This window comes from Choloepus didactylus, chromosome 6, assembly GCF_015220235.1.
Source record: "Choloepus didactylus isolate mChoDid1 chromosome 6, mChoDid1.pri, whole genome shotgun sequence".
Lineage (NCBI taxonomy): Eukaryota > Metazoa > Chordata > Mammalia > Pilosa > Megalonychidae > Choloepus > Choloepus didactylus.
In genome coordinates this window covers 135,471,542-135,759,899 of record NC_051312.1, presented here as the reverse complement: position 1 = coordinate 135,759,899, position 288,358 = coordinate 135,471,542, and positions in this window count along the sequence as shown.

The following is a 288,358-nucleotide window of genomic DNA, read 5'->3' as shown; positions in this document are numbered from 1 at the left end:
AGGACTCTGCTTTCCTCAGCCAGGACACTGTCTGCTTTGCCAGGCACCTTTCCTTCCATCTGCTGATGAATTGAGAGCACTGCATGTGGAGCCAGGATTGCCTCTAACCACCTTTGGGACTTGAGCAACTTGCTTAAGCTACTGGAACTCAGCTTTCATCTGCCCTATCTACTGTTGAGGATATCAAATAAAATAATGCATGCTGTAAACTTAGAAACCCTGAACAAATGCAAGATATTATATAGCACTCTCCCCTATACACCTTTCATGGTTCCCTATGATGATATTTTTTTGTTAGAAAGCCGCTTCCTTGGTTAAAACCCTCAGGAGAAGCCAGATGTCCACCCTGGGGGGCACCCACTCCCTCCTGCCTCGTCTCCTCACAGCTGCATCTGATACAGAGATTTCTCTCCATACCAAATTCTCCCAGCCTTCTCCAAAGCCAGTCCTGGAACAAGCACAGACTTGACAAGGCAGAGCAGAGCTGCACAGCTACAGAAATGAAGGATTAGGGATTCTCTTTCTATTCCTTTCTTGGTTTCCTATTCTGAGATGGGCAATGCAGCCTGATTTATTTTTGACTGGTGTATCTGCATTATGAATTATATTGCGGATGGAATTGTTACATTAAATCAAAGTTAATTTTCGACTTCTGTTTAGGGCGCCATAAATAATCAACTCTGGGGTAAGGTTATGGACTGAAGTCACCCAAATTATGCTAATGAGGATGATTAAACTTTCGAATCTGAAGTTTCTGTAAGAATAACAATCAGTTAGCATTTACATTTCTGCCATGCCCTCGGATCTGCAGCTTTTTCTGAAGCGGCTATTAAATATAAATAACAATACCATTTTTTTAAAGCCCCATTGGGCCCTTTGGGGCATATTCTATTCTCTTTCCTGGTGCTCAGTTCCTGCAGATGCAAGTAGGGGTTTAGGCTGCTCAACCAGAGATGGGTGGAGGGGCCGGGAGTAGAGGGGGGAGGGGGCAGAGCGCCAGAGAAACTCAACATTTGCACTTGCCTTAGAATTGCAGAGGAATTTTTCAAGTTCTAACAGAGACAATATTGAAATTTTGCCTCGGTCCATTTGGTGAGGAATTCTGGAAAGCCCTGTCGTATTATAGAAGTGCTACCCTCAGCGGGCAGTGATTGCCAAGGGATTTTGAACTTAGGACCAGGTACCATGTCTTAGCCTTGTCTGCTGACCCACTCTGTGTGCTCAGGTCCGTTAGCTTTCTGGGCTTTGCTGTCCCTTCGCAGGCTCTGGGGACCTTTCACAGTGTGCCACTCGATTCCCTAGTTTTGCACAAGAAGGAGCACAAAGACCCAGCTGCTTTCCAGCCTTGTGTTTGAGCCACCTGTGATCAAAGCCTGCCCTGGATGCTGCTGCCTTCCCGAGCCCAGGCGGCTGCTACCGTAATGACAGGTCAGTTCGGAGGTGAGGACGCTGCCTGAGCGGCTATTGTTTATCCCTGGTTCAATTTCATCGTCATGACAACCCACACAAGTCATTGTCGAGGACTGGCTGGCTCCTCCTTCTCCGGCTCTCTGCCCAAAGGGATGAGGGCCCCTCTCGGCATCTCTGCTCGTGGCGGCTGCTCCTTTCTTTCCTCCAAGTGTTAAGGGTGATCTTATTTTCTCCACCACTTACCCCGAAATTGTTTTTGAGAAGTGTCTCATTTCAACTGAATTTGGCTCAGAGTGATTGGAAACATTGCCCGTCTGGGATGGCTTCTTCTGCCAGTCTCCCTCCCTGGCATTCTCACAGGCTTTCTTTACTGCCTTGGGTTTCCAGAACCACTGTGACCCCTGGCTGAGGGGACAGCGGGGCTGGGTGGGAAACCCACCGGTGGAACACTCATCGCTTTGGAGAGAAGTCCTTGCGAAAGTCCTGCTCCCCACCAGTTGGTGTATCTCAAATGCAAAACCTGCTTGAATGTGTCTTCCAAGCTAGGGGGTGCACCCCCTTCTTGGGAATTTCAAGAAACAGAGAGATGGCTGGCGTTTCCACTTTGCTCTATTGCTCTGAGAAACCCTTGCGTCTGTGTGGGGCCGTTTAGACACCAGCTCTGGATGTTAACTTTGGTAAGCCTTGAAAGAACTGCCTTGGAAGAATGGGCATATGTCTATTGAATTTCTCTTCCCAGATTCTGAAAGCATGCATTCCTTTGATTTAGGGACTTTGCTCTAAAATGGACTCTTCTTTCTGGCACAGTGATGAGTCTGTAGGGAGGAGGACTTGGGTTAAGTCTGCTCATCGCTGAGAGTTAGGAGGCTGCCCCGGATGGCCAAGGGATAGTGCCATAGAGGCAAGGCTTCTGGGAGATTGGCTTCCCTCCTGCCTACTGGATTACCCGTTTTGGCTAAACAGATGGTTTATTTTCCTGGAAACAATAGTATAGGATTTTAAAAAAAGATATTTGTATTGCTTTGTCTGAAAGAGAGAGGCTCTGGGGGGGACACATTAAAGTCGATCAAAGAAGGCTCTCCTGGAGACAGGTGGATCCACTGCTGTTGGAAATATCAAGGTGGGGCCCATGAGTCTTGGTCCCCTGTGGCCGCAGGGGTGGGGTAAGTTGAGGCAGGCGAGGGAGGCAGAAGTGCAAAAGGCAGGTCCGGATGTCGGCAGCCAGGACAGCTGAGCCATGCAAACCTGGGCAGAGAGAGCCCTGTTGAGGGTGGTCTGGCTTCGCCCACAGAGCTGGTCAAGCTAGGGGCCAGCAGTCTTCACCCACTTGGCCTCCATTCATTCAACGACCCTCGTTGGAGTATTCACCATGTGCCAGGCTCTGTCCTAGGTCCTCAAGTGTCAGTGGTGAGCGAAACAGACAACGATCCCAACCCTAATAGATCTTTACATTCCACTGGGGGAAGCAGATAAACAAATCCTTCAAATATTTGGTATGTCAGATGGTAATAAGTTCTGTGGAGGAAAACACAATGTGGGGAGGGATAGGGATGTGTGTGCTGAATTTTAAATAGGGTGGCTGGGGCCAGCCTCACTGAAAAAGGATGCCTCAGTGATGAACTAAAGGAGGTAGGGAAGAGAGACGTGTGGATCCCTGGGAGAAGATTCCAGGCACAGGGAACAGGGAGCACAAAGCCCACATGCCTGGTGGGCTGGAGGAAAAGGGGAGGGTCTGCGAGGCTGGAATGAAGAGGGAAGGGGAAGACAGCAGGGGAAAGGAACAGGGAGCTGGGGTTTGTGCCCACCGTAAGGGCTATCAAGGCACGATGGGAAGCCACGGGGAGGTAAACAGAGGAGAGCTCTAGTCTTGAGATCACTCTGGCTGCTATATTGAAAAGATAATTGCATTTTAGACATCATCTGCTTCGATTAGATTTTCACTCTGGCCTCATCACTGGATTGGAACATGATTACCAGATTATCTAAGCTCTCCTAGGATTAGAACATTTCTAGGAAAGCAGCAAATGGAATGTGTCACCAAACTTGAGCCCACAAGCAAAGTTTCAGAGAGGCAGACTTGGCCCCATCTGAGCATACCCCAGCCTAGCCTGCCCACACTGGCTTTGGTGGCACCAATTGTGCCAGCTCTGACACCCAGGCTCCCACCCTGTCTAATTCTTCCCACCAGCCCCCACTGCTCCTCTCTGTGCTCTGGTGGCCTCACCTCTCAGTTGCTCCCTCCATCTCCTGTCACGGGCTGTGCCTGCCTCCACTCTGCCACGTGGGGCCTCATTTGGGGATGGCCACCCTCACCACAGCCGTTTTGCTCCTGCTTCTGCAGCCTCCAGTACCCCTGGTGCCCTTCCTCTGCTGAGAGGTGGGGGCAGGAGGGAGGGCTCAGACTGTTGCCAGGATTCCCATCTTTCTAGTTTACAGCACCCCCTCCTGAGCTGGGGGAAGCTGAGCAGGACCACCCTGTGTCTAACTCAGATCTGTTAAAGCTCCGGGGACTCCAGCTCTCTGACTGTAAACTGAATTCCATTTTCCTGCCTGCTGCAAGCTGCCCATTCCCAGAGGTTAGCTGTAGCTATTGTCTCCCCGTTTTCTTGGGAGTTTTATCCTGAGAGTCCCAGAACCTACCCATGAGACTTAAGAATGCTTCTTCGTGCTTCTTCCATGATCCAAAGACCCAGCAATGTTGGTGGCTTGCCCCAGATTCCTGCTCTCTCTGGAGGGAGGGCTGCTGTCTGCCGTGTGGGGTGGGTCTCAGTCACCAGTGGTGGTCCTGCAGAGGCTGACCAGCCCCGTGGGTCTCCATGCTGTGGGAGGGGGCTGGGCCCATCTGACCTCCAGGGTCCTTTCCCCTCTAACGTGCAAGGAATCTGCATGATGTCCCCTGTTGGTGTAAACGAATGGGGACTTACTGTCCTCCTTTGTAGGGATGGATCTGGAGATGTGTTTAGGGACACGCCTAACTGAATTTCTGCCCTACCACTGACAACAAGGCTTTGTGAGTTACGAACTGAGGACAAATCTGAGCTGGCAGAATCAAAAGAAGCAGGTTTAGGAAAGGATCCAAATTGCACTGAGGAAGATCCCACTGCTGTTCCAAGCAGTCACATACCCCCTTTTGATTGAATAGGCTTGTTATTAAAATTGCATTTAAAAAAATGAAATCGAAAGCAAATCCCTTCAAATAAGATTTCAGCCTGTCTCAAATCCAGGGGTTTATTTGGAAGTGCCGTCTTCTCACACACTGCACAAATCCGTGCTGGAGAGTTCAGAGCTCCCAGTCCCCTGAGCATGTGGAACAGGAAGGTGGATGCCAATCAGGTTTCCTGAGTGTATGATACCCCTTCCTTAGTTATTTTTGAGGCTCCTTTCATGGGGGAGGTGGTTGCCACTTCACAAAAATGATTTCCCTTAAGAGGTGAATTGCTATGGAATCTGTAAGTCGGAGGCAGTTTCCTGCTAGCCCCTCCCCCCACTTCTACTCCTCCCTCCACTCCATTGCTCTCCTCCTGTCGGCCACCGGGCTTGCCTCCCCTCTAGACCACTTTCAGTGTGAAGTTCTTCCTTATGGCATTAGGGGAAAATGCCAAGCTGCTTGTCTGCAGCCTGTACTCTCCCCTCAATCCTCTACCCCTTGGAAGAAAGGGAAGGAGCCAGAGAGGTATGTCAGCCAGGACAGTATTAACTTTAATCCAACTTAATTCCAATGTCATGATGAAAAGCTCACTTGGAGACTTGATTGAGGTGAGTGTAGGTCAAATAAGGAGGTTTCATTCAGCCACACATTCATTTATTTGTCAAATATTCATAGAGCCAGGCACAGAGCTTCCCAGAGGGACAATACTTGGTCCCTGCCCTTTGGGGAGACAAAAAGAAACAAATGAGAAATAATCACATTATCTGCAATCAGTTCTGGAATTAATGCACGTGCCAGTGCTGGGGAGAATTGAGGGACAGCTGTAACTCTGGGGGTGGGAACTTGAGAGCTGCCAAAGAAATGAAATTTTTGGTTGGTTGTTCAAAGGTTGAGTAATAAACTCATGGGAATACAATTATGGAACTCATTACCTCTTAGAGAGAGTACCAGCCATGAATTCCAACAGGATTTGGAGGATGTATGTGAGTATTTTTAGCAGGAAGCCTAGACTTGCTAAGTCAAGAGGTGAGGGCCCAAGCCCCATTTGCTGGGTGAGCCCTGACAAGTTACTCAACATTTTTGTGCCTCAACTTTCTCCTCTATAAAATGGGAACTGTAATGGCAATGCCTGGCCTGCTATTGCAGTTTGCTAATGCTGCCATTTTGCAAAACACCAGAAGTGGATTGGCTTTTATAAAGGGGGTTTATTTGGTTACAAAGTTATAGTCTGAAGGCCATAAAGTATCCAAGGTAAAAGGCCACAATAATAGGGTACCTTCACTGAAGGATGGCCACTGGCATCTGGAAAACCTCTGTTAGCTGGGAAGGCACATGGCTGGCATCTGCTTGCTCCCAGGTTGCATTTCAAAATGGCATTCTCCAAAATGTCAGTGTCAGCTTTCAACGGCCATCTTCAAAATGTGTCCCTCAGCTGCAGCTAGCTGTGAGCTCCTTCTTCTGAGCTTTTATAGGGCTCCAGTGAACTAATCAAGGCCCATGCTGAATGGGCAGGGCCACACCTCTATGGAAACATTCAATCAAAAGTCATACCTTAACCGAAGGTGTTACTCACAGTTGGGTGGGTCACATCTCCATGGAAACAACCTAATCCAAAGGTTCCAACCTAATCAACACTAATACGTTTGCCCTCACAAGATTGCATCAAAGAACATGGCATTTGGGGGACATAATACATCCAAACCGGCACACCTGCCTACCTCACGGCATTGCTGGGACAATCAAAAACTACCAATGCAGATGAACATGCCAGAAAATGCAAATGCAAGACAAATATAAAGGCATTTTGAAACTTTTGATTTGGAAATAATTACAAACTTCCAAAAAGTTGCAAAATTACAGAGTACAAGGAATAGTCTTCTACACTTTACCCAGATTTACCTATTGTTTATAGTTTCTGCATTTATGTCATACTTAACTCTTTCTTTCTCTGTCTCTATGCATGTATGTATGTATATAAAATGTTTCTTATATGTATATGTCTATACATAGTTTTTAACTATTTGAAGGTAAGTTATAGACACCATGGCTTTTTCTTTATCCCTAATATTTCAGTGTGAATTTCCTAAGAATAAGGATATTTTCTTACATAACCACAGTATAGTAATCGACTTTATAGATATACATTGATGCAATACTGTGCCAGTTTGAATGTATTGTGTCCCCCAGAAAAAGCCATATTCTTTGATGCAATCTTGTGGGGCAGACATATTGGTGGGGATTAAGTTACAATGTTTGGATTAGGTTGTTTGCATGGAGAAGTGCCCCACCCAACCGTAGGTGATAACTGATGAGATATTTCCATGGAGGCGTGGCCCCACCCATTCAGGGTGGGCCTTGATCAGTGGAGCCATATAAATGAGCTGACAAACAGAAGGAACTCAGTGCAGCCGTGAGTGACATTTTGAAGAGGAGCTACAGCCAAGAGGGACACTTTCAAGAAAGCACAGAAACTGCAGATGAGAGACAGTTTGAAGACAGCTGTTGAAGGCAGACTCTCGCTCTGGAGAAGCTAAGAGAGGACAAACACCCCAAAAGCAACTAAAAGCAACATTTTTGAGGAACTGCAGCCTAGAGAGGAACGTCCTGGGAGAAATCCGTTTTGAAACCAGAACTTTGGAGCAGACGCCAGCCACGGCCTTCCCAGCTAACAGAGGTTTTCCGGACACCATTGGCTGTCCTCTAGTGAAGGTACCCGATTGCTGATGTGTTACCTTGGACACTTTATGGCCTTAAGACTATAATTGTGTAACCAAATAAACCCCTTTTATAAAAGCCAGTCCATCTCTGGTGTTTTGCATTGTGGCAGCATTAGCAAACTGCAACACATACTTTTGTGTAATCACCACCCATATTCCAGTTTTTCAGTTGATCTAACAATGGCCTTTGTAGCATCTCCTGCACCACTACAAGATCCCATCTAGGGTCAGGTATTGCATTTGTTTTTCAAATCTCTTCAGCCTCTTTTAATCTGAAACATTGCCAGAGTATTTATCTTGTACAATGCTGATATTTTTGAAGAATACAGTCCCCCTAATATTCAATACAATATTTCTCATTTTGTGTTGTGTCTTCCTGATCAGATTGGGATTATGCATTCTCAGTAACAATACAGCATGGTGATGCTATACTTCTTGGGTTACTACCTCTGGAGGCAAATGAGTCCATCTGTCCCTCATAGGTGATCTTAATTTTGATCATCTGGTCAAGGTGTTGATGATTTTTCTGCTGTGAATTACTGTTTCTTTGCACCTGCAAGCCCCCACCACTTCAGCGTGGTTATGATACTCATTTGAGATACAATTAGGTTCATTTTTTAAGTCTTTGCCATTCATCCTTCTTGTTAGTTTATTTTTTTTTTAATTTGTAGGCTATTAATATGTTTTCAAAAATCAAAATAGTTTTTAAAGCGTATGCTCAAGAAGGGTTACTTCATCCAGCCTTTTCCATTCCATTCCTTCAGCTCCTCAGAGGCACCGACTTCCTTGTTTTTTGGCTTGCCCTTCTGTGTTTCTTTTTGTTATGATAAGCAAACACATGTATATTTTATTTTCCTTTCTGTCTTACACAAAAGGGAGCATGCCACCTTTTGCACTTTGCTTTTTTTCACTTGATAACATCTGGAAAGCACTCCATAACCATTCAGAGTGATTTCTAACACTTATTAACAGCTGTGTAATACTCCACTGCATGTAATGTACCAGAGTGTATTCAACCAAACTCCTTATAAAGGCATTTTATTTTTCAAGATGCTGATATTCTCTGCAGAAATCTTGGTCTTCCTAGACCCATCGCTTCATGCATTTGACACGGAATACTAGCCACCATGGTAGCTAAATGCACATTTTGAGGATCTTGGCTGGGCATAAGCTGAGACTCAGTCCTTACCCCACCCCCCACCCCCCTTACCGCCACGTTGGGGTTTGGGTGTTTATGACAATTGGAGATGTAGGGCAGCACCTCTCTCCACATGAATCCATGATTTACATAAGGACCAGGGAGCTCCCTGGGAGAAAGACTTAAAACTGGCCTCCAGTGGGGGTGTGGACCCACATATGTCTGAGGGATGGAGGGGGAGGGGGAGGCGGAAGGATGGAGCCCAAAGGAAGCCAAATAACAATGGAGAATAATAGGGGCACTAAAAGGGCGCTCACCTTAGTGAGAAAGATGTTTGGGAGAGTGAGCCCCAGTCACTGACCCTGCCCCTCACAGGGCAGTGTGGATATTTCATGTCTTTCTGGCTTGGCCTCTTGTTGACATGTCTGTGGTTAGAGATACAGGGGCTATGCTGCCCGTGATCTGAAAAGTCTGTAACATGCTGCCGCTCAGAAATCCTGGATGCCGACACCCTTGGCCACTGGTGCAAAGGCAATGGGAATGGGTTTCTGGCCTCACTAAGGATAGGGGCCATGTTGGTGACACTACCCCAATCAATCCAGGGGAGCTGGAGGCTTGATTGGAGTGGACCCTCTTGGAGTCCCAGCTTGGCAAACAACAGACGGGTGTGGAAGAGCGCAGAACTAACTGGGTAACTTTTTTTTCTTTTTAAATGCAATTTTAATGAGATATGTTCACACACCATACAATCCATCTGAAATATACAATCAGTGGCTCACAGTATCATCGCACAGTTGTGCATTCACCACCACAATCAATTTTAGAACATGTTCATTACTCCAAGGAAAAAAAAAGAGAAAAACCCAAAATTGGGTAACATTTTGAGGACCAATCCCAATGCTCTGTGCTGTGAGCATTTTTATCTCTCCCTTTTGAGGGTGACAGGGCCAAGTTTCAGCTTTCCCAGTGGTAGCAAAGTCTTGGCACCATTTCCACCCACTGACTTTGGGCTTCCTTCCAGGGGGCATGGGCTTGGCGGTGGCAGGAAGCTGGAGGCTGTTGAGCCGGGGATGGTGGTGCTGGGGGTAGACAGGCTGGGACAGGTCTGTGCTCACAAGCGACTGCCCTGAAGAGTCCCGGAGCATCCAGGAGCAATGACCCCTACAAAACTGGGCTTTCTGCCACCAGACAGGTAGGGGCTTGGAGCAGCGAGATTTAGGCACTGAAGTTAACGAGACGGCCTTTTGACTTCCCAGCTGGGGAAGCCTGTGACATTCAGGCTGTGCTTGTAGGTGGGATCACCACAGAGGCCATGTATGTTGCCCTTCCAGAAAGCAGCGGTCCCCTTGCAGCCTCCCTGACAGATGGCCTGTTTGCCTCCTGTTAATTGGCATTGGCTCCTCTGCTTCTGGCTACGTGCCTTTTACCCTTTCTTATGCACTTGTCCCACCTCCCTGAGGGCAGTGGTTGTCTCTTTCCTTCGCCTCTGAATTTGGGAGACCATCAGGCAGAAGGGTTAGCAGGCACACCCTTTTGCTTATCACTCCTCATTACCCACCTTCAGATCAACACTGGGCCGGGGCCTGCGGTCTTGGACTCCAGGTGTCCTGGACACCCTGAGCCAGGGAGGGGGGAAATGGGGTATTGGCTCCTACATCTCCCCCTCACAGAGACGTTTCCTGACCCCCATCTAAACAGCAGCCCTGTAGCCCTCAGTCTCCCTACCCTACCTTTGTAGGCCTTCCCGCTCCTTGGCCTCCCCCATACTTAACTGTTCATTTATTGTCTGTCTCTCTCTCCCGTTAGAATTGAGTTCTATGAGGGCAGAGACCAGTCTGTTTAGCTCAGTGCTAATTGTCCAGTGCCCAGAGCAGGGCGGGGCACACAGTAGGTCCTCAACAGAGACTCTGAGTGAACAGAGCACTTCTGCTGCCTTCGATGGTGATGATGATGCTGTGCAGTAAGGAATTTGACTTCCAAAACAGTTCTGGCTTTTGTCCAGCTGTTGGGGTGTGGGATGAGGTAAACTCTAAACCCTGGGAATTTCTCATGTGATAGGAGTATCTCTGATATTCCTGGAGAGCCCCCAGACCACAACTGATCATTTATGCTAATAGGGTGACTTGGTGGGGAGCATCACACTGGTATTTTTTGGGGGTGGGGGGCTGGCCATGCCTGAAGGACCCAGCATGTGATTCGAGGGTTGGGGCACTGAGCTCCATCACATCAGCCCAACCTCCAGGGAGGGGAGGGGGCTGGAGAGGGAGTTCAGCTACCTGCGCACTGATTCTATCCGTCATGCTTACGGAAAAGAACCACAATAAGAACTCTGGACGTGGACGCTGGATAGGGTTCCCTGATTAGTAACACACATCGCCATGCTGGGGGGTGACATGTCCTGATCCACAGGGACACAGAAACTTGTGGTTGGGGCCTTTGCAAACCCTGCCCTGTGCACCTCTGCGTGTGGCTACTCCTCACCTGTACTCTTTTGCTATAATAGAGCTGCAGTTGTGATGCAAGCATAGCATTTTCTTGAGTTCTGTGAGTTATTCTGGAAAGTCATCAAACCCAAGGGAGTGGTAGGAGGCCCTGAATTTATAGCCAGTTGGTCAAAGTGAGGGTTGCCCTGGGAACCCCTGAACTTGTAGGGGGTTGTCTAAGTGAGGGTGGTCTCGTGGGGGGCCGTGTCCTCACCTGTGGAGTCCGACCTAACTCAGGGTAGTTAGTGTCAGAAGTAGTTGCAGATGCCAATGGTCAAAAATTCCATTTAGGCACCCTTAGCCAGAAACAAAGAAAGCCAGGCATTTGGCCTTCTTAATCTTTAAAAAGTCTACTCAAAGGCATGCTATTATTTGAAATTTACTTAGAAGATGAATTTCTGCATCAACTCCAAACTCCTGGAGGAGGGGTTTCTTGGGAGGCCACGTGTGTGCCAGACCTGGAACCTCACCCCGGCTCTGGCAGGGGTTCCAGAGCTCTCATGAGTGTTCTTATTTTTTGGTTGTTGCTGTTATCTTTAATTTTTTTCATGAGCATCCTTGAGAGGAGAGGCTCAGAGCATCCATTAGACTGGAGCCGGGTCTCATGTCCCCGCATCCCTCTTCTGCCCCTCTCTGTTCGGGGAGGGCTCTGCTCCCTCTCCCAGTCTAATCCTGGCTCCAGGTGGAGGGAATTCATGTTCCCATCTCCATGCTCAGGGACTCTGTTTTGAGGTGTGTTTGCTGGTCCTGAGGCCCTGACCTTGTGCCCCAATTCTGAGAAGTGGCATCTGTGCAAATGCCATGCTTGGTGCAGCCTCCTGGGGGCTGGTTGTGTCTGCCTCACTCTTCCCGTTACCCTGCTCCCAGCTGCCCAGGACCTGGAGGTCTGCATCTCAGTCCCAGCCTCCTGGCTGGGCCCTTGCCAGCTACAGAATAGTGCAGCAGCTAGGGTAGGAGGCCACGTGGAGAAGGGGCAAGGCCATGGGTTCAAATCCTACCTTCCTAGTCAAGAGACCTTGGGCAGGTTACTGGGGGGGGGGGGGGGGAGTTGGGAAGTTGTTGGGAAGATCGTGTCCCTCTCAGCTTCCAGCCCTTCTGTGCCACCCACCCCCCACCCACACAACCACCCCCCACTCCCAAGCCTGGAGTCAAAGCCCTTGTCCACCTGAGGCTCTTTTGGTTTCCCATAAAACTCACTCAAGCTTCTGCAAGAGCTGCAGTGTGTGCATTAATTTCTAAATTATGTCACTGTGCTTATGTCACCTTGGTTAGTGAGGTCAGGCAATGAGCTGTCAGTCCATTCCTAAAATGCAAGTGCTAGGATTTAAAGCAAAGCAAAAATAGCATGTGTTTTGGCAGGCAAGACCTAAACAGGGCCAGTTTGGGTCTGAGTGTGCCTAAACTTTGTCTTCCTAAGGAAGATCAAGCAGCCAAAGCCCAGAACAATTAGGTTCCCACCTCTAATGAGGGGACTTGGGAGTGAAAGCCTTACAATCCATCGGGTGGTGGGAGCGGGCCCCTATTCAGGCAGCAGAGAATTCAGAAACAACAACACGGACTAAAAGCCAGTCTGCTTTTTATTATTACCATGCGCTGGGAATTCTAATCAGTGATAAATACTCCTTCCCAAAAAGCCGTTTGTTGGCCTAAGTACTAAATAACGTCAACCTTTACAATAGAGTGTTAATAGTATATGTATAATTTCCAAATTAGCACATTTTTATTGCTTCTTCTTAAACAAACATCATATGCTGCATGGAAGTCAATTCAGAGAATTTCCAAATTCTCTGTTCCATCAGCCCTCAGTGCATGTGGACTCAGTTACACGCGTTTGTTGTAGATGTTTGTAATTATTCAGAATTGAGCTTGTTTCTGGTGTTGTTTGTTTCTCCCACTCCTGCGGGACTACAAACAGGCAAACCTCATTTTATTGTGCTCCGCGGATACTGCGCTTTTTACAAATTGGAGATTTATGGCCACTCTGTGTCAAGCAAGTCCATCGGCGAAGTTTTTCCAATAGCATGTGCTCACATCGTGTCTCTGTAACATTTTTTAAATTAAATTCAGTTTTATTGAGATATATTCACATACCATACAATCATCCATGGTGTACAATCAACTGTTCACAGTACAATCATATAGTTGTGCATTCATCACCCCAATCTATTTCTGAACATTTTCCTTACATCAGAAAGAATCAGAATAAGAATAAAAAATAAAAGTAAAAAAGAACACCCAAACCATCCCCCCCATCCCACCCTATTTTTCATTTAGTTTTTGTCCCCATTTTTCTACTCATCCATCCATACACTAGATAAAGGGAGTGTGATCCACAAGGCTTTTACAATCACATTGTCACCCCTTGTAATCTACATTATTATATAATCATCTTCAGGAGTCCAGACTACTGGGTTGGAGTTTGGTGGTTTCAGGTATTTACTTCTAGCTATTCCAATACATTAAAACCTAAGAGGTGTTATCTATATTGCACATAAGAATGTCCACCAGAGTGACCTCTCGACTCCATTTGGAATCTCTCAGCCACTGAAACTATTTCGTCTCATTTTGCATCCCCCTTTTGGTCAAGAAGATGTTCTCAATCCCACGATGCTGGGCCCAGATTCATCCCCGGGAGTCATATCCTGCGTTGCCAGGGAGATTTACACCCCTGGGAGTCGGGTCCCACGTAGGGGGGAGGGCAGCGAGTTCACCTGTAGAGGTGGCTCAGTTAGACAGAGAGAGGGCCACATCTGAGCAACAAAGAGGTACTCAGGGGAAGACTCTTAGGCACAATTATATGCAAGTTTAGCCTCTCCTTTGCAGTAAAGAGTTTCATTAGGGCAAGTCCCACAATAGAGGGCTCAGCACATCAAGCCACCAGTCCCAATGTTTGTGACAACATCAACACCAGTCCAGGTGAGGAAGTCCAACACTTCTGCACCTTCCCCCAGCTCCTCAGGGTGGGACTGTAAATATATTTTTTATTCTCTGCCCACTCTGGGATGTGTTGCTATTTCACTCTAACCTATACTGACTTACCATAGCTCACTTCCTATTCAAAGTTCTATGTAATGGTGGTGTTTGAACAAACTGACTGTAGAGTTACACTGTTTAGAAAATATAGATCCTGCACCAAATAGACATCTCTTCCCTTGGTCTCACATGGAAGTTGAAGTTTTAAAACATAGTCAGTTTCAACCTTTACCCTTTGGCCCAGTTTGCCCTAGTCTTAACCAGATCGGCTTCATTCATATCACTAATTGAAGTCTGGGCTCTTTTTCAGCTTTTTTTTTTAACAGTTGCTGTATGCACTAATACTGACATTCATATCTGCTGAGCTCTAGCTCTGAGTTTCAGGCATCTCAGAGATATGCACTGTTTCAGAGACCAATCAGGTTATACACTAAGGGATTAGCATCTCAAAGTTTAGAGATGGGAATTACAATTCAGGAATAGATTTGACTGCTGTAAGAGCTTATAGTCTAGGGACCATTACAATAATCATTTCCATGTTAGGCTATGTTCTAAGATTCAATTCTGAGTTTACACATTGTTGTTAGTCCATATGGGTGAGGCATTATAGTGTTTGCCTTTATTTCTGGCGTACTTCACTCAAATACTGTGTACAGGATCCACTCACCTCATTGTGTGTCTCACAGCTTCACTCCTTCTCGTAGTTGCTCAATATTCCCTTGTATGCACACACCACAGCTCACCATTCTGTTCCTCAGTCAGTGTACCCTTAGGTCACCTCCACCCACTGCAAATCATGATTACTGTCTCCAAGAACAACAGTGTGCGAATGTCCATTCATGTCTCTGCTCTCAGATCTTCATATGACATACCCCATAATGAGGTTGCAGGACCTTATGGTCCCCACATACTTAGCTTTTTGTGGAACCACCACACTGACCTTCAGAAAGGCTATCTGTGTCACATTTTAATTAAGGTATGTAAACTATTTTCTAGACATATGCTATTGCACACTGAGTAGACTACAGTATAGTGTACACATAACCTTTACGTGCACTGGGAAACCAAAAAATTCGTGTGACTCACTTTATTGTGGTGGTCTGGAACAAAACCCATAGTATCTCCAAGGTATGTCTATTCCTGCATTTAAACAGCAATCAACAGGGACAGTAGAGCGATTTTAAAGAAGAAATGAATCTTGAGTTACTTCAATTCTGTCGTTCCCTGTGACCACTTGGAATTTTGATTTGTGTTAAAATTTTAAAGCAGTGAAACAAAGTACAAACTGTGAAAGGGAATGTTTTTGTCTAGTAAGCATAAATTTTAAGTAAGTTCATGCATGGAAATTTTACTTAGTTGGAGAACTATCTTTAAAATGAAAATTTATTATTCTTTTAAAAGTAATGTTAATTTCTCATCTCAAAACTAAAAAGGGAACTCAAAAGATAAAATACAGCATCATTGGTACAATTTAGTATTTGCCTGAATTGTGCTATTTGCAAATGGTTTGGTCTTATTAAAATTCACTTGTTAATTACTGGACAATTATTTACCTAAAATATTATTTTTTATTTTAATTCTTTTATTGGAATGATTATATATATGAGGTTCAGTAAAAGAAAATTTTCGCAGTTTGTGTTTCTTTTCTGGCCTTTATTATTATTTGTTTCATTTTGTGATTATTACTGAAAATAATTTTGTCAAATAGAGGAAAGGGTTTTAAAAAATAACCCGCTCTGAATGTAAAATATGCTAGGATGCCACTGAATATGTCAGTGGGAAGCAAACCTTGCTTCTGATGTCCCCCCACTTCCAGGACAAGGATGGGTGGGGGCAGGTCCTGCTCTGATGGACAAGAGGGACGCGGGGCAGCTCCTGGAGGGGTTGGGCCTTGCCAGGAGGTGGTAGGTGGTGAACTGCACAAAGACCTGTAGTCAAGATATGGGTTCAACTGCAGTGGCGCTGTAACAAAATCCAAAATAATATTGGCATCTATTCTTTGTTTCTCTTTCCTCCGTGGAGCTGGAGTGGCAGAGCCGTGGTGTCAGGAACCCAGGCCTCCTCCACACGGTGGCTGTGGCCGCCCCTTTCCGCATGGTCCAGAACAGCTCACCACCAGTGGGAAGGGAAGAGAGGGGGAGAGGGGAGGACACACACCTCTTCCATAAGCCCTCACCCTCAGCCTTCTCTTCCCACGTCTCCTCGCTTCTGCTTTATTCTGCTCTTTTTTTCCTACCAACGGAGAGGGCTGGCTTGGTTGAGCCGGTGGCTGCTGTCCTTGCAGCTCTGCTCGGCCTGTGAATTGGCTGCCCTTGGCCCAGGCGCCCCCCACCACCCCCGTGTCCAACCAGGTCCTGCACATCCTGCAGGAGATAGCCAGGCTCCAGGCCCCGATCTGCCTAGGACCACTTCTGTCCATCCCCAGAGACGGCATGATGACGTGTGGCAAAAAGACACCCTCCCACTCAGGAGGCTGCAAACAAGCCACAGCGTGGAGGCAACTGGGCTATGGTCTCGGAGCCCCCCAGGCCCTGCTTCGCTGGGTTCTCAACACCAGCCTACGGTGTGAATGTCGAGATCTGCACAGCAGAGGTGAAAGAGTTAATAAAACAAAAGGGGCTAGTATTTGCAGGTCCTTTTGCTGCACTTAGGAAGTGTGCATTATTGAGTCTCCCTGGCTTTTGAGGAGGAGATCTGAGGATCAGTCGAGGGGAGAGCAAACAGGAGAAATTTTTCAGCATCGTGGCACCCCATCTCCTGCCCAGGGATGGGGGCAGCAGATCCCTTCTTCCCCATCTGGTGGCAGAGGCTCTGGGTTGCAAGCCAGGGCCTGCCCGGCTCCCAGAATCCAGGGCTGATGCTAGGTTGACAAGTGGCAGCCCCATTCTCTCCCCAGGCCAGCGGGGCTCTCTGTCCTTCCCAGCGCATTAACCCAGTGCCCGCTGAGTGAGGTTAATGGAATTGAGATGGAGCTGGCAGGGGAGCAGAACCCTGGGGGGAGCCTGCAGCCCACCTGCCCAGGTCCCAGCCCACTCACTCTCCCCTGCCTGGCCTGGGGCGCACCCAAGGAATGTGTCCATCTGGACACCTCCGCCTCCAAGCCACGGTGGGGAGGAAGGCAGGGAGTACTCAAAGGAGGAGCGCCATCAGCCTCCCACACTCCACCTTCAGGACCCCGAGAAGGACAGCCGTCAGCTCAGTTAAGGGAGTCATTAGGAGAGAAAATCAGGTTTTTATGCCGGCAGACAGGGTTGCGTGATTGCATTGTGGGTGAGGACAGAGGCAGGCTGAGGAGCTCAGTGAGCGGGAGCCTCTGTGTTTGCTCGGCAAGGTCTTGAAAGGGCAAGGGAGAAGGAGAGGCACCCATACGGGGTGAGCCGAGCTTCCATCGCCCAGCTCCCTGGAACCATCATTTATTCCTAAGTGGAAGGAAACGGCTCTGAGAGCTGCAGATGGGTTTCAGGTCTGCCGGCACATCAGATGCAGATTAAATTGGAGGTGGGAGGTGAAACAGTCCCCCATCTTCAGGGAGGATATGAGGTCAGTGGGTGCACATTTCACGGACTACAATGACACACTTCATAGCCTGTGTTCTGGGTGGATTTTCACACCCACTGATTTGAAAAACAGTCAGTGCTGCTGAGGCTGCTTTCTCTCTGATGAGGAGAGGGGAGAGACCCTCCTGCAGTCAAACTTCACTCTGTAACTTTTTGGGCAATGGCAGGAATACATTGCTTAGAGCTATGTGAGGCCAAGGCCTCAGAGGGGAGAACCTTCCAGAATCCTGCCAGAGCTCCCCTCACTGCACTCATATCCCTGCATGAGGCATGCATTGAGAGTACGTGCACACAAAACAATTAGAACAAACCAATCATCACAGGGGACATAAATGGACTCAGGTCCATGCACAACATATAACACAGAGTTATTTCAGAAGCAATTTAGGTTGGATTCCAGGAAGGACTTCCCAAACAGGTATGAGATGATGGTAGCTGGTACTGGGGGAAGCTGCACAATCTCTTGTCCTGAAAATGTTTATAAATAAGAGTGTTACACTATTCAAAATAGGCATCCCTAATCTCTAGCCTTTCCCTGGCAGTTTGCAGAGCATTGTCACACCCATTTCATTTGTTCCTGTGAGGCAGTCAGATTCTATTACACTCATTTTACAGATAAGGAAAATGAAGCTCAGAAGGTGACTCGGTCAAGGTCACACAGCCAGTAACTGGGCAGCTGGGGCCACTGCTGAGCTCTTTGGACACCTGTTTTGGTGCTCCCTCCGTGCACCTGCTGCTGCCTCCCTCTGGCATTGGGTGGCAAAAGGCTGCTCTAGATACCATCTGGAAGGTCCCGCCCAGCAGAGGGCATGGGAAACCAATGACCCATCGCAGAGCGCGCCTGTCCTCCTTGTCAGCCCAGGGCCCTCCCACCCAAACCAAAATTAAACCCAGACCTGAGATGCAGATCTGATCCTTCTGAAATTCTTCTTGGTGCGGGGCCATGTGGGTCAAGAGGGAGGACGCAAGGGGCAGCTACTTCAAGGTGCCTATTGCCTCCTTCCTTCCAGTTCTTACAAATTCTTCTGACTCCCTCCTCGGTCGTTTCCCAGCAGATGCTAAATAGAGAAGATGGAGCAAGTGTCCCCAAGTGTTGATTCACAGGAATTCTCCAGCTGTCAGGACTTGGACAGGTATTGAATTTGAAACTAGTGGGGGGTATGTGTATGTGCCTCTGTGTATGTGTGTGGTTTGGGAACAGGCAACTTCCGCTTCCTAACAAAAAAAAAATAAAAGCTTGAAAAGGATTTGTTAAATCAACTACAAGGGGCCTCTGGGATGTAAATCTCTCTTATGCACAAACTCTTTTTCAGTGTGTAAATGAATCTGGAACACATGGATCCAATTTTACCCAGACACTGCTTTGCCTTCTAAAATCCAGAGAGGAAAATCAAAGAGGGCCAAGTTGTTTTCATCTCTGTCCACATGCTCCCAGAAGCTTGTTCTAGCCTCTCCAGCCTCTGGGGAGGTGGCATGTTTTCATGCTTGAGCCAGAGGAGAGGACAAGAGAAGTCCCCATCAGGAACCTAGCAAGTCCAGGCCACATGAGCTCCTGGAAAAAGTGGGACTAGATACTTTATGTACCAAAAGAGGGGCTGAGTCCTGCTCGCCAAATGCAAAGATCCAGCCTGGAAAATGAAGGGGAGACGGATGCTGTATCCTCTACAAGGACTCAAAAGAAATAGGAAGGCAACTTTGTCCTCCTTTCTGTCTCTCGAGGTCTTCCTCTTGCTCTGCTCAGGTGGCCCACCCTCCTGGTGGGCACTGGGGGGACCCTTCAGGTGAGAACCCTAAGCTCAGCCTACCCAGCCCTACCCTCTAAGGACCTATGGGTCAACACTGCAAATTGTTAATGCCCTGGCCCTCTCAGATCTGTGCACAGAGACAGAACTAGAACAGGATCATGTTTATAGAGGGTGACTGGGTGGCTGGGAGGACACTTCAGAAAGAAAGGGTGGACAGGCAGAGCTCTTCACAGGTGGTGACATTTGAATGGAAATCTGAGTGTTGAGAAGAAACTATTCACACGTAGAGTCAGGATGGGAGGGTTCCAGGTCCTGGGAGCAGCGAGGGCAAAGGCTCTGAGGAGAAAATAGGGTTAGCATGTTCAAGGAGTACTCTCATGAAAGGCCAGAGTATTTGGGTGACAGGGAGAAGGCACGGGATGCTGTTGACGAGGTGGCGGGTCATGGCGAGGAGTTTAGGAGGGCTGGAGTAGACACTGGGAGACCATCAACAGGTCCTTGCAGATGTCCAGGACTGCAGCTATTGAAGGGTGATCTGAGGAGAAAAGGATTGGGGGATCATTTGAGAGGTGAAACTGTTAGGACTTCCTGAAGGACTAGAGATGAAGGCTAAGGAGGATGACACTGATATTTCAGACCCCATGGTACATTTGGGGTCTGTTCTGGTTTGCTAATGCTGCTGGAATGCAAAACACCAGAAATGGATTGGCTTCTTAAAAAGTGGGTTTATTTGGTTACACAGTTAAGTCTTAAGGCTATAAAGTGTCAAAAGTAATGCATCAACATTTGGGTACCTTCACTGGAGGTTGGCCAATGGCATCCAGAAAACCTCTGTTACCTGGGAAGGCATGTGCTGGCATCTGCTTGCTCCCAGATTGCATTTCAAAATGGCGTTCTCCAAAATGTCTACATCAGCTTCCAACGGCCATCTTCAAAATGTCTCAGCTGCAGCTAGCTGTGAGCTCCTTCTGTCTGAGCTTTTATAGAGTTTCAGTGAACCAATCAAGGCCCACGCTGAATGGGCGGGGCCACGCCTCCATGGAAATTATCCAATCAGAGTTATCACCTACAGTTGGGTGGGTCACATCTCCATGGAAATACTGAACCAATAGGTTCCAACCTAATCCACACTAATATGTCTGCCCCCACAAGCTTGCGTTAAAGAATATGGCTTTTTCTGGGGGGCATAATATACACAAACCAGCACAGGGTCTCAGAGAGGTTGGAAGAAACCAAGGCTCAGAGAGGTTAACTTGCCACAGTCATAACCCAACTGTGGGAGGCAGAACGATATCCCTCCAAAGACGTCTGCAGCCTAATTCCAAGACCTGTGAACATGACAGGTCACATGGCAAGGGGGTGTTATGGTTCCAGATGGAATTAGGTTTGCTGATCAGCTGACCTTGAGATGGGGAGAGTATCCTGGGTTATCCAGGGGCTCCCAACATAATCACAAGGGTCCTTATAAGTGAACAAGTGTTAGGGTCAGGGTCAGAGACAGATGTGAAGATGCCACACTACCGGCTTTGAAGACGGTGTAAGGCCATAAGCCAAAGAAAGCAGGCAGCTTCTAGAAGCTGGAAAAGGCAAGGAAACAGATTCTCTCCTGATGCCTCTAGAAGGAATGCAGTCCTGTTCACAGCCTGATTTTAGCCCAGCGAGGCCCATTTTGGACCTCTGACCTCCAGGACTGTAAGAGAATAAATTTGTGTTGTTTAAAGCCATCAAGTTGATAGTAATTTGTTACAGCAGCAAAAGGAAATTAATACACTCATTCATTCCAAGATATCATTTGAGAAGTATTTCTTGAGGGTACTGGTTGCCTCATTTTCTCAATCAGACTCCTTGAAAGGCAGGGCCAATATCTTACCTTCTTCCTCATTTCCCATAGTACCTAGTACACGAGTGGGTACATAGCAGGAACTCAATTCACTCTTATTGATTAAATTGTGAAAGCAGAAACAGTGAAGTTTTTTATTTGTGGACCCTGAGCAAGTTACCTCTTGAAAGCAGAAACAGTGAAGTTTTTTAGTTGTGGACCCTGAGCAAGTTGCCTCTTGTCTTGTGTCTCAGTTTCCTCATCTGTAAAATGGGGATAATAATAGTACCTGTGTCTTAGGGTTGTTGTGAGAATTAAATGTGTTAACTAATACTTGCAAAATGCTTAGAGCAGTGCCTGGTTCACAATAAGTTCCGAACAAGTGTCAACTTCTGTTATTCCTTCCTCTTTCTCACCCAAAGTGCTCAGGACAAGCTGCTGGGAAGCAAGGGCTCTCTCCTTGGTGTTATTTCTATTGACCAGTGGGTGGAGGTGGGGAGAGTGCAGAGGGAGCTGGTGTACTGGGCCTTGGGTCTGTCTGGCCTTTTCTTGGTTTGTGGTGACTGCAAGGGGCAGGGTTAGTTCATTCCACATGGCAACAGGGGGGAAAATAAGCATCCTCTCTGCTCAGCAACCAGGTGTCCAGACCAGACTAAACCTTGGCCACCCACACATGCTCTCAGCCACATCTTCTGACTGGGGGAAGAGAAGGCTTAGTCCCTGTTTCTCAAGCCCTATTCTAAGAGGAGAAGTGAAGCCCAGACTAGTCATACTGCTTGCCCAAGCTCACACAGCCGGGAATGGAATGCATGACTCTCATTTCCTGGAAAAATCTAGGAGAGCATGGGGTGTCCTGACCCCAAGACTGCCCCTCCCCTCCCTGGCTGCTTCTTTATTCCATGATGGGCTTGGTGCCTGGGTCTTATGAACTTTGCAAGGGCCTCCAGAAATGTTTGATACTTAAAAAAAAAAAAAAAATCTATGGGCTCCAAGATGCAAAAAGGAAACTGCAAAATCAAAATTAATAGATGTTTGATTACATGTCTACAAAACATGTCAAGTAGTCGACTGCCACTTAACTCCTAGTTATATCTAAATTATAATTAATGTGGAATGTGTATGCAGTTTAAGATGATTGATACATTGTGCAGCCTCCAAATAACAGATTGAATAGAATCTACGGAGGTGGTAAAGTGACCTGTCTCTCCCCATCTCTCCCTCTGAATTAGAAGGTTCAAGAAGGAGAGGAGAGACAAGTTGCTCCTGGGGACGGGGCCCAGCTCTGCTCCTGGGTCCTGGACCAAGGAAAAGTCTAGCCTACATCCCTCTCCATCAACCTTGAAACAACTCTCCATTCTCTCTTCCAGGATGACAGAGCTATGGCTAATTCAAAGCTGTGGCTTTGACGTCATTGGGGTTAGACGCCATTGGGCTCAGCCTATGTCCACTGCGGCAGAGTTTAATCCATATCAATTAAACGACATTCAACAAATGTTTATGCCAGGCCCCCCTTCCTCAAGATTCGTGTCTGATAGATAATAATTCACCTGTAAGTTTTTCTTAGACCTTATCTCATCTGATTCTCACAAAACCCCTGGGAGCAGCCAGGACAAGCTTTTGTTTGGTTCATCCTCTTTTTTTAGTTGAGAGAGGACTCAAACCTCCATGTCCTGCTTCCGAAGGCCTCGATCCTTCCCTAATGCCACAAAGCCTCTGCATGATGGCAGATGAGGGCTTTACAGCCTGCTAAGAAGTGTCTGGGCCGCTGTCTATGGCCTCTGGTTTTCCGAGAACCCTTGGACTGAGCCCCGTGGTGCCCTCCACCTCAGCCGGGGTGTCACTCCCTCCCCACACGGGGAAAGTGGCTGTGCCCAGAAGGCGGGCAGGGACCACTGCCCTCTTGCCCAGCTCAGCGTGCTCTCCCGCGAGCTTCTGATGCTATCTGGAACTAATTAGCTATTTATTTCGGCCAATTCATTATGTTCTCTTTGAACCAGCTTCCCTTTTCTGGAGAAAAGCTGCCCTGGAATTTGAATGTTGCAGGCGAAATGTGCTGGCGGGCTGCATTCCGGAGCCAGCGAGCTCTTCTCCCCTCGGCTGCCCCCTCCTGCCCGGGCTTCTCCATCATTGCTGCTTTTGGTGAGGGATGGATGGGCACGGCCCGGAGCTCTGTCCCTGAAGCACAGCTCTTGCCTGTCCTATCTTCCAAGGTCCTAAATCACTCCCCGCCACCCTCTCCACCCTCCCACCCCCGGAGCCACCACAGCAGCTATCACCTGCATCAAAGCGTCCCCTGTGCTCCATCAGGGCTTGCGGCTCTGCAGCAAATCCTTGGTTTCCCATCTCAATCCCTCCCGAGCTGCCATTCAATCATCCCCCAGCACCCAGCTTAGTGCTGCTCAAGCCCTCCCTGTTGGCTCTGTCACCCATGTCGTCCTGCCCCGATCCTGTCATCTGCTCCATCAGACCCCTGCCCCTCCCCCAGCCACCCTAGATGAAAACCTACTTCCTGCTGTCACCCCAGCTCCTTATCCACATTGGATTTTTACCACCCAGTGTGCTAGGCTGGTTCTATACCAGTCACTTCCTACTCTGGAGGAAGATAGGAGGTAAGGGTGGTGGGCAGATGGAAGGAATGGCAGGGGATGCCCTCCTCCTCCCAGCCTTGACTCTGCTCAGGCCCTGGCCAAGGTGGGATGGGTGTCCTCTCCAAAGCAAGCTGGAGGAACCCCAGAAACCTCAGGCCACCTTCCCTGTGGCTTTTCCCAACTTCTCTCTACACCAAAGAAGTGCAGCTTTGCCATAGGACACCCTCTCCTTCTAACTTCAGTTGCCCCAACTTGGGACTACACCATCAGGTCTTGGAAGAAACGAAGCAATCTTAAAAGCACATGTCACCAGCAGCACCCCAAGATGGCAGCTGGGGCCCACAGGCCCAGCCTTATGGGGACTCCAGTTGCCATGGCAATGGGAAGGCATCATCCACAGATGCAAGGGGTAGGGGGCTGGAGAGTGCAGAGGGGCGTGGCATTTGGTCCCTATGGTTCTCTGTGTGGTGTCTCTGTCTGGGGACTGGAAGCCTTTGTGCCCTCCTTCCCCATCTCAAGGGAGGTGGCTCTTCTAGTTCACAGGTGGGTGGGCAGGTGTCCTGTGGCAGGGAGGGAGGCTGCACAGGGCTTCTTTCTGGCAGAAATGGTAAGGGAGCAGGAGAGACCGCATCCTTGCAAATTCAACCTACCACTCCAGGAGACTTGGGGATGCCGTGGGATGTGGAATCCAGAAATAGGAAGATTATCCCCTAAGTCCGAAGCCGTGATCCATCTCTGGGCACAGTCTGGCTGTGACAGAGTTACCAAGACCATGTTATGGGAAAGGCTTCACCCTGGGAGCTGTCAATCTCAGAGTTAGACTCGTGTCCCAACATCTGCCATTTCCTAGCAGCCCGTTTAGAGCTATCATTCATGAGCTTCCTAAACCCTTTCGTAACCTATTTATATTTTCAGACTGTGACACCTCTTAGGGAAATGAGCTCCCTGAATTTATTACCAGGTGCAGAGAGGAACATTTCCCTCTGCTCTGCCCCAAAACCATCTCACACCAGCTTTAAAGGAATCCCCCAGCTGCAGTATTTTGGGATTCAGTGAGCCAAACTTTCTTCACCCTACTGTTCCAACCCTCATGATATCGTACAATTTAATTTAAAAGACGAATTTTTTGGAGTGCCTACTGTGTGCCAGCTGATTTTTAAATATTACTTCATTTATTCTGCACAACTCTGGGAAGTAGTAATTATAAGCCTTATCTCAAAGGTGAGGAAACAAACCTAGAGAGGGGAAGTAACTCATCTGTCATCCACCACACCGTGTGCCGAGCAGGGTTGGGATTCGAACCCGGATCTGAAGACGAGGTCGGTGCTTTCTCCATGGTAACCCAGCTACTTCTGAGCCTATTGGTCCCCTCCCCTTGGCTTTCTAACCATAGTTTCCCAGTCTTTTGCATCTGTCCTTCTCACTCCTAACTCCTCCAAGACGCCACACTCACCTTTATCTCTGGGTTTCCCATTAAGCCTGTCTGGGGTGTTCACAGAAGTCAGACCAGGGCCAAGGGTGACCCCTTCCCGCCTTCTTTGGTAACCACTGGGCCACCCCAACCTCTTAAAGGACCTTCCAACAGCTGCGGCCTTAGCTCACAGAACTCCCAATTTTGGGAATCTTGAGAGGCCAGTAGAGGAAATACATGGAGATGTCTCTTGGGTCTTCAAAAACCTTCAAAGTCTGGGAGAGAAAGTCACAACTTAGCCATGCACAGACCCTACAGGCTGACTCGTGCCCATCCTTCCAGCTCTTCCAACTTATCTCCCTACTGTCCACTCAGTGATGTATTCACTTAACTTGCCTTTGCTCACTTCATTTCCTCCAGCCCATTCCAATTTTTCCTCACTCTCCACCTAGACAAGGTCTATCTATTCATCAAGGCCCAGCCCAAATGCCGCCTCCTCCTGGAAGTCTTCCGGGTAGGACTCGCCCTAGCACCTAGCACCTCCAGTCCGTACCATGCTGTGCACAGCTGGCTGTTTGTCTGCTCATTGTCCCTCCCACTTCCCGTCTGTGACATGTCCTCTGTAATATACAGTTCCGTGAGGACGTGACGTGACCCATCTCCTTTAGTTCCACACACACCCACTGCACCAAGCACAGGCCCTTATCTGGCCACTTTTAATTAACTTTAAGGGGTGCCCAGCCTTGGGGACCATGGTAGGTCCTTACCAGCTCAGGTCCTGGGCTTGATGGGCCAGGGTTTCCTGAAAGGGAAAAACTAAGAGATTCTGTTTCTTCCTCCTGTGCAGTTGGAGGGTCACTGACCCTTTCTCGGCTAATCGGTGGGTAGAAATGTAGCCATCCCAACTGGGCCACCCAGCACACAGAGCTTCTTGCTCCCCTTCTAGCTCTGGAGTAATAAACAGAGTCGTTACCAGGTGCCTTTTGCAGCTTCCCGTGCTGGAAGGTTATTTATATGCAAATGTGCCTGTCTGTGGTTGTGGAGGCTCATAAACACGATAACAGAAGCTTCTGTAGGGGCTGAGACGTGATGGAGGGCGGAGAGAGGCCCTCTAGCTTCTGCAGGGAGAGTTAATATGGGATTAACCACAACCAATTAGATGGTATCAAACCCAAAGGGATCCAATAGCTTAGCTGAGCTGAAGATCGGGCTGAGGGAGGGGAGCTGCGGACATCAGGGGGGCCTGTGGCAGGGGTATGGCCGTCCCCCAGGAAGCCAGGCTTTGGGACAGAGTGGGTGGCTTAGGCTCTGAAAGGGGCCAGGGGAAGGAGGGCATCACCCTGACCTCCTCCCCAGCTCTGGCATCAATGGATGCTGGCAGGAAGCTTCCCTGAACAGGAGGGGCAAGTGCCCGTGTTGCCGGAGCCCGGAGGGCACCCAGGGTGAGCTCCAGTGCAGTCTTGTTTTCTTGTCTAAAGAAAGAATTCAGGGACAAGAAGAATAATAGCAAGCAGTAAAGTTTATTTGGAAAAACCTGCACACACAGGGAAATAGCAAAGGTTGGTAACAAGGAATACACACTGGAGAGGTCAGCGCGGGCGGGCCCCAAGAGAGGGGCAGCACCTGGTTGAGTTATGTCCGGGTTTTATATGTTAGCCTGTTGCTAGGCTTGAGGCTGGGGTTGGCGGTGGAAAGTCTCATTCGCCCCCACACTGGCTCAACCCCTCCTTTTCTTCCATCTGGCTATCTCAGCTGATTGTGGGAATTAGGGGTCTCCTTTCAGCCAGACCCTTCTTTCTCCCTCCACCTATCTATCTCAGCTGGCAGGGTTTTGTCCTCCCTTGGCTCAGCCCCTCCTTGCTCTCCATCTAGCTATCTATGGCTTGATGCTGACTCTCCATCTGAACTGGCCAACATCCCTGGCCTGCCAGAGAGCCCTATTCAAGCTTGCCTCACCTGTACATACCCGACCCCATGGCCAGCATGCCCTTCCATCCCCTTCTCTGCCTGGCACACTGAAACTACCAGGATGTCACCTGCCTGCCTGGGAAAGCCTTGTCTAGCCTGTCCCTGCTCTGGGGTCCCGTGGGGCTTTGTCCTCACCTCCAGCGTGCCACTTGTCACACTATTTGTTTCTGTGCCTGTCTTATGTCTTGACTACAAGGCTTGAAGGCCGCCATGCCTTTGTCTTTGAATCTCCAGTGTGTGGTCCAGCCTTCAGTGCAAAGTAAATGGCCAATAAACATTCCTTGAAAGAGTAGAAGGGAAACACAAAGAAAGCCAAGGAGAGTTGGCTTCATGACTCGCACTGCCTTTGTGATCTTGGGCCTGTTAACTGACTCTTTGAGACTCAGTTTCCTCATTTGTAAAATGAGGATAACACACCTCACATGATTATCCTCTGCATGGCGTTGTAAACCCATTACTCAATAAAGTTGGTTACATTTCTTTCGCCATTAGCAGTTTCCCTTCCCACCCCTCCAGGGCATCAGGTCCTGGTCAGATATTCTCTGCACTCTCAGCCGAGGCCATCCCTGGGGGAGGTAATCAGGAAAGATGGATTTGGCAATCAGGAAAGCAGGGACTTGTGCATGAAAGAGGGGAGGCAGGGAGGGAGATTTGGCTGCAGAGAGGGGATGGAGAATAAGCCACCATCTCTAAAGCTTCTTTGTATCTTAGGGGAGCCCTGAAAGGTAGTTTGCAGGAGGCCACGTTGCATAGCTGTAGAGAAAGAGCTGTGAGCTCGTGGCTGTAGTGTGGGTCTGCCTTCTTGGCCAGACAAGTAGGTATCAGGTGCTGCGTGAGCGCCTGCACCAGGCAGGCAACTGTCCTCCACCCAGCAGAGCAAATGCAGGTGAGGCTGTGCAGAGACCCAGGGCCTCTGGGAGCCCTTCTCAGATCCCCTCCTGTCTCCCGTTGGGGCCTGGCCACTTCTGCATGCTGCCCTGTGTGCCTGTGGTCTGTGCCGTGACAGCACTTTCTGCTCCACCTGGCACTCGAGCGCGTCCGCACAGGCTCATGGAACGCGCAGGCTGGAAGGAGCCGTGCGGAACATCAGGTCCAAAGCACTCGCTTTTCCAATGAGGACAACAAGGCCCGGGAGCCACATGATGGGCTGGATCTCACATCATATTGTGTGACTTGGCCAGGTCTGACTCTCTCAGAGCTCGGCTGTCTACTTTCCGTCAGTGCCAAGAGCGGTCAGCTCCCTTCAGCAGCATCCCTGGAGAAGCCCAGGCAGGAGAGAACAGCAGGGGTGCAGGGCTGCGGGGGCCACACGGCTTCCTCCATCCCTCTGACCCGTTACCAGGGGTTGTCGAGATGTCACTTCCCAGTTGAGGTGGGAGTCTGGGCTCTCTCTGCTCACAGATGCCCAGATCTATGGGAACTTGCTCTTCTTGGGAACTAAACGCATCCACTCCTCTATTCACCGAATAGCCCCACCATCCATCTTTCCACCAGCCCTGCCGGAAACCTGGGAGACGTTCCCTACTCCTTCCTCTCCTTCCCTGGCCCCCAACTTCTGGTGACCTCGACTTCTCTTGAAGGCCCCACACATCCCATAACCTCTCCGAGTCTTGTATTTCCCTCCTCAGCCGTCTTGCTGGACCCAGGCCTTTTAAAACAAAGAGGCAGACCAGCCTGGCAACTTCTTTCTTTTTTGCCTTAAAACACACAAGCACATTGTCAGTTCTTCCCCCTGGGTGAGGAAAGCCCAGACCTCAAAGATGTAAAGGCTTGGCCCCCCTTCCTAAGGAGGGAGTGGAGGGGATGGGGGAAAAAGTGGGAATACCTTTCATTTTTTACTGAGGAGCCTACAATGGAGAAAGCAAGACTCAGCTAGTCTCTCAAAAGGTTATTCTGCCACATTACATTCTTCATAAAAACCCCGCTACAGTTCTGAAATGGATCTCATCATGTCTTGCCCCAGCTTTAAATTTTTCAATGACTCCCCATTGCCCTCTGGATAAAATTCAAGTTCCCTACCACAGAAAAGACACCATGATCTGGTTAGAGCTTACTTCTCCAGCCCTGGAATTGCCTACTCCTCCCCGCGATGGCTAGATTGATTGAGACTTCACCCATGTGTTTAACCTACTGACATGCAATGCTTTCTTTTGCTTGGCTCATTGGACGTGCCATTCCCTCAGCCTGGAGCACCTCTTCCACCCTTTCCTCTACCTTCTTTTATCCTTCAAAGCTCCAGGCAGCCACCATCTCCTCGAGGAGACTTCCCTCCCGCTGGCACCTGGGCACTCGTCACTCCGTCTAGTAATTGCCTGTTGTCTTGTTGCCCTCAGTGGACAGGGAGCTCCACGAGGCTGGGGCCAGGTCTGCTCGTCTCTGTAGCCTCAGCCTGAGTGCAGGGCAGGCCTGGTGCACGGGGGATGCCCGGCAAGGGTGAAGTGAATTCCAGCCTCTGAGATGCCCACGAAACTCAGGGTCAGCTCTGCAACTTTATCCAGGGCACCACATGGCTGCTTTATCCTTGAAGTTTTTAGTATTGTTTAGCATAGATACCAGGACTTGCTCAGCCCTTTTTATGAGGTTCATCACTTCCTTTTTTATCTTTAAAAGCATTTTATGGAGGACAGTGCCAATTCAGAGGCAGCCGGGCCAGTAGCCTTTGAGGAGGTGGGTGACCTTCCCCTGTTAGTGTCCCCACCGAGAACCGTCAGGGGTCTTTCTTGATCACGCTGAAGTTTCTGGCCCAGGAGAGCTACCAGAGCAGTGTTCATGCCTTCTGGTGCCCAGACTCATCCAGGCTGTCCAAGAAGTGAAAATAGCAAGGAATTTCCTGAATTCCTCTCATCATGCTCATCCTACAACCCAGCCCCATCGAACCCATGAGGGGCCCGAGAAAGAAGCAGCCAGGGCACATCTCCAGGGAGGGCTCTGAGAGGCACTTGCTTCATCGTAGCCAATAAACCAAGTGCACCAGCATCCTACGGAGAGGACCTCTGGGGTAGAGCCCAGTGAGGGCCATTCCTTAGGGACTGACACTGTTGCTATTGAGAATAGCAGCCTCCTTCCTCAAGAGCTTACAGACTTTCAGTCCATTCTCTTTTCTGTGACCCACTTCTCCATCAGCCTGAACAACGGGAGGGAGGCAAGAGAGGAAGGCCACAGCCATGGCTGTGAATGATTCTGACACGTGCTGACCCTCTGCCCCACCTCTTAGAGCTGTGCAAGGGTTTGCCATGGAGATGAGCTGCACCGTGGCCCTGACATGTCCTCTGCAAGGCCAGCGGGCAGGGCCCATGATGCAGGCCCCATCAGGGAGCCTGACCCAGCACAAGGAGGAACAGCTCTCATGCCCTCCATGATGTAGCCCCCTGTCGTCCCCAGGTAGTTGGGCAGGCCAGAGGGTCTTTCAGACACAGTCCACTTACGAAGACATCCTCGGCACTATGGGGAGTGGGGAACTCTGGACCTGAGAGTTTGTATAGCCTAAGTGTGTGGCTGGGAGGAGCCCAGGACAAGACCAGGCTCTTTGGGATGGCATCTTCTCCAGGAAGCATTCCTGGATTACTCCACCCAACAGACATTGCCCGTGAGACCCTCACAGAACAGTGGTCTCTATGACACTTCCATTCTTTCCACTTCCAGGGCTCAAAACTTTCTTCTCCACCAGGCTCCATATGGAGTTGGCCACTGGGCCATTTCCATTCCCCCTGGGCAATGTCTTCCGCTTGAGGCCATCCTCACTCTGGCCTCCAACATCAGGCTCTGGACTCTCCAATCCACTTTTTGTACAAATACCCAAGCAAAGCTTCCTTAAATTCCACTATCATCACGTGACTCCGCCACTCAAATCCTTCGGTGGTCCCCTCTTTCCTGCTACGTTACTCTTTATGGTTTCCAAGATCCTCCACCATCTCATCCTTTCTTACCCATGTGCCTACATGCTCATCTCTTCTCTCTGGTTACCAAAGACGTTTGTGTTGGCAAATCCCATGGCCCCTTTTCAGTCCTCGCTGTAAATGACTCCATGAAACTCTCTTCTCCCAGGTTTCCTTGGGACCACTTTCTCCCATCTCCCCTCCTAACTCGCTGATTTCCCCTGCTTCTTCTCCTCTGCCCTTCTCTTAAATACTGATATTTCCAATTTCCCATCTTGGTACTTTCTTCTCACTCTCTCGAGCTCTCCTTGGGTGATCTTATCCAACAACAGAGCTTCAGCCGGCCTATCTGCTGGTGATTTATAAATCTATGTTGCTGTCTAGACTAGAGGTCTCCAAGGGGGTATGTGCTAGATGATCTCTTGAGGTCTAAGAAGAAAATACTAGATGATTTTATCTAAAGAGTAAGAAATAAAATAAACTTTATAAATACTAAATATACATTTGGTGTACATATTCATTATGAACAAATACACGTATATTGGAGGGTAAGTGCTCAAAAATGTTTTCTTGAAAGGGGTGTCTGGCAGAGATTCTTAGCCATCCCATAATATGCATTCCCCTCTTCTTCTGTAGTAGTAGAAATAAACTGTGCCCATGGCTGCTGGGATTATGACCACATTTTCCAGCCTTTCTTTCAGCTAACTGTGCCCTTGTGACCCATGTCTGTGACGTGAGCAGAAGTGATGGATGCATTTCTCAGGGCCCCACTCCTTCCCACCATACTCTGGAATGCAGATGGTAGCGAGCCGTCTTGGGCATGCATGTGCACAGGACAGGAGAGAACTGTCCTTTACAGTGGCCACATTAGCCCGGATTGCTTACGTCTATGAGGGGGAAGCGAATGTGATTTTGTTAAAGCCATTGTTACTTTTGGGTTTTTGTGACAGCAATTGGAGCTGTATCTTCTCAAATGTAAGTCATGTGGAGTACCTGGTCTAGATTTCTCTTCTGAGGTCCAAACCTGTGTATGCAACTGGCCTGTAGAAACCTCCATCAGGGCACCATCAGCCCGGGATGTCTGAGCCAGAACTCATGGTACCCTCCTTCCTGCTGCAGTCAGCACCTCTCTTACCCCTGTTTGGGTTCACTGCATCACGCTCACCTGTAGCAGGGCTCCCAGACATCTCCTGGCTGAGATGGAGAACCCAGACGCTTGAATGCTCAGAGGTTGGGACCCTTCAGGAATTAACCTTCACGAAGTGATATCCTTTTTATTGCTAAGCTCATAGAAGAGGAAAGAAGTCCTTTTTTTGTGAGTCACCACAGGAGGCCAAGGGGATGTGAGTCAAAGGATGGCTCCGAAACTCTGCCACATAGCTCTGTCAGTAAAACATTTTGGAGCACTTAACACCCAGTGTATGTGTAATTGTTCATAATTAATATGCATCAGTATGTATATTAAATATTTGTAAAGCTTATTTTATTTCTTGCTTTTTTAGGACAATGAAAGGAATAGGATGACTTGGCACTCTAATGGGGGCAGAGTGTGGAGGCCTGACGCTGAAGGAGCCATGTCCATGGGCATGTGCTGAGACTTTGGATACAACTGAGCTGCCCCAGGCCTGGGAAATAGAGTGCAGGACAGAGCTGGATGCTTCTCCCTGCTTTTTTTTCAGAAGCTGGCCCTGCTCTGGTACCTTGAGGATAGGAGGTGGATAGCATCAGGAGATACCGGTGTGGAGGCTGAGGTTTTCATGATGGGCATCACTGGCAGGGACAACTAGGAGGGCTCTTTACAGCAGAAATAGATGTTCTATGGGTGCCCAGGAAGACAGCCTTTCTTACCTCCTCATGCCTAGGTGAGACCACATCGCTAAGTATGGCCATAGGAGTATGGCAGAAATGATGTGCTCCACTTCCAGGCCTCACCCTGCTCATGCCTGCTCTGTTTCCACACTCTCTCTTTCCTCTGTCTGCTGGCTGAAAAATGCTGGGGCAACCTTGAGGCCACAATGTGGTGGCAGCAGAGGTGTCCAGCACTGCTAAGAGGGGACCCTCCCAGGAGAGTTACCCAGTCTGGGACACCCAAACAAGTCTGTGTGTGAGCAGAAGTGAACGTTTAGTATGTGAAGCCACTGAGATTCCGGGATTGTTTGTTATAGCAGCTAGCATTGATTTTCCTAACTAATAGAGCTCTTAGTGGCTTTGTAAGTGCAGGACAATGACCATGGGAGATGAAGCAGAACAGAAAGGGGGAGCAGGAGATGAGGTGTATTAACTGAAAAAGGAAAAACTGGCAGTGTATGTGTGAGGTCTGCTTCAGGGACATCTGGGATATCAGATCTTATCTACCCCTAAGTTCAATAATCTTTTCCCATAACAGTTTTTTACTTTCCCTCCATAGGGCTTCCAAAGAGTTTTTTTTTTTTTTTTTTTTTTTTTTAATTTATAGAGAAGTTGTAGTTTTATAGAAAAATCATGCAGAAAATACACAGTTCCCGTATGCATCCCCTATTATTAATGCCTTGCATTAGCATCTCCCAAAGAGTCTTGTCCAAACATGCATTTCTCTCTCTCATATGTGTATGTATATATAAACAATTTATACTTTTTAATTAAAAAAGCAAACAAAAAACTAATTGAATCTCTTGGAAGCTTGGACTATAAAATTTTAAACTGTACAGGTTTTTTAAAAATTAAACTTTTTGAGATAATTATAGATTCACATGCAGCTGTAAGACAACAGAGAGAGATTCCATGTGCCCTTTACTCCGTTCCCCCAAGGATAACATCTTGTAAAACTATAGTGCACTATTACAACCGTGACCTTGACATCCACACGGTCAATACACAGCACCAGCTCCACAAAAATCCCTTGAGAAGCCACACCCACTTCCCTCCTGTCCCACCCCCTCTGTAACCCCCGGCAACCACTCATCTGTTCTCTGTTGTCTATAATTCAGTCATTTCAAGAATATTATATAAATGCAATTACACAGTATATAACCTTTGGGGACTGACTTTTTTCACTCAGTGTAATTCTCTGCGGTTGTTGTGGGTACTCATTGAGTAATATCTTTTTGCTACTTTTTATTACTGGGTAGTTTTCCACAGCATAGATGTACCACACTTTTTTTTTAACTATTCACCTGTTGAAGGACTTCTGGGTTGGTTCCAGTTTGGGACTACAGAATTTGCTCCAGTTTGTTACAGCTGCCAAAATGCAATATACCAGAAATGGATTGGCTTTTACAATGGGGGTTTATTAGTTCACAAATTTACAGTTCTAAGGCCATGAAAATGTCAAAATTAAGGCATTAAGGGGTAGATGCCTTATCTGAGGAAAGGCTGAGGGCATCTAGGGTTCCTCTGTCACATGGGAAGGCACATGGCTGGCTCTGCTGGTTCTCTCCCGAGTTTAGCTTCTGGTTTCAGTGGCTTTCTTCAAAATGTCCCTGGGCATCTGTCTCAGTGTCTGTGAGTCCTTGCTTGCTTCTCCTGGGGGCAAACTCTGGACTACACATCTTAGCTTCTCTCCAAAATGTGCCTCTCATCTTCTCTTAGCTTCTCTGCTTGTTTCTCCTGGGGCATTTCTGTCCAAGTGTCTCTCCATGCTGGGTTTGTGTTGGCTCTGAGCTGTCTCTCTATCCCTGAGCTCTCTTAAGGACTCCAGTAAACTGACCAAAACCCACCTTGAATGGACTGGGTCACATCTCCCTGGAAACAATCTAATCAAAAGGTCCCACCCACATTAGGTAGGTCACATCTCCTTGGAAATAATCTAATCAAAACATCCCACCCACATTAACTCTGCACGCACAAGACTGGATTAAAAGAACAGTCTTTTATGGGTACATAACAGATTCAAACCAGCACAGCATTCATGTACATATTTTTGTGTGAGCATAGTTTTCATTTTTCTGGAATAAATTCCCAGGAGTGTAATTGCTAGGTCATTCATTTTATTTTTTAAATGAAATTGCCAAACTGCTTTCCACATAGTGACTGCATAATTTTCATTCCCATGAGCAAAGCATGAGTGATCCAGTGTCTCTGCATCCTGGGCAGAATTTGGTGTTCTTCCTGTTTTTTAATGTAGCCATTTTAGTAAGTGTGTGGTGATATCTCAATGTGGTTTTAATTTGCATTTCCCTAATGGCTAATGATGTTGAACATCTTTTCATCTGCTTATTTGCCATCTGTATATCTTCTTCAGTGAAATGTCTCTTCATGTCTTTTGCCCATGTTCTAATTGGTTATTTTGCATTCTTTACTGTTGAGTTTTGAGAATTTTTTATATATTCTAGCTACTAGTCCTTTGTCAGGTATGTGGTTTGCAAATATTTTCTCCTATTCTGCAGCTTGTCCTTTCATCCTCTTAGCAGAGTCCTTCATGGAGCAAAAGATTTTAGTTCTGATGAAGTTCAAGTTATCAGTGTTTTCTTTCATGGATTGTGCTTTTGGTGTCAAGTCTAAGAACTCTGCTTAGCCCTAGATCCTGAAGATTTTCTTCTATTATTTTTTTCTAGAAGTTGTATATTTTTGCATTTTGCATTTAACTATGTGATACATTTTGAACTAGCTTCTGTATAAGGTATGGACTTAAGTCAAGTGCCTATGGATGTCCGGTTGCTCCATCACTTTTGCATTTTTTGTCAAAAAACGTTTGGAGATATTTGTGTGGGTCTACTCTGTGTCCACTATCTTGTTCCATTGATTGATATTCCTATCCTTCTGCGAGTACTACACAGTCTTCATTATTATAGTTACTTAGTAAATCTTGAAATTGGGTAGACTTATTCCTCCCACTTTATTCTTTTTCAAAATTGTTTTAGCTATTGCAGTTCCTTTTGTCTTTCCTTATGCATTTTAGAATAATCTTGCCTATATTTACAAAAAATCTTGCTGGGATTTTGATTGGAATTGTGTTAGCCCTATAGACCAGTTTGAGAAGAATTGGCATATTTACTATGCTGAGTCTTCCAATCCATAAACACAGTATGTCTTTCCATTTATTCAGATCTTTGATTTCTTTCATCAAGTATTGTGCAGTTCTCAGCATACAAGTCCCGTACATGTTTTGTTAGATTTACACCTAAATCTTTCTTTCTTTTCTTTTTTTAAAGTAATTGTAAATGTCGGTGTCTGCACATGTTCATTGCTAGTATATACTGTAGATTTTTTATGTTTATCTTGTATCCTGGAGCCTGCTAAACTCATTTATTCATTCTTGTTTTATTATAGATTCTTTGGAATTCTCTACACCTGCCAATAGAGACAGTGTTGTTTCTTCCTTTCTGATCTTATGGATTTTATTGCTTTTCTTTCCTTATTGCACTGGCTAGAACTTCTAGTACTATGCTGAATAAGAGTGGTGAGAGTGGGCATCCTTGCCTAGTTCTCAATTTTAGGGGTAGAGCATTCAGTCTTTCATGATTTAAGTATAATGTTAGCTGCAGGTTTCTGCAGATGCTCTTTATCAAGTTGAGGAAATTCTCCTCTATTCCTATTTTTCTGAGAGTTTTTTTTCCCACCATAAATGGGTGTGTAATTTTTGTTAAATGTTTTTCCTTCTTCTATTGATATGATCATATGATCTTCTTTAGCCTGTTAGTATGGTGAATTACATTGATTTTCAAATATTTAACCAGCTTTGCCTCTCTGGAATGAAACCCCAACTGGCCTTAGTATATATGTCTTTTTATATATTGATGAATTCTGTTTGATAATATTTTTGTTAAAGATTTTTACATCTATATTCACAGATATTGCTCCTTAGCTTTCTTTTATTGTTCTGTCTGTCTACTTTTGGTATCAAGATATTATTCGCTTCATAAAATGAATTGGACACCCTCTTCTACTTTCTGTGTAGAATTGGTGTTAAGTTATCTTTAAACATTTGGTAGAATTCTTCAGTGAAGACACCTGGGCCTGGAGATTGCCTTTTGGGAGTGTTTAAGTTACAAATTTAATTTCCTTAGGAGTTATAGGCTATTCGATTTTTATATCTATATTCACAGATATCTATATTCACGCTTTGGGTGAAATAGTGGTAGTTTGTGTTTTTTAAGGAGTTCATTCATTTTGTCTACATTGTCAAATTTATGCATGGGGAGTTGTTTGTATTATTCCCTTATTAACTTTTAGATATTTGTGAAGTCTATATTAATATTTCCTGTTTCATGTCTGACACTGATAATTTGTGTTTTGTCTTTTTCATTTTGCTAAAGGTTTGATAATTTTATTGATCTTTTCAAAATACCAGCTCTTTATTTCATTGATTTTCACTACTTTTTTCCATTTCAATATCACTGATTTCTGTATCAGTTCCTATCTGCACTATTTTCTTCCTTCTTCTTGTTTTGAGTTTATTTTGCCTTTCTTTTTCTAAGTACTTGAGGTGTGAGTTTAGATTATTGAGTTGAGATTTTACTGCTTTTCTAATGTGTGTATCTAGTGCTATAAATTTTCCTCTCAAGACTGCTTTAGCTGTGTCCCACAAATTTTAATTTGTTGTGTGTTCATTTTTATTCTGTTCAATGCATTTTTTGTAAATTTCCCTTGCAATTTCCTCTTTGATCCATGGATTATTGAGAAGATCACTGTTTAATTTTCAGGTGTTTGGAGATTTTCTTGTTATTTTTTGTTACTGATTAATATTTTGATTCTATTGTGGTCCAAAAACACTCTGTCTGATGTCAATTCTTTAAAATTCTGTTCTTTTCAATTCTGTCAACTTTGTTTTATGTCCTTGGATATAGTTTATATTGGTACATGTTCTTTCGACACTTGAAAAAAAATATGCATTCTGGTTAAGTGGAGTGCTCTATAAATGTAGATTAGATACTGTTGGTTGATGGTGTTGTTGAGTTCTTCTTTACTGGTTTTTGTTGTTGTTGTTGTTGTTTACTTGTTCTATTATCTGTTGTTGTTGCTGTTGTTTAAATGCTCTATTATCTGTTGAAGTCCCCGACTATAATTGCAGATTTTTCTATTTCTTCTTTCAGTTCTATCAATTTTTGCTACAAATAATTTGCAACTCTTGTTTGGTGCATACACATTTAGGATTGCTTTGTCTTCTTGGTGGATTGACCCTTTTTATCATTGTATAATGTCCCTTTATGTCTCTGGTAATTTTCTTTACCATGAATTATATACTATCTGCAATTAGTATAGCCACTCCTGCTTTCCTTTGATTAATGTTTGAAATATATATATATAAAATTTCCATCTTTTTATTTGTAACCTGACCATATCATTACATTTTTGAAATGAACTTCTTATAGATAACATATAATTGGGCCATGTTTTTTAATCCACTCTGTTAATCTGTTTTTTATTTAGTATATTTGATAATTTACACTTTATGTTATTATTGATATACTAGGGCTTAAGCCTGCCATTTTGTTTTTTATTTCCTATTTGTTTTCTTTGTTTCTGTTTTCTTTTCCCTGCCTTCCTTTGAATTAGCTGAACATTATTCAGCATTCCATGGTGATTTATCTATAGTATTCTTGAGTCTATCTCTTTGAATAGCTATTTTAGTGGTTGCTCTGGGTATTACATTATGTATACATAACTTATTATCATCTACTCATGTCATCATTTTACCAGTTTTAGTGAAGTATAGAAATGTTACCTCTCCATCTAGATATCACTTTCCCCTCTCCAGTTATAATATAATTGTCTTGAATATTTTCTCTACATACATTAAGAACCACATAAAACAGTATTTTATCTTTTGCCTCAACCATCAAACATTACTTAGAACTCAATAGAAGAAGGAAAACCTATTGTATTTACCCATATTTTTGCTCACCGTGTTCTTTCTTCCTTCCTGATGTTCTAAGGTTCTTTTCTTATCATTTCCTTTCTCTTTAGAAAAATCCTTTAGCCATTCTTTTAGGACAGGTCTGTTGGTGTCAAATTCTCATAGTTTTCCTCCATCTGAGAAGGTCTTGATTTCCCCTTCACTCCTGGATATAGGATTCTGGGTTCACGGTTCTTTTCTTTTGGCTCCTGAAAATTATTGTGACTCTTCCCTCTGGCATCTGTGGTTTCTGATGAGAAATCCAATGTCATTCAAATTGTTTTACACCATAAAGTGCTGGGTTTGTGTGTGTGTGTGTGTGTGTGTGTGTGTGTGTGTGTGTGTGTGTGTCTGTGTTTGTGTGTCTGCTTTCAACCTTTGTTTATTTGGTTTTGTTTTTTTTGTTAGGATTCAGAAATTTGATTATGATTATCTTGGCTTGGATTTCTTTGGGTTTATCATGTTTGGGGTTCACTCACCTTTTTGAATCTGTAGTTTTATGTCTTTTGCTGAATTTGGAAAGTTTTTAGCCATTCTTTCTTTGAGTACTTTTTCAGCCCCACCCTCTTTCTCCTCTTCTTCGTGGACTTCAATAATGAGTGTTAGATTTTTTGTTATAGCCCCACAGATCCCTGAGATAGTGTTCAGTTTTTCACTCTGTTTTCTCTATGTTGTTCATATTGGATAATTTCTGTTGTCCTATCTTCCAATTCTCTGATTATTCCCCCGTCTGTTCTATTCTGCTATTGAGCCCATCCATTGAGCTTTTTATTTTGTTTATTGTATTTTTCAGTACTGAAGTTTCCATTTGCTTCTTCTTCCTTATAGCTTCTGTTTCTTTGCCAAAGAATCTCTATTGTTTTCATTTGTTTCAAATGTGTTTGTAATTGCTCACTGAGGCATTTTTATCATCACGAATTCAAAATCTTTGCCAGATAATTCTAATATCTCTGTCATCTCTGTGTTAGCATCAGTTGATTATATTTTTTCATTCAGTTTGAGACTGTAGTGGGTTCAATGGTGGCACCCAAAATCATGTCCACATACTAATCCCCAGAACCTGTAAATGCTACCTTATTTGGAAAAAGGGTCTTTGCAGATGTAATCAAGTTAAGGATCTTGAGAAGAAGATATCATCCTGGATCATTCATGTGTGTCCTAAGGCCTATCCTAAGTGTCCTTATAAGAGTGAGGTGGAGGAGATTTGATAAGACATAAGAGGGGGAGACAAATGTGACCACAGAGGTAGAGCCAAGGCAGCTACAAGCCAAGAAATCCTGGAAATCACCAGAAGCTGGAGGAGGCAAAGAACAGATTCTCCTCTAGAGCCTTCAGAGGGAGTGGGAAATCAACACCTTGGTTTCCTACCTTTAGTCTCCAGAACTATTATCTTAAAGTTTTCTGTCTTGCTAGAGAGAGCAGGCTTCCTTTGGGATGTTTTGTTATCTGTGCCCACTGGAGTTTCTGGATTGCTGACTTCTTCAACTCCAAGTCTGGGATATATGAGCAAAAAGGAAATTGAGAGAGCTCACCACTGTGTCATTCCTCAGGCCCTGAGGTCCCCCACAGACCTGCCTTCTCTCCACTTTTCAGAGTCTTATGTTTGTTTTATATATAATGTCCAGGGTTTTCAGTTATACATAGTGAGAATGATAGGGAAAAGTATGTCTACTCCAGCTTCCAAAAAGATGAAAGTCTCCCTAATATATTTTAACAGCTTAACTGATATATAATCCACATACCATACATGTGTGCTTTCATTTTTCTTGTGTGTTTACCTAAGAGCCGAATTGCTGGATCATATGGATCACTCTATTTTTAACCATTTGAGGACTTGCCAGACTGTTTTTCAAAGTGGCTGCATCATTTTACACTTCTGCTAGCAGCATATGAGGGTTCCAATTTCTCCACATCCTCACCAACACTTGTTATTATCTGTCTTTTTATTATAGCCATCTTAGTGGGTGTGAAGTAGTGGCTCATTGTGGTTTTGATTTGCATTTCCCTATTGGCTAATGATGTTGAGTATCTTTTTATGTGCTTGATGGCCATTTGTATATCTTTTTGTGAGAAATGCCTATTCAGATTCTTTGTCCAATTTTTAATTGGGTTGTTTTTCTTTTTACTATTGAGTTGTAATAGTTTTTGTTAATCATATTTTAGGTACAAGTACTTTATCAAATATATGATTTGCAAAACTTTTCTCCCATTCTGTGGTTTGTTTTTTTTCACTTTCTTAGTGGTACCCTTTGGAGCACAAGTTTTTCCTTTTAATGATGTCCAATTTATCCAATTTTTCTTTTGTTGTTTATGCTTTAAATATCATAGTTAAGAAACCATTACCTAATCCAAGGTCATGAATATTTGTGTCTATATTTTCTTGTAAGAGTTTTATGGTTTTAGCCCTTACATTTAGGTCTTTGATCCATTTTGAGTTAATTTTTGTATATGGGGGTGGTAGGGGTCCAACTTCATTCTTTGCATGTGGATATTCAACTATCCCAGAACCATTTCTTGAAAAGACTATTCTTTGCCCGTTGAATTGCCTTGACATCTTTGTTGAAAATCAATTGACTGCAAATGTGAATGTTTATTTCTGGACTCTCAATTCTATTCCATTGATCAATATGTTCCCTATTATATTTAAGCTCCTTAGGGAAAGGGCCTTGCCTTATTCATCTTCATATCCCCAGCACCCTCTGGGATCTCTGTAAATGTCTGTTGAGCTGAATAGAAGGAGGAAGTGCTTGCTTGGCAACTGGTGAGGGTTGCCTGGCCAGGTGTGAGAGGGCAGTGCCAGGCTATTTTCTTCCTTTGTGAATGGTGGCTGAAAGAGGGAGAAACAGATGCAAGGGGGTTCACTTCTGCAAGAGGATGGGAGAGAGGTGTGCATGCCGTGTGTACTCAGATAGTGTGGGTGGGAAATATTCTCTCTGATACCTGAGAGAGCCAGAAGGGGACTGGGTGATGATATATTTTTTGCAGTGATTTCTGCCAAACAATTACTTTGAACACTCATGGGGCAGACACACAGGCCAAACCTTGGCTTTCCACACACAGGGCTCCCCCCACAGAAGTGGGGCCCTTTTGTGGCGAGGAGCTGATAGTGTAAAGATCCCTGGAGTCTTCAGTACATTCCTAGCATTCTCTTAGGCTTTCATATATTGTCCATTCTCAGCTCTGCTGTGGGCCTGAGGCAGTGGGGCTCTGGGAAAGTGCCTTCCTGAGATACAGCTTTACCATCTTTATAAAAGACACATGAAATGTTTGCCCCCAACTTTTTAAACCTGTGGGATTTTAGAGAACCTTGACATCCAGTCTCAATGGGGAGATCAAAGGTGATGCAGGTGGGGGGTAGCTGGGGGAGGCGAGCTGAGCCTGAGCAGAAGGAAAAGAATGGGAGCAACCATGTGTAAGGAGCCTCCAACGCCTCCCAGATGAGGGCCAAGTTCATGTTATTATTCCCGGTGGACGCCCAGGCGGCATTCTTGCAAGGCAAAATCATCGGAAGGCTCAGGAGTGAGCAACCTTAATGGTTTTCATTGATAAGGACTTTAAGCCCTTCATGAAATTCAAGTCGGGGATGGGGGCAGAGTCGCACTGGAGGACGAGGAGGGCTGGGGAAGTGGGCTCAGGCTGCAGCTCTGTGCAGCCCCTCCCAATGCAGGGTGGGCGTGACCTGGGGCCTGGGGACTGTGTGGACATCAAAGCAAGTTTTCCCTCTGCGCAACTCAGAGGCACTGGTTAATTTCACCCCTCTGGGCTGTACAGATGAGCTGCAGATCTGGAGTTCAGGAAGCTGGAATGGATCAGATCTCTTGCCTCCTTGAGGGAGATTGGCAACTTTCTCAAGCTGATTTCTTCCTCCTTTCTTTGCTGCAAATGCCTTTACAAATTCTCCCAGTTAGCAACCCTCATCTGTGAGGAAGACATTTCAGGCCTGTGGATCCTTCTGCCCCATGTCCTTGTCCACCTCTTGGAACCTGGTTTCTGGGGCACAGGCCCTAGGGATGCCATCTTACACATCTGCAGTGCTTTCTGCCTCTCACTGACCTGCTCATAGCCTCTCCTCCAGTCCTCAATGCAAACCTGCCCACCAAGGCACAGAGAGGCCACGTACTGGTCTAATGACACAGAGCAAATGGATAAGGCTGCCAGGACCAGAACTCAGGCTATGGACACCCGGTTTTCACTTTCCCCATACACCCATTCCCTAGTTGGAATAAATGCTCGAGTAACCCTTACCCATTTTTCTCATTCTTCTTTCCCTTCACCTCCCCGCTCTCCTCCATGGTGCCTGGCAGGGGTGTCTATGAATGGTGGGTGGACCACTCCCTTTGCAAACCTTTCCTTAGGGGCCTGGGGTTTTAAGTAGGCCCGTTTGGAGGGGCTCCCCCTGGGCTATGGATTGGATCATGTCCTCCCAATGGACATGTTCAAGTTCTAACCACCAGTTCTGTGAATGTGAATCCATTTGGAAACAGGATATTTGAAGATGCGATTAGTTAAGCTGAGGCCAAACTGGATTAGGGTGGGCCCTGACCCAATACAACAGTGCCCTTTTAAGGAGAGGACATTGGACACAGACACAGGGAGGGCAGTCACGTGATGGAGGCAGAGCAGACCACAGACTTCTGATAAGCCACTACCAGAACCCTAAAGACTTCAGAGGAAGCACGAACTTGACAACACCTTGATTTAGATTTTTAGCCTTCAGACCCGTGGAACAATAAATTCCTGTGTTTTTAAGCCACACAGTTTGTAGTTCTTTGTTACGATAGCCATAGGACACTAAGACACCCTGGCAAAATTTTGGACAATGTGAGCGTTGAAAGAATAAATAATGAGTCCAATTGATTGCAAAACCTTGAACAAATAAATATCCATCAGACCACAGTGATATATAAATAAGTAAATAAATAATCAACAAGTTGAGAAAGAAACAGAAACTCATTTACCACCATTGAAGGTGACTATTGAACCAACTCTTTATTCAAGAAATTAGTAATTATAAAGAAAGTATTAAGCATTTCCCCTGCCTTTTTAGAAGGAGTTGTAGTTAATTCCTGGTTGATGGAAGAAAGCATTTCTTTGTGAGGAACACTAGCCAATAAATATAGGAGGGATAATAGAATTAGAAATTCATCATTTTGCAATATCCAAAGACATAACTGATGGAGGCAAAGATCACCAATAAATGCTAAAACCATCAGGTGAAAGTTGTGAGAGAACAAGATATTCTAGGGACTCATGAAGCATTGCCCAGCAGAGCACTTGCTGATCTCAACGGGGAATATGGACCTTTACAATAGCGAGAACTGGCAATCCCACTTTACCCAAGTGATCAAAATCGGTGTCTTCTGTTGTGATAAAATTTGATGTTTATAGCCGGTAAGTATTAGTCATCTATTGCTGCATAACCAAACACCCTAAAATTTAATGGCTTAAAACAACAAATATTTATTATTACACAGTTAGTAATAATGGGTTCCTCTGGCTCAAGTTCTCACGTGATGTTGCAGTAAAGCTGTGATTGGGGCTGGGGTCTGCTTCTGAGGTCACACACGTTGTTGCCTCGTGGAACTCGCCACAGGGCTGTACATGGCAGGGGGAGAGAACGTGCCTGAGGGGCATCCCACCACTTCTGCTACATTCTAGTCATCAGAAGCAAGTCATGAATTCCAGCCCAGCTCCAAGGAGAGGATTACAAGGGCACAAGCACCAGGGAGCTAGAGACTATTGGAAGCCATCTTAGAGGCTGCCTATAACAGAAGAATTCTTGCGAAAAAATCTTTAACTTGAATCTCATCAAGCTAAAGATCTAACTTTCAGTTTTCAGGAAATACAGGGAACAAGGGACAAGTTAAACAACACTATAAGGAAATAAGCAGAGAAGCCCAGAAAGTAGGATATGTCACAAGACAGCCAACTGATCTCTTAAAAAAAGTCAAGGTTGTGTCAAAAAGAAAAAAGGGGTGGTGGTGGTGGTGGTGGATATTTTAGACAGAAGAGACAAAACAGGCATAACAACCAAATGCAATGCATGACCTTGAATTGGAGTCTTGGTGTTAAAAAACACCCTAAGACATTTCCACAATTATGGAAATTTGAATATAGACTAGATAGTATATGATATTTGGATATTATTGTTAGTTTTTCTTAGCTATGATAATGGTATTTTGGTTGTGTAAGAAAATGTCCTTATTTCTAAGAGAGACAGGCTGAATGAAGTATTTAGGGGTGAACTCCCTCTATATCTGCAACTTACACTTAAAATGATCCAGTAAAACACATAGATACAGCAAATTTGATACAATGTTAATAGTAGAATGTAGATAGTGGGTATGTAGGTTATTATTGTATTGTTCTTTGAATGTTCCTGTATGTATGAAGATTTTTGTAGTTAAAAGTTGGGAGAATGACACCAACAAAAGAAAAATAGATAAATTGTACTTCATCAAAATTAAAAACTTTTGTGCATGAAAGGATATTATACAGAAAGTGAAAGAACAGTGTACAGAATGGGAGAATGTAATTGCAAATAATATACCTGATAAGGGTTTAATGACCAGAGTATATAAGAACTCCTACAACACAACAACAAACAACCCAATTAAAAAATGGGCAAAGGACTCGAGTAGACAGTTCTCCAAAGAAGATATACAAATGGCCAAAGTACACATTGAAAAGATGCTCAACATCATTAGTTATTCGGGAAATGCAAATCAAAACCACAGTGAGATACTACTTCACACCACTAGGATGGCTATTATTAAAAAACAGAAAGTAATGTGTGTAGGAGAGGTTGTGGAAAAATTGGATCCTTTGTGCATTGTTGGTAGGAAGGTAAAATAGTGCAGCCTCTGTGGAAAACAGCTTGGCAGTTCCTCCAAAAGTTAAACATAGAATTACTATATGACCAAGTAATGTCACTAGGCCATATACACCAAATAATTGAAAACAGGGACTTGAACTTGAACACAGGTATTCATAATAGCATTATTCACAAGAACCATAAGGTGGCAACAACCCAAGTGTCCATCAACAGATAAATGATAAACAAATGTAGTCGGTACACACAATGGAATATTATTCAGCCATAAAATGGAATGACGTTCTAATACCTGTTACAGCATGGATGAACATGGAAGTCATTATGTTGAGTGAAATAAGCCAAACACAAAAGGCCAAATATGGTATGATTCCACTAATATGCAAGTATCGAGAATAGGCAAATTCAGAGTAAGAGAGTAGATTAGAGGTTACCAGGGGCTGGATGGGGAGGGGATGAGGACTCAGTGCTTATGGGTGTGAGGTTTCTGTCTGAGGTGATGAAAAATTTTAGTATTGGAAGCTGGTGCTAATAACACAATGTGGTAAAAGTAATTAATGCTACTGAATTTTATACTTAAAAAATGGTTAAAATGGCAAAATTTATTTTATATATATATATATATATATATATATATATATATATATATATATTATATGTATAATACATGTATGTATATATAACCACAACAAAAGTTTTAGAAAAGAAAGCTGGGAGGGGAAAAACTTCAGACTTCTGCCCAGAACCATTTACTCCTCAGGGATGAACCCCACTCAGTTCTCAGGCCTCGGGAAGAATATCCCCATTTTCCTCAGCTGGATGCTTCATGCTGGCTTCTTTTTCCCTCGTTCTCCATCCTGTTCTACAAAGGATTTAAGGTGACTTCTTCCCCCTTCCCTCCCTTGCTCCTGCGGCATCAGGCACTGATAGAGGAAGAGGATGGAATGTCCATCTCTGGTCACTCGGAGGCCGCCGATGGGGTGAAAATGCAGACAGACCCGGAGTGCATTCCTGGCTCTGCCACTCGCATCGACCTTGGGCAAGTTTATGCACTGCTGGGAGCCTGGGCTGCCTCAGTTGTCAAAGAGGCCAATAACCTGCTGTGGTGGGGGGAGGAGAGAAGGACCAGGTTGCCAAGCTCTGAGCTTCACGCAGGATCTTGGGGAACACCTCCAGCTGGACTTGCCATGACAAGCCAGGAACGAGGTCTCTGGGTCCTGGAAACTCAAAGCTCTTGGTGGAGTGGAGCAGAGGAGGGAACCCCAAAGCTCTCAATGGAGAAGAGCCTCTTAGGGACCCCCAGGGTGCCGGAATGGGTGTACTCAATGAGCAGGTGCCCTGGGGGCTTTGGACTTGCCCCCTGCAAAGTGTGTGACTCACCGGCAGAACACTGGCTCAGGAAATTGCCTTTCTTTTTTCCTTTCTCACCAGCACTTTCCCTTGGAATCAACCACTTGGAAAACATTGCCGTGGCTTTATCTACCCGATGCACCATGGGAGCACAGCAGACGCCCTCTCCCCTCTGCCTCCCTCTCTATCTCTTTCCTGCTCAGCTTCTGCAAGGAGGCGGCTTGGCCGGGTGACAGATCACTCAAAGGCTTGCAATGCCAGCCGCTGCCCGCCACTGTCTCTGAGAACAAAGCCGCTTTCTTGTGACAGGAAGTCCGATGGCCTGCAAGATTATAGGCAGAAGGAAGGGGCCCGCGAGATGCACCCATGGGCTCATGGGTGCAAAACCCCAAGAAGGGAATTTGCTTCTTTCTGCCCCAGGAAGTCTCCTTGAGCCCCCAGCCAGGGGCGGCCACTGGCCTGGCAAAGGCCCCGAAGAGGCTGCTCAGAGAGACTGGCAGATGCCCCAGCTTCACCCGTAATCTAGAAATCCATAAACTGCGGAATCACAATTGAATGGAGCCTGGGCTTTGCGTTCAGTCGTCAGGAGGAGGGATGGGCCACTGAGCAAAGGTCTGCAGTCTCCCGGGTCAAGGAGAGTCACCTGGAATCAGGAGAAGGCAGCAAAGGGGCCTGGCGACCTCTCAGGGGGAAGTAGGATGGCGTGGTCAAGAGAGGGGCCTAGGAGAAGCCCCTCTTGAAGCATGCAGACCCCTAACCACTGATGCCTGAGAACTGTCAGGAAGTGTCAGGAACCCCACCATTAACATGTCACACCTTTGGGTTCAGTGTTGCTCTAAAATGACAAATATCCCTAAAGAGTAAGACATGAAGTCACCACCTGGCCTCTCAATAGGATATATCAGCAAGTGCTCACTGAGCTACTACCACTTGCTGGCACAGTCCTGGGCTCTGGGGGACACAAAGGATAAGATCTGGCCCCTTCCTTCTAGTATTTCATAACCTGGGGTAAGCCGGGCTGGTAAACAAGCAATTACACTGCCCCATGATAAAGGCTGCTGGACAGCTGGGAAGGAGCCTTCTGCTCTGCAACAGCCCAGGGTGAGGGGTGGGGTTGGGGGTGCTCCCTAGGAAGGGGCGAAGGTGGCAGGCTGCAGAGGGAAGAGAGAAGCCCAGGCCCCAGCTGTGCCATCTTCCCTCTCCACCAAGGGCCAAGCTGGAGCAAGCAGGGGTGGAGGGGACACAGGGAACCTCTGCTGAGCCACCCGGGAGGAGCTGAGGATGCACCGGGCAAGAAGCCAGGACCAGCCCCTGAGCCGACCTCCTTCACCGTGCCACCTGGGCATGTCACTTCTCTCTGGTCCTTGGGTCCTCATCTGTTAAATGAGGGGGTGGGACGAAGAGGCCAGTATGGTGGTTTTTGCAGACCCTGCTCTAACACAGGTTCTCAACCTTTGGGATGTGTCAGAACCGCCTGGGGGTGCCTGGCCAACCCTGGTCCCAACCCCTGTATATAGGGGTGAGCATCTCATTACCAAAGCACTCCCCAGGTGATTCTGCCATACAATCAGGGTCCAGAGACATGACAGCTGCCCAGGGAAGCAGCAGGGCTGGGAAGAGTTCTGGGAAGTGAGGGGGGAAAGCTGGGGGCAGACAGAAACTTTCTTCAAACCTCCAAAATGCCAGGGCTTCCTTTGTGAACCTGTTTGGAGGCCAAAGTGGTGACCTGAGGGAATTTAGACCCTCTTACCGATGGATTAAATGGTATGAAGCCACCATGCTTGGAGCATTTCCTTTGAGCTCAATAGGTGTAAATGTTCACCGTTTCCACGCCCCTGAGTCCCCAGTTGAGTGGCGAGAGCAGAAAGTCTGGGAACCGAGACCTATGGCCAAACACCATAAAATATCTTCCAAGAAGGAAATGAGGGGGAAGTGGTAGAGTTTGCAAAAATCCCTTTGAGGTTTCCAGGCTTTTTTTTCTCTTTCAGGCCAGTGACAAAATTGGTTTGGCTGACCTGGAGGGAGAGCTATCAAATTCTGGAGAATGACTCTGGAGGTCTTGGGAGGAGCACGGGCCAACCAGAGGACAGCAGAACCCCCAGCTTCCCCTGAGCTCAGCAGGATGAGGTAAAGAGGCAATTTCCCAGCAAGGTTCCAGGCAAAGGCCGCCCTGCTGCTGTCTAGATAAGGACAGCAGATCAATCCCCCAGCCCGGCTCTGGCGATTAGAGCTCAGGCTCCATCGGAAAATCTCCCAGCATCAGTCCTGACGTGGACCAGTTTGAGCCATCCTGGGCTTTCAATAAATCCTAAGCTGGGGATCCAGGCAGCAGCATCAGGGAGGATTTTAGGGGAGGAGTGGGGGAGAAGGGAGCCAGTGGCAGAAGGAAGAGAGGTGGAGGGTGGGGGTGGGGTCAGGGATCAGGGCTTAAGGGAGGACAGGCCTTTCTTCTGCCCTCCCCACACGCTCCTCCCTTCTCACCTGGGTGGGGGCCTCGCAGTTGCCTGGACTCCCACCTCATCCCTCCCCAAACTGCTCTCACCTCTCTGCCTTCCTCCATACTGGTCCCTTGGACTCTCTTCCCCTTTCAGTGTTATCTGCTCAAATCCTTTCCCTCTTCCAGCTCCACATTCTCATTGGTGATTTCCAGACAGCCTCTGTCCTTTCTCAGTCAATTGTTCATTTGACAAAGTTTCTAGAGTCGCCAGGGAACAGAGTATAGAAATGAATAGCCAAGATCCTTGCTTTCAAGGAACTCTACCTCAAGGGCGTGAGTGATATGTAAATACACAACAAAATTAACACACAAAGTTGGGGTGGGTAGGGGTGTGAAGAATTCAGTGGCTGGCAAGGGGCTAGAAAAAGCTTCCTACGAAAGGGACTTGGCACTTGAGCAGTCATGGGAGATCAGGGGGCTTCTCAAAGGATACCTGGTCATTTAGGGAGACAATGCTTGGAAGGTGCTCCCTGTGGGAGGGAAAAATTAAGGGGCTGTGGGGACTGCAAGCTGGCTGGATCGGAGGGAAGCGATGGGCAGGGATGGGGGAGCTGCCCTGGATTCCCCCTGTGGGTCCTGGCAGCTCCCAGGGTGCCTGCCGCACTAGGGAACGCTAAAGTCCATGCTACCTTGGGTTGATCACTGCTAATTCCAGTGCTTGACCAACTCTGCCCTGGCATCTAGACCCCAAGGGCTGGAGTGGTCCTTTACCCCCACCCGCTTCCCTGCAATGCCTGACCCACTGGTAACCCAGACTGGTCTGAGCACACAGATGCAACTTGACAAATGATTGTTGGTGGATTTCTTCCTGATCCCTTTTCCAATCCTATGTTGATCATAGCTAAAGCCTTGAGACAGAGTGAATGAGTCTTCCCCGTTGTGCAAGATGCGTTGATCACCATACCGCCAGACTCAGGAGCTGCTTCTAAGACAAACTGCCCCCTCCCAATTCACGCCACAGCCCCTGCTGCAGGGGCAGCCCCAGTTGGCAGGGATTTACAACTCTGCAGGGGCCTGTGAGGGGCTGGCTTAAGGGTTCTACTCCAGCTGGGTGGACTGGACCCACCAGCTTCTTGTTCTCAAGAAGTTGAGCTGGGAAGTCCAGAAAGCATCCGACAGTGAGTCTGCAAGTGGCCTTGATGTAGGATCTGGGTCATGATGGACCAGAAGCCGCCATTATGGATGAGAAAGAGAAGCTGGGTGGGGTGGGGGTGGGGGGTGACAGAGGGCCCAGCAGAGAGGGAGGACATGAGCAGGAGGCAAGAGGAGAAGCAGACAGACAGATGCCCATGCTGGGAAGACCAGAGGGAAGAACCAACAGCCAAGCTGGACCTTTACCTGTGTTGACTCATTTACTCCTCATGGCTAACCCAGGGTAGGTGCTATTCTCCCATTTTTCAAATGAGAAAACTGAGGCACAGAGGGGTTTAATGGCTTTCCCAAGCTTACACAGCCAGTTGTGGCAGGGCCAGGATTGGAACCTGGCAACGAAGCTGTGCTGAGTCCAGGGGCCCCATCTCATCTCCCCAGCAGCCCTTAAGTTCTCCTAGCTGGGATGCTGGGCCCCGCTGTCAGGACTTCCCGGGGAGCTGCCTCCCCTCTTTATTACTCTATATGTCTCCCTATTCTACACACCCTCGTCTGAAGGAGTCTCCATTCCTTGTGTAACTGACTTATCATTCAGGCTTAATTCAGTTGGGCATAAACATGAAATACTTTATTTTTAAAAATTTACCTCAAGTCACTGTTTTCAACTGTACTCTGCTGAACGTCACTTTCCTGCCTCTTGACAACACCTTGGGCAGACTGTAAGTTCCTTTGGTATTAAATAAATCAAGTTTATAACTCCAATCTCACCTGCGACTGAAGGCTGACCCTTTCCTCACCACTGGACAGGCCTAGGGTTGTCTGCTCCTTTACTCCTCCTTCCCTGCTCCCCAGAAGTAAAGAGTGGGGGTGCCATCTCCCTTCTGGCACATTCACTCTCCCTCCCTCCAGGAGGCTCCTCCTTGTGGTGGTGGGAAGAGGGACGGGACGGGATAAGTGTCCTCTACTGACCAGGGCCATAGAAGTTCTCTCTGTTGGGCCCTGCTGCCTCTCTGGCTAATGCCAATTCACCACCAATGAGTCTTCCAAAGTGGGAGATCTGTTCCAGTTCAACTTCTTCCAACCCCTCCATGCTCTTGGCCTCTTCTTACTGAGGTTCCCCTTGACTGTCAGGCTGTCTGTCCTCTTGGGTGGGGCACCAGCAAGGTGGCTCAGATGGCTACTGTGCCAGTTTGAATGTATTATGTCCCCCAAAATGCCATTATCTTTGATGCACTCTTGTGTGGGCAGATGTATTAGTGTTGATTAGATTGTAATTTTTTGAGTGTTTCCATGGAGATGTGACTCACCCAACTGTAGGTGATAACTCTGATTAGATCATTTCCATGGAGATGTGGCCATTCAGCATGGGCCTTGATTAGTTTGCTAGAGCACTATATAAGCTCAGACAGAAGGAGGGAGCTTGCTACAGCCAAGAGGGACACTTTGAAGAGCACACAGGAGCTGAGAGAGGAGCTGCAGCTTAAAGAGACATTTTGGAGATGGCCTTTGAAAGCAGACTTTTTCTCCAGAGAAGCAAAGAGAGGACAAACACTGCAAAAGCAACTAAGAGTGACATTTTGATGAGCTGAACCTAGAGAGGAACATCCTGGGAGAAAACTATTTTGAAACCAGAACTTGGAGCAGATGCTGGCCACATGCCTTCCCAGCTAACAGAGGTTTTCCGGACGCCATTGGCCATCCACCAGTGAAGGTACCCAATTGCTGATGTGTTACCTTGGACACTTTATGGCCTTAAGACTGCAAATGGGTAACCAAATAAAACCCCTTTTATAAAAGCCAATTCATCTCTGGTATTTTGCATTCCAGCAGCATTAGCAAACTGGAACAGCTACTTTCTGCAGTGTTCTCCATCCCACTGCTTGCTGTCCCTCACCGCACCTGCTGTCTCTGTTGCCCTTTCCGCTGCACAGGTAGCATGTCAGCGAGATTGGGGTGCTGGAATCCCCTGCTTATAGACTCTCCCAATTGCTCAGAGAGAGAGCTGCACCCTCAACTCCAAACTTGATATCTGTTGAGTGAAGCATCACCCGGCCCCATTCACCTTTTCTGACAGGAGAGGGGCAGCCACTGGCTCCTCCCCAGGCCCATGGTTCACAAGTCTGAGGAGAAAGCAAGGAGTCCTGGGAGGGGTGGGCTGGCAGGGCAGCCTCTCAGAAGGCCTGAGGTGTGGTCTGAACCCCTGTTTTGGGATGCGGGGCTCTCTACACTCCTTGCTCTCAGACTTGGGTCCCAGCGGCCCTCTCTGAGGTAGCTGGAAAAGTCCCACTCAACACTGTGTAGACACACAGCCCAAATATCCAACACCACGGGGACCAGTGGGTCCTTCACAGCACAGGGCTGGCCCTGGCCCACCCTCTGACTGATTTCCCACCTCCTGAGAAGAGCAGCAAGGCCCAGGAGATGCGGGATTTCTGTGCAGGTGGGGGTGCTGCAGAGGTGGTCAGTGTGCTCACCCATGCTGCCCTTGGCCAAGGTTCTCCTCCTCTGCCCTGCTCCAGACCTTATGCTTCTCTTCTAGAACCTTCTGTGACTTCCTTTGCTAGGGCCAGCCTTTGTCTTGGCCTCCCAAGACCTTCCTCCCATGCTTTAATGTGTGCACTCATTACTTTCCAGAGGTCCCCATTCCCTGCCATCAGTGCCCTGGGCTTCCCTTCTTCCCATTGGTTATGGGTTGAACTGTGTCCCCACAAAAGAATTTTTGAAGTCCTAACTGCCAGCATGGAGAATGTGATCTTTGGAAATAGAATAATTTCAGATGGAATTAGTTTGGTTAAAATGAGGCCACACTGGAGCTGGGTGAGCCCCTGTTCAACATGACTGGTATCCTTATAAGAAGTGAAAAAGAGACCCAGACCCAGGGGAGACTGTCGGGTGATGACTGAGGCAGAGACTGCAGTGCTGCAAGCCCAGGTGAGACAAGAATTGCCAGCGTCCAGAAGCCAGGGGAGCGGCATGGAGCAGAGTCTTCTCTACAGACTTCCAGGGGAGCTGGGCCCACTTGACACCTTGGTTTCAGACTTCTGGTTTCCAGAACCATAAGACAATACATTTCTGCTGTTTTAAGTCTCCCAGTTTGTGGTTGCTTATGACATCCTTTGGACAGGCTGGGCTGCTCCACTCCAGGAAAGCTCCTGAGAACCTGGACCTGATCAGGCAGTTTCCATTCCAGAGGCTCCAGCCTGAGGGACCCACAGTGGGGTGGGAAAGGCTGCTTTGGGGGCCTGCAGCTGCTCACGTGGAGCCAGGCTTAGCCCTATGGGGGCGACAGGGCCTCTGCTTAGTTCTACGGGAGATGTGCCCAGCCTAGCTGCTCCTGCACACCCAGGCTCACTCTCTCGCTCTTTCACACACACACATACACACACACACACGCAGGAGGCAGCAAGTAGGGATGTTGTAGACAGGGAGAAATTATAAGGTTCATTTAGAAAGCAGTAAAGAGGGGATTTCCATTTCCTTTGACAATCACAACACAATTTTTCTTCCATGGAGGCTTCTGCTGGAGATGTACAATTGTGTTCTTTTCTGTTTTGGACGCAGGGTACCTGGAGTGGGGAGAGGCTGTCAGGAGGGGTTGTGGGGAGGGGGGCCTTGATCCATGCAGAGAAGTGGTATTTGGAGTGAGGGGTGGAGGGATCTGTGGGGGAGGGTCAGGGAGAAAGTGGAGCCAAGGCACCTGTCAGGAAGGACTTGAGGGATGGCAAGCTGATGGGGCACAGTCTTGCACACTGCTTGTGTGTGTGTGTGTCCTGTGTATACTGTGTGTATGTACTGTATGCACTATGTGCATGCTTTGTGTTTACTGTGTGGACTGTGTAGGTACTGTGTGTGTACACATAATGGCCTGGACAAGAGTGAGGCAAGTGAGGAAACTAGGGCCCCAAATTTAAGGAGGTGCTCACCCCCAGGTTTGTGCAAGTGAATCCTAATTTGCACAGGATGCTGGCTGGGTTCTGTGTGAAGGGGGTGCCATGGACTTAGGCCCCAGCTCACAATCCTCAAATCTGTATCAAGACTCATGATACAGACAAAAGATGGGGTGGGATGTGCAGAGAACAGACAGCTGCATGCGGCAGGTGTGCTTAGGGAAATCTGGCAGTGCCCTATCCAGGAAGGGTGAGATTGAGGAGCAGATGGCTCTCCACTCTCCATCCAGGAAGTCTTCCTGGAGGAGGATGGGAGGATGAATTGGGGAGTTATCTGAATTACAGCAGATGGAGGAAGAGTGGGCATGTGTGTGCATCTATGTACATGTGTGCTTATGTACACGTGTGCATGTGTGTGTGTGTGTGACAGCCTGACCTCTGCCTGCAGGACCATAATTGCTGAACAGCCCAGAAGGTCAAACTGAGGCTGAGGGATCATCTCCAGGGGTTGGTTCCAGGTGGACTTGTAGCAATATTTTGAGGCACGCTCTTGCTGCAGGCTCTCGCTCAATAAATATGTTTGTTGACTGAATGAATGAACTTTCCACTGGAAAAGGAATATTAAACAAAGGACTGAATAAGGACCTCTGTTGCCACCTCGCCATGTGACCTTAGGCAATCTTAACCTCTCTGGGCTTCAGCTTCTTCCTCTTGCGACAGCGGCTTACATTTATACAGCTCTTTAGGTGACAGGCAGTCTCTCTTTTACTTCTCAGGAAATTCCAAAAGGCAGCCATTGATATTCCCATTTTATAGATGAAGACCCTGAGGTACAGAGAAGTTGTTGTGCTTATTTTCTTCTTGTGTCAAGTGAGAAGCTGGGGCTAGGTAATCTCTAAGGATTCCTTTCAGCACTCACATTTCATGATTCTGCAGAAATATGCCACCTGAGTGGAGTCTGAAGTGCCTAGATATCCAGAAGCAAATGTTCCTTGTTTTAGCTCAAGTCTTAGCTTCCTATGGCTGCTGCAGCAAATTCCCACACACCGAATAGCTTAAAACACCAATGTATTATCTTGCAGTTCTGGAAGTCGGATGTCCCAGATTGGTTTCCCTGGGCTTTGAAGTCAAGTTGCCCCAGGCCTGGTTCCTTCTGGGGGCCCCAGGGGAGAATCCATTTACTGCTTTCCCAGCTCCTGGAGGCCGCATTCCTTGGCTTGTGGCTGCTTCCTCAATCCTCGAAGCCATCAGCACAGCATCTCCCAGTCTCTCTCTGCATGGCCCCTGCTTCTGCCATCCCATCTCCTGCTCTGCCTCCCACGCTCCTTCCTCTCTCTTAGAAGGACCCTTGTGATCACATCAGGCCCACCTGGGTAATGTTCACCTCCAGGTCCTTAACTTCATCACATGTGCGTGGTCCTTTTTGCCATGAAAGGGAACATAGTCACAGGTTCTGGAGAATAGGCCATGGACAGCTGTAGAGGGCTGTTATTCTGCCTACTAAACCTTACAATCCTTTCCTCTCCTCTCCTTTTCTCTCCCCTCCCCTCCTCTCCTCTTCCTTCTCCCCCAGGATGTGCTAAAAACAAACATTAAGAGTGTATCTGGAAAAGGAAAGGCAGTGGGTTGAGCAAACATCTGTCCACTGGTAAATGAAGGTGGAGGAGAGAATGGGAAGTGGGTTTCAGTTACAAATAGAGTATTAATTTAGATGCCAGAAAGCACTTATATTGAGGACTGTTTAACAGGCTTATAGAGGAAAATCCTCAGCTGAAAGACAAAGACAGTAGCTTGGAGGTCAAAGGTAGTGATGGTAGAACCAGACAGCCCTGGGTTTCAAACCCAGCCCCTGCTCCGTTTTTGCTGTGTGACCTCAGGCAAGGCACTAGGCCCCTCTGGGCTTCATCTCTAAAATGCCAATGGGAAATAATGAACTGCGTGAGATTATTGTGAGAATTAAGGAGATAATGCTAGAAAGCGCTGAGATGCTGATATCAGAACATGTGGCCGTGTCCCAAGGCAGGGGTGGGATGAACTTGAACTAACCTGTGAACTCCTTGAAGGTGGGTCCTAGTCTACACCACGTGGGAACCTGAGATAGACTCAACACATTTCTGCTACGGGATGAATCCAGAGGTGGCTGTCATTTGGAAGGCCCTTCTACCTCTGGCTTCTTAAGATCAGCTGAGCAGAGCTGTGGCCTGTGGAAGGGCCCCACTGAGGACGCAGCTAACCCACCCTGCTCTCCATGCCACCCCATGGACCTAAGGAGCAGTGTGGGGCCACCAGCCTTGGGCCCCTGGAGTGGGGTGGCTCCTGACAACTAAGGACAAGGCAGTGGCACCTTCCCACTCAACAGTGGAAAAACATCCAGCCCCTTTGCAAGTGCACAGGCTGGCTCTACTCTATGTCAATATGCTTAATGATTTGTGACGTGATTGATATAGAAAGCCAACTTGCTGTAATCCATCTGTTGAGAAGGAGACAGTGGCAGAGCAGCACATTGAAGGGAAAATGAGGACGTGGTGCCATCCTCATCACTGGGGCTCTGGGCTGTGGTGGGGGAGTGGGAGGGCAGATGCCAGCGAGGTTCCCCACTGCCCCCATCTTGGAGGTTACACAAAGAAAGAAGTGAGGTTGAGGAAGCTGGAGGGAAATTAGGAACCTAGGAGACCAGTAGCCCTGGTGCCCTCTGTGTTTGTTCCTGTGGGGCCTGGGGCAGTTGACTCACCACCTCTGTGCCTTTGCACCTGTAGTGGACTGTGTCGGCACCCTGCCCAGATCCCCGACTCTCCCTCTCTCTGGTTCTGCGTGCCCGTCTCCCAGCCTCTGCATGCTCTGCCACCCACAGTTTGCACCTGCAGCCTTCTTCAGAGGATTGCCCCTGGGCCCCTGGAGCCACTGCCTCTGGATGTGCCTGGGAGTTCACAGACCCCTCACCCTCTCCCATCACTACTGATGCAGGGGTACAAAAGCCAGTGCCTTTGCTTCAAGGTGTGGAAAATCTCTGCAGTGCAATTTTCACTTGAGAGCTTCCTATGGGATCAGGCTGAGGCTGGGACTTCACCTGAAATCACACCCCCTCTTGGCTTCTTCCCCTTCCCTGTTCTAATTCCCCCACTTACTGGATCATTTTTCCAGGGAGCAGCCTCCCTTAGATAACTTGTACATGCATCCTCTTCTCAGGATCTACTTTTAGGGAATCCAACCTAAGACAGTCCTTAAGCAAATTTGAAAGATGGTCCTAGATAGCAGCAGTTTATCCTGCTTCAGTTGTGTCAGGCTATAGACGGTGACTGCTAGGGCTGTCACATCCCAAGTGTCCATGCCAATGGCTGCAGTCAGCAAGGCAGAAGTGTGTGCGTGGTCTGGCTCTGGGAGAACGCTCTGATCTCCCACCTCAGCCCCATTCCCTATCTCATCCTGCCCAAAAAGTAGACTTGCTTCCCTATGTTGGGAATGTCTGCTTTGCTGGCACAAACATTGACGTGAGCTCATATTTCCTGAACACGCACCCAGTCTCTGATGGCAGAGTATGGGTCAAAGCTTATTGAATGACCGGCGTTTCATCAAAAGTAATTTAGTTTGGTCTCCTGGGTTCTGCTTGAAACCCTGTAGTACCAGGGGCCCCCTGCCTGGAGTTAAACACTTGACCTGGCTAACCTAGAGAGAATCCGCCATGCACTGGTCATTGAGAATTCACTGTATATGTAAACTGGGCCTCAGGACACAGCAGTCTTTGCAGGCTCAGACTTCCTTGAACAAGGAAGAAAAAAAGATAAGTCTTACTTCTCTCCAGAATACTTTCCCACTCATGCTCCGGGAACCATTCACTCATTTGTTCATTCTCGCGATAAATATTTATTGGGGATTAACTGCATGGGCTTCTGGTGTTTGGGTTGCCCAGCCCCCTGTCCGTGAAACTGTACTCCACTTTCCTCTGAAGAACTCTCTTTCCTCCTGCCATCTTCTTTATTCAGCATTGGCTCCACCTCCCCCAGACATAGCCATGACCAAGCCTGGCCAATTGCAGCACTGTATCTCCAAGGAATATAATTAGTTCAAGGATGGGTGCCGGACAGATTTGGACCAGCGAGTGTGGACTTGAGATTTTTATTAGATTATTGAAGGAAAGCTCAATCTTGGACCTGCTGGACGTTAATCTGTGAGGATATGTGTCTGAAACTGCAAGCAACCATGCTGCTAACCACAGAGAACCTGAGGATGAAAACAAAACACGGCAGAGAGCAGACCCATGATACAAAGGACTGAGCCCATGAAAACAGCTGTACTGGATCCAAACGCTGGATGCTTCAGATGGATGAGGCAGGACATTTCCTTTTGCTTGGGATAATTTGTTGTTGTTGTTGTTGTTGTTACTTTTAAATTAAACCTATACAGATATTAGTTCCAGGAGTGAAGATGTGGAAACGACAGACCACGGATGCAGACATGGTGGAGTCGAGGGCAGTGAGGACACACGTATCCGGGTGGCAAGGCTGGAGAGCCTTGTTAAGCAGGAGTGACAGTGGCGAGTTCAGGTTGAAAGTGACCTTCTTGAAAGCAGAGGGCATCTGCATTTGGCTTAACTGAGAGAGTCATTTCCTGTTTTGACCTGGAATCTAAACTAGCTGAGAATCCAGAAATCAAGACTCCAATCCCTGCAGGGTTTGAAAGTAAATGATCTTTTCCAAGTTAAAACTGGTGTATCTATAAAATGGAGATCATAGTAATGTATATGTACACTTTAGGTTGTCTCTCTTTGGCTGCCATCTTGTACCACATGGATGCTGAGATGGAAGTCCACGTGCAGAGGTAAGTAGAACTGGGAGGCGAGTGAGACAGGTATGGTGGACATTGTGTGAACCCGATTCAGTCATGCCTGGAGCCAGCCTTACACCTTCTTGGTCACTTATATGGAGAACAAATTTCCTTTGTATTTAAGCTAGTCTGGTGGAGTTTTCATTACTTGCGGTCCACAAAGCCTACTGTGTATAATCACTGGGAATACAATCACCACTCTCAAGAGCTCTCAGCCTGGTGGGGTCAAGCAGATAAGTAATGCACCCTGGTACATGGTGAGATAAAGAAAGCAGAGGGGGTCAAGGAAGCAAACATATGGAATACCCAATCTAGGTAGGGCGATCAGGGGGGCTTCCTGGAGGAAGCAACATCTTGGCTGCATCCCAAAGGAATGACCAGAGCCAGAAGGATTGGTCAATCTTTCAGTAGCTGGAGGTTTTAAGGATGGGCTGGAAAAGAACTTGCTGGGAATGTTGAATAGAGACTTTACACCTTGATTGGGAGGTCAGACCAAGTCTTTTCAGTCAACACACATAAATTTTTAGGATGCCTACTACAGCCATGGTCCCTGCCCCAAGGGGATGTCAGGTTCTGGGGCAGAGTCACCACATTGGCCTGAGCATGTGTTTTGTTTGACCCCTGCCACGTTTCAATTTATTTGAATTTGTTGTCAAGATTTACTATTGAGACAGTTCACATGAAAGTCTGAGTTTGGGGCTTATTTTGAAAAAAATCAGAAGGCTGACAACACTGGTCCCACATGGCCACATGTCGACAATGGGCTGGCTCTGAATGATGGCTCCCCCAGTCCCCATCACTCCTTCTGGACTCACAGTGGGTCCACTCTGCCTATTTATTTACCTTACTGGTTTATAGTAAGGAAATGCTGGACCTCAATTAAGCCACAGGTGCCAGTGGGTAATGCCTTAGGGAGTGCCACAAACCTATGTGGTGAAGCCCAACTCTAACTCCTTTTCCTTGTGCAAGGAAGAGTCTGAGACCTGGGTTTGGGTCCCAGGAGCAGAAGGAGGGGGACTTACTTGATTTCAGACCTGGCCTACCCCATGGCATCTCCTGTATGGTCCAGTCTAGAGTGGCATTTGGGAACAAATCCATGGCAGATAAAAAAGTATTTCTTTGTGAACATGTCCACTTCTTTATGGAATCTCCTTTGGGGCAGCTTTCAGGTATTCCTGGTCCCCAGAATAGATTCTATCATAATAGCATCTGTGTGTGTGTGCGTGCGTGTTCTTACGTGACCATTTATCCTAAATATGGGCTAAATTTAAATATCGTTAACTTAAAGCTGTCAATTTAAATCCAAACATAAAATTACTCATGATAATCTTATACATGGCATTTTCCTAGCTTTATTGAGGTATAATTTACAGACCTATTTTAAGTATACAGTTTCAGTGAGTGTCTTAGTTTGTTAGGCTGCTGAAATGCAATATACCAGAAATAGGCTGGCTTTTAAAAATGGGAATTTATTAGTTTCCAAGTTTACAGTTCCAAGGCCTTGAAAATGTCCAAATCTAGGCATCATCAAGATGACACCTTCTTCCTTTAAGACCGGCTGCCGGTGATCCTGGGCTCCTCTGTCACATGGCAATGCACATGGTGGCGTCTGCTGCTCTCTCCCTTCTCTTCTGGGATTCATTGCTTTCAGCTTCTGGCTTCCATGGTTCTCTTTCTCAGCTTCTATGGCTTTCTCTCTGTTTCTGTGGCTTTTACTTTCTTTGTCTGAATTTCATTGTCTTATAAAGGACTCCAGTAAGAGGATTAAGACCCACCCTGAATGAGGTGGGTCACATCTTAACTTAAGATCCTATTCATCCAAAGATCCTTTTTACAATGGGTCCACACCCACAGGAATGGATTAGCTTTAAGAACATAATTTTAGGGGGGAGCATTCAGCTTCAGACTACCACAGTGAGTTTGGACAAACATACAATCTCATGTAACCACTACCACAATCAAGACATAAAGCATTTCTACCACCCAGAGGGGCCCCTGGTGCTCCTTCCTAGTCAATTTCCTCAGGACTCCTGGTCCCAGCAATCATTGATTTGCTTTCTTGTCACTATAGATTAGGTTGGTCTTTTAGAGTCATGCAGATGGTATCATACATACTATTTTGTGTCTGTCTTGTTGTGGCATTAATCAGTAGTTCATTCCTTTTTTTCCCTGAGTAGTATTCCACTGATTTGTATATCCAGTCACCTCTTGATGGACAGCTGGATTGTTTCCAGTTTGGGGTGTTATAAATAAAGCTGTTATGAATTTACACAGACAGGTCTTTGTGGAGACACATGTCTTCCTTTCTCTCAGGTAAATACCTAGGAGTGGAATTGTTGGAGATTATGGTAAGCATATGTTTAACTTTTTAAGAAACAGTCCATTTTCCAAAGTGGTGGCTGTACCATTTTACATTCCTGCCAGTCACACAGAAGCTCCCACTTGCTGGGGGATATGCAGCACACGTGCATTTACTCCATATTCTTGCCAACCCTTAGGATTTCACTCTTTTAAAATGTAGCGCTTCTAATGGGTGTGTAGTTGTATCTAATTGTGGTTTTAATTTGCATTTCCCTGATGATTAATGATGCCTTGAATCTTTTCATGTACTTATTGGCCATTCCCTTTCCATAATAGCATCTTATACCAACTCTCTCAACCTCTAATAGAGACGATAGAAGATGTATACAGAAAATTAACACACGGTGCAGCGAATCAGTTCTGCGAGAAAGCACTGATAAAGAGCTGTGGGTGTCAGAGTGAGGAGAGCGCACATCTGGCCTCTGAGCTGGAACTGCAATCCTGGGATTCTGTCTTTTTCCTGTAACTAAGCTGCTGGGGCAGGCAACAGGCAGGTTTCTCGGACCCCTTCCTGTGACGGCAATGGTTCATAGCTTGGTCTGTGGCTACCTTTCTGTTGTGCTCCCCTGCTGGGCAGTTACCTGGGGAGTGCAAGGTTGATGGCTAGAGTGGTGACTCAGAGGCTTACCTTCTACTGTTAGGCTTGCTTGTTCCTGGGCTTAAGCTCTGAGCCTGCATGGACTTTGCAAGTCCACTGAAACTGATGGCAGCAGGAACACTGTAGCACAAGCCCTGACCCTGTCTCCACCGTGATGGACAGCAGGGTCAAGGTAGCAACAAGGCCAGTCCTCTCTGCTGGTCACGGCCTCGTGAGCTGGGCAGTATGGGCCTGGTCCCACACACCGACAGCTGGGCTGAGTTCTGAGGTGTCTGCAGACATCACTCATCCTGTGTGCATAAGGCTTTTAACTCAGCCTGGATGAACTGTTTCACCTAAACTGACTGGGTCCATTAACTGACCAGTCTGTTCAGTCTGAAAACCACTTTGATTGATTTTTTTTTCCCCAGTAACTCTGATTGCTGCCTGGCTGTGTCAGTTAAAATGAAATCCGGCTTCAGGAAGACTCAGCTTAAATATGGAACATTTTGTTCTCTTTGTCATTTTGGCTTATCTGCTATTCCAAGAGCTCATGGTTTTGTCAAATGCCTCAAAGCGCTCTAGTCTTCTGCCAGTAATTGGCTGTGTTATAAACGTGACACAAAGTAAAAGGCATTGGTTTTGGAAGGTACTGGAACCTGGGTTTAGTCACAGCTCTGTCATGTATAATCAGTGTGACCGTGGGTAAGTCACTCTTAATACCCCGTTTCCTCTGTAATGTGGGTGTTGTGGCTTCAAGTGCATCCCCCAAAAAGTTATCGTTAGGTCCTGACTCTCGGTCCCTGTGAATGTGTCCTCATTTGGAAGCAGGGTCTTTGCAGATGTCATTAGCCAGGCTCATATGGGATTAGAGTGAGCACTGATCCAAACGGCCAAAGTCCTTAGGAGAAGAGGGAACTTTGGACATAGAGACAGACAGTCATGGCAGAAAGATGGCCAGGGGAAGATAGAGGATGGAGGATGGGAGAGGTGAGGAAGGACCCCTCCTGGAGACCTTGGAGGGAGCACCAGAACCTCCAGCTTCCAGAACCCTGAGAGAATAAATTCCTGCTGTCTCCAGCCACCCAGTCAGTGGTAATTTGTTAGGTTGCTACAGGAAATGAATACAATGTTGATAGCAACATTTACCTCACAGTGTTGTTTTGATAATTAAATTTGACGATGGACATGACTTGTAGTATTTTGGTCCTGGGCTTCAACATTTGCCTCTGAAAACCAAGTGAGCTGGACCAAGGGACCTCCCACATCCCAGCTCGCCCCGAGGTGTGACTCTGGGAAAAAGAGCGATGCTCAGGTCACGTCCCCAAGTGGCTTTTCTTCACAGCTTGTTAATAAGCCTCGAGAGGGGAGGACACAGGATGATGCACAACTGAAAAATCTAGAATTCTGTAAAGAAGAGGAACCTTTAAATTTAATGACAGACAACACCTACAAAGTACCACCCCAGGGCTAAACTACTTCCTTCTTCCTTCACTTCTCCAGCACCATCCAGTGGCCCCACCTGCCTGGGCAAGTCCTCAGTGAAGACAAAGCCAAGTCCTGGATGCACTGGTCGCCCATATTGCAGATTTTGAGGAAGCACCTCATGGTGCCTCAGTTTCCCTTTCATTACAGGAGTTCTCCAAGCCTCGCTCAGTTCCTCCTGGGTGGCAAAGCTGTGAGTTTTCATCTTGAATGCCCTCTGAGGTCGACCAGTGGGAGTCGGTGGGATGAGAAGCAAGAATTATTATTAATTAGTGAAAATATGTATGATCATGTCACTGGAGCGAATAATTGATGCTTCACTTCTGCAGGCAGGAATGTAGAGATGCACAAATGAAAGCAAGGGGGAAGGAGGTTGCCATCCCTCCCAACCGTTGTAAAAGGATGAGAAGCACAGAGCGTTTAAACTCCCAGTGCCCTGCAAAACATGGATTGAATAAAGGTTGTATGCCAGGGAGCTCAGCAGCACAAAGAGGCAGTAGACGAAGGAGCCGTTAGTATTAGAAGCCAACATAAATAGAGCTGCTTCCCCCCGGACATCATTTTATGCCCACATTTTGAGCCTGCTGTGTATTTTCTTTTTGCAGCAGTGTCAGATTTCTAATGAAAGAACCCAGCCAGCCTCAGCAGTAGGCAAGGAAGAGATATAATCTCACATGTAGCCCTGTTCCTGGGCTGTCCCTTGGAATCTTGTATCTTTAAGTCCTTGATGCTCTGACAACAGCCAAGCAGCGCCCCGCCCTCCCTCTGATCCCAAGGGTCTGGGTTATTATTAATGAGTCGTGACGTCTGGGATCTGTTTGTTTCAGGGCTCATTTGTTGGAAGAGGTGGAATAAGGTAGCAACTGAAAAGTCTCTTCTTGGTATATTGCTCTCAAATTTTTCTCTACTTGTTTGAGGTTGTGGAAGGAGGTGTGTGTTTGGCAGGGAGCTGGGACAGGAGTGGAAAAAGAAAGAGGTGTTGGTGAGTCTTGGAAGGGGGATAAAATAATAATAATAATAATAATAATGGCATCATATGTTGAATGTTTCCAATGTGTCAGACTATGTGCATTAGCTCATGTAATTGTCACTCGCCCTTATGACAAGGCTCCTGTAATGGTCCTTATTTCATAGTAAAGGAAACAGAAGCCAAAAGAAGAGAAGCCACTTGCCCAAGGTCACCCAGCCGCTAAGCAATGGAACCAGAACCCCAATCCAGGTCCGACTCCAAAGCCCACGATCTGTAACCACCTGCTCCGCCCCTCCTGGCACATTTCATGTTCTGCCACCGCTGTACCACCTCCACCTGCATTTCTACTACACAAGGGACCCCCCACCAACCTCACAGGCTTGTTGTCAGGATCAAACGTGCTGATGCTTATTAAGTACTTAGAACAACGGTCGGTCCTTTGTAAGCATGCAATCGTTAGTAGTTATTATTATTATTTTTGAATGCTGTGATTATTTCTCCATGCCAGCCACGCAGCTGGGAGCTACAGGATTACAGAGGTGAAACAGACATAGCCCCTCCCCGCCTGAAACCCGACAATTTAGCTGGGAGATGGGACAGACACCCAATCAGATATCATATAAGGTGACGTCTAAATGCCAAATGCATGGCTCACAGAGCGAAGGCAATTGACGTCCAGATTTAGTAGAGACTGCTCGGGATGAAGAGGGGAGGCTTCATGCAGGAACAGAGGTATAAGCTAAGGCTGAAGGAAGGGCTGGGTGTTAAAAGGTGAAGATGGAGTATATGAGGCCAGAGGTGGAAATTTCCAGGTAAAAATAATGACACCACAACATTAGCTCCACCCCCACCCCACCCCAAAGAACAAGGGCAGGGGGTTTTGTTTTGTCACCTGTTGTATCCCAGAAATCTAGAATAGTGGCTGGTGCAGAGTAGATTCTCAAAATATATATGTTGCAAGAATGAGAAATGGAAACAAGACATTATTTGGTGTGATTGGATGAGAGCAGCAGGCTGCCTTGGCCAGAGTAGAGAAGGGACGGTGGGGCTTGGAGGAGAGAAGACTGGAGGCAGCATTAAATGGATCTTGAAGAATGTCAGATTTTGATAGATGGAGAGAAACGAAGGAGCTGCAACAGGGCTTGGTGAGGCTCCTGATGAATGCCTAGGAGAACAAGTGAAAACATTTACAATATACAAATCTGACATTTTCCCCCTACCCTTGACACTGGGAACAGAGGAGGTGAGACCCGGGGGCAGGGCACCTGCCTCGGAGCAGAACGTGGAGCACAGAAATAACAAATGCAGCACGTGGACACCTGGTTCCTGTCAGCACACATGTCCTCGTCACAATTTGCAGTCTACGGTAGTCATCTGCTTTGGTGTAAGGCAGCTTCTCCACTCTGCCAAAAGCTGGTCTCAGCTGACCCCTTAAACTGACTGCTTGGCATCTTTAGTCTAAGCAACTGTTTAGTGGATTCGTTGTTCCTACTTTCCAACAGCCTACTTAGGGAGGGTGCAAGAATGCTCTGTGCGCTTCGCAGTAAGTGTTAGAACTGCTCATGTGTATATTCAGCTCCCAGGTAAGAGGGACACTTTTTGGAGGAGGGGGATGTGTTTTCTATTCTCTCTGCTTCCAGGTACCTACGTCTCTGTGGTAGACCAGAAATTAGTGACACAGAGCAACTTATTGAAATTTGTAAAAGTGATCCTGTGATCACAGTGGACCCAAGCTAATGCTTTCTAAACTAATGCTTTTCCAAAACTAATTATTTAGGGGAAAATAATCCACTACTTTCCATCTCCACTGAGGAATGAAACCTAACTGACATACTGAGCCTCTGTTCCCTCATCTGTAAAATGGGGTACACCTATCTCATTAGTTGCTGTGAAAAGTAAATGTAATGGGGGTAGGGAAGCCATTGGTTCCAGTCTTCTCTCCTCCAAGCCCCACCGTCCCTTCTCTACTCTGGCCAAGGCAGCCTGCTGCTCTCACCCAATCACACCAAATAATGTCTTGTTTCCAATTCTCATTCTTGCAACATATATATTTTGAGAATCTACTCTGCACCAGCCACTATTCTAGATTTCTGGGATACAACAGGTGACAAAACAAAACCCCCTGCCCTTGTTCTTGGGGTGGGGTGGGGGGTGAGCATGGGTAGACTTGGTAAGTGTGTGTAGATTTAGTGAGTGTGGGGAGCAAGGTAATACATTAGTTGATTAGTTGATCCCCGTGACACAAAGAGGGGATTAAATGATGGGATAAGAAGTGATAAAAACAGAAAGCATAATGACATTCTCCCATTATTTTCCCAGATAGGACTCTGTTTTAGGCGATCATATGAGGTTAGTAGAAAGAAAATTCTTTGACGTTTGGCAAATCTGAATTTAGTTTGTCTTATTTACAAGTTCAGTGATTTTGCCTCCCAGAGGCTGTTTGGTAATGTCTGGAGATGTTTTTAGCTGTCACAATTTGGGGGAGAAGTGGGGTTGTGGTTTGCTACTGGCATCCAGTGGGCAGAGCCAAGATGCTGTGAAACATTCTACAGTGCACAGGACAGCCCCCCACAACAAAGGATTATTTGGCCCAAAATGTCAAGAGCACCAAGGTTGAAAAACCTAACTGACATACTGAGCCTCTGTTCCCTCATCTGTAAAATGGGGTACACCTATCTCATTAGTTGCTGTGAAAAGTAAATGTAATGGGGGGAGGGGAGCCATTGGTTCCAAGCACATAGTAGGTTCTCAATTCAGTTCCTTCCTTTCTCCTCTCAAGTACCTTCTTTGTTCTGGGTGTGGAGAAGGTGGAGAGAATTCAGAAGTGCTGTCAAGATAATTACAGAGCAGATAGTAACGTCCAAAAGGAACATGAAAAGGACTGGGATTACATAGCCTAAAGAAGAAAGTTTGGCTCGAAGGGGATTTAATAATAGTCTTAAAGCCCAAGAAGGGTTATTATTTAGGGGAAAATAATCCACTACTTTCCATCTCCACTGAGGAATGAAAATGAACCCTACACAGGACGGGAATTAGGCTAGATGTGAGGCAGAACTTTCCTGTCTACAAAGCTCTCCTGTAAAAGGAGACTTCTTTGTGTGTGTGTGTGTGTGTGTGTGTGTGTGTCTGTATAAATAGTTTAATTAACTAATCAATTAATTTATTATTGTTACAAATAAACACTACCCCCTTCCCTCCCTTCCCCCAGGAATCTCAAATTGGCTGTACCTCTGTGAATTTGCTATTTCTAGTCATTTTGTTATGCAATTTTTGTCCTTATGTGTCTTGCTTATGAGAAAGAGATGTCCACAGCATCATAAAACTACGGAGCATTTCATATCTGAATCCAATTCAACCAACATTTCTTAACAACCTCTTATGTGTCAGTGGAGGTGTGAGAATGGAGGAAGAGGCAGGGTGGGCCCAGGGGAAGCACAAGGAAGACAGCATAATCTCTGCCCTCGAGGAACATATACGTTAGTTCAGGGTGTGTGCTGGGAGCAGAGCAATGCCATGAGCAAGCACCAGGCAAAGGGCTCCAGCAGGTCAAAGAAAGGGGGCATGTTTAGGGGATAAGAGAAGGAAGAAGAGGGGTATCTTGAAGATGAGTCAGATTGGGGCAGATGAAGAACTGAACCGGGGACCTAGGTTGGGCAGGGGTGGTGGGCACGAGCTGTCAACATGTGGGGTGTGCTGGAAGAGCAGGAGAGAACCCTCCAGGAGGGCTGGAGCCGCACAGGTGAGGGAATAAGGCTGGGCCACCCCAGGGAAGCCTGGGAATACCAAGCCAAGGGGTTTGCCCACAATCCAGGAGGCACAGGGTATCCCAGGGGATCTCCCAGTGAGGGGAGTTCGCCTAGGAAAGTAAAGGCACAATGGAGTGCAGTTTTGGTTGGAGACAGCCTGGGAGCCCAGGAGGCTGGTTGAGGAGTGTTACCTGAGAGCAGGTGAGAGGTAATGAGGGGGCGGCAGCTGGGTAGGGCATGAAAAGCCTCCCCTACTCCCTGGGTGGGCCCCTAGTCTCTCCATCAGGATGGATGGGTTGGCCCCAAGCTGGACCACTTCCTGATCTCGGGATTCCCTCTGGAGCATCGGATCCTTTCTCCTCCGCTCTGGAAACCTGGAGCATGGCTGGATGCTCTGGCTGCCAGCAGCACTGCCCCCACCACCAGCTCTGTCTGCAGAGTCGCCTCAGGCTGACCTGGGCACCTGCTTCCCTGATGTGGTTTTCTCTGTGCCTCCTATTACTTCCTGTCCAGTCCCGTGGCTTGTTGGCTGCTCTCCAGGTGAGGCTGGTGGAAAGGGGGTGCTCAGGGTCAGGCAAAGACGGGAGCCTGAGGGGTGGGGCAGGGGTGTAGAACCATCCAGGCCTACGTGGGCTGCTGACAAAGACCCCGTCATTGCCTGCAGATCAGCTGTCTCTGAGTCTGCGCAGAGTCCTAGGGGCCGTGCCAGGCCCTCCCTGGGCAGCTCCTGGAGGCTGCAGCACCACGCAAATAGACTGCTCCGAGGGGCTGCTGCTGCTCCCCCTGTCGCTCCTGAGTCCCCCTGCAGCAGCAGCACAGCTTGGCAGCCTGTACAGCCCCAGGCAGGAAGCTCCTGCAAGGAGTCTCCATGGAGGCTGGGGGAGAGGGGAGGGGCTTGCAATATAAGGCCTCGGATTAGGGTGGACGCCGCTGAGCAGTGAGGTGCTGCAGGGTGCCGTGGAGGGAGGCTGATCGGGTGTGGAGGTCTCACCTCCAGGTGGTGTGCCAGAAAAACCTGCGGAGCTTGATCTACAGAAACCCCCGTGCCCCAAGCCAGACCAGCTGAGTTGAGATTTGGGGGCCTGGGACAGAGCACAACCTGCCCCCTTCACATCCAGAACGCTGAGCCCTTCTGTCCTGACACAAAGCCTCACCAAGCTTCCCTTCCGAGGTGCTCTGATCTGATCAGCACAGGGCTGCTGGGGACAGGGTGGTGCAGGGCACAGAGCAGGGACTTCACAATCCAGCAGATCTGGGTTTGCTCTCTGGCTCTCTAACAGTTCTGGGACAATTTCTTCATGCTTATTATGGGGGTGTTAGCACCTATTTTATAGGGTTGCTTTGAGGATAGAGGAAATAATGTAGTACCTGTGCTGGGGTGGTTCTCCACCATTCACAGCTCTTTCCTTTTCCATGTCCTGGGGCTAGGACTGGCACCCAGGCATTTTTCAGGTGTTTTAAGGAGGTGTTCATTCTCAGGAGCCTTCTTCGTTGCTTACTGCCCTGCCCTTTAGCAATTTGTAATCTTGTCTCACCCAATACTGAAGATCACCCTCAAGGATCTCATGATCTACTGAGAGAGGTGGAAAAGAAAGCAGACAGACTACTCAGCGTGATAACCAAGAGGATAGAGGTGATCCTGGGTGAGAAGGAGCCCAGAGGGGCTCATTTAACCCTGACGAGCAGGGGTGGGGGTGCAGATAGAGAAGGTGACAGTGGGGTAGTTTGCAGAATGGGCCAGCAGGAGTTAACCACAACCACAGTCTCTCCTGTCCTGGGCCCCCAGCCCCATTAACCTTTTTCTGACCATCAGGAGAATAAATTGGCCCATGCCCACTCTGAGATGCTCTGGCTGTGCCCACAAGACACCAAACACCTGTGCCCATGGTGAGAAGCCATCAGGTACTTCGAAGATCCCAGGGATTGGTGTCCCAGAGGTGCTGGCCCAAGTTAGCCGTTACACGGCAGCCCCCATGGAGCCCAGAACTATCCGGCGCTGAGAGGCAAATCTCACCAGCTCCCTTACAGAAAGCTGCTCCAGAAACCAAGGCACTCTGATCATGAGTCGTGCCGCTCCCCAATTATTTTGAAAGGAAGCTCCCGTAATGAAGGAGGAGAATTAGAGAGGAGTTCCAGCGTAGGGGAAACATGCCCAGCTCCCCTCCACAGCTGTCATTTCCCGCTTGCCTCCTTTTCTCTTTGCTGGAGGTACGTTTGACATGAGCTTCCAAACAGCTTAAGCGCAGGGAACTCTGTAAGAGTGTGTGTTTTTCGGAGTGGCTGTTATCTCTCCGTAGGTTCAAGCTGTCTGCAAACCCCTCCCTCGTCAGCAGCTGGCAAGGCAGCTCAACAATGGAATGAGGCTTGTTTCAGCGCCTCCAACCCAGCCTCCAACCCAGCCGGGCTCCCTCGCCAATCTCTCTCCCTCCGACCCAGGGAGTGCATCTGCACTTTTTTATCGATTCCGTGGTAGATAGTGAGGTCCTCAGCAAGGTCTCCTCAGCTTCATGCCCAGCCTGGAAATCTCCTCTCCTCCCCAACCACCATCACACCCCAGCTGCAGCTCTGTGGAAAGTCCAGCCAGCTCCAGTGGAAACTCCTGGGCTGGTGGTGAATGCATACTGGGCAGGGAGATGATGGAAAATGACCTCTGGAGTTCTCTCCAGGTTTTCTGATGCCATGATTAGGACGATCGTTCCTAGAGGCCCCTGGATTCCCTTGCTGTTCTAAGCCTTTATCTTCTGTAGGAATGCTGAGATCTCCAGGTCCTTGGGGTCACTCCTGGATCCCTCCTGTTCACCACCGCCCCAACCCTACTCAACACTTCCATCTCCTCGCCAAGCTGGTCTCCACTCCACTGATCCCTCCTGGGAACAGGGAGCTCAGGGTGTCTAAGGCTCGGGGCCCCCTGCATTGTTACACAGCATCTCTTCTACTGAGCTGAAATCCGTCCACATTGAGATTACACTCAGTGGCTCTCATGAAGCCATGAATATGGAGTCTAATCTCTCTTCCCCAGGAAAGTCTGACTCACACTGGAAGGGGGCTCTCATCTAAAACCCAGCTCCCCTCCTTGAACCGCTCCCCCCAGGCACAGTTTTAAATCCCTTTGGCAGCGCTCTGACTGGAAATGAACAGTTGTAATCCGTCTCACTTCCGACTCCCTCCTTCTGGGGGCTCTGACAGGTAACACAGACATCACCAAGCCCAGTGTGTGGGTCCATAAAGGTGGCATCACAGTGCTGCCCTCAGAGTTAGCCCTGGAAACCTTCTCCGGCTGGTGTCAGCCAGTCAGCGAGGAGGCACGCACTCTGCTCGGAAAGCTGGGCCTCGGGAGAGGTTCAGAGGAAGGAGGAGGCCCGAGCTCAGCTCCTGTGAGGCTCTCAGATGAAGGAAGGCTTGAAGAAACATGAGGGAAAAAAAAGACTTAATGGCCTTTACGAGAAGCCCAGAGGAGTGAAATGAAAGTGCAAATGACAGGGAAAGCACCCAGGAGAGCTGTGCAGAGACTTCTGGAAGAGGCAGGGTCACCACAGAGGACAAAGCCAAGGACAAGATGAAGGAGGCCCTTCCTAATGGCTAGAGGAAGAAGTCAGAGATCCAGTCATGCGAGCGGCTGGAAACCCAGAGGGAGCGGAAGGGCTCTGCTGGAGAGGAGGGTAATAGAAGTTAGAGGGTTGAGTTAGAGTCAGAGAACCTCATAACCTGTGACAGCAAGGGCCCTGTAAGGAGGGCTTTGGGAGAAGAGGAGGCATGCACCTATGAACACACTGTTTTGGCAAAATGCTCCTTTACTTTTCCAAATGGAGCCCTTGCTGAGATCCCAGAGGACTCCCAAAGGACAGCGAATCATGTAGATGTGGAACTCAGCGGAGCCCACTCCTGTACTCTGGCTTCTTTGTCCATTATGCACAGATGGGTTGGATCAACAGCACTTTCATTCAAGTCAAGATAAGGAATGTCTTCAAGGGTATCCAGATAGCCCTCTACCTTACCAGGAAACCCCCATTTGCAAGGGAATTAACCAGCCTCTTTAGGGGACCTGGTCTGCTCAATTGACTTTCACGCAGCCCATCAAGGAGACGTCCAGGCCAGGAGATGCCTCAGCTCGGGCCACCCCTTTCCTGATGCAGAGCCACACAGCGGCTACTCTTAATGTCGTGGAGATGCAATTCAGACCAGCTGGATCTCAGGTCCCCTCCAGAAAGACCAGCTCTTTGGGGAGTTGTCTCCCCGCTTGAAAGCATTCCAATTCCTTCCATCTACCTTCTGCGCCTGATTTTCAATTTGTTGGTGTTTTCCATTTCATTTCCTTCCCACTCACCTTTCCTCCCTGTGGGATCATTTGGGGCTTTGATTTCCTTTGTCGGAATGAGTGTTTCCTTCATCTCACAACCATTCCTTCCTCTTCCCAACCCCATGACATTGTTTAATTCAGCTGCTTCCTGCACCTGGCTTTGCCTCACACCAACGGGGAGGGAAGGCTTGCAGCCAGCAGCCCGTGCTTACCTCCTCCATGTAAGACTGGGCCTCTCTTGTTATGCTCGCCTCTGCCAATGTCAGGAAGGAATGAGCTTTAATTACTGACGCTGCTGTGCCTGGAATGGGGTTTAGAGAAGCTCTGCACCATCCCTGGTGGGCTGCCCAGTTTCCTGGCAACCAAGAGCTAGGATATTCCCATGACCCTCTGGCAGTTGGAGATCTCAGCCTCTTTCCCCTTGCCTCCATAACCACTGTACAATGATTGAGGAGGGGTTGTTGTGAGAGAAGTTGTAGCATTTTTAAAGAACTGCAGTAAAGGAAATTCTATTATCTGTCTTCCATGCTCACCAGTTATGGGGTCTTCTAGTGGGAAAGGATTGCTCTTGAAAGTATAGCCTAAATCCTGCTCACTGTGGTTTCAAATGAGTTTACTTATAGAAGCAACTAACCTGGCTATGTTATCTCTCACTCCACCGATCTCCAGGGTTGGTCTGGCTGGTTGGGGGTGGGGGTGAGGCTAGAGCTCCTTCATGACTTTACACGTCTCATTCAGGTCTTGGTTTAGGCTCCACCAATGCCTATGGTTTCTTGTTAGCGTCTTTTCATTACACACAATTCTCATTGGTGACAGAATTGAGACAGCTTGTCAGAGAAATCACAGCTTTGTCGGGTAATTGCTTATTGGATGTTGAGACCATCCTACCGATTTAGCTAAGTCAAGATCCCCATCAAGGCAATATTCTCAAAAATGTAACCCACTGCGATGGAGATTTTCAAAGTAAGGAAGGACCTTGGTCTGTTTAAGTAGCCATTCATCCATTCATTGAATTATTCATTCAACAAACATTTTCTGACTTTCTATCCTCAGCCAGTCACTGTGCAAAGCACAGGGGAGACTGAGATAAAGAAAATGTGGCCTTTCCTCGGAAGGCACTCACAATCTTGGGGAAGGCACATGCATACATCTAGATGTCATGAGTGTTAAGTGCCTACATGTGATAAGTGTCCTACATGCAATAGAGACCCAGGGGAGGCGTCACATAAGAGAACACAAGAACTGACTTTTGAACCAGGCATTTGAAGGAAACGCAGGAGTTCTACAGGCAGTCAAGAAGGGAAAAGGGAAATTTGGTGTTAAATAGTTTAGACCAGCAAGTGACTCTCTATCTCCTTCCATGGTGTTTGCCTCAATGCAAAAAGGGCATTGTAAGGACTTGTCGAGATTATGAAATTATGAAATATACCATTAATTCTTTCAGTGGGGATAATGAGAATCTTCGGTGTGCCCAGCCCCGTGCTCTGGGGAGCCTTGCATATGGGATTAGCTGCTATTCATAAAAGACGGGGCCACCGGGCCACCCAAGAAGCCCAAGTAGTGCAGTCTCAGACGCAGGTCAAGCCTACCACCCCTTGCTGAGGCTGATGCAGAAATCTTCCAGGAAAAATGTAGGAGTTTCTGCTTATTGTCTGAGACTCGAGTTCTGAGGCGTGCCAAGTGTTCTAACTCAAGATTTAGAGACAGAGAGAAGGTAAATCCATCCAACTACAGGGCCAGGGGACGTCTGATTTGGGAGTCTGCTCTTTAATCAATAGCATTAGGCTTCTAGATTGAAGGGTCTTAATTTGATAGTCTCCCAGAGGAGTCATTGGTTCTGACGTGGACAGCTTGCATGGCTTCCTGACAACCAGGGAGACAGAGCTGGCTTCCCAAAGGAGTGGGGATGCTGCTCTCTTTATGTTCTCCTCGAATCGAGAGCCAGAAAGGAGCTTGGTTTTCATCACAGCTTCAAAGGTTTGAGCTGGAATAGATCCTGGTGAGTTCATACTTCTGCCCCTTGGAGAGACCACACGCGACCTCTCGGAATCACCCCAGCCAGGTGAGAAATAGATCTACTGCCAAAAAGAACCCATGATTTTCTCATCAGAGGAGTCTGAAACGATCACCCTTAGGTTAAGTTTAGATAATTCCAACTGCAGTTTGCACATTTCGTCACTTGTTTTTCTGGTTTCCTCCATACTCCTGATCTGGTGAACTCATCATCGGGGAGTTTGAAAGAGACCTCGTGGCTGTGCAGGGGGTTCTGGGTGGGCTGGTGGTTGGCGACTGGTGGCAGCACTGAGGAGCCGAGGAGTCAGTGTGCTCGAGCTGCAGCTGGAGATTTCCCTGCGACACCAAGAAGCACGGCCTGGTGCTCATCCAGCTCTCGACCTTGACGTCCTTTCCCCAGAGAAGCCAACCTTGAAAATGGTACCCAAAGTGCCCACTGATCCTATTGGCCTGTTTTATGTTCTTCATAGCACTGCTAGCTAACATCATCTTATCTGTTATACATTTCTCCAGCTGCAGTGCAAGCTCCATCATCTTTATTGCTGTATCCCCTGGAATATAATAGGTGCTCAATTAATGTGTGAATGAATAGTTGATAAAAGAAGAATATGAAAAATTTTTGCCTGGACTCTGAAATATGAACTGGTTACATATTTTCCTGGACTCACAGTTAAAAGACCAAGGCACAACCATTTCTGACATTTTTGTCACAGAATCTTTAATTTCACCAACCTTGTTTCCTTATCTGTGAAATGCAACTCTACCTCACAGGGTTATTGTGAAGATTACACAAGATGATATATGTGAAACCCTTTTCTGAATGTTAAAACACTGTGTAGACACAAAGTGTAGTAGATATCCGACATTTACCTATTCATCATCCCTTGCTTTGGTGATGCCTATTCATCATCCCTTGCTTTGGTGATGCCTGAATACCCCATGGTTCTAATTGGCCAGGCCACAGGGACAGACATGGGATCCAGGGTGGGACAGTCGCCGCCCCCCAAAGACCAGTGATTGGTCCAAGAATTGAGCACATGATCCAAAAAGGGCCAATCAGAGTTCTTCCCTGAAACTTATATATCTGTACTAAGAAAAAAAAGTTACAAATCAGGGCAGTTGAAGGCCATCTTTCTGCAAAAATAGGTAAGTGTTTCTGCAGGTGAAATCAAGTAGAGACAAACAGAAATGAGATAGGGATGGTGAGAGGTTTCTGACAGTGTTGAGTCCTGGTTCCAGCACATGATTGTGGGTATTTGGAGCTCTTCATTCTTTTCAAATGATTATAGTTATTTTCCCTATTATGTGAGCTGACATTTTGATTTGTTAGAGTTGGTTTCCAGTCATATACAACTGAAGAATTCTTCCTGATCATTCGTTTATCCGTGTATTCATTCATTAATTAATTTAGACACTAAAATAGTTAACAATGATTTCTTGAACATAAAACACCATAGTATAAGATCCAGCCTTCTGAATCTTAGGTATTTATTTACCCAAGAGAAAAGGAAATCTAAGGCCATACAAAGACTTGTATGCAAATGGTCATAGCAGCTTTATTGGCAATAGTCCAAAACTGGAAACAGCCCAATTGCCCATCAATAGGTGACTAGATAAAAAAAGTTGCAGTATATCTATTCAATGGAATACTACTCAGTAATAAAAAGGAATGGGTTAGTGATACATGCAACAATATGGATGGATGTCAAAATAATTATGCTGAATGAAAGAAGCCTGAGACAAAAGATCACATAATCTCTGGTTCCATTTATATATAACTCTTGAAGACACAAACAAATCTATAGGGGCAGAGAACAGGTCAGTGGTTGCTTAGGGAGGAGAGGTGGGAAGGGGCAGGAATGGTGGGAGGGAATGATTATAATGGGGGGGCGCTTCAACTGATTGGAGTATCGGGGGTCCTATCCTTTACTTAAAGTCAACAGATTGCAGATGCTAATCCCATCTACAAAATACCTTCAGAGCAACACCTAGATTAGTGTTTGTTATAATCGGGTTCTATAGCGTAGTTGACACAAGAGACTAACCATCCCATGCGGTAAGAACAAAGTTAACAAAGGAGAAGGCACAAGAACATCTATGGATGTGAATATGGAGATCAGAGCAGTCCAGTTTACCTGGAGTGTAAAGAACAAAAAGAGTAGTGAGAAAGACGACTGGAAATGCACTGAAGCCAGAGTTTTGGAAAGTTTTAAATATTTAATCATTTGCAGGTTAAGGGGAGCCACTGAGGGCTTTTGATCAAGTGATGTCTTCATCAGCTATGCTGCTGCTGCTTTTTCTTCTTTTTTCTTTTCCTTCCTCCCTCCCTGCTTCCCTGCCTCCCTTCCTTCCATTCTTCTCTCTCCCTCCCTCCTTCCTTCCTTCCTTCCTTGGTGGGAGTAATCATGATAGCAACGGAGCATAACGTGTATCTGAAGCAAACAGAGAATGGAGCTGTACATCCATTACTTGGGCTAATGTCCAGGAACTTGGTTGTTTGTCTTGAAAATAATGGAGCAGGGTCAGATGTGAGAGACGTGGTAAAAACAGCTTTCGTAGGCCTGATTACGTGAGAGGATGAGGAAAAGAGAACACTCAAAGATGAATCGGGGTTTTAACCCTGGTTTACCTATGTTATCACCAAAGGGTTGGTTTCGTGGGAAGTTGGGACCAAGTCAGAGGGGAGAGAGAGAACTTGGAATGAATTTGACCTTTATAGCCAGGTGAATGCAATTCCTGGCATTCTTTGGTCAGGAAATTCCACAGGCTTCTTCCCTGCCGTGCTTAGTCCTCTGGGAGCCTCTGCCAGTCAAGCGGATGGGAGATCCGTCTCACTAAGGGATTTTTTTTTCCTTAATAAATAACAATATTAAATTGCAAGTGTGTGTGGGAGTATCAGGACAGCACTCCTCAATCCTGCTATTGTGTTCGAGCTCTGGGTAATTAGTGTCTGATGGTTTTAAACAGATGGGTCTCTCTGGCAGCAGGGATTACAGCTTGAAATCAATCCTGAACAAATATTATATTAATTTCTCAACTCCCTCTCTCTGTGGACAACACCCGTTCTTTCCCTCTGAACACTGTAATGATGAGAACATTAATATTAGATCACTTAGAGATGAAACGGAAGTGGTAGAGGAGAACTAAGAGATGGGACTGAACAGTAGCAGAGACGGAGGCAGATGCTAAAAGTTTTATGGGGCTAGATGCAGACTGGAAGCTGGGAAAGAGAGTTCTGAGCACAGACAGGGGGGTTGTGTAGGGTTCTAGCACTCCCAAAATGTTCTGCTTTAGCTTGAGGTTGGCACCTGCTTTGACAACCCGAAGGGTTTCGGCAGGCACCGGGTTGTCTCTGATGTTTATTTCACCAGAGAGAGACCTGTTCCCTATAAACAGGTCTGCAGGGAGCCTGGCTAGACTTCTGACTTCCCAATCAAACTGGGCAATCTACAATTCAAAAGCAAACCAGGCCGCCCAGGGTGAGCATGCAGCCTCTTCCCCTTCTCCCTCCCACCACCCATGAACCACAGGCCCTTCTGGGCTGTTTAAAAGGGAAGAGCTACCACCAGCCACACTGCTGTTTGAGGGCACGTGGTCAAAGTCTGTGCTCTTGTTCCCAAGTATTGGGTAAGAGCTGGGCCTGGAAATGTTTAAACGTACAGGCAGTCAGCATTCGATTATTAATGCTAATGTAATTCCCAAACCACTTCTCTTTGCAGGACTTTTTTCTTTTTTTAACTGTCATCAGGCCTTAGCTACCTAATCATGCTTGGCTCAGGTTGGCATTAAAACATGAAAATGAGAGACAGCTGTGGTGTTGTGTAAAGAGCACTGGATTTGGAGTTGATCCTGCCCTGCTAATAAAGTCACAATATCTGAGCAGCTCAGTTCTATCCATAGAATGGGGACTGACCCACAGCCCCTGCTCGCAGCATTGTTGTAAAGATCAAATACAGCGATGTATGCAAAAGTACCTACAAGTATCTACAAGAAATCAAGTGCAAGTGCGGTGCAAATGCAATGACACATCTGCCCCTGAGCACTGGATTCCTAGGGATGGGAAGTCTAGAGAGAAAACCCACCTGCAGACAAACACGGGGACTGGATGCAGATAATACTGCAGCAAAGCCCTGTGGAGGAGTCTGTTGCAGCTGGATATTCCAGAGTGTGAATTGGAGGCGGGGCTGATGCAGTTTCATGTTTAGGGAGAAGGCTGCCAGGAGAGGCCACTGAAGGAGGCAGAGGGTGTGTAATAGGATAAGGAAGGGTGTCAGGAACTGTTTTCTGGCTCTTGCTTGCTCATCTCTCAATAGTTCTCCCATGAGTTGCTGGGCTCTATCCACACAGAATTCATCCATTCATCAAAAGTGCCAAGTCTTATGTCATCTATGCTTTTCACTGTGTTCTAGTTTGCTAATGCTGCTTTTATGCAAAACACCAGAAATGGATTGGCTTTTACAAAGGGGGTTTATTTGGTTACAAAGTTACAGTCTTAAGGCCATAAAGTGTCCGAGGGTACCTTCACTGAAGGATGGCCAATGGTGTCCAGAAAACGCGTCCACTTGCTCCCAGGTTTTGTTTCAAAATGGTGTTCTCCAAAATGTTGCTTTTGGGGCGTTTTGCCGTCTCTAAGCTGCAGCTCTTCCAAAATGTCACTTTTAGTTGCTCTCAGCTCTCTGTGTGTTCTTCAAGGTATCCCTTGTGGCTGCAGCAGCATCTGGACCTGTGTGGCTCTTTTTAAAGTACTCCAGTAAATCAATTAAGACCCACCCTGAATGGGCGGGGCCACACCTCCATGGAAACTATCCAATCACAGTTATCACCTACAGTTGGGTGGGGCACATCTCCATGGAAACACTCAATCAACAGTTCCCAACACAATCAACACTAACATGTCTGCCCCCACAAGATTACATCAAAGACATGTCATTTTAGGGGACATAATACCCCCAAACCAGCACACCATGGATGATTGTTCTTCCTCTTTCCTGGAACATCATGCAGTCCCCTGGATGTCTCAGAGATAATTCCCACTTATCCTTTAGGTGTCTGCGTAGTAGTCATCTCCTCCAGGAAGTTTTCCTGGCCTACCCCAAGAATGGGTAAGGCCTCCTCATTTAGTGTGCCCAAAACTCCCTCCCTTCCCCCAACATAGCACTGACTCCACTGAACTGAAATTGCCCATCTAAAGTCTGTCTTTACTTGGACACTCCATGTGAGGAGGGGCTGTGTTGGTCTTGACACTCCTGTATCCTCAGCCCTGGCAGAGAGTAGTCACTCAATCGGTATTTGTTGAAGAATGGGTTATTTCATTTAATTCCAGGTAAGTTTGGCCAGTGGCCATGAAGGATGCTCCATGGGGGGCTAAGGGGCCAGCCAGGAATTCAGAACCCTCTGCTCAGAGGCTTGATCTCCTGAGAACATTCCAACAAAGTTCAAAGAAGCTTGACTCATCCTTTCTGTTACAACTCAAAGGATTATATTGGGGAAAGAGCCAAGTCCTTCATCTCCCATCCTATCCACTTTGGAGACAAGCTTCCAAGCTGCCAAGGCCTGCATTGGGCACAGGTCATCCAGTGCAGATCCCAGGGGCTGAGGTCAGTGATTCTGCCTGCAGGAGACATTAGCTGGATTCTAGGAAAGGGCTGGGAGGAGGGAAGGGAGGGGTAGAGAATTACTTTTGCTTAACTCTTAGTATGACTCAGCTACTCTGCACATACCATCTCACTGAATTTTTACCCAACAACCTTATATGCCATTTATTAATTTCTCCATCCTATTAATGAGTAGAACTGAAGTGCAGACAGGCTAAGAGCATCTTCAAGGTCACAGAGCTGCTAAATGGCAAAGCCAAGATTCAAGACCAGATCTGTTCAACTCTGTGTTATGACAACTCCTCCTCTCCCCTCTCTCTTAGGGAATGCATTTTATGACATGTCATTACCAGAAGCCAAAGGGTTTTGCTGTCTTGGCTCCCCATCATTTAATGGCAGAGCTGGAAGTCCCATAGATCTGGAAGCCTCAAGACAAGCACTATTTTACACAGGATAGAGCCCCAGACTCAGATAAGTGCTTGGTGGTGCTAGCTAGGTCATGGCCTCACTCTCCTTGTGTCCTTGCTTGTAAAACAGGAGGGGTGGTTGGTCTATGTGACTTGCAAGGCCCCTGCCAGATCAGACTTGGCCCCAGACTCCAGTGGGCTGCTTCCAGCCCTTCTCTAATACCTTGCAAATCCTGATGCCCAGCACACCAAGGTCAGGTTCACCATGCAAAGTGGGAAGGAAGGGGTGGAATTCTTAATCTTTCATCACCAGTTGTCCCTCAAGTCCCCCACTTCAGGTCTAACTTAAGATGAAGGATCTTGAAAAACATGGAAGCCCTTTACCCCCAGCCTCCACATGCTTATTAGTAGGTCCAGCCAATTAGAGCAGTGGTTTCAACCTTGGCTGCACATTGGAATTGTCTGGGGAGTTTTAAAAAAATGCTGATGCCTGGTTCTAACCCCTGTGATTCTGATTTAATTGGTCTGAGTTGTGGCATGGGCATTGGGAGCTTTACAAGCTTCCTGGGTAATTCAAATGTGTGGGTTGAGAACCACCAAATTAGAACAAGACTGGCATCACCCCACCTCCTCCCACGTCAATTTTTTGAGAAACTAATGTCCTATCCTTTTGATTGAAATAGCTCCACTGTCATGATTTACCCAAGGGGAGCTGCAGTATTGCCGTGTGCTCTTGGCTACTCCACTTTAAACCTTGTATGCTGTGTTTTGGTTTGAAGACCCTGGAATTCTCCTTTTGGTCTTTCCACTTCCCCAAATTCATTTTCTGGCTACAGGGTAGCATCCACAAAAGACAGTGGCATGAGGGAGGGTGATGTTCAGGCAGGCAACAATGTCTGTGGGTGCATATGCCCCTCCACCCACCAGGCCCAGGGAGGGTCCTGTGAGGTCCTGGGTGCTCTCCCTAAGGAAATGCTCTACCCTGGACCCGGTAGTCACTGGGGCAGCTGGTGGGCTGGGCAGGGCCAGGATCCCTTCATTCAATCATTCAAGCGCTGATCCCCGCACTTAGCCGTGCAAGTTGGTGGCAGGCTGGCGGTGGCAGTGAGGCCAGAGAAGCACAGCCCCTTTGGGGCTGCCTGAGCTCTAGGCTCCGCACTCCAGCTATGGCTCATTGGCCACTTGGATCCATGCAACAGGGACACAAAGGATTTAAAATCTGAGGCCACAGCTGCCCAAAGTGTGTTGGTGGGAGAAGACAAACTAAATCCCTGTTTTCATTCCTTCCCCCAAATGGAGCTCACATAAAGCCTTTAAACCATCGGCTTTTATCTGTTTTTAGTGTTCAATTTAGGGCTTTGCAGGGGCTCCCTCCGGGGCTTTCTCGATAGATTTATATCACAGCCAGATAGCGTCTTCTAAAGCTCTTCTGGGCTGGAGAACAGAGAAATATCCTTCCCCATTGTCAAGTGACAAGTGACGGCACCCAGCAGCCTGCTAGAGAGCACAGCAGACCCACTCTGGACACCGTGCCTGGGACGGGCCCTGTGTGGAGGGAACGGCAGCCAGAGGAGGAAACAGTCCCAGGAGGGGTCTGAATTGCCTGCCTTTCAGGGTGCAGAGAAGCCAAGTCTGAGAGTGTTTCCACAAAGCACTGACTGTCCTCTCTGCCTGTCACCTGCAGGCATGGAGATGTCAGCTCCCTGGCCCACTACCATGAGCCATTCGCAGATGTGTGTACATGTGTGCGTGGGGGAGGCGAGGGCAGGAGGGGTCTGTTCTGGCTTGCCTGGTGAGAAGCAACAGCTCTCTTCTTTGTTGCTAAGCTGACTTCTCCCAGCTTCCACCAGGGGCTGCATCAACTCCCTCCTCTCTGCCTAGTTCCCTCTCCTAGGTGGGACATTCATCTGTTTTTAGAGCTCTATCCACTTTATTGAGCATCTACTATATGCCACGCAGTGTAGGTCCTGGGGCTTCCCATGCTCAAGTTGCTTGTAGCGTGTGTGGGAGGAAGAGGGGCAAAGAGCTGATGACAGGGCAGAGAGAAGAGAGAAGGGCACACTGGGTGCTGGGATGGTTCGACAGGGAGTGGAGGAGCTGACCTGGTGGTACAGGAGTCTTCCCAGAGCAGAGAACCAATACACTGAAGTCACCCCTGGCAGGGAAGAGGGGGCAGAAGGCTTCTTTAATCTAAGAGATCATGTTGATGGGTGAGACTGGGCAGGACTTAGCCATAAGAACTCCTGGGACCCCCAAAAACAATCCCCTGAGGGGCCCCAATGAGTATTGGTAGGTTTCCCAGGAACTTCCTGGTTTACAATTGTCCTGGCAACCCTTTCATTCTAAAAATGTCTCAGTCTGGATGACAAACAGGCATAAATCGGAACCGCTCCTGAAAACTTATGAATCCTATGCACATGTCACCCAGGGTTGACATTTAATTCCGTGGTGCAGTTTCCATGTGCCTGTGTGTCTCTGTGTGTGTGTGAAGGGGTGCTGGATCCAGGAGACACCAGGAATTTTTAAAAGTGACTTGGGGTTGGGGATGGTGGTCATACATGCAGTAGAACCATTTTAGTTCACCTTGTTTACAGTTGGGAAGCTTATGTCCAGAAAGGGAAAGGAGAGGTGCAAAGGGGAAAGACCTCAGTGTCTGGAGGGTGGGGGTTGTCTGCTCTGAGCCCACACCTTCCTGCACCCTCCGATGTGGGCGATCGTTTGTGCTCACAATGGATCTGGGAGGTAGCTATGGCATGCCCATTTTTCAGATGCAGCAACTGAGGCTTGGGGAGATCCCATGACTTGCCCCCTCTGTGACATCATGTCTCCTGGGACAAGGACTTGAGTAGCCCCAACCGAGGCTGAGGTGGCCCCAGCTGGCTCCTCCTGTGTCGTGCCCACCACCAGTCCCCGGGGTTCTCCCATTCCTGAGTCACATTCCTTGGAATACCTGGCATGGAGTCCGTCTTACCCCCAGCCCCTCAGCTGACACAGTGGATCAGCCCTTCCTGGGATGCCATCTCTAGACCGTGAGAGATAGACAGGAAGAGGGAGCCCTAGAGGGGAGGAGGCAGAGGCATCCTGGGCTCCCCTGGGTCCACCCTGTCCCTGCCAGCCGTGTGCTTTGGGCACACTCCCTGCTCTGGTCCATGAAATGAGGGCTGTGGAATGAATAAGTAAAGATCCTTCCAGCTTTGACGTGATCTTGATTCCAGGGCTGACGTCCCCACTTCTGTCATGGGCCCTTCCTGATCCTGGCGGTTCAACAAGGAGAACACAGCATCTTCCAAAACCCTTCTGCCTTCTCACTGCAGGTTGGAAAAGCAGATTCTGGGCTGTGAGCTGTACACCTAGGGTCCTAGCAACACAGAGATGAAGCTGAAGATTGTCAGAGTGGGGAGGCCACAGAGGCTGCTTCTGCCACTGTGGGAACAACTGACATGTGTGTGCTGCACAGAGCTGCTGCTCCCTGGCCGTTGCTTGGCCCTGGGCCCCAGGTCCCTAGAAAGGGCGGAGAATTGGCTGGAACCCCAAGGGTCAAAGCTGGGGAGGAGGCTGGGGCTGCTTGTTACAGGCTGTTGAGCAGATAGCCCTGCTGAGACTTGCCTCCCTCCACGAAGTCCCAAGCTTTGGCCCGAACCCCTTGGCTGGCATCCCTTCCTGACGTCAGCACCCTGCCCTGCCCCCTCTGAGAACAGTTCTCTGGCTCCAGACCCCAGAACAATTGCCCCTTCCCACCCTCACCCCCACCCCCACCCCCCAATGGGAGGGCAGTGGTTCCTGCCTATGATCAAGGGGCCTCACTGCAGGCTGGGAGTGGGGAAAAATAAAGGAAGATCATTTGCGTATGTAGACTTGTTCAGGCAGCACTGTCAGGGAGCCAGAACGCTGAGCGCTCACCTGGCCTCTCCCAGCTGTGAGAAAGGGCCAGGTGGGGCCCAGCTAGGTGTTCTGGCTGGGATTGGGGCCCAGTTTGAGGATACCCACAGACTATAAGAAATCGGCTCCCTAAAAAGGGACAAAGGGACCCTGCTGTCTAATGAGCACAAGGGTCAAATTTCCTCCCAACCTCGTTACCCCCATGAGGGCCAAGGCCACTGAACACATTACCAGCTCCCCTTGCAGTCTTTACAGCCCACCCCTGCTGTCCTGTCACCAGCCTCCAACCAAGGTTCAGGGTGTCTGCAAATCCAGGGGGCTTGATGGGTAGCACCCAACCATCTGTTTTTCCAAGCTGGGCCCTCAAACTCCACCCTCAGTGATGGGGAAGGCTGTGGAGCAAGTCCACGGACTTCTCTGGTGCTTGTGATGTTTCTTTCTGTGGCTTTGCCCTGTCCCAGCCCTGCCTTTGCTCTGGCCGGTAGATGCTCTCAGGGTCAGTCGGTGACACCCCAAGAGCATCCAGGGGCATTCTAGACCCGGGGGAAGAAATCCTGTGTAGTGTGATATGAATATGGAGGCATGCCAAGTGGAAACACATGAAATGAGTAACGCATATATAACTAGCACCTTATGCTGTCTTTGAGTTGTCTGTTTTGAGTATATTGCTCATGTGAGTGCTCTAATGAATCCTGTGAGTTGCTCAGGGCAGGTATTATCACCCCAGACTCTGCAGGTGAGGAAACCAGGACCTGGGAGGTGAACCGACTTGCCCAAGGTCAGATGGCAACTAAGGCTTCGGCATGGGGCAGGCTCTTCGGGTCTAAATCCATGGAGAGCCTGTGCCTTGCTGGCCTCCAAGGGGCCTGGAGCAGCCCTGCAACCTGATGGCTCTGAGTTAGGGGGTGGGGGCGTCCAGGCAGGCAGGGATGCCCCCAGCTCAGCAGACAGGCAGCTGCTTGGGTATAAAGTGGAGACAGGGAGCTATTTGCCAGCCCCCTCACCACCGTGAGTGGCACAGTGACGGGGACAGGAAGACCCCAAGGGAGATGGGAACACAGCTGCTGCAAAACAGAGCCAGTTGATGCTGATGTCAATACTGACTGAGCCCGTCCCCTGGTCCTGCCGTGGGTGAGGGGACATTTGACAGGGACATAATACATCAGTCAAGTGTGGGAGGGTGAGTGAGAGAGGGCTACTTGGCCTCACTCCCTTCTGCCAGGACACTGCTCTGGCAGTGTTTGACCCCAACAGGCCCCCTGCTCTGCTGCAATTCCATCAGCTTCCACCTCCGCATCCTGTGGTGGCCACACTGTCTTGCTTACCTGCTTCTGCATGCAGCTTCCTGCTCCCATCCCTGGGCTACCAAAGGACTGTGTCCACCCTGCAGCTCCTCCTCGTCTTGCTGACACCCAGCTTTGCTCCTGTCTTCCTCCTTCCTTCTTCTTCTCTCTCTTCCCCAGCACACTTTAAACTGTGCTAGGTGCACTGACCTAAGCACTCCTTTCTAGCATTTTCTGTGCCTTCTTAGGCTTGCCATTCTGACCTCTGACCCTGACCCCATCCTGGCCTGGGAGCTCCCTGGGGGCTCCACTCAGCTTCCGGCTGAAAGCCAGGAGACAGTAGGGAGGCTGTCACATGGTCATGAGGCCTGTCCCAAAGCTACACGTCACAACCCACATTTTCTCCATTAATGGTATCGATTTTCTCAGCTGATCTGCTGGGATCAAAGGCAGCCTTGCCAGTCTCGGCGACTGGGCAGTTCATTAAGTCTGGGCAGTCCCAGGGGACCGGCCGGCAGATGAACTTGAGAAGAGGTTTGGCCAGGGCCATGCGGCCAGCATGCTACAGGTGGTCCAACAGGCAGAGCCAAGCCCCTGAGGGTTGGGACTGGAGAGGGCAGCGGGGAGGGGAGGCCTTGACAGGCCACACTGGAGTCCCTTCCCCTGGGCTGGGGCTGCAGTGAGGAGCTGGGAACCCCTGTCTGGGATTCAGCCCCTGGTTCCCACCCACCTCTCCCTGCCTTGCCCCTTGGTCCTCCCTTTTTGAACTGGGCCCAGGAGCTGCAGTGCTTCCCAAGCTCCGTCCCTGCCCTTGGGGAGCTCCCACTGCAGTGAGGAAGACAGACCTGCCAAACCAGGTGATGACTAGGCCGCGTGCTGGGAGACAGCCAGTGGAGAATTATTCCCAATTGAGAGATTGTCTGCTCAAGGTGGGGGTGTTTCTGCTAAGGTGGTTCCCTACTTTTTGTTCTAGCTTTTCAAAGTAACTCGGTCATCAGAGTCATTTTGGATGATACAGACCCTGAAGCACAAAACAAAAAGTGAAATTTGCACTAGTCAGGACTTGTTGATTTTTCCCAACTTCCGTTGCCTTTACTTGGTTGGGAGGCAGAGCAGGAGAGCAGAAGGCTCCAGGAGGGGGGTTGGCTGTGTCCTCAGGGCCGACAGTTTCCCCAGCACTGAGGTGACATAAGGTGGTGTGGGGAAGGCCACCTGGGTGCTCGGAAGCAGGGACAGCTGACTTCCGGGCCCCCATGCCCTTTCCCCACTTTTTCCCTGAGCTCCAACCTGCCTTCACAGTCATTTCTTTTTCTCTCAATAGCCCGGTGTGCATTCACTGCCAGCGCCTATGTGAAAGGACCTTGTAAAGAAGTAAAGGGCTGGAGGTCCCTCCCTTCCTTCACCCCTCTTCCTGAGGAGTGGGGGAAGGGAGAGGCCAACTCTCCAGGGGCATTGTTATGGGGTGAATCATGTCCCCCAAAAAGACATGCTCAAGTCCTAAGCCCTGGTCCAGTGAAGGGGACCTTCCTTGTAACTAGGATCTTTACATGTTTAGATGTGATTGGTTAAGATGAGACCAAACTGCATTAGGGTGACCCTTGATCCAATATGACTGGTGTCCCGGTAAACAGACGAAATGTGGACAGTCAGTAAGAGAGAGACGGAGAGAGAGAGGACAGCCACGAGACAGATGCAGAACGCCTGGGGTGGCCAGCTGTCCCCCAGAAACCAGGGGAGAGCCCCAGGATGGCTTCCTCCCTTCAGAGGACGCCTTGACTTGGGACTCCTGGATTCCAGAACCAGAGAGAACAAATCTATTGTGCGAGCCACCCAGTTTGTGGTGACTTGTTACAGCGGCCCTGGCAAACTAAGCCAGGGACCACGAGAGCCCCAGGGGCCCGCAGACAGCAGGGCTCGGCCAGGAGCTCCGTCCAGGCCACAAGCCACGAGTGCAGGGTGCCCAGCACATTAGGTGGAGGTGGGCAGGGAGGTTAGTGGACAGGGAGTGGGAGACCTGCTCTCTGAACATGTGGGGCCCACGGCCTCACTGCAGAGAGAGGATGAACCCAGAGGAAACAGCCCGAAACTGGGCAGGTTGGCCTGTGCTCATTTAGGAGTGTCCCCAAAGCCAGGGACTTGGACAGACCAGGGTCGGGGAAGCTGCTGGAGAGGGGCATTTTGCAAAGTTCTTAAATGCAAAGGAAGAGTCTCTTACCAAAGCATCATCTTCGTTGCTGCCGTTAGAGTTTGCGTTCATGCCGATACCCCCATCTTCCTCTACTGGTCTCGGGGTCCGATGGAGTCATTCATCCACTAGATCACTCAATTGGCATCTACGTACCAGGAGCCTTCCACACATCTGACCCTGGGATACAGTGGTGAGCCAAAATGACACAGCCCCTTCCCTCCTGGAGCTGACAGCTCAGAGGACTCTGCGTTCCATTTGTCAGCCTGAAACTGCACCGGAGTTACCAGGATGGGACAGGCAGGTCCAGAGAAGAAACTGAAGTTTGTATCAAGACTGTGAACCCCTGCTCTTAAATCAAACACATTTCTTGCTGTCTGCCCTCAGCCCCCAAACACCCTTTCCCAAAGGTGGAATACAGGGAAGGACTGTGGGGATAGGAATTAGCCTTTATCCAGTTCCTAAAGTGCCAGGTCCCGGGGTGAGTGTTCCACAGCCCTTATCTTAATCCTCACCCAAACCCTAAGAAGAGATAAACATCATAATCTGATTTACAGATCAGCAAACTGAGGTTCAAGGGTGCGTGAATTCTCTCATGCACAGTTCTCATGGGTACTGTGAGAGCAGATCTGGCTTGAGAGCCCATGCTTTTTCCATGTCTCTGGGAAGCAAGCAAAACGTCCATCCCCCTGCCTCTGAGCACTGCAAATGGATGAACACCTTGACCCCCTGGAAAATCTCTCCTACTCCAGGCTTTGGAGAAAATTATAAGGCAAGTGCCAGAGTGAACTATTCCTTCCCTTCCTTAACTTATGTTCCCACACCCCCAGAATGCATCTTCCTGGTTCCGGCACCCCCCACTTACCCCCAACCCCCACAGACATACACACCCCCCACCCCAGTAACCCTGAGAAGGCTTCATGGCCTCTATTTAAATCCCCACTCTCGGCAACTCAGAACTGGTTCTGCTCTCCTGGCTGTGCTCTGGGTCTCCACCTGGTTTGGAGGCTACTTTGATCCGCTGGATGCAGATTAGCTGCTGTGGTCCGTGGCTGAGCTGCTGGAGAGACGCCTTTATCTACAGAAGGACAACTTAAAAACTAACTCACAGCAAAGAACAAATAAATAAATTCCTCTTTCTGTTTGCAGCACTCTGAATCCTGTTTCTACAGGTAATGGCTGATTTTTTTTCCTTTCAAACAGGCGGCTCTTGTTTGCATTAAATATGGGGTGCTGTGAAGTGGACCGAGGACTGGCTGCAAGTGCCAGGAAAGGGAGATGGCGGCTCCAGCGGGGTCAGGACAGGGCATCTCTTGACCCAGGGATGCAGGCAGGTAGTGAGAGCTGGCTGGTGCCTTTCTCAGTTCAGGTATCAAGTCTTCATTCATTTGCTCTAATGTCAGTGTTCTTGGGTTGGGAATCAGCTTTCTCATCTCTGATTGTTGAGGATGGGACCTTCAGCCCTCCCCGAGCCTGAGCCCCAAGAAGGGACAGGATTAATTATGTTGTAAATGCCCTGATGTTTCAGGAGCTCATGATGCCTGAAAATACGGGCTTCTGCATCACCCAGGTGGGTGGGGATGAGGATGTACTGGCTTAGAAGGCAGAAAGGGGGCTAAGAGGTGAGGAGAGAAGCCTCCAGAAAGCTGCGGGTTCAAAAGAGGAGGACAGGAATAACAGGAGCCCAGGTAGCTGCAAACTCCATCTCATTTACTCCTCAGGGTAACACTTTGAGGAGACTTCACTCTCCATTTATAGATGAAGTGACTCTGAGGGATGAGGTCCAAGTTCACCTGGCAATGCAGAAACAGAATTCAAACACGTCTCCTGTGAGATGTTCAGGTGGTGCCATGGCTGCCTCTAGAAAAGTTTCAAGGAGCTGGTAATGGTCTAGATGAAAAGAAAGGGGACTGAGAAAAGGATTGGAGAGGGGATGTTCTTTGTCTTTTCCCTTCTCCTTCCCTCCCTCCCACAGCCCCTCACTCTGATTCCAATTGGGGCAGCTACCCTCTTGTTTCTGGGCTGCACGTGTGGTCATGGAGATGTTCCCCTCCTGTCAGTGACCTGGGGCTCAGGAAGATGAAGTGATCGCCCAAAAGCAAAAGTGCCTCAGAAGGGCCCTTCCAGGCTGGGTGTGGGCCAATGTAAGCAAGAAGGGGAACATCCTATTCCTAGACCCCAGGGGTGGGCAGGAGGAACCCCAAACCTTTGGCCTAGGCTGGCCCTATGCTGACACATGGCCTTGCTCCTCAGACCCAAGTGATTGACAGAGGCCCCTTATGTGGTATGACCTTCCTTTTCCTACAGGGGCAGGGGCAGATCACTCCTTTTTCTAGAGGAGGCTACAAGGCTCAACGACGTTAAGCCCACATGGAGTCATACACGTAGCAAGATCAAGATCCAGGTCTGTCCCATTCCAAAACTGAAATTTCCACTAGAATAAGTAATATTAACAACCACGAGGAATGTTTCGGGTGTGCCCTGCTGAGCACTTTGCACACTCCATCTCACTTAATCCTCACAGGACCTCTATTTGCAGAAAAGGAAATGGACGGTTAATCCTTTGCCAGAATGCAGACCCAGAACCTGAACTTGTAACCACCGGGCAATGTACCACTCACCAATGGACACCCAAAGAGACAAGGCTGAGTGCAAACATTTTATGCAGGGCAGGTGTGGGTGCTGTCTGGGTTGAAGGACAAGAGGAGGGAATTGTGGAGGGAATGTCTGTTGAATCCCCCCACTTCCTGCCCTGGGCTCCCCCTATTAGAATTATCCATCGGTGCAGTGTGGCATATGACTGTTTGTGTCTGCTACCCCAGGGCTGGAATGGGAGCTCCGTGAGGGCAGGGCTGTGTCATAGTTCCTTAGATTTTGTAGTACCCAGCTAAGCTTTAAGGAGTGTTAGAGATGAGGAAATGAGGCCCAAATAGTCTAACTAGGCTCTAACCCAGAACTCTAAGTTACCGGTGGCAGCAGATGGTAGCATGGGTTCGCGTGGTTCTGCTTTGATGGACAAAATACAATCTCCAATCCCCACACAGTCCTCTGATTTTGATTCCTCTCCATAAACAGCTCTTCCCCTGCCCCTGCAGGAAAAGAAACTCATACCACAGTGAACCCCAGGTTGTGCCTTATGCTTCATGACACCCATTCTGCAGGTGTCAAAACTGAGGTTCATAGAGGACAAGATTCTCAGATGATAAGACCGAAAAGAGAACTCCACCCTTCAAGTTCCACCAGCTGCCATTAGCCATCAGGGTCCCATTTGAGGAGAGGAGGGGCTGACCGGGAGATGACAGAGGCCACACCCCTGAAGATGTAGGGGATGCATTTTGATGGTAATGATTTTTATGCTCACCTTCGATTTGTGATGTGGGATATGGCTTCCCGTATACAGTAGTGGTGTAAAATACAGTTTTCCAAAACTTTTGAGTAATACAGTGAGTCAGTTTAAAGACAGGTATGAAATAAGGTGATCAGTCATTTAAGGGATTCTGAAAGGATGCTCCCTGTCCTGAAACATCTCCCCCAACAAGACTCTGGTGGTTTGTGAAATTAGGGCGAGGTGTTGCCCATTCCAGGAAGTCTCTGAGCAAGTCACGACTCACAGGCTGCCAGAACTAGAAGGCATCCCAGGGACCGCCGGCCCAACCCTTCCCTTCCTTTCGGGAGAGGAAATCAAAGCCAGAGATGAGGTCATAGGAGGGGAGTCAGCACATACCTCTTCTGAAGGAGCTTTATTCTGCATTTACACTTACCTTCAGATCCAGGAACACAGGGCTGGGCCAACACCAGGCCCCATCCAGAGCAGACCCAGATCTGTGTCCCCAGCAACAAAGAGAGGAAGCACTGGATCACATTTTTAAGCACAGTAGGCTTCAAAATTACTGAAGGAGCTTTGAAAAAATTTGGATATTTGGGCCCCTCCCAAGAGAGATTCTGACTAGATGGTTTGATCTGGGGTGGGATTCAGGGAAGCTATTCATTAAAAATCTGCCCAGGTGATTCTGACAACTGCCCACCTTAGACTGGAGACCAAAAACCCACCTTAAGATGCTTTGGCCGTACAGTACTGGTGTTCAAGCATCTTCTAATACCTAATCCAGAGAGAGGGACAGGAGCGACGAGGAGGAAGGGGAGATGGAGAGAGAGGAGGGAGACAGCTGGACAGCAATCAAGCAAACTTGGACTGTGGAGTCAAGCAGATCAGGCTTAGAGTTGGGGCAGCACTAATATTTACATGATGAGTTACCCAGAGCATGTTTCTTAAACTGTTTGAGACCCAAGCACCTCAGTGGTAAAATGATGATAATATTAATTTCTATCTCAATAAATTGTAGTGAGGTTTTAAAATGAGATAATCTATGGAAGGGGCTTAGCACAGTGCCTGGCACATGCCGAGCTCTTGATTAATGCTGATTTTCAGCATCACCTTCATCATGACGACCAGAAGTTGAAATCATCCTGTCATGATGAGATGTCTGAGACTGGGTTGGAAGATTCTTTGGGTGTAGAGGAAGAGTTCATTCCACAACTCAGAATTAAGATGGGCAGGAGCTAAGGAAAAGTGAGACTTAATTCGCTCGCATACCCAGGGGAAGGGATCTCTTTTGGAAGAGATTTGCATTGGCTTTAGTTGATTGCAATTACACTGTCCTTCACCGTGCTGAAAATAAAATGAAACCCTAACAAAGTTCCAGGTTTAATTGAAATTTCCTGAGATCTGCTATTACAGCACTGTGATTGTTCTGTGCCACTAATGAGCCTGCGCTGGCTGATTATCCAAGTGTCTCTCCAGTCACTATTCCATTATTGCATTATTAATGATCAGATATGATTGTCACAGCTGACGGCTTGAACATCAAACAAGCAAGAGACAAGTCGGGGAGACTGGCAGATGGACAGATGGCCGGGCCGGGGGGCAGGCAGCAGGTGGGTTGTGCTAGTGGGCAATGTGGTACCCAGTAGGAGGGGTGAGGGGTGTGCACGCCTAAAATGCGATGAGGAATCGAACTGAGGGGCAAGGGCCATGCTGAGGAGAAGACGGGCTAGGCGTCATGATGGCTGAGAGTCAGAGCCTAGAGAAAGTGACGAGCAGAACTGTCCCCTACCAGCTGGTGTATGTGAAGAGTCCATAGCGCTGACTTCTCTCTGCTTACCTGGAGAAATTGCCAATGACTCATGACAAGCATAATCTAACACAAACTAACATTTCTAGGTTAACTAAGTATTAAGGACCTGGGAAATGGGAAACGACAAACGTAAAGGGCAAGATGGGGAGAAGACTGAAAGGGCTGTGGCATTCAATTTAAGGACCCCTCAGCCAAGAGGCAAGACCTCAAAAGAAGGGGGCTCTTAGTGCAGCCAGAGAGACTCGGCAAGACCCTGTAGAAGGCGCTGGATCAGGGAACATGGCAGAGGCCTCTCCTTCCTAGTGGCAGCCATTTGTCCTGGTGCAACTGGTCAGGAGCAGGAGCTGCATCGGATGATCTGGTTCAGTTTCTAACCAGCCACCTCCCCACACCCCAGAAGGACAGAAGGGCAGGAAGGGAACCCGCATGTTGGTGTGAGAGAAGTCTGGAGTTTTCCGGAATGGAAACTGCCCACACTGGCTGTGCTAATGGTCTTCCTTACGGATGGTAATGAACTGGCTCCAGGGGTTGGGGTGAGGAGAAGGGCTGCATGCCCCACGCCTCCACTCCTGGGTGGGAGGTCCGTTTAAAATCTAGAGCCACAGGCGCCAAGGGCTTGGTTTTGTGCCCCCCACCCCACCCCTGCACACCTCCCCTGTCTTTCTCAGGAGGTGTCCTTTCCCGAAAAACACCAGGCAGGATGAGGTCATGCAAGGCGCTACTCAGTTGCTTCCAAATTTCTTTCTTCAAAGGTCAAACACGAAATGCAAGCCAGGAGCAGGAGAGAGGAGGGGGCGGATCGTCGAAACAGAGGGGAAAGCAGCCCACAGGCAGGAGAGGAGGAATTGACATTTGAACATGGTTACCTAATCGGAAAATTGATCCCAAGGCTGACCCCCGCCCCCCGTTGACAGGCCGCGGCGGCCGCTGGGGTTTCCGTGGCGCCCATGGTGGGGGCCACCTGTTCCGTTACCCTGGCCGCCTCCATCTCGCCGTCTCCATGGCGAGGAGGCGAGTGGCTGGGGGCTCCTGCAGCCATGGTTTCCCTGGCAACCCTCTAGTGGCAGCCCACCCCAGCTCCCGCCGACCGGTGGGTCCCCATCACTGCTGCAGAGCTATTTCGGAACCACGGTGGCTTCTGCCTGTCCAGCCACCCACAGACCCATGGGGAGGCACACAGGTGTCCCCTCGGGGCACCCCCTGCCTGGGCAAGTGGGCTCCTGGCTGTCTGTCCACCAGCCACACCCTCCCTGAGCCCATCAGGGGGCCTTTGCTGCCCGGCCAATCACAGAGAGATGCTTGAGAAATGTGGGGTGCAGGGAGCCCGAGGCTAGGCAGGGCCTGGACACCGCCTCCTCCAGCCCTGGGGGAGACTGAAGAAATGAGGGGCGAGAGCTCTAAGAAGGAGGCTGCCTTCCCCACCCCTGCACGCCCTCCAACCGTGGCCCCCAGGCAGTCAGCAATGAGAAGGGTCATGATGCACATCATCAGCCTTGTCCCAGCAGGCCACTCTTCCCTTCTTATTAAGCACAATGGTTGTTATTATCATCTCCAATTTGTAGAAAAGGAAGCTGAGCCCCAGAGAGGTTAAGTGACCTACTCCAGGCCACACAGCAGGAAGTGGCAGGCTCCAGCCCAGTGTGCAGTAGGTGTCTGGGAAAATATTTGCCCCCATTGTGTTGGTCTGGCCATGTGTATGGCAGAGTGGGAGTCACGGGCAGGGAGCAGAGAGAAATCGCAGCCCTGCTCTCGGGAAGCTTTTGGGAGGGTAGAGGACACATGCGGCTGTGTGCTCCACATGCATGATCACACGTGGCCAGGGGAAGGAGTGGGGTTCCCTTGCAAGGGGACTGTCTGACACGGAGGTCTGGAGAGGTGAAAACAGCCATCTCCTGGGAATGGGTTTCAAATTGCTCCCAAGAACCCTCCCAGTAGTACAGGGATCTACAGTTCCCCCCACAGTGCAGGAGCCCGGGGACTCCTCCGCCGGGGGTTCCTTATATACAGGAGGGAGCTGAGCTGACTGAGAGACCACAGGGTGTGCCCTGGGCTGGAGGGTCCAGATGCTGGAATAAGAAAGGAGAAGTGTTTGGCACCATTGTCTGGAGCAGGCTTGGAGCAAAGGACAAGGGGAGTCCAGCTGAGCTGAGAGGGGTTCCATCCACTTTAGCTACTGGAAAACTGAGGCTTGGACACTTTGAATCAATCAATTCTTCATAGGTACCAATTTGCAAAGGTCAGAGCTGGGATATGAACCCAGCTCCTTTGAGTTCAAGCCCAGTGTCCTCAGCTTCGTAACCGCTCCTGGCCACCAGCCACCTCTCCAGCTACCACCCTGGGTTGCTGACGAGCCAGAAGTCCAATTCAGGGACCTCGTTCCACTCCACCCCTGCCCCTCCAGCCCACCCCTGGGCCAACTGCTCAGCTCAGAATAAAGGATAATCTGGAAGTTTCCTTAGCCCTTGTCACCCTGCCTGTCCCCACCTCTTCTTCTCTGGACTGGAAATGTTGGGTTGATTATATTCTGTGCTCAATCACCAGAAGTAGTCAGTCTGTAATTAGGAGCACACACAGCCCCCCTGTCCTTTTCAAGCATTCCTCAGTTCTCCCCACTCCTTCCAGCCCCCCCCGCTGCCACCCCCTCACCTCCTCCTCCCACCTGCCTTTCCAGCATGGAACTGTTTTAATGAGATTTCCCAGTTACAAATGGCCAGTTTGTAATAATTATATTTTGCTCAGCAATTGTGGTTTAAAAATGACTGAAAGCAGGGAAGACTCCAGTTTGTTAGGCATCAGATTTTCCGTGGTGAACTTTTAACTGGAAGCCACTGCTCCGACATGGAGGAGGCCATCTCCACCACCCAGGGCTGAGCACTAGTCCTGAAATATTGATGGCTTGTGGATGGAAATGTAGCTAAGGAGATTTAACTTTTATTAAAATGAATGAAACTTGGGACAACAACTTGACTGTCCTGCATGGTTTCCCACTCCCTGAAGCTGAGAGGATGGTGAGTGGGGGGGCAGAGGGTGAGTGACCGCCCCCCGGAACGATGTGAGGGAGGAAGGTTGTATGCTTTGGGACTCACTGCTTGAAACATTTTCCACACAAGACTTGGCATTCTGAGGAGAATCACCAATATGTACCTCTGAAGGCCCCCTTCTAGTTCTGTAAAGAGCTTTGGTGAGAGTGGGGCTGGGTGGAATTGGAGCCATCTGACTGGAATCAACAGGCTCAAATGTGGAGCTTGCTACTTTTCACTTGTGCAACTCTGGACAGTTAGTTCACCTTTCCAAGCTACAGTGGAGAATTCCCTGAGATAACACATGCAAAGCCTCTTGTACTGAGCTAGGTATGCAGTAAGCACTCAATAGGTGAAAGGTAGTACAGTTATTTTTACTTTGCACTTAACCTGTGAGGTCTGCACAATCTTGGGTGGCCCTCATAGTAGGTGGCTTTGTCCCCGTGAAGAAATGAAGGCCTGGGCAGGTGAAGCACTGCCTGATGGTCACACTCAAGTTGGTGGAGCCCCAGCCCTGGCACCCTTCCCTTGGTATTACACATTCTCCTTCCACCCTAAGTTGGAGTTCCCTGGACGGCTGGGTTTCTCACTGCAAATGAAACTAGCAGTGTATTATTTCCAAACACAGCTGGAAACGTTCAGGTCTGATATCCAGGAAGGCCATCTTGGTACAAAGGGTATTAGAAGAAAAGAGGGGAGTGAAGTTGAATGAACCCCTTCCCACAAGACCTTTCAGAATTTAGAGACGTGCATGTGTCCCACTATAGCCTGTCGGGGTGTGTGCTGGCATCCCAGGGTCAGCCTGGTATGGGGTTGCTTATGTTTGCTAGGTCTCTCCCTGGATCATGAGCTCATGAGGGAATGGCTTGATCTTATGCTGGGGTCTCCCCTAGTGCCCAGTGCCAAGAATAGCACTTAGTAGGTGTTCAACAAACTAAACGGCAAGTTTCATAAGAGTAGAGACCAGGTCTGCTTTGTGTGTTCCTAGAGGCTAACCCAATGCCTGGAACATGGTAGGTGCTTAATATGATGTTAAATGAATGAGTGAGTGAAGGAATGAGTGAATGAACAAGCATTTGCTGCATCAGCTAGAATGCTGTCTCTCCATCTGACCTCACTCTTTAGAGTCGGTAGTGGTGCCCATCCTGTCTGACTGAGGGGCAGTGTCCCTGGGGATGTCTATAAGGAAATGAGCTCATCCTTTCTGACTTCTCAGAAGTGCAGGGCCCCTGGCTCCTAGACCAGAAATGTAAAGAGTTACAAAGCTCCTCACCCACTGGGCTCTGCCATCTCAGGAATCGTTGGGGTAGTGAGGGAGAGAGGGCAGAGCTGCTGGTCTGTGGCCCAGTGGGGGTAGGTTGGGAGGAGCGGGGAGGAGGACAGAGGGGAGAAGCCAGAGCGAGGGCCCCCATGCTGTCTGACAGCTCAGTCCTCCCCCCTTCCCTCCCGGGCCACTTTCTGGGCCCAGGGAGGATGAAGGGGCATTTGCTGGTTCACCCCTAGTTGTATGAAAAGGAGGCTTGCTACAAGGTGGAGACACAGAGTCTTCTCTTGTGAGATTTGCCTCCATTGTGGCAAGCAGGAGCATGGAGGAGGGGCCGGCGGGGCCCCAGGGTCTCTCCCTTTCCCTGCTGTCTCCCGGGAATGAGTTTCAAACTGTACTGGGGATCATTACCAAGGAAACCCGGGACCTCCTGAGGGGCAGGCAGACTCCAGAGAGCGGCTGGGAGGTAAAAATCCTCTACAGAAAGACTCGAGGAGGAAATGCAGTGTTTGCACCATCGAATGAGTTTTGAATTTGAATTCATACAAGCTTTTGTCCCCACCGTAAGTGCATCCGACCAGGGGTCCAGTCGTCCAGGGTCCCACATCGTCACCTTCTCCCTCCTCATGTGGGTGCCTTTTCACTGAATTTCCAACCGTTCTGTGATACCAGGGGAAGTTTTGTCGGCTCAAATGTGCTCTTTAGGAGTCTCCTCCAGGAACATGGAATGATGCGATGAAAGCCTTGTCATATTGATCAGCAAAACAGGGAGTTTCTAGCTGTGGCTTAGCCACAAACTGGACGTGTGGTCCTGGACTAGTCACCAGCTCCGAGACTCAGTCTTTTCTGCAAACGGGCACAGTAACTATAATAGTCGCCCCATCTGCATTCCTGGCCTGGGAGTGCCTTGTGAGCAGGGGCCGAGGTGTTTCCTCTTTGCTTTCCCAGCACCTGGCAGAGAGCCTGGGCCAGGGTTAGTGCTGAATGAATGAAGGATTATTGGGAGAGGAAAAGAGGCTGACCCATGGGAGTTTGCAAGTGCCTCCGTGCTCAGTACTGTACAAACACAAGGACGCATTCTTGCCTTGGTCTGCACTCTCCTTTCAATAGTCCTCCATCTTTCCTAGACACTCCTGGGTCGGGCAAACCTTCTGCCTTTCCCGCTTTGCCCATTCCCCATCCCCACCCAGCCCCCTCCACCTGCTTCCTCCTCTCCGCCATCCAACAGCTGGCAGCCACCTGCTCTCTCTTATCAAGCTGTGCCTCCACACCTCTGTGAGAGACCCGTCTCATCAGACCCACACCCGGATCCCTGGGCTCCTCTGGGCTGGCCCCTCGCCCCCGGGGAGGGCAGCACACTCCTTCCCACCCCCCCCAACTGCCCCATTGGCTCTCCCCGGAACTTCCACATCAGCCTCCCACACCCAAACCCCGGTCCCTGTCTCCTGCCATGCAGAGGGAGCTTTCCAAATTGAAAGCCTGCCCATGTGACTTCTTGGCTTGGAATCCTTTTGTTCAACAGCCATAAATATTTACCAAGACCCTCCCGTGTGCCAGGCAGCGTGGATGAAGCCCCAGCTCCTGGAAGACACACAGGTCCTTCCCAAGCTGGCCCTGAGTCCCCAGGCACTGCTGGGGCACCTTTTGCAGGCCCCCTCCCAGCACAGCACGTTGCCCTCCAGTCTCCCCTCTCCTCCAGCAGCGCCGGGAGGGCAGCGCCACATCTTGGTCCCCATTATGTTCCAAATGCCCTGTGCATAGTAGGCTCTCAGAAAAGGGACTTGCAAATGAACAACTATATTGATTGGCTCCTCATTAGCCTTTTCTTTAATTCTTAAGTTTCTTTTTAACTTGTATGCCTTGCGGCAGGGGCAGGCCTGCTGAATAATGACGACAGCTATAATTTATTTAGCACTTACTCTCTGCCAAGCATCTGCTAAACTCTTAACATTGGTTACCTTATTCAACCCTTTACATGAGGTAGGTACTATTATGTATCATTATATCCATTGCACAGATAAGGAAACTGAGGCTCAGAGAGGTTACCTGCCTTGCCCAAAGTCAAATAGTTAATAACAGTGGAGCTTGCACTTGGTCTCCAACACTGGCTACACTGTCACCATCCACCCCTTGGATTAGCCTACCCTGGCCTGGTCCTCTTGGGGAGCCAGCTTGGGGTGGGGGGAGGCTCAGGTCCCCTGGACCCCCTGGCAGAGGCTCGGCTTCTGCAGTGTCATATGCCATGTGGTTGCTGTCCCTTGTGCCAGGCATCCCTGCACCAGACGCTGAGGGAAGCCTTGTCATCCCCAGTCCTGGTGGCTTCTTGGCTTCTTTCTGGGAGCAGCTCAGCCTGGGCCCGGGAGGAGGTGGCGTTCTCAGCGTGCAGGGAGGACAGCTGCAACGGCTCTCTCGGCTGAATGACAGTGAGCCAGAGAGTTTGGGTGGGTGGATCGCTTTGGGAACCCGCAGGAGACTCCGTTAATTTTGGCTCCAAGTCAGTGGCAGAGCTAAATGACTGGAAATCTCCCGTGAGGGAGGCGCTCGTGGCCACGGCAGCTGCAGCTCGGCCAGCGTTGCCCCAGGTGCGCCGGCCAGAGTGGCTTCCTTAGCCAAGCAAGCAAGCGGGGCCTGTGCAGCCAATCACCCGCCCATGGGGGGCCGGCAGCATTAAATGGGGAGCCTTGCTGGGGCCCAGGAACTCACACAACCTTCTCAATGGGGAAACCCATCTAGGAAGGCGAGTCCCCCAACTAATGAGGCAGGATTTCTTCTGCCTTTTTTGGGGGCGGGTCCTGGGATGGGGCGGGGTGTGGCTGGTGGGGAGCGCCCCCCCCCCCCCCCCCCCCCCCGTCCAAGCATGTCCTGCAGAGCAGCCCAGCTGGGCCTCTGGCTTCCCACCTGCCTGAGGACTAGCCATGGAGAGTAGGATTTGGAGTCCAGGAAACAGGAACCAGAGTTTCTCAGAAACCTCTCCAGGGGGAGAGTTTGCTCCCAGAGGTAATTAGACTGTGATATTAGAACACCTTCTATTTGTGTTTACATCTGCGTACTTAGGAAAAAAAAATCAACATGTTGGAGAGCCTGGGATCTTGCAAAAATTCAGGTTCTGATTCAGTAGGTCTGCGATAGGACCTGAGATTTTGCATTTTTTACAAGCTCCCAGGAGATGCTGATGCTGCAAGTGCAGAATAGCAAAGCTTCGTTCTTTACTGGCTGAGACCCGGGGCATGTTATTTAATATCTCCTTCCCTCCTCAGTAATGGGGGATGACAAAAGCTGCCATACAGGGCTGCCAAGAGGGTTAGTAAGTGGGTAAAACAGGTATGGTAAAGCCACCGGCCCATGGTAAGTGTTCAATGAATATGTCTTCCCTTCCCTTGTTCAGAATGGCTTTGCCCTCTTTATCTCATCTGCACCCATGGAGTAAGCAGAGCAGATGTTGTCTGTCTCTATTTGCAGACAAGGAATCGCTCACAGAAAGAGTTAGGGGCCAAGGTGGACTAGAACCTGGGCTTCCAGCTCCAAGTCCTGTTCTCTTCCATCACGACAAATTCCTTCCTGTTTGGACTGGGCATTTATGTGTCCACCAGATGAGGAGCAAGTTGATAGCCAAGATGAAAATCCTAACCGTGCTGCAGAGATCTGTGTGGGGCTCTTGCTGGGCAGGCAGCCACGCTCGGCCTTCTGGAGCCCTGGAGAGAGCGTGGAACTTGGAAGACAATGTTCCCATTACATGGCTCCCCTCTGGGCCCGCCCGCATGTCGATCTCAAACAGTCATTTCAGGAAAGAACAAATGCTTGGACCATCTTTCCCTCATGGGGAGAAAAGCTACTGGATCAGAGATAAAAGGTGGCATTTCTGCTTTCTCCTTGGTGACTCAGGGTCTGTCTCCTTCCCCTGACTCCAGCTCTCAGAGCCATCTCTATGGGCAAGGCTCAGAGGACAGAGCAGAAGGGGTGACCCTCGGCCAGGCCCCACATCTGGCTGCTCCAGCTCTGAGACTGTAACTGTCCAACAATTCTTCCCTTCCCCGCCAACCCACCCAGCCCATGGCGGCCTCTCCAGCTGCCCTCCTCCTCTGCTCTGGAGAGGTTCGGGAGAAGCTGGCTGCAGCCCCTGGAATCTCAAACCCATCATTTCATTTACCATCCAGGGTGTTCCCACCAGTCAGATGCTAGTCCCACTGGCCAGAATAGTAAACGAAGGCCCAGGAGACAGCAGAGGGCTCCCCAGATTTCTAGTGGGGGGCTCTGGCCTTCCGGACTGACTTGGGATTGGGCCCAGGTTCCAGCCAAGACATCTGATTTCCATTTGGATTTGGGTCCCTTGTCGTAAGGGAATTCCAGGTGGCATTCCTGGATTTAACATTTCCATTTCAGCCATTTGTGAGTGCCCCCAAAGGTCCTCTGCATGTAGCAATCTGTCATTTTGCTGAGGCAAGAAATTGAATCCCGTGTGCTCTGAAGCTGGGAAGCGGCAGTGAGCTTCTCAGCAGAGGCCCTGCGTTGCCTCAGTCTGGCTTGGCCTTTCTTTTTTTTTTTTTTTTTAATTCAGTTTTATTGAGATATATTCACATACCATACAATCATCCATGGTATACAATCAACTGTTCACAGTATGATCATATAGTTATGCATTCATCACAATCTATTTCTGAACATTTTCCTTACATCAGAAAGAATCAGAAAAAGAGTAAAAAAAGAACACCCAAACCATTCTCCCCATCCCACCCTATTTGTCATTTAGTTTTTATCCCCATTTTTCTACTCATCAATCCATACACTAGATAAAGGGAATGTGATCTACAAGGTTTTCACAATCACACTGTCGCCCCTTGTAATCTACATTATTATATAATTGTCTTCAGGAGTCCAGACTGCTGGGTTGGAGTTTGGTAGTTTCAGGTATTTACTTCTAGCTATTCCAATACATTAAAACCTAAGAGGTGTTATCTATATAGTGCATAAGAATGTCCACCAGAGTGACCTCTCGACTCCATTTGAAATCTCTCAGCCACTGAAACTATTTCGTCTCATTTTGCATCCCCCTTTTGGTCAAGAAGATACTCTCAATCCCATGATGTCAGGTCCAGATTCATCCCTGGGAGTCATATCTTGCATTTTACACCCCTGGGAGTCAGGTCCCATGTAGTGGGGAGGGCAGCGAGTTCACCTGTTGAGATGGCTCAGTTAGAGAGAGAGAGAGAAGGCCACATCTGAGTAACAAAGAGGTACTCAGGGGGAGACTCTTAAGCACAATGATATGCAGGTTTAGCTTCTCCTTTGCAGTAACGAGCTTCATAAGGTCAAGTCCCGCGATCGAGGGCTCGGCACATCAAACCGCCAGTCCCAATGTTTGTGACAACATCAGCACCAGTCCAGGTGAGGAAGTAGGCTTGGCCTTTCTTGATGAATTTTCACAGCCACCCTGAGAGGTTGATGGAAATGGAAACATTGCATGTCATTGCACAACTGAACATTTGGAAAGGCAAGAAGGCTTTAGGGTTTGTAGTCCTCAAGAATATCCAGGGTCCTTGGACGTCCCAATGAGGTAGAGTAAGTGTTACTATTCCCAATTTACAGTTGAGAAAACTGGGGAGCAGAGAGGTTAGGCATTCCACCACGGGTCACAAAGCACAAGAAAGTACGGACTCCAACTGAGATCTTCCTAATTTGCCTGACATCTGCAGTTTCTCTTAATGGCCACCCCATATAGTCCCACAATACTTGGCAAAATGCAAGACGCTTTCATGGACATGTTTTCATTTTAATCTCATAACATTATCCCCATTTTACAGGGGGACTCTGATGTGCTCAACCTGGGCCCAGATGGTTCTGTTGGCGGAAGCAGGGTTGGGTGTTAGACGGTCAGGAAACGCAGGGGAGGCAAAAGCTGTGTATCTAGCCAGACCTGGGTATTCGATTCGAACATCCTTGCTATAGCCATCTCACCACTGTCAGAGAAGGCTGTTAATTAAATTAATTGTCCTTGCTAAATAATCTTCGGGGGGTTCCCTGGGGCAGCACAAAGAGCTAGGAGGGAGAAACTAGCTTCTAGAAAATTGCAACACCCTCGAGTCCCCTCCTCAGCACAGGTGCCTACTCACAGTTTGAATGTCTTCTCTTGCCCACCTGGAGACAATGAATGAGTCTGGGCATTGTCCGCAACCTGGTGGGGATGGGGGTCTTGTGTGGTGTGGGAAAGCCTGGATTGGGCATACTGTGGGCTTTATGTGTCTCTGTGCATATAAATGAAGGTGGCCATCAGGCTCCCTGGGTGCTGAACACTGCCATGCGTGTGCACGTTCCTGCATGTGTGGCCACGTGTGAACCTGTGACCAAAGGACCCAGACCCCTCTGGGGCCCATGCTCAGAAAGCACACAGCTGTCTCCGGCAGCCACTGGCCTGTCTTATCCCTCGGCCTGCTGTTTTGGAGAGTTGTCAAGAGCAAACATAACCACTCCACAGCCTCTGCTTTATAGGGAGGCCAGGACAGGCAGATAATTTATCAAACATTACTTAAAATAGTCCCTCAGCCTCTGACTCCTTCTCTCTCATTGCTGTCTGATTCTTGATTGTTTCTTCTCCTTTCTGTCCCTTGTTTTTCTGCCTGGAGATTGACAGCCCCCTGCTAATACAGCCTCAGAGATGCCAGGTGCTGGTGGAGCTGATACCTCACTCTGCCTCAGCTTCCATCCCAGAACTAACTGCTCCGTGACTGACTCAGCCATCGCTGTGGCTGCTCCTGTCTCCGTGCTAGCGCAGCGGGGCTGATGGATGAGGCTGCAGCCCCCGCACTGCAGAATGTTCCGGAACCAGGGGGCACATCCACCACGATCTGCTGAGTTGTGGACTGGCTAATGAGGTTCCTCCTGGCACCAGCAAGCCCTTGACTGCCCTAATTGTGCCCTGTTCCCAATTCTCCAGCATTTCAAACAGGCCTACGTGGAGACCGTGGGTACCAGCCTGCTGTCCTCCAAGAGATTTGAAGACAATGAGATGAATTAGCATTCTCTGTCATCTCCAATGCAAAGATGAAGCAAGCTGAGGAACAGGCCAGCCAAGGAAGAGACTTATATTATTGGGAAATAACACTGTTTAAGTATCTACTGTGTGTAAGTACTGTGCTAGGTGCTCGAAACTTTATTGTCACATTTAATCCTGGGCAATAAATATTATTTTCTCCATTTTATAGAAGACAAAACTGAGACTCAGAGAAGTTAAATAGCCTGCCCCAGGGTGGTATATCAGTCAGGGTTAATGACTGCAAGCAACAATAACTGACTCTAGCTAAATTAGACAGAGAAGGAATTTTGAGGAAAGGTATTGATAGCTCACAGAATGTATGGGAAGCTTAGAAAATACACGTGGGCCAAGATGACTTGAGTCAAGGCCACGACCACACCAGGAGACTGCCTCTGTAGTGGGAGACTGTCACCACTGCCACTGGACAACGGATGCCATTTTGGCCACTGCCAGAAGACATTTCAAATGCCTCCTGCACCCTTACATCCCTATCTTAAAACCCAAATTCCCAAGTGAGACCATCTGACTGGCTGGGTAAGCCATGTGCCCATACCCTTTCTGCCAGGGACACACCATCTTTAGTGGACCCTGGCTCTGACGAAGAGTCATTTGATGGGTTTCCCAAATTCAGAAAGGGAGTTCCAAGGCTGAGCAGCAGACACTCAAAAAACACAAAAACGAGACCAATGTTCCCAGCCATCACACGGAAACAGAGCAAGCACAAAGCCAGGTCTCCTGGCTCAATCTACCTGTCCATGGTGCTGTTCAAGGTTCCACAACAGGAGGGTGGTCCAAAGCATTTACAACTGGTAGGGCCCTGGCTCTGATCAGATGCCACCAGAAATAGTGGGTGCAGCAATGGCAGTGCCCACCAGCTGATTACCCGTCCTACATACAAGCAAAGCAGAATTAGAACCCAGAGCTCCTGGCTCACCAGGCCAGAGACCCTTGCTATTTAGGAACATGCTTCCCAAACTTTTTGATAGAAAATAATAATAGTTGATGGCACACTGGGGTAAAGCTGAGGAGACTAAGATATACATAGATAGATGATGATGATGAAGATAGATGGATAAATAGATAAATAGAGACAAAATAGACAGATGGTATAGATAAGTAGGTAGATGATAGGTGATAGATGATAGATAGATGGATTATTAGATAGACTAGATTAGATAGATTTTTACATGATACAGATAGCTAGGTGCTTGATAGATGATAGATGGCTAGACAGATAATAAATACATGATTAGATATAGGTAGAGAAGTATGATTAGATAGATGATTAGAAAGATAGCTAAAAAGATAGCTATAGATAGGTGATTAGACTGTTAGAGATATATAAATAGATGGCTTGGGAGGAAAAGCTCATTCCTTTTTTTTTTACAGTATATTATTATGACAAAACTAAAATAAAATTCCCTTGAACCCCAACTGCCTATTTGACATCTCCACTTAGATGTATAACAGATATCTCAAAAACAGCATACCTAATCTGGACACCTGACCTCTTCCCCCTACCCCACACTGGCCAAATGTTCTATCTGCAATCTCCTCCAACACAGTTAATGTCTTTTTCATCCTTGCAGTTGCTCAGGCCAAAACCTTCGGAATCATCTCGGATTCTTCTTTTTCTCATACATCCCACATCCATCAGAAAATCCCCTGGCCTCTACCTTTAGAGTATATTCACAATCTGACCACCTGCATGGCTACCAAGCAATCGTCACCTCTTCCTTGGATTGTCATGACAGCCTCCTACCTAGTCCTCCTCCTTGAACTTCTGTCCCTTCAGGCTTTTCTCAACCTAAGTCAGATCATGTCACACCTCTGCTCCAAACCCCATAATGGCTTCCCAATTGATTCAGAGTTGACCAATACTCTTAAAATGTCCAGCAAGAAACCCAATAATCTGGCCTCCATTACCTTTCTGACCTCATCTTCTACTACTCTTCCATGCTCATACTTCTCCAGTTACAAAGGCCTTTTCACTCTTCTTTGAACACATGGAGCTTGCTCTCTGCCCCTGGGCCCTTGCACCGGTCCTTTCCTCTGCCTGAAACACTTTTGCTGCAAATGTCTGCATGGCTTGCTTCCCCACCTCCTCCAAATCTTTGCTCAATTGTTGCCTTCTCAATAAGGCCTATCTTGACCATCTTATTTTAAGTTGTACTTAAAATAAAATTGCATTTAAAATAAATTCAGCACTCTCAAATTATTTTACTCTGTTCACTTTTATTCCATAGTTCTTATCATCTAACATGCTATATTTATTACATTATTATTTCTTTGTTACTTCCATGCACTAGAATATCAACTACGTAAGGACAGGGGTTTTTTGTCTTTTCGGTGATATATTCCCATGGGCTAGAATATTGCCTGGCTCTCAAATCATATTTTTTGTACAAGTGAATAAAAATACAAGGTATTTTAGGGATGGTATTAAAATTTATATTTGCATAGAATTTAGAAGCTTAGAAAATATTTCCTAGTTTTTAAATAACAGTATTGCTTCTATGAATATCAATTTTTATATTGGTTTTATGTTTGAAGTGGCTCCATGTAATTCTCGTTCCAGGTTTTCAATATTGATATCTCCAAATTCTTGATAATCTACATTGACAAGAAACTATGTACAAAAGTCAGCAGCACATTCAAAAATTTACAGCAGATAAAATTATATTTGAAATTGTATTTAAAGACTCTCAGAGCTCTTCCTTTCCTTTCACTGACAAATGCAATGTTGAAATATCTTGTGATGATGCTAATAGATTTGAATCCTATCAAACTTTTTCATATCAAGTAATTCAAAGTAATGCTGAAGCTCTAATTTGTAGCCGGTGTGTACACTGTTAGAGTAGCTGTCCTGCAGCTAGCTTAGATGCCACAAATAGGGCACAGAGCTGTCAATATTTAGAAGTATCAATATCTGTGAAGATAGAGAGTTGGGCCACTACCTGAAGCTGCATTTACCAGAAAGCCTTTCTCCCCAACCCCTGTCTGGCTGTACCTTGGGGTCCATGCCATGCCACTTGGGTACATGGAACCAAAAGTTCCCCATCATCTCCTTGGGTCCCTTGCCCTAAAGAGCAGTGACCTGCTCTGAGCTGGCAATTCAAGTAGAAATCTAGATGGAAGAGCATCTCCTAGGCAGTATGGTGGGTGTTGCTCAGGATATTGCCTGTGGAGACCATAGGACACACCCCATACCCTGTCTGTTGGCCTCCAAGGAACCCTGGCAAGGGAACTCCCCCAGCCCATCCCCACCTGTCTGATGGAGAGCTTTGAGACCCGATAGTGGCCATCAGTGTACCATGGAACCCCATTTGGGAAGCTCTAGCTTGGGATAGACTCCTACTTCTCCACTCGCCTTAGGTGGGTCCCCTCACTTCTCTGTACTTGGGTTTCATCATTTGTAAATGGGGAATTTGAATGAAAATGATGCTTGTAAAGTACTTGTCATCCAATCACTAAGATTCTGGGAAGTGCCTCAGGGCACAACTTGGAATGAGGTAGGAATAGGAAAGTTCCAAAAGGGAAAGACCCTTCCCTGCCATCTCCTTCAACCAGAGCACCTCCAATCTCATCAGTTTTATATGTTGATATCCCATAGAAAATTTTGGTGAAAAGAGGTTTCTGACCCTAAAATAAAAGTTTGAAAAGCAGTGTATTTAGATTATGTCTCTCTTCTGCCTCCCCCCCCCACCTCCTACTGAACCTTTGTTCAAGGAGAAATGCATTCTGAATGAACTTAAAACACATTTTATTACTGTAAAGAAATTTCATCTTTCTTTAATAAAAATAAGACCAAGAACCTCCAAAGAGGCTATTGCAAGAGAATTTCCTTGATATAGTGGGGTGAATGGTATTGTGTCTTGTCTCTATCTCTAAAAATAATCTTCCCTTTGGGATCTTCCCATAGGACTGCTGCTAACACCAGGCTGCTTCCCCTTCACAGCCAGCCTCGGGGGAGGGATAGAATGCTCCTCTTTCTTCCCCATGGCACAAGGAAGACAAAGTTAGAGCTTGGTTCAAATAATACTTTACAAGAAGCAAGAGGATGGCAAGGGAGAAAAACAGAATAGGATATGATATAGTTGGGCCATCTGGTTTACCAGCTGTGTCAGGCATGCCAGGGATTGAAGTTTCTATCCCATCCCCATTGGTCCCAAGAGTTCCATAGCTCTGGATTTTCCTCCATGGGACAGATACAATTTTCTTGTCCATCACCTAGCAGAGCCTACGTAAATCATTTACAGTCCTCAATATTCAGGCTCAACTCACATGTCCCTTGCAATCGCAGGTTACTTGTGGGAAGACCCTACTTTTCTTTGATAGCACACTACCCGCTCCCTTCTGGTGGGATCCTATCTTCTCATAGGCATGTGGTCCAACCACAGGTTAACTTTATCAGATGGCAGCACAAATAGCCCCCAACAAAAGATTGATCCAATCATTAACAAGGGAATGTTTTCTTTACAAATGCAAAGGGGTACAGCAATTTTTCTAATATTCCACAGCTTTATAGGGCAAAGAGGGGAGTTGAAGATGGGACACTGCAAAGAACACCAGGGCTTTTGGTCTATCTAGCCAAGGGCCCTTCACAAAGCACTGAAGAAGGGAAAAGCAGAATTGATGGTTCCCAGAACTCTTACCTGATCCCTGAGACAATAAGAGGTTGGAGTGCAGACAGGGGGTGGGGTTGAATACCCCACCAGCACTCCCAACATCTCTGTTCAGAATTCAGACCCCACAGGGATGGCTTTGTTCTGGAAAAAGAAGGCCTGGCTCTTCTGGCATCTGCAGCCCAAGTCCCCTCAGTGGACAATTGCAGCTTCTAAAAGCTTTGGGACAAAAAATTTAGAGAATGTCAGAGCCTAAGGCTCCCTTTCCTAAGAGTCTGAAATTTGCATGAACACTTTTGTTTGCTTATTTATCCTGTTGCCTCAAATTAGAAGTGAAAACCAGAACAAAGAAATAAGAGACATTCCTCAGAATGGAATTACCTATGTAGCCCTGGGGTTTGATCTTGCCAAGACAATTTGGAGTCTGTTACACACTGTTGCAACACATCAAATATCCTAAGGTTTCCCTTTCATCTGCTGGCTTCTAGGGCTGTGTAAAGTCCAATTCAGGAGGAAGGGGGAGCCAGCCCATTCTGGGTTTCTGGGTCACTGCAAGCCTTCCAGGCTTCCACAGCAGATTTTCATGCACAGGAAATCCTTCCCCATTCTTCAACCCATGGGGGATGTGGCTGGCAAACTGGAGAAGGAGGGTGTTGGGGGAAAGGTTGCTGACCTGGGCTGGGGTCCATCTCCCAAGGTCATGAGGCAGCCTCTGTTAAGTCCCACCTTCCCAGATGTGGACTGGAGGAGTGCAAAGAAAAGCCCAGGTCATGTTGTCTGAAGACAGAATTCTGCTTATTGTTCTGCTCTTGGGCAGGGCATTTACATTTTCTGAGCCTCTGTTTCCTCATATGCAAAATAGGGATAATAATAATACCCCATTTATTCTCCTCTCATGGTGATGTTGAAGATCAAATGAAATAATGCCCATAAAAGCCCTGCAAAATGCAAAGACTCTTCAATTAAGTTCCCAAGGTGTGGTGTACACGTGAATGTGCATATACATGTGTGTACATGTGTGTACAAGTGTATGTTTATATATGATTCTTCAGGGCAGAGAGAGACCTGGCTTCCACAAGGTGTCATTCCAAGATTTCCATGTAAATTGCTACAGCTCCAGACTGCAGATCAGAAGAGCTCAAATACCTTCTGAAGAAGATTAATTGGGGTAGAAAGGGAATCAGGGGAAGGCTTGCCTTTGAAGGAACTATGTTCTCATTCTACCCTGATATCAGAAGGGAAAGCGGGAGACAAGAGAAGTAGCTGACTCTGACACCTGGGGGAGCAAGGCTGGGGCAGTGCCTGCACGTAGCAAGCACACCTGCAAAGGAGTTCCTCCTTGTTTTCATGATGTGTCCTCCAACTCTTTATAGCCATTCTAAAAGTGCCCAGTAGGAGCTGGCACTCCCCACCTCCACCCTATCCCCTCTTCCCTTCCCCACCCCCAACCCCAGCTGGATTTCTGAGAAAGAGAGAGAAGAATTTAACTCAATTCCACAAGAACTCTTTCAGCCTCTATGACAGTGCTTCACACTTTTTTGGGGTGCTCTCTAGTTGCCAAAACTCTTTCATATCTATTACCTCCCTTTGATTCTCACGGTAACCCTGAAAGGCAGGGAGCAGATGAATTAGCATCCTTAATTTCCAGAAAAAGAAAATGAGACTATGGAGTGAAGTGATTTGCCTGAGGTCACCCAGCTTGTAAGGGCAGAACCAGAACTCATACCCGGGGCTTCTGGCTCCAGCTTAAAGTCCTTCAACAGCTCCTACCACCTTAGGTTAGAATCGCAATTCCTTACCATGGCAGGCCAAGCTCTGAAGGATTAGAACCACCTCCTCCCTCTACTCCGGGGAGATGGTTATAACCACTGCTCCCTGTCCTACCACAGGCTCTACACAGTGCCTGGCATTTATTAAATTAGAAAAGAATAAAATATTTAAAATAGGGAAATGACAGAAACAGCCTAGGGGGCTGTAGTAGTTGGGATTCTCTAGGGAAACAGAATCACTGAGAGATACCTATGAATATAAGATTTATAAAAGTGTCTCATGCAGCTGTGGGTATGCAAGGTCCAAATTACGTAGGGCAGGCAGCAAACTGGCAACTCCAATGAAGATGTTCGACGAACTCCTCAGGGAACGCTTCTCTGATTAGCCAAAGAAGTGAAGGTCCTTGATCTGTCTCGCTTAAAAGTCTTCAACTGATTGATTGGATTAAGTCCAGCTAACTGCATTCTCTTATTGTGGAAGACATGCCCTTCATTGATATCATCAGTTACAGCTGCAGCCAATTGACTGATGATTTAATAAACCAGCCTGTTGGTTTATTAACCAGCCACAAACTTCCTCGCAGCAACAGTTAAGCCAGTGCTTGCTTGACCAAACAGCTGGGTACTATCACCTGGCCAAGTTGACACATGAACCTAACCATCACAGGGGCCAACAGTAGAGGACTGATTAAGTAAACCATGGTACATCCCCTTGATGGAATATTATGCAGCTATTAAAATTATACTGATGAAATTGATATTGACTTGAAAAATTCTTAGGATATAATGTTATGTGAAAAAAATAGAATATAATATTGCACACACGTTATGATCATTATGAACTATATAGAAAACAGGAGCAAACTCAAAAATTGTGCAAGAAAAAAGAAGTTGAGAGGGTAATTTTTCTTCCTTCCACCTTTCCATAGACTCCAGACTTTCTGTAATAAACCCACATTATTTTTATAATGAAAACAATAGCAATAAAAATGGTGATATTAAAGGAATTCTTAATTGTTTTAAGTTAGCCCACATCTCCAGGTCCAAGCGACTTATTTTTCTGTTGCTGGAAACTTATTGATAAGATCTCAGAGGCATTGTCATTGTCTGAAAATCTGGAGAAATCAGGGAGGCCGGGAAAACATCCGGAAGACAGGCAACATAAAGATGTTGCCCCCAATTTTAGAAAATAAGGTATTGGTTGTTAGGAATGCTGCCTTCAGTTCGCCAAGAATAAAGCATTCCAAACTCACCTCATTTTCCTCTTTGATGGGTTACTAGACTGGCAGATAAGGAGAATGTTAGAGACATAATGTGTATTGATTCTGCAGTATATTTGACAAAGCCTCTCCCATCCTTTTAAATAAGATGGGAAAATGTGGGCTGGAAGACAGCACTGTAAGGTGGACTTAAAGGAGACTGAGAAACAAATGCAAATAATGCAGTTTAATGGTTTTTGAGGCTATTCTGGGGCAGGGATGGCAATTTATATCTATACCACATTCCCTCCTCCTACCTCTACTGCAGACATTGCTAAACAATTGACTCACTCTTTCCCTCTGAATCCAGATGGAGTTTCAGAACTCCTCTTGGCATAGTGTTCCATGCAGCGATTAGCAATCCATCAGAACCTCTCTGCCATCTTTGACTTTTTAAAGAAGTCTCAGGAAGCATGCCACTGGATTCTTTTTTTTTTTTCTTTTACAACCTAATCCTATTTAGCATGTTTATCAATGATTTGAAATCAATAACTAGAAAACATGTATCTGTAAAGCTGGGAAGGAAAGGTGACAGGGTAAAAAAATTTTTTAAATATCTGATCAGATTATATTATGAGACTGAAACAAAGGAGTAATTTTATAGTGACATCTGTAATCCCATACTTGGATTTAAAAGAGAACAGAATGGTTCTGACATGGATTGATAATGCCTGAAGGAGGAAAACAAACTTGAGGTCTTAGCTGACCACAAGCTCAGTTTGTGACATAGTTTGAAATATCTGGCTGTTGGTAAGGTCAATACAGTCTTAGGCTTCATTAATAAAATTACAGAGTCTAGAACACAGGGGATAAACCAGTTCAGACTCATCTATCCAGAGTTGAATTATAAACTTTAGAGGCACTAAGCTCCCCAAACAGATAATGGTGCATCCACCCTCTACCTCTCCTATATAACTCAAAATAAATCAATAGTAAGTCTTAAAAAAAGGGTGGGATTGAGAACATCTTCTTGACCAAAAAGGAGATGTGAAATGAAACAAAATAAAGTTTCAGTGGCTGAGAGATTCCAAATGGAGTTGAGAGGGTACTCTGGTGGACATTCTTATGCACTATATGGATAACCGTTGTTAGGTTTTAATGCACTGGAACAGTTAGAAGTGAATAACTGAAACTATGAAACTCCAACATAGTAGCCTTGACTCCTGAAGACGATTGTATAGGAATGCAGCTTATAAGGGTGACAGTGTGATTGTGAAAGCCTTGTGGATCACACTCCCTTTACCCAATGTATGGATGGATGAGTAGAAAAATGGAAACAAAATCTAAATGAAAAATAGGTTGGGGGGGTGATTTGAGTGTTCTTTTTTACTTTTATTTTTTATTCTTATTTTTACTTTTTCTGGTATAAGGAAAATGTCCAAAAAACAGATTGGGGTGATGAATGAACAACTATATGATGGTACTGTGAGCAGTTGATTGTACACCATGGATGATTGTATGGTATGTGAATATATCTCAATAAAACTGAATTTTTAAAAAAAGTAAATGAACAATGGGGGAGGGGGGAATGGGATGTTTTGGATGTTCTTTTTTATTTTAATTTTTACTTTATTTTTTGGAGTAATGAAAAGTTTGATTGTGGTGATGAATGCACAACTATATGATGATACTGTGAACTGACTGTACACTTTGTATGTTATGTGATTATATCTCAAAAAATTGTATTAAAAATAAAATAAAATAAAGGAAGGATGGGGAAATTCCAGAAAATTCTGCTTTTTCCCATGAAAATTTTGATTACGCCTGAAGGTAAAAGATCACATTAAAAAGAAGTTGGTGCCTTTGTTTTGCTGGAGCCCTATGCCTTTAGTTAGTCTGCACGTTGGATACCCGAACAACTGTGTGCATTGTATTCAGCCCTCAATGTCCCATTTTGAGAAGGACTTTGCTGCACCAGGGTCTACATCTGATTATGTCCCTCCTAGCTTCCAAAACCTTCCGCAGCTGCCTTTTTCATACAGATCAGAATGCAATCTCTTTAGTCTGGAAGCATTCAAAGCCTGCCAGGACCTGAAAGAAGCTGCTTTTAAAAATCAAATTTGGACAAACGATTTTAAAAATACAAAAAGGCTTATAAAAGACAACAGCCCCTGATTCTACCCTTCTCAACAATTTCAGTCCTGCTCCCCAGAAGCAGCTTTTTTATCTCTGATTTATTTATTCTGGTAATTACTTTCACATCCCTAAATAATACGTCTTTACTGATATATCTTGATTTATGTACTTTGCACATTATCTATTGGTTCTGGTGGTTGAGTGTTTAATTCTCTTACCTGACTTCCATCTCCCCTTCCCTCGTTCTTCCAATGTTACTGTTTTTGGTAAAAATCAATCATGTTTATTGCTTTGTTTATGGAAATGTTGTTTACTTCCTCATCAAATTAATTGCATATCCTTTTGGTATGGCTTTTGATTTTCCTTAGAGTTTCTAATTCCTTCCTTTTACTCATGCATTATTTGTCTTTATAGAATTCCTCATGTTTTTCCCCCAATGTTCCAACTTCTGTTTTTCCTGGTAATCTCTTCCCAGGGACTTCTGTCCTCCTGCTCCAGCCTGGATGGGTTGCTCTCTAGATGATGTGGTCAGTACTGGGGTTTCCCATTTACTGCTTTCCCCAGACCATATCTTCTTCTTTTAATGTGTTCTATTTCTCAGAGACACATTCTCAAGTAAATTCCTAAGAACGAGTGCATGAAAGATAAATTATGTGAGTCTTGTGTGCCTGAAAATATATCTGTTCTGCTGGTACAGTCAATTAGGTATAGGCTTCTAGGCTTCCGGGTTGAAAATTGTTCTCCTTCAGAACTCCAGTGTCTTCTAGCTCCAATGCCTTCTTGCATCCAGTACAAACAGATGAAAAGTGTTGTGCAAGTCTGCTTCTAATTCTTTACAGAGGACCTGTCTCCTTCTCCTCCTATCTGTACCAACATTCTCCCCACTCCACCTTTCTTTAGCTTTGGTGTTCTGAATTTCCATTCATTTTCTTGAGCACTGGATAGAAACTTTCAGTCTGCATGTTCAATTCAATTATTTTGTAGCATCGTTTTGAAATTTTCCTTCCTTCCCTTTTCTCTGTTATCTTTGTGGGGTTCCTCTTAACCTGATGATGGACAGCCTGAATTGGTAATCTATGGCTTTTATTTATTTATTTATTTATTTCATATTTTCTGTCTGTTTTTATTCTCTTTTTGGGAAGCTTTCCTTAACTTTATCTTCTTAGCCTGAGACTAATTTTTTTTTTAATTTAGGAAATCATTAATATATATCTATGTAATTACCTATGTTTTCATTTCAAGAGTTCTTTTGTGTTTTGATTGTTCCTTTTTGGTAACATACTGTTCTTGTTATATGTACACATCACCTTTTTAATTTCCCTGAAGATCCTATTAGAGTCTTTCTTTTGAGTGCTTGTTTTTAAATTATCGTCTGTTGCCTAAATTATCTTCATTTTCTTCCAGGCCCTGTTTTTCTTTTCTTTCTTTCTTTTTTTAATCTAAAGTACTTGGAGGTTCTTAGATAACCTCTAATGTATAAGAATGAAGGAATAAAAGGCCAACTGGAAGCTTTGTGCTCATGGGCAAGATTGGTTAACTGATGAACTTCTTCTTGGGTGACTGCACTGTTAGCCAGCTATTTTGCTGGGGGACCCCTAAGTATCAGAATAGAGGGAGATCTTTGATTTGGATTTATTCAGTTTCATTTTATAAGAAACAGTTTTTTTTAGGGGGTAGCTGTCAGGAAATTCTGCACAGTGTGGGGAGGGAAAGCTACTGTTTTGTACATAGATTTTCAATCAACACTTCTGATTCTAGATCCAAATCATGCTCCTACTCTCTTATGTCCCGGTATCTGAGCTCAAAACCTGCTTCCTCTGGGCGAGCTGACTATGTTCTCAGAAGCAGTCCCCCCTATTCCCAGCTTCATCAGTGACCACTTCACCATCAGCTGTCTTCAAAACATTTAAAGATATCTTTCATTTACAGAAATGTCCTCTTTCATTCTCTCTGTCATGCTAAGCCTTCTATATTATTATCATAAATTATTACAAACATACAGAAGAATATGAATGTCAAAATATTTAAAAACTACCCCCATTCTGTAAAATTGTCAACACTTTGCTATAATGCATCCTTTTCTTTTTTTAAAGAAATAAAGTGTGATCAATTCACTTGACCTATAACATTATCCCACCTCTTTTCCCTCCCTCACCAGTTTTAACCACTTTGTTATTTTTCACTCCCATGTATATTTTTTATCCCTTTGCTATCATATTGATACACTATATATAAATATATATTGCATTATGTTTTACATTTTTATATAATGCCATCAAAGCATACCTATTATTCTTCAAATTATTTCTTTTAACATTGTTTTTAAAGATCTATCAGTGTGATATACGTAGCTTTACTACTGTATCAAATTTATTTATTCAGTCATTCTCTTGATGATAAAAATTTAGGTTATTTCTACTTTTTCACTGTTAGACACAATGCTATTCTGAATATCCTTGTGCTTTTCTTCCTGTGCACATATGCAAGAATTGAATTTCTATAGATATCTATGCTGTGTCTTAGTGCACATGCTTCTTTACCTTCACCAGACATTGGCCAATTGTTCTCCAAAGTAGATGTTTCAATTTATCTTCCCACCCACCAGCAGCTTAAGAGGGTTTTGTTGCACTACATCCTTGCCAGCAGTCCATATTGTCAAGTGTTTTAACTTTTGCTAATCTGGCTAGCATTCTTAGGGTTCACCCTGTCTTTATTTTCCAGATTACTTTGTATTTCTTAATCAACCTCTTCTGTGGACTGCATGTACATGACATTAACCCAGTTTTCTATTGGAATGTGTATTTTTATCTTATTGAGTGACGGAAGTATTTATATCTTTTAAATACTAATTTTCTGTCAGCTATATATGTCCCAAATATTTTTTCTTAGCTGTAACTATGTATTTTGTTTATGGCATCTTTTGTAGTTCAAAAGTTTTAAATGTAAGTGCAAATATGTCAAATTTTACTTTATAATTTTTACTGTTTCTGACTTAAGAACTTCTCCTTTACACTGAGTTCATAAAGATATTATCTTATGCTCTATTTTTCTATATCTAAAAAAAATTTGTGCTTTTCAATTTCCCTGAAATTGATTTTCATATGTGCTGTGATCTTGTTTCACTTTTTCCTATGTGGATCTCTAATTGTCTTAGCACCACTTACTAAATACTTCCTCCTTTCCTTGATGATTTTTAATGTCACCAGTATTATATAGCAACTTCCCACATGTCTGTTTCTGACTACTTTATTCTGTTCCATTGGTTAATTTTTCCACCCCTGCCCCAATAAACCTGACTGTTTAAATCTTGCTGTCTTATAAAGGAAATCTTCCTACCACATTCTTCTCTTGCAAAATAGTTTTGACTATCCTTTCCCCTTTGTTCAGCCATATGAATTTTAGGACAGAATGTTAACGACCACAGAAAGTTCAGTTGGAATTTTGCTTCTAAAAATTATGGGGAATTTGCAAATTTTTGACATTGTAACCTTCCACTGTGAATATAGCATAGCCTGAATTTATTTAGAATTTTTTATACTCTTAATAAGCTCTTATAATTCTCTCCCCAATGTCTTACATATCCTTTTTTTTTTATTTATCCATGTGTAGCCTACAGTTATGTTGCTATTGAAAATGTTCTCTTCTATTTATTTGTGGCTGGTGTATAGCAATTGGTTTTTATATTTTAATACTGTACCCAGAAACTTTGTCTAACTCTGTTATAAATTCAAGTATCCTATCTTTAGATTTAGTTGGATTTTCTATGTAGAGAATCATATTATCTATAAACAGTGACAGATTTGTTTTTCTCTAACTTTATCCCTCCTTTCTCCCTCACCCCTTTTTCTTTATTTGACTCACTGCACCAACACTCTCTCCCTCTCTTCCTCCTCCTCCCCTCCTCCTCCTCTTCCTCCTCCTCCTCCTTCTTCTCTCTCTCTTTCTCTCCTTCTCTCTCTTGCTCATCAATCCTGCCTGAGGTCTATCTGTTTTATTAGTTTTTTTTCAAAGGACTACATTCTGGTTTTATTGAACTTCCTGATTGTAATATTTTCTATTTCACTAATTTCTGCCTTTATCTTTGTTATTTTCTTCTTTCTACATTCTTAGGGTTCACCCTGTCTTTATTTTCCAGCTTTTTGAAATGAATTCTTCACTCATTAACTTTTTAATCTTTCTCCTTTTTTTAATTATTGAAGCATTTGAGGCTATATACTTCCTGCTAATCACCACTGTAGTTGCATGTTTTGATATGTGGTATTTTCATTATCTTTTCAGTTTGAGTATCTTCTAATTTCCATTTTTATTTCTTCTTTGACTGATGAGTAATTTAAAAGTGTGTTTTTAAATTTATGACCCTTTGGGATATTTTTAAGAGATTTAAAAAATTTATTTCTAACTTAATTACACTGTAGATCAAGTACATGGTCTGGATGATAGTGGTTCTTCAGTATTTGTTGGGACTTGTTTTAGGACCCTGTACATGGTCTATTTTTGTAGATGCTCCATGTGCACTGGGTAAGAATACGATTCTCCAACTGTTAGATGCAGCTCAAGTTTGTTGGTTTCATTTTTCAAAGCCTTTGTCCTTATTCATTTTTATCTGCTTAACCTATCAATTACTGAGAGCTATGTTAAAAAGTACTATTATGATTTCAGATATGTAAATTTCTCCTTGAAATTCTGTCAATTTTGACTTTACCTATTTTAAGGTTGCATTACTAATTTCATGCAAACTTAGAATTATTATATATTCATGGCAAATAGCTTCTGTTAATATTATATTGTGTTCATCTCTCTTCTTAATAATAAAAACTATGTTGATATACAACAAAATACCTCAACACCAGTGTTCTTCAGATTGGTATGTGACTGGTATCTTTTTCTAATTTTTTTATGTTCAACTTTTCTATGTCCTTGCTTTTAAGATATGTCTCCTAACAAACAACACATAGCTTGAAAAAAATCCAATCTAATATTCTTTGTTTAAACAGGGGAGTTTGGTCAGTTTACTCTTTAATGATTATTTATGTATTAGGTTTAATGCTACCATTTTTGTGTGCATTCTATGCTCCCTATTCCAGTTATTGTGTCTGTATAACAAATTTCCCCAAAACTTAGTGGTATAAAGCAGCCATTTATGATATGCACAGATCCTGTGGGTCAGGAGTTTGGCCAGGGCACAGCTCCACCGTGTCTGGAGCCTCATCTGGATGACGCTAAGGCTGTGCACTGGAAAACATTGAGGATTCGCTCACTCACATGTCTGATGGTTGAGGCTGGCTGTCAGCAGAGAGTTTAGCTCGGGCTGTCACTCCAACAGCCTACGTGCAGCCTCTTCACATGGCGGGGGGTTCCCCACAATATGGGCACCAAGTTCCAAGGACAAGCATCTTGACAGAGAGCATGCACGCCAGGGGGGAGCCATATTGCTTTTATGACAGCCTCGGCAATCACATAGCATTGCTTCTGCCACATTCCACTTGTCAAGGAAGTAACAAATCCCAGCCATGTTCAAGGGCTGGGGAATAGACTGGGGAATGGCAAGGCTCTGGAAGAACATGTGAGATTAGAAATATTGTTGTGGCCACTTTTTGAAAATACACACTACCACACGCGGCTTTTTCTTGTCCCATTTTTCTTCTTCCCTGTCTTTTATTGGAATGATTGAGGCTTTCTGAAAAGTCCTCTTATTCTGCTTACTGTTTTGGAAGTTATACATTCTATTTTGACGTTTTTAGTGTGTACCCTTAAATTTTTTGCATCTATATTTAACATAAAATTTGAAGTTAATCAATATCTTTGTCTTCTTCCAAAAACAAAACAAGGTCCTTAGAATTCCTTATTTTAACTCCTTTCACCCCTTCCCCAACTTATATATAATGTGGCTAATATTTTAATTCCGTTTTTATTTACATCCCCAAATTAGTCACTATTATGATGGTGTGCTTGAAACAAGCCTAGGCTTTTTTCCATTTACTATCATGTAAATTATGTTGATTTTTTTCTCACTATGTTTTCTTGCATTTACTCTACAGTAATACTTTCAGCAAAGATCTATAGTTAAAAACCCAATATTTGTGTATCTGAAATGTCTTTATTTCACCCTTGGTCTTGAAAAAAAATGGCTTAGCTATGTATAAAACTCAAGGTTGACAGTTATTTTCTTTTAGAACTTTAGAAATATTCTTCTACTACTTTCTGACTTTTATGGTTGCTTTTAAGAAGTCTGGAGTCAGGAGACTTATTATTTTATAGGTAATTTGTCTTTTGTCTCTACTTGTTTCAAAGATACTCTTTGGCTTTGGTGTTCTGAAGTTTCACAGCAATGTTTCTAGGTGTGCATTTAGTTTAATTTATCCTAGACAAGATTCTTCATATTCACAAATACAAGGATTTCCAATTGTGGAAAATTTCTCAGTCATTATCTCTTAGAACATTGCTTCTTCCCTAGTCTTTCTATTCTGTCCTTCTTTAACTGATATTAAACATATATTGAACATTCTCAGGCTAGCCTCCATGCCTCTTTCTCTCTAATACTTTCCATCTCTTTCTATTCTGTGTTGCATTATGGATAATTTGTTAAAATTTATTTTTTAGTTAAGCAATTCTCCATTCAGCCATGTCTAATACACTGTTGAAGATCTCCAATTAATTTTTAACTTCAATAACTATGTATTTCACTTCTAGAATCTGTCTTTTGGTCAAATCTACCTTTTCTGTTTCCTTTTTGTTTTCAATTCTTTCCTTTATGTCTTCCATTATTTCAAGAAATAGAATATTTCTGGCATCCAGAAGTCCTATGCCAGCTCTTCCATCACAACCCCTCCCTCCCAAAGTAAACAACTGTCCTGGCTTTTGTGGTAATCATTCCCACTTTTCTTCCTAAGTTCATAAAGTGTTTTTAAATTATGGAATGTAAACTCTTCTTCAACAGAGTTTATCTCTTGGAAGCTTAGGCAAACTTAGATGAAAACATGTTCTTCCAAGGGCTTTTTGTGTTTGCTTTTTGTTAAGAGCCCCACATGAATCACCAACCTGGAACCACTTAATATAAAATTATCAACTTGTTTGTTTCTGTACCATGACACTAGTATAAACCCACATGTGGAGTTGGTCTATTTTTATAAATTACAGGTGAGACCTTTACCCCATGCTTTGTCCAAGATGAGACAGGAAAGCTTCCTTGTCATTTTCCTGGACTAACAGTGGACCTTTTCTCTTCCACCTTTTCAGGGGAGTGTAACCATCTGTAGGCTGGGCTCCGGGCAGAGAGCTCAGTTCCAGCACTCCCCTAGATAAGGCCCAATGCTTGGTCCCCAAAGCAAGCAAAATCATGCAGCTGCTGCAGGGTCAATTCATGTGTCCTGCTCCAGATCTTTGCAGCTGGTTCATGAGTGGAATTCTTACCTTCTTAAAGCTCATTTGTGCATGTAAAGAACGCTGACCTGTCTAGGTCTTTGTAGTGGGCATCAGTTCTGGTTATCTAGGCCACCGACTGCTGGCACGGAAAGTCCTGCACCTTCTGCCCCAGCCTTGAACCCCACTATGACCCACCCCCACACCCCTCTCTGCACCACCTGGAGTCTTCTCATCTGCCTGTGGGCCTTTCCTGAGTGCCTTCCCAGGGACTTTGTGGGTGATTCCACAGGCTTTGTGTCAGTCCTCCTGCTGCAGACCCTTGTCCTGTGTCTTCCTCTGCCAGCCACCACTCCATCTGCCTTCTATCTTTTGAAAACTGGTTGATGTCTTGTATGTTGCTGTCACATTTCCAGTTCTTTTGGTTCTTGTGACTCTGTGCCTTTATTTTTTATGCTTTATTTTTGTGTTAGGGGAGATTTGGAAGAGAGGGGAAATAAACACATGTTCAATCCTCCATGTTTAGCTGCCAAATGGTATGTTACTTTATTTTTGTATTTCTTTGAGTTCAGCTGCACTTTTTAATGTATGCTAATTTTAAAAAATCTTTCTGTTGTCTATATTAGCATTCATACATTTTGCCATTTCTTGATGATTCTCCCTACCCCACCCCACTCCACTGCCATTTTATCTCTGAGAATGTTCCTATGAATTTGTATATATCAATTATTTATATTAAAACATTAACCTTTTATCTGAAATGTTGAAGGCAAATATTTTCCTTTGGCTCCTCTGTTTTTATAAGAACATTTTATTAGTTCTTTATTCACATAATGTCTTAATTTTATGTAATTTACACTGCCAGTCTTTAACTTTTCTGATTTCTTCTATTGCTTCTGCATAGAGTGGAGATGTTCCCAAAGACTCTCCTGCCATGGTTCTTTGGTCCTGCGGGAACGGAGGCATTGATGGAAGGAGAGAGGGCAGAAGGAGGGTTTTCATTTGTCTCTGGTCACATGGATAACTGAAAATGGACTCCAAAGGAAATTGATAAAATTGCCTTTCTTAATTATATGCCAAAAGTGGGATTATCATTCACTGTGGGCAAGAAAGCAGTTTCCAGCATTGCCCTTCAAGATGGGCTCATCCAGTCTCTTCCCTGAGATTCTGCACCTTGTGACCTGCTCTCCCAGTGAGTGCCTTCAAGATCCACACTCCCCCCGATGCCCAAAGGGCTGAGAGATAACAACATCACCTCTTTATTGCTGCCTGAGTTCCAGGGCCCCCAGCTAGCACGTAAAGAGGAAGCCGCTTATATCTCAAGCGCCTCTGATCGTAGCTGGCATGATGCTTGATAACAGAATTTCTCAGCAACGGGCCCAGGCTGGGGAATTTTAATATTGTCTTTCCTTACAAGTAATTTCCAGTGTTTATGCTCTGTGGAGCCCCTTTCGAGTGTCAGAGCAGAACAAATGCCAGTTTTAATGGACTTGCTAAATCATAAAAACTGCTTGCAAAATTGCATCTGATTAAAACAGGAAAATGTTCCATTATTCAGAAAAATCTCCCTGCAGAGGCTCATGGGGGCGGCTGGAGGTGGAGAGATGCAGGGAGTGCCCAGATCCTGTGGTGTTTTTTCTCCCTGGAAGAGAGGTGGCTCCATCTGCAGCCCTCCTCTCTCCTTCTCTCTCCTCCCCAGGTCCCCGATCCTTCTGCTTTCCCTGATGAAAGGGAAACTGATATTAGTGATTTCGTAATTAATTTTTACAACACGTTATTAGCTGGGGCACAGTATGCATGGCAACCTACAGCTGGTTAGGGGATGGTGGGGGTGTGGAGGGAGATTCTGAAGCCTCTGACTTGCTCAAGATGGCGTCCATGGAGCAAAGACCAGGACAGCCAAACCAGAAAACGCTGCTCTCCTACGCTGGGCCAACCTCTCCCAGCCCAGGAATAGAACATGAAATATAAAATACATGGTGAATATAAAAAATACATTTACAACAATAAAAATGCAAGCATATATTTATATAAAATACGGAACACACAATGAAACTGCATGAGCCCACTGAAATAAGCTACTTTCAGTGACTTCTCAGTGGGGTCTAATTTAGGCATTTAACCCGAGAATCAGCCAGTTAGGTGGACAGACAGCCCCCAACCGACCAAATCACGACCAAGGGCCCCATGTGTGTAGAACATTGCCCTAAGTCTGGAGAAAAAGCAAAGGCAAAAGGACTGGCCTGTCCTCATGGACTTCCCAGTCCAAGGTGGGCAATAGGACAGTCTAAAGAAAGGGCAAGGCAAGCACAGTCCCGGACATAGAGCACGGTTGAGCAAGGACCTAAGGAATGGCAGCAGGGTCTCTATAAACCAATCCTGGATGGCTTAGTGCAGTGACCAGAGTCAAGAAGACAGCCTGGGGAATCCTTCGAATGTCAGGATCCCAGGGGGAGAGGGTAGCACTAATTAGGTGTCTCTGTTATCTATTGCAGTACAGGAAACAGTGGTGGTTGGTTGTTTTCCACTGTGCTGAGGGATGGCTGGGCTTAGCTGGGCGGTTCTTCTATTCCACATCACGTCAGGTTGGGTCCTTCAGGGGCTAGCCTGGGACTGGAGCATCCAAGACGTCTTCACTCACGTCTCTGGCTCCTGCAGTGGATGAGAGGCTGCTGCTGCTTCTCTCTCTCTCCACGTCATCTGCCCTCAGGCAATAGTCTAACCCTGCTTCTTTCGGTGGCAGCTGAATCCCAAGGGGAAGCTGCCATTCTTGGAACTGTCATGATGTCACTTCTGCCACATTCTATTGGACAAAGCAATTCCCACAGCCATCCCAGACCAAGGGAGGGGAAGTCGACTCCAGCCTGGATGGAGGACAGCCTCATTGTATAGCGAGGGGAGAAATGTGGGTGTGCTTGAAGGCAAGCACACTGAGGCTGCCTAAGATAAGGCTGGATTTGAAGTCAGATCCTGGGTTTGAGTCCCATTTCCTCACTTCTTTGCTGAGAGACCTTAGGCAAGTCATTCTTTGCTGCGAGACCTTGGGCAAATTGCTTGACTCTTGCATTGTCACCTCTATAAAATTCCCTCCACATGGGTTTTCACGAGGGCAGATTTAGTGAGACCTTGAGTGGCCCAGCCCATTGCCAGTGGCAGCCTACTCTTGGGGGGTTGGGGGTTGTTAGGGTTTATACACCTCCCACTTCTACTTCCTCTCCCCTGTTATTGCCTTGGTTAATCAGGAAGCTTCTCTGCATCTGGATCTTAAAATATACATTTTTTTTTCATATGAAATTTCTTCATTCCTCTTGGGTTGCCATGATTTCCAGTTTTGCAGTCTAGATCTGCCTTTCGAGGCATCACTGGGGTGCCCCTCAGGCTCTCCCCACCCACCCTCTGTGAACAGTTGTGCAGATTTTTATTGCAGGAGGGCACCTGGCCAAAGGGACACCTGGGGCTGGGATTCAGCTGAGCTCTGTCCTCTGTGTCCCATGTCCTGGGGCAGAGCTGTGTCTGCCTGGAGGGAGCTCCTCTCTCTAATACATTCCAGAGCCTTATGCGTGGACTAGAAGGAACCAGACCTCCTCCTGGCCCTAAGAGGGCTTGAAGGGCCACCAGTAGGGCCCTGCCCTCAGCCTGCCCAGCCCCTCCCCACCGTGCTTCTCAGCTGCCCCCGGCTGCACGTGGTCCAGTCTCCTCTGCTTGACTCTGAGGTTAAGGGGTCTGTTGACCCCCAGCTGCTCCCTCCAGCCTCCTTGGCTCCCCCTCCCGGTCCTCAGTCTCTTCAACTCCACACCCCTGCCTCTGCCCATCACCCTCTGTCTTCTCCACTGCAGAAATGATTTTTATAAACTCCTCCTTGACTGAAGAGCCACTTTAAAGAATTTACAACACTACTGCTCTCGCCTAATGAGAGGGAGAAGAGATGCAGAAGCACTAAATTCTCCAGAGCTTTCCTGTAGCATTCTGATTTCGCTATCTCTGGAAATATTTCTCTTCCCACAACACACAAAATATTGGCTGGGGAGCCTCACTATCTGTTTTAGAACCATCCCCTTGAGCACTTTGTCTCCTTCTAGGATTTCCAAACCCCACACACTGTCAATACCACAAGCTTCAAAAGTTGGGAAGTGGGTGGGGGTGGGCTGAAGACATAAATTGGAACATGATGCTAGACTCTGATTTTCATCAGTGTTTGCCTAGTGCCAGCCATGTACACACCTCTGGGCTGGGCACTGGGGAAGGAAACAAAAGAATCCAGGACAGACTCATCCTAGGTGGAGCCACTGGTGCCCCGGTCCTCAGGGAGGTGCCAGCTGCCTCGGGCCCCCAGGAGGTGGGCTCTGCATTTGGACCTGAAACCTTACAGGCACCCTGTAACCCCAGAGTCTCAATCTACCATTTCCCACCCCAACCCGGCCATGATGGACCAGCTTATCCCTTGTTGTCTGGACCTGACCTTCTGGCTCCCTACCAGCTGGGAACCAGCCTCCCTGGCTGCACCTGTTGTCTCACAAGACCCTCCCCAGGGGCTGATGCTTCACTTGTGGTGAAGGGCCCACCCCTGCAGAAACACCGGGCCATTGCCTACTTAGCTCTTAGCCTCACCTGTCACCCAAACACACGCCACACTGCCAGCAGGTCACCTGCAGAGCCCCTCTGCCTCTCCGGCCCTGTTGGGAAGGGACAGTGGGACCTCCAGATCACCCCCACCAGCCTCTGTACCTGGGTGCCTCCCCTGCCCCGCCCTGCTGCCCCAGCTTCCTCCTCCTTCCCATCGCCTGTGTGGCTGCAGTCCCATCATGTGCACCTCCTAAAATGCACTCTCCTCCTTCACCCCCTCTCCACCCCCACTAAACCCCAATCCAGGCCATCAACATCTCTTGCTTAGGTTACAAAACAGCCCCTACCATGTCTCCCTGCTTCCCACTGGGCCCGTTTGAATACTGTCTTCGTAAGGAAACCAGAGGAATCTTTCTAAAACCACAGTCTGGCGGGTGCTTCACCTGCCTGCAGCGCTTTGATGGATGTCGTCCCATGGCCTTCCTGCCAGCCCTGAGCAGCCCTGCTCGCCTCGCCACCCTCTTCTCATGCCTCCTTGCACCACGCTGGGGCCAGACCGAGCCATCTCTTGCTCCCCTGGCTTGGTGGTCTCTGCCATCAAAATAGTCTATGTATTGAATTCAAATCCTGATGCTGCCATTACTAGCAGTGTGGCCTTATCATCCAGTGGGATGCATCAGAACCCTAATTCACCAGAAGAGGTGCATTTGGACTGGGATTTTGAAGATGATGATGATAATAGTGATGATGATTATGACAATAAAGTTGATAGACTAATACTTAGATTGTGCAAACCAATTAAGCAAAATATTTAGCCTCTCAGAGCTCCAGTTTCTTCATCTGTAAAATGGGAATAACAGGGCTGGTATGAGGTTCAGACATAATAATCTACATAAAACCTCCATTACAGTGTCTAGAAGTGGTAAGTATTTGATAAAAGTGATCTGATCCAATCTCCTAGAATTCTAGGCCAGCTCCTAGCCCTGCTTTGCCCATTCCCCTCCCCCACTGCCCAGGTAACTCCCACTCATCTTTCAGGTCTTATTTTAGATGTCACCTCCTCCAGGAAGTCCTCCTGGTCCCCTCTGTCTATGTGAGCTGGCAGTGCTCTGGATCCCTGCTCTGAGACCCTTGTAGGATGGACCTTAAGACACTGAACCGTCATGGCCAGTTTGCCTGTGGGCCCGTGGGGAGCCAGGTCTGAACCTTCCTGGCATAGCTTGTCTCAGACCATGGGAGCGCCTAACGGGTGAGCAGGAAACGTGTAGAGTATGAAGTGGTGAAGGCCTAGCAGGCTTCACATACTGCTCCCCAGGGCAGAGTCAGCCGCGTCCTTGAGTACTTCTTCGCCCAGATGGGAAGGCAAGAATAATCAGCATCAAACATTGGTGAATGGTACAAGCTGGTACACGTGTACAGAGCGAGCAGGACGGACAATCAGTGCAGAGTGCTCAGAGAAGGGAGCTATCACTGCAGGCATATTGAATATTGTTTGAAATAAGTGGGCCATCGACCAGGACATGGAAATTGCTTTTGTCATACAGAAAGTTTCATTGCAATGATACTTTGCTGTAACCGGATTTGGCTTGTAATACGGAGCACTTATAGGACTTTTGTAATCCCAAGCACTTACCATACATTTGTGAAATGCAGAGTGTAAAAAAATGTTCCAATTGTTAAGAGATTGGCAGCTCCAATTTCCTGCATCAAGTCTTCAGTTGCTCCCTCATTACAACCCTCCAATTACAACCTGGAATTTCACCTTCACAGGTCCATCCAAAGCAGGCATGGGCCCCTGGCCAGAGAGAGGAGAGCCTCCTGGGATACAGGTGGGCCTGCCCTAGCCGGGGCAATGACCAGGGTTTTTCTGAGAACAGGAGAGACTGGCACATCTCGGCACAGACTCTGGGAAGCCGAGCATGCAGCATCTACAGCTCCTCCTCTGCTTGCTGGGGGACAATGCCACGCTTCCAAACAGGGCTGTTTCTCTCTCCCCTCCTACTGGGAAGGGAACCGGATTGACACATCTCAGTGCTCTTCTGCTGGGGGCCCTGGGGACACCCAGGGCAAGCAGTTCAGGATCCAGGTGGATTGATCTTCAATGCCCCTGTGCCGAGGGGTCCCAGCTCTCAACTTGCCCTTCTCTGTTTGGTGTCACTTGCCATGTGCTGCCGGCCCAATGTCCTAGCCTGGACTTGATCCCCTGACCAGAGAGAGTGGCCATCCTTCCCCACAAACCACCTCCTCCCACCCCCACACTACGAAACTGCCAGCATGTGGCAAGTACCCTCTAAGTTTTGGCTGCCATATAATCATCGTCATTATCATCATCATCTTCTTCGAGATCCAGATCTGAATTCACCTCTTCTGAATACAGCTCTGATTAACCTCTCCTAATGGATAATGAATGGATTATCCTTATTTGGGATTTTTCATTTACAAAGCATTTTCACATATACTATTTTATTTCAGCCTCACAGCAAATCCAGGAAGGTAAATAGCTGGGGAAGGGGTCTCATTCACATTTTTTTTTTCCAAAGGCGAAGGGAGATCCTGAAAGGTGAAATGCATTTGCCCAGGTCCCATGGCGCCAAAGCAGCAGCTGAGCTGCTCTCCAGCCCTAAGCCTTTATCCCCATGATTCATGAATTTAGATCGTGACTCACAGTAAAAAATAAATGGTATACCAGGGCCCAGTACACACACACACACACGCACACACACACACACACACACACACACACACACACGACTGAAATGAAAGTTCCATGAACAATGCATACTGTTCTCTTCTGTTCTCTTGCTTTCTTTCTAGTCTCTCCACTAACATCTCATAACCTTCTCTTTTACTCTTTATCTCGGGCTCTTCCCCCCCCATCCCCCCACCCCCCCCCATGTCTGCTTCTCACCTGATCGTTTTTTCCCTCCTCACCCACTTCCTCCACCCTGATTCACTACTTTGCACTTGCCTGCATGTTGCTTTGCAAGCGTCTCCAAGTCTGACGTGTATCGATCCCAATATAGATTATAAACTAGGCCAAGCCGGGGACTGTATTTTGTATTGCCTTACATAGCCTCTCGCAATGCCTAAAACAGGTCTAGGCCCACTGTGTCCTGGTCTTCCCAACTCCAGCACATTCTCTCCAGCCCCTCCTTGCTCCACGGTACCCGGGCCCTCAGGCCAGCCCTGCATCTCTGGCTCTCCTCCAGGGCTCCTTGAAGGACCTTGGCTGGCTCCTGACAGATGCATATCTCACTATGATTCATATAGGCCTCTTCCAAACCCAGGAACCTGACATCTGCCAGTGCTGAACATTTATCAGGCAGAAGGTACTGGAAATGCAGCATCTAGAGATAACAGGGCCTGGGTGGAGAAGGAGAGAAAGGACGAGGAAGTGGTGCAAGGAGGTGGGGCCTGACAGGCCAGCATCCGGCTAACTGATCCGGGTAAGATGGAGAGCCAGCCCTACTTGGGACAGTCACCACGATGGTGCCTCCCAGCACCCTTCTTGGGCAGAGAAAACACTGGGTGCTCTCAGGTCTCACGCCCCAAAGAAACATTCACGCCCACCCACTGCTCCCCAGCAAACCTCTGCCCATCGCAGACCCAGCACCAATACCTCTCATTATGACAGGCCTTCCCAGAGTTCTTTCACATAATCTAGTGTCACCTTCACCACAGCCTGGTGAGGGAGCTATCGGGACCCTCCTTGTCCAAACAGGGAAATTGAGGTTGCTCAGAGATGTCCAAAAAGGTAGCAGGTAGCAGAAGTCCAAAGTCTGCTTCTCAGCTCCCAGCCACCTCTTCTCAGAGCATGGCTTCTCAACCTGGGGAGCTGTTGATGGTTCTATGCCTGGGGGCCCCACCCCCAGAGACTCTGATTTAAACTGATCGGGGTGCAGCTGGGGCAGCAGCCCAGCCATGGGTAAGAGCCACTAATGCACAGCCCAGATTAAGAGCCACTGATTTAGAGGCTATTGAAAGGGAGGAATGTGCATAAAAGCCTCTTCCCAGGCCAACACCAGGTGAGAAGTAGGAAGGGGATAAGATGCCCTTGGGGCTAGGGGTGCCAGGGGGCAGGAGGTGGTGCTGGGTCCACACTACTGGAGGAGGGGTGTGCAACCAGCACTCCCTGCCTCTGGAATGCTGTTCCTGTTTCTGGGATGGCTCTTTCATGCCCCCAGTGAGCCACAAGGTCCCAAGCTGGGCAGGAGAAACATTGCATCATATGGCAAGCCACCTGTTGGCACCTCGGCACCCTTCTTCTAGGAAACTCATAAGAAGAGCAAGCTCGGTGAGGTCCAAGAACATGTCTGCCTTGATCATCACGACCTTAAGAGCCTGGCATGCAGGACTGGCCGCAGAGAGGCTGGTGGAAGGTTGAGTGAATGAAACCCAATAGCCGGAAAAACTACTGAGCCCTGTTTTGTGAACAGATCTGGAGAGGAAAGGGTAGTGATAATAACAATGGCTATCATTTTTAGAGTAAATTTTACAGGCCAGGTGCAGTGAGAAGTGTTTTACCTATATTAACTCCCTAATTTTCTCACAGTTCTGTGAGTGGACATTCCTTAGCCCCCATTTTGCAGATGAGGAAACAGGCTCAGAAAGGTTAAGAAATTTGCCAAAGGTTGCACAGCAAGCAAGTGGGCCTCAGGTCCCAAGGAAACAGTGTGGGGCAGTCAGACTACACTGCCCCACATTGCCCCCAAGCTAAGCAAGCTGGAAATCCAGAATGGTCCAGGGCTCTCCCTCCTTCCCCTCCTCCCCACTCCCTCTCCTCTCCACTCTCCCTCCTCCCACTCCCCTTCCTTCCTGCTCTTCCACACTCTCCCTGCTCAGGAGCACTGGCTACAGGATGATTTTACATTCTTGGGTCACCCTCTTCACGGGCTTTTGGATGATTAATGAATTTCAAAGCAAATCATGTAGGGATTGGTGCAGACTCGCATTTCAATAAACAATGTCTTCTCTGGGAAGCAGCCCGAGAGTGGTCTTTGGGGAGGCAGCAGCCCGGAGTTGAGGAATAAGGGGAAGTCTATTACTGAGCAGAACCTGCGCACGGTCCCTGGGGATGCATGGCCTCTGACCTCAGCATCCTCTTCTGTCTCTAATTTCCGTGATTTGGGGACCAACGCAAACCTCATTCCTCATGCAGCACCCTGAGTCGTGGTGGAGCTGAACTTTCTCTAAGAATGTCAAGGTGTTCAATCACGCCGACAGTCAGTGATTAGGGAGAAAGTGTGGAACAGGCTGTTTTGGGTCTCTGCCCTCCTGGGGAGAGGGACTGCAGACTCATGAGTAGCAGGGGCTTGCCCCCAGCCCTGGCGTCTCCCAGCCAGAGGCCAGGCCCAGCGCTCTCTTCATCCCTCGGAGTCATGGCTGGCCTGGCCCAGGTCCCCAGGGAGGGGCTGACCAGCAAGCAGACAGCACCTGCCCTCAAAAACACAACCATTTCTCACTCCCTGCTTATTCTCCTGATGCCTGCTTGTTCTTAGACTCTGAGTGTTCTTATAGGCCAAAGGCTAATGGATCCAGTTTCGGAGTGAGATTAAAATGTATTCCAGAAGTGGGCTAGGGTGAGGAGGGACTGCGTATGGGTTGCATTCAGCATTATGTGGGGGGAGAAGCAAGGGTGGCATTTTCTACAATCTGGCTGGGACCCCCATGAGGTAGGGGTAGGAGGTGGAGGCTGGGACTGTGGGGAGCCCAAGGGAGGGTCTGCTGACACAGCCCCACTTTGCCAAGTGAAAACTACTCTATCAAATGATGGCGAGGCTGGGTGCTTTCGAAATTCTTCCCTGATTAAAAAAAAAAAAAAAATCCTTTCTCCTGGATCCTGGGGTAAGGACACCCCCCTTGTGGGATAACCTTGGTCCACCGCAAGAGTTCAGGCAGGAATGGAGGAGGAGGGGCAACAGGGGCTGTGCCTGGGGACCCTCAGGTCATCCTGGCCTGCCTCCTGGCACAAGAGTCCTGGCTCATCCAAGAGGCCCTGGGGGAAGAGAGGACCCAGGGCAGGGTGGTGTGTGGCTCTAACATGTCTTGGTCCATGTCTGGCTGGCAGAGGTCCAGGCTGGGGGATCAGCATCTGGCCACAGGTTCCAGAGAGCAGGCCCTCTCCACCACCACAAGGCCTGGCTCTGAGCATCCCTCCTGCATCAACGGCCAGCATGAGCTTACCCCTGGGCTCTTGACCCTAGGAGATCCACCAGGTTTGAATGGATTCCTGAAAGCCAGTGGCCACAGGCGTCAGTGTGTCTGTGTGCATGGTGGGAGGGAAGGGCAGGTTCATTCCACTGCCTTGAGAAACTCTTCGTGCCTTGCCATTCATTCACAGGTGTCAGCTCCATCCCAGGTACTAGGCTGGCCTCTTGGAGCAGAAGCTTAAGAAGGGTTGCAGCCACAACACTGGACCATCTGGCTAGGTTGCCACCTCAGAGTGGCCTCCTTTGTGGTGGGTGCCAAGGAGCACTAGGTGAGAAGCAGGTATGATGGGGAAAGACCAAGTTACGAATGACTGCAGAGGCTGTAATTAGCTGGTTCTTGGCTGCTGTATTTTTAGATACAAATACTGTCACCAGACACTTCACGGCCTCCCCAGAAGCTCGCTTCTTTCAGGAGGCAGGCAGGAACATCCCTTTTGCAAGTAGAGCTGGGATTCCGGGGCTACCTGGGACTTGGAGCCGGTGCTCCCTGTCAGTGCTGAAAACCCTCAAGGGAGGCTGGAGAGGGGCAAGGGGCTGGAGCCTGGGTACCCAGGTTTTATGCCTGTCCCTTCCACAGCCTTGGTGACCAGAGCCTCCTGGCATCCTCATAGCCCCTTCAGAAACCCAGAAACAGCCCTGAGAGGCTCCTTTCTCCATATGCCTGAGTCCCATCATAATTGCAAAACAAGGAATTCTCCTAGCTGGTGAATTCTGGGCAGTGTGCTCCATTTTCAGGCACAGGGTGATAGTTCGTGAATCAGAGAAGTGAACAAACCCTTAGCAATCACTGATTCCACTACCTAGTTTTGCAGATGGGAAAAAATGAGGCTGAGAGCACAGATTTGTCTAAGGTCACACGGCTACTGATGGGGGAGTCAGGAAACAGAGTAAGGTCATTTTGCTAAGGGCCAGTTCTTGTGGCACTGTAGATCATTTCTGGCTGTGGTATATAGAGGAGCCATGTAAACATGCCGGATTCAGTATGCCTTGTGTACTATAGAGCACTATATGAAGACATGGGAATTTTACTACCATAATGATCATTTTGGCCCAATATGATAAGAACAGAAGGGGAGGGGCGGGGAGGGAGGAGCGGAGAGGAAAGGGGAGGAGAAAAGAGGAGAGAGGAGGGGGAAAAAAGAAAGAAGAAGAAAAGAGAAAAAAAAGAATAAAAGGAAAGGAAGGAAGGAGGGAGAGGGAGAGAGAGGGGGGAAGAGAGAGGGAGAGAAGGAGAGAGGGAGAGAAAGAAATTTTACAACACTGTTAAATAAGTAACTAAGATTATTCCCACTTTACAGGTGAGAAAACTGAGTCCACACAGCCAGTGAGAAACTGAGGATTTGAACTTGAATGGTCAGACTCCAGACTCAGAAATCTGCTATGCCACCACTGAGTGCTTGACCCTTGGCCCTTGAGATAAAGAGTGAGTCTGGATCCTTGTACCCAGGCAGTTTAGCATCTGGGAAGGAGAAAGTCTGCGCTGGAATGCTTGGGCTTGCAATTAGAGACAATCTGGCTTCCAGGTGAGTTTTATTGGCAGTGACCCAATGAGATGGGAATTCATCAATAGAGAAAAATAGCATTACAAATTTGACCAGAGCATAACGTTTTTAAATGTATCCATCCACAAAATTACATTTTTTGGAAGATAATCTGCATTCGCTAAATATCTGAGAATCTAGGGGGAAAAAACTGACCCCTGGCACAGAAGCCAAATAATACGAATGTGTTTGCAGTGCTTTATGGTTTAAAAAATGACTCCAATTCTCACTGTGTTCTCATATTAAACGGGAAGAAAAGCGAAACTGCCTTTGCAGAACCCTCTTTATGTGACAAGCATGGCAGGTGGTGGCATTTCCTCTCTGCTGTTGATCCACCTTCTCTTCCATGCTGGGGCCCCACCCTGGACCTCGCTGGGGTCACCCACTTGCCAGGGCACCCTTCCTCCTCGACCCTATCACCTACCACACCTGCTGTCTCTAATAGCAGAGAGAAACCCCTTTTTGCACATCTCAACCTTCCTGCTTAAACCATCCACAAGGAGCAGTGGAAACAAGGGCAACCTTCCCATGGGAATAACAGTGGCTGTGTTTTGAAACCCATCACATATTAAGCACCAGGCTCTGGGTCAGATAGAGGTTATGTGAGGTTATGTGATTTTATCCACAAGAAATGCTATTAATATTGCCATTTTCAGATGTGGAAATGGACACTAGCAGAGCTTCAATAACTTGCCCAATCCTACACAGCCAGTAAATGACAGAGCCATGATTCAAACCCAAGTAGTCTGACTCCATAGCCCAGATCCTCAACCATTGCATCATACCATCTCTAATCAGAGGAAGGTGGAATAAAATATTTTAGAGGCATCAGTGCATGTGTCTGCTGAGTTACGGTGTGCAGTAACTTCATTCCTTCATGAAAGCATGCATCAATTCATAAAACATATTCAACTACATATCTAGGAGCATATTTCAGCATAGTGGCTGAAAGTGTGTACTCTGGGGTCAGACCCATAGGGGAAAAATCCCAGCTCCACCACTTACTATCCCTGGGACTTTGGCAAATTTCTTGTTTTCTGCCTTAGTTTACTCATTTGTAAAATGTAATAAAATAGTAATTACCTCCTGTAACTACTGGATGTACTGGATGAGATAATACATAACAAATCAGTTAAAACTGTTTGGTACATAGTAATCAAACCAAAAACATTCACCATCACTATTATTAACTGTCGTAGACACTTGGCGAGGTGCTGCAGAGACACACCCCAAAGAATCAGAAGTAGTCATGCTTCCTGGGCCTTACAGTCTAGCAAAGAGAACAACTGTGGTATAAGACTGACAGGTGACTTTATTCTGCAGGCAATAGGGAGTCACTGATGGTTTCTGAATGAGGGAGTGCTGATCAGAGTTTGTTTTAGGAATTCTAATAGGATGGTAGAATGAATCAATTGGGTAAAAGGACAGAGAGACCAGCTAAGAGGCTACAGCAATGGAGTTAGCAAGAGGCCACCCCAGCCTCAGTAATTGTGTGGCATATACAACTGCAAGAACTATTGCTGCAGCAGGACAGAGGACGTGGCAGCGGATCGGACTGGGGGTGCTCACGAGGGAGGAGCAGTGTCCCAGAGGAGTGGGGAGTGGGGAGTGGGGAATCTCAGTGGAGAGCTCTGGAGCCACCAGCAGGGCCGAGAGCTGGAGAAAACAGCAGGAGGAGTGATGGTGAGAAAGCCTCCCCATGTGGGGAACATAGGTGTGAGACAGTCCCCACAGGTGGTAAGCACCTGAACCAAACTTTAATATAGCATCTCTAACTCTTCTCTATATCCCCCACCTCTAGCACAGCCCCTGGCAGTTATAAGTGCTCCATATTAGTCATTCAATGAAGGAAGGAATGAACACCAGATTAACAAGCCTATTTTGGTGAGGGCTGGGGGCTGCAGCAGCGACATCCACCATGGTGGGGATGGCCATGGAGGGGCTGCCAGGCTGCCTGCCAAAGAAAGTCAACCTGCTGGCCAGCTGATCTCGCAGGCCAGTGGTTACAGACCGGAATAGATGGCAGCATATGATATGCAAATGTATATGCAAATGATGTCACTGGACTGCTCTCAGGGTTTCCAGCGAAAGGATATTGACATCCAGCTCTGGACAGCTGGCCTCTGGCTGCAAAGATTCCAGTCATGAAACCACCATCGTGTGGAAAACACCCCAAAACCTCCCTAAAATCTCGCTGGCAACGGAAGGCTAGAGCCACAACTGAATTTTAAATGCGCTATTATTTTGTTGATGCTAGTGTTGTCTGAGATGTGACTGGGACTCCGGATCGGGATCTGCAAAGCTGATGGGCAGTGTGTGAGCTCTGAGCCTTTCCGATCCCACACCCAAGGGCGGAAGCTGGGGGCTTGGAGGTCCTGGGGTTTCTGAGCGGAGAGGGAGGCAGAGCTGGGGAGAAGGGCTCCAGCCAGACCTGCTCCCCCAGGGAAGGAAAAGGCCAGTGAGTCTGGGCTTCAGAGCCTTAAAGAAAAACATTTCACCCTGAAGTCAAAGAGTGCAAGGACCCTGCACTCCAGGGACCAGAAAACAGGTGGCCTATGGGGAGACAAAGACATCAGATGGTGGAGGAAGAGCAGGAGGCTGAAGTGAATGGCAGAGCTTGGGAGAGAAGTGTCCACAGTGAGAGCACCCTGTGGATGACGGTCGAGCCTGGGATCCCTCATATTCACACACTCCCTCATTCACTCATTCAATGGGGAACCCTCGTGGCAGGCTCAGCACTCACCACTGGGAAGCAGCAGATTTTTGTGGCACACACAGTCTGGTGGGAGACAGTGGATGATGTTAAGCCAATAATTTCAAGTGCAGTAAGTGACTAAAGGGGAAGGTGGGTGCTATGGGAGTTCGTGGCAGGTCTAATCTAGTTTGGAGCGGGAAGGACGGCTTCCTGGAGAAACGGATGTTTAAGCTAAGACCTGAAATGTTTAAGCTAAGACCTGAAAAACAGACAGGAGCTAGCTAAATGGGAGGCTGCGGGTGGCATAGGGTGGGGGAGGCCATTCCAGGCAGAGGGACAGATGGGTACAAAGGCTCTGGGGTAGGAAAATGGAGAGTGCTCCCTAGGGACTGAAAGAAGACCTGTGTGGCTGGAGCATCCTGAGCAAGGGGGAAGGAATGCAAGATCCCTTGGAGCACAAGAGCTTGAGGGAGGCTCAAGGCTGGGCAGAGGCCAGGGCACACTGCAGGCCATGTTCAGGACCTTGCACTTGACCCTAAAAGCAATGGGAAGCCATTCAAGAGTTTTAAGCAAGGGGGTGGCATACTCAGAATTGTGATTTCAAAGGTTCCCTATAGTTGCTGGAGAATGGATGGTGGCAGGTGGTATAAAAATTGTGCCCTAGGCTGGCCTGTGTGGTCAGTTGAATCTTAGGAATGAGGTCCTGAGAACAAATCTCTCCTTCCTGGTTGTGGTGGCATAAACCTGTTAGCCATGGTCCTGAACAGTCCCTAATCAGGGGACAGACTAAGCTGGACTCCACAGTTCGCACCATCTTGTCATCTTCGACATCTTTCTTCTGCTCAAGGTGGGAGGGTGTGGGGCTTCCCTGCCTGCCTGGCCCCTCCCCTGGTGGCACTGGCTCTGCCCTGGGATCACAGCTCAGACTCTCACCTACAGCAGACACAACCACCTCCAGGTGTACATCCTGGTGCCACACACACACACACACACACACACACACACACTCCCTGCCAAATAAGTCCCTGTGGGCAACAAGTCATCCATTTGCTCTGTCCCTTGCCTTTGCGATTCCGACACTGGTGCTTCCTGGGACAATCCTGCCATTCCAGGTAGCTCCCACACTCCTGCCGTGGGGCCACTTCTGTCTGCCAACAAACAGAGACCACAGAGGGACAAGACTGGCTTCCAGAGAGCAGTCCCTGGCCTGTAATATCTTTTTCTGTAGTCATCGATGACACAGATCAGGGTGTATGTGGGCCATAAAAGCAAGAGGCAACATGTGACATTTAATTCAAGATTAAAAGAAATCGTCACTTGGAGCCGACTGTGCTCATCCAGATGTCACCAGAAACAGCTGGATGCCATCTGCCAGGTGGGTACCACCAGCTGGAGCAGCTCTCCTTCAGGCCCTGGCTCTGCTTCTCTCCCCAGCAGGAGGGCAGAACCCTGGTCGGAGGCCACCGCCACACGAGGCCAAGGAGGCAGGAGGGGGAGCAGGAAGCAACCCCTCGCCCCTCCCCCCGTCCCTGGTCTTGTTTATGCTAACAAAGGCGAGTAATGAATTACTGGTAAGTGGCTTCTGTTAAAAGGAAATTATTCAAGAGAGCAGGTGAGATCCAGGCATTCATCTTCCCAGCGCCGTGAGGCTGCCTGGGAGACGGGGAAAGGTACGACCAATGACTCATCCGTCACTTGGGGTGTCCTCGGCAATGGGGAAGGAGGATTGATGGGTTCCCGGTCTCAGGTTGGCAGTGTGGTGGGAATCGGCTGGCTCCATCTCATTACCCAGGCCAATAAGGCTGAGAGTCACGTGGGTCTGAGTAGCCAGCACCAGTGGCAATGCCAAGAGCCCACACCGTGGTGGAAAGGGCAGACGATGGGATTCACTTTGCCAGAAAATGTCCTCCTGCAACCCGGGTCCAGTTCAATTCTGGAGAGGGGGAATGCCTGCCTCAGGGCAGACAAGGGATCTTGCCGGATACAGAGCCTCTGAGGTGAATGCTAAAGCCACACCTTTCAAGTGTAAGGAGAGCTGTGGTCTGGGAGTCAGCAGATCCAAGCACCAGGTCCGGCTCTGCTCCTTTCCCCTCGCGGCCCCAGTTTCATAAAATGAATAGATCAAGGACTACAAACCAGTGGGTCCCTGTGGACAATATTCACACATATTTTCTTTGACCTGCACAGTGTTGGTCCACATCATTTTAAATCTGAACTAGTTGTCAACTTTAAAAGAAAACCCAATGACAGTGTGATTGTGCAAACCTTGTAGATCACACTCCCTTTACCTAGTGTATGGATGGATGAGTAGAAAAATGGGGATAAAAACTAAATGACAGATAGGGTGGGATGAGGGGAATGGTTTGGGTGTTCTTTTTTTACTTTTATTTTTTTTTACTCTTATTCTGTTTCTTTCTGATGTAAGGAAAATGTTCAGAAATAGATTGTGGTGATGAATGCATAACTATATGATGGTACTGTGAACAGTTGATTGTATGCCATGGATGATTGTATGGTATGTGAATATATTTCAATAAAACTGAATTTTTAAAAAAAAAAAAAGGAAAAGAAAACCCAAATACCTGGCTTCCTTGAAAAACATCAGGTCTAGAAATGCCATAGGTAGCAATTATCTGGGGCTGAGTACAGCTGCCCTCCTTAGAGGCAGGTACTCTCCTCTTTGCCACAGACCCCATTATCCACTAATGTCTCTTTATCAAACACTGATTTTGCACCATCTTAAATTCTTTCAGCCTCACTCACCTGTGCCTAGTTTCAAGAGCATCTGCTGCTACCTGCTCTTGGTGGCTTCTAACTGACTTCACACAGGTGAAACTAAACAGTACCTTGTTTTCCATCTCTTGCCTTAATCCCTGGACTTCCCTTTTGATGTTGAGGGGTTCACACTGCAGAACCCCACTCAACACCCATATGGGCACACCTAAAAGTGCTGAGGAGTTAATAGCCAGTGAGACAAAACTTCGATTGATGGAAAATGGGAGCTAGTAGAAAATTCTCCCCTCTTTCTCCCTCCCAGTAGACAGTCCTGAGACATACAGCTTCTTGAAATGGTCCTGCAAGACTGAGCAATCAGTCGCACTTGGCAGCAGCCAGCTCAGTAATCATCCTCATAGTGGCTCTGCCCCCTTCCCTGCCTTACTGGTCTCACTCCTCCTCCCCAGGTCTGGATTTCTGCATAAAGTAGTAGCACATAGGCCTTTGCCTCAGGCTCTGCTTTGTGGGAAACCCAGGCTAAGATAGATGGTAGCAAGAATGGTCCTAGAAAGCAGGCCTTCCAGATGAGATTTTGGAGTTAGACTACTCACTGGGGTGATGGCAGTAAGAACCCCATTGCTGGTGCTGAGTTGAGAGGTAATAATCCTGGCATGCTATGGCATCCCAATCATTGAACTTTCACCTGTAGAATATTGGGACGCAGTTTACTGGAAGGGGAGGCACTGTGATACACAGCGGCTATGGGACTTGAGTGGTAAGGGAGAGGTGATGATAACAGTGATTGTGGAGCAAGATAGCTTTTTTTCATTGAAAAAAAGAAAAGATAGGTTCAGGGCAGCACAGGGCTGAAACCAGGGATGGGACCATATGGGTGGATGCACCTAAAAATCTCCAATCCCCAGGTCCCTGAGCCCTTCAAGCTGGCGTATGCAGTCGCCATCCCCTTCACAGGAGCCTCTTCCCCTGCCAGGAGACCAGGCAATGACTTCACCTGAGACTGATGCCTCAGAAAATAATTCTTGTTCTCCTTAAACTCTGCCCTCACCAACACTTGGTGCCTCCAGGTCAATGACTAGATCAATCTCAAGACAACTCAAGCTGGGAAGTACAGTCCTGCCCCAGGAGGAAAGAGCTGACACACCAAAGACATTGCAGGCCATGACTGATGAGAACAACCAGGAATAGAGGAACACAGTGGATCTTGGAGGTGTTGGATAGAGGAGGGAGTTGTGTGTGTGAGGGGTGGGAAGGGGTGGGGAGACAAGGCTGCATAGAGGAGGATCTGTTAACATGGGAACACTCACCTTTGACTCAGGGTTGAGTGGTAGGACCTGGAGCTGGTCCTAATAGTAGGATGGGACAGCTCCTTAAAGCTTGAACAAGACAACTGACTACAGCAAAGGGGGTGGAAATGCCACAATGTCCTCAGTGTAGTATTGAAGAAGGCGTCAAAGTCTCAGGGAGGTGGGAATTTCAGAATGGATTGTCTATGTAGAATTTGAAAATTTACCAGTTGACTATTTTCCCCAGGAGTGCCCAGATGACACCCCCTCCCAAAGCAATAAGGGATGCAGTGGTGGAGGGGTAACCAGCATCTTGGAAAAGCTCGGTGGTGGCTGCCCTCAGGAGGCTGGAGTTGATGGTGGGACTGAGCTCTGTGTTACCAATGGGGATTGTGGGATTCTGGCCCAGCAGAGGCCAAGTGGCACACTTCCCCATCAGAGGCCAAGGGGCAGCAAGGGTACAATGACAACCAGGGCTCCTTCATCTGCAAGGATGCTTGGTAATGGCTGATCACCCATGGTGTGAAAAAGATGGACAGCCAATAAGGGTATTGCTTAACTTGTATAATTTTTAAAATACCAAGAAATGGCCAGCAGGAGGACAGTGTAGGACCCTCACCCATTTCCAGACCTAAGTCAATTCACAGACCAGGAGCCCATTGGTAGAAGGAGAGGAGAGTGCCCTTGAGGAAGGACCATACAATACCACCATAAGCACATGTGATAAATATTCCCCCAATCCTTTCCCAAAGGGACCTACAGTCAGAGTAGAGTACTGTGCACAGAAGAAGGAGAATACCCAAATTTCCAAGGACCATTAGTTACATGATCTGACCCAACACTGATAGTCAGGGACCTGACCTGCCATTGTGGACCTCCAGGGCAGACAGGGGCTTAGGGAACCCAGGTCCATAAGCCTATATTTTGTCCTAGTCTATCTTTCATGGGTCCAGAGTGCCTGTAGACAAACCTGTGGTTATTTCCCCAGTCCCAAGGTGTACAATTCAGATAGATATATTCAGTAGCTGGCAGAACCACAACCCATGAATGAAGGGTCATTATGGTAGGATAGTCCAAGTGGGAGGCCCTGAAACTACCCTCTGCCTCAGTTCCAGCCAAGATAGTGAAGCAGAATTAATGCCACATCCTGTGAGAAATTGCAGAGATTAGTGCCACCGTTAAAAATTTAGAGGCTGCAGAGTTGGTGCTTCCCAACTTATCCTCATTCAGTTCACCAGCCTTGGCCTTGCTAAAACCAAATGATCATGGGGAATGTCTGTGGACTAGCATAAACTTAACCAGGCGGCAACCCTGAATGCAGTGTCCATGCCAGATGTGGTCATTTTGCTAGAGCAGGTCAGGCAGCCTCTGGCATTTGTATGAGGTTACTGGTCCAGGCCTTTTTCCTAATCCCCTTCCATAGGGAGGATCAAAAGCAGTTCTTCACACATTAGGAACACATATGTTGTCTTACCCAAGTGCTGTGTTAATTCTCTTGCTCTCTGTCATAGTATAGTCCAAAGGAACCCCAATCATCATAAATTCAGCAGAACATCACACTGGTCCACTAATTGACAACACCATGCAAATTGTAGCTGGTGATCATGAAATGAAAGATTCTGGATGCTCTTGAGACAAAAGAGGTAGGAGATAGCCACACAAAAATTTAGAAGCCTACCACATTGGTGATTTTGGGGGGTCTAGTGGTCTGGAGCATTCCAGGACAAAGGTTGTTGCATCACATACTTCCTCCCACTAAGGAAGAGACACAGTCCACAGTTAGTCTCTTTGGATTTTTGAGGCAATATAGATCACATTTGAGAATACTGCTTGCACTAATTTGTTGTCAAAAGCTACCAGTTTTGAGTGGAGCTCAAAGCAAAAGAAGGTTCTTCAGTGGGCTCAGCTTCTGGTACAAGCTGCTCTGACACTTGGATTCTATGTTCCAGCAGATCAGAGGGTGCTACAGAGATATGTGATAGATAGCTATGCTGTGAGGAGTTTTAGGCAAAACCTTGATAAGAGAATTGCATTGCATACTCCCTATAGTTCTGGAACAAAGTCGTGCCTTCTGAAGCTCTTTTGGGGGTGCTCCTAAGCCTTGTAAAGACTGAGCCCATGCAATACCAAGTGGCTATTAAACCATATTAGATCCACTTAGTCATAGACTCAAACAGGCAGAGCATTTCCAAATTGTAGGGTAGAAATGGCATAGTCAGGAAGAGGCTCAAGCAGGACTAAAAAGCCCAAATAAATGAAATGAACAGACGGCCCAGATCCCCATGTCATTGATCTCAATTGCACCAATCCCTCTCCCTCAACTCACACATATGGACTCATAAAGGTTCCCTATTACCAACTGCTGGGGAGAAAAGAACTTGAGCCTGGGTAACACGTAGCCTGCTCATTATGTTTGTGATAACAGAAAATGGACTGCTCCCACATTACAGCTCCACTCAGCGGTGGCCCTCAAGGTCAATGCTGATGGAAATTCCTCTCAGTGGGCAGAGCTATGAGCAGGATCCTTGGTTGTCCACTTCTTATGGCAGGAAATCTGGCCCGAGGTGTGGATATACATGGACTCTGCGAAGGTGGTGAATGGCCTGGCTGCTGTGTCAGGGGCTTAGAAAGAATGAGGTTGGAAGATCAAGGACAAGGAAGCCTTGAGAAGAGATATGTGAATGGACTTAAGGTCAGGGGCACAAAGCATGCAGATTTTTTGGGTCTCCATTAATGCCACCAGAAGATCTATGGCAGAGGAGGTTCTCACCAATCAGGTAGAAAGGGCAACTCAATTGTGGACGTCAGCCAGCCTCTCTCCAGAGCCACCCTAGGCAAGTACAGAGTGGCTATGGTGGCAGGGATGGAGGCTATGCAACTGATCTTGCAACCACCACCCCTGAAAATTCAAACTGTCAGCACCAGAGACTAACACTGGGCCCTTAATACAGCTCCATTCCTTAAGGAGGTCAGCTAACCCTTGCATCTGACACTGGAAGGGGCAGCAATTCATCCTTACCTACACTAATTCTACTCTGGATACAGGTTAGTCTTCTCTGTCCATAGAGCCCCCATCAGTACCAGCACTGAGGGTGTGCTGGTTTGTATATATCATGGCCCCCAGAAAAAGCCATATTCTTTGATGCAGTCTTGTGTGGGCAAGTGTATTAGTGTTGATTAAATTGTAAATCTTTGATTGAGTGTTTCCGTAGAGATGCAACCCACCCAACTGTCGGTAATAACTCTGATTGGATAATTTCCATGGAGGTGTGGCCCCACCCATTCAGCATGGGCCTTGATTGGTTTACTGGAGCACTACATAAGCTCAGACAGAAGGAGTGAGCTTACTACAGCCAAGAGCGACACTTTGAAGAATGCACAGGAGCTGAAAGAGGAGCTGCAGATGAGAGACAGTTTGAAGATGGTGGTTGAAAGCAGACTTTTTGCTCCAGAGAAGCTAAGAGAGGAAAAATGCCCCAAGAGCAACTTAGAGTGACATTTTTGAGGAACTGCAGCCTAGAGAGGAATGTCCTGAGAGAAAGCCATTTTGAAACCAGAACTCTGTAGCAGACACCAGCCATGTGCCTTCTCAACAGAGGTTTCCCAGACGCCATTGGCCTTCCTTCGATGGAGTTACCCGATTGTTGATGCCTTACCTTGGACATTTTATGCCTTAAGACTGTAAGTTTGTAACCAAATAACCCCCCTTTATAAAAGCCAATCCATTTCTGGTGTTTTGCATTCCAGCAGCTTTAGCAAACCTGAACAGAGGGTGTACAAAATACCCAATTTCTTGGCATTATATCCCATATGACATTGTCTTAAACCAAGGAACCCAAGTCACCCAAGGAGGTATACCAATAGGCAGGCACATGGTCTTGGGATCCACTGGTCTTATCACATGCCCCATCACCCTGAAGAGTCACCTAAGAAAATGATAGAATTTTCTGATAAAGTCTCAGCTAAGGCACTAGTTCAGGGACACTACTCTGTAGCTTGTGCTCTGGGATGCAGTATATGTACTGAAATAATGACCTGCATATGGTGCTGTGTCCCCAATAGTTGGAATACACAGAACTGGGAATCAAGGGGTAGAAGTAGGATTTGCCTCTCTCACCATTATTCCTAGTGACCCACTGGGGAAATTTATATCTCCTTTCCCTGTAAACTTAGACTCTGCCAGGTTAGACGTCCTGGTTCCCTGGTGAGGAATGCTTCTGCCAGAGGACACAGTGAGGGAACTACTGAACTTGAAGTTGCAGCAACTACCTTGACACTTTCGGCTCTTCATGCCAGTGGACCAACAAGTAAAGGAAAGAGTTACTATGTTGGCAGGATTAATAACCTTGACTACCAAGAGGGGCTAGAGCTGATGCTATGCAACGGGAACAAGTATGTCTGGAACTCAGAAGGATCTCTTGATGCTTCTATGATAATGATAATTGTGGCCCAACAAAAGCAAAACCATTAGGAGTGCACATTCTTCAGGGAGGAAAGTCTGAGTCCTCCAAGGCAAGCAACTCAGACCAGCCAAAGTGCTAGCCAAGGGTACGGGGAATCTAGAGCAAATAGTGAAAAAAGAAGATAAAGAAGATGATCAAAATAAATTACACCCTCAGGACCAGTTGCAGCAGTGGGGACTATAGCTTTTTCTCTAATCCTTTTGCCTTAAGTCTCTTTAGAAATTATTGCTGGCTACCATACTGAAGTGGACTCTCAGGTTGAATGGATTTATACTTCCTCCTTCGGAAAAGAGGTGAAGTTCTCTGTTCACAAAAATGGAGCATGTGCTTTGCATTGTGTTTTGGGAGCCAGGTGTGATGGAAAGACAAGGTAGATGGGAGCAGTGCTAGTGGTGGGCTGTTTCAGACATCTCTTAGGCACCATTTCCAACCCTCTTGGCCTGACCATCTCTTGTGTTTGCTGCAGCAGTGAGCAGTTCTGCATGAGCCCCTACAGACATCACACAGGCACCTGAGAGTAGTGCCTGGCCCCATGTCTGTGTGGGGCTTCCCTGTTAATGCCAAGACATGGTATGCATTCATGGATTACAATCCAGAAGTGAGAGGAATTAGTACTCAGTGGGGTCTACCTTTGACAAATGGGATACTGGAGCTAGTGGATAAATTCTTCCCTCTTGTTCGCCTTGGACAGACAGTTCTGAGATGCAGTTATATCAGCTGTTTGGAGAATGGTTCCACAGGATTGAGCAATAGGTAGCCCTTGGTGGTGCCAGTTTGGTAAGACATTCTCACGTTGTCTCTCCATCCTTCCCTAGCTTACTCTCCTTGTCCCTTACTCTTGTCCATGAGACTGCAGTCCTTGATAAAATCATGGCCTAAGATTTTGACTCAGGCTCTACTTTCTGGGGAACCCAGGCAAAGACAGTAAAGTTGGTGTCAGTTGTCTTTTATCATCCTAATCCCGCATTACTGTTGACATCACCTTCCTGTTCCCTAAGGCATCTGACACTAGGCTCCTGGACTAGATGATCTCTTAGATCCTCTGCTCAGTCAAACTGTGAGCTTATGTTTCCAAGAATTCAGAGTACAGATTCTTCCACAAATTCATTGGCCAAATGCTTCCATTCCCTGGAGACTATTTCCTGCCTTTGAGCTCTAAAGGATGAAGCCCTGGGGTTTCAGTTAATCTCAAACTGCACTTTAAGGGAGGCCCCTATATATATATGGACACCTAGAGTTAATCCACCCACAGATGGGAGGTTCCTTTGAAACAAGATATCATCTGAGAAAAGGACAGGCCAAAAAGAAGCAGGGAAGAGAGGAGAATTTGGAGACAAGTTGGGGGATGTAATGGGTTAAGTTAGCCTGCCCACCAAGAACTTCAATGAGCTCTAGGAAATCAGATTTCCTGATTAAAGAAATAAAAGCCAGGCCTCTAGAGTACTTCTAGAATCTCAGCATGGGGTCTTTGGAATCAGGACTCTGAAAACCTTCCTAAATATTTGGAAGGCCTTCAGAGAAAGAGGGAGGCAGGTGCTATCCCACCCACACCAGCAGCCATCATCAGCTTGTGCCCGGAATCATGCATTTTATCAGCACATGCTTTACCCCCACTATCTAAAAGGTACTGATGTTTTTGGGGAATGGGGAGGAGAGAGTAGGAACACAGATTTGGTTGTGGTTTCTGCCAAACTTGAGCTTTCAATGTATTTATAGACAGCAAAAGCAAGACAAGGCAACATATGCTAGACACTGAAAGAGTGGTGCAGAAAATGGGCTGAGATGGTCAGGAAGGACTGCCCAGAGAAGAGTGGTGGGCTATTTCATCCAAAAATAAATAAATTGATTATCTCTGATGTGTGAGGCTCTACATAGCCACCATGCAGGTGTTCGAATTGGGATTAAATAACATATGGACCTTCCCTCCAGGGCCTTTTAAGCAGGGGAGGTTGAAATCAACCATGAATAGCTACAATACCTGCACAGTGGTTAAATGGCAGATAGGTGAGAAAAATTAATAAGTCCAGGAGCACATAAGATGGAAGAGGTCAGTGCCAGCTTAAAGAGGGGGCATTCACACTGGGATGTGAAAGATAAATTTCCTTTCAATAGATGCAGCTGAGGTAGGCCAAAAGAGGAGGGTAGTCCAAGCAAAGGCTGGAAAGTACAATGTGTATTTGAAAAACGGTAAGCATTCCAGTCATCCATTCATCTCAGCATAATGTCTTTTGGGGGCCAGGAACTCTGCCAGCATTGGGGATTTGTTTCACTTAGGATTGTGTTGAGCATTGGATCACAGAAACGCACTAGAGAGGCTTAACCAAATGGAAGGTTTTCTTGGTTTTGTTTCCACATCATCAGAATCCAGAGTCTAAGACCACAGCATCCATGATGCCATCAAATCCCCAGCTTCCTCCTGTCCCTCCACTCCTCTAGCTTTAGCATGTGGCTTCTTGCTTCACAAGTGGCCGCCCCACCTTCAGCCTCATTTTTTAGGCAGGAAAGTGGAAGTGGCAGTGGTTCAGAGCAGAGCTTTCCCAGAAACCCTCAGCCCACACCTCAATGGCCAGAGGGGTTGTATGACCAACCCAAGCCATAAGGAAGCTGGAGAGGCAGCAGGGCATGTGCCACCTCAAACAAAACTGGGTTCTGTTACAGGGAAGACATGGAAGAGGTGGTGGGTTGGCAAGACGCTCACTCTGCCATGAGATACAGCAGTTATGGGCACATCTGCCCTCAAGGAGTTCACAGTCCAGTGGCTGGACATGCAGCTGGTCATTCCTATGACAGCATTAAGCACAGGGTGCTGTTTGAGCATTAGGAGGAATGTCTACCCTTGCCTTGGGAGAGGGTAGCAGGGGCAGCGTCCCTGAGACCTGAAGAAGTAGAAGTTGGTCAAGCATAGGAAAAGAAGGAGGATTGCAGGGGATCACTGGGAGGGGATCAGGAATGTGCAAAAATCTGAGGTGGATGGCAGTGTGGCATTGACAGAATGAGAGGATCACAAGAGGGCAAGGCAGAAACATTCTGAGAGTTAAGCGTGGAGAATAAAGGGAATAGGACAGAACATAAAGAAGATTTTATGCCCCATTCAGGATTTGGGACTTTATCCCTCAGACAGAAGAGTCACTCAAGGGCTTTAGGCAGAGGAGTGACACAGCAAGTATACACCTTAGAGCTCAGAGCAGATATAAATTTTGAATTGCCTCTGTGAAGACTGCATTTTAAGCCAGCTTAAAGCTGGGTACCTAAATGAGATCATCAAGGGAGTGTATGCAGAGAGAAAAAAAGAAGAGGTTCCCAAACAGAGCTCAGGGTCTTCAATATCAAGCAGTTGGTGAGATGAAGGGAAGCCAGCAAGTAGACAAGAGAAGCCAATGCAGAAGGAGGAAAATCAGGAGAGTGCAGGGCCCTGGAAACCTTCTGAGAAAGTATTTCAATAGGCATGGAGTGTCAGTAATGCCAAATGCTGTCCATAGGTCAGGATAGGTGGGAATGGAGGATTCGCCATTGAAGTCAGCACTTTCAGCACTATGGACAGCGCCAGTGGCCTTGATAAAACCACCTGGCAGCGGGGGGGGGGGGGTGGGGCATGAGCACTTAACAGAGTTGTTTTAGGAGAAAATAGGAGGAAAAGAATTCGAGAGAGTCAGTGTGAACCATTCTTTCAAGGAGTGTTGCTAGAAGTAGCTGGAGGATGAAGTGGGGCACCAAAAGATTTTTTCTTTTCTTATTGTTTTTAAGATGAGAGAAATAACAGTAGGTTCGTATGCTGATGAGAGTGAACCAATAGACAGTGAAAAACAAAGGATGCAGGCCAGAGCAGGGAAAATGCCTCAGTGTTGTCCTTGAGTAGATGAGAAGAGGTGGGATTACCCACAAGTTGGGTGGGGGACTGACTGTGGCCAGGAGCTTGGGAGGTCCATCAATAAAACAGGAAAGAGGTGGAGCATCTGAAAGCAGATGCCAGTGGGCAGGCAGAAGTGGGGTGGAAACTTGTGGAAGGTCTCTTTGATTTTTTTCATTTTTTTTTCTTTTCAGTTTTTTCAGTGACTAGAAAGCAAGGATATCAGTGAAGATGAGGATGGACAAGGAAGTGTTGAGGCTTTAAGGAGAGAAGAGAAAGTATGAAATACTCATCTAGGGGAGTGGGAGAATGAATGAACCAGGAAAACAATGTATGACACCAGCCAGCAATAAACACCCATTTGAATTTAGGGAACATAATTTTAAAGTGAGACCAGTCACCAGGTGTTCTGGTTTGCTAATGCTGCGTTTTTGCAAAATACCAGAAATGGATTGGCTTTCATAAAAGGGGGTTTATTTGGTTACACAGTTACAGTCTTAAGGCCATAAAGTGTCCAAAGTAAGGCATCAACGATCGGGTACCTTCACCAGAGGATGGCCAACGGTGTCCGGAAAACCTCTATTAGCTGGGAAGGCATGTGCTGGTGTCTGCTCCAGAGTTCTGGTTTCAAAATGGCTTTCCTCAGAGGACGTTCCTCTCTAGGCTTCAGCTTTTCTCCAAAATGTAACTTTCAGTTGCTCTTGGGGCATTTTTTCTCTCTTAGATTCTCTGGAGCAAAAGTCTGCTTTCAACAGCCATCTTCAAACTGTCTCTCATCTGCAGATCCTCTCTCAGCTCCTGTGCATTCTTCAAAGTGTCCCTCTTGGCTGTAGCAAGTCTGCTCCTTCTGTCTGAGATTTTATAGTGCTCTAGCAAACTAATCAAGGCTCATGCTGAATGGATGGGGCCATGCCTCCATGGAAATTATCCAACCAAAGTTATCACCTACAATTGGATGGGTCATATCTCCATGGAAACACTCAAAGACTTACAATCTAATCAACACTAATACATCTGCCCACACAAGACTGCATCAAAGATAATGGCATTTGGAGGGATATAATACATCCAAACCAGCACACCAGGGTTTGTGCATTTTTCTCCAGCCACACTCTGCTTGCAAAGGTGCAGGTACCAAGTTGGTGGAAAGCTGGCTTTAACCAAGGTTAGAGGTATTGCTAGGTGACCAGGAGGTGAGAGAGGGGAAGGTGAGTGGAGGGCTTTTACAGTGGAATGATTATGATGATTGCTCCGGGAACTGAAGCTGGGGGAGGAGGTAATGTGGAATATGAGGAGGGGACAGCAAAAAGATGATAGGATCAATAAATTACAGGTCCTAGTGGAACTGACAGACAATACTTGAGAGAGTGAACTGAAGATGTGGATGTTTGGGGGTAGGTGTGAGACCGAGACTATGGAGAGATGGAAATGGCTGATAACGACCAGGTCTAGGCGGAAGACCATCTCATGAGCAATGAGTGAGGGTTAAAGACAAGCCCATTGAAGGAGAGGAAACCAAAATTCTGAGAGAACAGGCAGTTGGAAGAATCCCCAGTAATTATGCTGGGGTGGACTGGAGAAAATCCAGAAGCCAAAATGAGGGGGAGGACCCAGGAGTTGGTAGTAGATGGGAGTCTTTTGACTTGAGATTCAAATGTTTCAGTCTCATTCAAACAAATTCTGCCTCAAGACTACACCATCAGCTCCTCTCCGAGTTTCCAGCCTGCTGCCCTCCCCAACATACAGATTTTGGGCTCAAGACTGCAATGTCAAATCTTCCTGGAATTTCCAGCCTATCGGCCTGTTCTACAGATTTTGGACTTGACAGCCCCTACAATTGCATGAGCCAATTCCTTAAAATAAATCTCTTTATACACCCCCCCCCCACACACACACACACACCCCACACATCCTGCGGTTCTGTCAGAACCACAAACTGATATGGATTTAAGCAAGTTTGAAATCTGTAGGGCAGGCCAGCAGGCTGGAAATTCTGTTAAGACTTGTCATTGCGGTTTTGAGTCTGAAGTTCTTCAGCTGCATGGCTGAGGCAGAGGGTGATCATTCTCCTGCAGGAAGGCTTTCCAGGGAAAACGTGGCCCGGGTGCCCTGGCTGCTCCCCTTTCCCAATCCCCATGTGACTCTCCTCAAAGCAGCTTGTTAGCCCGGTGCTGCCCAGAGCCCCGTGTTTGAGGAACCTCAGAGATAATCATCTTGGAGGTGCTGAACTGTTCAAACTGCAGCAGGATCAGAATTTGCTAATATCACAGTAACACAGCCCTTGGGATGAGCTTCTCATTCCCCAAGCTGCCAAGGCAGCTTATCCTGCAACGCATCACTCCTCTACAAGGGACGTTTGGACGCCAAGTGCCTGCAAGATGGAAATTAAAGAGGAAAAGGGGTGGGAGTGGGGGCAGAGATATTCTTTTAAAAATCAGCATCAGGGCTTATTTTTAAGCTTACTGAATAGAAAAGATGTGCTCAGACTGTGAAAACCCTATCACGATGCAATCCCCTCCGTGGGGAGAGGCTGGAGGTTGGGGTGGCGGAAGCCTGCCATTCATTACTTTTGATTTACTGCAGCACACACAAGAGCAGCTCACTTGATACATGGCTTGTATATTTTTCTATCGATTTTCAAGACTTAGTTTTCTAAACTTCCCATCCATCAGCAGCGCCTGTGCCTGCTCTCCCCCAGAGATGAAAGAAGGGATGAACCACCCCATCCTGTAAAAGGTGGCAAGTTTTATGTGCCTGGAAGATTGGAAGCAAGAGTTTGATTCATGCTTGCTTCTGCCAACAGGTGAAGCTTGATGCCTTGCCAAGAGGTGGAAAGGTAGATATTATGGGGTGAATGGGGTCCCCCCAAAAGATATGTTCAAGTCCTAAGCCACAGTCCCATGAATGGGAACCCACTTGGAGATAGGATCTTTGAAAATGGTATTAGTCAAAATTAGGGCGGGGCTTAATCTACAGAAGAGGAAATGGAACACAAACACAGACAGAGGGGAGAACGGCATGTGACAACTGAGGCAGAGGATGCCATGGATTGCTGGCAAGCCATGTCCAGAAAACAGGAGACAGGCAGGGAACAGACTCTCCCCTACAGGGTTAAGAGGAAGCATGGCCCTTCCAACACCTTGATTTCAGAACTTTAGCTTCCGGAACTGTGAGACAGTATGTTTCTTTTGTTTTAGCCAGCAAACCTGTGGAAAATAAGGTAGTAGGGGCACAAGGGAGAGGGCAGCTGCTGGACAGTGGAGTGAGCACCCCTAAAGCCTAAAGGATATCTCTGAGGAAGAAGGAGGTAGTATTGTTAGGGAGTGAGTGTACTCGGTGGTTGTTGTCCCCTGTGGTGGCTGCTCTGGAGGCTGCCACAAGAAATACTTTTGGAGCGGAGTTACCGGCACGAACACTGCCCACATTTGCCATCAGCTTTTACCACACAACAGAAGGGTGTAGACAGCGCCACTGTTGCCAGTCTGTGGGCCTCAAGCAAAGAGAACCCGCTCCCCACTGACTGCCTAAAGAAGTCATTGTGCCCCCACCGGAAGACACATTGTTCTGGGCATATAAGGAAACTCGGATACCCACGTACCACCTTAATTTCTCTTCTCCTGCCAATATTCTCAGAATGGAAAAGGCAAGCATCTGTGATGTTACATCCACCCCCAACTGACACCCCCCCCCTTCCATTTACAAAAAAGATTCTTTCAGCTTTCAACAAAGCAGATTTTGATACCTGAGGGGTTAAGATGGAGGAAAATAGAAAAGTAATTCACTGTATCCCCTTTGAGGCTGCAAAGGGCGAAGACAGGGCTGAGGGAGGCGGTCGAATGCCTGCACTTCCCCGAGATCGATGGCCTGTCTTCTCGGGGCATGGGGTCTCAACCAGACAGGGAGCCTCCCTCAGCTGGAAGGGGAGGTGGAAGATCAGGAGCTGAGCAAGGAAGCAAAGAACCAGGGGCCTGGGACCTGTTCTACTCTGTGGCCCTTGGCCAACCTCTCCGATCTCTCTGAGCCTCAGTGTCCCTCCCTGAGAACCAGAGAAATCATCTTTTCCAATTCCTCCACCTCTCCAGGTTTTGGGAGGCATCCAAAGAGTCTCAGCAGAAGTAACCACATTACAAATAAAGGAATTATCGATGTGATTGATGGCTTAAATTGAGCCCTGGGATCTCTGGTATTTAGAAGATGGATCAATAGTAATAACAACAATAAATAGGGAATAACTCAGGAGAGAGTCTATAAAGGACCCCATGGCAGGGCCAGATAACACAGAGGCAGAAGCTCTTAGTGTTTGGCCAGCCTGTTCAGGGGTTGTTGCTGCTCCCGATGACGTTCCAAAGAGTACGTGGCTGTGCTAGGTGAGCAAGGGGGATGGGAGGTAGCTGCAGGAGGAAAATGAGTAAAGACAGTAAACAAAATAGGTACCCAGAGGCAGTTGATGGTGCCAGTGAGCACAGGATGCAGCCAAAACCATCTATGAGCCCCCAAGCTGTCCATTCAGTGAGTGAGAGGGAGCCCAGGAGGGTTGGGGAGAAAATGGCCACAGCAAGGCATGCACCAATCACAGCCACACCCCTCCCCGTCAGCCTGCAAGAGAGAGCGGGGGAGTGTGCAGGAAACGGTACAGGACTTAGTTTGAAGTTCTAGTTCTGGCACATCCTAACTGGGAACCTTGGGCTAGTCACATCACCTCCCCAGGCCTTGCTCCTCTTTTCTGCAAAATGGAGCCAAGAATTGCTCTCTAACTGTGGCTACAAGATATCAGCAGAGAGAAGACTGGAGGAAGCTTTCTGCAAAATACACAGAGCTTTTATGAGACAGTTGCCACACGGGATGACAGGCAGTACCCCAGAAATGCCACATTCTGGTTGCTACAGGACAAGCAACCCTACATTCATCCTTATTGAATCTAGAGATTTGTCCCCAGGAGAGAGAGAATTGACAATTCCCTCTCAATTCTCCATATCAACTTGTATGGAGTGGTTGTGGCATTTTTTATTTTTTTTTTATAATTATTGGGTTTGCCCCTAATTACTCTGCTATGCTGTAAGCCCTTTGCATTACTGACAATAGGATCAGTCCCTGGCATATCACTAGTGCTCAGTCAATGAATGAATGAAGCCCCAGGGGTAAAGCTTTGTCCTGTCTGGGTACCGACCACTCACTACTGATTTGTTTATCGAATTTCCTCCAGGACAAAAAAAGAGAGCTGATGTGACAGACTGGCACAGCATGCCTCAAGGTGGGGTGTGAAAAAGCTTTTTAAAGTGGGGGCAAAATGTCTAGAAAGGACGTCAGCCCTTCCACTGGAGCTGATGCCAAATTCCAGCTACTTGAATTTTGTTTGGAAGGGCCAGCCCTGGATAGGGCCCTCTGCAGGCGATCCCAGGCCACAGACCTGACCCTTGGCTGGTTGGAATGAATCATCAGTGTTAAGGACCCTACTGATATGCTTTCCCTCCAGCATCACAGAAATCAACACAGGGGAAAATCTCTAGAGTGTAGATTTGGTAGAGAAGCTGAGATGAATGTGAACCTGGGTCATGTCAGAATCTACCCCTTTTTTCTGTATGTAACTGGACAACTTATGGAGTGAGGCACAGGCCCATGCAAAAACAAATGCACAACCTCTTACACGTGCAAATACACAGATACACATAAGTGCCTGCAGACACACACGTGACATACCCAAACAGTCATTCAGACAAGGAAACTTCTGTGCCTTTCAGGCAGCAGGGAACTTCAATCCCAATAGATTACTGTCCCTGACCTGACTGCTAGTCTGGGCTTTTATTGTGACTTGAAATCATAGAATTATGGTTTGAAGGGGCCCTAGAAATCAGCTGTTTTAACATCCTACCCAGAGCATAAAAATCCTCTCTCACATTCCTAACACATTGACGTAGAGCCTCTGTTTAACACTCCAATGATGGAGAGCTGATCACCTTCATTGGAACCCCATTTGATCGTTGTTATTAATAATAATAAAGATAATTTACTGAGTCTGACTCTGTGTCTGGAACTATGCTGAGGGCTTTAGGTAAAATATCTCAGATAATCCAGGGAGGTAGGCCATTATCATCTCCATTTTATGGAAGCTTAAACTTCCATAAAATGGAAGTCAGAGAAATTGACTTGTCCATGGTGATGCATCCAGCTTGTGGCAAAGCTGGGATTTGAACCTGGGACTGCCTGAGTCCACAGCCCATGCACTTGTTAAGTCTAACTTGTTAAGTTGTATTTCATAGGAATCTGTTCTTTGGAATGAGCCAAACTCTGCCCTTCTGTAACGTTCACTGACTGATCCCAGGTCTGAGCTATGGAGCTTTGCAGAAGCTCCTTCCCATTCCAGGTGATAGCTCTATATCCACATGGCCACATTCCCCTGAGCCATCTCTTCTCCTCCCCATGTCTGACCCTCTCCCTTGATGGCCCCTGGATGCCCTTTTCCAAATGTGGATTCCCCAAAGAATTCCATTCTCGGTGGGTACCACCTCTCTTGTTTTGGACATTTTACTTTGAGTGCGCATCTTAAGATTCCGCTGGTTGTTGGGCAGCCACATTGCATCATTCAGCTTTTAAAGACATGAAGGTTTTTGTCTGTTTTTTAGTTAGTTAGCTTATTTTTTACATAAACTGCTGCAAGCTTCCTCTGTAGTCAAAATTTTTAAAAATATGTTCTTTCTACTTATCATTCTAGCTAGTTATAAGATCACTTTGAAGTTATGTTTTGCCTGCCAGTACTTTAGCTAGCCTTGAAGCTTTGAGACGGCTGTAAATTGGATGAGCAGGTTTCCTTTGCCAAAATCAGTTCATCGAAGCCGGGCAGGGCCAAAGACAGAATCTTGTTTTGAAATTAAATTCAGTTTTATTGAGATATATTCAAATACTATACAATCATCCATGGTGTACAATCAGCTGTTCACAGTACCATCACATAGTTATGCATTCATCACCCCAATCTATTTTTGAACATTTTCTTTACACCAGAAAGAATAAGAATAAAAAATAAAAGTAAAAAAGAACACCTAAATCAACCCCCCCCCCACTCCACCCTGTTTTTCATTTAGTTTTTGTCCCCATTTTTCTACTCATCCATCCATACACTAGATAAAGGGAATGTGATCCACAAGGTCTTCACAATCACACTGTCACCCCTTGTAATCTGCATTGTTATACAATCGTCTTCAAGAGTCAAGGCTACTGGGTTGGAGTTTGGTAGTTTCAGGCATTTACTTCTAGCTATTCCAATACATTAAAACCTAAAAAGTGTTATCTATGTAATGCATAAGAATGTCCACCGAGTGACCTCTCGACTCCATTTGAAATCTCTCAGCCAGTGAAACTTTATTTCGTTTCATTTCACTTCCCCCTTCTGGTCAAGAAGATGTTCTCAATCCTATGATGCCAAGTCCACATTCATCCCTGGGAGTCATATCCTGCATTGCCAGGGAGAGCTACACCCGTGGAAGTCAGGTCCCATGTTGGGGGAAGGACAGTGAATTCACCTGCTGAGTTGGCTTAGAGAGAAAGGCCACATCTGAGCAACAAAGAGGCACTCAGGGGGAGACTCTTAGGCACAATTATAAGCAGGTTTAGCCTCTTCTTTGCAGTAACGAGCTTTATAAGGACAAGCCCCAAGATAGAGGGCTTGGCATATCAAGCTGTCAGTTTTCAGTATTTATGAGAACATCAGCAACAATCCAGGTGAGGAAGTCCAACACCTCTACATCCTCCCCCAGCTCCTCAGGGGGGGCCTGAATATATATTTTTATTCTCTGCCCAAATTACTTTGGGATGTGTCACTACTTCACACTAACCTATACAAACCTACCAGATCTCACTTCCTATTCAGAGTTCCATGTAATTATGGTGTTTGAACAAACTGACTGTAGAAGTTTACATTGTTGAGAAAATATAGATCCTGCACCAAATAAACACAAAAATGGAATCTTGCACCATCCACCTATCAGGTGGCAATGTCCTATGCCAGCCACAGCCACATATTTGAATTGAAACTAGAGGTATGCCAGGCTTCACGTCTGAAGAAGTAGAGGGCAAAGGTCAAATCCAATCCAGGAGAAAAGGGGAAATGCCAAAGCCAGGGAACATCACATCTGTCCAGGAGGAAGGGCACAGCTGAAAACATGAACTCAAGTCTTGGTGTTGGGTCTAAAGACACCATAGCTTAGGGGAGCATATACTAAAGTCAGAATTTGAGAACTACATCAGGCTTAGGAATTTGCAGACCCAAATGAGGCATTTCAGGCAATGTCCGAATGAATTCCAGAAGTCTGAATCATGCAGGCTCCTTTTAAAGGTACAGGCACCATCATTTCTGAGCATGCACCTGGCTGTCTTAAAGGCTTCAGTTGGCTTATTCCTCCTGCTTTCTGTTTAACTTTAGATCTACCAGTTTTGAATCTACCTGATGATATTATTTAGCCCTCATTTCTCCATTTTGCTCACAAGGATCTCTTGAAAACTGTGATCAACTAACTTTTTGAAGTTGAAAGGCATTACATCTAGGGCAATCCCCTGGTATCTATTAGGATTTTTTTTTTTTCTGCAGATTACAGAAATCCTAAATAAAACTGGTTTGAGAAATAAGGAAACTGGTGATCTCTCATAACAAGAAGCCCAGTGACAGATGCAGCTTCAAGGTTGGTTCATTCAGTGACTTGGAGATGTTATCAGAGACCCAAGCTCTGCCACGTTTTGTCTGTACCACCTATCCACAGCATCAACTGCTTCTCAAGCCTGGCTGTCCTCATGCTGATGGCTGCCAGAAGTAATTGGGGCACAATATCTTTGTTCCCACCGAGGAAGTGAGAGATTGGATTCTCTTTCTCCAATGCCCCAAGCACGTCTGTACTTGTGGCTCATTGACTCAATTAGTTTACAATTACCCCAAATTGAACCAATCATCTGGAATGGAATGAATGTTGAAATGTCCACTATCTGATTTCCTAGTGCAGTTATGCTCTCAACAAAATAAATGAGATCCTTTGACTTGACTTATGCCTAGTGAACCAATGCTGGTTCCTCGTGCTCACCACTTCCCAAAGGTCCACAATCCGTTAAGTCCATTTAAGAATCAACAATAGAGCTTTCCCAAGTTTCTGGGGTCTTAACGTTGCCCATTTTTGAAAATAAATGCTATCTTACCTCTTCTCCTTCCATTTCCCGGGACTGCTTAAAGCAGTGGTGTGCAAATGTAAATGTGCAGGAGGATGCCTGTGGAGCTTGCATAAAATCTACAAGTGTGTGGGTTCTGGAGCCAGGAAGCCAACATTCCAGTCCTTGCTCTGGCACTTACCGTGTACCCAGGCTTGCACAACTTCTCTGGACCTTCGTTTTCTTATCTCTACAACAGAGGCCACAATACTATCCCTTATAGAGGACTGTTATGAAGATGAAAGGAGTCATATGTACAAATAGTTTAGGACTGTCAGCGAGCAGGATACATGAGCTTGCTAACCACATCTATGTTCTTGGCCCCACCCTATGATTCCAATCACATAAGTTGGATGGGGTAAGACTGCGGGCAGGAATCTGCACTCTTCACAAGGACTTCCAGGTGGATTCTGATGCAGGTGGATGGACCACCCCTGAGAAACCCTGCCTGGAGCTGACCACGGATCTGTCCACCATGTGTGGGGAGCTTGTCCTGAGCTCTGGTCTGCAGCACATCTAGGCCTGGGAATTAAACTCCCCCCAAAATGACAGCCAGCACACTCTCATGACTGCCTCATCTTATTTGGGCTTCACTTCTCTCAGCTATATTTTTTTGACTTTCTCTAGATTTTGGAGTGTTCCCCTTGATGGGGAAAGAAACAAAGTGAGAATGGAGAAGGCTTGCTACGTTCGGACCTCTTTCAACATTACAATATCCACCCTAAAGCATGAGGCTCCATCCCTTGTTCTTTTTTTTTTTTTTTTAAATTCAGTTTTATTGAAATACATTCACACACCATACAATCATCCATGATATACAATCCACTGTCCACAGTATGATAACAGTTATGCGTTCATCACCACAATCTATCTCTGAACATTTTCCTTACATCAGAAAGAACCAGAACAAGAATAAAAAATGAAAGTGAAAAAAGAACACCCAAATCATCCCCCCATCCCACCCCATTTGTCCTTTAGTTTTTATCCCCATTCCTCCACTCATCCATACACTAGATAAAGGGGGTGTGATCCACAAGGTCTTCACAATCACACTGTCACCCCTTGTAATCTACATTATTATATAATTGTCTTCAGGAGTCCAGACTGCTGGGTTGGAGTTTGGTAGTTTCAGGTATTTACTTCTAGCTATTTCAATATATTAAAACTTAAGAGGTGTTATCTATATAGTGCATAAGAATGTCCACCAGAGTGACCTCTCGACTCCATTTGGAATCTCTCAGCCACTAAAACTATTTTGTCTCATTTTGCATCCCCCTTTTGGTCAAGAAGATACTCTCAGTCCCACGATGCCGGGTCCACATTCATCCCCGGGAGTCATACTCTGCGTTGCCAGGGAGATTTACACCCCTGGGAGTCAGGTCCCATGTAGGGGGGAGGGCAGCGAGTTCACCTGTTGAGATCTGTCCCTTGTTCTTGCTTACGAACCCTCACATGTGCCCACAGGATGGTCCGTGGTGTGCTCAGCTCACTGGGGACAGCAGGTCACTGGCCCCTCACACAGGTCTGTGAACGCTCATGACTGGCTGGGATCTGGACCACCCACCGCCAGCTTTGGGTGCCCCTTTACCAACTGAGCTCACCTCAGAGCTCCTTGTACATCCCAGTACTTTCTCCCCTTCCCTTGCAGGCCTGAATTATAATGACAGCACCAGAATTTAACGTCCCAGAGCCTCTCAGCCCGCCTGAGCCTCTGACCAGGGGGCTGGAATTGCCTTTTTTATGGAGCTGGGCAATTCTACTTTCTAAAATTCTACAGTCTATTTTATGTCCACCTTGCCCTGCCTTGTGTCTTAGGAACTCTAAGAGGACTTTCCCCAAGCTTCTTGCATCATTTCCCTATTGCTGCATAAAGAAGCAACCAAAACTTGGTGGCTTAAAATAGTGACCATCCATTTGCTGACGATCCTGCAAGGTGGGCGAGGCTTCCGCTGGTGTCTCCAGGGCTCAGCATTGCCGCTGCAGTTTCAGGGTTGCCTGGGGGCTGGGCTTATTGCAGATGCCTGGCTCACAGGCCTGGAGTCTTAACGGTTTGGAGGGGATGACGTGGTGGCTCACCCTCAAAGAGGGCACCATGGCCTCCTTCACGTGGTGTCCCCAGGCCAGCAAGAGGACAAGAATGGAAGCCGGAAGTCAGGCAGGGCACTTCAGCCACATGCTATTGGTCAAAGCATGTCACATGACCAGCCCAGCTCAAGGGGAGGGGACACAGACTCCACCCCTTGGTGGGAGGAGCTGCAAAGAAAGTGTGGCCATTTTAAATCTCCCACCCTTCCTTTCCTTAAACATATTTTGACGAACTTGATTGAGGAGACAATGAAGAAGCTGGTCAGTCTGATCTCTGGAAAGAACTCACAGTCTGGTGGGAGAAGAATGGCCGTCACCTCTTGTACATTTGCCATCTGCAGGCGATGAGCCTAGAGCTGTAATTGTTTCATCTCTATGATGCCTTCACTGAAAACATTCTCGGTCAAGAATGTTATTGTCCCCATTCTACAGATGGGGAAATTGAGGCACAGAGACCATAGGTATTAAGAGCTCAGGGCAGGATAAGAACTCAGTGGAAACCCTGCTCTCAAGCCCTTGCTCTTAGAAGAAAGTTAACTCCCTCCAAGTTCAGCCTCCAGCCTTTGCCTTCCAAGGAGCTCCATCAACAAGCAAGTAGAGAGGAGGAGGAGAAAGGTAGGGTATCTGATCTTAGCAGATTTATTTTCATAGCTTACAAATGAGCAAACCCTCCAGCCCTTCTCTGCTGCCCTCCCAGCCCCTCTGGGGGCTGCTTGTATTGTTTTACCTGGCTTCTGCTGGAGAAACTAGAAGACCAAAGCTGGGCATGGCCTGGGCTGCATGCAAGGTCTGAGAACAAAGGAGTCATCTCCTACCCAGCTGTCCCAGTGACATGTGATCAGGGGGAGAAATGGCTCCCAAAGCCACACAGGAAACCACCTCTCTGTCGACCCATCCATGACGTCAGCACTGGCATCCAGAGAGGCCCTTGTGCCTTCCTCCCACTCTTCCCACATTAGCCAATTACTGAAAACAGCTCAAAATAGCGCCTGTCCCTCAGCTGGGGCTGCTGCAGGAATATTGTTGGTGATCATTTTTGAGAGCGAGCGAGTCTGTTGGAAATCACTGCAGTACGATCACCCTCTGGCTCATGCTTCAGCATCTGGCTCTATTTTAACCTGCCTGGATCTGGCCGGCCACAGATTTTGGGGGAAATGTGGCCTGTTGTACCAGCTGCAGGTCCTTGAGTCTCAAGGTGGCCTTGAGGGTCAGCGAGGGACCCAGCCCCAGGAGGCACAGGGCATCAGAAGCTCCGTGGCAGGGAGAAACACAGACCCCACTGGTGGCAACTGCCCCGAGAAGCCAGCCAGGGCACGGGACTCATTTGGAGACTGTTCTGCAGCCAGGCTTCAATCCCAGCCTGGATTCTCCACACCCCAAGACCCCCAAGTGATTCCCCCCCCACCAGTCACTTATACACCTATTTTTAAATCTTCCAAAGCCACCTACAAAAAATGTTTATTATAAGTAAACAATAAGAAAACAACAGCAAAATAAGTATTCATCCATAGGGTTACAGGTAAACTTTGGCCTCCCCCTACCAATGGGATGCCATGCAACAATTAAGTGAAGTAGGTCTCTCCATCCTGGTGTGGAAGTCATAGCAAGGAATGTTGTCAAGTGAAAAAGGCAAGCCACAGCTTGCTCTCTCTGTATCTATCTATGTATTTCTCTCTCTCTCTCTCCTCTCTCTCTCTCTCTCTCTCTCTCTCTCTCATCTATCTATCATATATCCATCTGAACAGTAACCTGATAATAGTGATTTCCTTCCAGGGGAGTGGGTTTGGGGAGGAGGGGTGGAGGTAGAGAATGAGAATTTTTACTTCACTTGTACTCTTTGAATTTTTACAAGAATGTATTCATGTATTACTTATATAATTAAAAATTAGATACACTCCCAGGCGAAACTGAGTTGGAGAGAATGATCCACTAACAAAATATAACCCAGTTCATTTCTAAACCCAATCGTGGTTTATTTGGGTTTTTCTTCTTGCCTGAGAATCAACCCTGCTCTAAGATAGCCTGCTGGCTCTTTGCCCTCCACCCTCAGTCCCCCCCCCCACCCTGAGCTGCAGACCCAGCCTCATCCCCCACCTCCACCCCCCACCCCTCCAGCCCCAGCCCCAGCCCCAAGCCCTAGAAGCCCGCGGGGAGGGGGAGAGTGCGGGTATCTTGGGCCCTGAAGCTCCACCCCAGAGTCTCAGTTCCGTGGTCTGTGCTCCCGGGGGCCACTCCCTAGGATAGCCCCCAGCCTGAGGCATAAGTGTCCTCTCCAGATGTCCCCTCCTTAGCTGCCCTGCCAGCGGGTATTCGCCTCTTGTCCTGAACTCTCCCTGGTTTGCTGGGATGAGGCAGGCGAGGCTCCTTGCTGGGCCCTGATCCCAGGAGCAGCCACCTCCCCCCCACTCCCTCCCACATTCCCCTCACCCCACCTGGGTACAACAGCCCCGACTGGTGACTTGTGGCCCCATCACAGCCCCAGGTGGGAAGGGAGGGAGGGCTCTGCTACCCAACAGGCCTAGGCTGGCTCTACTACATTTCCCAGCACTGCTGAGCCAGCAGCTGCACTTGCCTCCTTACCTCAGAGCAAGCTGCCCGAATGCACTTGGGGTTCCAGGGCCCTAAAAAGACAGGAGGCTTGGGTATCATTTCTGGCTTCCCTGAGGGCCATCCTTGAATGGAGACAGCAAGTGGCCTGGTCAGGAGCAGTGCGGGGACCCTCGGTGGGCACTGCCACCCTCTCCCTGCCTGCTCAACTGACTCTTCTGGCTAAATCTGCAGCATGAGAGACTTCAGGGAGGATTTTAGGAGTGGGGCTGCAGGCATCATTGTGCATGACTACCAGGAGCCATGTCATCTCCTTCCCTGGAAAACTTTAGAAGGCGAAGAACCCCCTTCCCTCCAGCTAGCTTTGTGGACAATTTTTTCTGAAGTTGGACTTGGAAGCAGGAGAATGGACTAAATGACCCCAGATAGTGACCCTATGCTATGACCAATCAGATGCTGCTAAGAAAGCTTTGTGGTTGAATCAAGCTTGCTGTTGGTTCCCTAGAACTTGCCCTTCCTCACCCAACCAGGAACATCTTGCCTATCAGGGATTCAGACCTGGGGTGGGTGTGCCACATCCTCTGCTAGGCTCCAGGGATAGCCACAGACTGTGGAGCCACGTGCTCCTCTGTGGATTGGGCCAGACCCACCATGCCAGCTGCTTGCTTTGAAATTGATGGAGACTGTCTGTCTCTGATAATTAGGATGGATTCTCTTCTCTGCCCATTATCAAGGGCTGGGTGTGTCTGGAATTCAAACAGATGCCTTTCTCTAACCCTCTGCAATGCCCATCAGCCCCTTGAGCTCTCTCAAATCTTGTGGTTTTAACAATGAACTTGACTGGGGCTTCGAATCATCTATTAATAACTAAACATCCCTGAGATTAAACAGTCCAGTTAAGAGAAACACGGTGTTAACGCAGTGGTGGGTGTGGGCAAATGGGGCAGACTCTTACATCGTCTCACTCAGGAGGTGAGGGCATGAGACTGCAGCAGCCAGGGGCACTTCTGAGGGCACTGGGACCCTCGTTAGATGCACAGAGGACGGAGAAAGGGATGGTGACAAAACCCCTCTGGGAGCCAAGATGTTTCTCAGGTTGGTCCCAGCTGCCAATATCTTCCGCAGAAGTTCTGTTAGGTTGGTGTCTGGTCAAAGCTGATGTGTGGGTGGTGGAAGAGACAGTCAAACTGACGTGCGTTAAGAACTGAGGGTTATTTTGAATTCTTCCGTTTTTAATTTGAGCTTCCTCCTTTTTCTTGAAAAAAAAAAAATAGATAAATGTCATTTCTCCACGGATAGGCCAGGGGAGTAGGAGGGGGAGAGCTGGAGAAGGAGCCTCAGTTCCTGGACTGGTCATTTCCATGAAATCCTGCCTGGAGGCAGGGGCATGGTGAAGTTGACCTTCTGGCGTCCCTCACAGGCCAGAGGAGTCTACAAGGCAAGAATGATGGCCATGTGGCTTGACGGAAGACTTGTAGTCATGGAAACCACACAATTCCATTTCCCTGTGTAAGTGGTCCCAGCTTATGAGACTCGAAATCTGAGGTTCAGGGAGAGGCTCAAAATGTCCACAGGAACAATCATAGGGTGACTCAAGTTCTCTGTGCCAGGGTGCACCCTTTGCCAATTGCCCGTGGCCCTCCTGTAGGGAAGGAAGGACCAGCAGGTAGAGAGATCTACTTCTGGATCTGAGCATGCCAAGACTGGGAGCATCTGAGGATGAAGGAGAGGAAATGAAAGGCCCAGCTGGAGCAGACCATGGAAAGACACTTCTTGGCAGAGGCAGCAAATCTAACTAATGACTGGACAAACAGAAGTAGGGTTGGGTGTCTTGGAGAGCAGAACAGCCTTATCCAACGTTTACAGAATTCCTGAGACTCAGATCCCTTTCTATGCAGGTCGCAGCTGCCTCAGCTGGTGCTCCTTCTCCATCCACCCAGCTCCCAGGAATCCACCCCATCCACTTCCAGCCACAAGGAAATATGCCCCTGGTCCCCTAGATGCGGAGCCTGTGGTGAGGGCAGGGCCCACGGCTGGTCCTCTGCTGCCCCAGACCCAGCCCCTGCACAGAGCCCAGGAGCTGCCTCCTCGCCCCAGCACAAATGCCACCATCTCACTTGGCACCGGGCAAAGTGCTTGAATCCCTTGCAAGACCCAGAAGCTGGCTTTCAACTCAGACAATATTTAAGATACCCAGGAGCAGAGATGAGCTAGTGTTTGCATAAATGCCCTCCCACTGAACCTCCTCCCGGCCCATCTGTCCCCTGGTGCTCACACTGCAAGGACTGCCTTTGTGGGTAAATAAGGGGAGCCACTGGAGAGACGGGGAGGCCTCCCTCCTCCCAGCCTGCTGACCCCTGGCTCCCCGCTCCCACCACCCAGCCTTGCCTCTGCCTTTCCCCTGTCCCCCGTTATGCTCCTGCTCCCCCCACCCCACCCCTTTTCTGATTCTCTTTCTCTCCCACCTCTCCCTTCCCATTTCTGGCCCCGGCATAGCCCTCTATAATGACTTAATCTTGCCGACAGGGTGACAAGCAGATGAATCGAACTCCAAGGTTTTTTTCTGCACTCCAGATTCATTTGAAGATTTCTCCCAGTTGCGGCACTAAAACCCTAGATTCAATTTCCCTTTGACATAATAACCGAATTAGTCTCATATTGTCATACATAAATTACTAGCCAGTCCGTGTGCCACCAGAGGGAGAGAGAGCTGTAGAGAAAGCAGGCGGGAGCATCCGAAGGGGTGTGACTGTGACAAGCAGAGACCTGAATAACAATGGGAGAGCAGAAGGGTAACAGCTAATCATATCTGACAAACGAGGAGAAGTCCCAGGCTGCAGCCTGGGTAAAGATTATTTACCTTCCTTCCGGTGCCCCTGGCCATTAAGATGTCACCACTGGGAGCCTTGCACCTTACAAGAGATACACAGATCCAAATACCTTCTCGATTAAGTAAGACTCTGTTTGCCAAGGCTGCTTCCAAAAAAGAAAATGTAATTTTGAGGAGCACTGCTGCAGCCTCTTGGCCTGGAGGTGGAAATGAGCTTGGCAGAGGACTCACAGGGTGCACAGTTTGGGACACAGATGCCCATCTTGGGCCCAGGGGGCTGAACGTGGCTGGTTCTGGGCACAGAGATGACATCCTAGCCTTGCCCGCCGCTAGACCCTGGGCTCCGCTGCTGGCAGAGAATGTGGTCAAATCACAGCTAGCTGGAAAGAGGCTCTTGTGCTGTGCTTATGCCTCCACCTCCTTCTTCCCAGCCCATTTGTTAGTTCTGGTCAATTCCACCTTCTGAAAGTTCTGGCCTCTAGTCTCTCTTCTGCATCCCAATGGCCTTATCGTGTCCTGCTGGATTTCTTACCACAGCCTCTGACCTATTTCCCCACTTTAAATCTTACCTGACAACCCATCCTCTTCCCCCAGTGCAAATTTGCTGACAATTGAAACCTGTCAGTGGTTCCCTAAGGAATAATGTCCAAACTCCTCAGCATGGCCCAGGAGACAGAAGTGTGACGCTGCCAGGTTTGGCTCTTGGCCTGGTCCTTCCATCCCCACCATTTCCCAAGCATGCTTTTGTGATTTTCTGGAGCTACTCCTAAAGTATGAGGTGCCCTTCTCCCCCTTGCTTAAGCTTTGTCTCCTTAGGAAGCCTTTTCTGACCTTCCTGCCTAGGTCAAATCCATCACTGTTCTCACTGGGCCTCTACCGTGTCCCAGCTTTCTTCTAGCCTGGCACCTAAAACGTGTTACTGCACTTAATGGTTTATTCATCCACCTCTCTTGCTAGGCATCAAGATTTTTTGCAAGCAAGGATTGGAAATCATTCACCACTCTGTTCCCCCTTACTTAGCGGAGAGTAGATATTCAATAGATTTTGGAAAATAAAACATATTGGAAGGTGCATAAAGGCAGCCAAGAGCAAACCAAGGCCTCACTCAGACCCTGAACAGCATCCCCAGGGGTGTTGGCTTGCCCATGTATCTGATTATGTTTTTTTGCATGTCTGCAAAAGCCCAGCCTGGGCTAGCATCCGCGTGACTTGGGATGATCCTGTTCCCCCAGCGGCCAGCATGGAGCTTGGCCAGTAAAAGTGTGTTAAAGGATTATCTGCTGGGGACTCTGTGCTCAAGCTGTTGACCACTTGGAGGGCTATAAAGGACCTGATTGTAGAGCTGTAAGGGACAGGATAGAATCAAATATCCCTTGAGACTGGTTGTTCCTGGAGGCAAGTGATGGTATCTTATTCATTTCTTCATCTCAGCCCGAGATATCCACATGCATCCCCCAACCATGCCTAGCAGAGCCCCTGCTCTGTAAAAAGTGGAAGAACTGTGGAAACGAAGGTGGATTTTCTCCGGTTTGTCCTCAGCTGGGACCTGCATACAGCCAGTGGCCTATCCGTTTGCTTTCAACTTTTTATTAACATCACCCCACTACATGATTTATTTCAATCCTATGTTGGATAGCTCCCTTCCTTTTATATTTTTATTTGATTTGTGGTCCTGCAGACTAAATGGCCTGGGCTTGGTGGGAGTGAAATCCGTGAACAGCCTTAACCCCCACCCCCACCCCCCACTGCTGTGTCAGCTATCCCTCCTCAGCCCCATCCCCTGCCCCCACAGGAAACAGATCTTTTAACTTTTCAAGTATTAACAGTCTTTATTTTCAATTGCTACAAAGTCCAATTCCATCTAAATCAAAATTTCAGTCTCTCATCCAATCAAAAAGCTTTTCCCATCCCCCCAGGCCAGGCCTGGCCCAGACTGGAAACCCCCAGTGGGAAGGGCAGGCCCCTGCTTCTCAGGGCTCCTTCTGACCTTCCCCTTCCCCTCTCTCACTCCCAGTGCTGCCTCTGGCACCTCCAGGGTCAAGGCAGGCAGGGGGGTTGTCTTAGTACTTGATTCAGGCTGTTGGTGGTTGTCTTTGGCTATTGAGATGTCCAAATGTAGTCTGTGTCTCGTATGGGGGGATTTTTGTGGGTTCTTGGAGACATCCCCTGGGAACCTCACACCAGACAGTTCCCTGAGGAACTCATCCAAGGGTGCAGCCCACAGCCTCCTGGCTCTCCCTTTGCACCCAGTTCTCACGTCAGAGACTTCCAGGATAGCTCAACCCTGGCCAACCCCTAACGGCCGGTCTGGTCTTCAGGAGGTATCCCTGCTCCACCCAAACCTGTCTGTGCAGGCAGCTCCTAAGGGCTTTTCTGAGTTCCCAGCTGGTAGCAATAAGAGGCAGGTGTCCGAGTTTCTAGGGCTTAAGCTTCCAGCAAGGGGGGTGCCAGGCATCCTGCTTATAGAAAATACCTTCTTTCAACAAGTGATTTCCTAAACACCTCCTTCGCTTGCCTTGGGGTGGGGCCGGGGGGAGGAAATTCATATTACTCCCCGAAAGGGATTGTCAGCCTCAGACCTTCTCTACCCGGATGGGATGAAGGTTGCAGGGACAAGTTTGGTCTCTCACTCAGTCTGTGACTATGTCTAGCAATGAGTCTGTTAGGCAGCGTCCAGTCTATTGGGCTCAGAGGTGTCATCCATGAGAGCCTAAGAGACTGTTCACAAAGCCATGGGCAGGATTGGGGGAACCACAGGGCTGGAGAAGCATCTTGAGTAGAAGAGACTAGGGGAGGGAGATGCTACAGACACCTTGAGAGAGCCTCAGCTGTTGGAAAGGCACTGCTGACTTGGTAGAGAAACACAGCCACACTCGAACCATGGCCAGGCAGAGGGGGATCCAGGGCCACGAAAACCCCGGTCTCTGTCCATCTGCCTCGGGCCAAAGGGAGCCCACTTGACACTATCTGTAGAGGACAACCTGGCAGGACAAGGCTGGAAAAGGACGGTGCTAGAAAGATATTCAAGGAACATCCAGTTCACACACTTCACTTCACAATGTGCAGGAACTCATCATCCATCCTCAGCTTGATGGCTCCATGAAACAATAGTGAAAGTCCATTTGTCGGCTGACACCCCAGAGCACACTTGATTTCTCAGTCCTCCGACCACTGCCCCCAAAGGCATTGGCATCTCTAGTGTAGACTGTAAAGCAGGGGCCTGGAGGCCTGGGGCAGGGATGGCAGCCTCTCTCCTGCAAAGAGTGGCTTCCTTCGTAACTTGGTCAACACCAAGTGGCCCATGTCCAGGCATAAGCCGAAAACCAGATAACCACATTGCCCGTAGAGTTGGCATTTTTTCTCCATTAGCCACCATTTTAGATTGTCTAGACAACAGCCCCACCACCACCACCCGCCATTGTTAACACACGTAATGAAGAGTCGACTCAGGTTTGGGGCCAGTGTGCCCTCTACAAGGCTGCATCTCAGGTGGAAAGGAAGCGATTGAGGGGATCTGTTGGCGATGTCTGAGGTGCAGACAGCATCCCAGTTTGACTCTGGGGCTCAGGGATGAGGCCCAAGGCGCCCCCCTCACTCAACCTGCTTCTCCCAGAACTGCTTCCAGCACCTTCCAGCCAAGGGCATGCCTTGTGGACAGAGCTGTGGATCCATGCTGGCAACCAGAAGCAGAGTTGGCTTCTCCTGAAAGTGAGGACTGACAGTGAAAGCCTCATTCACCAACGTTAGGACTCCTGTGGACAGAACAACGCCTAGTGCGGCTCAGGCAGAAGTTGACATGGCGTCAACTCTGTGTCTCCCAATCATGGATAGGACAATATTAAATTCATCTCCTCCTCTCTCACAATAAGGTGGGGCAGGGAGGGTTGGGGGTTTTTTATGGGAACACAAGATATGAGGGAGGAGGAGGTTCTGCTCAGCCATTGCAGCAGCCCCCAGGGAAGATGCTCGTGGTCTGACTCAGAGCTGGCTGATCCCCTGCCTTGCCTGGGATGGCTGGAAATGGTTATTCAGTCGACCTAGCCTGCCAGCTGAGCTGAAGACATCCAGGACCACAGGGTACAGACCTAAGCTTGGGCCAGAGATAAGGGGCTGGGTAAGAGCCCAGGCTGTTTCATCACATGGACCTCCATGCAAATCTGGGCTATGCCACTCCTGGTTTTGTCAACTTGGGAAAACTGAGGCTCAATTTTCAGACTTGCAAAATGGGAGTGCTAAATCCTACCTCTCTGGGCTGTTCTGAGTGTTAAATGAGCACATGTACACCAACTGCCAATCAGTGTCTGGCCCACAGTTCGCAATCAAGAAATGGCAGCCGTCAATGCTATTATTGTTGGTTGGCTGGCTCCCAGTATTCTTGCTTAGCCAAATCCCATGTGGTATTAAGTCTTGGCCATTTCTTTATCCAAAGTCTATTTTTACTCAGCACCATCCATGAGGCACCAGAGAAAAGGAAGCTCAAGGAGCTCCAAGTCCAGTGCGTGAGATGGAGGAGTTGACAGAACAGCTGTGATGTGGGTGAGCAGATTAAAACCATCTGACCCAGGCTGAGATGGTCAGGGAGGCCTTCTTGGAAGAGGAGGGCCTTGAACTGAACTGTACATAATAAGTGAGGTTTAGACAGGACTGCCTGCACAATGGGAAGCCATTCCAGGCAGAAGCAACACACAGCACTGATGAGGGAAACAAAATAGAGCAGCAACTTTGGGGAGGCAGAGGGTTGGAGGATGGGAGGAGTGGGGTGGGGGGGATGAGCCAGAGATGGGCAGAGTCAGCCTGCTGAAGGGAGGCCCCAGGACTGCAACCTGAAGAAACAGGTTAATCCATCTAAGGATGAACAGGAGTTTTGTTCATCAAATAGTCCCCCTGAATTGCATCAGGACTTTGACCAAGGCAACCGAGGGCTGCTGTCCTACAGGCTCTGCAGGGAGATCCCAGACCTGACCCTGCTCCACTCCTTGCTGCCCAATATCAGGTCGGCCCTGGCCATTTGGGCATCGCGGCCTGGGAGTCAGGCCTGGGAGGGCCAGGACACTACCATACCCTACCCACCTCATCCTCAAAGCCGCTTCCTGCCTTGGCTAATCCCCATTATTCTAAAGCACTTCCTCACCTTGTTTCCATACCTTGCCAGAGCAGGAGGCCAGGCAGGGGCTGGGCTTTGGTCCAGGCTGCAGGACTGGAGGACCCACCACCGAAGAGACCCCACAGGCTTCAAGACAGCCTGTCTCTGCTAAGGGCACTGAATTTGCCTAACCCCCCAGACTCTGACAATTGCATCCTTCTTGGAGACAGCAGCTGAATTTATAGTCCAATTATATGTACAACAAGGTAAAGAGGCTCCTTTTCCTCTTCACTTCCAGCTGTTGCTCTTGAGTGACAGGTCAGCTGAGTGCTGTCAGTGCCGCTGCAGGGCTGGAGGAGCAGGGGCAGGGGTGGCTCACCCTCCGTGCCATCTGAGATCCAAGGTTTGAGCTGCTGTGAAGGTCCTTGCTGTAAACTCTTTGGGCTTTAGCCCCAGACTCTGGGTCCTGCTTTCCAGTCATTAGGGGAACATAGCGGAACCCCTGAGATGCTAGTGAAGGGGAAGGCTCTCCAGGACATGGGAGCTGCATAGCAAGTGTTCCCATCTGTATTAGTCAAGGTTCTCTAGGGAAATAGAACCAACAAGAGATATCTGTAAATACAAGATTTTATAAAAGTGTCTGACGCAACTGTGGGTATGCACAAGTCCAAATTCCATAGAGCAGACAGCAAACTGGCAACTCTGATGAAGGTGTTCAATGAACTCCTTAGGAAATGTTTCACTGGTCAGCTGAAGAAGTGAAGGTCCTCTATCTGTCTGGCTTAAAAGTCTTCAACTGATTGGATTAAATCCAGCTGATTGAATTCTCTCATTGTGGAAGACATGCCCTTCGTTGATATATTCTGTCACAGCTGCAGTCAATTGGCTGATGATTTAATAAACCAGCCTTCTGGTTTATTAATCAGCCACAGATGTCCTTGCAGTGCATGCTTGACCAGACAGCTGGGTACCATCACCTGGCCAAGTTGGCACATGAACCCAACCATCACACCATCTATTGCCCAAGGATGCATCGTTCTAGACTTTGCTCCTTTGGAGCACGTTTTGCTCATGAATTAAAAACTTCTGATTGCAACCACACCCACCTGGTTCATCTCTCTCTCTTTGATGCAATCCTAGAAAAACCGTGGGCACCAAGAGACACTTCTCCCCTAGCTATGAATATCCTGAAAGTAACTCAGAGAGGACTGGAGGAAACCAGCACAGGCTGGAGGACATAGGCAAGAGGAGACAGACAGACACCCAGAAGAATACAGAAAGAACAGGGAGATGCAGGATGAGAGGGTCCAGGAGAAAAGGCCAAGGAAATGGATGCGGAGTGACAAACCACAGGCCAGGTAAGGGGGCAGGGGCTGCAAGGAGGGAAGTGATGGTCCAGCTCTAAATATGAAAACAGCCTAAATCCCTGACCCTGGCTTATCACTTTATCACAGGCCCAGTTTAAATAGGATGTCCTGAGTGGCCCATTGATCGTGGTCTGCCAGGTTTAGGGAAGAGCCAGCTCAGCCCAGCCTTCTAACTATTTCCCTTCCTCCAGTTTTCTCTATTGCTCACTTTAGGAGCATGACAATCTGCTTCCTGGGGGCACATTCACCCAGGGGTGCCCCAGTTCTTTCAGTCACAGCCTATGTGATCAAAAGCTATATAAGTACAGGCTGCATGCAGTTTTAATGAATAACAATGGTGAAGTATAGTTAAAAACAAATGTTGAAAGGAAAAAAAAATCCCACCCCCTATTTAATTAATTTCCTTCATACTGGAGTGCACAGCTTCAGGCTTACTGCTTGTCATCGATCACTTTTGATCAAGTGGCTGAGAATATTGTTTTTAATGCCTGGGACACTTAAAAGAGCTGCAATGCCTGGGACACTTAAAAGAGCTGGGGAATGTATTTAGTGGGTACACACATCATTTCTGCCTCCAGGTTTAAGGAGATGCTTTTCTAGAATTTGCCACTGCCCAAGGGTGGGCCTCAGAGCCATACATTTGTGTACTTTGTGGGGGCCGCAGTCATAAGCTTTGACATTTCTGAATGCCCCTACAATTGGACCCCAAATAAGACCCAGAAGCCTAAAAGCATGATTCATGCTCATCAAAATCTGTGAATCATTACAAATATATATATGTGTATGTATTTTAATCTGCAAATCACTTCTGACACCAGGACTTTATTTCTGCCAGATGGCTTTGCGGTTCTCTAAAATATGGGATTCCACTGAGCTGAAGGCACTTCAATGACGGGTGACAAGCACAGCCTCCAGTTGTCATCTGCCGGGTCCTCGTGTCCTCATGGAGTCTGAATGCCTACACGTCCTAGAACAAATCGGTAATGTGTTCCCCCCCTGCAGTTTCAAGTTCTCTGTGTTCAGATTTCTTCGGGGGGGAGGGGGGCAAAAAAAATAATATAATGAATCACGGGCATCCAGCCTGTTGGGCCTCTCAGGGCTGAGAAAGCATCTCAGTACTCTCTTCAGCAAGGTCCCACCACCTGGCGATTGTGGAAACATAAGAATAGAGAAAACAAACCATCTTGATGACGTCCCACTTTGCATCAGGCAATGAACCTGTCTTGCAAAGTTTGCAACACAGATTTGTCAGATGGTTCATGATGCTCTTTCGACTTGAGTGAACTGTTGAAACCTCCTTTCTCCCTCTTTCCTGCAGGCCCCAGCAATGGAGAAAGAATTCAGCCTTTTCACATTTCAACCAAGCTTCTCAAATTCTCTCCTGGTAGGACACAAAACTTTACTAAAGTAAGCACTCAGGATCATTAAGTAAAACAAAAGTTTAATTTCAAATGTCAACTGGGCAGCTTAGGGTTAGGTGGGACATATTTGGCTCAAAGGCACCATGTTGTATTCCCCTGGAGAAAATAATCTGTAAGAAGAGCCCAGCTGGGAAATAAAAAACATATATACAGCAGATTACAAGGTCCAGGGGAGCACAGAGTAAGTTTCTTTAAGCTCATTTGATTTCTTTCAGGCCCCAGATGCTGACATTGGGACCAGCACTTCATTCCATGCCCGGCCCAATTTCTTCTAACGCTAAATGCCTCACACAGCCATCTGAGATGGGGATTACAATCTCCATCTTAGAGATGACTCAATGGAGTCTCTGAGAGGTTCTGGTGGAGGGAGGAGGGTTCCGACTTCAATACCAGCGACCTTTCCTTAAACCTCCATTGCCTCCTACAGTGCCGGCTGGGACTCACAGCCTTGGTGAGAAAGTTTCCTGGTAGCATCGTTCTCAAACTTCAATGTGCGTAAGAATTACTTGGGAAACATTACCAAAAAAGCAGACTCGCAGAATCTGATTCAGTGGGACTGCAGATGAGGGCTGTTTCTTTTGAAGGCTCCCCAAGCATCTAAGCTGCAGGTGGCCCAAGGAGCACACTTTGGAACATGCTTTACAGACTCCTCCCAGCCAGCCCTCTGCCTCCGGGCACTCACGTTCCCCATGGCCCCCATCCCACCTTCCAAGAGAAAGCCCTGTTTTGGAAACTTCTCCTGGGATCTTCCGTTCTGATGCTGGAACCCAGAGGCTGTCCTCATGACTTGCTAGGTCTAGCAAGAAAGAAGCAGAAAATGAAGACGAAATGGAGCTGTGGTCCTTCCCTGTCTGATGCCATGGCAGGAATGACCTTTGCCAGCTTCGCCTGTAAAATAGCCTGTTCTGCCTTGTCTGACGCCCCTGGGAATGGGAGCCACTCTCCTCAGCAAGCAGGGCTCTGGCTGTAATCCTTTAAGGAGAGTTTACGATTCTGTCTCTGACATTTAAAGTTAATATACTTACTAGGAGAGCAGCAGAGTACTTTCAGGGTAAATGTTTCTCCCCCCCCCACACACACACACCCAGGGTGAAAGCCACTTAGATCAAACTCAGAGTCAGTTGAGAACGTTAAATACACAGCCCTGGCCCCTCCCCTAGGGGACTTCAGAGGAAAGAAGTGTTGGAGCCTCCATGGCCAGGAACCCAGCCTTTCCTGGCTAAGTTCTCCATCTTCCATCTAGATAATGCCTCATCTAGCCATCCATCCATCCATCATCCTTCCATTCTTCATTTAGCCAACCAGGCAGCCAGCCAGCCACATCTGTCACATTTTCATGCTTTGCATTCATTAGACATTTGTTGAGCACCTTCAGCATACCAGGCACTGGGGATATACCTTTCTGCTTTTAAGGAGCTCCCATTTCAGGAATTCTGCTCCAAAGGTAGAGGGAGACAATATGCCAGAGCCATGGCTGAGATTTGATTTCCTTGCCCAACTATCAAACTCCTATTCATCGGTCAAAACCCAGCTCAAACATTTTCAACCTCCAAAACTCCTCCCTGTTCACCCCAGATTAGATACATCCCCCCTGCACTCACAGCTTTGTCTCTGACTCAATTTCAGCCCCTGTCATCGCCGTTGGTAACTCTCTGCTGTCACCATTACCCTGTCACCACCTCTGTGCTGTGAAGGCAGGTTCTGGTCTGTCCCAAGTGTATGTCCTATGCCAGGCCCAGTGCCCACCATGAAGCAGATTAGTGGCTTTCCAACTTTCTCAAACCCAAGAATCACCTGGGAAACGTCAAAAATATAGAATGCCCACATCCTCTCCCATTGGTCTAGGATTGGAGTCCAAGAATTTGCATGTTTTAAGTGCATCTCTCAGGTGATTCTGATGCAGGTGATCTGCAAATCACACTTTGATAAACACTAGGCCCCAGAAGTTTTTTTTTTTCCTGAATGAATGAAAATTCATTTCCTATGAACCTATTATAATCTCAAAATATTTTTTTAAAAGTCTGTGGCTTTCCAAAGTAAGGATGTTAAGGTAGTAATTTGCTTCTGACCACCAATCTCTTCACCTTTAACCCCACCCTCTAGAGATATCACTAATCCACGGAAGTTTGCCCATTCTACGGAGTACAATTAATTGTATTCTTAATTATTATACAGTTAATTCTCTACTATACCTTTCATTATTTGCTTAATTTATCAATGTTGTCCAAAATAGTTTCATAATAAATAACTCCTTTTTAAAGTAAGGTATGTTAAAACTATTGGGGGAAGTTGAGGACAGCTTTTGCGATGATGGAGACCCTCAGCTACAGGGCCAGTGCCCGAGCCATTGCCATCTTCATGTGTGTGCAGACTGCAGTGGTTCTCAAACTTGGCTATATATTAATGTCACCCGGGGAGCTTTTTAAATCTTAGTGCCGGTCACCACTCGTTACCAACTAAAATGGGAATTTCTGGGTGGGACCCAGGCATCAGCCTTTTTAAAGCCCCCAAGTGATTCTAATACTAAGAATCAGTGGAGGAGGCAGTAGGGGAAGCTGGCCTGTGAGACCATGGACTCACCCATGGGTGCTTCTCTGGTAGAGAGAAACTCTTACGCTCCCTCTGAACTGCCTGTTCTAAATTCAGTTCAGCAAGATCAACAACCCTATTGTTCTAGTTTGGTAATGCTGCCAGAATGAAAACACCAGAAATGGATTGGCTTTTATAAAAGGGGTTTATTTGGTTACACAGTTACAGTCTTAAGGCCATAAAGTGTCCATCAGCAAAGGATACTTTCACTGGAGAAAGGCCATTGGCTTGCTCGCAGGTTGTGTTGCAAATGGCATTCTCCAAAATGTCTGCATCAGCTTCCAACGGCCCTCTTCAAAATGTCTGTCTCAGCTCCAGCTTGCTCTGAGCACCTTCTGTCTGAGCTTATATAAAGCTCTACAAACCCAATCAAGGCCCACGCTGAATGGCATGGCCACACCTCCATGGTAAACTGAACCAATAGGTTCCAACCTAATCCACACTAATACGTTTGCCCCCACAAGATAGCATTAAAGAATATGGCTTTTTGGGGACATAACATATACAAACTGGCACCCTATCCAAGGGAGCACTGGCTCTGGTTCTGCCTTTCTGCCTCTTTTTTTTGCAGAAAGTACCTTCCAATGGAGGCCTTTGTTTTGTCTACAGTGCTCTCCAAAGGTCCAGGTCACGTCTTGTTTGCATGGCTGAAGCACTTCTTTCAAAGTGGGTTGGCACTTCACTTGATTTTGAATGTCCTTGAGCATCCCCTGGAAGTTCTCCAGACCTGACCAGCTCATTTACGGATGGGCCACAGTTCCTGCCGGGTCCTGAGAGGGTCTGCTAGCCCGGTGCAGGACTTCCGACCAGGTGAAGAAGCTGTCCTGAGGACCTCATTGTAGACTGAAGGGGCTAGTGTTCAGTCCAGGGCCAGAGCCCCAGGCCAAGGGACCGCTGGGTTCCATCGGGCCACAGAAGGGATGCTGGGAGAATCTAATGATGTGATCTTCAGTGCTCCTTGGAGAGGTCAGTTCTTCCAGGCTGGGTCCTGGTTCTGGGGGTTCTGAAGCAGGTCCATGGTGCCAGGGAGCTTGTAGAAGCCTGTGCCCCTTCCCATGCTCCACGCATACTACTCCACTCCAGGCAGCCGGGTGGGGGTTAGGAGGCACCCAGCCCGACCCTCTCCAGACTGCCATTTAGGATGAGAGTAAAGCCTCTGGTCCAGAGGATGCCATTCACTCTGGCTGGACAGTACGTCCCTCTGGAAGCCCCCGCAGAGATGGCTTAGTTATCTGATGGGCGGGGCTGGCTGCCAGCTGAGCCAGGGCTTCTGACAGCCTGGTCTCCCCGGACTCGCCTGGAAACAGCTAAACATTAGATCCAAGGACATCCTTCCCCCTCCCTACCCGGGCTGCCTGCTCACCCCAGATCCCTCCCACCTCCTGTCTCCTTCTCTTGCTTGGCATAGCGCTGTAGACCAAGCTGATTGACTGATCAATCACATCGATTTTAATACACTGAACTCATGGACTGGTTTTAACAGAAAAGTGAATTTTCCTATGGATGAGTTGGGTGACTCAAGCAGCAAAGCAAATGCAGTTTTAAGTCTTGAGTCTGGCTACTGTAATAGCCCAGGTTTATTTAAGCTACGTGCCAGGCAGTGCATTCACATATTAAATCTTCTCAATCGCCCTAATAGATAGTATTATTTTCTCATTCCCATTTTACAGATGAGGAATTTGAGGTCCTGGCGTATACAGTAACTCGATAGCCAAACATGGACCCAAATCAAGAGCCCACATTCCCCAGGAAGATGGTGGAGCATCTTCTGTGGTTGCCTAAACTGACACCCTCCCTGAGGAACGGGGTGTCTGTGGGTGGGAGATCTGGGAACCGACAGCGTTGGCAGTGGCCTGTCGGTGGAAATGGGCTAGTGGACAGCGGCGTTGGAGGAGGGATGTGAGGTCTGTAGGCTTAGCCTACCCTGGCTTCTGTAGCCTCCTCGGGCTCACCAGGACATCTGAGGAGGGGGCTGGTGTCAAAGGTGAGGCAGCCCGATTCTGCTTAAATCTGACATCAGGGTGGGTGTGAGAAGAAGGGAGGTGGAGCCACCTTCACCCCACGGCCAGGTGCAGGAGGAAGGCTGGAACACAGATTCCCCTGCTCTGGTCCCAGGAAAAGGGGAAGAGCCAACAAATCCATCTACTGAATTTAGGATAAGCATCTTTACATCTCTGCTAACATTTTTCAACTGCCTCTCATCCCATCACCACTTCCTAGCAGTGTAACTTTGGGCAGTTTCTGTTCCTCAGTTTCTTCATCTGTAAAATGGGGATAATAACGATACCGTCACGTAGGGTCATAGTGAGACTAAAATGGTTTGATGTGTGTGAAATACTTGGAAAATGCCAGGCTCATCATCAGAACTGTGTCAGTGTTAGCCAGTGGTAGTATTAGCAGGAGTAGCATGTCAATTTTGAGACCAGAATAATTATTAAGTTATTCTTCAGCAAGACGCACAGTCCAGAACTTCCTGACTGCTCCACAGGTAAGATACATCAGAATATTCTACAAAGGAAACTGGTAGCGCCTCCCTTCCCAAACTCCTTGTAAGAAAAATTTTAGTTGACGTGAAAAATAATAATAAGCATTTTCTTTGAGCACCCACCGTGTGTTGGACCCCTCTGTGCACCCGATCCTTGCCCAGAGAAGGCGGCCACAGCTCAGAGAGGCCCTGAGGCAAGGGCCGGCAGGGCCTCGGTGCCATCGTCTCTACTCACAGACAGAAGATGGACAGACAAAATGACCTTCAGGATGCCCTTGCAGCCTTGGGCTCGCTGAAACCAACAGCAAAATGGAGATCTGAAAATCATCATGCTCAGCTCAGTGTTTCACTTCTGTCACAGTGATAAATTCTCCCGGCACTAACAAAAGCCAGGGGCCAGGCCGCCCGGGGCACTGACTGGCAGCTCCAGAGCAGAGCTACTAGTCACGGAGGGTGTGCCGGCTGCCATCCGCGAGGCCCGTGGGCAGGGCGCTGCTGGGGCTCCCCTGACAACAGACATCCACGGAGGCTTTTGACTCACACTTTGTAAATTGGTTTCATGCATGGGCTATCAATAGGGGCCTGGCTAGATAATAGGATTTTCCAACACAGTTCCTCCCCCAGCCCCTATCCCCTTCGCACCGCCCAAATCCGCGTGTCACTTGCCTGGAGAAGATGTGACGCATCAGGCCCTGGTACTCTGGTGGGGGCGGCGTGGGGCTGAGAAGCCAAGGCTCTGAGCTGGCCTCAGGAGCAGCTTATGTGCCCCCTGAAAGAGGTGAGGGTGCCACGGCCTAGGCAGTGATGGGAAGGTAATCGGGGGTCCGCAGGGAGCAGCCCTGTGGCCTCAGCCAATGCTCACAGTGGACTTGGTGTTCTAGACAGCTTTGACTGCCCGGCAAGTCCCTGCCATACACAATCCCCCTCCAGGGGAGGCACATCAGAGCCCAGACACCCAAGCAGCCCCAAGCAGAGCTCTAGGAAAGTGAGTGATTGGGGGACACGCTCTCAGATGAGGAAGCTGCCTAGGGTGGGAAAGGGAACTGAGCAAGGATGTGGCACAGACTGGAGACCCAGGTGCCCTGGGTCCCAAAGTCAGACCCACCTTGAAGCAAGGGAGCTCGTCTTTTGTACCCCGTGCCAGTCATTGGCTGCTGAAGTCCGGTGGCCCCTGTTCTGCTGAGGGTTATTCTCTGGAGAAGGCCAGCAGCTGGGACCTTTAGCAGCCAAAGTCACAGCAGCTGGGGGACAGACGCACTCGTCCAGCCAAAGGGATCCAGGCAGGCCCCCAGCAGCACTCTCACACCATGCTGGGCCCTAAGAACACAGCAGCCAGGGCCCAGCTCAGCCTGAACCCCATCAAAAGCCAGCCTGAGAAGCCTGACTTCTAGAAAGCCAGAGGGCTCAGGAGCCAGCCAGGGCTGCAGCGGACAGTGTCCAGGTCAGTCTCAGCCATCAGTCACCCTGCACACTCTCACATGAAAATCACAAAGGCTGCAGTTCCTGGGTTTGCCTCTTACCTCTTCCCAGCAGGGATGGGGGCTGCAGGATCCATGGAAGCCCCCGGACACAGGCCTGCCCGTCCGCACCTAGCAGACCTGTTCTATGACCGTCCAAAGTCTCCTGCCCCAGACGCTTTAACACAAGTTTGCTGCAGAAACACAAATATCCACCTGCGATGCGGAAGATAGATTAAATTAGGAACAATCTTAATTCTTTCTGGCAGAGGGAAGCATGCAAGAGCTGTCAGTTCCCCAGTGATAAATTGTTAAGGAAATCCAGGTTTAAAGGTATTTCATAAGTTTGCTTTTGCCCGCTAATAAAGAGAGTCAGCTAACGGCATCCGATCACCAGGCGAGATGGTAATGAGATAATGCGATGTACTCCGCAGAGACCCAGCCAACTCCTTGAAATTCCTTCGAGAGAGTTTCTAAAGTGCCACATCGTGATGAGGAAGGGAGAGCAAGAGGGAAAAAGAGAAAGGAAAATGGGCATAATTAGCCAAGTAGATTAGGTGATTCAACAAAGATCATACAATCTCAGCAGGCTGAATGGCTGGGGTATTTATCAACCTAGCTCGTGAATACTTCTTGGTTTCCAAGGCTTTTGTGTTTTCTTCAGGAGACAAGCGAGCTTAAAGCCATCTTCCTGGAATTTCTCGAGAGTGGAGGCCTGATCGCAAGCAGACAGGCCTGGGGTTCTAGCCAGGTGGTCTCTGCTGGCCTGCCTCAAGCCCTGGGGAAAGGGTCTGGGTTCAAAAGAATGTCTGCCTGGGACAGAGTCCCCAGGGAGGTTAGGCGAGCTGCAAGGCGACTTGGACTCGGCTGCAACGGTGCTCAGCCTGTGCTCCGGTAGTTCCAGAGCTGTGTTTTAGGCAGTGATTTGGCCCCTCTGTGAGAGGCATGGTCAACCTATTTGTCAAAGCTGCAAGGGGGGCCCACCCACAAACAAAGAAAATTTTGATTCAGGGTTTAGGGCCATAAAATAAACTTCAGAACGCCTACTTACTGTTGGAGCAAGCTGAGCCCCTACCCCTAGGTTCCCTCATCCCCACCCTCGTACACTTAGGCAAGTTTTGTGTCCTAAAGGGCTTTGAGAAACTGATGATGCCTTTGAAAACTCTGCCCAGAAAAAGTGCAGACGCATGCACACCAAAATTGTCATACAGTTTCAGGGGTTTGCAAATTCTGGCTGTGAGCCCCAGGTTTCAAAACACCACAAAAAAGTGCATTTGGTGGGGATGGCCCTCTTAGAGTGATTCTGAGCGTATCCCCGTTGGGATGGCTGTCACCTAAGGCAGGGTGAGGTCACCCAGAAGCTGGCTAGACCCTGGAGACAGGTGGGCTCTGGAGTAGGCTTGAGTTTTTATTTCCTGCATTACGTTTCAGGCTTCTGGGTCTCAGGAGTGTAAGCGAAGACAGTGGCCAGCAGGTCAGGCCCTGGTGACAATGTCAGCGGGCAGACAAAAAGCAGAGCCCAGGAACCATGGCTCTGGGATCCACGTAAGAACTTGCAAAATTGCCTCTTGGCTTATGGGATCTTTGTTACCCTACTCTGTTCTCCACAGGGCCCAGCAGACCGGAGCCAGAGAAGCTGGCCCCAGCTACAGCCAGGCTAGTGGGGAGAGAACCTCAAGGGACAGCAGTGGTGGCTGCACCAAAGACCAAGGGAAGCAGCTGAGGCTCTGGGGCCTGGAGGGTGAGGGGAAATAGGAAAGAAGGACAGGAGGGAGGGTGGGCCCAGGGTGTGGCCCGGCCTGGAGAAGGACTTCTGGGTGGTTATCTGTTGACACTGTTAGCTCTCTGGCAGAGGATGGGAGGAGTTCTGAGCTGTCTGTAGTTGTTTAGATACCAGACATTGGCCCTGCTGTCCAAATGGGGTTTGTATTCCCTCAGTGATCACTGATGTATCGTGTCCCTGTAATTGTGTATTGTATTTTGGCGGTGGTGCATCCAGAGGAGATTGGAAATCCAGATCGAATCCTCCTTCCTTGGCAGAACATCCATCACATGCTCTGAGGGGACAGGGTGAAGTGAGGGAAGGGGGTGCTCGGAGGCAACCAGAAAACATGGGGAGCTGAGCAGAGAAGAATTTCTATAGATCTCACAACCCTTCACTGCCCAGTGCCCTGCTGAGAGGGCTCGGGCTGCCCCACGACCAGACCCTGCAGAAGGCAAGTGGAGAGCCTGGAATCACAGGGGCCTGGGCCTACCCACTCATTCATTCACTCATTGGCAAGCTCTTTTCCCTGAGGCTTTTTATTTTGAAATAATTTCAAACTTACAAGACAGTTGCAAAAGTAACACAAAACCTATACATAGAATTCCAACATATTCCCTCCCAGATACCCAGATACACCAATTTTAACATTTTGCCACATATTTATTATATCATTTTATTATCTGTCTATTCATCTATCATCTATATCTACCAATCATCTGTTTATCTAATTTTCTAAACATTTGCGAGCAGGTTGTATACATCATGCTCCTTGAACACATACTACTTCCATTTACATTTCCTAAGAACAAGAAAATTCTCTTATGTAGCCACCTTAAGTACAGTCATCAAGTTCAAATAATTTAACATTGATATAAAGTTTATAGTCTATATTCAGTGTTTTTATATGTCCCAAAAATGTCCTTTTGAGCCTTTTCTCCTCCATTATTAGATCCCATCCAGGATCATGTATTGCCTTTAATTGTCATTGTCTCTTTACATGCTCTTTTTATTTTAAATTGTGGAAACATATTTACAACATAAACTGTCCCATCTCATCACTCTCAAGTAGACCATTCAGTGAGATTAATCACATCCACAGTGTCGCCCTACCCTCACCACCATCCATTACCAGAACTTTCCGATCACCCCAAACAGAAACCCTACACCCATTATGGATTAACTCCCCGTTACCCCTCCCCCATGCCTCCCCTGGTAACTTATACTCTACATTCTGTCTCTGTGAGTTCGCACATTCTAGTTATTTCATATAAATGGAATCGTACACTATCTGCCCCTTTGTGTCAGACTTATTTAACTCAACGTGATATATTCAAGGTTCATCCACATTGTAGCATGTCTCAGAAATTCATTCCTTTTTAAGGCTAATATTCCATTGTATGTATATACGATGTTTTATTTATCCACTCATCTGCTGATGGACAGCTGAGTTGCTTCCACTTTTTTGGCTATTATGAATAATGCCAATATGAACACTGGTGTGTAAATGTCTGTCTGAGTCCTTCCTTTCAATTCTTTAGGGTATATACCTAGAAGTGGGATTGCCAAGGAAACAGAACCAACAGGAGATATACAACGAGAATTATTATAGTAATTAGATCATGTGACCACAAGGATTGGCAATTCTGAATTCCATAGGGCAGGTCACAAGTTGGGAACTTCAATGAGGGTTTCGATGAACTCCCTAGGAGAAGCTGGCTGGCTGAAGTAGGGATAGAAATTCTTCTTTCTGACTGCTGAAACCATCAGCTCTCCCTTTAAGTTCTTCAATGATGAGACTCTGCTCACTGCTGAAGGCAATCCCCTTTGTTGACGGTAGATGTGATCAGCCATAGATGCAATCAGCTGACCAGTGCTTTAAGTCCACAAAATAGTCTCAGAGTAACAATCAGGCCCACAACTAGACACCACAACCTAGCCAAGTTGACACATGAACTTAACCATCCCACCAGATCATATGGCAGTTCTGTACTTAACTTCCTGAGGAACCTCCAAACTGTCTTCCACAGTGGCTGCACTATTTTGCATTCCCACCAACAACGAATGAAGGTTCCTATTCCTCTGCATCCTTGCCAGCACTAACTATTCTCTCTTTTTTTTTTTTAATAATAGCCATTCTAGTGTGTGTGAAGTGGTATCTCATTGTGGTTTTGATTTTTATTTCCCTAATGGCTAATGGTATCTTTTTATGACAATATGACAAGCAGTTTTTTAATCACCTCTTGTGTGTCAGGCACTGCCCTAGGCACTGGGGATCAGTGGTGAACAATACAGATGCTACCGTAGAGCTTACTTAGTAGGGGAGATTCTCAGATGGAGCTTTCTGGTCCACACACTCAGAGGCCAGACACTACACCACCCCTAGGCCAGGCCCCAGCCACACCCTCTCATGGAGCAACAGGGCCGACTCCCCCTCAAAACTGCCCGGGGGAAGAGCTGCTGCCCCTCCTGCCCCCATCTCCTTGAGCTCAGAAGCAACATCTCCTCCCTTGTCCCACCTGCTCTGGTCCAGGCCTGGCTCTGGCAGGGCTATGCGTGGCCAGGGCAAATCACTCTTTGTCTCTGTTTCTTGGAACTCTCAACTTTAAAGTGAGGTTAATGACACCAGCTCCAGTCACATCAGCCGGATGTTGCTAGGGCAGAGGAGCCCGAGGAGCACTTGTCAGAGCAGAGGCCTCGGGGATCACTGGGCCTGATGCCCCCAGTACCTGGAGGAAGAGACCGAGGTCCAGAGAGGCACCTAATGTGACAGCATCTGGGAAAGCTCTGGGTGAATGGAAAACTCTCTGTAAATATGAGGACCCTGACATGATTGTCATTGTTATCGTAATCTCCCCTTGGAGGCCCCCTGGCTGGCTTCCCGCAGTTCAGCCTGAGAAGGGGGGTGCAAGACAAGAGGCCTTCTCTGCAGATTCCTGAGGCCTTTGTTTGCCTTCAAAGACCTCACTGACCGGGAGTTCGGGAGTTCTTGTGGTTCCCCCTGCCTGGGCTGCCCAGCCCACTGCGAGGATGGAAGCTGTTTATTGCTTTCTTCCATGGTGGGGGAGGCTGGAGTTATCCGCTAATTAAACCACAGACAGATTCCTCAGCAGTTGGCTGGGACCACAAGTGCTGTTACAACAGCAAAAGGCCAGAGATGACAGATGGAGCTTTTTCAAGATTATGTCACTGTCGCTCCCGAACACAGCTTCCACTCCACCCCTCTGCTTCGGGGCCGTGCTCTGTGGAGTGATGGCTCTGCATCAGGGAAGCCTAGAGACGATGGGATAGGAAAGCAAAAACAAAAGACAGGTGTGGAACTGCTCAACCCAGCAACCTGACTACACCATAATCTTGTTGGAAAAAAGTAAACCTGTCCAAGACATGTCTCAAAGGAAGAGTAGGAAGTTCTTCCCAAAGTCTAACTGACACCCTCTCTGCTGCCAAGACACCCAAGGATAGAGATGGCTGCACCAAGGGACAGATGCAGAGGGCTGGGGAAGGGCACACTGGGGTGATCGGAGACCACCCCTGGGGCAGGTCTTTGACCTTCAGAAGGGGTGCTCCTCCTGCACACAGCCCAATCAGGGTTCCTCTCTGTGGCCCCTCCTTCCTTCCACCTCCTCCAAGAAGTTGACCCAGATGGGTCTTCTTAACTTTGTTTTCAATTCTGAGCTGGAGGGAGGAAGGAAGAGAAAGGCAAAAAATCTCATCATTGAAAATAGCCTGCAGGAAAAGTCTTCACCTGGTTATGGACTCAGCCAAGTGGGTTTGAGTCCTCTCTCAGCCAGTGCCCACTGGAGTTAACTTGGGCAATTCATTTATCTTTCTGTGGGCTTCTGGCCCTCCTCTGTAGTAAGTACAGCTAAATCCTCTGCCTCACGGGTGTGATGTGAAGATCAAAGGGTAATGCATTAAAACCCCAAAGTTCTTTGCACAAGTGAACTGTAGCTTTGGTGCTAGTTGCACAACCCTATCATATTGTGGTTAGATTTCAAAAAAGAATGTTTAAGAAAAAAAAAGTGATTCCATGGCTCTTCAGCCACTTTTTGAAGCACTCATCTAAGAGAAGCTAGAGCTATCTTTACCCTAAAGAAGAAATCCCCGCTTTCCTTGATGATGACTTCCTCATAACCTTTCAAATCAGGAAGGTCATCCTAATGTCCACCCTGACTGTCAGCCCCTGCAAGGCTGCTGAAGGGGAATATCTGAAAGAGCGATTGTGAGCTGAAGGGGCTGGTGCTCAGGCCAAGCTGCCTCCCACCTCCCTCCAAGCCGGGATGAGGCTATAAATCCAGCCAGGCTGTTTATCTCCTTCCCAGATTCCCGTGCTTCTCAAAACCTACAAGGTCACTTCACCCGGCTGGAGTCCCAGGCCGAGCACTGATGTGACGTGATCTGACAGCCCCGTCTCCCACTGCCAGCCGAGGGCCCAGACAGGAGGCTGAGGACAGGGCGGGGAGGGGGCATCTCAGCCTGGTTGTGGCTGGGAGGAAGCCAGCGGGACCTGGGGAGCTGTAAGTTGCTAAAAGACAGAAATGCTGCAGGCAGGTTTGTAGAACACCTCCTCCGTGCCCCCTTCACCCGCCTGCCACCTCACGCCCCTGCCACACGCCTCGTCCTCCGAGACCAGCTGAAGTGCAGCAGCTCTGCCACTGGGGTTGTCTGACTGAGCCACTTCTGTGGGATGTGGCCCTGCAGGAAATGGGGTGAGTTGCAGGGGGGTCCTCAGCTCCTTCTCATATTGCTTTGAGTAGCAGCTGTCTCTCTTCTGCAGGTGGGATCTCCCCAGAGAGAGCTGGTCTCCCAGGTAGCACCTTTTAACAGCCCCTCTCAGCTCTCCCAGAAGGGAAGAAGAGGAATTAACATTTGGAACACCCTAGTTTTGAGGCAGGAGCTGAGTCAGGCATTTGTGTCACCTCATTGAACCTTTGGAACCATCCTGTGTCAGGGTGCCCAGGGGTATGAAGGGAGTTTAGTAAAAGGGCTGGTCACAAGTGTGGGCAGGGTTGAAGGAAACTAACAAAGGGTGATACCCTTAGCCCAGTCATAGCAGGAAGCCCTTCCGTCCTCTGGGTCTGAAGGAGCAAAGGAGGAGGAGTTGCTGGCACTGGGAGAGGACAGCTGTCGGGGGAGGGCCGCCTGACAGGAGCTGTGACCCGAGGGCTTGTGGGGACCCTGCCGGGAAGGAGCTAGGGGGATAAATCCCCAGCCTTACTCTTCTCCTGTCCTGTGATCTCAAGCCAGTGCTGCCTGCTGGCCCAACCCATTCAAGAGCCAGAGAGCAAGGAAGCTCACGGATGCTCCTAACAAGATAGCCTTGGGTGAAGGGGTGCAGAGCAGGTGAAGAAGTGCCCAGAGGCAGACAGCAGATGGTCAACACGCTCCAGAAAGGAATGAGCCCTTCCACAAGTGAGAGTCAGGGAGGTGACGTGGCTGGTCCAAGGTCAACAACAGATTACGAAGCCAGATCCTACACCATGTTCTCTCTACCTGCTGTCTTCTGTCTAATGTCTTCTCTCCAAGAAAATAGGAGTCTTCTCCTAAGTCCATTTGATCCAAGCTTCCAGCTTCTGAAAGCTCCCCAAGCCCTGACCCTCCAGCAGCCCTCAGTTCAATGTGGGGTCTAGATTCCAGTCAAACCCAACCATCAGCTGCCTCCTGACCTGGAGAAATTCCTTAAGCTCTCTGGACTTCAGTTTTTGTAACTGTGGGGGGAAAAATGCATGGTTCTGTCCCCATTTCCATTAAAAATATTTTTAAGGGTAAAAATGATAGACTACATGTGAAATGCTTGGTATGAAGGTCAACTCATAAGTACAAGGGAAAAAAACATTCTTTAATTCAGTAAGTATTTATTGAACAAACTTTTATGCGTGGGCACTGTTCCTGGTAGTGGGGTTATAGCAGCAAACAAAGCAGGCAAGTTCCTGCATTTGTGGAGGTTACATTCTAGTTGGGGGAGATGGAGAATGATCAATAATAAACAAATTAGTACATCATATATCAAAGGGAGATAGGTGTTATGGGGAAAAATGAAGTAGGACATGGCATGTAGGAGTGTTGGAAGCAAGGGTAGCTATAAGTAGGGTATTTGGGGAAGACCTCATGATAAGAAATCATTTGAACAAAGTCTTGAAGGAAGGAAGAAAGAGAGGCCCCCATGGGGATCCAGGGAGAGGAGGCAGCACCCTGGGGCTGAAGCAGGTTGGGCATATTTGAGGAAGAGCTTGGAGCCCTTCTGGATAGGAAAGAGTACCACAAATGGAGAAGGTAGGAATGGAACTCAGAAGTATCTGGATGCCAGATTAGATAGGGGTTCGAGGGCACTGTAAGGACTTTGACTTTGGCTAGATGAGATGGGAAGGCATTGGAAGGTTTTGAACAGAGGAATGACTTGATATGATGTATGTTTTGGAAGAGCCCACGCTGCTGTGTTAATAAACTGAAAGAGAGCAAAGGTAGAAGTAGGAAAATTGTTCGAAGCTATTGCAAATAACCCAGATAAGAGATGATGGTAGCTTAGACTAGCTTGAGGAAAGGAGTAGTAGTCAGATTCTGGATTCATGTTGAAAGTAAAACCAGAAGTTGTTGTTGATGGATTGCAATGTGAGGTATGAAAGAGAAAGAGAAATGAAGTTTGTTTCCAAAGTTTTTTGGCCTGAGCAACCAGAAGCTAGTGTTGCCATTTGCAGAGGTGGGAATAATTGTGAATGGAGCCGCTTTAAGGGGGGAGACTGGGAATTCTGTTTTGGACATGCCAAATAGAGATGAATGTTGGTTATATGGGCCTGGAATTCAGGGTTGAGGCCTTGGCTGGAGTTATACATCTGGGAGTTGTCAGCATGTAGATGTCTTAAAGCCCTGGGTCTGGGCGAGATCACCTGGGTGCAGGTATGTAAAGAGAAGGCAGAGGGGTTGAGGTCTGAACCTGAGAGCATGCTGGGGGAGGGGCAAGCAAAAGAGATTGAAAAGCAGTGCCCAGTGAAATGGAAGAACCAGACAAGGAGAGCAGAATAGCACACAAGCAAGCAAGCACTGAAGACTGATCTCACTGTTGAATACAGCTATACAAATCCAAAATAAAACATCAGTAAATCAAATTGAACTGTGAATTAAAAGAATAGAACCCTGTGACCAATTTGGGTTTATCCTAGTAATATAGGATGGATTCAACATTATAAAATGAATTCATATATTTTGCTGTATAACAAAGGAAAATCATATATGGTTATTTCACTACATACCAAAAAAAAAAAAAAGGATAAAATTCTATACATTTTTCTCATTAAAAAAGAAGATCTCAATAAAATGAGATTTATTATTAAACTGCCTAAATTCATAATTTATAGAAAACATTAGAAATATTCCCATTCTGTTTGGTAAAGGAAAGGAATACCTGTCCTGTCCGATACGGTTCTGGAAGAGCTGGCCACATATCAAGAGAAGAAAAAGAAGTAAGATGGAGGATGAATATTGCAAAGAAGAGAGAAATATTATTTACAGGTGATATGATCATCTACCTAGGAAATCCAAAAGAATGAAATGGCAGACTGCTGGATAACAAAATTTCCAGCATGGCAATGGAGTATCAGATCAGCAATCAAAAATCAAAGCTTCACTCCACGCCACCAATTACAAAGAAAAGATATCATTCAAAAATAGAAAAGTAAATAACAACAGCCTCTAAGGTGCCAAGGAATAAGCCCCATAGGATGTGAACAAGACTTTCGTGGAAAAATTTAAAACTCTACTGAATATCATAAAAGAGCATCAAAATGAATGAAGAGTCAAAATTCTAGCTGAATTCTGCAGAACTTGAAAAGCTTCATCTAGATTCATTTGGAAGAGAAAAGGAATGAGAATAGCCAGACAATTGTTGGGAAAAAAGTACAACGAAGAGGAAACTGTCCTACCACTGTAACATACATAATGATTATATAAAGCCATAGTAATTAAAACAGCAGGATATTAGCCCAAGAATAGACAAACAGATAATGATGATCCCGAAACAGATCATGTGTGTACAAGAGCATATGATAGCACTGCAAATTAATGATCAAAGGTGGAACAGTCCGTGAATGGCCTGGAATGAGCACTTGCTGTTTCCATTTCAGCTACTGCCTGCTCCCCCACATGGAAAACTAGTTGATCCCAACTTGGCTTCCATAATGGGAGACCATATGGCTCACATAAGGAAATCCAGAGGTAGATAAGCCTTGCAAGGCTGCAAGGCTGGCCCTATCCCCTGGCTCTGGCTGCATCTCTCTAAGATTCTCTCCCTGCACTCCAGCCTCTCCCTCCAGCTGTCTTCTCTCATGGAGGCAAAAGAATCAGCACAGCCCCTGACTCCCTCCCACAAACCGTGACGTCCAAAGGAAGATGGGTTTTCTTTTCGGTAGCTGTCTTTTAAGAGTGAGCAAAGCATTTTTTCCCGGTTCCACTCAGTAAACTTCCCCTCCCTGACCTGGGTCAGGTGCTCTTTCCTGAACTGATGGTTGCAGCCACACCTGCCTGATGCTGAGCCAGGTGCGTGGGAGAGTCTCCAGCCTGCAGACCAGCCCTGCAGCCCATGGATGAGTAGGGACACGGAGGGTGCCTGGATGACAATATAGGGAAGGGGAAAGTGAACATTGGGTGGGCCGCCCATAAAGGCTACCAGAGCTGTCCGTTTGGGGAAAAAATAAGGTTTGTGCCTACTTCATGAGTAGGCTCCTTTTTCATAAGCCTACTTCATAAGGTTTGCGCCTACTACATAAAATAAATTTCAAGAGAATAATAAAGAGCTTCATATGAGAAGGGAGCATTATAAAAGTGTTGGAAGAAAATATATTTGCTATGACCTTGGGGTAGGGAAGACCTTAGAAAAGAAACAAAGAAACAAAAGCCATAAAAGAAAAAAATTTGATAAATTCACTGTGTCAAATCAACTATTTCCTGTATGGCCAAAAAAAGATCGCAAGCAACTTTAAAAGGGAGAAAATATGTAAATCATGCTTAACAGACATGAATTAATATCCAGGATATATAAAGAACTTCTACAAAATGGTAAGAGTAGGCAAAAAATATGAACAAGCAATTCATAGAAAAGGTATAAATAAGAAGTGAATATATGAAAAAAAGCTTACTAGAAATTAGGGAAATTCAAATAAAAAAAGATGCATTTTTAAATTTAAATATTGTATTTTAAATATTTTATTTGAGCAAAAATGTTTAATATTAATAATATACAAGGTTGGAGGGGGTAGGGGAAGTGGGACATCTCATATACTGCTGTTGGGAGTATAAATTGGCATCACAGTATTTATTCAAATTAAATACGCACCTGCCCTTCTACCAGGAATTTCACTTCTAGGTCTCTATCCTAGAGAGATGCTCACTTATTTGCACAGAGAAACATGGGCAAAGGTGTTCTTCTTTTATGTTGTTTATAATAGTGAAAAAATATAAGCCACCCAAAAGTTCAAGAACACAACAATTAAACTTAAATATGTATCTATAGTAAAATATATATAAAATGTGTGTGTATGTGTGAATAATGGAATATTATCTACCAGTTACAAAATGAGGTAGATCTATGATGGTGAAATTGAAATATCAAGTCATTTTATTAAGTGCAAAGAGCAAATTGCAAACCATACATACCATATTTTACCAACAAACAAAAGACCCTACCCTACTTGCACGTTCATGTCAAAGGCACAGGTTTCTGTCCGTAAAGGGCCCACACCTAACAGGAGTTACCACTAGGAGAGGGACTGGGACCCAGAGATGGGGGGCATGGCACGTGGGACACGACTCCCAGGAATGAGCCTGGCCCTGGCAGCAAGGGATTGAAAATGCCTACTTGACCAAAAGGGGGAAAAAAGAAAGGCAACAAACCGAGGCACAGTGGCTGAGAGATCCCAAACAGAGTCGAGAGACTATCCTGGAGGTTTCTCTTATGCAAGCTTCAGCTAGACATCCCGACTGGCCACAGCATGCCATGCCCTTACCAGCAGTACCACCCAAATACCTGCGTCCCTACCTGAGAGTCTATGAAAGATGCACTCACTAACTTTTATCTTTCAGAAACTTAAATCCACCAGAGTGTTCTTAGCCAGACAAGTCCTAAAACCTAGAGACAACAGCCTTTTTAGGAACAACAGTCAGTTGCAGCCCCTTCCCCATACTGTCAACACCCCCTTTCGATATGAACAAGTTAGGGTGCTCACTGCCTAGACACCCCTGAAGATGGAGAAAGTGATTAAGTGAGAGGAAGGGGTAGCAACAGACAAGATAAGATTTAACAAAGGTCTATGAATACTGAAACTTTACATAAATATATATATATACACACACAGTTTTAAATGCTGGGGTGTTGGAATAGCTGGAAGGAGTAAATGACATGGTGGAGCTATAGCCTATAACATCCTCTGAAATTTGCTCTATAGCTATTCGTTGACTTGTGCTTTGAAAGTCTTCACCTTTCTGTATATACCCTATATTTGATAATAAGGAAAGAACTTAAACCTTGGTACTGTAACCCATAACAATTTTTGAAATCACCTATATGACTGCTTGTTGAGCTGTACATTGAAAGTCAACACCTTTCTATATGTATATTTTACAATAATGGAAATAACTGAAGATGTGAAATTGTGACCCATGACATTCTTTGAAATTTGCTAACTACTTTTTAAGTCATACTTTGACAGTTATCACTGTTATGAATATGTTAAAGTTCACAATAAAAAATGCATTTAAAAATAAATTAATTAATTAAAAGTTCTACTTTTTTCATTCAGGCATTTGCCGTGGGCATTCTGTAATGCATATCTTGGCTCTTCCACCTTTTATTCCACAACCTCAGATGACGGAAGGACAAATTTCCAGCTCCTCTCACCAGGACCTGCTGGGGAACCTTAGGAAGGCTGTGAATTCCCAGGACCCGGAGGATTTGGCAGCAAAGCACAGCGGATTTGGAGCCAGATGACCTCAAAGTCTGAATCGGGCCTCTGCTTCTTGCTAGCTCTGCAACTTAGGTCAAACAAATCTCTCTGAGCCTTGGTGTTTTCCATCCATAAGGGGGGCTAAAGAATAAGAATACCTATCTTGTACAGCTCCCAGACTGATTAAATGGACATGAAAACTACTGGGCATTAGAAAATATTTTTTAAGTGTGAAAATACTTACCTAAGACTAGAGCGAGGTGGTTTGGGGATTATCTGTTCTTTCCAACACTTCCTCAATGCCCCCATAGTGCCCCCCTCCCTCAACAGGAGGAACCAGAGCTGAGTCTTGGTTCCACCTTCCTTCTCCCCTGGGCCATCTCCCCTCCTCTCCTCGCTCAGTGGAGCTGTGCACTCCGGTGTACCCCTGGTTAATCTCTTCGATTAAGTCTTTGTCTCTCGAAGTCCCCATGCAGACACATGTTAGCAAATATCAAAGGCTGCCTCTACCTCTGAGCTGCCAGCAGCTCCCTGCAGCCCTGAGCCTGCTCTGGGCTGGGTGGGTGCTCCCCCTCTGTCTTTTGGCAGCGTGGCTTCCTAGCAATGCCTTCTAAAAGCAAAGAGGGCAGATGTTAGCAATGTCGTGCCTCCCACTCCTCATACCTGCTCCTAAGGAAGGAGCAAAGTACCCTAATCCCCTCTTCTGCTCCCCAGTCCTGCTTCTGGAAAGCAGAGACAGAGGGAGGGAGAGGAAAATCACTTCTGACTGCTGTCAGTCTATGGGCCTGCCAGGTCACCAGCCCCCAGTCTCCCGAGATGCCACTGCAGGTGGGGGATGGGAAGCAATATCCTGCCCGTATGATTTCCTCTGGCTCTCCACTCCATTTATTAGCCTGCCACTCTCCTTAAAAAGATGTGTCAATCTCCTGTGAGCCCCACACTTCTCTCTCTCTCTCTACTTGGAAACAAAGAGAACAGGAAGCCAGAGAATACTGACCACAAGACCCACTCTGTCTTCTCCATCCTCCCTCCCTCCCTGCAACTCAAGAGGCACACAGAAACACACACCCAGCAGGCAAGCACTCACCCTCCTGTGCAATCACAGGAATCACCCCAGAGAGTATAGGATTGCTCTGAAGTCCTTGCTCCCCACCCCCTGGGCAAGAGAGTACCAGAGACCCTCCCCATGTTTATTCTTAAAGATATCTGAGAAAAAAGATTCTATCACCTTTAATTATTCTTCAAGACCATGTTCAAGCATCATGACTCTATGAAGCCCTCCAGAACCCCCTGTCTCCTTCCCTATGGTGCCTTTTCCTTGTGCCTGCACTTGTACCATGAAAATGCATCAATTATAGAACTTACTTCACAGTATGTCATCTTATGTCACTTACCCATCTTCCCACCATACTGTGCCATTTGTGTCTAAAACCTCTACACTCAACACAATGTTGGCACATATTAGGCACTCATTGATGGATGATGTAGGATGGATGGATGGATGGATAGATGGTGGGTGGAAGGATAGATATGAGTGGGTGGGTGGATGGATGGATGGATGGGTGGATGGATGGTGGGTGGATGGATAGATAGATGAGTGGATGAGTGGATGGATAGATAGTTGGATGAGTGGGGGATAGATGGATGGATGGATGGATCTGTGGATGGGTGGGTGGGTGCATGGATAGATAGTTGTATGAGTGGACGGGTGGATAGATGAATGTGTGGATGGTAGGTGGGTGGATAGATGGATGGATAGATGGATCCATGGATGGGTGGGTGGGTGGATGGATCAATGGAAGGATGGAAAGCTCCCTCACTCATCCTCCTCATCTTCTAAAAACTAATATAACCTAAATCCTCCTGCTTCTCCTTCCCTCAAAAATCCTAACTCTGCTGGGCTATGTAGGTATACGTAACACAGTATCCTCATAAACATTATTGCACTTGATAGGCCAATGGTTCTTGTCCTTATGGGAAAGCCCAAGCCTTTTCGAGAGCAGGAAGATATTTGTGAACCTCTAAAAAATGTACACATGCACAACTTTCTCAATCAGAGGCCTGCAGACTCTCCTGGAGTGCACCCACGGTTTCCCCTAGGCACCCTGGGCCCACCCAGATTCAGAATCCTGCCTTGGTGGTGAACACGGATGCCAGAACTCCTTCCCCCCATACACAGCCCTAGGTTCATTAAGGTGGAGGGTAATGGGGGCCACTACACCTGAGAATGCAAATAGAGGGTGAGAAGGCAGAGAGCAGAGGAAGCGGGAAAGGAACCAAGATGCCTCCTTGACTCTCATTGACTGAACACCATTTCTGAGAATCTCTTCTTTCTCCATTTTTCTCTTCAAAGCATATGCATACTCGTTGCTCAAAAATCAAATCCCACAGGTCCCCCCTTTGGGCTAAGCTGGTCTGTCTTGAAAACAGGGTGCCCAGTGGATGTGCTTATATTCTCTGGATGAGGTCCCCCTGGGAGGCCCCGGGCTGGTCGTGGCGGCCACAGGACATGGCGGAGGCGGTCATCTTGTCCTCACCCGGAGAGCAAGGCCGGAACGCCATGTCGGCCTTTCTTTCCTTCCATGAGTGTTCTCCAACTCAGTGAACTCCGGGCTGGGAGCGCAGGTCTGCAGCCTGAGGTGGTGGTGGGGAGGAGGGCGGGCTGGGCCCTTCTCTGTGCAAAAAGCAATGAGGTTGAACTTTCTATTTATTGATTACGGCTTCTCTAGACCTTTACTATCATTTAACTCTCGCTTCTAACCAAATCCCCTTTATCTCTTTTTGCCAACTTCACTGCCCAGAATCTTTTTTTTTTTTTCCCTCACACTGTAGACACATTTCCATTTCAGCGAACAGCCAGCCTGCTGCGTGGACCTTCTCTGTGTTTATTTTTCTCCCCTAACTGAGAGCCTCTCCAGGAGAATTAAAGGGAGGGGTGGCCTGCAAGGGGTTAAATGAACCCAGAAAATAAATTTAGGAAGGGTTTAAATGAACCCCAGTAAATAAGTTTAGCCAGTTCTAAATTGCCGAAGCAAATTCCAGAGGTGAGCTAAATGTATAACTGGAAACTGTGGTTAATTCAAAGATAATCTCTTTTAGTTTTTGAATGAACTGGGATGGAGAGGTGGGGCGGGGGGGTGCTCTTTCCATTTGAACATGAATGACAATTCTAGTCTCATTGGTCCAGAAATTATGAACATTTAAAATAAACTAAATAATAAAATAATGCAGCCACTACTCAAAGGCTAATCTTCCAAGGCTCCCCCTTCTTTGGGGCCACTTCCTGCTGGGAGGGGACCCCATGCAAAGAAGCATGTAAAGAACCAGGCTAAATGGATGTGCCCCCTTGTCCTCTAAACTCTCTTGGTGTCCGACTTCTCTTCTAACGAGGTAAAAATGTGCTGTGTCTCAATTAGGAAGAAATCAGAAGGCTCCCTTCCGTCTCACGCTGAACTTGGAGAGGAGCTGGGCCAGAAGAAAGCCAGAAACCGGCAACACCGTCCCTTACCCCCCACACCTCGGGAAGGCGTGTTTCTAGCCTCCCTCTCCCCCAGAGAGCACTCAGGTGGAATACACAGGTATAGGTAGTTGATGGGTGGAGCTGGACTTGATCAGGCACACGCAGAAAGCAACTCCATTCTTTCCTTCAGCCACAGCCCCTCCAAACACACTCTACTGACTCTCGGATGACCTCTTAGGAAAATCTCACAGCTTTGGGGGTTAATCTCAGATTAAAAAAATAAAAGGAAAAGTCTGGGCCTTCTACTGTCAAAGCCTCAAATTCCTGTCCCACTTAAAACTCCCATTCCTCAGCTAGGCCTGCTGTGGTGGGAACCTTGGGGAGGAGGTGTAAATGGAAATCATTATTTTCTCACTTTCCCCCTTCCCTCTCCCACTGACTACTGATGGGTGCCTCCAGGTCAGACTGGGTGGGCCTGGGAGGGGCAGAGAAAAGCCAAGGGAAGTCTCACCAGACTTGCACGATGGTGAGATGGCAGCCGTGTCCTCTGTGCCTAGCAGACTCTAAAAGCAGAGACTCACATGGGTTCTCACCCGCCATCCCCTTGAGGTGGGTGAGGCCCCCCTGCCGACTGCCCGTGACCCCACCCCTCCAGGCCTGCTGCTGAGGGGACACTCCCAGCTGGCCCTGGTGTGGAACCTTCCAGGGCAGTGTCCCGGCCAGTCTAGACTTTCTTGGGCTTCACCAGGCTCTCTGAGGGTTCTCTTGGGGCCCCTTCACTGGGCTGGGTGAGTCCAGAGGACTGGGAGGGACCCCCCCCCCCTCCCATGGGAGGAGGCAGAACATAGTTCCCAAACATCTCACTCCAGAGAAGGCCTCCCAGCCGCCTCTTCAACCTCTCAGTACCCTATTTCCATACCCTTGGGGTGGATGAGAAGCTAAGGATGCCAAAATCAGTTTTACAAACTTTTAGCCTGGGTGGAGGGGAAGGCAGAGCCCTGTCCTCAGCCTTGGAGCCTCAGCCTGGCCTGTTTCACAGGGGTCCATAACCTGCGTTGCTCCTCACCCCAAGCGAGAGAGGGTGGAACTTTCTCAGGGCTGCTGGTTCATTCACCTGCACACATTTTTTGAGACCTCAGGGTAAGAACACCCACAGGGCATGAGGTGGCCCTCATCAGTGATTTCTCTCGGGAAAGACCCCTGTCTGGGAGTGGCATCCGTGCTGTCTTGATGGGAGATAACTTTCAATGCTTTCCTGAAACCCCTCTCTCCCAAGGAGCCCACTGGCACTATTTCAGCCTTTGTCCTACTGACACTGAGAGGATGGGGCATTGGATTTGCCCATCTAAACATTTATTGGGCCCCTGCTGTGTGTCACAGTCAGCATGTCTAAGTGACTGCACAATGGCCCAGAGGAGGGATGGATGGGACTGCCAGGAATTACGGGTTCCTGGGAAGGGCTGCTAGGTGTGGGGGACCTCCGTGGCCAGACAGCCTGGGTGGGTGTTGGACGGGCCTACAGAGGCCATTCACCCAGCCTTTCTCCACGTGGGAGGAAGGCCCCTTGAATGGCTGCTTCTTGGTTGGAGCATCTGCTGCAGCTGTGCAGACAGCCTGATCCTCAACCAGGTTGAGTTTGGACTGATGTTTATTAGACACCTTCCATATGGCTGGACTGGGCCAGGGATTTTCCCAGATGTATCAGTCAGGACTCTCCAGAGAAACAGAACCAACGGGATATGTACCTGCAATATATACATAATAGAGAGAGATTTTAAGGAATTCGCTCACATCGTGGGGGCTGGCAAGCCTGAAATTTGTCAGGCAGGCCAACAGGCTGGAAATTCCAGCAAGAGTTGATGTTTCAATCTTGAGTCCAAAATTCCCATGGGAGAACGGCAGGCTGGAAGCTCAGAGAGGAGTTGATGCAGAAGTCTTATTTCCTTTTCTCCAGGAAACCTCAGTGATTTGATCTTAAGGCCTTCAACGGGTTGGACGGGGCCCACCCACACTGTGGAGGATCGTCTCCTTTACTTATAGTCAACTGGTCACTGATGCCAACCACCTCTACAAAATACTGTCAAAGCAACAGCTAGACTAGTGTTTGACTAAACGACTGGGCACCATAGCTTAGCCAAGCGGACACATGAAATTTACCATCACACCAGACTTTCCCACCAAACCTGGAAACAGGAACCCTTTCCCCCATTTTGTAGGTAAACAAAATAAGGTTAAAATATAGAAGTGGATCTCTGTACAGAGGAAGCAAATAACCTTCTAGCCCAGGAGAAGCCTGCATTTTTTTAGGAGAATAAATCCCCAAACTTTAATTCTAATGCCTGTGGGATTTATTACCTAGAGGTTTCCACTCACTCCCAGCTTTTTCCTCGAAATACCATAAAGGAAAGTTTGTCTAACTCCAGGTTCTTTGCATTTTGTTTAAAGACAGAGATAAAAATGCGTTCATTATCCCACCTACAGCCATTCAAATGAGAGAAAAGTGCTTCTGTATTAGGCAACGCAATCCACCCAAACCTTTTTACTTCTATTAAAAAAGCACGAAGGTAATTTACTGGGATGCGCCTATCACAGTATGAAAAGCGGAAAGGCCTCTTTTATCTTCTATTTTATTTACAGGTGCAGCCTAGTGACAAAGGCAAGTGTTTTCCCAGCGCTGTGACTTGGAGGGGCCATGGGGAGACAAAGCAGCTATCAGGCACCCCCTCGCTCACTAGAAATGAACACAGACACGGTGTTCCCGCTTGCTAAAGCTGCCGGAATGCAATATACCAGAAATGGATTGGCTTTTACAGTGGGGATTCATTAATTTACAATTCACAGTTCTTAGGCCATGAAAGTGCCCCAATTAAGGCATCCACAGGATGACACCTGGACTCTGAGGACAGGCTGCTGGCATCTGGGGCACCTCTGTCACATAAGGCACATGGCCGGTGTCTGCTGGTCCTTTGCTCCTGGGTTGCATTGCCTTCACCTTCTGGTTCAAGTGGCTTCCTCTGTGGGTCCTCTCTTGGCTTCTCTGGGGCTTTTCTCTAGATATGCTTCTCTTGATTTCATCTCTGTTAAAGAACTCCAGTAAAAGTATTAAGATCCAGCTGGAATGGGGTGGATCACACCTCAACCGAAATAATTAAACAATAGGTGCCACCTACAATATGTCTACACCCACAGGAATGGATTAAAAGAACATGACCTTTTCTGCGGTGCATAACAGCTCCAAACTACCACACACAGCCACCAGCAGACACACTCCTGCAGCTGGTTCTGTCCCAGGGAAGGAGGAGTCTAGGGTTCTGCTCACTTCCCCCAGCTTCTGGTGGAGAGGGGCGAGCAGTATGGGAGCTCCTGTTAGGAAACAGGCTGAGTGAGTAGGAGTAAATGTGTCCAGAACTTTCTGTTTCCAGGAATCTGCCAGGTACAAAACAGGGGCCAAAGGAAGCTTTGACATCTCCTTTCCTGGACATTTTGGTAATAGACCATTAATTTCTCTGGAGTGGCATCCATGTCATCTTGACAGAAGTTAGCTTTTGATGTTTTCCTGGAACCCCTCTCTCCCAAGGAGCCCTCTGGGCACTATTTCAGCCTTTGTCCCTACTGAGAGGATGCAAAGAGAGAATGGGATACAGGGTAGGGTAACTGCACATCGGTGGCACAGAGATTAACACCAGGACAGGATCCGTCCTCAAATGGGACATCGGATTTGGCCATCAGAGACATTTATTGGGGCCCTGCTGTGTGTCATAGTCAGCATGAGGGGCTGGAGATACAATCGCAGATTAGATGTGATCCTGCTTGCAGCCTGCTGGAGGGGAAGGCAAGAAAGGAAACCACCAACACACAAGGCCAAACAAAATAAGTAGTAAATAGAGTTGTCTGTGATGTTACGGGTACACAGAGAAAGAATTAACTGATTCTGAGTTGGGACTCAGGGAAGGCAGGATTCCCCCAGAAAGCAGCATTTTCACTGGGTCTTGAAGAATAAAGTTTTCAGGAGAGGCCTGGATGGAGATGGCTGTGGTGGCGGAAGTGGCAGCACAGAAGTGTGACCCCTGCCCCGGCCTGGAGCTCAGTCCGACCCCATAAGAAGAGCCCAGCCAGGGTTCAGTCCCATATCCCACCCGTGCTCCCATCATCCACTGGGGCGTGCACCTGCCTCAGCCTCCCACTGGGCCTCTTTACCTTAGTACCCACATCTGGTCCCAGAGACCTGGCCAGTTGCCACAAGCAGCCCCCCAGCAAAAACTTGTACTTCCACGCACTCGGGACTCAGAAGGCACTCCAAAAGTAGGAAGCCACCACTGGGCTGAAACCTTTAGAGCCACGGGCTAAAATTTACACTGAAAGAGGTGGGATGGGGGAGATTCTAAGTACAAAACTCTTCCCTAAGTGGCGCTGTGTGGGGCTTTGGGATCCATGTCTTCTAGTGTCTTCCACTATGATAACTGAGGGCCTGTGGCAATCGTGGCTTTCTTGATACTGAAAAGGCCATACAATCTGCATCCCTTGGTGCAGTCTGGTGCTTACCTGACTCCCAGGCCTGACTTCCACCCCACCTCTAGGTACGACGCTCCTTCCTCCGTGAGCATCTCCTCATGCCCAAACTCACTCTCTCCTTCCACTTCTCTGCCCAATGTCCTTGGGGGGCCTCCCAGGCCAGGAACCTCCCTGCTCTTTGCTTGATGCTTTGTCCTCTTGCCCTCACCAGCTCCTGAAGGCAGATATGGTTATTCCCATTTCCAGATGGAGAGATAGGGGCTTGTTACAACTGGAGCAAAGACTAGCTCTCACACCTCCTAATGCTGAGCCCAGAGCCCCCCTTCCCCATCCCCCACCATAGCTGCTCCAGCCTTTCAGCTTCCCAGGACCCTTTTATTGTTTTTCCACCCACAGACCCCAGAGACTCCTATGATGTCATCCACAGCCAATCGCAGCTCCCATGCAGCATGAGATAACCACTAGTAGCACACTGAGTTGACACAATCCCAGCTAAAAGCACAGAAACCCGATGTTTTAGTTAGACTGCAGCCCAAGAGCAGATAACAGTATGAGTCCTGTAGGGCTATTTGAGACACTGACAGAAGCTCTCAGAGCCTTATTACTACTTTCCCTGGGGGTCCAGAGAACTTAGATTGAGAACTACTAAGCTATTTCTGGGAGAAAAACCAGGACCCGTGGTGTGACAACTATGAGTACATTCAGTGCGTGATGAGACAGGCTATTCGAAATCTGTGCTGTTTCCAGAAATCTGGGTTAGATGGACTTTCATTCATTCACTCATTTGCTCACTTATTAAGCACCTACTCTGTGCTGAGCCCTGTGCCAGGTGCCTGGGCAAAGGGAAGAAATGCACCCTGCCTTCATAGCACAATGGGTTAATTTACACATAATCACGCTATGAAGTGTAGAACAGAAGAAAGAATGAAAGTCTGGGGGAATTATGAAAGGCTGCATGGAGAAGGTGACCTCTGAGTTTAATTTTGAAAGAGAATACTTTGCCATGGGCGAGAAGGGAGGATTAAGAGTGAACAGCATGAGCCAAGGCTCAGGGGTATGAAATAGCAAATAGATGGGAGCTGCCAGCAGGCCACTAGCCTATAAAGGCGGAGTTGTGGGTAGGGGAAGAGGCTGGGAGAGATGAGACTAGAGGGGCAGGAAGAGCCAGTCCATGGAGGAGCCACGCCTGGAGAGCATGTGTCAGCCCGCCCCTGTCCCCACATACCCATACCCCCCACCGTGGCTAACACATAAAAAGCAGTCTTGGAAAAACATGGGTTCTGGGCAACCACCCCAACCACTCGGAGCTTGTTCCACAACTACTGCACTTGCTCTTCTCCCCCTGCCTCTGAGATTTCAGGCTCTGGACTCTGATTAATCCAGTCATTCTTTCATTGCAACAGACAACTAGACAGAAATTACTCCTGGCCTCGTGTAGCTTTGAGTCTAACAGGAGACAAACCCTCATCCAATAATCACATATATAAGTGTAAATTACACCTATGATGAGCGTTATGAAGGGGCGATCATACCTGGTGCTACAAAAGCTTCTGACAGAGACTTAATCTTATCAGAGAGGTGGGAAAGGCTTTCCAGAGGAAACAAAAACCGGGACAGATAAAAATTAATTCCATGCTCACTTTTGGCCCTGTAGATGTCACTGACCTATTTGAACTCCCTTCTTTGGTTTTGGACTTTACTGCTTGCTTGCTCCCAGGCCTTAACTAGTCCCCTGACTTTTTCAACTACCCCAGCCTGGGGTGAGAGAGCCCCTCTTCCCAGCCCACCCTGTAGATCCACCTCCAGCTGCCCTGACTCCTGCCCCTCCCAGCGTATTCTCTGCCCTTAAGGCAAAGGGGAACCATTAGAGGGCTTTCTGCAGAGTGGCATCGCCAGCTGAGGTTCCTCCCTGAGCTCCACACTTGTGTGTCGGATACCTACTCAGCATCCTCAGCCTAAGGCCTCTCAGACCTAACCTGTCCAAACCATGCTCTTAATGGTCCCTTCCTGCCACCGGCCAGAACTTCTGCTGTCTCCTCCATCCAAGGAAGCAGCACCTCCTTCCTTCCACTTGTTCAGCCAAAAGCCTTCAGCCATCCTTGACTCCTCTCTCTTTCTCTTTGTACTCCACGTCTAATCTGTTCCAAATTCCTCATCAGGGCTCCTTCACAACATCTCCCCAACCTGACTGCTTCTCACTGCTCCACTGCTATGGCCCGGGCCCAGGCTGCCAGCCCATTTTTTGCCTTCTAATTGGTCTGCCCATTTCTGTCCTGCAGTCTATTCTTCAGCAGCAGTCGAAGTGACATTTCTAAAATGAAATTCAGATCATGGCCCTCCTCTGCTCCCCATCCTCTGCCGGCCTCCCATCTCACTCACGGCAAAAGCCAAGGTCCTTACAATGTCTTACAAGGTCATCTGCCTCCTCACCACTTCTCTGCCCTCAGTCTAACCATTCTCCTCTCCATGCTCTTCTCCAGCCACACTGGCCTCTTTACTGTTCCTCAAACACATGCTCACTGTTCCCTCTATCTCAGATGCTTTTCTCCTACCCCCAGATATTCACAAGCTCACTTCCTCACTTCCTTTATGTCTTGGCTCAAATGCCATCTTTTCAGAGAGATCTTCCCTGAGCCCCATACGACATAGCCCTGCCCCATGGCCACTTGGATCCCTCTTATCTTGTTTATTCTTCATCATAGAACTTATCACTCCCTGACATATGATATGATTGTTTGTTTACTGTTTATTCTGTCTCCCCTCTCTCATGTAGATGGCACATTCCATCAGAAGGGCTCTATCTACATTATTACTTCTATATCCCCAGCACTTAGAACAGTGTCTGGCACATTACAGTCACTCAAGAAATATTTATTGAATGAATGGTTAAATTTGTGTTTTTAAGGAGTCACTTTGGATGGAAAAAGAAATGGAAAAGGACAACCTTGAGAATAATAAGTGAGTCGAGAATTTCAGGGAGTCACCCAGGAAGGCAAGGGTGGGGTGATGGAACAGAGAAGTTGCCCTCAAGAGAATATTCCGATGCAGAATTGGCCAGACTTGGATGCTGATGGAGTGTGGGGAAGGGGAAGAGGGGGGATCCAGGATGGCTCAGCAGCTCCTGACTCAAATGACCAAGTAATTGTTAGCATAGGTTTGCAAGAAAGGTGACTGGTTGGTTTTAGAAATGTTGAGCTTGAGATGACAGTGGACATCCAAGAGGAGGTGGCCAATAGGCAATTGGATATACAGATCTGGATCTCAGCAGCATGATCAGTGCCAGAAATGTACATCTGGGTCAACAGCATAGAGGTGGCATTTAAAATAATTGGTGTATAGTAAATCTCCTAGGAAGACATTACAGAGAGAGAAGAGGAAAGGACAAGGTCGGAGTCCTAGGGAATATGGATGTGTAAAGCAAGAGATGAGAATAAGAAATAAAGACGGAGAAAAATTGGTGGGAGAAGTTGAAAGAGAACCAGAAGACAGGGGTGAAAGAGAAAAGGGTAGTGAAGGAAGGATAGAGTCTTCTGAAGGAGGCAGCAGACAACAGTGTCAAATGCCAGGGAAAGTAACAGAAAGATGAGGGCTGAGAAGGGTCCATTCAACTTGCAATACAGAAGCTGTATGTGACCTTGGCCAGGAGGGTCAATGGTGTGCAAGGGCAGAAGTTAGGCTGCTGTTGGTAGAGAAGACATGGGAGATAAGAAAAGGAGGCAGCGAGTATAAACTACTCTTTCAAGAAACTTGACTGAGAAAGGGAAGGAGAAAGAAAGCGCAGTCATCAGAAAGGAGCCCTGGTGGTCACAGGTTTTGTTTCACCATGTGGGATGGCTTGAACATCTTTGTACATGGGTAGGAGCCAGAAGGGAGGCCAAGGAGTACTGCAGGAGAAGAGGGGATGGATGAAGGAATGTAGTCCTGGGGTTGGAAGGACAAGGAAAGATGCCCCAAGCAAAAGGGTATGTGTGCATGGAACAGAGAAACAAAGGGATCCAGGGCCGTTGTAGTAACTATTGCCCAATGGCTCCCACCAAGGCTGAAAGACAGTACAGGAACACATGAAAAATACACAGGGCACCTGCAACAGAAACACTTGAGCTAGGGCCCAACCAGTAGGATGACAGGACAGTGGTTGAAGGGGATGCAGGAAGGATTGACGTGACAACACCAAGTGGGTTAGTCAAGGAGCCTGTTGAAGGAAGTAAGACTTAAGAATGTTGAAGAAGACAGGGCTTGGGAAAGGACTGCCTGCTCCAGGAAAAGTCAGTTGGGAGCCTTCGAAGGAAGCAGAGGGGGATGTACAAAGAGAGCCAAGCTTAACAAGACAGACACACAACCAGATGCAGGAGGCAGTGTCTAGTGTAGCGGAAAGAACATGAGCTCTGAAGGCAAGACAGATTGCATTCTCACTGGGATCAGTTACTAACTAACTGTGTGACTGGACAAGTTATTTACTTGCTCAGTGCCTAGGTTTCCTTTTCTGCAAAGTGGAGATAATATATGGGAAGTGCATGGTGCTGTTTTTCCAGGCAGTTGTTCCACAGCTTGTTCTAGATGCCATGATGGTGCCATAAGAGTTCACTGTCTGTCTGTCATAATACACACACAGACAGACAGCTAGCTAGAGAATGGGTATCCTAGACAACAATGTCTGTCCTATTTCCTACTTTATCAGGAAACATAATTTGTCCACCTTTGCAGCTGAGGCAGGAAAGCAGTGAAATTGCTTATTTTGGAGTGCTCAATCCTGATATTTGGTGCATCCAAGTGGCTGCTTGGCCTGTGGGAATGGAGAGGCCATGGAGAGGGAGCTGGAACAACAAGTATTTTTAGTTCTAGGCTCAAAGAAATACAGTAAAAATGGCTTCAGGATCCAACAGGAAAACAGGATTTTGACTAGCCTTTCTCCCCTCCGTCCATGACAGAGATGACAGTTTTCTTTCCAATATTCATTTTCCTCTTCTTCCAAAGCAATGGAATTTCCCCAGGCACAAGGCCACCCAGAAAAAAGATGACATAACCCAGCCCCCCTTGCAGCTAAGAGTGTCCATATGACCAAGTTCTGGCCAATGACATGAAAAGCAGAGAATCCTTCTCAAATTATAGCTGGCATGTGTGCCCTTTGCCCTTTCCTTATTTGTCCCTTTCTCCATGAAGCCACCTGGAACAGGGATATGATGGCAACCATCTCAAACCTCAGAGACAAAGGCTGCACCACAGGGAGGGAAGAGCCGTGAGTTGGAAGGAACAGGAGCCTTGGGGAGTGAGGGGACCAAAGCTCCCTCCCTGCCTTCCTCCAGACGTATATGAGATGGAAATAAATTCCCATCTGAATATAATCCTAACTGAAGCCTAACCCTTCAAGAAGTTCAGGCTCCAGGGTCATTTTTATAGCAATCTTGGAGGATCTGCTGCTTCTGACCTGCCAACCTCCATCTGGCCAGAAATTTCACTGGAATAATAAGAGCAATCTTTATAGTGCTTTATTATTTACAAAGTGCTTTCTCAAACATGAGCTCATTAGGTTCTCACAGAAACAATATGAGGTAGCCAGGACTGGTATTTCTAAGCTCTCCATTTTCAAAGACAAGGAAACTCAGAGAAAAAAGTTTAAATATTTTGCACACATCACATGGCTAATAAGGAATAGAGTCAAGAAATCTGAATCATCCCACTTCAAGCTCAGAGTTCTTTTCAGAACACAGAGCTGCCAGTCTGCAGGGGGCCTTGGGCAGAAAGAACTGGGGAAGAAAGAGTGCTGGGGCCAAAGGAGCACAGTGTGGGACGGGGCTGAGAGGCTGTTTAGCCAAGCCCACGTGGCACATTAGATCTCTGCACAGGGAGCCTCCCTCACGCCTCAAGTTCTGCTGGCCAGACAGGGCTTCTAAGCATGGCTGGAGGAGATGTCAACCAAGGATTCATTCAAGTGTTTGGCAGTTAGGGCAAGGCATCTTGCTAGATGTTGCTGGGGAAACAAGATGTTGACTAGGTTACAGAATGACAGGGAGAAATCATTTATAATACAAGACAGAAAGCAACATATGCCATTAAAGAGGTGTGGATGAAGTTCAAGCCAATCCCAGCTGGCCAGTATCTTTTCTTCCACTGTGTGATGGGCTCTGAGCTAGATGCTGAGAGCACAAAGTGGTCAATGCGTTTCCTCCTCCTGTCTCTATCTGGTTCCATCACCCTCCAAAGAGTCAACAAATCCCAGAGAAGTTGCCTCCAAAGACCGGGAGATATCTGGACATGTGGAGATAGGTCTGGGGTAGGAGGTATAAAGAAAAGGACACCCATGCAGGATCCAAAGATGTATAAAACACAGCTTCCCAGTCAACATAAACCCAGTAATAAACAGTTGTCATGCCCAGAGTCCAGGGTTGTGATTGGGATGATGGAGGCCACCAGAGCTCCAGAAGTGGGGATTGGAGTGGTCAAGGAGGCTTCATGGGGAAGGGGAGGCTTGAACTTGAACTTGAGACTTGAACTTACAGGTGGAGAGGACAGAAGGGGTTTTGCGTGTGGTATGAGTAAAGGCTGGAATGTACAAGGTGGCAGTGGGTGAGGCAGAAGTGGCCCAGTTGGCCTGAGCCAAGGGTTCAGGCTAAGGAAGAAATGTTGGGGACATCTGGCAAGGTCTGTTTGGGGCTTGGACACCAGGCTAAGGTGCTTGGACCTTGTTCCCTAGGTAGTGAGGAGCCACTGGAAGCATGTTTTGTGCACAGGAGTGACATGATCAGAGTGGGGCCTAATCTTCAAAGAGGCCTTGGCATGGGGTATGGGGAGGACGGGCTAGGGGAAAGACCAGGGGGTGGTGCCTCTGGCCAGGTGTGTGGCAGGCAGCAGGACTGGGTAGAGAGACGGCAGGAAGGAGGAACCCACAGCCCTCAGACTGTCTCCATCAGAGAGGACATCATGCCTGTCCAGCCAGCTTCCCAAAGAGGGTTCCTCCGGCCTCTGTGGAGCACAATAGCCCAGAGCTTGGCTGTTGGCAGATGGAGGGGCACCACTCGACACACCGCACAATTCTGCCTCTCCCCCACTGCCCCAGTGGGCAGATTCAAGGGATTCTGGAGGAGAAACCAAGGCCACCTGGGGTTCCTCCCCTTCCCTGGGGGTGGGGCTCGTTGGCCAAGCTGACCTCACAGAACTAAGCCATGAGAAGTCAGGAAGGAGGAGAATTCCTTGAGAGGGGCAGAGACAGACTTTCTCTAAGTCATGCAGTCACTTCTGCCCACCCATGACTCCTATCTTCACCCTGGGGCTCGGCTCAGTAAAGTCCAAGTAATGGTGCAAGAAGAGGAGAGGCAAACAGCCCAAGAGGCAGAGCCAGGAGTTTGGGCCCATCCGTCTCTGCCAGGAGTTGGTGTGGAATGGACTAAGGAGGGGCTTCCCCCGATGATTGATGGTGTTTCCAGAGGGTTATTAACTGAGCTGGACTTGGTCTCTTTGGGCTGATCTATGATCCAGGGACAGCTTTAAAGTATGTGGCTTTCCAGTGCTGGATTATTGAAAAGAGTTAAAATTGAAGTAGTCACTCAAAGCACTGCCATCTGTCATGGCTGTGGCTGGGGCTTCTCCAGATGGGACAGGGAGGTGGGTGCTCTCTTAGTCCCAGGCCACTTCCCAGAGCTTCCAGATGCTTCCATCATCCTCCTGGTGCCCCCGGGGCCCCTGCAGCTGATTATCTGGGCTCAGTGGTGGGAGCCTGGCAGGGGAGGGGGTGGGTATCTCCAGCTCGGTTTTCTTGGGGCAAGTCAGCATCTTAGCATCACAAACGTTTTCCTCCCACAGATTCAACAATACAGATAATAGTGCTACTAGTTAATGATGTTTACTGAGAACTATTATGCGCCAAATACTTAGTTTAGGCGATTTACCTCTATTGTCTCATTTAATCCTAACTGACAACCCTGAGAAGTAGGTACTAGTACTGTCCTCGTTTTGCCAAGGGGGAAACTGAGACACAGAGGGGTTAAAGTAGCTTGGCCAAGGACACATCGTACGAAGAGACAGCCAGGACTTGGAGCAGGGACTCTGGCTCCAGAGCCTGGACAGATTTCCATCGGCTGGGAGTCCCTGGAGGATGCCCCCGACCCCGCTCACTCTTCTCCCACTTTCTCTCCTTTTGCCTCCCAGCCGGCCCCAGCCCCTCATCAGCCTCAGCCAGTCCATGAAATGCCAAGCAAGGATGAGCCGCTGGCGGCCCATCCCACACCAGGAGCAAGTCCAGAGACCCGGACGAGGGCCAGCGGAAGGCAGGGGCCTGGAGGGGACTGAGCCGAGGCTGGGCACCAGCCCTCGTCAAAGCTTAGAGGACCGGGGGGCTGGAAGGGGCCGCACAGGTCGTTCAGCCACACGCCTGGCCCAGCACAGGGGACCTGCCTCACCAACTCCTAACGTGGGCTGGGTCCCGGGAAGGAGGAAGGGCAGACTTGGCCCTCCGCGGAGGCTCCCTCAGTCCCCAAGGCAAAGCAGCAATACATGTCCTCTGATGTGGGCAACTGACATTTCTCAATCTTATGTAAAGCATGTAAATAGGAGCATTTGTAAAAATCAATTTTTGTCAATTTGTAACAATCTCTGCAAAACTGTGCATTGCCTGCAAAGCATGTGCTGCTTCAGGACAAGCCTAGTGGCCCAGCCTTCACACACACACACACACACACACACACACACTAAACAGGTTACCCACCCCCACATCCCTCCTGTGGACACTGGCGAGTAGCCGAGGGCCCCACTCCTCTCCTCCAGGAGAAAGGGCAGCTCAGGCACAGCTCCTGCCGCTGCCTCCTCTGACCTGCCGTGCCGTGCTGGAGAGCTGCCTCCCTGCACCTCCCGGCCCCAGGGCACCACTGGCTTCCTGCACATGACACGAAACCCTCCTGGGAATTGGTTTATTACCCCTCTCTGCCATCTCAAGGTAATCTCCATGGGGGCAGGGACCCCACCTGTCCCAGGCCCATTCCCCCTGGGGCTCAGCCCAGGAAAAGGTTCATGGAGGCTGCAAAAATGCCCCATCTCACCTGTCTCTCTACTCAGTTATTCCACCACTCCTGAGTTCTTTCCCTCTTTCTGCCCCAGTTCTGCTGACTTCCTCCCCCTCTCCCCCATCTCTCTTGTCTCTGCCCCCCTCTGCCTTTCTCTCTTTCTCTTTTTTCCTATCTGCTCTGTGCCTACTCTCCCACTCTCCCTCTCACCTCCCAATTCCTCCCCTCCCCTCTTCCCACCTGATTTGGTCCAGAGATGCCATTTAGTCAGCATGATGCATTAGTCATGAAAAATATAAACTGCTAATTGAAACATTCATTTCCAAAAACCTTTTTAAAAAAATTATTTAAAAATTGGAAAAAAAAAGCAGAGCAGGTTGAAAACAAGTTGGAAATGCTTAGAAAGTGGGGAGAGGGTGCAAATTGAAAAATTCCAGGTATTTTTCCTTTATAGTTTTTTTATAGTTTTGCTTTTTATTTTTTATTTTTTATCTTATTATAGAAACAATGCATGCACATTACCGAAAATACAGACAAAAAAAAGAAACATCACCTTTTTGTATGTATGTTGTATTTTACAAGAAGGAAATAACTGAAACTATGTAACTCATAACAACTTCGGAAATTTCCTATATAACTACTTGTTACATCATGCTTTGAAAGATATTATCTTTTTGTATATACGTTACATTTCACAATAAGGAAATAACTGAAACTGTGGAACTGTAACCCATAATATTCTTTGAAATTTGCTCTCTAACTACTTGTTAAATTGTACTTGGAGAGTTATCACTTCTATGTATATATGTTATATTCTACAATAAAAAAAATTTGATTTAAAGGAAAAAAAAGAACAATTGCAAGCCCATCCATTTAGCTACAACCACTTAGAATATCTTGGTATATACACCTATGGATTCTTTTCTTTGCATGTGTGTGTGCACACACATCTTTCCATTTCCCAAAGAAAGTTCTAGAACTTTAGTCCTTTGTGCTATTAAACAAAAAGACTAATAACACAACAACAAACCTCCCTGTCAAAGTTCAAAAAGTATTCTATAGTGTACCCTCTTCTGGAGGCTTCGTAATAATCATTGAATTGAATATTCATTGTAAATGAATTTAAAACTTGGGGAGATCTGCAATTAAGAAATCTGTTTAAGTTTGTTTTGTCCTAAACTTTTTGACTTGAGCCCCCTTTTTTTACATAGCAGCAATTTACTTGCATTTCTGAGATAACATTTTGCCAATGAGAGATAAGTATCTATAAATCTACAGATTTAGTCTACAAAAATAGAATTTAATCATGTATTCTGTTGTGTAATGCTATATATGCTTCCAACTAATCTCTATTTTTGAGTATTTAGGTTATTTCCAACTTTTATTACCATTTATATCATCATAAATGGTATAGATTAAAAATAATAGGTTGAATATGAAATGGAAATAAACACAAAAGGAAATAGCTCAAATTCTAAAAAGCAGATAAAAGTGTTTAAAAGCACAAAAAAGATTGCAAAACCTCCCCAGGGTACAGCACAGTTACCAAAGCAGGTGTGAAAGAGCATCCACTTGTTTAACAAATGCCAAATGCCTACTGCATACCAGGGATACAAATTGTTGTTGGAACCAACGTGATTTTGACTAAATTTCCCCTGCTCCCCATGCCCATCACCCTTCTGCTTTCCCCCTGTGGCCATGGATGCTGTCTCCATGCCGACCACCCAGGATGGAAGGCCCCAAGCCCTTGGCAGTTGCTTTTGGGGGTCCAGGGCTCGGCTCCCCCTCCCCACCCTGGCTGAGCTGTTCTCGTCCCCTGTGCCAGCTCCGAGCTGGGGTGAGGGAAGGAGAAGGGGCTGGTCATGGGGGTGGGAGCAAAACCTGCAGAATAGACCTGGGCCTGGGGTCAGGCAAGCAACTGGTCCCAAATAGCCACAGCTTTTCTGCAAAGTGGAGGCAGACACAGCTACGTCGAAACACAAAAAAGAATACAAGGAGATGGAGGCCCAAAAAATGGAGAAAAAGCCCAGAGACAAAGACAGAAAGGCAGGTGCAGCTGCTGAGAGAAGCAGAGGTAAATAGAGATCTGCTGAAAGGAGGGGAAACCAGGGTGCAGGGGGAGAGTCCAAGGCAAGTGTGGGTGAAGAGGTGCCCACGGCAGGTGAGGGTAGGAGGCGGTAGGGGGACAGAGACAGATGACACCCAAGGTTCAGGCTTCCCTGAGTTTGCTTCCTGCTGGCCCTCATCCCTGCTGGCACAGAGAGCCCACCATGAGCTGGAAGGCTGGATAACCTGGAGAATCTGCTGCCATGAGCATGGTGTGCCGGTTTGAATGTATTGCGTCCCCCAAATGCCATTATGTTTGTGGTCTTGTGGGGTAGACGTTTTGGTGCTGGTTAGATTTGCTTAGAATGTGCCCCACTCAGCTGTGGGTGATGATTCTGATGAGATGTTCCCATGGAGGCGTGGCCCCACCCATTCAGGGTGGGCCTTGATCAGTGGAGCTATATAAATGAGCTGACTCAAAGAGAGGGAACTGAGTGCAGCTGGGAGTGATGTTTTGAAGAGGAGCAAGCTTGCTAGAGAGGAACGTCCTGGGAGAAAGCCATTTGGAGGCCAGAGCTTTGGAGCAGATGCCAGCTGCCTTCCTAGCTAGCAGAGGTTTTCCGGACGCCATTGGCCATCCTCCGGTGAAGACTGTAACTGTGTAGCAAAATAAACCCCCGTTTTATAAAAGCCTATCCATCTCTGGTGTTTTGCATTCTGCAGCATTAGCAAACTAGAAAAGATTTTGGTACCAGAGAAGTGGGGTGCTTTTGCTGCTGAGTCTGCAAATACCAAACATGTTGGAATGGCTTTTTAAATGGATGAGGGGAAGATTCTGGAAGAATTGGGATGAGCTTGATAGAAAAGGCCAAAACTGCTTTAAAGAGACTGTTAGTGGAAATATGGACTCTAAAGATACTTCTGATGAGGCTTTGAACAGAAATGATGAATATGTTGTTGTAAACTGGAAGAAAGGCGATCCTTGTTTTAACGTGGCAGAGAATTTGGCAGAATTGAGTCCTGGTGTCAGATGGAAGGAAGAATTTAAAAGTGACAACCTGGAATACTTAGCTGAGGAGATCTCCAGACTACCTGTGGAGGATATACCCTGGCTTCTCCTTGCAGCTTATAGTAAAATGCGAGCGGAGAGAGATCAACTTAGAACTGAACTCTTGGGTTCAAAGAAACCAGAAGCTGATGGCTTGGAAAATTACGAGCTTCCAGGGGGTGGAATCCCAGAAGCTACAGCCCAATATGAGGATGTAACCAAACATGGAACCCAGCCACCATTTCAGTACAAGCCAAGATTGGAGATGGAATTATCCAGAAAGGATTTGTGGAAACTCCTGTTGTCTGATGGCTTTGACCCCTGCATGCTTCATGCAAAGCCAACAGAATTTTTGTGAGATCTTTATAGACAGAGCCATTGCCGGTCTGGACTGGAGGAGACAGACAAGGAACAAACTGAAGGAAAAATTTCTTCAAAGACAGAGCCATGGAAGTTGAGGTCTGGAGCCAAGAGGTCTCGGGCTGGGAGAGCGGAGTGGCCCACACGCATGGAAAGGGTGAATTTGCCCTGGAGGTCGAGGGCGGGCTTTCTGCCTCGATGCTCTGGAAGAGTTTTGCCACCCAAGGTCCCAAAGAGGGTGGAGCACATTTCCAGGGAATTGGGAGAGCCTGGCTGCCACCACACTGTTCTGAAGGGATTGAGCGTGTGCCCCGGAGATGGAAAGGAATCTGGGAGCTGCCCCGATGTTTGAGGAGGGTGGGGCCGAGAAGGTGGTCTCCCCAATGTGTGGATATGTTGGAGCACTCACCCAAGCATTTGGAGAGAAAAGGGCTGCCACAAAGGCACTTAGGAAGCGTTAGACTCCTGCTCTCTCAAGCCCCAAGGATGCAACGTTGTTCTGTTAATGACTCTCAGACTTTGAAATCTAATGGAGTTTGTCCTGCGGGTTTTAGGAACTGTTTTGCTCCTGTTAACCCTGTTTTCCTTACTCTTTCTCCTTATGGCAATGGGAATGTTTATCCTATGAATGTCTCTCCTTTGTATATTGGGAGCACATAACTTGTTCTAAGTTCACAGATCCACAGCTAAAGAAAAATTATGCCTTAGGACTGGCCATCCCTATAATTGATTTTTGATGGGATCTTGTACTTAACTTTTGTTACTGAAATGATTTAAGTTTTTGTGATATTGTGATGGAATGAATGTATTTTGTATTTGGAAACATAATGTCATTTTGGGGTCCAGGGGGTGGAATGTGCCAGTTTGAATGTATTGTGTCGCCCAAATGCCATTATCTTTGTGGTCTTGTGGGGCAGACGTTTTGGTGCTGGTTAGATTTGCTTAGAATGTGCCCCACTCAGCTGTGGGTGATGATTCTGATGAGATGTTCCCATGGAGGCGTGGCCCCGCCCATTCAGGGTGGGCCTTGATCGGTGGAGCTATATAAATGAGCTGACTCAAAGAAGAAAGAGAGTGCACCTGGGAGTGATGTTTTGAAGAGGAGCAAGCTTGCTAGAGAGGAACGTCCTGGGAGAAAGCCATTTTGAGGCCAGAGCTTTGGAGCAGACGCCAGCTGCCTTCCTAGCTAGCAGAGGTTTTCCGGACGCTATTGGCCATCCTCCGGTGAAGACTGTAACTGTGTAGTGAAATGAACCCCCATTTTATAACAGCCTATCCATCTCCGGTGTTTTGCATTCTGCAGCATTAGCAAACTAGAACACATGGGTAGGACTCTGGGTGAGCTCGGAGGGGCCTCTGTGGACATATTTGAGAATGAGAAATCGAAAGCGCTCGGGGACATCCCTTAGGCAGAGACAACATAAGGGTGAGGCTCAGGGTTCTAGCTCCAGAGCCCAGGTGCTTGGGTTCAAACCTTGGCTCTGCCCCTGCAGGGCTGTGTGACCTCAGGCCAATCCCCTCACCCGTCTGAACCCATCTCCTAGTCTTTAAAAAGAACATGACAGTTGGCATCAGGTCCAAATAAGACAAAGCACTCCAAGCATTGAGCAGGGTCTGGCATGCAGTAAGCCTTTGCAACTGTCAGTTGGAGATGTCCCTACTCACTGGTCTCCCCAGCCAGAGAGCAGCAACAGAACAGGATACCCTGTGGCTGAGAGCTCTGTTGTCTCTGTGCCAGTGTGCCAGGGAAGTGGGGCACCAGGGGGCCTGCATGCTCTCAGCTCCCATCTCAGCTCAAACCCAGATTGGCCCCAACAGGTACATTCTTTGAACACCAGCACCAAGTGCAGCTTCCAGGACCTACCCCCTAGGCAAGCTACAGGAGGGTGTGGGGTGCCCAGGACCACAGGGTCCCAGCCAGAGCTTCCTCCTGGATGCCTTGGCCTCTGGTGTGCCCCACACCCTTGCCCATGGCTGCCCCTCCTCATAGTTCTGCCAGCTCTCACCCAGCCAGCCTGGGCACCGTGGGCGCAGAGCTGTGGAGGCCTGGACCTGCTTTGCCTACAGCTGGGATCCCTCATCCGCACATCCCACACCACCTGTAAGCTCTGCCCCAGGCCCAGACCCACCGTTGGGGCTGGGTGATCTTAGCAGCTCTGGCCTGCTGCTCTGGGTTACCACTGTCCCCAGTCACTAGTACCAGTGCTGGTGTGGCCACGGGGCCTGGGACGGATGACATGGGACTTGCATTACCCCTGGCATGCACGACCCTGCCTTGCTAGCCTGCCTGAGATCCTGGCCTCTCCAGGCACAGGTCTCTGCCCTGCTAGTCTCAGCCCCTTCCCCAAGGGCCAGGGTCCTGCAGCCACAGTCAGATTGCCCCAAGGCCACCTGCTGCACCCTCCAACCCCCTGCCCACCTCTGCTACTCCGTCTTGGATGCCACTCCAATAGTATCCAGAACCGTGACCACTGGAACCTGAAAGAGGGCCCCTCTGCCTCTCAGCCCAGCTTCCCTTAGCCCCTGCAACTGTCCAGGACACTCAGCATCTGCTCCTAAGCCTGCCACTGCCTGGCCCAGCTGCAGAAGAAGCCAGGCTCAAACCCAGCCTCTCCCGGACCAGGCAGCATTTCCACCCTCACAGTTTGGATGAGCTGAAGACATGAGACTTCCCAGGGTATCCAATTCCCTAGCCAACCAGGAGTCAGGGTCCACCCTAGCTGCCTCCAGGGCAGACGGGAGGAGGGGCCTGAGACCCTGGCAAGGAACATGGGGACCCCTCGCTCCACCAGGAGTCAGATGCCTGGTTCTCCTTCCAGAAGATCAGGTGGCTGATGGGACCCTGCCCAGCTCCAGAAGATGAGTTCTCTTCTGCAGCATCTCTCCATACCCAGGCCTGTTTTTCTCCGTGCCTTTATCTGCCCCCTTTACTTTCACTCCAGTTTTGGATGTGTCCCTGCTCCCTGTGGGGTAAGAGGCCCCTGTCCCTCCACATCCCTGCCCAAAAACCCTGGCGTGGGGTAGGTCACAGCCCACCTCCTTTTTGTCTGCCTGAGCATCCAACTCAGAGACTTCTCGCCTTTCTCAGGCTCTCTGTCCTCTCTCGCCTCCGTCCCCCTTCCTTCCATCTCTCTCTGTAAGCTGCAGTGTTGTATTTCCACCCTCCACACTTACTGAGTTGAAAGTTCCTCCACTTGTGCAGCGAGCCTCGTGGACAGGCTGGGTAATGTCTGTTTTACCCTCTCTGTAATGAATCCCATCTTCTTCTCTTCATGGTGATGGTTATTGATTCTGTCTTGACACCTTGGTTTGTTTTCTGCCGGCTCCCACCTTCCCTTCATCTTGCTGTGGCTATTTCTCCTCTCTTATCTGTAATTTCCTCTCCTGTTACGGCTGCCTCCCTCCTGGGCTGGTGCAGTGCTGGGGCCAGGGGTTTTGTATTAACTTGGTCGTGCAGTTCCATCAGCCCTTCTCTGATGGGGTGAGTTTGGGTGGTGGCCACGGACAGGCAAATAACAAAGGGAGGAGGAAGGGCCGGTGAGCTGGGAGCCAGGCCTTCCCTGCATTGGTTGCTCCAAAGCAGAGTTTGGGCCATGCTGCTCTCCCCTGCTTAAAAACCACCTGTAGTTCCCCTGGATCCACGGATCAACAATGTGAACTTAGGGGGGAATGAGTCCTTCACACTCTTGCCCCTATCTGCAGCCCCAGCCTCATCTCTCAGAACCACAGATTTTACACTCCAGACACCCAGGACTGGCCGCTCACAAATCCCTTCCACACTTCCAGTCCTTTGCTCATGCTGTTCTCCCTGCCCAGAGTGCCCTTCCCCACTTCTCAGGCTATTTTTCACCTAGAAAACTCCTATTCATCCCTCAAGGCCCAACACAAATCTTATCACTTCTGGGAAGCCATCCCCTAACATGAAGCAGGTTAAATCTTTCCACTGGGCTCCTACATTATTTGCACAAAATTATAGCCCACAGCTTCCCTGGCTCCCCAGGAATGCGCTGGGTCTTGTTCATCTAGTAGGTGCTCAGGAAAAGTGTTATCAAGTAGAATTGTATGGAGTCTTCGTGGTCCCTTCAAACTGTCTCCTGAGGAGGTAGGTCTAGAAGTTGCAGTGGTTCCGGTAAGCACTAACCTTTTCTGGGCCTGGGTGAAGGCCAGTGGGTTCTCAGATGAATCTGAGCCAGGGAATATGTACATGCCAGGGAATGGGTACACCCCAAGGTACCCTGAGATAGGAGTGCCCCAGCTCCCAGGTCTCCAGCTCCACATGGGCTGGCACTGTCTTGGCTGGACCCTGGAACCAGAGGCAGGGAATGGTCAGCACGGAGCTCTCTGCAACTTCCACGGAGCTGTGGACATGGATAGCGAATGGACAAGCTAAAGGGAAGGGGTGAGGCCAGGTGGGAAACCAGAGTTCCTGAAGTCAAAGCCCCTGGACTTCACCCCCACCCTGACACAAGGCCTGGCACAAGCTGAGAAGTCAGCCCTCTCCACTGTTTCCCACCTCCCTCCATTGCCCCATGCCCCTCTCCTCCGCAGCCTCCCCAGCAGCCTGCACTGTCCTCACTGGGGGCTGGCTGTTCAGCAGCTTCTTACTGTGTTAAGCAGCTGTTTCTGGCAGGCATTAGCATTCCATGCATTGACAGTGCAGCACTGCCAAGAGTGGGCCCGTGCTTACACTGGGGGTGGGGTGGGGGGCTCACCAAGCAGGGATAAGGGGTGGAAACTGGGGTCCAAGGAGACATCTTAGGGTATCTTGACCAGCTAGACCAGGAGAAGGAGAAGACACATCTCTGCCCCCAGCCCCTAGGACCCCCCACTGTGGGTGGACCCTTTACCAAATCTCCTTGGCCTGGTCAATGGCTCCAGCAGGTGGTTGAGAAGTGACCAGAAGGTTGTAGTGTTCGACTTGGCAGACGGAGGGCCCTGGGAAGAAGGGATGATCATTCTCTGAGCCTGACCATGTCTCACAGCCTCAGCCAAACCTTGGGCAGCCATGTAATGCAGGGTATTTCTCCTCTTTTAACAGATCAGGAAATGAGGCTAAGAGAGAGGAGAGGTTATCTGCCCAAAGTTGCATAGCTAGTAAGCAACCGAGCTGGAATTCAATCCCAATCTTGCTGGCTCCAAGGCTAATGATTATTCCATTATCCTCATCCTCTGGGGTTCCCAATCCTGTGGAAGGCCTTAATCCTGGAACCACCCCGACCCCAAGTGGGCCCTCATCCCTGCTCTGGTAGTCAGAATCCAAGATGGCCCCAAATGACGCTGGTGGATTTTGTGCCCTTGTGTCCTCTCCCCCACCCAATCAGGGAAGAGGGAAGGACGCCCCATCCACTGCTCCACTTTGGGGCTAGACAAGCTCAAGGTAAAGTCATCCCTCAGACCTCAGCAGAAAATGTCTCTTTCCCTTCCTAATGAAGATAAATCCCAGCATCTGAGGAGGACACCACATGGATACAAATGAACTGGCAGAGCTATCAGATGGACGCATCTTCTCAAGATCTGCAGCAATGGCGTGTGGAGCCTGCCCTGCTGGCATCCTGAAGAGGGCCCCAAGAGGCCAGAGCGCTGCTTCTGTTTTGGAGAACTTGGGTCATCTTGAAGAAGATACGTCCTCTCTGACCTAGTCTCTTCTGCTTCCAGCTAGAGCCCCGAGGGATGTGTTAGGGGCACTGTGAATGGGCTGGCAATCAGGCTCACACCCCAGCATGGTCCATAGACCCTGCTAGGCAAAGAAGTCACTGCCCTGACTCCCTCTTCTTCTCCGATGGAGGGCAGATGGAGGAGACTTATTTCTAGGCTAGTACGTTTTGTTCTTATTTGCAGGGTTACCTTAGAAGAAAACCATAGGGTTGGCTTATTGCCTTATCTCTCTCTCTGCCTTTAAGGACTGAAGTTTGTATCTGTCAAGTGATGGAACTGGGTGGGGGCAGGGCAGCTCGTGATGCCTAGGGGACCCTACCTCAGTTTCCAAGGTTCTCTCTGGTTCTCAGGCAATTCAGAACAAGGAGCTAGGAGCACTAGAAGAACATGGCACAACCAGCCTCCAGAATGCCATCCCCTTTCATCTCCAAGCAGATGGAGAGCATCAGCAGGCTCCTCCCACCACCCTTTGATTCCTGTCCTAATCTATCAAATACCACCGTGTTCCAGGCAAGTTTCCTTGCCCCGGTGCCCTCCGATGCAGACACTCCCCTGATGCCCATGCTCAGCATCTGTCTCCTTATTTACTGGTTCCGGCTTCTTTGCTTTCACTGGAGCACCAACCAACATGTTGTTTATCCTTGCTGAGGCCTGTGACTGCAGCTGTCTCTGGAGCATGCTTGTCTCGCCAGCCCTTTGCCCTTCCCATGGCTGGCAGAAAGGTTCTTCTTTGACAACATTTTTCATCACAGCACCTGTGTCTCTGCAAACAGTCAGGTCCTCAGCAAACTGTCCTGAGAGAGGCAAAGGGAGCGGCCAGTCCTGTTTTCAAAGTGTCTAGGGATCAAAAGTATCTTAGTCTTCTGTTATTGCTGTGGGTAATTTATGCAAAGTTCTACCAGCTGGCAGGAGGCTGGATTCGACGAGTGATTCAGTCTGGCAATGCAGAACGAGTGGGGCACTGCCATCAGTGCAAACCCTGGCTTGGTCACTTGCAACTTTATTTAAGTTGCTGCTTCTCCATTTTATCCTCTGGAAAGTGAATTTTATCTACTGCACAGATGAGAGAGGCAAGGCAGGTAAACAGCTAGCAAATGACAATTGAGTAACAAAGGGGAGCAGTGGCTGTAGTGACGATGAGGTTGCCGATGAGTTGGAGTTCAGCCCTGTCTGCACTGAGAACCAAGGAATCTAAGAAGCCGAGAACTCAGCGCCTTGCAAAAGCAACCCAGAAAGCAGCTCACCTGAATCAAACACAGACCAATCGATCAAACCTCAGCTCTGGTTGTGATTTTAGTCTCTTAGACCAAACATAATTTCAAATGCTCTAGTCCAAACCCCTCTTTAACAGCAGAAAGAATTGAGATCCACAGAGGGCAGTCACCTGCCCAAGGTGACCCCATCTGCCATGGGAAGGGACCCATGTCTCCGACATTCCATCACCACTGAACCTCAAGCTGCTTCGGCTCCCATGTATGGGCCAGCAGAGGGAGGCTCCCTGCTCAGGGACTCCATCCACAGGGGAGGATGGGGATTCTGTGGTCCTGCCCCCCAGGCTGGCCTGCCTCCCCAGACCACATTCGGGGGTCCCTCCTGGGTGCAGAGGCCACTGCTGGAAGACAGAGTCATTGAAGAAGAAACGTCTAACATCTGTGCACCACTCTCCAGCAGAAGGCCATTCCCAGCCCCTCAGCCTCCTTGCTCCCAGAGGGGGTGCTGACTGCAATTTCCACTGTGGCCTAGCTCTGTGGGAGAAGCGAGGAGATGATGGCGTGGTAGAGGGTAGAGGTGAGTGGAGTGATGCTCAGAGGAGATGTGCCTCCACCAAGCTGCTCTTCAGGGGCAGGGGGACAGAAACAATTATGACACGGAGGGGCTGAGGCCATTCCTCAGGCCCAGGGAAGTGGTGGGGTCTTCCTCTGAACCCCCCCGTCTCCTTGACATGCCAGACTTGACATGCCAGCACCCAGAACCTTTGATCTGAGGGCTCTGACACTCCCAGGAGCAGCCTCTTGCACCTGGAGGAGGTGGGAAGGAGCTGGGAATTGCATAGGAAGTGAGGGGAGCAGCTAGGGCTGGGGGGTGGTGGCAGGCCTGGGAGCGGCCACGCCCTTCTCTGGTTCTGTCCTGGCACACGGAAGGGCAGTCGCAGCTCAGTGGCCCGAAGCTGGGGCACTTGATCCCAGGACAGAGTATTGTCTATCAGCAAGCGGCCACTGCCCCCCAAGCCAGGCAAATTCCAGGAAGCCTTGGCTGCTTCTTCAGAGATCCAGGCCTTAAATCACCTGTTCCTGAAGAAAACCTTCATTAAAGAAGCAGGCATGGCACAAGGCGATGTACAGACATCCCTTCAGCCCCGCGCCCATATAGACATCACTCACCCATCATGGCCTGCCTTCTGCAGAGCCCAGACTTGACTTCATTGTCTTTCTCTACAACCCTCTGGGCAGCTACTTCTCATCAGCTAGTGACAGCACCCCCTTAACCAACTCACCATTCCTGATGTAGAGAAATGAACACCAAAGCTGGAGCGTAAAAGACTCCAGGGCTTTAGCTCTATTTCTGCCATTTAGTTGCTGGGTGTCTGTGGGCAATTTATTTAACCTCTTTGAGTCTCATCTACTAAGGGGAATTATTACTCCTGGGTAACATGTGCCGGGAGGTCATGTATGAACACACTTAGCCCGATGTCTAGCACAGGTAGTCACCAACAAACACTACAGGCAGCTCCTTCTGCCCCAAACATGCTCACGCTGCCAAATGTACACACGTACTCCTCCAGCCACTTATGCACAGACACACACATGCACAGACACACACACACACACACACACACACACGAAGCCTATGAGGATAAAAAACTTTATCCTAACAGCTGGTCCCAGAATTGATCTTGGGGAGGGAGCTGTCTTTTGTTCAGAAAATTACCTTGATAAGTCTCTAAGGATATGGATTAGCAGAAGTCAAGGAAACAAAAAGATAGCAGACAGCTCTGCTTAAAATCGAAATGAAATTTGGGGGCAGGGAAAAAGTAGAAAAGTAGGAAGTTAGAAAGCCCAGCAGTGAGGATATTGCAAAGAGGTGTGGTGGAGGGGCAAAGCACTTTTGAATAGTAAGTATGTCAAATGTCCGACGAAAAGTTGTTAGCATTTTTTTTGGAAACTCTCTGCCTCAAAAAGGGTACACAGTGCATGATTCCATTTATATAAAACTCTAGAACATGCAAACCAAGCCAAAGTGACAGGAAGCAGATGAGTGGTCAGGGTGAGGGGCTGGAGCAGAGGAGATTTTGGAGGTGGAGATGTTCACTATCTTAATCATGGTCATGATTTCATCAGTGTGTACCTATGCCAAAACTTATCAAATTGAACACTTTAAATATGCGCCATTTACTGTATGCCAGTTATACCTCTATAACCTGGGAAAATGTTTCAAAAAGTGGTTTATATCAATTTAATCCAAATATTTTTGTCTCTTGTGCTTTCAGATGGGCTAACTTCTACCATTTGACAGATACTAACAATCAAAACCAACAACTGTTTTCCATCTCCCCAAGTGTCAGTCAATTCTGACACAGGTGCCCGTGCCTTGTGTGTGAAGCCCATGGGTTAGAATTTGAAGGAAAGGGTTGAATCCTGCACCTAGAGCAAGGCTGTGACAAACTGGGACTGTGTGTACAGAACCACAAACATTCCCACAAACTGAACGCATTCAGCAGAAGCACGAGCCCAGAGCAGAGGTACTAGGGGAATATAAACTCATGCCCCTTCTCGGATATTCTTAGAAATCTTGAGAGAGAACACTTAATTTTCGTAGGCTGGGAGACGGGGATTCAGGCCAATGTCACAAACTTAAGGAGCAGGGAGATCTCAGTTGACATCTGTGTCACTTGCTCGGATAGAAACATACACAGACACTCAAAACACACTCCCGCACGCCCAGGCGCCTCCGGCCACGCCTCTTTCCATTATGTGGCAAAGCCAAGCGTCCCAGGGCCATGAGGGACGTGCTGGGGAAGTAGCGCTGGCTCTCGTCTGAACTGCATTTTCTCTGGAAAGATACTTATTAGAGACGGGGAAGATCATTACAAAGGAGGGAGGTTGGCCTCCTTGGCAAACCTGTGGGTGCGGAGTCCCACCTCCATCTCTCCTTGGGATCACTGAGTCCATCCATTTTAATCCACCTGGTAAAGTAATGTCTGCTCTGTGCCCACATGATAACCATTGAAACACAAGGTCAGTTTGCTCCTGGCCACCCCAAGCGGGCCTCCGGCTAAGGTTCCCCAACTCCACAAGCGTTCTATTCCAGGTGGACCAGAGCTTCCCCCAGCCCTTCTCTTCCCACCCTCTTCCCTCTCCCGTCACCTGGCCTCCATCTCCCATCTCCACTCCCCGGAGCACCACAGCAGAAACCAAATCAGCCGCTCCTTCCGAGGGGATAATCAGCGTGCAGTGTCTCTGGAGGGGTCCCGGCTCCGTGGAGCACGTCTTTAATTTCAAGCTGACAAGGTTGGGAGCGTGTGCCGGGTGCTCTCCAACAGGCAAGACGGATGGATGGCCAGGGAGGCCAGCTGGTGAGCAGAGCCAGGAAGGCAGACGGGGCTGAAAGGGAGGGAGACAGCGGGCAGGAGCCACGGGAAGCTTCCCAGGTAGGCAAAGGGGGCTCTCTGTGCTGCGGAGGTCTGTTTGCTCTCTGCAAAGCCAGAGCTCCAGGCCTCTCCCCCACCACCCCAATAGATATCTCCAATAGCAAATGCAGCCCCACCCCAGAACTCAGGAGCAGGAAGAAACCCTGGAGTCCTCTTTCTCGGAGTCACAAAGCACCCTTGAGGGCAGAGATGGGTCCCTCCATACAGAGCTGGGTGGGGCTTGGGTGCTCCCCAGGCTCCTGGGCCCAAATGGCAGGCCTGCCCAGGAACGAGACCTCGCTGAGGCCAAGAGGCTGAGACTGTGTAGAAAATGCCCATGGGCTTGGAAGCAGGTGCTACTGAGGAGCTTGTCATCAAGAGAAAACAAGCCCAGGGAGGTCAGGTATCCTGCCCAAAGTTACAGTGCAGGTCAGCGCTGAAATCAAGGGCAGACTGCAATAGATTCTGACATCCATGAATAACATAGCCAAAGAGCTTTGTGAGGCCTCAAAGTCTCAAATAAAACATGGAACTCGCCGGACAACAGCAGCGCCCCACTGGGCTGTAGCCACTGGCTGGACAGTGAGGTCCCCGGCCAGCTCAGAGAACCCTCCCATGCACCACGCAGCGGTTCAAGTCCATCTAGACCTCAACAAAAGGACAAATTCCTTCTCATGCAAGCCTTTGGAGCACAATCAAAGAGCTGAAATCACAAATGGCAGCCCCGCAAACCAGTGGGCTCCCGGACCAGAGCCCTAGCCATTGACTTCCGTCATGCTGCACTGGGCTGGGCATCAGGAGAGCCTCTGTGGGCAAGTGAGCAAGACTGTGAGAGGGAAGACGGCTCCAACTCTGAGCCTGGAAATGTGTGGTCTCCCTTCCCCTTGTCTCACCTGCCTGAAACCAAAAGCCTCAGGCACTGGCTTTCCTCCTTCTGTAGACGGCTCTGTGTTCCCTTTCCACATTGCTTGGGCTTCCTTGTACCACTTCCCTGACTTGTGAGTGTCTGCACCTGCTGAGCCTGCAGGAAACAAGACCTTTCCTTGTGCTGGGGTCTAGCACAGCACCTGGCCCTTGGCAGGTGCTCAGGGTTTGCTGAGTAGATGAAGTTTGATGCGTGGCATGAATCCTCTTTGAGCAAAGCTCTGCCCTTGGCTCTGAGAGGAAATACAAGCTATCACAAGGCAACAGCACTGGCCAGCATCTCAGAGGGGGAAACAGGATACCCCTCCAAATCCTCCTGACACACCCAGAGCCGTATCGACGAGGCTAGAAGTTGTCTGAGCAGAACCATGATGGCTGAACTGACAAGGCACTGGACTGGGTGCCTATAAGGCTGGGTGCTAGACCCAGTCCTGCTGTTTATCAGCTCTGTGACCTCAGGCAAGGGATGGGAACACAGCACACCAGAGATGACATCTGCAGGACTTAGCTTCCCTACCTGTGAAATGGGAGAGACGGGGGCCCCATGCTGCCTTTATCTCAGATATCTCAGAGATGCTCTTGTGGGTGGCTGGGATTGAACATTCCCGGAAAGCACAATGCACTAGAAAAGTGAGAAAAGGGGAGGCCTGGTGAGTAGCAGGGGCAGAGCTGGTATAGACTCCTCCAGCAGGGAAGAACCAGCCCTGGCAGTGCCCAGCCGCTAGCCCTGCAGAAGACTTCTCTCTGCCAGTCCCCACCCACCACATTCCTCAGCACTAAGAATCTACCCTTTGTCTGTAGCATGCTTGGTCCTGTCCATTTGTTTTTTTGGACAACTCCAGGGAGCCTGCCTTGTCTCCTGTCCCATCAGGAGCCCCCGGAGGACGGGTTGGGGCCCATGTTTGTGTCCCCATTTGGACATAGCGCTGAGCACAAAGACACTGGATCATGCCTTGCTCTGTGAAGCAACCCCTGTTTGGGGGCGGGTGGGAGGGTGCCTGACCTTTGCTGCAGAAACCCCCAGAAGCCTGCCCCTGGCCTTTGGCAGCGTCAATGCTGAGCAGCCCCAGCTCCCAGGATGGCCCGGAGAGTGTGTGCAGTGCCCTGCCCAGGCCTGCCACCCCTTCCACCCTCGTGCCCTCAGGCCAGCACTCCCCTCCCTTCATCCACCACAAGAGCACTGCAGGATGCTCCACCCTGGGCCCTGGCTGACGGAATGAGTGAGGACCCCAACTCCTAGGGACATAGGGCTGCTGGGGGCTGCGCCAGAGCTCCCCCACCCAGGAACCCAGCTGCCCTACTTCCTGTTCCACGCACCGCTGTCCCCAGGGAGTGAAGGTAAGGGTGTGAGCTGGCCCCGCTCCAGCCTCTTGCTTCTTCCCTGATCTTTAATATTCATGAGCACTCCTAGCAGGGGAGCCGAAAATGTTCCGTTCCTAAATCTAACTGCTTTATGGAAGCCTAATTAAATTCTTTGGTGGAAGGGGAAAAAAAATGACCTTCAACACTGCCAAAGCTATTTGGAGCCGCAGGTCCCAGAGACCTTTCCCCTTGTCGCCCTTCCCGCTGCCAGTGGCCTTTCCTCAGGAGCTGAAAAGTCTCTGCCTCCCCCCCAGGCCTAGGGGTCCAGGGAGCTGCTCTGGGGGCTGAGTGCCCAACAGCAAGACAGACTCCTGTTGGAGAAATACAGACAGGCCCTGACACCATATCCTCCAGTGACCGGAGGAACTTAGCCCTTGCTAGAAGCTGTCATCTCAATCAAAGGACAGGGTTGGGCGTAAGAAAAATAGCATTGGGGGGAGGGAGTGGTCTCTTGCTTCTTGACTGGTGCTTCTGCAGTAGTCTGGGTGGGAATTTCAGGCTTTCTCTTTCCCTGCGTCCCCTCATCCCTGCACCCTGGCAAGGCCATATGGTGGCATGGAGGTAGAGGATGGCCCTCTGCACACCTGTGCTTTGGATCCTGGAATTGGAGCTCAAGCTCCAGCTGCTTCTCCTATCCACTAGGGACGAGCAGTAATTCCCCCAGTGGCCCATGGAGGAACCTGCCCCTTTCTGAGGGCTGCTGAATTGAGGGGCAAAATAGTCTGAATCTCCCACACTCTACCCTATGACCCATCCTCCTGAGAAGATGGAAGAGATGCGAGGGGAGAGGGATGAGGACGTAAAGCCCAGAACCCATGGCTGCTCAGTGTCCACATGCACCTTGGAGAATGAATGGCTTTGTCACACGTGAGTTTCACAAGCTTGGTCAGGGGCCCTTGGAGGGGAAGTCGGTGGCTGCTTCAGGACCTGGCACTCATTGGACCTCGAGTCCTAAGAGCTGAATGTATGACAAGACTCAGGCCTGCCTGAGAGGTGCAGACAGGGGTAGAATCTATGGGACAAACTGACATCTTCTCCACTTTGGGAGGTGGGAATTTTTACCTGGTCCAGTGCTGCCTTCTGACTGGTTGCTAATGAGCCATTCCGAGACAATGGCACAGACCAAGGCAGGGGGCGAGCTGCCCATGAGCCTGGGACACACTTGCCATAAGCCCTGTTCATTCCTGGGATCCTTGTTCTTCAAGAATCAGTGACTGGGTCATTTTGAAGTCATCAGAATAGACCCCACTCTCTGTGTGCATTGTCAAGGGTACCCACAGCCCAATTCTTGTCCAGGCCCAAGTGGAGTCAACAAAGCCACGCCTCAAGTTGATCCACAGAGGTTGAGGCCTCTGCCATCCCTTCCAGAGGACCAGAGGGGACAGTGCATCCTCTACCTCCCGCCTCTCACGCTGTTCTCCCAGCTGGGGTGCACCATTCCCTCCCCCATCCATGTCATCTCCCTGCAGGTTTCAGCTTCTGTCCTGCCTTCCTTAGGAGAAGACTTTCCCAGGCCAGCCAAGCCCATGATGGGCTCCTCTGCCCTGAGCCCCTCATGGCCTGGAGCCAACCCTAAACTCTCTCAGAGGCCAATATTCATGTTCTAAAAGCCTTTGGGATCCCTCTTTGTGTTCTGAGACGCTCAGGTATAAATGCTTCATAGAGAGTAAATAAATGAGTAGTTGAATGAATGAAAGTGACTGGAGAAATGAGGGAATTCACTCCTTCAACAAACATTTATGAAGTTCTAAATGCCAAGCATGGGTGCTGGGAGACCCAGAGTTCTAAAACAGACATGATCCCTCCCCTCAGCCCAGCAGCATCAATGAGAAAATAAGACAAGAGAGAGAGGGTGAACAGGGAAATGAGCAGGGCAACAGACAATGCACACATGGACAGGCCTTTGAGGACCCCAGAGCATTCCCCTGACTGAGGAGTCCTTGCTCTGTCTACTCCGACCCCCCCACCACCTTTCCTCTCCCAAGGGAGGGACCAGACTCCCGCCCCCACCCTTCCCTCCACCACCGTGTCTATTTTGGTGCCTCTGCACCATGCAGGCTGACGCCTCCTTTCACTCACAGCTGCTTCCTTCCCCATTCTCTCTCCCCGGGCCTTGGATCAGTGGGAATGCACAATGCCACCCACCCCTCACCGCCATCTTGAGCTGAGACCCGGCCAGCACAGGCCTGCTTGCAGGGAGCAGCTCCAGTGCCAACGAGCTCCCATCAGTGACCAAATAAGGGCACCTGAGTGAGCTGCCAACCCTGCTGGCCCGGGGCACCTGCCCTTTGTGCCAGGTAGTGGTTGGGATCCTGAAGCAGAAAGAGGCAGGCCTGGTACCACCCAGTCAGCCTCCAGCCGGGACCCTTAGAACGCTCCCTGGGGATGACCTGACAACTTCACAAATTTTAAGTCATTTATTCTGAAGAATAAAAATAAGTCATATTTCTGGTGTGTTAAAATTAAAAATGGTAAATACTTTTTATTGCAATACATTTAATACTGGAACAAAACTTTGAATTGGATAGACCTAGGCTTGTTTTAATATTGCTGCCACATCCTTACTTAATCTTGCTAGTGTGTTATCCCTGTAACTTTAGGTTTAGTCTTTCCTTCCCTTTGGCTTGGTGTGTGTGTGTATGTGTGTGTGCAGGGATGCAAAGCCAGGGTTACAAATTTTATGCAAATGTTCCAAATATAACTGTGTAACCTCAAACCAGGTGGAAACAATATGTGATTCAGTGTTGATCAAGACCCAGTTCTGTCCCATACTTACACTGTGATCTCAGACAAGTTCATCTCTGAGCCTCAGTTTCCATAAATGGGTATAATAATGTAATGGATGCTCTGGTCGGTCCCCCTGACCAATTCTTCAGGACGCAGGCCTGCACCCCTCCAGCCCCCTGGGACACTACCTGCTGACCACTCACATTGGCGGGAGGGGGCTGCCCTCCCCGAGAACACACACTCTCCCTAGAGGCAGCCCACATCCAAAACTGGTCCATCTGGGAGTAGAGAGGCTTGACTCCCTCACCTCCTTTCAAGGTAGCCTGAGCTGGGACTGACTGAGTTCTTTATTTCAACTACATCACAGTTTACCTTCTTCCTCTGTCCAGTCTCGTTTCCTTCACTTCCTTACAGGTGGAGTTCTCTGGGTGACTCCTCCGGTGCACAAATCTCCATCTCAGATTCTGTTTCCTGGGGAACCTGACCTAACAGAGTGGCCAAGTTGTAGTCAATTAAATGCGATAAGGGAACTAAAAGGGCTTAGCACTGTGCCTGACATGTAGTAAGAGCCCAATTAATGATAGCTGTTAGGATTCTCCACGGAGGGCATTGTTTCCTGACCCCAACCAAATATCAAAATCATCTGTGAAGCGTAAGGAAAAAAAAAAAAAAAAGTCAAGATACCCATGCTCCTTCCCCAGAGATTCTGATTCTCTAGGTCTGAAACCAGCCCCAGATTTCTGCATTTTTTAGAAGCTCCAAGATGCTTCTGATGGAGAGCCAGGGCTGAGGACCACCAACCTAGACCATCTTTCTCTACCACCACCACTGCTTTAACTGACAGGCAAGAACCACACACCGGGGTAGGGCAAAGTCACCTGCCCCAGGGGGCAGGCACTTAACTGCCCGGGGAGGGCCCCAACTCATTAATCCTAACTCACTCAGGGTCACTGCTTTCAGGGGGAGCTATAAAATGCCCTCGGTTCAACTCTCCCCAACACAATCTTAAGGTAATCACATTTATTAAGCAGATCCCAGAACATTTAGCCTGACCAGCAATGCAAGGCAGGGTGTGAGCAAGCCATCACAGAGGCCTTCCAGGAGGAGGCGGGCCCTAAACCAGACTGGAAAGAATGGTGAGGCTTCGGGCAGAGACGGGCGGCCAAGCTGCCGGCCCCACAACTGGCCATCTCATTCTGCATTCAGTTTCTAAGGAAACCAGTCCCAATCTGTATTCCCATCATCCTTCCAGCAAGACTGGGGGATCTCGGGCACTCAGACTCATGGACCGGGAGGTAACAATTGCCCCATTGTGTGGTGGTTTTTTTTTTAACATATTTTGTTCTAAAGATTAAAATTTAGTAGTAGGTTTGTTTAAAATCTGGTTAATCTGCACTTCTCTCTAAGTGCCAGAGTCACACAAGGTATGTGTTATAGTTGAGGCTTTGCTACTTAATAGCTTTGTGACCTTGGCCAAGTTACTTAACCTCTCTGAGCCTCTATTTGTTCAACTTTAAAATGGGGATGATGATACTTGCCTTCATTCTTCTCTGGGTTGTTGAGAGGATCAATGGGATCTTGATTGCCAAAGCACTTCTGTAAACAGCAAAGCACACTACAGTTGTGAGCTGCTGCTGGTTTCCACAACTCTTTTTAAGCTGAGGGTACAGGAGCCCAGAGAGGTTTTCACCATGGTCAAGCACCCTACAGGGCCAAATGGGGAGCAGAGGCGAGACCCCCAAATCTGAGCCTAATGGTTTTTCCAGTATAGCAGCTTACCTCCTCCTCAAATCTTTTCTCTCGCTCTCTAATTTCTTAGGCACTGGGGGGAATTGTGCATTCTCACCTTGTCCTAAATTTGTAATCTTTCATGCCTCATAATCTTTTGACACCCCACCTCACCCCCCATGCAGCAGACTGCCAGCCTATGCCCTCACTGCCTTCATATCATCTCAATGGTTTTTCTGTCCACAGTCTCTTCATTTGAACACCCCCAGTTCAGCCTGGGATCAGCCCCCACTCAAATGTTTATAGTCCCCCTCACCCGTGGGATCTCCACCCTCTCATTTACAAAACTGGTGGAATGCCACCTTCTGATTCCTTTATAGAGAAGCACTTAGCTAGGCACTTGAGACACAGACTCAAAACGCGGTGTGTGCCCTTGAGGGTGCATCGTGGGCAATTGCAGGGCAGACGCAGGGAGGCAAGTCCTCTCCTAGAGGCTGGGGCTGGAAGGCAGCTCCCATCTCCTGATTCCTGACCTTGTTTGTTCCTCTACACCTGATATCTCTGCCTGATCATATAAATCCTGCTGCTCCATGCCAGTCTCCGGTGCCAAGCCCTTGGCGGCCGGGCCTCTCCACTCCCGCCCCATTCCTCTCACCAGCCCCGCTCCCTCCCTCCCAACAGAGTCCACTCCAAATCCTGCTCCGGCTCCCCAATCCGGGAGACAGGTCACGTCCACCACCCCGGGGTGCAATGCGAGCCAAACTAATCAATGGCAGAGCAGTAGATTAAGGGGCCCGGCCCGAAGCCATCCATCACTGTCGTTTACATGGGCCTGTCAGCCTGCAAATGGAAAAGGAGATGATGTGAAACAACCCATCTGCAGGTTTTTAACGCTCTTTACAAATTGCCGCGGTGAATAACTTGTTGCCTGTATTTATACCTTTTCAAATTGTCTCTTAGCTACAGTCATCCGTCTTCATTCTACACCCTGATGGTGCAAGCACCGCCAGTTGGGCAACCTCATTATTTCCCTGACGATGCTGCCTGGAGGAGGAGGGGGAGAGAGCAAGAAAGGGAGTGAGGTGGGGGCAAGTGTGTTGAGAGGGGGCTCTCATCAATGCAACTAGCTTAGGCAAGGACCTAGTCAGCCGGGATCCTTTCCCTGAATGGTCCCCATTTTCCCAAGTGGGAGTAAATTCATGGTGAGAGAAGCCACCCCCTCCTCCAAGAGTTTGTGAGCAGGGACTGCCCCCCTCCCCCAAAGGAGGCCCAGAATATCCTCGGATTGCCAGACTAATTGTCAAAATTTACCATCCCAGCTCATAGACCACGGCCACTCACCACTCTCCTCCTCAAGGAAGACAGCCAATCTGGCAGTCCAGTCGTAAAGCCATTTTTAATGTTTCTCCATCCTCACCCTGTATGTCAAGATGTGCCACTTCTATCTCTCAAATGAGACCCCACCCTGTGCCTCGGTCCCCACTGCCCTTTGTCCCCACTGCCCTAGGTCTGGCTGACATTCCTTCTTCCCCAGCTCAGAGCCGGAGCCCCCTATCTGGTCAGCCCCCTCCAGCCCTCCCTCTTCTTGTGCTCAGCAGAAAGCTGAAAATTTCTCTTAAAGGTCACACTGTTTCTCAAGTCCATCAGTATTTCTCAATGAAATGCATTCGAATTCTGTGGCCTATCCCTCCCCAGGACCACTGAGGCTGTGAAGCAGAAGGCTGCCTTTTAAACAAGTTTCCCAGGTGCTCACCATGCACTGCGAAGGTAGAAAAGCCCCAGCCCTGGAGATTCCACTTGACGGGTAAGGCGCTGAGGCCCAGAGACATGCAACAGTTTGCCGAGGTCCCCTAGCTAGTTCACAACTAAACAGGGACGAGCAAATATGCCTCTTTTCTCCCAGTCCAGTGCTCTACCGCTTATACCCCAATGAAATTCTTGAATGAATAACTGTTGTCTCTGGGTCCATCTCTCTGACTCAAATATAAGCTCCTTGAGGGCAAGGACAATGTCCTTTATGCCTCTGTGTCCCTCCGTAAGCCCAGAGCTTTTTTGATTTGGGGTAAGCCAGAAAAGTGAAGAGCAGTATACCACAGGCCAAGCCCCACATTCAGTGCTTCCTCCAGGGAGGAAAGCCCAGGCCAGGCAGCCAGGGGCAGAGAGCCCACTTGCAGGGCTCAGAGCTCTGCCCTTCCTTTTGGTGCATGGTGGAACCAACCAAAATCCACCTGACTGTCAAGTGCTGCTTTTCTGACACTGCGCCCAATATTTCTACTCTGTCTTCCACAACAGACCTTTAAATATTTTAAAAGAGCTGTCAGGATCCACTTAGATGTTTTCTCTTCCAGGCTAAGGGCTCCCGGCTCCCTCAGCCTCACGTGACATGCTGGGCAGACCGTGGGGCCTCTCAGTCCTCCTCCTCCAAGTGCCACCCCATTTGTCAATGTCCTTGCCCAATTGTGGCTCCCAGAATGAAAACCAACGCTCCAGGTGTGGTCTGGCCACCACCAGGGATGGAGGGACATGCCATTATCTCCCCTCTTCCGGGCTCCGTGCTTCTATTAGTACCGTCCACGCTTGCATTAGCTTTCCTGGCAGCTTCACCCACTGTGGGCTCCCATTTGCACTTTGTCTGCTAATCCATCCAACTCAATTACCGTCTAATCCACGATTCTCCTTCTTGTCCCCAAGGGCGGCATCAAAGTCTTCACAAAGTGCCTGCTGAGACCAAGGTAGGCCATGTCCGGAGCATGCCACATGGCCACCAGTCTAGAAAACCCCTCAGCCAGACAAAGGAGGTCGTCTGGCCGAACTTGCACTTGGTGAGCCCAGCCTGATTCCCCAGGATCGCTCCCCGCCCACCTCGCTTCCAAAGGGCTCATAAACCATCAGGGCAATAATCTTTCCTCAGTGCCCTCTACGGAGCTTTCCTTGCCCAAGGTGCTCACTCAGTGTCTAGACTGAGCAACTGTGACGGGCTGACTGATTGATTAAGCTTGCCGTGAGGTTTATGGCGGTGAACTGGGGCTGCCTGGGGAGAAGCCAACAGGGGGACCAACTCCAGATACCACAAACTCAGGAATGCCCATGGAGGTTGTAAATAGCTTGAGAGTGGGAATTTGTGTCTCTGGGTTGGAAAATTTATTAATGATGTCTAATGTATTTCACTGTCTCTGCACAATATTTGATTCAAAGAAAATATAGAAACGTCACTGGAATCCCAATTCTGCCACACCATTTCCTTTCTCCTATAATTAGGTACTCTGGATTTTTAGTATCCTTTGTGTATGTGTGTGTGTTTCTTCTGATTTCTGCAGGCTATTTTTAGAACAATCATGACTCACTTTTTGAAAGGCGTAAGGAAAAAGTCTTTTTTCCCCGGCAATCCAATGTTCCCTTCCTCTGGGTGACACGCATTAGGTAAGTCATAGCCGGGTGACAGACGGGGAGCCTGGGGGAGCAGGCAGGAGGAGAACTGGGGGGAGATATGCCCACACAGCGACCTTCAGCCCCTGGCCAGTCCCACTGATGAACCCCACTCTTTCTGAAGGGGCAGATGAATCCATGTTCTGGAAGAGCCAAGCCACAGGAGGAACGTGCTACTCCAGTTATACTTCTGAAGAAGCTTCTGAGATGGTTAGTTCATGTGTCAACTCGGCCAGGTGATGGTGTCCAGGTGTCTAGTCAAGCAAGCACCAGCCTAACCATTACTGCAAAGACATTTGTGTCTTGTTAGTAAACCAGAAGGCTGGTTTATTAAGTCATCAGTTAATTGGCTGCACCTGTGACTGATTACATCAACGAAGGGCGTGTCTTCCGCCATGACAGAATTCAAGCAGCTGAATTTAATCTAATCAGTTAAAGACCTAAGTGTGAAAAATAGAGGACCTTCATTTCTTCTTCGGCTAGCCAGCGAAGTGTTTCCTGAGGGGTTCATCGAATACTTTCATCAGAGTTGTCAGTTTCTTGCCTGCACTACAAATTTGAACTCATGCATCCCCACAGCTGCATGAGACACCTTTATAAAATCTTATATTTATAGATATCTCTTTTTGGTTCTGTTTTCCTAGAGAACCCTAACTAATACAGCATCCAACCCTGTAAAGCTGCCACTAGGACAACACTTAAACAGAGCCAGTGGGGAAATGAAAGGAGACACAATTGGCTTGGGGAAAGCGCTAACTATGAGCTCTTCAACTGTGGAATGGGCTGCCAGGCAAAGTGGTGAGCTCCCCATCTCTGGAGGTATTCAAATCAAGCTGGACAACCACTGCGGTGTTTATGGTGCCTTCCGATGCTGGCTCTGTGAAAGCTCCCAGGGAGGCTGTTGGAGGAACTCCAGAGCTGAAGGGGAGCCTGAACCCCAAATGTCTGAGGTCTCTTCCAACACTAGGACTCCAGGAAAGATAAGACAACTGCAACCACGTCCACCCCTGTTCCCCAAAGCAGATGCACCATAGGGAAGGCTGAGGGGAATTTAACCTCCATGAGGCCTTTCTGGAGCAATCCATCTGGAGGGGGAAAGCTTTTGGGTTCTCTCCCCCAGTCTCTACCACAGTAATACACATGCTGCCCCCAACATTCAAACAAAAAGTGCTTGAAAGGCATTTTACTAGCTAAAAGTGGATTTATTTCAAACCTCCTTTATGTACTCAGACCCTTTACAGAGTAGAGGGTCTCAGGGAGCTTACAATCTGAAAATGAAATGCTGAGATTAACACGTCTAAAATACAATGCTATACAACCAAACACAAACTGGAGTAATTCAATGCCCCTGAGCGTGTATGAGGGAGGGAGGGAGGGAGGAAGAGAAGGAGAGAGAGAGGGAGAGGGAGAGAAAGAGAATGTGTGTGTGTGTGAAAGGTGTCAAATTCAATTTGAGGCATCTCTAAACTATACAAGTCCTTTCCTTGCTCACCAAGAGTCTACCACACTCCCTCTCCAATATTTAAGAATCAGTCCCCACCAAGGGCCAATGTTACACAAGAGGAGACCCAGAAAGTTCGAGAAGCACTGGAAGAATTTGAAAGTGTGCAGATCCCTTTCTCATCCATCATCCTCTAATCTTCCATTCATTCACCAAACATTTACTCAGCACCCACCATGGCCTAGCGCTGTGCCAAGCACTGAGGTCACAGCAGGGGCAAAGCAGACCCAATGCCTGGGCCCAAAGGAAGCTCACAGCCTGGCCAAGAAGGCAGCCACCAGCAGACAACAAGAGAAGGTGTGCGCCAGCAATCAAGCTCGGGGAAATGCTACCATGGGAAATTATATAGTGTTGTGGAGAGTGTGACCCCGGGAGCTGGCTTCATCCATGGAGGACTTCCCAGAGGAGGCGACATTTGAGCTGGGATCTGAAGGATGAGGGAAAGGTAACCAGGTATGGGGTGGAGGAGGGTGAGGACAAGAGGGAGCCTGGCACTTTGGAGAGATGGAAAGATGCTCCTAACATCCCTGTGAAGTGCATGGAATGTTCTTGGATGAACTTTGCATCTAAGAACACAGAGTACCAACAAGGGTATCAGGTGCTGCTGGGCTCTGGAGTCCCAATGATATTTGAGACAGATACATAGGGCATGTTTCCTCATCTGCAAATTAGGAATAGGACATAGGACTTAGAATTGATTGGACTCAATGGCTGGTTGAATGTTGGGGGCAGTGACAGAGACTGCAGGGACTGAAAGAGAAGGAAGGGGTTTATTTCTAGCATGGACACCTGAAGAATTAATCAAAATAGAAAATGTGGGAGCCAGAGCAGTTCTGAGCATGTTCCATAACTGTGATTTTCGGGGGGTGTTCAGCTTGTCCCATGTCTGGGTTCTCCCTAGGACAGACAGAAGAGAAATTAAGGGGGTTAGGGGGCTTTATTAATTAAGCTTGTTCTGGAGGGGGGTGGGAGGAGGGGTGTAGTGGAGCACCCAGGAAAGGGCCCCAGCAGGGGTAAAGGCAGGGCAGCAGGAAGGAGCGCAGCTTGGTCGTGGAGCTGCAAGTAGCTACGCCTGGCTGGAGCAGATGACAGGCAAGGTGCATGGGGGTGGGGGATGAAGATGGAGAGTCAGGAGGCAGCTGGAAAGCTAAGGAATCCGGACTTGATCTCAAAGGTAAAAAGGAGCCATAGAAGAGTTTTGAGAAGGAAAATGGCATGGTCAGCATGTGCTCTTAAACAACTCTGAGCCTGCAGAGTGGAGGATGGATTGGAGAGAGTAGGTGGAGTGGGTGAGGGGGCTCAAACCAGGGGGCACTCAGGAGCTAGACGTGACAGGACTGGGTGGCTCTTTGGGTGTGAAAAGGTGACCTGGAGAGGGAGTATGTGAGAATCATTCCCAAATTGTCTGCTCAGCTCATTAGATATGGAATTTGAGGGTGCTGCAGAAAATACCCTGAGGGATATCCAGGAGGTGGCTGGATCCGTGAATCTGGAGGTCAGGAGCACGGTGAGGAAGAAGACACACCTGGAGGTGCATTTGTGTCCCCTCCCCCAGAAACCAACCTGCTTCCCACCCTCTCCTCTCCGGCTCAGTCGTGGCCTGGTCATTTGTCCTGTTACTCAAGGCAAGCCCAGAAAGCATTCTGGATTCTTCCTTCTCCTTTATCACCACCCACACACGCACAGATCCAAATCATCAATTAGACGTGTCGACTCTCCCTCCAAAATGGGGCCTGTGTCCCGCTCTGAGTGTCCTTTCTCCAGGAGCAAGGCAATGGCCTTTAATGGCCTTGTTTCCTCTCTCGCCCACTCCCCGTCCCCCAAACCCCATTTGCCTTCCAGCAGCCAGAGTGACGAGACCACATCTCTCCCAAGCAGAAACCCCTCCAGTGGTTTCCCCTCGCATTCAGAAGAGATGCCAACTCCTGATCTGGGTTAGGAAGATCTGCAGAAGCTTCTCCCACTGCCCACATCCCATACCCCACATCCCCTCCAAGCCTCGGTACCCCACTCTGACTCCCTTACAGTCTTGGGGTTTACTGTTCTCTGGGCTTAGAATGCACTGCCATCTGACCTTCCCAAGGCTCGTCCTTCTTGCCATTTGAAGCTTTGCCTAAGTATCACCTCCTCAGAGAGGGTTTCCCTGGCTACCTCTGGAAAGCAGCCACCCTAGAGCAGTCACTCTATCACATCAGCACATTTTAATGCTATGCTCTGCACTTTTCACGATCAGATGTTTTTCGTGTTTGTAAATGTGCTCATTGCATATCTCACACACACACACACACACACACACACACACACACACACACACACACACACACAGGATGTAAATGCCTGGAGAGCTGGGATCTCCCTCACCATTGCACCCTAGGGTCTAGAACAGTGCCTGCCCATAGTAGGTATTCCACAAATATCTGCTGAAAGAATGAATCATTAAATGAGTGAGTAAATTATCATAAAGATGATGCTTGGTGCTCAAAGTAAATGAAGCCCGCTAGAGAAAGAGAGTACAATCAAGCAAAGGGAGTCTAGCTGAAGAAGAAGGAAGAGAATGAAAGGACAACTGCATTGAACAAGTCAAGGGAAAGCAAGTTTTAAAATGAAACGACTGCCACAGCATTAAATGCTGCCAGAAAGACCGTGTAAGATTAGGACCCAAATGCATCCATTGGATCTAACAAGAAAATGGTTGCTAACGACCTCAGTGGGAAAGCGGAGTGGGGTGTGGGGGAGGGGAGGGTGGTGGGACATGAAACATGTGAGTGGGGGGAGGGGGGCTGGCTAAGAAGGGAATTTTAGGTGTCATACATGGCCCTTCCTCTAGGTCCTGAGCAGGTTAGCTCTGGTCCCAGACATGCACCCTACACATACAGCAAAGCAGAGCCCTGGAGTTAATTGGGCCATCCACCCCGAAAGGTGGTAGACGGACTGTTGCTACTTGAACATGCCCCTTAGAGGTCTCACCCTAGGCCCCAAACAGCTCATCGGAGTATTCTTCAACCACGCTGCCTTTCCCTGGGAGGAGCCCATGTCAACACAGTCTCACAGGTTCATCATATTTCAGTGGTATTTCAGCACCCCGTTTAGACTGTCCCCCAGGCAGCCGCCCGGTCTTCATTCAGCACTAACCAGGCCCTGACTCCATGCCAGGCTCTATAGTGACTTCCCCATCTAGGGAACATCCTGGATGGTTGGTATGAAGCTGGTGTGGAGAGCGAAGAGAGAAAATGTGGGATTCCCACATCTAGAGCAAACTTAAGGGTCAGCTCCATGCCCAGTTCCACCCCCAATACTTGCTCGGCTGGGAAATTTGATGGCTTGAGGTTCAAGGTATGTAGGTTTCAATCTTGGTTTTGCCTCTTACTAGCTCTGTGTAAGTCCCTTACACTGTCTGGGTCAATAAAATGAGAGGGATGGACTAGAAGTTGATCTCCAAATACCCTTACCATCTGGTTCTGATAAATCTTTGTATCCCCCAAGTTCAATAGCCAATTCTCAAAGAACACATTGTGAGTGTGTGAGCAGCTGAAGCTCCCTCAGGGGTGCCGGCAGCGGTTAGGTCATTTCAGTTAGGATATGGCCATGGGCTGTAAGAGGGGCTACCGTCACCCATTTAGGGGAGGCTGGCAAATCCAAAGACAGCAAGAAGTTGCATGCAAGGATCAAACATCCCCTGAGAAAGGAACCCTGTTTTGAGCACAAAAGGAAAAGGGAAGAAAAGACCTGTACTGTTCTGGGAAGAACATGTAGCCCATGGGGAGAGAGAAGACACATCCAGGAAACCTGAAACACACGAGGAAATATATCAACGTCGGGGCTGCAGGGCTGAGGGAGGGGGCGCGGGAGGCTGGCGGCGTGCAGGCTGCCTCGGGGCCCAGCGCTGCTGATCCCACACAGTTCCAACAAAGCTTCCATTTTTAGCAAGTTTTGAGAAAATTGAGGATTATGAATTGGCTCAGGGGCAGGATAGGTTTATCCAGGTTGGGGACAGGGAAGAATATGAAGCAGGGAAAAAAAAAATAAAACATTGCAAAGAGCAGATGCTGGCTGGCCAGGAGCAACCCTGTCCTGCAGAGGGCGGTTTGCCTCGGGGATGTTCTCTTAGGGGAAGACGCTGGAATCCTCTCACTGTGCTCATTTAAAACTAGCTGGGACAGAGCCCCAGAGCCAGCACTGTGGGTAGCAGCAGCGGGGAGAGAAACTTATTTAAACGCGCCTGGGGTGAGCCTGCCGGACCCCCAGCAGGTTCGTGGGTTCCCGGGGCCACCGGCCCTCTCGCGAGATCCTCCCGCACCAGCCAAGTGAGGAGTATCCACTCCAATGCGGACTCCCACTTTTAATGCATTTTCATTCCTTGTGGACTCACCGCGAGCTCCTATGGGAGGCCCTGGAGAGCTCAATTCTTCAAATAAAAAAATAAAAGCAAGCACAGGAGCCACCCCCACCCTCACCCCCACCCTGCCGGGCACTCAGCAGCGCATGTCCCCCTGTGCCGGTTTGAATGTATTGTGTCCCCCAAATGCCATTGTCTTTGTAGTTTTGTGGGGCCGACGTTTTTGGTGCTGGTTGGACTTACTTGGAGTGTGCCCCACCGAGCTGTGGGTGATGATTTTGATGAGATGTTCCCATGGAGGCGTGGCCCCACCCATTCAGGGTGGGCCTTGATCAGTGGAGCTATATAAATGAGCTGACTCAAAGAGAGGAACGGAGTGCAGCTGGGAGTGATGTTTTGAAGAGGAGCAAGCTTGCTGGAGAGGAACATCCTGGGAGAAAGCCATTTTGAGGCCAGAGCTTTGGAGCGGACGCCGGCTGCCTTCCTAGCTAGCAGAGGTTTTCCAGATGCCATTGGCCATCCTCCGGTGAAGGTATCCGATTGCTGATGCGTTACCTTGGACGCTTTGTGGCCTTAAGACTGTAACTGTGTAGTGAAATAAACCCCCGTTTTATAACAGCCTATCCATCTCTGGTGTTTTGCATTCTGCAGCATTAGCAAACTAGAACACCCCCATTGCCCTGTGCCCCGGGCTGAACCCTGGAATATTGATGTTCCCCTTAATCATATCTCGCTGCCCATTGCACAAGGCTCCTCAGGCCTCTGGGAAGGAAGATTTAGAAGCTGGGAGGGCAGTAGCCCATGTGCCAGGAAGATGGACACCAGTGCTTAGAAGAGAGTGTGAGCAAGGCCTGAGCGCGGCACCCCTCCGGGAAAGGGAGCCTGAGTGGCCACACTGCCTGCTGGGTCCGCCGCTCCCAACCCAGGGAGGACAGGGCGGCTCATTCTGGGAGCAGCTCTGCAGAGCAAGAAGCAGCAGGAGTCTACCCGACGGGGTGCTCCCCACGGGCCTGGGGCCTCTCCCCCTTCTGCCTACAGGACCTCCTCTCCCCAGACCTCCTTTGCCAGTCTGCCTTGCCAGTTTGAGCTCAGAAAGGGCAGCTGATGAGGAAGTTTCCCCATGGTGTCAGAAAGAAAGCTGTACCTGGAAGAGAATGAACGCTCACCCGATTACGGAGAAGAAAAGAATTTATTCACAATCTTGCAAGAACGGCAAGCAACCAAAATGTGGTAGCTGGTGCCCGGAACAATAGAACATAGCACTATTTATTCCCTAAGCCTACCCTCCACTGTTTTCCCACTGGCTGGATACTCCAGAGGTTACAGCCTATTTGATAGGCCTAAGTAACCAGCGCAAATTTGAAACAAGCAACCAGAGCAAATTTGAAACATTTGGAACAAGTCTCCACCCCTGACTATACCTGTTATACCATATAAGGCACTGACACCACTGCTATGCTTACATGGCCTCTTTCCTTTGCTCCTTAACTGCAGAGCCAGTTGGTAACAAATTATGAGGCTATTTTAGGAGCCTCCACCCCGGAGTCTCCACCTTGCAAGGACAATGGGTGGATAAACAGGAGGACTGACTGCCAACTATGGCTTCGCTTCTTGACCCTCTGCCATCCCACCGAGCTGCCCCCACCCTGTGTGAAAGCTAAACTTAATCTCATTCTCACAATGGTGACCGGGATAAGGAAGGCACTGACCAAAGCCAGGGTTTTAGGTGACTTCCCAAAGTGGTCTGAACACCCCAGGATGGACCCAGAGGGAGGGCCAAGAGGTAGAGCCACTGGCACCTCCCCCTACCCCCACCCAGGAGAGGGTGCAGACCCCCACATGCTGTGAGGAGACCTCCCATCACCCTCTGGGAAAGACCCTGAAAGAGTTGCCAGATTTAGCAAATAAAAAGACAGGATGCGACAAATAATTTCTTCAGTGTATGTCCCATGCAATACCGCGACATAGTTATGTTAGAAAAAAGTATTCATTGTTTTTCTGAAATTCACGTTTAACTGGGCACCCTACACTTTTCTGGACCTTCTATGAGGGTAGGCTGCCTAAAGAGGCCTGGTCAGGGGAAAGTAATTCTCAGGCAGCCAGGGTATGGCCTGCAGCTCTTAACATTTCCTCAGGGGGCTGCAAAGGGTCTGTTTCGGGGGTTTCTGTCTTGTCTGGGCTCCCACACACCCTCCACACAGCATCAACGTGAGGGCTGCCCACAGAGCCCCCCACTCCCACGCTCTCACCCAAGCTCACTAACAGGGCGGCTCCCTAGAGGACAGAGGCCAGTCCAGACTGCAGCCATCTCCCTGCCCCCATCCCTGCCCCGCCAATCTGAGAAGCAGCTTCCTGGCAGTTTTCATCTGCCCTCTTTAACCGGCATCCATTTGCTCTCACTTAGTCTGGGTACAGAAGCTTTCAGTGAAAGGCAACTTCCTGTCCTGCGGTTTTGATTCCAATCTGGAACATTTCCTTCAAACCAGAAGCAAGGAGAAAGCTGAACACTTGCCTTTCTCTTTATCTCCCCTCACAGGTCCCCAAATTATTCCCCACCCCACCCCCACACACACCGGGCCTCTCCTGGGCCCATGCCAGCTCCAGGCCCCCAGAGCACTGGAAGGGGAGCCTTCACTCCATTCTGCCTGGCTGCAGATTTTATTACCTGTGCCACCATTTGCTCCTGCTCGGGCTGATGGAGGCTGGCACATGAGTCGTGGCCACTAATGGGCTTCCTGCACACAGGCTCTCAGCCGGCAGATGGAAGGTACGATTGCCTCCTTTCCCAGCCATTAAGTGGAGCAGCCAACACTGCACACCAGCTCCTTACCTAATAGCACGGCCCAGGGACTGGCTCCGAGAGCAAAGGACAAGGAGGCACCTGGGAGCTTCCTGAGGGTTGTGACTGGGGTTGTGGCTGGCTGGAGAGGCCAAGGGGTGAACTTTCTGGGAGAAGAAGCAGTCAGCCTGCCCAGCCAGAGGCTCAGGCCCAAGTTCTCTCCACCTCTACCCCTTTCTAGCAAAAGGTACACAGAGGAGGCCCCCCTGAGCCTCTGAGAAATCTCCTGGCCCAGTCCAGGAAATGGGTCAGTGAGGTAGTCCACCCCAGGGAACGCTGGAGACTTCCCATGGGACTTGAAGAAGCAAGGGTCTCCCACATCCTGGAACGCAGTCCTCTCTTTGCACCCCACTAACTCCTACACATTTTCCAGGATGCCATATAAACATCACCTCCTCTGGGCAGCCCTCCCCGATCCTCCAAACTAGGTCACATCTCCCAATACACACACCCATAGCACCCTGAGGCTCCCTTTCATTTCACTCATCCAGGTAATAATGCAGCAAGCAGTGGAATTTATGCACAGCATCTCAGATGAATAAAACAGGGTAACTTTATTTTCTGTAAAGGACCACTTCTCGTTCCAGGTTCTCCAGTCTTGCTGATGGCTGGATGCATGTTGGGATGGTAGGAGAGATTTTATTACCTGTGCGGCTCTTTGCTCCGCCTACCGAGATGGGAAGAGCTTTCCTCCTTCCTGTGGGGCAGGAAGTTCCCTTTCCAGGATCTCTTCACCCCACTTTATGTTAAACTCGATGATCGGTCCTCCAACCTTTGTTCCTCTAACATAAAGGGTTGCTTTGTAAATGTGGAAAAAACATTTCATCTCCACAAATTAGGCTGTCAAGATGACAGTTATCACTAGGGTCTTTAAAAAGCCAAGCAGTGACCTCTTTGTTTCAGAGTCATTCACTTTCCTATATGCTTTCAAGCCCAGATTTTTTTTTTTTTTAAATGATCGTAGGCGCACACTCCAAAGGTGAACGCCATCACTCATGTGGCTCTCAATAGAGACCAGGTGGTGAATCTCTGCAATCATCCATCTCCCAGGACCCTCCCAGCTCTGGAAGTCAACGGTGGTATGGCCCAATGAGGGAGCGAGGTCAGTATTCAAATAACTGCAGCATAAGGCAAGACACAGAAAGTGCCACGAGAAAGTTGCAAAGGCCTTTAGGAGGTTAAACAAGGGAGAAGACTCATCAATCAGAGCACTAGTTCGCAATATTCATTTTAACCCATGACCCCAATAAAGCTTTCTCTCACTATTTACTATATAATTCCACAAGTAAAGAAGAATGTTAACTTTACCCTCTGCAGTTTTATGTACAAAAACAAGAGATGTTAATCACGATTTTTCAAACTACACTCCTCCCTGGCCAACTCCCATCTCATGCAGATTCTGATAGGGCCCCAGCAGGAAAAAGAGGGAATTCTATGGTTTATTGAAGTCAGGGGAGGTTTATGGGTAGCATCAACACAAGTCTTGGAGGATGGGTGAGATTCATACAGATAAGTGATCAAGGGTGCCCTAGACAAAGGGGACCACGGCAGCAGGTATGCAGAAGAGAGGTGTGGGTTGTCAGGGGGTGGCCAGGGGACGAGTCTGGCTGGCAGTGGGGTACATGGAGGGGAGCAGTGGGAGATGAGCCTGGGAGGGTCAGCCTTGGATGCCAGGCTGGGGCATTTGTACTTGGAACTGAAAGCCCACCTCTACAGGCTGGCTTAGGGCGGAGCAGGGGAGATTGTGTGTGTTTCCCCGACAGAGTGGGAGGGGCTTGACCCTCCAGGGTGTGAATTACTCCCCCCACACTTCTTTCCCCCTACCAGCCACACCCCTGCCCCAGGAACTGAGCTAAGCTTCCGGGAGGGGCATCTGCTTGGAGCCCTGACCTCCCCTGGAGCCCTGCCTAGCCTGGGCCTGGGGGTCCACTCTGCCAGAGCTTTCCTGAAGCCTGTAGCTAGAAGACTAGAAGGGGTCAAATTCAAAGGCATTATGCCAATTAGGACACCTGCAACTAGAAAAGATCAAATATAGAGAACCCAACTCAAAATCACTTAAAGGACAAGGAATCTACTGACACACATAACTGGAAAGTCCAGAGAAAATGCAGGCTTCAGGATGCACTTGATCCAAAGGTCTGCGAGGTCCCGAAGGACTCCAACTCTATTTCTCTGTTATTCCCTCCATTCTGCATCCTCAGGTATCAGCTTCATACCCAGGATGAATTCCCTCAGGGTAGCTGCAGGCAGCTCTAGGCCCAAGGTTTCCTTTTTCATGTCCATGGGAGAGGAAAATCTTTCCTTACCCCAATTTTTAACAAAAATCCCAACTTTCTCCTGATTGGACCAACTGAGATCACAAGGTAATTCTTGAACCAATCACTGTGGCCAGGCATGGCTGCTATACAGTGAGAGAGGGTTCCCGAATGGAAGCTGGAGAAACAGATTGTTGTCCAGTGAGGGTGACTATTGGCTTTTTTCATCAAAGGTTGGGTGAGAAAGAGAAAATTGGAGTTGGAACCTCCAGAGTAATGTGTGGGTCATCCATAGATTTAACTCAACCATATCTCCAAGGTCACACAAAATTGCAAGCTGACTGTAACTTATTATTTCATCTTTTTCCTTTTCCTTTTTCTCTCATTTCCCCTTTCCCCTTTCCAAGTCCCTTATCCTCCCCCTTTCCTGATTTCCTTTCTTCTTTCCATTTTCCCATCTCTCTAGATCCACAGTGCTTAGTTGCTCCTCAGTCTTGCCTCTGCCCATCTCCTGGGTCTCCTATCTCAAGTCCATTCTCCCTCCCTGCCCACATCTCCAGCCACCCTCTCCCGATGCCTCTGAGTTCAATTTCATCTTGTCCAAATTGCTTTATTGGTTCTGCAGAAAGCCGGAGCTAGCTGGAGTCATTATGAGCGCACACAGTGTGCATTAGACTCAAAAAATATTTAAGGAAAACAGTCTGGCAAATGGAATCAATAAACTCCCAATCACACATTTGCCAGCGAGAGGAAGAAGTCTACCTTCAGCTAAGTGCACCGGGAAACTGCTCACCATTTGGAAGCAATAGCCTGGAAGCAATAGCCTGAAGCCAGTTCACCATCCCACCCACACTGTACATTGGCGAGGGCAAGCAGGAAAATGCCACACACCCAAGCTTCACTCTCCCCAGCCACACCCAGCTCTGCCTGCACCTCCCCAGCCCCAACCTGTCTCCCCACTTCTCTTGTCAGCTGCTGAAGATACCAGTGGCTTCCCACCCCTGGCTTCCCAGTGCAATTATCAATGGCACTGATTAAGAAAGGGAGTGATTATGGGGAGAGAGAGAAAGGGATTGGGGGAACAGAGGCATTTACACTGTGATATTTTTAGACCCAAAGATTAAATCTTTAATAATCATAATTTTTTCTTGAAAGAAACTGAGAGTTTGGTGTGCGGTGCCTGTACCCTCCTTTCTCTTTGTGCTCTCCCTGCAGCAGAGGGGGAAGAAGGCAAGAAGAAGGAGAAACACAAGTAGGAGGGAGAGAAGAGAAAACCCAGAGAGAAATTCGTGCCATGAAACTGAGGTCAAGCCCCACCTGCCCAACCCCCAAAGCTCTGGTCTGGAGGATTCCAAAAAAGATGAGCCCAGGGGGACTGGGGGCTGTCTCCTGAGCCCTGGATCTCCCTGGAGACCTCTGTGATATAGGAGAGGAGAGAACACAATTGCAGGGATCAGCTTCCTCTAATGACACTCTTATCAAGGCCTCATTCTAGTCAAGAGCTTTCCTGTTGTCCCTGGTGCCTTTTGGGTTTAAAAGCAGCTAGTGGTGTCCTACCAGACCCCTCAGGATAAGGATGCCTTCCTCCAGGAGGCATTTCCCCCCACGATAATCCTGCAAACTGCTTCATGAACCTGCTTCCTTCCCAAGCAACTTGATGAGCTCGCCTTCCCTCCCACGATGCCCGGTGAGAAAACCACCCCACACACAAAGTTTGCCCCCACCATTCCACCTTGGGGAGGGCTGGAGGGAGCCGGGTGTGGAGTGAGAGAAAGTACTAGACCGAAATCAAGACACTGCAGGTGGAGTCTTGGCTGGACCACTGTCTGCATGAATTTGTATCAGTCACTTCACTATTGTAGACCTCAGTTTCCCCAGGACTACAATGAAAGGGTGGATAGACGAAAGGACTTTAGACTGGAATCCACAAATCCCCTGAAATTTTGTGGGAAATGTTTGGATGTGCACTTTTCTTCTAACAGGCTTCATTATATTCTCTGAGGAGTCTGAGATCCCATAAAGTTTGAAAACCTTAGAAGAAGCCAACTCCCAGGTTCCATGAAGCTCCAGTGTTCTAAGCCTTCCCAAACCTCCAGATGGGAAGAGATGTCAGCTCAAATAGTCCTGGCTTTGTCCCCTAAAGTCTTGCCTTGAAATGTCCTCCCTTATCCTCACTGCCACCACCTCATCTGGCCCTCACAGGGCTGCTGTGCCACCTTCTCTGTAGCCCAAGCCAGCATACAAATCCGTTTATTCATTCCTCATAGTAGAATTGAGGCAGGCTCTTTTTATTATAATAAAGTTTACTGGCAAATGAAGGAAAATGAGTAAAATACAAATAACAAGTTGGCCAGGTTCTCAAAATACCCTAAGAATCTCACTCAAAGTATCAAAAAGTTTATCTGGTGTCCAAATTTCTTCCTCATGAAATAATTACTCTCTTCACAGATGGGCCAACAACTTCGTACGCACTATTTGAGATGTTTCCCATCAAACTACCTTTCTTTCCAAACCAAGCTTTTATCATCCCAGACTTCCAGGTGCCATCTTGGTGCTGGACACCCGGGCACTAAACTCCCTACACATCTTGTCTCATTCAAGGGCAAGCATCTCCTTTAAAACTAAGACTTCCCCATTTTCTGACCCAGTCCCAAGTACAGTGATTCAAGCCTGTGACTCAACAAATAAGTATTGAATTTATGAGTAAGTAAATGAATAAATGAATGAATGAGCAAACCCATGAAGTAAATTAATGGAAACTCTACTTCCATTACCTCCCCAATTCCCACTGCCCCTAGGCTAGGGACCTGTGGCTCCACTCCCACCTAGACCCGGTGATTTGCAAAGTACTAGTGTCTGACACCTCTGAGTCCAGTGAGTGGCCAAGCCCTCCTGTGTCTGGTACAGCTCAGCCCACCTCTGGAGTCTTCTTGAATCTATAGGCTGATGTCTTTCCTCAGTCATGAAAAATTGAAATGTTTCTTCCACTGTGTTCACTCTCTTCTCTTTCTTCTCTCCTTCTGAGACTCTTATTAAGCATAGATTAGATCTTTTCACTGTGTTATCCTTGTCTTTTACCCTTCTTTCTATATTTTCCATCTTTTTGTCTCTCAGTGCTACATTCTGGACATTTTCCTCTGACCTTACTTCCAGTTCAGCAGTTTCCTCTTTAGATGTGAATAATCTGTTATTAAAGCCATCCATCAAGTTCTAAATTTCAGTTATTGCATTTTTAGTTCTAGAGTCCTTTTTTTCCCTTTTCAAAAAGTCCATTATGTATTTTATAGTTACCAGTACCCTGCTGAAATTTCCAAGCTGCCTTTTATTTCTTTGAACATAATAAAGACAGTTGTTTTATAGTCTGTCTAATATTAGCAATATCTGAAGTCTGTTCTGTTGTCTATTATTTCTACTGGTTCTTGCTCATGGTGTCTTGTTTCCTTAATGTGTTGTTCATCATCGAATGCATATTGGACATGCACCTCTCTCCAGCTAATATGTCTCCCATCCTCTCTGAAACAAATTGAGAATGAAGGACATTAATTCAAGGGGTGCTGTTCCCAGAATGGAGCCATCTCACATTGTTGTCAAACTTCAGTTAGAAACGTACTCAAAGAAGTCTGAAATTGGGACCCATTCCTGTCATCCCTGGAATCTGCTGATGTGTGCTCCAGAGGGGAGGGGGCTAAGAGAGGGGACTCTTCTGGAAGGCTTCTGTCCCACCCCAGCACAAATCCGCCAAACCATGATCCCACCCTGGACCATCAGCTCCATTCCCTAAGCACCTGTAGGAAAGGAGCCTTCAGCTTAGCTGGTGTGACACAATCCAGGGGTTGCAAGCCTTTCATCTGACAGAACTACGTTTAATCTGTAAATGTATTCTGTTTTCTTGTTAGTTTGTCACTTTGACATACTGCTTGGAACAAACAAATGTGGGACAACTTTTAAAAATCAGATTTCACATAATACCGGATTTTAGCTTCCCTTAGAAGATCAGAACATTGAGTCTTAGTACCAGGAGGCAACAATTGGCTGGAGCTGAGGAGAGCTGCCCCCAAGAAGCAAGTGCTCCTCGGGAGCCTCAGGTGCCACCACTCACCCAAAAAAAGATGTTTGCACTTACTTTGGCCCCTTCCCACTTCACTTAATTACTTCCTGGCCCTGTAGGAATTTAATTTTTCCATCCTTGACCTAGAGAAAAAGTAATGTATAATTCTGACCCCTGGAAGTTTCCAAGACTTGGAGAGGCAGAGAGCACGGAGGTGGCAGAGCCAGAGACCAGCGAGGCAAGGGGAACTCGAAGAGGCCAGACTGACAGCCTCCCATGACTGGGAGGATGCTCCATGGGGCTCCCGGCAGGGCCTCGCTGCCTAGGCCAGGAGACTAGGCAGCAACTGATTGAACATCACTAAGCCTCCATTTCCTTATCTGCAAAATGGGGATGAGAACAGTTCCTGACTCATAGAGTTGTTGTGAGATTAAGTGACGTAATGCATGGAAAGGGCTTATTATAAAGTCCTATAGGTAACAAATGTGCACATTGTGACTGCGGTGTCTGCAGACCCTGCCCCACCTCTTCTCATGCTCTCTTGGACATGGGACCAGAGGCTCCAAGAGCCAGAGTTGCCCCCACCCTCTTTGATGTATAGATGATGAAACCCAAGCCATAGAGATCAGGTTCCTCTAGATACTGGAGTGGGAGCTGGCCATCCACCCTCACTGTCCAGGCCAACTGAGGCTCAAAGAAGGGGCTGGACCCAGTAGGGGTGGGATGGAAGGCCTCCTGGAGGCAGAGGCCCTGCAACATGATTTGGAAGGAAAAGTGGAACACAAATTGGCAGGAAAATGGGTTTTCTTATAGACCATTACCCCCAAATCCATAGTTTGAAACAGCGAAACTGAATGGCATTTTTACCTTCTTTGAACTTCAAACAATAGCCCCAACTTTATCCTCACCCAACTACCCCATCCAAACAAATTGGCTCAAAAACAGGAGCCCCAGGCTCCCCTTCCTGACCCCACGACAGGAACTGGAGAAGGACGGACAGACTCGCACACACACAGATCGGTTTATCTTCTCCTCTTGCAGGTCCCTTATAACACCAGCTCATATTTCCTGTGGAGGATCCCCAAAGAGATGCATAATCAGATATTCCTTATCAGAATTCCATTTCTTCTAAGGCAGTGATCAAAATGATCTGAGCAATCAAGGAAATTAAGGAGGCTCCACCAGGAATTGCCGTCTAGAACCAGACTCCAGGTCTTGCCTTTGTGTTTTCTTTTGTTTTTTGTTTTTGTTTTTTGCCAATGAGTTTTAGGCTGCCTGCCATCCCCCTTGAGACATTTAGTAAATACCACAGCTTCCTAAATTTCCTTTGTTCCCGACTTCCTACTGCCGACTGCGCTTTGAGGACCCTCCCCGCCAGTCAGCCCTCCCCTCCCACCGCAGAGAGCTCCCCTGGGCTTCCAGAGTTCTCCTCAGTCTCCTTACACACTGCCGCCACCCCCTCCCACCCGGGGTCTCACACACGCATGCGCACACATGCACACACACACACACACACACACACACACACACACGTGCCCTCTGCCATTGTCACCCGTGGGCCCTCCCCTGCCTCTGCTCTAATATGGCTTTACTCCCCACACTCCCCTGGAACCACACTGTGGCCAAAACTATGCTCAGTCCTCTCTCGTCTTTTTTGACCTCCCAGGAGCTTTTAACCCAAGGGAACACCCTCCTTCCTGAAACACTCCCTCCTGTGGGCTCCTGTAGCCCACCCTGTCCTTGTTCTCCCCTCACCAAAGACCCCTTCTTCGTCTCCTTGTGAGACCCCTCCCCTCTGTGACTGCAGATGTGGCACGACCGGGGGCTGGGTCCCCAAGCCTTGGCCCGCTTTTCTGTTGGAGGACTCCAGAGGGCCTTGTAGCTCCTGGTCAAGAGTTTGGGTTTTATTCCGGAAAGTGTTTTAAACAGAGAAGTAACGAATCAGATTTGCAGTTTAAGGAACTCCTCCGGCCCGTGTGGGGATGAGGGGCTGAAGGGCAGCAGGGGGACCTCTTGGAGGCTATGCACTCGTCCCAACAAGAGAGGATTCTGCATTTGCTGGTGGGTGGATGCTGGAACGACGGAAAGGAGGACCCTGAGGTTTTTGACCTGAATGATTAGAAGAGTAACAACAGCTTCCTAGTACCTATTGAGTGTCAGGCACTGCCCCAAAGGCTTTACACGTTTCACTCCTTCGATCCCCATAACTCTATGAAGAAGGCACCATCATAATCACTGGTCTAAGTTGAGGGCACAGAGACCCAGCAGGTGAGGGGTGGAGCCGGCATTTGAACCCAGGTATTCTGGTTCCAGAGCCCTCACTCCTTGTGGCCACACTCACAGCCTCTGCTGAGGAAGGGGGAGCTGTTAAATGAGACAGAGGAGACCGGAGGGTGGGAGGAGTCTGGGACGGGGGTCCACAGGGCTGGAACCCAGACACCTGCATTCCCTGGCCCCCCAGGGAGCCTGACCCATGGCTGGGCCACAAATTGCTGAGCAGGTTTTAGGAAGCCTCTTCCAGAACAGGAGGGTCTCAGGCTACAAGGAAGGGGGCGGGGTGCAGCAGACCTCTGTCTGCAGCAGAGACCTGGCTTCAGCTCTCACCCTCCACCTAAGGCCACCGCTTGACCCCTCCCTCTCACGCACTTCGAAAGAGATAGACACCTATCTAATGTTTGCTTTTCCTATTTTAAAAGTATGTGTTTATTGTAAGACATTTGGGAAATAGTGAAATGCAGAAAAAAATTGAAATCACCCCTATATACCCAGAGAGATTTGGTTAACATTTTGATATTTATTTTCTCGAGATAGACAGAAAGATAGACTATTTTTTCAAAGCTGACATCATACTATGCATTGTTTTGCATTTGATTTTTTTCACTTAAGATACAGCATAAGCATTTCCCCATGGCATTAAATATTCTTCTAAAACAGTCATTTTCATAATTCCAAGGCACCCTTGTCTAAGTGTACCATCATTTAACCATCCTTCTGACAGTGAACATTTATGTTATGTCCATTTTTTTGTCTTTAGAACAAAAACTACAATGAATATATTTGTATGCAAATCTCTGTGTGCATCCAGTTATCTCCTTGGGATAAATTCCTTCAGTGGCCTTGCTGATCCAAAGGGTTTAAACCTTTGTGGGGTTTTAATACACATCCCCCTGCCAAGATCCTAACCCAGGCCACTGTCATCTCTCACCTGTCCTGCTTCCTTAAGCTCCTAACAGTCCTTCCTTCTTCCTCCTTTACTCACTCACAACCCATTCTCACAGCAGCCACAGCAGTCCTTATAAAACAGGAACTGCAGGCTGGAAACCCAGCAGGGGCTCCTCTTGCCCAGCTCTGTTTTGCACTTGCATACCCACGTCTCCAGCTGCATTCCCCGCCATACACCCCCCTCCTACTATGTCCTCTTCTCAATTCATCCGAAAATTCTTCCTACCACAGGACATTTGCACATTCTGTTCCCTCTGCCGGACCATCTTCTCCTCTCCCAGTGGCTTGCTTCCTATCATTCATGGCTCAGTTCAAAGCTAGCTCCCTGGAAAAGCTCTCAATGCTCTCACGTCCCCAGCCCCAGCTCCCTTTTTGCTTCCTTTATGGCTCTTCACATGCTGTAATTATTTAGTGGTGTTTTCATTTGCTAATTTTCTGTTTCCTCCACTAAATGGTAAGTTCTGTGATGGCAAGCACTTGGTTTCGCTCAATGCTATACACCCAGTTCCTAACCTAGGTGCTTGGCAGAAAGTGGTTCCTCAATAAATCTCACCAAACTGTCCTCCAAAAAGATAGTCCTCCTCTACACTTCCACCAGTAGTGTGTGAGACACAGTTTCACTGCATCCTCACCAACACTGGGTATTATCCTTTTCTTAAAGCATCCTTGCTAATCTGGGGACAAAAATAATATTTCACTGTTTAAATTTTTGTATTATTTTGATCATTAGTGAGGTTAAACATTTTTTCACGTTTATTGGTCTTCCTTTGTTATTTACCAATTCATGATCCGTGATTATCTTTCTTCTTCTTAAAGCCAGTCCAGAAAGCAAAGCTCTGACCTCAGCTTTTGAACTCCTCTAGAAGTGAGCAGTTATATCTGAAGTCTAACCTCAGTCCTTCCTGCTGCTGTTTCCTTTTTTATCTTCCACTTATTGAGCCCCCTGTGGGGCTGGCAAGGCAGCATGTAAGTGTCCTCTTAGTCCTTCTCACCTGGGCCCCCCTCCTACCTCCTCTGCCCTGCATGAAGCAGCAAAGCCTGCGTGCATCTCATTCCCCACACCCCCACAGCCAAGCAGCAGATGAAACGATTCAATTGGAGAAGGAAGGCTGCCGTGGGGAGGTGCAATCATCTCTGACTCAAATCTCTTTTTCAGATATATAATGGTCTAATCAATATTAATAGAGAGGCTTATCTGTTTTCCTCATCTCTCGTGTCCTTAAGAGTAGATAAAATGCTTGTAAAATAGGATCCTATTCAGCACATACTGATTGCTTCCAAAATGCATTTTCTCGAGATCTGTCATCAAGTGCAAGTCATTATGGAACAGCCAGGCCCAGCACCGCCGTTGACAAATTTGGGGAAAATTCTTTGATTATTTTGCCCAACATGTGATTTAAGGGCTGCAGCAACTTTGGCTTCAAAATTTGTTCTACCCTGCCAGGAGGATCCCATGAGGTTGGTTCTGGGGCCCCATTTGGAGAAACCCTGGTATCCCATCTCTATCCTAATTACAACAATACAATCCAGGTACATATGATGACAGCACAAAGGAGCAGGCACATTCTACCACAGCTAGCTCCCCAAATTGTCTCTTTGCTCCACCCATCCCTAAGGGTGGGTAACATGGTGCCTGTAATCCCTCCATTGGAGGTTCCTTTCTTTAGACCTATAAAGACAATCTGTAAGAATCAAATTCCTTATAAGGAATATAAGGATACAAAATAAGGAGCAGTGCCTGTCTCATCCACTGTATCCCAGCACCCAGCGGAGTGCCTAGCTCATAACAGGTAAATACATTAGTTGACTCATTGAATGAATAAATGAATGAATGGAAGGTTGAGATATCCTTAATGGGAAACAGTTTAGGCATGAGGGGGGTGGCCAGATCCCTGGCATGAAAGACATAGAGGGAGGATCCAGAGTCAGAGAGCTTCATCTTCTTTGGGAGTCTTTCTCCATTCCCTCCCGGGGAAGTTCCCTCTTCCCTGGTTCTAGGGTGATGCCCACGTGTCTCCCATGTGCTGCTCACTGCCTCCCCCAGGTAAAGTGCATTTGGTCCCCAGGGCTCAGATTCCCTCCCCCTCCCCCATCGCCCTCTCAGGCAGCGGACACTGTGATCGAGGCTGACTTCTCCACCTTCTTTGCATTCTGATATTCAAACTTGCACCCTACTCATTGCACCAAAGTCCTTGCAGAGCCTCCAGCCATGGGTGCCCCTCCCCAGCTGTGCCCCAGCTCCCCTGTGGATATTTCTCTCTGGGATGAGAGTATTTATTGACAGTGTCTGTATGCACGTTGTCTCCTCTCTGAGACCATATTTGGCCTGCCTTTGATTTCCCAGTGCTTACCAGTGCCTGGCACATAACAGGCACTGACTATATGCTTGTTAAAGTGACTGAATAAAAGGAAACAATGCTGGCAGCCCTAGCCTTTGCCAGGAAAATTCTGCTTCCTAGTCTGCCCAGACCTGTCCTGGCCTCAGCCCCACCCTATTACCACCTATGTCCCCCAGGTAAAGAGAGTCGCAGGTAACCCCCTCCTCACTTTCTCAAATCTCCATTCCTTGCTTACACTGAGGCTCAACACCGCCCCCTCCCTTTTCCTTCCATTCTTAATTTCTCTAGCTCCATGCCCCTGGGCAGCGGCAGGGGGCAGTGAAGTAGGGGGCGGGGTGGGGGGTGTCTTTCTTAATCATAAGATAATGTTAACCTTCCTTATCGCCCATAACATGATAGAACTCCCAGCTTTGCCAATTCAGCAACTTTTCCAATCCTTTTTCCCCAAACCCCACCACTGCCCTTACCCCAAGGAGATGCTACCTGAGAAGCTGTGAGGCCTGAGAAGCAAACCATTCAATTCGGGAAACTTCATTCCTGCCATCAGATAGGAAACCGACAGCGGGGAGGATGACAAAGGGGCAGGAGGAAACTTCTGGGAGTGATGGATATGTTCAGTATCTTAATTGTGGTGATGGTTTCACAAGTAAATGCATATGTCAAAACTTATCCAATTGAACATGTTAAATATATGAAGTTTATTGTATGCCAATTAAACCTCAATAAAGCTGTTTTTAAAAGAAGAACTTTGTATGCTGCCTAGGGTTCCTAAATATGGCTTCGTGTCAGAATCACCTGGGGAGTCTGTTTAGAAGCCACAGATTCCTGGGCCCCACCCCCAGGTGGATGGACTCTAAATGCTTGGGGATGGGGCCCAGGAATCTGTACCCTTAGAAAGCTCCACAGCTAATTTTAATGCAACCGAACAGCATTTGAAAACCAGAGATTCTCAAAGTGTGGTCCTGGATCAGCAGGTCAGCAGCCACCTGGGGATTTAATAGAATGCAAATTCTCAGGCTGATCCCACACCTACTGAATCAGCAATTCTGGTGGTGGTGCCCAATAATCTGCATTTTAACAAGATCTCCAATTGAAACTGATACACACTGAAGTGTGAGACACCACTGCTCCAGACCAATCCCTCATTTCATTGCAAGGAAAATGAAGTCCAGAAAGGGGCTGTGCCCTGCCCAAGGTCTCTCTGAGAATTCCAACCATGTAGGGTTGTGATCTCAAATCTCCCCTCAGCCCAGACAATCTTCAAGTCATGGTTTCTGAAACCAAATGGCAATCTTCAAGGAGCATTTTTTTTTTTTTTTTTTTTTTTTTCATTCTTATAACAATCATTTGATTTTTTTTTTTTTTTTAATCATCATTTTATTGAGATATATTCACATACCACGCAGTCATACAAAACAAATTGTACTTTCGATTGTTTACAGGACCATTACATAGTTGTACATTCATCACCTAAATCAATCCCTGACACCTTCATTAGCACACACACAAAAATAACAAGAATAATAATTAGAGTGAAAAAGAGCAATTGAAGTAAAAAAGAACACTAGGTACCTTTGTCTGTTTGTTTGCTTCCCCTACTTTTCTACACATCGATCCATAAACTAGACAAAGTGGAGTTTGGTCCTTATGGCATTCCCAATCCCACTGTCACCCCTCATAAGCTACATTTTTATACAACTGTCTTCGAGATTCATGGGTTCTGGGTTGTAGTTTAATAGTTTCAGGTATCCACCACCAGCTACCCCAATTCTTTAGAACCTAAAAAAGGTTGTCTAAAGTGTGCGTAAGAGTGCCCACCAGAGTGATCTCTCGGCTCGTTTTGGAATCTCTCTGCCACTGAAGCTTATTTCATTTCCTTTCACATCCCCCTTTTGGTCAAGAAGATGTTCTCCATCCCACGATGCCGGGTCTACATTCCTCCCCGGGAGTCGTATTCCACGTTGCCAGGGAGATTCACTTCCCTGGGTGTCTGATCCCACGTAGGGGGGAGGGCAGTGATTTCACCTTTCAAGTTGGCTTAGCTAGAGAGAGAGGGCCACATCTGAGCAACAAAGAGGCATTCAGGAGGAGACTCTTAGGCACAAATACAGGGAGGCCTAGCCTCTCCTTTGCAGCAACCGTCTTCCCAAGGGTAAAACTTATGGTAGAGGGCTCAACCCATCAAACCACCAGTCCCCTATGTCTGTGGTCATGTTAGCAACCATGGAGGTGGGGTAGGCGAATACCCCTGCATTCTCCACAGGCTCCTCAAGGGGGCACTACATCTTTTTTTTTTTTTTTTCCTTGTCTTTTTTCTTTTTTTTTTTTTTTTTTTTTTTAACTTTCCCTTCTTTTTTCAAATCAACTGTATGAAAAAAAAAGTTAAAAAGAAAACAAACATACAATAAAAGAACATTTCAAAGAGACCATAGCAAGGGAGTAAGAAAAAGACAACTAACCTAAGATAACTGCTTAACTTCCAACATGTTCCTACTTTACCCCAAGAAAGTTACATACTATAGCAACATTTCAGTGAACTTGTTCCTACTACATCCATCAGAAATTAACAGACCATAGTCATTTCTGGGCATCCCCAGAACGTTAAATAGCTTATCTGTTCTTCTTGGATTATTGTTCCCCCTTCCTTAATTGCTCTCTACTGCTAGTTCCCCTACATTCTACATTATAAACCATTTGTTTTACATTTTTCAAAGTTCACATTAGTGGTAGCATATAATATTTCTCTTTTTGTGCCTGGCTTATTTCGCTCAGCATTATGTCTTCAAGGTTCATCCATGTTGTCATATGTTTCACGAGATCGTTCCTTCTTACTGCCGCGTAGTATTCCATCGTGTGTATATACCACATTTTATTTATCCACTCATCTGTTGAAGGACATTTGGGTTGTTTCCATCTCTTGGCAATTGTGAATAATGCTGCTATGAACATTGGCGTGCAGATATCTGTTCGTGTCACTGCTTTCCGATCTTCCGGGTATATCCCGAGAAGTGCAATCGCTGGATCGAATGGTAGCTCTATCTCTAGTTTTCTAAGGAACTGCCAGACTGACTTCCAGAGTGGCTGAACCATTATACAGTCCCCACCAACAATGAATAAGAGTTCCAATTTCTCCACATCCCCTCCAGCATTTGTAGTTTCCTGTTTGTTTAATGGCAGCCATTCTAACCGGTGTTAGATGGTATCTCATTGTGGTCTTAATTTGCATCTCTCTAATAGCTAGTGAAGCTGAACATTTTTTCATGTGTTTCTTGGCCATTTGTATTTCCTCTTCAGAGAACTGTCTTTTCATATCTTTTGCCCATTTTATAATTGGGCTGTCTGTACTATTGTCATTGAGTTGTAGGATTTCTTTGTATATGCAAGATATCAGTCTTTTGTCAGATACATGGTTTCCAAAAATTTTTCCCATTGAGTTGGCTGCCTCTTTACCTTTTTGAGAAATTCCTTTGAGGTGCAGAAACTTCTAAGCTTGAGGAGTTCCCATTTATCTATTTTCTCTTTGTTGCTTGTGCTTTGGGTGTAAAGTCTAGGAAGTGGCCTCCTAATACAAGGTCTTGAAGATGTTTTCCTACATTATCTTCTAGGAGTTTTATGGTACTTTCTTTTATATTGAGATCTTTGGTCCATTTTGAGTTAATTTTTGTGTAGGGGGTGAGGTAGGGGTCCTCTTTCATTCTTTTGGATATGGATATCCAACTCTCCCAGCCCCATTTGTTGAAAAGACCATTATGGCTCAGTTCGGTGACTTTGGGGGCCTTATCAAAGATCAGTCGGCCATAGATCTGAGGGTCTATCTCTGAATTCTCAATTCGATTCCATTGATCTATATGTCTATCTTTGTGCCAGTACCATGCTGTTTTGGTAACTGTGGCTTTATAATAGGCTTCAAAGTCAGGGAGTGTAAGTCCTCCCACTTCGTTTTTCTTTTTTAGAGTGTCTTTAGCAATTCGAGGCATCTTCCCTTTCCAAATAAATTTGATAACTAGCTTTTCCAAGTCTGCAAAGTAGGTTGTTGGAATTTTGATTGGGATTGCATTGAATCTGTAGATGAGTTTGGGTAGAATTGACATCTTAATGACATTAGCCTTCCTATCCATGAACATGGAATATTTTTCCATCTTTTAAGGTCCCCTTCTATTTCTTTTAGTAGAGTTATGTAGTTTTCTTTGTATAGGTCTTTTACATCTTTGGTTAAGTTTATTCCTAGGTACTTGATTTTTTTAGTTGCTATTGAAAATGGTATCTTTTTCTTGAGTGACTCTTCAGTTTGTTCATTTCTAGCATATAGAAACATTACTGACTTATGTGCATTAATCTTGTATCCCGCTACTTTGCTAAATTTGTTTATTAGCTCTAGTAGGTGTATCGTTGATTTCTCAGGGTTTTCTAGATATAAGATCATATCATCTGCAAACAATGACAGTTTTACTTCTTCTTTTCCAATTTGGATGCCTTTTATTTCTTTGTCTTGCCGGATTGCCCTGGCTAGCACTTCCAGCACAATGTTGAATAACAGTGGTGACAGCGGGCATCCTTGTCTTGTTCCTGATCTTAGAGGGAAGGCTTTCAGTCTCTCACCATTGAGTACTATGCTGGCTGTGGGTTTTTCATATATGCTCTTTATCATGTTGAGGAAGTTTCCTTCAATTCCTACCTTTTGAAGTGTTTTTATCAAAAACGGATGTTGGATTTTGTCAAATGCTTTTTCAGCATCTATTGAGATGATCAATTGATTTTTCCCTTTCGAGTTTTAATGTGTTGTAATACATTGATTGTTTTTCTTATGTTGAACCATCCTTGCATGCCTGGAATGAACCCCACTTGGTCATGGTGTATGATTTTTTTAATGTGTCTTTGGATTCGATTTGCAAGTATTTTGTTGAGGATTTTTGCATCTATATTCATTAGGGAGATTGGCCGGTAGTTTTCCTTTTTTGTAGCATCTTTGCCTGGTTTTGGTATTAGATTGATGTTAGCTTCATAAAATGAGTTAGGTAGTGTTCCATTTTTTTCAATGTTTTGAAAGAGTTTGAGTAAGATTGGTGTCAGTTCTTTCTGGAAAGTTTGGTAGAATTCCCCTGTGAAGCCATCTGGCCATGGGCATTTATTTGTGGGAAGATTTTTGATGACTGATTGGATCTCTTTGCTTGTGATGGGTTGGTTGAGGTCTTCTATTTCTTCTCTGGTCAGTCTAGGTTGTTCATATGTTTCCAGGAAATTGTCCATTTCTTCTACATTATCCAGTTTGTTGCCATACAGTTGTTCATAATATCCTCTTATAATTTTTTAATTTCTTCAGGATCTGCAGTTATGTCACCTTTTTCATTCATTATTTTGTTTATATGGGTCTTCTCTCTTTTTGATTTTGTCAGTCTAGCTAGGGGCTTGTCAATCTTGTTGATCTTCTCAAAGAACCAACTTTTGGTGATATTTATCCTTTCTATTGTTTTTTTGTTCTCTATGTCATTTATTTCTGCTTTAATCCTTGTTATTTCTTTTCTTGTACTTGGTTTAGGATTGGTTTGCTGTTCATTTTCTAGCTTCTTCAGTTGATCCATTAGTTCTTTGATTTTGGCTCTTTCTTCCTTTTTAATATATGCGTTTAGTGCTATAAATTTCCCCCTTAGCACTGCTTTTGCTGCATCCCATAGGTTTTGGTATGTTGTGTTCTCATTTTCATTCGTCTCTATATATTTAGCAATTTCTCTTGCTATTTCTTCTTTAACCCACTGATTGTTTAGGAGTGTGTTGTTAACCTCCAGGTATTTGTGAATTTTCTAAGTCTCTGATGGTTATTGACTTCTAATTGTATTCCATTGTGGTCAGAGAATGTGCTTTGAATAATTTCAATCTTTTTAAATTTATTGAGGCTTGTTTTATGTCCCAGCATATGATCTATTCTGGAGAAAGTTCCGTGAGCACTAGAAAAGTATGTGTATCCTGTTGATTTGGGATGTAATGTCCTGTAGATGTCTGTTAAATCTAATTCATTTATCAGATTGTTTAGGTTTTCAATTTCCTTATTGGTCTTCTGTCTGGTTGATCTATCTATAGGAGAGAGTGATGTGTTGAAGTCTCCCACAATTATTGTGGAAACATCAATTGCTTCCTTTAGTTTTGCCAATGTTTCTCTCATGTATTTTGTGGCACCTTGATTGGGTGCATAGACATTTACGATTGTTATTTCTTCTTGCTGAATTGCTCCTTTTATTAGTATGTAGTGGCCTTCTTTGTCTCTCAAAACATCCCTGCATTTGAAGTCTATTTTATCTGAGATTAATATTGCTACACCTGCTTTCTTTTGGCTGTAGCTTGCATGAAATATTTTTTTCCATCCTTTCACTTTCAGTTTCTTTGTGTCCCTGTGTCTAAGATGAGTCTCTTGTATGCAACATATTGATGGTTCATTTTTTTTGATCCATTCTGCGAATCTATATCTTTTAATTGGGGAGTTTAATCCATTTACATTCAACGTTAAAACCGTGAAGGCATTTCTTGAATCGGCCATCTTATCCTTTGGATTATGTTTGCCATATTTTTCCCTCTCTCTATTAATATCCTTTATTGTACCCATACCGAATCTCTTTAGTACTGAACCTTTCTCCAAGTCTCTCTGTCCTGTCTTTGTTTCTCTGTCTGTAGGGCTCCCTTTAGTATCTCCAGTAGGGCAGGTCTCTTGTTAGCAAATTCTCTCAGCATTTCTTTGTCTGTGAAAAATTTAAGCTCTCCCTCAAATTTGAAGGAGAGCTTTGCTGGATAAAGTATTCTTGGCTGGAAATTCCTCTCACTCAGAATTTTAAATATATCGTGCCACTGCCTTCTCGCCTCCATGGTGGCTGCTGAGTAGTCACTACTTAGTCTTATGCTGTTTCCTTTGTATGTGGTGAATTGCTTTTCTCTTGCTGCTTTCAGAACTTGTTCCTTCTCTTCTATGTTTGACAGTGTGATCAGTATATGTCTCGGAGTGGGTTTTTTTGGATTTATTCTATTTGGAGTTCGCTGAGCATTTATGATTTGTGTATTTATGTTGTTTAGAAGATTTGGGAAGTTTTCCCCAACAATTTCTTTGAATACTCTTCCTAGACCTTTACCCTTTTCTTCCCCTTCTGGGACACCAATGAGTCTTATATTCGGACGTTTCATATTATCTATCATATCCCTGAGGTCCATTTCGAGTTTTTCAATTTTTTTCCCCATTCTTTCTTTTATGCTTTCATTTTCCATTCTGTCATCTTCCAGGTCACTGATTCGTTGTTCAACTTCCTCTAGTCTTGTACTATGAGTGTCCAGAATCTTTTTAATTTGGTCAACAGTTTCTTTAATTTCCATAAGATCATCCATTTTTTTATTTAGTCTTGCAATGTCTTCTTTATGCTCTTCTAGGGTCTTCTTGATTTCCTTCATATCCCGTACTAGGGTCTCATTGTTCATCTTTAGTTCTTTGAGTAGCTGCTCTAGGTGTGTCTCTTCTGGTCTTTTGATTTGGGTGCTTGGGCTTGGGTTATCCATATCGTCTGGTTTTTTCATATGCTTTATAATTTTCTGTTGTTTTTGGCCTCGTGGCATTTGCTGACCTTGATAGGGTTCTTTTAGGGTTTGTAGACCAGTTGAAGTCCTTATCTCTAATTTATCAGATCTACAGCTTCGTGGAGTACACTTTCTCTAACTAACCAGCAGGTGGCGTCCACGAGCCACCTGTTCTCCACAAGCCAGATCTCCCCTGCTTAGCCTTTTTGGTGAGTGGGGGAGTGAGTCTTGTGGGGCCCAGTTGGTGTCCCAAGCTTGCGTGTGTAGTTGGTGTTGCCTGCCCTGTATGTGGGGCGTGTTTTCTGGGCAGTCGGGGAGGGGGGGTGGCCCTAACAATCAAATCTCCCTGATGATCCTAGAGTTTTAAAGCTACTGCAATAGTCTAATCCTTCAGTTCAGTCCTGCCACAGTTTGTCTCTGCCACTGACCCACAAGTCTTTGGTATTGGCGTATGGCTCCTGAGACTTGCAAGTGGGCCCCTCTTCCAGGCTGTGCACCCCGGGTCCTCTGTTGAGGGATGACTGTGCTATGTCACAGGTGAGTGCCGTCCCCCCAGGGCAGTTCTGGGCTGCTGGGCTGTGTTGGGAGGCTCCCAGTCTGCTCAAATGATGGCTGAATGGGGCTCTGTTAATTCACACTGCTCCCCCTTCCCAGCTCTGGGACATTCAGCTGAGGTTGCAGGGAAGGCTAATGTCCACGCCCAGTTTTGTGGTGTGTGCCTGTTATTTGAAGCACTTCCGTCACACTGGGTTGTCTGGGGCAGCTCTGGGCTATGGGGCTGGCGATGGGCAGGAGTGTTTCCTGTCCACCAGGATGGTGGCTGTGAGCGGACACCCCCCTTTTCCTGGGAAGCTGTGTTGTTTAGTGAATTTTCTCAGCCACTGGATTATTGCCTTTTGTCTCAGAGCTCTCTTAGTTCTGCTCTTGACTTGACGTGCCCAAATTTCAATTCTTTGAAGCTTTCTGTATTGAGCTTCTTAGAGTAATTGTTTTAGAAAAAGCAAAAAGGATTTAAAAAAAAAAAAAAAAAAAAAAAAAAAACCGGCCCTCCTCAGAGATCTAATGGGTTATTGAAATGCTAATAGACAAAGCAACCAGGGCCATTAAGGAAAGGTGCCCAAGGCAGAGAGATCAGCCTTGCTTTGGGATTTGCATATGCGCCTCAAGGCCTGATCTCCGCCCTTCCCCTTTCTGTGTTCACCAGAACTCCAAAAATCCTCTGCTTTTATTTTGGAGTTTTTTCGTGTTGTTTTTTTTCTATGCCTGTCTCCTCTCTGCTGGGCTGGCTGCTCTCAGAGTCTCTGGTGTCTGGCCTCAGTCTATCTATGGTTGGAGTTTGAATCAGGAGAATGAGCTTCCGACAAGAGCAGCCACTGCAATTCTCCCTTCTCCTTCCCGGAGCTGACAGCCCCTCCTCCCCCGGGACTGAGCCTGGCAGGGAGGGGCGCGGGTCCCCTGGCCGCAAAAACTTACAGATTTCGCTGATCTCAGCAGTTCCACGTTTTCATGAGTGTTGTATGAAGTATGCCCAAAGACAGATTGCTCTGTGGTGTCCAGTCCACGCAGTTCCTGGCTTTTTACCTACTTTCCTGGAGGAGTAACTAAAACATACAGCTCACCAGTCTGCCATCTTGCCCCGCCTCCAAGGAGCATTTATTTTTGATATAGAATTGACCACGCAGAAGCCAGGCTGTGTCCCCAGAGTCGTTGAGACTTGGCACTAGATTTGCCTTGGCTTGTTTACCACAACAGACCCGCATGTGGCCGCTGACAGACGTGTGGGTGTCAGCTTACCCCCTCATTGCCTGTTTACTAGGTGAGTGGGTACCGGCCCCGTCTCTAGGCAGGTCCCATGCTGGTGCTGGGGAGGACAATGAGTGGAAAGCTCAAAACCAAGCACCTCCTTGTTCCACAGAACCTGATTCATTTTCAGCTATCCACCCCTCTCCGTTGTGGTCCCCGTTCCTTCCTGAAAACTCGCACCAGGCAGATGTGCCCTGGGCAGAGGGAGCATGAGGAACGGGCTTAGCCCTCCTCTCCCCACTCCCAGGAGCAGGTCAAGGTTCTTTTCCTACAAAGGCGTTTCCAGAAAACCCAGGACGGGACAGAGAAGGGTGTCAGGGGAGAGGGTGCGAGCCAGCCTGCACAGGGGTACATATTGGGGCAACTAAGGAGCCTGGGGGAACACCACCTTCACTCCTTCCATAAGCCCCTCTTGCCAATCCCCTTCACACCCATCACCCCCTTCAACCCTCTCAGTGGTCACTATGTGAAAGAGGGGAGACCCTTCCCAAGGGGAGGAAATAAATATTCATAGAGCTGGGTGCTCTTGGCACTGTGTAGAATAATGCCCCCCCACCCAGGTGTCCATGTCCTAATCCTCAGAGCCTGTGAATGTCACCTTATGGCAAAAGAGACCTTGCAGATGTGGTTAAATTAAATGCTCTGAGATGGGGAGATTATGCTGGATTACTTGGCTGGGCCCAATGTCATCACAAAGGTCCTTGTAAAAGGGAGAGGGAGGAAGGAGATGGGGGCTCAGAACATACAAAGCCCCCACCGGACATTGCTGCCCATGAAGCTGGGAGTGAGGCACAAGCCAAGGAATGAGAGAAGCTTCTAGAAGCCGGAGAAGGCAAGGAAGCATTCGACCCCAGAGCCTCCAGAAAGGAATGCAGCCCTGTCAACACCCTAGCTTTAACCCCAAGACCCATCTTAGACTTCCGACCTGCAGAACTATCAGATAATTAATTTGTATTGTCACAGCAGTCATAGGACATTAATCAAGGAACACAACAGAAGGCCAGAATTTCCACGTACACCTCCCTTGATTGTCACGGCAATCCAATGAGGTGGACGTTGTTCCCACCATGTCCCAGAGGAGACACTGGGGCTCAGAGAGGTTAAGTGACTTGGCTTGGGCTGCCCAGCTAGGACAGGTCTTAGGTCTGGTTGCTTAGAGGCAGAGCCTGAGTCAGGGGCCCGGGTGACTTCTTGAGGGAACACTCTTAACCACCCCCATTGAGACAGGGTCTTGGTCACCTCCATCCCTCGGTCAGCCCTCATCGGCTTGGCTACTGGCTGCCTGAGGAGTGGTTGGAGGTGAAGGAAAATTCTCCAGAGAAGTGGCGCTCTCCCGCAGCTGGGAGATGGGAACACCAGCCAGCAGAGTGACGCAGGCAGGCCACAATGGCATCTGCTTGTGTGCGGTTGTGTCCCCTCTCCTACTGGGGAAGAAAGAGAGGAACCACAGCCAGAAAGAATTGTGGGAAGGGGCCACAGTGGCTTGAGCTGGACACGTGCACGTCCAGGCACAGGGGGGCCAGGGCAGTGGGGAGGACTTGCCCAGGGCTCCTGCTACGAGTGTATCCCCACCAGCAGCCAGCCCATCGGGGGTGCACTCGCCCCTTTAGTAGGAGCTGCCTCCAGGGAAGGTGCCGCGTCAGCACCTTCTGACAGCAGCACCTGGTTCCCATACCTCCCTGCTCCGGAGACCAGCGCCTCGGAAGGTCCCCGTTCTCCAGGGAAATTGGATGCTAATGGCGTTCACAGTTCGCTTTTTCCCTTCTCCTTCCCCTCCCCTGATTCTTTCTGAGCCTGTCCCTGAAGCTATTAATATCCAACTTGAACTAAACTGCGACTGTATTTCAACTTTCCCATTTTATTTGCCTCCAGCCCAGTTGTTTCCCCCCAGCCCTGACAGGAACCAACATCTCGCTCCATTCCAGCCCTGCGCTCTGATGGCTTATAACATGCAACATAACGGCCATTACCAGGTTTAGGAGAAAGCCAAGGGTTTCATTTGCTGCGTGTTTTATGTGGCAACAGCTTCTGCTCCCATCAGGAAACTTTGCGCACATTTCACAGGCCGGCCAAATGGAGCATAAGCGTATTCTCCAGCAAGGACCAGCGCCAAGCCGCGGGGTGCCCTGGGAGGGCCTCAGCCCATCGGCCACTCCACCGGGGTCCAGGACATGTTCGTTCCCCTTGTCGGGATGGGGCAGAGGAGGGAGGGTGGCAGACATCACTGAAGATATGGTTGTCTAGGGAAGAGGCTGGAAACCTGCCCAGAGGGTGAGCAAAGACAGGCCTGCCATTTGGAGAGGTGTCCGCTGTTTCCAGGGGTTTATCAGCCCTTTGGGGGATGCTGAGAGGAAGGCTAGAGGTCATCCCCACTTTGCAGGTGGGGAAACTGATGTCCAGACTGGCCTAGTCCCTTTCCCACAGACTATGGGGTGGGCCAGGGTGGAGCTCAGGTCTCCAGGGTGAGAGTCAGATGAGGCTTTCCAAGACCACACTGCTGCTCCCTTAACTTCCCCTTCCTTCCCAACCAGCACTGCCAACCGGCTGAGCTCAGCAGCCACCTGGGATATGTGCTTCCCATCAAGCCCTTCAGCCCCACACCCCAAACTCCTCTGTCTCCACACCAGGGCAGGTGGAGAACAGAGGTTGATTTCAGACCCTGCAGAGCCAAATGTCACCCAGTCCCTCTCCCAGCCCCAGGCCCATAGACGGTGCCCCAGACAGTCCTGGGGACCATTACATGACCCAGAGACAGGCTGACCACACTGCTGACAGAACGCTAATCAGTGGCTGATTTGCCTGGGACAAAGGGACCCTGAAAGATAAAACACCCCAGATAGCTTCTGGGCTTGGCCAACCGGCTGCAGAGCAGTCTGCCAAGTTGAGCAGCACAGCAGGTGGTTGGCCAGCCCGGGAGAACTGGGCATTTAATTACTGGAAGGGGCTGCTTTTGTCAAGTTCCGACCATGTGCCATGTGCCATGCAAGATGCTTTACATGAGTCATCCTGTGTGATCTGCACATTGGCCCATGATGTGGAGGCAAACATCCCATTCCAAAGGCCCTTCCCTGATCAGTGCATCCTCTTAAAAACCCCAGGAGACCATCAGGGCAGAGAGAATGAGCGTCCTTTCTTGGAAAAGGCAGGTTAGGCGACTGGTCCAAGGTTCCCCCACTGTTCAGCACAGGATTTGTCCCCAGGCCCGTGTGAACCCAAGGCCTGAGTGTTTCCTCAGAGGGGGCTGGAGGCAGGGGCTTCTAGGTCCAGGACAAGGGCAATGCATTAGGCCTTGGCCAGGGGAACTTGATGTCCCTCCCAGCAGTCCATGGTCGACAGCCCTGAGCAGGCAGCCAGGTTAATAAGGACTCTGCCCTGGGAGAAGGGCCCCACCCTGGCCCTGCCTAGGATGCCACTCTCCCAGGTCTGCACCAGGAACATGCTTACACTGCAGTTGGCATTTATTGAGTGCTTCCTGCCTGCCATATATGGTGCCAGACACCAGGCTCTGCCTCTGGCCTGGTCCTCTTTACACCCCCCTACCTGCTCCTTCTGCTCCCACACTCTTGGAAATGCATGCACAAGCACATACATGCACACCACACCTGCACATACATATATGCACTCCTGTCTGTGCCCTTGCACCCTCACTTAGGCATGAGTGCAAGCGCACACACGTGCACACACACACATGCACATGGCCTTCCCTGAGCAGCCACCCCAAAACTAGGTCAGCCCCTCTAGCCAAAGTGAGGATGGACAGAAGAGAACAGATGGAGGGATGCAATGGTTCAGCAAAGGAAATGCAAGAAGAAGGGGACTTAGAGGAGAGACTGGTGGAAACGTAAGAGGCTCAGCTTCCGAGGAAGAAGTGTCGCCTCCAGGAAGGCAGCAGGTGCCCACTCTGCAGGGAGCCCTGGGTGACGTTGAAGCAGGCAGGACTCAGGCAGCCCCAGTGGCTGGGTGGGGTGGGGTGGGGGTGGTCAGGAAGGTGGGTGGGGCTGGACCCTGGGAAAGGTTAACCAGCCTGTTCTGAGCCCCCATTTCTCTGTCTGCAAAATGGGGGTGCTAAGAGTGAATGCCTCACAGGGTGACATGGAGATGACCTGTCAGCTAGTGCCAGCCATGTGCTGGGCACTGTTCTCTCTGTGTGCTCTACAGGAACTACCTGATTGAATCCTCAAACCCACCTTAAGAAGTGGGCACCATTGTCATCAGCCCCGTTTCTGAGCAGACAGCTAAGTCAGGGCAGAGCCAGGATTAGAAGCCAGGCGGCGGCCCCAGAGCCTGTGTTTTTACCATCCCCCCACATACTACCCTCCCCCACCTGGTAACCCCAAGGCTCAAACTCTGCGCCTCTCCTAAGGATCCCCTCCACTCCCCCAACCCTGCCTCTCCCCAGAGCACCCAGCTGCGCACCCAGATGCAGCTCCTGCAGGGGTGGCCCGGAATTCTGATTGCTCCCGGCAGCAGAGCACATACTGGGATTCACAGTGTGGAAGGAAGAAGCCCAGAAAGGCCTTCCTGTCCAGAAGCATCCTCCCAGCCATTCTTCCCCAAGATCTTTAAAACAAATTAATGCACCATCTCCAGAAGGCCCCTGTTAAAATACAAATCGATACCTGGGAAGGTTCTCACCCATTATCTTTTAGCAGAAAGTAGTCTTCAGGGTTGGTTAGTTGGAGAGCTGACTTTTATTTGAGAGAAAGGGGAACAGAGGTGTAGAAATGAATATGGTCTGGAAAAGAGCTCAGAGCCATGCAGGGGGCAGAGGAGGACAGTTGAAAAGGGAAGTGGTCATGGTCAGGGGCTCAGAGGACTGGCACTGGGTGGCAGTCAGGGGAAGGCATTGGAGGACCGAGCAGCAGCTTTCATGCTTTCTTAGTAGCAGAATCCTTTTTTTCATACATTTCACCTGGAAATGAAATACAGATTAAAGAGGAGGGAGCAGCTCTGTATGAAATGGAGATGGAGTGGTGTAGGGCAAAATGCTGACCACTCAACATCCCTTTACCCTCACCCATCACAGCAGCACCCCACCCCCAGGGCTTCTCTGCAGACCTTGGGGTTCCCAGGAACCCAGTTTGCAAACCTTGGTCTAAGGTAAGGAGTAGTAGCCCTGGAATCAGGGTCCTGGGCTCCAGTCACTGGCTGTATGTCATAGAGCTGGTCATTTCCTCCCCCTGGGCCTGGGCAATTTTACCTGAATTCTCTAAGGTCTCTTCTAGCTGCTCTGAGGAGAGGAATAAAGGGACTTGGCCAGGGGTAGTCTTTGCTGCCCAGCGAGGATCCTGGCTGAAAACTTGTGGCTGAGCTCAGACACACAGTCTGGTTCTGCCAAGCTCCGTGCCCCACACTTCCCTTCTCCCTGAGCCTGAACTTGAGCACAAACGCAGACCTTCGTGGACACCTGGGAAACAATGAAAGGAGATGAAGTGCGGCTCCAGGGTTCCAGCCGAAAGGGCACCCTTGATCTCCCCCTTCTTGCAAAGTCTCCCCCTTTCTGGTCCTTTGTTCCTTTACTATTTCCACACCGAGAGGCTGTGGGGTTTGTGTATTGACATCATCAGGTCTGGAGCCGGCAGCCTGGGTTTCATCCCAGTTCTGCCAGTTATTGGCAGAGCTCTCAGATGCCCTTAGGAAGCCCCTTTCCATCCATTATCTTATCACATGTTCTCCCTTTCAAAGCCCTGTGGGCCAGGAGGGCAGAAATGACAGGCTCCTGGGAAAGCTGAGCAAGGAGGGACTCAGAGAGATGATGTGACTGACCCAAGGTCACACAGCAAAACCCTCGCCATAACTCGGACCAGGACTTTTCCCTGGTGTGACACCCTGGGAGGCTTGCACACCGGACCTGCACAGCTCTCAGCACCCGTGGGGCAGGAAGGGGAGGGAGGTGCCCCGACCTCCTTTCTGGGGAGCAGTGGGGTGCATACAGGCCTAGGCTGGCAATAGAGGCCAGCTCTGGAGAGGGCTCAGGGGGCAGCACAGCCCTCAACTCAGCCTCAGACCATCGGTGCCGTGGGAGCCACTCAGAAGATCAGAGCTTTGGCCCCTAGTGACAGGCCAGCAGGTAGACAGAAGCCATTGCTGCAGGTGCACTAGCAGGACCCAGGAACCACTCGGGACAGGGACTGGAACAGAGCACTCGGCTCCTGGATAAAAGGCTCTGGACCTCGGGGTGGAGAGTGAACAGGAGTCCCATGCAGAAAGGAACTCAGAATTCCCAGACTGTCCCCCAATCTGTGTCCCTCTGTGCATCCCACTCCAGGGCTGTGTGCAAGGAAAGGGATTTCTGGGATCTATTTGGGAGCCCCAGATCCCAGATCCAGGGTCTGGGAGAAGACTTCGAAGGAGGAGGGGGCCAGGGGAGGACAATGGAGCTGTCATAGTGAACTGGTGGGGCAGGCCTCAGGGATTTCCCAGTGTGGGCAGAAGGGCCACAAACAGGAGATAATGGTGTCATCCCCCATCTGAGCTTGCACCCTTGTCCCAAAACTCTTCTCCTTGTCCTGGCCCCACCTTCAGCGGGGTGCTTCCTCCTCAGCACCCGGGCCCCTTCCTCCTTTCTCCCCCACTGATTCAATTACAACGCAGTTGTCAGCCTGGGAGTTCATCTCTCTCTCCTCAGGGCAACTCCCAAACCCCCGCCCCCAGCTTGGGATGGGGGAAAAGCGCTGGTAAGTTCCGCCTGGTGTTGATTAGAGTATTGATCTGCCTGTAGCCCTGGCAGTGCCATCAGTGGCAGGTGGGCCGGGCCAGAGCCAGGCCCTGGGGCTGGGAGCTGCTCTCCAGGGTCTTGGCCTCGGCCCTGCACAGGGCGGGGCAGTGTTGGTCCCGCTGTCAGAGGGGTGTGCCCCAGGGCGGGGCGGGGATGCTTCTATTCCGAATCCCAAGTGCTTGTCACTCCCCAAAACCCTCTCCCCTCTGCTCAGGGGCTTGCTGGTTCCTCACTGCCTTTACCTGGTCACTGGCAGTGCTGATCATTTATGGAGCACCTCAAATACACGAGGCCCTCTACATGGAGTTACTGATTCTCCAAGGAGGGCACATCAGCATTCCAATTTTCCACATGCAGAAACTGAGGCTCTGAGAGGTAAAGCAAGGCCAGAATGCTCACTGACAGAGGCCAGATCTGAATGTCACTTCTCTCCCTGGCGAAAGAGCAGGGACGTTCATTGAGCTGCTATGTGCTGGGGACACATTCACTGACAACGCAGATTCATCTTGTGCTGTAGAGGCTCATTATCCTCATTTTACAGATGACAACCTTAAGTAACTTGTCTCCGGGTTGCACAGCTAGGAAACCACAGAGCCGGGACTCAAACCCATGTCTGTGACTCGGGGACCCAAACTCCTCATGTTTGCACAATCTGTGATTACAAAAACTGCAAGCTGCACAGAGTTTCTATTTGGGGTGATGGAAAAGTTTTGGTAATGGGTGGCAATGATGGTAGCACAACACTGAATGTGATTAACAGCACTGAAATATATATTTGAAGTTGGTTAAAGGGGAAATTTTAGTTGTATGTATGTTACTAGAATAATTTTTTAAAGCCATAGGACTGTACAATGCCGACTGTGAACCCTAAAGTAAACCATGGATTGTAGTTATTAGTACAATTATAATAATCTTTCTTCAGTGGTAACAAAGTACCACACTAATACAAGGTATTAATAAATGGGAGGCGTGTATGAGAACTCTGTATTTTCTGCATGCTTTTTCTATAAACCTACAACTTCTCTAAAAAAAAAATAAAGTTTCACCTACACCTTCTCATTTTCTCTTCACATTTGTCCTGAAAAAGAACTGTTCTCATCATCCCTATTTTACAAGAGGGGAAACTGAGGCCCCACTTGTCGAGTGGCTGAAGATGGCAGAGCTGGGACTCCAGCATGGGTCTGCGGGCCCCCAGCCACCCCCGCACGGCCTGTTCCGGGGCTCAGACTGGCAGCCTCCCCCCTGCCCACTGCACCGCATCTGGCGTTCACTCCACAGGCCCCTGAAATCCATCTTCCTGTCCATCCTGGAAAGTTCTTGGACTTGTCGTAACAGGGTGGCAGTTTCCTTGTCCTCCTGCTCTGTGCCGCCCTCTCTGCTCCTCTCTAGAGTACAACCGAGGGTGACCCTGGGGTGTCTCTCTCCAGGGTACACTTCCTCTCCATTAGAGAATGAAAACTTGCTCAGTTCCACTTTAAGGCTTTGCCCCAGCTGTTCTCCCTTACCCTTCCCCCTGCAAAGCCCCCTCTCATCTGCTCAAGCACACTTCCTCCAGGAAGCCCTGAACCCCCCTGACCCCATGCTCAGCTGGCCACCACGACTCTGCAACAGGAAGCCGAGGTTCTAACCTCACCCTTCAGCTCATCACAGGTCATTCCTACTCTCCGAGGCTCTGTCTCCTCCTCTATCAAACAAAAGGCCGGAGCCACCCCAGTGTGTCTCATTGGAAGCACCCAGGAAACTTTGCAAATGATTCAATGCCAGGGCCTGACTGCTAAGATTCTTGTTCAACAAGCCAGGGTGGGGTCTGCCTGGGCACCTGCATTTTTTAAAAGCTCCCCCAGGTTTTCCTTCCACAAATACTTCGTGAGCATCTATTATTAGAAGTCCAGAGTGGACCCTGGAACCAGACTGCCAGGTTCAAATCCCAGCTACACCGCAGTCTGTGTATCCTTGGAACATCATTAAGCTCTCTGTACCTCCTCCTCCCATCTGTAAAATGGGTTAACAAGAGCCCCCTACTTTGTGAGGTTGGCACCTGGCACATAGTGCAGTGCTCGCTAAAGGCTAGCTGATGTTACTGTGAACCAGGGTTGAGAACCAGAGGCCATGTCTGTGCTTGGAAACCACTGGTTTCTCATAATCAGAAAGTGCTGGGAGCACAGCATGTAGGAATCAGGGACCAAGGTTTTGGGCTTCCCTACCATAGCCTGCTCTCCCCGGCCATGCATGTGTCTGGGATGGAGAGGGGCGAGTCACAGCTGAATGTGCGAGGAGCAGGAGCCCCCTCCAGGTGCTGTAGCAGCTGACAGTCACTGAGCTGGATGGCCTCTGGGGTCCCCACCATGCAGAACTCCTTGGATTCAACTGCCCCTTCCAGGAACTCTTTATAAAGAGAACCCTTGGTCTGTTTCCTGTCATCCCTCATCCTCCTGCTCCTATGGGGCAGGGCCAAGCCTCCCTCAGGATCACCCCCCGTCCCTGTCCCTCTCCAGGCAACCCAACATCTCCCAACACCGCCTCCTCGTGCCTTCAGTTCTCCTCGTGGAGGGCAGGTGAGAAAGCAGGCAGCGGCCATCTCAACACAGCCCTTGAGTTAGCGCTGATGGTGGGGCCAGGGCTGGAAAACAGTGATGATTGCAAATTGATCTGTTGTGCACTGAGCTGGTTACCAAAAGGAGAGAAAGCAAGTTGTCGATACCACATTACCCACCGGGACCCAGAGCCTCACCCTTGGGCTACGCAGGAGAGGGAGAGAGCTGCTGCTGGGTTCCCGGGGGCCCCTGCAGAGTTCTAGGGGGCCTGGGCAGGCTCAGCCCTCGCCTCTGCCTCCCACAGCCTGGACCGTCTTGCTCTGTCTCCCTTCTCCAGAACCAGCTAGGAGCTCAACATGGAATGGAAGAGCTAAAGCAGCAGATAATACAGAAATTTATTTCCATTGATTTATAATTGTATGGCTGGACATGAACAGAGGGGAACAGAGAGCAGACCATTCTCATCAGGCTGGCTTGGGGACATAAGCTGGCCTTTCTCCAGTGCTAAGTACTGGGGGCTGCGAGGGGTGGTGGAATGCTGGGCTTCCCCCATGGAAGCTCCCCGGTGAGGTTCTTCTGTGGTTAGAATATTTAGAGTCAAGTCCTGCCAATCAATGCTGAGATCCTTCCTTCTCCAGGCTGGCACTGTGCTCGGTGCTGGGGGAGGACAGTGGAAGGAGAACCTAACACTGCGCCAGGCTGGCACTGGGTGCTGGACAGAGACCCTGGCTCTGTGCCCAAGGTCTACCTCCCCCTTGGGGTCTCTAGCTGAGCCAAAATCAGGCTTCCAGCCAGGCCTGCTTCCCTGGAACTCTGGCCTAAGCCTGGCCATGTGACCCTCCCCTCAGGTCCCTACAGCTCAGTCACACAAGGGCTCAGGGGTCAGGGATAGCCCAAGAAAATCTTACACCCCGAGTTGCAGGTCGTCAGGCAATTGGACTACCAGGTAAAAGCAGGGGTGGCTCCTTGTCACGATAGGGGCCCCCTTAGGGACCCTCCCTCTGCTCCTCTCGGCCTCTACTCCAGAAGCTTTAGACTCACACTGGAACTGGGATCCTACCTCTTCCTAACTGCATGATCTTAGACAGCTGCTTCACCTCTCTAAGGTTCAGTTCCTCATCTGAAAAGTGAGGATAAAATATGTGTCCAGAATGGCGTTATGAGAGCCAAGCCCCAAGCACTGGGCTCAGCAGGCAGTTCAAGCTCAACTCATATTGTCTTTTACTGTTCTCCCCAAGGCAGGCACCTGCTCTAACGGCACCTGCGTCCTAGGTGCCCAGGTCCCTGCAGACCCAGGCCAAGTTGCCACTCCTGCCTACCAGGGGGCATCCTCTGTTCCAGTTCCCTGTCAGAGGACCCTCCTTGTCTCTGGGTAATTGACAACAGCAATGACCTCCCGCTTTCAGGGGAAACGCAGCCAGCCCCACAGACTTCAGCAATATTGTCCCAGCAAACCAATTCACAATGGACCCAGCACTCAAACGGAGATACCACACCCTGCAGTGGTGCACCAGGGTTGATAGAGACCCTGACATGAGGGTGGTTGGATGTAAAGCTACAGCCCTGATGTTCACTTTGTGGACATCTATGGAGCACCCATCACACACCAGGCATGGTACTTGGCAACGGGAGTGAAGCGGTGAGGTGAGTCAGCAGGGCCCTCACGACTCCTGGCCACAGAGAGAGGCAGGCAAGTGCTGCTGGAGGACCGCATGGAGCACCAGGAAGCCCTGTGAGGGAAACAGGAAGGACTCCCCATAGCCGCAATGCTCTCCAAAAGCTGCAGGAGGGACGAGGCCCGGTGGAGGCCCAGGCTCCTCGGCGGGTCATTGGATTCAACTAGCTGCTCTGGAGCACCTGCTATGTGCCAGGTCCTGGGATAGGGGCTGAGAGGCTGGGGGCTGTGGAGGTGGGCATTGGAAAGATGTGTGCAATAATGCATGGTCCCTGCACCCACCCCCACCCCGGGAAAAGATGAGACAGCTACCAAACAGGGGCAGGAGCAAATAAGGTGTGGAAGGCAAACAGGGAAAGGAGAGGATAGTTCTCCAGGGGGTGAGGTGGGAGGGCAGCTTGGGGGACGTGGGAAAGCTGGGGGAGTGGGGGGGGAAGTGTGGATCACCTGGGCGGTGGAGAAAGGATAGTGCCCAACGGTACAAGAAAGATGGGGTGCAGGATCCAAATGGCTGAACCCAAATCACTGCCTGGCCTTGGGTGGGTCGTGTCAGCAGGGTCTGTGGGACATCAACAGCCCACACTAGTTAGGGTACACCAGGAAGGGATTCAGAGGAGCATTTTACAAATGTGTCAGCCGGGGGTAGGTGGAAGCAGAGCTGTTACCTCCTGAGGCCCGAAGGGAGGGAATGGTTACCTGCCACGGAGACCACAGTCCAGGGTCAGCCTGAGACAACCCCGCAGGGAGGCAGACAGAAGAACAAATACTTTGGTCTCTTCTCTACCTGCCTCCATCCCTGCTGGAGCTCCCCAGTGGCAGGCCCCTGGGAATTCCAGAAGGTGCAGGATCTGTGGATGCCATCCCACAATCAGCCTCCCTGGAGCAGAGAGCAGGGACAGAGGGTGGAGCATGTGGGGAGGGGGTGAGGTGGGGGGCACACATGCAGGGTACCTGGCACCTGTAACATCCCTGACCCTGACATCCTCCCTCTGAAAGTGAGGCATAATATTTACAGTTCTAAAAACCCCACAGGGTTCTTGAAAGTGGGATGGCAGTAAAGAAAGGCTTTGTACAAAACTCACCAGTGCCCTTTATCAAGGGCCTCCCTGGCATCCTTCAGAACAGATCCTTTTAGCCTTCCATAAGGGAGATCATTTTACAGATGAGGAAATGGATTCAGAGAAGTTAAGTTACCTCTCTACATTAGTCAACTTCTTACTCTGCAAGAGACAGAAACCCAAATCAAGCTGTCTTCAACAAGAAAAAAAATAATAATAATTGGCTGGCATAAGTGAACAGTCAGGAATAAATATGGTGGCAGGGTTTCAGGTATGGCTGGATCCAGGTACTCAATCAAGTTATTGACAATCTGTTTCTCTCTCTCTGCTCTGCTGTCCTGTTGTGGCTTTATTCTCTCAGGAAGGGTCTTTCCAAGTGGTGACAAAGAAGGCTACTAGTGGCTTCAGTATACATCTACCAGCTTACCAACACCAAAGGAAAGAGAGCTGTCTGCCCAAAATGTCCAAAAATCACCCCAAATCTGACTTCACCATCTCTGACCCAGCTCCCATAGCCAGGGTGACATGTGCCCTCAATGGCTGGACCTGGGTCATGCACACTCCCTCGGAACCAGAAAGCAAGGCAGGCATGGCTGAGGCTGGAAACAGGATGGTTCCACAAGGCAAATCAGTGCCAGCCCCCAAAGAAAGAAGACAGCTGGGTGGCTGGGAGCAGGGAGAGGGGAAGAGCTCTGCCCACATTCCCCCATGCCATGAGGGCATCCCAGGTTTAACCTGGCCGTTCAACTCCCAAGCTCTTACTTTGCTGTTGTTTTGTTTTGTTTTGTTTTGTTTTGTTTTGTTTGGGGAGGGAGGTGTGTCTTGTTTGTTTTGTTTTTTAAACCCTGTATCCTAAGCCAGCAGGCATAGTGAAAAGACAGGCACACCCGACAGTGTGATTTGAAGACCTTGTGGATCACACCCCATTTATCTAGTGTATGGATGAGTGGAGGAATGGGGATAAAAACTAAAGGACAAATGGGGTGGGATGGGGGGATGGTTTGGGTGTTCTTTTTTCACTTTTATTTTTTATTCTTGTTCTGGGCCTTTCTGATGTAAGGAAAATGTTCAGAGATAGATTGTGGTGATGAACACATAACTATGTTATCATACTGTGGGCAGTGGATTGTATACCATGGATGATTGTATGGTGTGCGAATGTATTTCAATAAAACTGAATTTAAAAAAAAAGACAGCACATCCAGGGCTTAGTGTGGGTGGGGAGAAGGAGTGACTAGAAAGTTACACAGGGTCCAATTTATCGGGTCTTGAACCCTCAGCCAAAGCATCTGGAATTTGGGGCAGGCAGTATTTGGGTCAGCCAGTGTGGGGCTCACTCTCCCTCAGGGTCCTGACCCTCCATCTCAGGCTGGGGGCCTCTGGACCTGAGGGCACCCTGCTGGCCCTAGCAGCTGAGAGCTAGACCTGAGAGCCTTTGGCCGGAGGGTGGAGGTCGAGACAAGGAGGCAGAGTGTGGATTATCTCTCAAGCACGTGTCCTCACTCATTTGCTTGCTCCTCTTTAAGAGCCCTTGTCCGGCTCTGATGCATATGAAGAACCAACATCACTTTTGGTTTCTTTCCCATTTAAAGTCCCCCTCTTTGGTCTCATAAAGGCCTGGGGCTGTGTGTGAGAGTGTGCATGTGCATGCCTGTGCATGAGCGAGTGCATGTGAGACTGTGCATGTGTGTGTGCATGCATAAGGCTGTATGTTCTGTGTGTGTGTGCGAGTGTGCACAGGTGCATATGTGTGCATGTGGGGGGTGTGTGAGAGCATGTGCATGCATGCCTGTGTGATGATGTGTGTGTGCATGCATGGCAGCAGGCAGTAGAGAAACCCCTCCTGTCTGGGGTTGAGATACCCCCACCCTGGAGAGGAAGAGCTGGAGGCAGTGGGGGTGCATCTAAGGCTCTTAGCTCCCTGGCCTCTTTCCAGCCCCACCCTTTTCTCTCCTTATTTACCACCCTTCTGAGGCACGTGGCAGATCTAAAGAGAGGATAGGGAATGGGATTTAATGAGAAAGCACTTCAGGTTCAGAGAGAGAAGAGATTAGAGAGGAAGGGAGAAAGAGAAGACAATGGAAAGAAGGAAAGTGGAGGAAGAAAGCTTGGGCAGAGCGGATGGAGTGGAAGCCAAAAACACAGATAAAGGCAGTGAGAGGGGAGGAGAGAGAAGACAGAAGGATTCACAGACAGGCAGGGAGAGAGACAAACAGTCCTGCCCAGGGTGAGTCCAGAGCAGGAGTCCTAGGGCCAGGGGTGCTGATCTCCCAACAGAGGGCTTGGGAATGGCCCCTTTGGCCTGCAGCCAGAGCGCCTTGAGCCAGCCCGGGGAGAGGACAGGGGGCTGTTGGGTCTGGGAGCCAGGGGGCAGGGAGCAGGGCCATGGAGCTGCAGGAACTGTGCATGGCCTGGCCTGGGGAGACAGGCATTGCCACCACCACCCTTAACCCTCACTCTATTCCCCAAAGGGCCGAGTTCCAGCACAAGAAACGTAAATGGACTTGACAGGGCTCTGCTCCTCTGGCTTCCGCTCTGTGCATCCAGCTGGGGTTCTGCATTTCCCTGCCAGCTCAGCAGCGCCTTCCTTCAAAGGGGTCAGAATGTGGGGATCGTTCTGGGGCCCTTCCAGCACCCGCCCACAACCCAGCCAGAGCCTGGATGCCAGCATCTGCACAGGGATGGGGTGCTGAACAGGCCTGCCAGGGTCCCTTTTACCTGCCACCCTGGCTGCCCAAAACCCCAGGAGCCCCACGCCCTCCAGGGATGTGGCAAACTGCAGGCATGAAAGGGGCCTTCCACGGAGGCTCTCAACTCAGCTTTCGGACCCTAGAGCGGAAGGAGCTGGGCCTTGTCTGAGACTGCCCACCCTTCCCAGTCACCGCCCGTGGTCCCCAGACCTCAGGACCCAACTACTCCAGAGATGCCTCGGCTCCTGGCTCCCTGGTCCCCACCACCTGCTGGCTACCTGAGGGGGTCCAGGAGGCCTCTACTCCCCAACCTCCGGGCCACCCATCAGCTCTGCCCCATGAGGCTGAATAAGGCCGGATGTCCACAGCCTGTGTCTTTGGGGGGGTGGGGGGGTGAAGCTATGGCCAATATCACAAGCCAAGGAAGTTCCCAGACCAGACATGGGGAAGAAATAGACAGGCAGGCAGCCTCTTCCAGCCTGAGCCAAGCCAGGGAGGAGGACATTTTACCTTCAGCCCCAGTCTGTTCAGGATACTCCTCTCCACACCCCTGCATTTCTAGAACCCAACACACCATGAATTTTGTATCAGGTTCAGAGGCAGAAGACACCCCGCAGATGCTGCCAAGCCCTGCTTCTGTGTGGTGCTGTGTGCGTACGCATCCGCACACACTCACCTGACACCCTAACTCTCACGCAAAAATACACACACACGTGCTTCTCCAAAGCTCAGCCAGAATCCCACTGTGCACTTGTGCAAACACACTCACACCATAGCTGGCACACACATCCACACTTGTGCACCCACGTGAGCATGGGGTAACACTCCCAGACTCATCTGCAGCAGCAAGGGCTCCTCTGATGAGATTCCTCATCTCACTCACAGACAATTCACATCCAAGCCGACACAGTCACACCCACACTCAGACACCCCCAGGTGCAGAGTGACAGTCCACACCCCCACACCCCACCCCCACCTCTCTCCACACCCCCACCCCCGAGCCCGCCCTGTGACTCACGCCATCAGTCACTCAGGACACAGGCAGGAATCCTCACGCTGCCTTTTCCCTATAATCATTCAGACTCTTTAAAAACTATTTTTATGTCCTACAGTTTACAAAGCACTCTTATGTAGAGTATCTCATTTATTCTTCACAATAGGGTGAGAATTAGCATTTGCATTGTTACCAGGCTCAAGGAGGAAACAAAGCTCAGCCAGGCTGGGCTTTTCCGGGGGTGTGTGTAGCCAAGGAGGGCCTGTATCCCTGTCTGGCTGATCTGAATATTCTGCTTATCCTCAGGGGCTTGTCACTAGCTTGTGTGGCTCCTTTATGCAAATTAGAAAGAGGGTACCCCCACCAGCAGGCATGGCCCTGTGCCCCGTTGCCCAGCAGCAACCAGCAACCGGGCTCTACCGGCTCTAGGTCAGATGTTGCTCACCCCCTGGGCTGGTGCCACGTGCACCTCACCACCTGTCCAGCCCCAGGCAGCCTGCTCCTCCTACCCACCTCCCAAGGGGACCCCCACCAGCCCCAGCACCTTCCTCTCTTCCCCTGAGCCCTTTCCCCGACCCCCACTGATGCAGAACCCCCTCAATGGGCTTTGACCAGAAGCCCCTGCCTCTGGGACCCAGTATGCTTGAGAAGCCCCTGCTGCTGGGGGCCCCAGAGGAAGGATCCATGGACAGCTGCCGAGCCAGACAGAGGCACCCCTGTGGACCATGCTCCTTTCCTTCCCCTGCCCGTGCAGTGCCCATGTCAGGCGCACAGAGGCCACCTCACCCCTCGCAGAGCTCCTCAACTTCAACTCACGCCCTCCCCAGCTTTCTGGGGCTCTGCCTGCTGTTTGGTAAATAAATCGAGGGCAGCGGGAAAAATATACCTGTCAAACAGCAGCCAACTTCCAATTCCCGCTGTCAGCCCTGCCCGGCCGCCCGCGCCGAGCCTACTGACATGCTGCCACAAGCAATCCATTTCCCGAGGTCCTGGACAGGCATCACCAGGGACTCCGCAGCCGTCGGTGTGGGCTGCAGGGCAGACCTGAAGAAGAACTTCCAGGTGGAAGACCTGATAGAAGAGTGACTGAGACAAGGCTGGGGGATTTCTGTGAGATGCAGGATGGATTCTCAGTGGCCTCAGAGGGCAGGGGAGGCAGAGGGACCTTCGGGCCTCTCTCTCTATGAGAACAAGTCAGGAAGCTTCACTGCGCCCCAGTGCTCCAAGAATAGCAGCCCAACGCTGGTCCTTCCTGACAAGCAGGCAGGAAGCAGCATTGAAAAGTGAAATCCTAGGAGCCAGCATTAGAAAGGATCCCAGGAGGTCATGGATTCCAGCCCTCTGCTCTGGAAGAGCTGCTTGTTCATCATCACAGGCTCAGTCTCAAAAAGCCTTCTGGAGAAAGCCACGTTTTCACTTGTCCACAACCCATTCTGCCACGGCGAACATTTTAGTTCGGAGGTCCTGTCTCTGCTCTAATCTTGTTATTGGAGCTTCAGACTGTCTCCTCTGCTCTGACCTTGGGGGCAAGGCAGAACAAGCCAGCAGTGGCCTTCCCCTTCTGGGGCCTCCTGTCACCTTCCCCCACCTCCCCCCACCCCACCCATCTCCCATTGTCAGCCTTGCTCAGTTAGACAATCTCTGTCTCTCTCCTCATGGGCCTTCATGGCCTCCGAGTCTCACCCTGACCTTCTCCAGGCCCTCGGTGTCCCTTCTCAGCTGCTCAGCCCTGGGGCCCTGGTGGACACAGTCCTCCCTGCAATTTCTCAGAGCACCTGGGGAAGAGATTAATTCAACTCCCCATTTCTACAGAGAAGGAAGCTGAGGCCAAGGAGGATTCAGGACCTCCCGAGGAAGTAAAGTCTTGGGAGCGACCCAGATGACGGATCTTGGTTCATAGCAAGTATCCTTTCTGAGCCTCAGTTTTCCTTTAGCTGTAAAATGAGGAGAGCATACTTGTGTCATGGGGACACTAGAAGGTAAATTCCATGAGAGCAAGAATTTTTTCCCTTTTTGTTACTGCTGCACCCCCAGTATCAGGAATGATGGCATTTTGGGTAGTATATCCAAATGAATGGAAGTAAAGCACTTAGTAGGTGTTCATTGAATGGCAGCCACTATCATTCAAGGTCATGACAGAGCTAGAGGGAAACCCATGTTTCCTGACTCTGGGTGCCAGGACACGTTCTATCCTTCTCTGCCTCACTTCTGTGGCTTCTCTCCCCCTGCCCACCCTCAACCTGTGCCCTCAGGGAACCCAGACATGATGTAAGAGAGAGTCTCTCCACGAAGTAAGGGGCAGCCTGAACTTAACCCTCTCTTCCCTCTGGTTACCACCCCCCGATGACAGAGGCAGAGCCAGCAGGAACATAGCATGTTTGCTTTCATGTAGCGTGGAGGAACCAAAATAAACTCAAACAAATTTGGCAGCACAAGCTCTTAGGGTAGGGGCCTCCTTGCCCTCCCTGCTGAGTCGCTGCTATTTGCTGCAGGTATAAAGGTGAGTAGCTCCCAGCTACCCACTGAGCTGGGAAACCAGCCCAGCCGAGCCTCCAGCACAGCCCTGGAGGGCAGACAGACAGAAAACCTGCACTCTTATTCCCAGTTCTGGAGCTCTAGAGCCTCCTGGGGAAAAGGCCCTCCCTGACCATGGCAGGTGACGTTTAGGTGAGCTCCAAAATAGGCCTGCTGTGCCCTGGGTTTGCTGCAGAGAGTTACAGAATATCATTGGTGGGCAGGGGCTGGGGGCATCCTTTAAAGCCACTGTAGATTTGGGACCCCTGTGGGCTGGTGGTTAAAGGGCATCCCGCTGGCCGGCTAAGCTGTGTGTGCCAACTTCTTGGAGCCAGGCTGAGCCTGGAGGTGGCTGCAGAGCCAGGGGCTCTTGGCTCAGCTCCTTCTCGGTCCAGACCAGAGAAGGAACAGCCTCCATGTCACCCCCTGCCTCCTGCATCCAGGGATGCTTGCTCCCTGCAGGTCCCCACACCAAGGAGCTCTCAAATCCTTTCCATTTCCCTCTCCCTCTTACATCCATATGGCCAGCAGGATCACCCATCCCAGGGCAGGGAGCTAATCCAGACCCAGATATGCAGGTGGGTCCTGCTGGGGGCTGGGGAGGGCTGTGCCCAGGCAGTGAGTTGGGCAGATTTTGAGGCAGTGGCCTGCACATCTGGAGCACCATGCACCTCCAACCCCGCCCCATGGGCAACACACCTACTGCAGCTGCTGGAGGACTGGAAAGGTCTATACAGGAGCCTCCACCGCTGCCCCACAACTGCCTGGGTGGGACCTCAAGGGAGAAGCCCCATCAAACTGAGAAGCCCCAGGTTCCCACACACGGATCTGTCCTAGCCCCTCCCAGCCCAGCATGGGCACATCTACAACACTGAGGAAGAGCAGGGCGAGGATCAGTAGAATAAAGAGTTCAAGCTTGAAACTGAGCAGGCTTGTGCAGGACATGCCCTTTGCAATTCACACAAAGATGCCATAGTGCTCAGCTGCAGCCCCCAGAGCGGCCATCAGCTGCATGCCTGGCACCCAATGCCTGTGCCCCCTCCTCCCAACGGCCCAAAATTTGTGTATTGCTATCCTACATTATTCGTTCATTTCACAATTGAGGAAAGTGGGGTCCCCGGGAGGTCTCCTCTCAGCCAGGACCCTGGGGCAGCCTGGCCTCAGCCAGGGGTGCAGAGAGGACCGCAAGGGCCTGCTCCTACCTTCTCTCCCTTTCCAAAGTGACAGTCTCACCCCTCATCTTTCTACCCTGTGCCATATACACCCCCACTCCTACAGCCGGGGGTGGGGGACCCTCTCCCCAGCTGTGCTTCCAGGCCATTTCTGAGAGGCAGAGGAGAACGAGGAGGCAGTCCTACCAAGACTTCCACCCTGCCAGCCACCCTGGTGTGCAGCTGTGCCCCCCACCCCCACCTCAGCATGCCAGTCCTGACAGCCCTCCCCGCCTGTCTTGGAGAGTGATGAGTTTATCTCCCTGGGACAGAGAGGTGCCTTTGACGGCAGTGATGGCTCGGGCTGCACTCCGCTGTGAGCAGGCTCCCCGGGGAAGGGATGGGAGAGATGCTATCAGCTCCTGTTTGTCAGTCAATCAGGAAATGAGTCCGCGCAGGCCCCTCCCCACCCCCTGCTCCCCAGGGCTGCGGAGCTCAACCTGGCCACCGGGTATCCTGAGGGAAAGCCAGCTGTACATACCCCACAAAGCCCGGGCGTCGGGGCCCTGGGAGAAAAGGAGATGAGAAATAGCTCACCCAGCCAGCCCCCCAAAGCTCCACAGCCCAGCAAAACAGACAGAGAAACCAAGGAGTCCCGCCGGCACTGCTCCCCAGATTTGACTCTTGAACAAATCCCTGAAGTATGGCAAGTGTCAGCAGTCTGTGGGCAGAGGGCACAGCTGGTGTAGAAGGGACAAATCTGGACAACACTCTGGGCGCCCCAGGGGCCCTCTCCTCCGGGGCCCATGGCGTCTCTCTCACACACACACACACACACACACACACACGCACACCACGCACTGTTGGCTCTCATAGCCGGGGCTGTCCACCTTTCCCTGGGTCCCCGGGGGCTACACCCTAACCCAGGCAGCCAGGCCTGTGGGCCCTGGTCTCTGAGCCAGGAGGGGACCCTCTTCTGCATTAAGGCCGACAGGGCTGTGCAGCCCCGCGTGGGGGTAAGGGGACGGCCCGCCTCCAAGGTCTGGAGTAAGTGAGCATCAGCCAGGAAAGACCCCTCCCGGGTAGTGCTTCAGTTTCCTGGGGCTTCCAGAACAAATCACCACAAACTCCGTGGCTTTAACCAACAGAAATGTATCCTCTCGCACTTCTGGAGGCTAGAAATCCAAAATCAGTGTGTTGGTAAGGTCACATTCCCCCCCAAAGCTCCAGCGGAGAAGACTTCATACAGGTCTTCCAGCTCCTGGCACCTCTCGGCCTGCAGCAGCCTCAACCTCCATCTTCAAATGGTGTCTTCTCTGGGTCTCTGGGCGTCTTCTCTGTTTCTGTCTCTTATAAGTTCACCTGTCATTTGGTTTAAGGCCCATCCTAACCCAGGATGACCTCATTCGGGATTCTTACTTTAATTACATCTGCAAAGACCATTTTTCCAAATAAGGTCTTGTTCCCAGTGACCAGGGAATAGGATTTGAACTTCTCTTTTGGGGAGACACACTCCTACCCACATTGATGGGGAAACCAAAACCAGTGAGAGAAGTGAGCAGAATCAGGCTCTGCTGATGTCCCGCCCAGGGCACCGTGCTCAGAGGGGAGAGATGGGCTTGGCCAGGTGGTGGCCACTGAGGCCGCTCGCAGTCCATGGCATGTGGGTGGGGGAGAGGCCCCCAGAGCGGCTGCAGCCTGCACAGGCTTCCTGGAGGAGGCGCCCCAGCAGAGCCAGAACCAAGCTCCACCAGCAGGGCTCAGGGCCCTGCCTTCCCCCACCCCTGGCCTCCACACAGTTGCTCAGTTGGATGGTGCTGGTGAGCACCCCCTCCATGCACCCCCAAAGAACAGAGGGAGCTCCTCATTCAGATGCCAGAATTCTCCTCCCCAGCTCGGCCTTTGGGCAGTGGGCAAGGAGAGGTGTGGAGGCTCAGCCTTGGGGGATGAGTAGGGGGTTCCTGGTGGTACCTGAGTGAGGTGTTGGAGTGGGTTTCTCTAAAGGAAGAGGGTCACACAACCCCCACCCCCACCAGAAGCAGAGGACACAGAGCTGAGCCCACCACTTCTCCCGTGGAGACTAGAGTGTCTGTGCGACCTTGCACAGGCATTTAGCCTCCCAGAATCTCCACCTCCTCATCTGTAAAGTGATGATATAACCAACACTTTCCTTAAAGGATTGTTGGGAGACTCAAAAAAGATAAAGCTGTAAAAAACATTGTATGCATCCATCTGGAAGGTAGAGCAGGAAGCCTTGCCCACAGCCGTCCCCAAGCAAGGGCAGGCAGGGCTTGGGGACCCAGCATGGGAGGCGGCTGGGATGAGGGGTTCTGGCCCAGAGTAGGGAGAAGGGCCGGGGAGAGGAGAGGGTGGAGGTGGGGCCAGGCAGCAGTAGGTGCCCTCTTGTTGGCAGCTTGATTTCCTGGCATGCCCAGGGCGGCTGCCTCCCGTCCCCAGGCCCTCCATTCCTGCCGTCGAGCCTAACGCAGAGCTGAGTGCCCAGCAGGGCGGCAGGCTGAGCCCGCTTGACTGAGGCTGGGTAGGCTTTGAGCCGATCCAGTCACCCGGAAGGTGCTAATTGAGCTGATTAATTGAGCCAATTACCTCAGCTTCCCAGGAGGGCTGGGAGCAGGCCTGGCTCCCGGGGGCCAGGTGTGACGCTGCAGGACGGGCTGGCAGAGGGCACCAGGCGGCAAGGGCGGAGGCTGCGTGCTGGCCCCCGGCCCTGGCATCACGCACTGGGCCGCAGGACCCAGGACCACCCATGCCCACCCCAGCAAGGGGAGTCCCAGGCATTCCCAGGGGGGTCCAGCCAGGAGGGGAGGCAGGCCTGGAGCAGATGCGGGGACCCCCCGGGACAGGAGGGGAGTGTGCTGTGCGAGTGAATGATTCCACCAAGAAATGAATTACCCTTTCCTGCTGCACCTTCTGCTAATTTTGGAGTGTGAATGAAAGCGAGAGTGAATGTGAAATGCAAATCACCGCTGCCGACGTTTAAGATGTGCAGGAACCGTGCGAAAGGCTTTCTGGCTTTTATCTCCGACGCAGGCACCGCATCACTGTTGCCATTTTACAGATGAGGATATCAGAGCTCCAGGGCTGCTAGCGAGCCAAGGTCACAAGGCTGACAAGTGAGGGAGCCAGGGTTCAAACCCAAGCCCTCCAGGCTGCTTGATGGGGGGTGCGTAGGGCTTGGGTGTCAAACTGAATGTGGGTTCCAATGAGCGCCGCAGGGAGAGGAACTGTGTGATCTGAGCGTGAGTGTGTAGAGACGGTGTGCCTGCAAGTCGGGCTTATCAGTGTGCAAGGGTAGGGAGCCTGGGGGCGTGTCTGAGCACGGATATACCCTACAGGGAGTAGGGGTCTGTTCCCTGCACCCACTTCTCTCTCCTGGGACTGGAGGGCCTCAGAGTCCACCCCCTGGCCAGCTCCAGGTGAAGGAGGAAGGGCCAGGTGAGGGGTCCGGAGCCCCTCTCCTACCTGCCTCCTCTCACATCCCCCACCCTCATGGAGTCCACACCGCCAGCGTGGCTCCCCTGGGCTCCTGAAATAATTCCCCCCTTCCGCACCTGCTTTCTTTCAATTGTGTCTCCACATGGAAGCCAGAGGGATTTTTAAAAGCACACTTCTTATTGTAATCCATTTTTGTTTTGTTTTTGTTTGTTTGCTTTTGCAAATTTCTATCTCTATATTTGGACAATAAAATCTACACTCATTTCAGGACTTGAAAGTGGTTTTTGTTTTGTTGTGTTTTGTTTTCCCAAAAACTCAACCTTATTGAATTATACTTCATATAAAATAAAATGTATAGATCAATGACTTTTGAAAACCGTATACACCTGTGGAAACATAACCCATCACAACATTTCCATCTCCCCAGAAATCTCCCTCATATCCCACCCCAGGCAGTGCCCCCATCTCCTACCCCAGGCAATCACTGATCTGATTTCTATCACTATAAATTAGTTTTGCCTTTTCTAGACTCATATCAATGAAATCATACAGTATATAGTCTTTGGGGGCTAGCTTCTTTTCCTCAGCATAACACTTTTGGGATTTATCATGTTACCGTACCTGTCAGTGGTTCATTTTTTTTCTTTTTTTTTTTTCTTTTTTATTATTGCTCTCTAGTTTCCCATCAGCTGGAGAGACCACTGCTTGTTTATCCCATTTGGGGGCTATTATGAATAAAGCTGCTATGGACACTCACGCCCAAGTCTTTTTGTGACCATATATTTTATTTCTTTTGGGTAAATACTCAGGGTAGAATTACCAGGTATAGTAAGTGCATGTTTGATGTGATAAGAAACTGCCAAACCGGCCCTGAGGATGAATTTTGAAATCCTCGAGTGTGACCTTCATGAGCAGGAGGGTGTGCTCCAGCCCTTCCTTTCTACTCAGCCTCATCTTCCCTCCCTGTATTCCTGGCTTGCTGCCTGTCAGCCACACTCTCTTTCCTGCTGCTCCTTTTGACCACAGGGCCTTTGCATGTGCTGCTTCTTCCGCCTGGCCTGCTTGCCCCATACTTCCGTTCTTCAGGTCCCCACTAAATCTTCATTCCTCGGGGGCCTTCCTCGCCACCCCCACCCTGCCTGTATGTGGTGCTCCTTGTGCCTGCTTATAGTGCACATCCCCATGTTAATTTTAAGGTGAGTGATATGAATGTGTATCTGACCCCCTTTCATTAGAGGCTCTGCAAGTGCAGGAACCAAGCCCCTCAGATCCTCTGTGTCAAGCGTCATACCTGACACACAGCAGCCGCTCAATGGAGATTTTAGGAGATTATGGGAAGGAGGTTGCAGCCCAAGGCCCACAGGTATAGGGTGGGGCTCCCATGCCCTGCTGAGCCCACACCTCAGGGAGAGGCCCAGGAAGACAGATGGGCAGTGATTCCACCCACCCACCCCCCACCGATCCAATGACGGGGAGGGACAGGAGGAGGAAGGGAGGCGGGGAAGGCAGGGAGGAAAGAAATGACTCATCTCCAGAAACACATGACAAGGGGAGAGGAAAATGCAAGTCAGCAGCTCAGCAGCTTCTTGACCTTCTGCTTTGTGGGAGACAAATGCTTCAGCCCCAGTGAGAAGGGGGTGGCAATTAGGTTCTCCCAGAGCTGGGGAAACAGTTGCCTGGGCCTGTGAGCAATACCAAGAGAGAGTTCTCAGGCTCAGAGAGGAGGTGTGGTGCTGACCATCCCACCCCACACCCCCAGCCTCTGCCACTGCTGAAGAGCCCCCCAAAACAGTGGCTGCCTCCCACTCCCACCCCAGTAGGCTGGGTGCAGCTCTGAGGCCGGAGACAAGAACTCCCTGGAAGGAGGGTAGCTTCAGCCCAGAAGGATGACGGAAAAGCAGAGGAAGCATCTTCCTGCAAAGGCTCAGGATGACACAGGTCAGGGACCGTGGACTTGCGGACCCCATTCCAAAGTCCTAGGATGAGGCCCTGGGCACCCCTGGGGGAGAGCCTCAGACCCCCAAAGAGGAGGGGGGAGCCAGCCCAGGAGCAGATTGTAAGTAGGCAAGGACTCCCTCATGGGTAAGGGGCTGACTGAGGCGGCCGTGGCCCCCACCCAGCACGCCAGGCTCCAGACAGCCCCTGCCTAGCCTGACTCCCTGAAGCAACGCCCCCCCAGTCCCTAAACAGGAAACCTGGAGTGGAGGGGAGGGCTCTCAGCCTTCAGGGTAAATGGCCCGCAGGCCTTGCAAAGCCGCAAGTGCTAATGGATGCAGCCTC